We start from the raw sequence: 283371 nt of genomic DNA, 5'->3' as shown, positions 1-283371 counted from the left end.
ATCCTCAGAACCCGAGTGACCTGGGAGGGGCGCGGGGCCTGGAGCCGCTGCCCAGGCTGAGGGGGGCGGCTGGCCTTGATTCCTAGCGCCAGAACCCCGGTGACAGAAACGCCCGCCAGCCTGCCCCAACTCCGGGACACGGCCGCGCCATGGGAGGCCTCACCTGGAGCTCGGGCGGGCAGCTGCGGGCTGCCAGGTGCTCCATCAGGAGGGCTCGCAGGGGCTGCACGATGTCGTGGAAGGAGGGCAGGGTGCCATAGACGGTCACACAGCGCTGCACCAGAGCCAGACACACGGCCAGGCAGGACAGCCTGCATGGGTGACACCCGGCCTCAGGCAAACAGGAAGGAAGGGCCCCTCCCCGTCACCAACAAAGCCCATCATCTTGGCAAAGATGAAAACCTTCCACTCGTGGGCCTGGGCCGCAGGACCCTGAGGTCAAACATCTGCCCTGGGCAACGGCTGCAGCCCGATGGCTGATGGGATCAGGAGTTAAAGAAAACATCCTGCTTCCCTGAATAGGAAAGAACGTTGCGGGAAATGCAGCAACAACTTGGAAAGAGTACTCGGTGTTTTTTGTTTTTTAAACAGAAGAAAAAGTTTAGTAACACATATACATTTCTTGGGAGAGACCCAAGAAAACTGACTCACTCACTACAATGGCTGGAGCCCTCATCTTAAATAAACCCCGTTGTAGTTTTTAAATTACTAAAACTATTTCCAGTATCAAGCAGATACACTTTGAAAATCACACACATTCTGGGAAAGTTAGGTTTTCATGGAAAAAAACGGCCATCAGGATGTGAACAGACATTTCTCCAAAGATTATGAACGTGCAACAAGCACGTGGAAAGATGCTCATTACTAATCATTAGGAAAATCAAGGCAGAATCGTAATGAGACACCGCCTCATACCCATGAGGATGGCTACCATCAAAAATCCAGAAATTACTAAGTGTTGACAAGGATGTGAAGAAATTGGAACCCTCATACGCTGTTGGTGGGAATGTAAAATGGTACAGCTGTGGTGGAAAACAGCATGGAGGTTCCTCAAAAAATTAGAAATAAAACTATCATCTGACCCAGCAATTCCATCTCTGGGTATAAACCCAAAAGAACTGAAAGCAGAAACTGGAATAGATACTTGTACCCCCATGTCCACAGCAGCCTTATTCAGAATAACCAAAAAGTGGGAGCAACCCAAGTGTCCACTGATGGATGAATGAATAAACAAAATGTGGTCCATCCACACAACGGAGTATGATTCAGCCTTAAAAAGGAAGGAAGTTCTGATACCTGCTAAACATGGATGAACATTGAGGACATTACACTCAGTGAAATAAAATAAGTCACAAAAGGACAAATCCTGCGATTCCACCTATATGAGATGCAGCAGAGGAGTCAAATCCACAGACAGAAAGGAGGATGGTGGGGCTTGGGGTGTGGCGTGGGATTAGTCTTTAATGGGGACAGAGTTTCAGTTTGGGAAGATGAGTAAGTTCTGGAGATGGAGGGTGGTGACGGTTCCTTAACAGTGTAAATGTACTTAAGATGCCACCGAACCATACATTTAAAAATGGTTAAGATGGTAAATGTTATCTGCATTTTAACACAACAAATAAATGTCAACAAAAAAATTCAAATAACCATAATTTTTTTAAAAATCAGAGGACTTAGGAGAAAAAGTCCTAGTCCCCTCCTCATTCTACTACAGACTGAAGGATGTGACCCCACAAAATCCCCCTGTTGAAACCGAACCCCTATCGTGGTGGTATTTGGAGGTGATTATGTCTACCAGTCCAGGAACACAGACGTGTTTCCATTCATTCATGTCTTTGTTAAGTACTTTCAACAAATGTTTTGTAGTTTCCATCGTACTAGTCTTCCACCTCCCTGCATAAGCTAATTCTTAAGTAATTTTATTCCTTTTGATGCTATTGTAGATGGGATCGTTTTTGCAATTTCCTTTCAGACTGTTCATTGTTTGTGTGTAGAAATACAACTGACTTTTGTACGTTGACTCTGTATCCAGCTACTTTGCTGAATTCACTTATCAGATCTGATAGCTCTTCTGTGGAACCTTTAGGATTTTCCACATATAAAATCATTTCATCTGCGAACAGAGATAACCCGGGTGCATCTTCAAGGCTGGGTGCTGGGTCACGTCTGGCTTGCAGCCTGGCCCCTCGGAGGTCTAAGCTGGCACCACGGCCCGGAGCCCCAGGCCCGCACGTACCTGGCGTGGTTGGCCTCTGTCTCAGTCTGGGCTTTCAGTCTTCCTGCCCACTGGAGGGGGAGGCTTCTCCTGTGCCACGTGGTCATGGCCTCCTCATCAGAAACCACGAGCAACTCCGAGTTCTTCCCAAGTGCTCTGAAAGGGTGCACCAGAGTGTAACCTGGATTCCAAGTGGGACAGGGACAGAGTCGGCCTCTGAGGCTACCGGGCTCGCAGGGCAGGCTCTGCAGGGTGAAGCCTTTGGAAGTTCATTCTAACAAACATGTGCTGTGCTTACCACCAGAGACGAGCGACAGCTTTGACAGGGGTGTGTGGGCCAAGTCCAAGCTCAGACTAGGCCCCTGCCCTCGTGGGCAGACTAGACTGAGTATCAGTAAGAAACGACGGACAAAGGAAAAGCAGAGGAGGGTGAGGTGGGTTTGTCAGGAGAGCTGGGGCGGTGGGGCAGGGTGCAGAGCTCACCAGGCCAGAGAAGGCCTGCTCCAGAGACCCGGGGAGCGAGCAGGACTTAAGCCCACCGTTACTCAGAGGAGCAGTCGAAGCAGACGGAAGGGACTGCCGGGGAGGGTGCCAGGCCGGGTGCGGTCCAGGCACGGCAGAGTGGGCGGTGGCTGGGCAGAGGGTGGGGGGCATACGGGTGACAGCCAGTCTGCTGACCAGTCCCGACTCCAGCGTCCAGTGCCCTCCACCGGGGCCCCTCCTCCAGCACTGCAGCCACCCTGACGTCTCCCTGGGGTGTGGCTGTCCCCCCCGTGCCCATCCCCACGGCTGGCAGAGAGGAGCCCACAGCGTGGGGCTCAGAGAAATCAGGCAAGTGTCCATGTGAGGTTACGAGGAGAAAGTGGAAGGGCAGGGAAGGGAAAAGGAGGCCGGGAAAGCAGCCCCTCTAGACACGGAGGAGCGAGGGGACAAAGGTGGGCAGCTCCTGGAGGGCGAGGGAGCCGTGAGTGGGCAGAAGCGTGGGGAAGAGTGTCAGCATCCTGTGTGGGGGAGGGGAGGGGAGGGTGTGATAGTTCAGAAGAGCAACAACTGCTGAAACCCTGTCAGAATACTGCTGTCCACGATCTCCTTCCAACATTCAGAACATTGTAGGAACTACAGGAGCGGTGCTGCTGACTAGAGATAGACTGTGAGCTACGCCAGTTAAAGTGTTCTTGTTGCCACATAAAATGAGTAAAAACAAAAAGGTAAATCTTTTTTTTTTTTTGGCGGTACGCAGGCCTCTCACTGTTGCAGCCTCCCCTGTTGCGGAGCCCAGGCTCCGGACGTGCAGGCTCAGCAGCCATGGCTCACGGCCCCAGCCGCTCCACGGCATGTGGGATCTTCCCGGACCGGGGCACGAACCCGTGTCCCCTGCATCGGCAGGCGGACTCTCAACCACTGCGCCACCAGGGAAGCCCCCAAAAAGGTAAATCTTAATGGATGTATTTTATTTACCCTCCCCCCCAAATACTGTTTCAACACACAGTCAATACAGTAAACCTCAGTATTTTATATATTTCTGGTAGGTAGTCTTGCCACCTGGGGGGTACCTTACACTAAGCTCAGACTCCCCACACGTGGAAATGGGCTACTGTGCTGGACAGATGAAGTGGGATCCTGATTGTTTTCAAAATGTGGGTTTACACACATCCACACAGAGGGAAAAAAGGATGCTACTCTGGAGGATGAGACTTGAGACTCCTTTGTCTTCTTTCTAACTTCTCCACATCCTAAGCTTTCTACAATGAATACCGATTCCTATTAAAAGTCTAAAGTACAGTATATTTGCAAACGCTGCCTCCAATCAACTCACCTTGGCTCTGCTTGTTGGGAGTTGCGATGTAAAGAATCCCAACAAGAAAATTGATGAGCTCAGGTATGAACCTCTGGGACAGAGACACATAGTCCAGGAACACGCAGCACACGAAGAGCCCCTTCACCACGTCTTGGAGGGACTGGATGGGACACTGGCAAAGGAACACAGGGCACAGTGTCCACTTGGGAACAACATTCACAACACTGCGCCAGGCAGACAGCCTGGCTTCCGCGGGAAGCCGCAGGCCCCGACCTTCCTCTGCACGGAGGGGAGCACCGCCCCCACGGCAGGATCGAGGCGCGTGGCATGCAATCAGGCACAGAGCCCTGTGACCGTAAGGTCCCACCCTTTCGGAGCGGAACGCTGATAACTGCCACAGCAAGTGGGTACCGATCACACGCCCCCTCAAGGAAAACGGAGCTATTTGGACTTTTAAAGCCAAGAGGGGACCAGAACCCCAGATCAGACACGATGCCCTCATGCGCTTTCTGGGGTCACACCCTCTGCCACCTCGCCCGGGAGCTCTGGGAAGGAGCTGCTACGCAGGCCTCGCTGACGAGCCTTTCCTACTCCTGCCCCAAGGAGCGCCAGTCTCCGCGGCCCCGCTCAGCCCCTGGGAGGGCTGGCTCCGATGGGGAGGCCCTGACGTACCTTGGTTAGCAGCTGGCTCAGACACAGCAGCGCAGGCGTGACCACCGGGTGCCGGAAGTCAGAGGTTGGAAACAACATCCCAGCAATTTTCAAGTAAACGAGCTGGAAAGAAAGCGCCACCACACGGGCTAGAGAAGGGAGACAGCCTGACGCGCACCTCTGGGCTGTTCTGCGGAGACCAAGACCACCACCCGCCGGGGGCGGGGACTGCAGGCTGCCCGCGAGCACCAGGCCCCAGACGCTGGGAGCCAAGTGGCCGAACATCACCCTGTCAGCTCACCACCAGCCACTCAGAGGAAAGCCCACCAGCTGGTCACACACCCTGGGACCCTCACCCTCGATGTTGCCTTTAAAACCCCTCCCCTGAGGCCCTCAGGGAGTCCGTGTCTCTTGGGCACGAGCTGCCTGCAGTAAACGCTGCACGTTTCTTCCCCACAACCTGGCACCAGTCGGCTGGCTTTGCTGTGCGCCGGGCAAGGGTGGGCCCCAATTTGGTTCAGTAACAACATCAACTCATGAATCCTCACGCCAGCCTACGGGACAGGTACCACTGAGCCATCACTACCGCCTACAGCCGGGAGAGGCCAGGCCCGCGCAGCCCAGGATGGAAGCCCGGGCAGCCTGCCAACCCCCCTGGCCTCCCCACTACTCCTCGCCAGGGACAGGCTCCGGGGAGGCAAGGCTGGATACCCTCGGCCACAGCTCGGGCACCCACCTACCCCAGGTCACACAGAGAAAGGGGCCGAGGCCACAGACACTGGCTCAGATGCCTTCCCAAGGAGTCTACTGACCCACTGACATAAAGCCGAACTTTTTTTTTTTTTTTTGTGGTACGCAGGCCTCTCACTGTTGTGGCCCCTCCCGCTGTGGAGCACAGGCTCCGGACGCGCAGGCTCAGCGGCCATGGCTCACAGGCCCAGCTGCTCCGCGGCATGTGGGATCTTCCCAGACCGGGGCACGAACCCGTGTCCCCTGTATCGGCAGGCGGACTCTCAACCACTGCGCCACCAGGGAAGCCCTAAAGCCGAACTTTTAAGTTCCTGCCCGTCGCCGTTAGCTCATTTCAACACGAAGACCAGAAAATGGAACGGACTGAGCAGTACTTCTTCAGTGACCAGAGCTGACGACACGGCCCACGGCTGTCGTGAAACGGTCAGAAACCTCAGAGAGGTCAGAGGTCGCTGTGCACAAGCAGGTGGAGCAACCAGCCCACAGGTTCAGGTCCTCAGGAAAACACACCCCGGGTCTGCCATCAAGACTAAACACGGCACCGTTCACGGAGAAGTCAAACCAGGAACTTTGCTCCTGAGCCCACATTAGCTAGTTGTTAACAGGTCAGCAGTCCTTCCAGGTCTGGCCCAGCGTGCCCTCCAGATGGCTGCGGAGGCTCTTGGGCAGACCACCCTCTTGAAGCCCCCTGCCCCTCCGTGCCATGGCAGCACACTGGACAGATGGCGGCCGCGGGTCAACGGCCAGATGAGACACGCCCCTGGCTTACCACGTCCAGGCCCGGGAAGGCCGCCCGGCCTGTGGTCTCAACCATTCCTTCCATGTCGTGCATGGCATCTCGGAGGACAAATTTCACGGCGCTGCTTGCGGCTTCAGGAAACATCTGGCAAAGGTTATACAACTGCCTGTTCATCAGAGACATGTCAGGGGAGAATGTCCGTAGGTAACAAAAACATAGAAACCCCCTCAAACCACCCACGTTTATCATCTTCCTGTGAAGTCACCTGCCGGCTGAGCTAGAGCTGGAAGCCCCTGGATGAATGCACTTTTCCTTACTGACACCTGGCTGGCCGTCTCGGTGATCCAGGTAGTTTTTCTAATAGTGTTTTATAATAACCTATAATCATTTTTGCTATTTGCTAAGAACCTGGTCGTAACTTCTCAGTACTGGTGGCAGAAGTAGCTCTGTTTATACAAGTAACAGCACGGGAGGCATATTCTAAGGGCCAGACGTGGCTGACAGTCCTGAACCCAGTGGTACCTCACAAGCACTCCTGGGGGCAGAGGCTGGCACGGGGTGGAGGCGTGTGCAGGTGGCCAGCCCGAGGGTACCACCAGGCACCTGCTCTCACGGACCCTCCCAACTGAGCACCCTGCCCGCTGCGCCCTGCTCCAGCCACCACGGGGCCAGGAGCCACCATGCTGCTCTGCTCTCACGGCGCCTGGTGCAGAGCCCGGCCCGGGGACCCCGCGCAGGACAGCAGCAGGCGGGCGAATGAAACAGAAAATTTGCCGTCAAATATTAATAAACTGAAGGGGCCCTACTGTCTTAAAGTCGATTCGTTTGCAGTTAAAAGCAGGTCCCATCTCCAGGGCAATGGGAGCAGCGCGTCAACACGACTTAGGAGCAGGCTGGCGTACGGAAATCACCGCAGCTGTGCGAGCTGTGGGCCCGCTGGCAAGGCTGCCTTAATAACTCCGAAGTTATTCTACAACTTTACTGAAGGGCACAAAATCTGTTCAACTCAGCCCCACGTTCCAGATAAGGCACCCCGTTTTCACTTACACAACCAACTTGTTGATTCCGCCGAGGTCTGGAGGATCACTTGCAGCCAAATCTCCGACGTATTCCAGAAGGAAGCCGAACAGCTTCTGCAGGAACAGGGTTGGGGCCAGAGCGCAGGGCTGAGCCCAGAACGGAGCTGCGGCACAGCACGCCCTGCCCCCTGTGCCCCCGCACCGGCTGGGGCGAGGGCCTCAGGGCCAGCGAAGGGGGCATGTGGCCCAAGGCAGGCACACGGGCGAAGAGCACAGGGTCTGGGTGCTGCCTTGGCTGGCGGGCAACGCCTCAGTCCTAGACCAGGAGCGCGCCGGCCGGGCGCCAAAGAGGACGAGGCACGTTCCTAGTTATCTACTTCCCCAAAGCCTGGCTTTGCTGCGTGACGGTGTGCGCGGTGGACTCAGTGTAAACTGAGGTCAACAGCTCGGCCTCCTCCTGGGCCTGCCGTGGCCCTGGAGCTGACGCACACCCAGGCCTGGCTCTCTGCCCCCTGACCCACACCCCAGCGTGAAATCTCGCGGCCGTAAGCACGGGGTGCACTTCAGGACCACCAGCTTCACGGTTACGACGCCCACACAGACCAGGGCTCTTCCCTGACACTCCCAACACTGCAGACAAACGACTCAGCGTACTTCTAGTTTTGCTTTGTTTCCCACTGCGAGACTTGGATGGTTGCATTTCTGAATTCTCTCCACAACCAAAAGCTGCTCTTCCGTCGATCTTCCCGATAATAAAGACTTCAGTTCCTCGTAGGATTTGGGAGCTATCAAAATAAACACAAAACACACTCCACGCTTAACTTGTCAAATGAGAATTACGTTTCTGGTAACAGAGATAAAAACTGAACACAAATTAAATAATACAACTTCTTTTACTTCATCCAAAGAAATACTTCCGCCTGTTTTCTAGAACCACTCATTTTGTGTAATTACCATACTGCTTCTAACGTGTGCCCGCGTGCCCGCCAAGGGTGAGGCTCGAGGAAACTGGGCTGCCTGCAACAAGCCTCGACGAAGAAATGACCCCAAGCTCCCCTCCAGGAGGAACCCCGCCAATGCCCGACACGGGGAGGGAGGAGGGGACAGTGCGTGGGCGGGGTGGCCGCCAGGACCGTTCAGAACAGGCTGGAAGCTGGAAGGAGCCCCGCGAGCAGTGCAGCGTCACGCCTGAGATGCCCCCGGCAGCCAGCTCCACCCGCCGGTTCAACCGCTCTGGAAACGCCCTTAAGTCGCAGGACAGCTTAGGCCTGCGGACTGGAACTGGATGGGGTGTCTGCACGTGGGACAGAGCAGCCCATCGTGTGCTACATGCCATGTCACGAGGCCTGAGCCCGACTCCGCGGCCACCCTTGCCCACAAAGGGCTGACTTGTCAAGCGGCAGGGACCTCCGCCGGCGGCCTGCAGAACTGCTGCAGCCACATAGCAGAGGCTGACGTGCTGCCCAGAGCACTCGGGTCAGATCCCAGGGGCGTCGCGGAGAAGGATGACCGTGCCTGTCTGCCAGCCAGGACAGCACAGACGGGCTGTGCCCGTGTGTCCAGGCCCGTACCCTGTCCCACTCCATGACGCATCCCGTGAGGCAGACGCCACCAGGTCACCGCGGTCACTCCCCAGTTGTCTGTCTACCTGCGAACATATAGGGCAGCTCGGCCCTGGCAGCCTCCCGGTCGTCGGCTGCCGATCGCTCCCCGGGATTCGGACGCTGCTCCTCCTGGGTCCTCTCGCTCCCGTCCTTGCTCTGCACGTCAGACTCCAGGCCTGAGGGGCCGTCCGGGCCATCGCTCTCCTCTGGGTCCCCCTCGCTCGAGCCTTTGCCCTCTTCCCCTTCGCTCTCACTGCTACTGGCTTCCCCGCTTGGCTCTTCCTCGACGTTCATCCTTCCATCCTGGGAACAGAGTGTGGGAACCAGCGGCATCACTCCTCAGGGGACAGCAGCTGGCACAGCCTGTGACCGTGTCTGAGGGCCGTGCACGTGCAGACGCTTTATGCTACTTGTCTGCCAGGAACACGCGGCCCGGTGCTGCACCGTACACGGGCGTGGGGCCTCTCTCCCACCTCCTTCGGGGCTGCTACACGTCACGGGGCTAAAGGCCTGGGAACCGCAGTCCCCACACCCTGCCGCCAGGACTCTGGGCAGGGCTTGTCTCTGCTGGGGAGCGGCGGGGGTCCAGGAGGCGGAAGGCGCCCCAGCGGACAGGCTCCGGCTGCTATGAGTGTCTGGCAGCCCCAGGAAGCTGGGGCTTCCTGGCATGTGGGCTGCACACGGAGGTGGTGGGACCTCAACATCGGAGGGTGACCCCTGACGACTCCCCCAGATAACCCAGTGTTTTGCGAGCACCCGGTTTCCCGTCTTGGAACCCTTTCTGCTCGAGACCCCTGGCCTTCTCCTATCTTCCTGCCCCGAGTGGGGCCGACGCTCTGAAAGGGGAGAGGAGTATAGAGCTAATGGGGCTCGTGGATGAAAAACCTCACCAACTTTAGAAAGAGCCCCAGAGAAACTGCTTCTAAAAAGACTCACAATTTCCACCTGTGGTAAACCTATCAAGTGAAAAACCAGGAAATGTGTTGCTTTAAATTAAAAAAAAAAAAGGGAAACGAAGGCAAACATCTTACTTTGTAAGAAAGCAAACGCCTGTCATCTTTGTCTAGTACGAAGCCATCACTTAAGTCATCCGCCGACATGTGTTTCGGTCTCTTAATACGTTCGTCCTCCTCCTTTCCAAGCATCCTCCGGAGTCTTTCAGCCTGAGCAGGAAAGACAGAAAAGCTGTCTGCCGTGCTGTGAGCACGTGGCAGGGACGCACGCTCCAGGCTCCCTCGGCCATCACAGCTGCTTCAGGCCTGCCTTCTGCTTTCTTCAACCAGACACGCAAACCCTTGGCAAGCAGCGTGTGGAAGACTTATTTTAACAAAAATAAAAATACTGCGGCAGAAACATTTCCTGTCACAAGGAAGGAAAAGCTGTCATCCTGGGGGCTTTCTGGCCAAATGATGGTGGCCAACCATCGGCTTCACTCACCACCAGGCCCCAGAAGAGGAACAGGACACCTTACACTGAGGTCTGCATCCATTTAACAAGCAGCTCAGCTACTCTGTCCCTCTGAGCCATGCAATGGCCACAGGAGACGGCCCACGAGGGGGTACTGAAAAGGCCAGATGCACGACAGTATGCCTCCACTTCATTTTTGTTTTGTGACGTAAGGAAATTTAAAAAACCTTTAAGAGAAAAGAGGTGAAAAGGTAGTGCACTATATCGCTAGCAGCTGTTCTGAGGTAAAGGGATTAGAAAGAAAGTCATTTTTAATTTGTTATATTGGGTATTATCTGCATTTATTTTTCCTTTTATAGTTAAAAAAAATAAAACAAACTTGTTTAGAGACTAAAAAGATTTCACTGGTAAAACACAGCACACCTCCAGCCCATTGAACACAACAAGGTGGAAAGGGCCTTTCCGGTAGTAGCAGCTTCCCAGAGCAGCCCTGCCCCTGCCTCGCCCCGCCCCCTGCCCCGCCCCCTAGACACCTCCAGGCACTTGAGCCGCTCCCGCTCCTCCTGGGCCAGCTCCTCCTCCGTCTTCATCCTGTTAGAGGGCGGCGCTTTCATTTCAAAGCCGAGCTCACGAACCATCATGTCGTATGCGTCAGGCTAGGGCAGAAAGAAGAAATTGTTTTTTTAAAGAAAAGACCTGCATAATGAGCTTCCTGCACATCCCAATTGTGGCTGGACATCTTTATGGAAGAAGCTAAACCACGGCCTAAGTCTTTTCTTCTTGTGTGACAGAGGCCTGTTCTAATCAGTCTTGAGGACGCCTTTAGGTCATATACAACTATTTGCTCCTCGAAAATTCTTAAAGTATGTCTGCTTTAAGAAAACTAAAACTTGGGCTTCCCTGCTGGCGCAGTGGTTGGGAGTCCGCCTGCTGATGCAGGGGACACAGGTTCGTGCCCCGGTCCGGGAAGATCCCACATGCTGTGGAGCGGCTGGGCCCGTGAGCCATGGCCGCTGAGCCTGTGCGTCCGGAGCCTGTGCTCCACAACGGGAGAAGCCACAACAGTGAGAGGCCCGCGTACCGCAAAAAAAAAAAAAAGAAAACTAAACTTTGCTCATCTAGGCATTAAGCCCCCAAATGGGATTTTGGGGGAAGCAACAGTAAGGTCGACTCACAGATGTGCAGATGGCCACACGGCAAGGTAATCTGGTGAAATCCAAGTATTTTCTAGAAACCAGCAACTCAAACGAATGCACCTTCTCTGACAATTTAGACTAAAAGCAATGTGGTAGGAACCAAATATTGTCCAGGGGGAAAAATAAATAAATGTATATATCAATACACATACCAAGTCTTCTCATACCAAGAAACAACCATTTTCTTTACTTTCATTATTCTGGAGTAGATAGTGAAGTAACTTTTAGTCTATTTCCACCCTGATGTAACACACGTCAGATACCTCAATATAAAAGTTTAACAGAAAACTTAAGTCCTAAAAGGGAGAACAGATGTCTGGCTCCCCCTCTTCTGCAGAGAAAGGCTGGGTCAATGGTCGTGAGCCCAGGCTGCCTGTGAGGTGCTGACCCCACCTTGGGTTTCTCTTTTCCACCTCTGCTCTCGGATGTGGGTGTTTTACGGGCCAGGAGAGTCTGGATTTCTTTCCAGTCTTGGTCTAGCTTCTCTGTGAGTTCAAGGGCGTCTTCTCGTTGAGCCTGTCTCTCCCTCTGGGGAAAAAGAACAGAAGGCACCCCATTACTGCCGGCCTCCAGCAGACGTCCAGGCCCCACTGGACAACCGCTCAGCCCAACATGCCGACGGGGAAAGAGACCACGAGAAATCAGCATCTCAGGATCCCATCACGCAGAACGAACTTCCTGCTGTAAAACTGCTCTTCTAGATGCTCTGAGCAGTTTGCCTTTAGCAGAAGCAGTGATGTTTTGCGACTCTTGATACGTGCCACAACACTAAAACCAACCCTCCCCCCAAACCAAAACCAAAACCCCAAGAAACCATCAGAAGTACATGCTTGGGGCTTCCGTGGTAGTGCAGTGGTTAAGAATCCCCCTGCCAATGCAGGGGACACGGGTTCGAGCCTTGGTCCAGGAAGATCCCACATGCCACGGAGCAACTAAGCCCCCGCGCCAAAACTACTGAGCCTGCACTCTAGAGCCTGCGTGCCACAACTACTGAAGACCGTGTGCCTAGAGCCCGTGCTCCGCAACAAGAGAAGCCACCACGATGAGAAGCCCACAAACTGCAACGAAGAGTAGGCCCCACTCGCCACAACTAGAGAAAAGCCCGCGCGCAGCAGAAAAGACCCGACACAGCCAAAAATAAATAAATAAATAAATAAAATTAAAAAAAAAAAAAGAGGAAGTACATGCTTGATGAAACTTAAAATGCATTTTGTATTCCTATTCAAAGTGAATGCTTTTATTGAATTCATAGAAAATATTAGACACAGCCTAAACCGCACAGGGAGGAAAGACTTGAAAGTGTTCAGCAGCGAGGCTGCGGGCGGTGCTGCTCCGCAGCGAGAACGGCAGCGGACGCACCTTCTCCTGCCTTGATTTGGCGATGAGCTCCTCGATCAGCTCTTTGCGTGACTTCGGCTGTTGCCCCTCCTCGCCATGCTGTTGAGAGGTCTTCTTGTGAAGCGGCCCACCACCTCCTCCAAAATGGGCCGCCGTCAACTCAGCTGCAGACAGAGAGCAGAAAACCCCTCTGTGAAGCCAGGCCCGGCTGCGAAGTGGGTTTTGCAGTCGCTCTGCCAACGTTTCTCCAAGCACGGTCCTAAGAGCAGACTCCACGTTTAAGAGAAAACTCTCACCCACGGCAGGTGAGACTACAGGCACAGCGACACAAACCCCCAAGATGAGCCCCTCCGAGAAAACCCAGAGGCATAAAAAGACCAAACAGCTGTGATCCAAGTGACTGGAAACACCAAGAACCTGTTTTCCAATGTGTTAACGTCTCACAGAAGATGGGCAAACGCAAACTAGCTCGTGCCTGAGTCCTAAGCGGGCGTGCCCAGGACCAGAGCCACTTCACACCCTCCCTGTGTCTCACAGAAAGTCCCGGGGGCAGGGGGCGGAGCCAGCTACTAGAGTCACCGATTCCTAGGCTGCCTGAGCTACCAGGGAAGAAGAGAGAAAGAAAACATTGGGAATCGTCGATTTTGGAAGAGAAAGAAATTTAAAAAAAATCCAATTTCTTGGAAGAGAAAACAGAGGCTTAGATGCTAAGCAACTGACTTCAGATCTCATCCAGTAAGAGAAACAGCTCCTGCCTGTGGCCCTCTAACCCCGTCAGGCCCACAACCCGCCGTCTGCGCCTGCGCTCCGCCACCCCCATCATGCCTCCTTCTGGAAGCTGCTCTCGCTCTCCCTGCAGTAGACTCTGGCCCGATTTAAAGGCCAACGCTCACTCCTCTGGGCAGCAGCTCCCTCCTCCAGGCAAGGCTGTCTGCGGACTTGGGCGCCCACTGCCCTCCTGATGCCTCCCCTGGGCTAACAGGTACCCCAAACACCCCTGCGCATCCTGCTTCCTCTCTACCACCCTCGCCTACAAGAGAATTTCAGGAAGACCTCTTGGCCTGCCCTAGCCAACTCTGTCCTTCCCCAATCAAGTCCCTCCGGCTCCCGTTCCTGAGTAAAAGCCAAAATTGTTCCCGTGGCCCCGGGGGCCCAGCCCACCTGTCTGTACCATCGCCCCCTCCAGTTGCCAGGCTCCTGGCTGGTCCCAGACTGTGACACCACCAGAGGCCTGCACGACAGCCACCTCCTTCGTGACCCTAATCAGGACTGCCTGGCGTGTCCCAGACCGCTCCAACTTCATTTCCCCCACAGCACTTCTACTTCCGACCGGCCTGCGGGATTTAGTGATTATTTAGTTTACTGTCTGGGTCTCCCCAGAAAACTGAGCTGCAGGTAGGTTTTACTCGCTGCTATTTCCCCAGAACCAAGAGCACTGCCTGGCACATGCTGAATAAATGAATCAGTGAATGAGTGACTCCTCTGCTTCCTGCAAAGTTCAGCATATTAGAAAACACTATCATTTAGCATTCTACTAATTCAAGATTGTTTACAATATTTTCTGAAAATAAAATTTACAAAACATTAACTAACGAGGTGGTAGTATATAGAAGATTCCAAAAAGGATTCTCGGAGAAAAGAAAAAAAAAAAAATCCATCAGTGTGTTTATACTGATGATAGGATTTAATTAGAAAACTAGGGTTGATTTTTAAGATGAAATTCTCCTAATCTAGGAGAACATATAAACTATGTAGTTGAACAAAACAGAATGTTTCCTAATGATTCATTTTAAAAGGTACGGCAAATATATTTATTTTCAAATATAAGAGGTTACCTGGAAATGTGCAAGTCCCCTGGATTCTCATGAGCTCATACTAAACATCAGAGGAGGACAGGAAACCTCAAATAAACAGTTGAGTCCCCAGGACCCAACACCTGGCAGAATGGGAATCCAACTTCTCCTCTAGTCAGCCAACCGTCACAGCCTATCATACCAACGAGGCCGAGGCCGACACCTTGTGATGAATGACCAGGCCGCCAAACGCTAAGGTGCCACGGCAGTCCCCTTCGGTGACAGTGAAGGTGAACGTGTTTAAAGCGAGGCGTGCATAAAAAGTCCTGAACAATGGAAAGTGCGCAGAGAAAGGCCCTCAAGGTGAACTATGTCCCCTCCTCAACCACGAAGCCTCAGCAGAGTTGAGGTCCACCTCCCGGTGCTGTGGACAGAACCACGGGCTGCCCTAATTCCTAGGTCTTCTGCCCCCGCATCACCCAAACACCAAAAAGCAGTCATGGGCTTAACGGCTTGGCTTTCCACACACCAGAAAAACCGCTGAGTCAGTTTCAGTTTTGTGCAGCTTTGTTCTGAAGATGCTGACTAGAGGATATTCTAAATCATAAGGATGCGAACTTACGACATGACCGCAACTTTACAAAAGGGCCCAAGATGATCAGACCTGAACCGAGTCCTAACTCAGTTCAGTTGTATATCAGTGTTAACTAATGCCACGGTTTAACCTGCTTTGTTATTATCCATAAATAAGAAGCTCAGGACTTCCCTGGTGGCCCAGTGGTTAAGAATCCGCCTGCCAATGCAGGGGACACAGGTTCGAGCCCTGATCTGGGAAGATTCCACATGCCGAGGAGCAACTAAGCCCGTGAGCCACAACTACTGAGCCCACACGCCTAGAGCCCGTGCTCTGCAACAAGAGAAGCCACCGCAATGAGAAGCCTGCGCACCGCAACGAAGAGTAGCCCTGGCTTGCTGCAACTAGAGAAAGCCTGTGCGCAGCAACGAAGACCCAACGCAGCCAAAAATGAAATAAGTAAATAAATAAATTTTAAAAAAGAAATTAAAAAGAAGCAGCTCAATGTTACTTCCCCCACAAAACTGTCATAAGCGGTTCCAGAGAAAACAAAGACTAAAAGAACTAAGTAAACACTGTTAGTGCACACATTGGGTCAGAACTGGTAACAGTGGTAGCAAAGCACTGTGGGTTAGTACAGAAGAGCTGTCCTAGGGGTTAGCGAGGTGGGTTTTACCCACAACTCTGACTCACGGGTTGGTCAAATCATATTGTTTCTCTGAGCTCACCGGGTAAAATAAGCTGGGGTGAAGTTCAAACAAGAGGAGGGACACTGAGGTGCTTTCTGTGACAGACAGACAGCAGGCTGTCTATCTTATCTACATATACACATTCTTAGAGATCTACACCTGCATTTTCTAGGTGTGCAAGCAGGGCAGAAAGAACGTCAGTGCTAAGCAGACTGCCCCTGATCCCAGGCCTCACCCGACAGCACTCCTCGGTCCTCGGCATCGCTGTCGCTATCGACAATGTCATTATGCTTTTCAATGTCTGCCAAAGACTGGCCGTAATGAGTCAGTTCTTCATCTTCATTTAGGTTGTAGATGCTTTTCTTTTCGTGTTGTCGCTGACAGAATAGAAAAAATGAAAATCAGTCTCCTAAAATTTCCACATCCATTTAACATCAAAAAAAGAATGATTTTTTCCCCATTTTTGTGCAATGTGACGGTGTAGCTTTAAGATTATTCTGGGTCATTTGAGCAATGATTCGGATGTAAACAGAACCCACAGAAGGTAAATAAATCAATGCGCCACCCTAAGGCACTGGGAAATCGTGCAGCTCTACCCACCAGGAATGCTCCACAATCCACTCGACCCAGCTGAAGGCAGCAGTTTAGTCCAGAACCCCAGGACGCATCACTGCCGGGCACTCTGGTTAAGATATTTATCCACCTAACTGGTATGTGCAAGAGGCTGCTTCCCCCTTGGTCTAGACAGGCAAGATACACGACTGAAGACCCATCCACTGTGCACTCACGAAAGTATAAACAAACAAGGGGGAAACGGCCTTCTCTTTGTATTTGACTTCTGTGTAAAACTACAGCAAAAGACTGTTTTCCATACCTGTTGTTCCAGAGCAAACCTCTTCATCATCTTCTCCTCCGGGCTTATGTTGCTATTGTATTCTCCAAAGCGTTTATCTCTAAATACGTTGGACTTATCCCTTTCTTTGTATTCCTTTAGCAAAGTCTGGGTGCGCTGAAAAACAGATCATAGAACAATCTCTCACCGGTCCTGGCAACTCTGAGCTCTGACGGCCTGGCAGTCTTAGTCACCAAAGGGGAGGTGCTTCCACAAGGGGACACAACGCTGGCTCTAAGGAACTGGAAAATGCCATTTTCTATGCCTCAGGCCCCTGAGACAAACAGTCCAAAAAAGGCCAATCTACTGGCTGGAAAGATTGATCTCAATTACCAAGGAGAAACTGGGTCGCTGCCATACAACGGCAGCAAAGAGGATGATGTCTGGAACCCAGGGGATTCTCTAGGGTGTGTGTTAGTACTTCCATGCCTAATACCAAAGGTTAAAGTAAAATGATGGCAACCAAAAAAAAGCAGACAATCGAGCAGAGGTCACTCCACCCAGGTGAAGAAGCCAGAGGAGTTCAGGTTCTAGCCGAGTAAGGGGAGCAGGGAACAATGATCTGAGAGGCCATTTATGTCAATGACGACGTCACGATCAATTACAGACACAGACTGCAGCAGCACTGCCTATCTGCTCTTTGCTTGTTATATACGTGCCATTATGTGTATATACAGTCAGTCTTTGCTATTTGCAGATTCCGTATTTATGTATTTGTCTATTGGTAAAATTTACGTGTAGCCCCAAACCAATACTCTCAGCACTTTCTGGGTCATTCATGGACATGCATGTGATGCCCAGGAGGTGCAGTCGAGAGTGAGGACTCAGAACCCCACCAGCTGCACCACTGCCCAGCGAGGACTTTGGGAAGCGCCTACAGCCTCACCTGTAAAAAGGAGAGAATGGCAGTTCCTACCTCAGGCTCTTAAGGAGAAATGAGAAAACTGAGGCTTACATGATAAAGGAAAACATGTCTAGTCTGGAGCCCATGCAATGCCCATCCCCACATCTGCCCCCACAAGCCTGCCCTGGGGTGTGTGATGCAGGGGTGCATCGGAGTCGGCTATAAGTTTGTCTTGTCTACTATTACTGCCAGCTCCTTGCAATAAGGACGATGTTTGATTCAATTCAAAGATCAATTGGGGGGACTTCCCTGGTGGCGCAGTGGTTAAGAATCCGCCTGCCAATGCAGGGGACACATGTTTGAGCCCTGGTCCGGGAAGATCCCACATGCCGTGGAGCAACTAAGCCCGTGCGCCACAACTACTGAGCCTGTGTTCCACAACTACTGAAGCCCGTGTGTCTAGAGCCTGTGCTCCACAGCAAGACAGGCCACCGCAATGAGAAGCCCATGCACTGCAGCGAAGAGTAGCCCCTATTCACCACAACTAGAGAAAGCCTGTGCACAGCAACGAAGACCCAATGCAGCCATAAATAAATAAATAAATTTATTAAAAAAAAAAAAAAGAAAAGATCAGTTGGGGTTTCCCTGGTGGTGAAATGGTTAAGAATCCGCCTGCCAATGCAGGGGACACAGGTTCGAGCCCTGGTCCGGGAAAATCCCACATGCCGTGGAGCAACGAAGCCAGTGTGCCACAACTACTAAGCCTGCGCTCTAGAGCCCATGAGCCACAATTACTGAGCTCACATGCCACAGCTACTGAAGCCCGCGCACCTAGAGCCCGTGTGGTCTATAACAAGAGAAGCCACCGCAATGAGAAGCCCGCGTACCGCAAAGAAGAGTAGCCCCCTCTCGCCGCAACAAGAAAAAGCCCGCGTGCAGCAACAGACCCAAGGCAGCCAAAATAAATAAATAATAAAATAAATAAATTTATATATAAAAAAAGATCAACTGGATTACATGTTGTGGGACAGAACACAGATTATGAGCCCATGAAGGCAGGGCCAGGTGTTACTTTACCTTTACCTCTCCACCTGCTAGAACACAGCTTAAACGTTAAGCGCTCAGTGGCACATAAAGGCTTCACAGGTGTCCAAACCCAGTGCAAACCCCAGCCTTTACCAGCTGTGTGACCCTGGGAAATTTACTTGACCTTTCTGTGCTTTAATTTGTTCACTAACTTACTAATGTCTCCTCCTCAGAGTAACAATAAATATCGTTAAACAAACCAATGAGCATGTCTCAGAAGCTGCAGAGAGAATGCCACCCGAACTGAATTTCAAAGTACAGAATACTCTGGAACCGTAAGCACAGGAAAGCTGGAGGCTACGAGACTTTCCAAGAAGGCAGCATTTCAGTTACCCTGCAAGGGACGAGGTTGTGCGCTTCAAAGGACCGATACATTCCTTCTTCAAACATCTACTGAGCATGTAATCCCCTATCCTGTCCCTAACCAGCGGAGCTCAAAGTCTCAACGAGGGCAGGTTTTAAGAGGTTCGCACAGGGGCCGCGGCAGCGCGGAAGTGATGAACTCTGCCTGAGCTGGACTTGTGTGTGGGTCTCCAAGGAGGGACGGCGGTTTTGCGGGGGAATGTCGTCCCCGCCCACGCAGAAGCAGAGGCACGAAGATGAAAACAGTCCAGCTGACACATGGCATACACGATACACGACGTCTCACTACTCCAGGCGCTGTCCCGAGGACTCTAAGTGGACGCTTCCCATTCTCCCGGCGGCCCTAGGATGTACGTACCACCATCATGGCCGATTTACAGAAGGGAAAAAGGGCACCGGAAAGTAAGTCCGTAGCTCGCCCAAGCCTGCCGGCGGCCCCTCGGTGCCGCAGGGGTTCGAGGAGCAGGGCCGTGGGTGGTCCCGGCCGGCAGGTGGGGCCGGGGGGACCCACCCCGGAGGGCCCGGCGCCCCGCTCACCTTCTGGAGGGCCCGCGCGCGCGACACCCCGGGCAGCCCCACGTCGTGGCGCGTCTTCCTGCCCAGGACCTGGAACTTCTGCCGGTTGACTTTCACCTCGAACGGGTTGGCGCTGGGCCTCGCCCGGCAGCCCCGCGCGCCCGCCGGGGCCCCGGGGGCCTTCCCGCGCGCTCCGGCAGACCTGGTTTTCCCCATGGCAACACGCGCTGCACCTCGGGGCGCTGACGAGGAGGTGGCAGCTACAGCGCGCGCTCCCTCCGGAGCTACCGCGCGGCCCAGCCGCCTAGGAGTGCCGCCCCCGTCTCGCGATAACTGAGCCAGCGAGACGTAGGAACGTTGGGTAAAATACTGACAAGCCCCCGCTCAGCTTTCCCGCCCATAGGCTGAGCAACTACAACTCCCAGCAGGCCGCGCTCGCGCCCCACCGCCTCCGCCCCGTGCGGGGCCTTCTGGGAGCGGTCCCGGCCCGCGCAGTAGCGCCCCAGCTTCGGGGTCCGTGGAGCGCAGCGCTCTGTCTTCCTCGTCTGGGGAACCGTTGGCCGGAGCCGTCGTCGCCGGGGGGTGGTTCCCCGGCCAGTGAGCGCCTCCCCGGGCGATGGGGCCGACAGCCCGGGCCACGGCGCGGCGGGGGTGACCGCGGGGGCTCGGCCCGACCCCTCCTGGGCCGCAGTCCCGGGTCCCGAGGGCGAGGCGTCGCGGCGCCGGCAGCGTCCGACGCAGCGGCGGCGGCGGCAGCGGCAGAAGCAGCAACAGCAGCAGGAGGACGAGGAGAAGCGGCGGCCCAGTGCGGGACCGGACCCGGCGTTGGGCGAGCGATGCGCGGAGGCTGCCCCACCGCCGCCCCCGGTCGCCACCTCGCCTCCTCGAGTCCACAAAGCTTGGTCGCGGCGGCGGCGGTCGTCCATGGAGCTCGAGAACCTCTTGGCCAGCTCGATGCTGCTGAAAGCGCGCCAAGGTGGGTGCACAGCGGCGCCCCGACCCCCGCTGGAGTCCTGATCCCCTTGGGACCTGAACCCTGGTCCCAAGCAGAACCCCGACCCTGCTGCGGACCCCAAATTTTCTGTGGAATCCGAACCCGGGGTCCGCGCAGCCTCACTCTCAGCAGTGGTCAGTCGGCGAGTGGTCAGCTTGGGCACGTAAAGCTTAAGCCGCCCCGTCCCCTTTCGGCGCCTCCGGACGCAGGTGAAGGTGGCCTGCGCTCTGCTCTTGTTAGTGTGAGCTTGTTCCCTGTCCTGCTCTTCCTCCGGAACCTCGGGTCGCAGTGTGGCTTCAGCACCAGGCGAGCCGTGTTCTGTCCCCGAGGGAGGAAGCCGGACCGGCGAGCGAAGCCAGCAAACAAGAACCGCGCCTTTGTGCTCTTTAAAGGACCAAGAAGAAAATCCTGTAAACTAACCCGGGAGACCCTTCCGTTAGTGTTTTTAGAGTGTTACTTTAACATCGATTCTTGGTTTTGAGGTTTAGTGGTGTCCGAGACTTTACGGTGTGTGGAGTGGGTTTTAGCCCGACTTAGAGATAGATTAAGCACGTTAGTTACAATTCACCCTGATAGCAACGTAGAAGCAGCAGTTGGCGCAGCCCTTCTGCTCAGAGACCCCAGGAGTAGAGTTCTCTGTGGAATACCGAGCGTCCCCTCTCCGGCCTCCCGAGAGATGGGAGAGCGGGCGGCAGGGACCACCCATAGTTCTTCCGCAGCTTCCCTCTTAGGGAGTCCGGGTGGGAGCAGCTGCTTCATGTTTGTGCTGGGAACAGCGTAAGTGCCCACCGAAGGATGTATATTTAAGACAACCTGGAAGAAGTGTTTTATGCTCCATCTCCCAGGGCTTCAGGATTCCTGGGCGCAGATGTCGGCCAAGTGGTGCTCCTGGTGACTTGGATGCTGTTGAGAAGCATCAATAAGTTCATCTTGTGCTTAGAATAGTGTATAACGTTCTGTGAGAGAAATTAACCTGGAACACAGCTATTTCAGATTTGGGGGGTTTGTTTTCTTTTTAAGCTCCCCCCCTTCCCGTTTGTATCCCAAGTGCCTTTCAAGAGGAAAGGTGTTGATTAGGATTGGCTTGATACGGAGAGAATAAAGCATGTTCAAGTATGGCTGCAGAGCCTCACGATTGATAGCTAAGAATAGCTACCGTTAATGAGGGATTGCTTTGTCCAGGCATCGTGCTCAATTCTTTATGGACGTTATCCCAGCTAGTTCCTAGGCCTAATTCTCCTGTTCTGTAAAGCTGGACTTACAACCATCCTGCTTCATGGTGTTGACGAGGGGACTGCATGGAAAAACGTGGTACAGTGCTTGGCGCTTAGAAAGTGCTCAGTAAATAAGCATAGTAGTTGTGGTTGTAGATTTTATTATGTCCAGAGTCATGATGAAAAGCTGGCATTTTAACATTGCAGTTGTGGTCATTTAATTGACCTTGAACCTGATTCCTTGTCTCATTCTTAGACTTTCCAAAAGCATAGCTTTTCTCTTCCTGAATTCCCACATGCAGGAGGTCCTTGAATCTTGTTTATCCTTAAGCTTCATTATTTCTGTTGTCCATTTCTTTGTCTCTGTCTTCACCCAGTACCCCCTTAGATGGTTCTCGACACCTCGTAAGTTGACTGAGGGCAGTGGTTTCCTAGCTGCTCTCTACTTCCAGAGCTGCTTCTCTTTTATCATCCCCAATGCTGCTAGAACACTTTCTAAAACCCAGATTTGTTCTCTGTTTAAAATTTGGCCCTGGAGCTTCATTCCAGGTCAAGAACAAACGCCTTAGTTCATCATGGCCCACAGGGTCCTGTCTGACCACTGGCCTGCTCTCCTCTCCTTGTCCACAGCAGCTGAGCGTGTCACACCACTTCACGCCTCCAGGCTTTTCTTTTCTGCCTGCAGTCGTCTTCTTCCTTCCTGTTCCAGCTCCAGAGTCTTTTCTGGGGAACGTCCACATTCCTGCAAGAGGCCTGGTCACTCCATCCCTTGAGCTCCGTCCCTTGAGCCACTGCTGTGCCCAGGAGGAGCTCTTGCTGCACTGGGCATCCCCCGGGGCAGCTTTGGGTCTCCCCTTCTGTGTCACTGGCACCCAGTGCTGTAATGGCACTCAGTCTGTTCTCTGCAAATTCCAAATGCTGGCTGAAGGACAAAAGAGCACATCTTAGGAAGTCTCTCAGTACTGGTGATAACCAGAAATTGAAGTTTCAAAATAAGCTATCTTTTTAGACTAGCAGTCTGGAAATAGGGAGCAAAACCTGAGATTTTATTCAACTTTGGGATGTCCGTTGGCTCCATACTTGTAAATGCTAAGTGCTTTTTATTTTGTTTTGAATGAACGTTTTTATTGTTTTTATTAAATCAGTATTATTTTATTATTCATTTTTTTAAAATTTTATTGAAGTATGGACGATTTAGTGTTGTGTTAATTTCTTATTAAGTCAGGATTAAGTGTTTAATTGTATCTGCAGTGCAGCCGGTAGGTTCCCTCTCCATGTTTACATGTTCATCACTAGCAAAGACAGCAGGGCCAGCCAGCACTAGTTATGAGGTTAGCCAAAGGCCAGGCACGCGTGCGTTTCTTTCAGAATGTAAATCTTTGTCTCTACCGAATTGAAAGAGAGTCCTAGTTCAGAGGACACAGGACAGTGTTACCTTTGCTGCCCCCTTACTGCTGTGCTAACTAGTCTCACTTCCTGGCAGAGACACTGTGCTTGAGCTTTTGCATTGTAAACCTACATCTCTTTTTCTGAGTGTTGTTTTGAAAAACAATGCTCCCACATTCACGTGGGCTAAACATGGTGCAGTCTTGTAGGAGTGCCTCTCATAGAGCCAAGGACAAAATCAGCTCCACCGCTTCTGTTCTATGTGTTTAAAAACACATTTCCAAATAACCAATAATTTTTGAAAATCAGAGAATAGAAGGACTTTTAATAAAGAGCCCTAACCTTCTCCATTCTACTCCTTCTACTATAGACTGAATGTTTGTGTCCCTGCAGAATGCATATGTTGAAGCATAATCCCTAGTGTGATTGTATTAGGAGATGATTAAGTCATGAGGGTGGAGCCCTCGGAATGCTACAAGTCCCTTTTAAACAAGACCCCAGGGAGCTCCCTTGCCCCTCGTGCCACGTGAAGACACAGAAGACACCGTCTATGAGCCAGGAAGCAGGTCCTCACCAGACACCAAAGCTGCCAGTGCCTTGATAAATAAATTTCTGTTGCTTATAAGCCACCCAGTCTGTGGTATTCCATTACAGTGGCCCAAACAAAGACACCTCCCCAGGTGCACCACATTGATCCTTTTCTTGGGTTCTATTTTAGTTATCTTCCTGATTACTGCTGCGTTTCTAAAGTATAGTGTTGATCAAATTCAGACTTTCCTGAGCCTCATGAGGAGACAGCTCACTTAAACCAACTCCATCTTCTTTTCCCTTATCAATATAATTATATCACTGTTTTTAATTCTTGTATTGGATATCTTTATAACTTAAAAAAATTAAGCTTAGGGGCTTCCCTGGTGGCGCGGTGGTTGAGAGTCTGCCTGCCAATGCAGGGGACACGGGTTCGGGCTCTGGTCCGGGAGGATCCCACATGCTGCAGAGCAACGAAGTGTACCCCCGGCTCGCTGCAGCTATAGAAGGCCAGTGCGCAGCAATGAAGACCCAAAGCAGCCAAAAATAAATGAATAAATAAATAAATAAAATTAAGCTTAGGGCTTCCCTGGTGGAGCAGTGGTTAAGAATCCGCCTGCCAATGCAGGGCACACGGGTTTGAGCCCTGGTCCGGGAAGATCCCACATGCCGCGGAGCAACTAAACCCGTGCGCCACAACTACTGAGCCTGCACTCTAGAGCCCGCGAGCCACAACTACTGAGCTCACGTGCTACAACTACTGAAGCCCGCGCACCTAGAGCCCATGCTACGCAACAAGAGAAGCCACCGCAATGAGAAGCCCGCGCACTGCAATGAAGAGTGGCCCCTGGTCACTGCAACTAGAGAAAGCCCGCGCAGCAACAAAGACCCAATGCAGCCAAAACTAACTAAATAAATAAATTTAAAAAATAATAAGCTTAGATTTTTCATTTTTGATTTCTTCTGGTAATGATAATTTTAGCCAAAATGTTTTCCAATAAAAAAGAAAAAGTATGGGAATTCCCTGGCGGTCCAGTGGTTAGGACTCCGCACTTTCACTGCCGAGGGCACGGGTTCGATCCCTGGTCGGGGAACTAAGATCCCACAAGTCATGTGGCATGGCCAAAAAAAAAAAAAAAGGGAAAAAGTATTTTCATTTTTGACAATTGAAACATTGATAAACATTTCTGATTTTTTTCCATTGAGGCATTTTATTTGCATGAATGTATTTCATCCCTAGAAAAAGAATCCCAGGATTTTCCCTCCTGTGTGTTTTCATCTTGCTTCATGGACCATGTTGCTAGCTGAGGTTGTCAGTCCAAAGGGACCAAACTGACGGGACGGGAGCAGGTTACTCTGCCATTTTTCTAGATCTTTGAGTTGCACATCAAATCTGGGCTGATCACTCCACACTTGTTTAGCCTGCCTGAGAGCTTCACGACAATTTTCCCAGCTCTGTGATCATGGGATCACAGGTAATCAGATTCTCCAGTGGAGCCATGCTTCATCATCACAGTTGGAAAGTGGACAGTGAGTTTGGAGGACAGCCTAGTAAGAACCTGGCTTTGGCGTCTATTTTCGGCATTGTTGATGCTCTTGAGAGCATCGGCCGGGGCATTCGTGCCCACTGTTATGGTGGCGCGGAAAGATGGCAGAGAGAGCATTTCTAATTTTTTTTTGAAGTATAATTGACTTACAGTATTATATTAATTTTAGGTGTACAACATAGTGCTTTGGTATTTCTGTACATTACAAAATGATCACCATGATAGACCTAGTTACCATTTGTCACCATACAAGGATATTAAAATATTCTTGGCTATATTCCTTATGCTGTACATTACATCCCTGTAATTTATTTACTTTATACCTGGAAATGTGTCCCTCTTAATCTCCCCCACCTATTTCACTCATCCCCCCAGCACTCCCTCCGCCCTGGCAACCACCAGTTTGTTCTCGGTGTCTATGAATCTGTTTCTGTTTTGAGAAACGTTCCTAATTTAATGTGAATGTGGTTTCTTTAATTGTGTAAGAGTTCAAAGTGTAGAAGATGGTATAACAAGCACCCCAGTGCCCACTGCCAACAGACCTTAACATTTTGCTGCATTTCATTTCTTTAAGAAAAAAACATGCAGATATACTGGAGACACTTTGTGTATCTTTCCAAGGTCCCAGGCCCTTCCCGCATTCCCCGGAGATAACCAAGGTCTCTCTGCACTTTGGCTGTTTAGGTTTGTAGGTAACAATATGGAGTGTATTGTTTTACGTGATTTAAACTTCAGGTCGGTGCTGTTGCTCTGTGTGTGTGTATGATTTTGTTATCCTTGTTGATGTATAAGTCCCCTTCCTCCTCTTTTCCCTCCCTTATCTTCCTTCCTTTCCACTCTTGCTAGCACGTGGAGTTATCAGACTCGCAAACTTTTGTTCCTGAAGGGCATGAAATGTTATCTTACATGTATATTAGTCTGCTTGGGCTGCCATGACAAAATACCGCAGACTGGGTGGCTTAAATGACAGAAATTTATTTTCCCACAACTCTGGAGGCCAGGAGTCCAAGACCAAGGTGCCAGCATGGTTGAGTTCTGGTGAGGGCTCTCTTCCTGTGTGCTCACATGGCCTTTCCTGTGTGTTGGCTGAGAGAGGGGGAGATCTGGTAACTTACTCTTACAGGGACACCTATGGGATTAGGGTCCTAACCCTCTGGCCTCATTTAACCTTAATTACTACCCTAAAGGCCCCATCTCCAAATACAATCACATTGGAGATCAGCGTTTCAACATGTGAATGGGAGGGGGCGGATACAGGTCAGTCCATGTAACACTGTTTCAATTTGTGTTTTCCTAATTACCAGGGAGATTGAACATCTTTTCACATTGACTGGTGATTCAGCTTTCCTCTTTGTGAATTGTTTCTTCACATCTTCTGCCCAGTGAGGGGAGAGTATCTCATTGATTTGTAGCAGCTCTTTATATAATCTGGATACTAAATATGCTTGCACAAGTCTCCCATTTTCTGACTTGCCGTATTAGTTTTCCTGTTGCTGCTGTAACAAATTACCACAAAACTTTATTATCTAACAGGTCAGAAGTCTGAAAAGGGTCTCACTAGGTTAAAGTCAAGGTGTCAGCAGGGTTGCGTTCCTTTCTGGAAATTCTGGGGGAGAATCCATCCATTTTCTTGCCTCTTCCAGCTTCTAGAGGCTGCTTGCGTTCCTTGACAATATATCAGGTGTTAGCAAAGATGCCGAGTAGAAGCAACTAGAACTCACACACGTTGCTTGTTGGAGTGTAAAATGGTCGGACCAGTACAGGAAAATAGCACTTTCTAATAAAGTTACACACACACCTATGCTATGGCCCAGTGATTCCCCTTCAGGATATACCCAGGTGAAATTCATACAGACGTCTACAAAAAGTCTGGTTTATACCAGCTTTATTCCTAATAGTCTCAAACTGGAAACAGCCCAAGTGTTCTCAGTAAGAGAATGGATCAACACATAATGAAACAGTATAATACTACACTGCAATAGAAAAGCGTTGGCTACTGACACATGCAACAGCCTGGGCAAATCTGAAGAGCCTTATGTTGAGGGGAAAATCAGAAGAAACTATTCGGTACAATCCTCAGTGATTTCATGAGCATGAAGTGAAATTAACCCGCGGCCATCTGAATGGGAGTCATGATTGCTTCCAGGAAGGGGGGTGTGACACAAAAGAGGCAGGAGGGAGCTTTGGGGAACAGCGAGGATGTTCTATTTATTGATCCAGGTGGTAACTGTGTGCATACATACATTTGTAAAAGTTCATCAAGAAATAGCCTTAAGATTAGTGCATATTATTGTGCAGATTATATCTGGTAAAAGTTTTGTTTTTAAAGGAAAAAAAAATTCATTAGATAGTGACTCTCTGTACCTTAAAGGATTGGTGAAACTTGCTTGTGAAATGCCTAGGTTTGGTGCCTTTTCCTCTCTGGAAGAAGGGATGGGAACGGTTCTTTTTATTATCTGTCTAGTTTCTTTAATAGTTATTGTGATATTCAAGATTCCTGTTTCTTCTTGAGCTATGTTTGGTAATGTGTGGTTGCTGAGAAAAATATTTTCCTCTAAGTGTTCAAATTTATTTGGCATAAACGTTATTTGTAACGTTTTCTTACTATTTTACAATTACAATTGTGATCTTTTTCATTTGGAGTATTATTTGTGTGTGCCTGTCATTTTTATTAGACTTGCAAAAGATGTTTCTATTTTATTAGTTTTTTCAATGAACCAGCTTTTGGGTTCATATGCTATTGTATGTTTGCCTTCTGTTTTATTAATTTCTGCTTACATTATTATTCTATTTTGATTGGCTTCTGCCTTCTTGAGTTGAATGCTTAATCCATATCTCTTTTTCTTTTTTTCCATTCCTTCATCAAGAATTTATTGGCCATTTATTTTGTGCTAGGAACTGTGGGAGGTACTGGAGTGAACCATGAACTCGGCAGAAAATTTGCCTTTGATGAGGTGACAGGCAAGTGGAGGAAACAAGTATCTTATGACTAAATGCAATGTGATTAACTAAATTTCAATGATCTCTGAAAGAAAAAAAAAGAACTGAGACCAGAAACTAATAAGCTTCTGCATCAGGTCACCCATGCCTAGACATATTTGTCAGTCTCTTACTTAGTAGAACTTTGTGAGTAGTGTACTGTTCTTACTGATAACTGTTAGATGAACTAAGACTTAATACAGTTTACTTTCTGGTTAAATTAAACACAGGTCTATAGACTAGGCAGCAATCATAGACATACATATATTTCCAGCTCCTGTTCAGATCTAGTTGCTATTTCTCTTCTGCCTGGACTGACCCCTCACTGGAGACGGTCATCATTCTTGTTTCATACTGGCTCTTTTCCTGGGTTCCAGGCTTTGTCCTCCGCCTCTGCTTGTGTCATCATCACCTGCATCGTCAGGGCTTTTTCCCCTTTCCAGTACCCTCTGCACAATTTCCACTGCCCACCACTGGTCACTAGGGAATGGTCCTCTTTCCAGGCGAGGGACCCTGCAGCCCTCGGACTTCCCTGAATCTCAGCACCCTGGGTCTTCTGTGTTCTGTCTGCACTTGACGAGCTGGGGAGTGGCTTTTAAATGCTCTCCTTTGACAGAATAACAACAGAGATTGAGTGCTAAAGTGTTAAAGTGCTAAAGTTTCCAGACCTGCAGCTGTTCAGGTCATTTTACTGTTTGACCTCTTCAGACCAACAGCCATGTCAGCTATGTTAACATTCACCTTAACCTTATGGTTGAAGTAACCCTTAAGATTTCTCACCAGTACAGTAATGTGGTTTCACAGCTTGTGGAAATTCTGTTTCCCTTCCATTTCTCACTGTATATATTATATTGTGAACATTCACTTTTAGCCCGATTGACATTTTTAAGTGTTTTTACTTTTGTGCATAAAACATCAAATCAGGGACTTCCCTGGTGGTCCAGTGGGTAAGACTCTGTGCTCCCAATGCAGGGGGCCCAGGTTCGATCCCTGGTTGGGGAACTAGATCCTGCATGCATGCCACAGCTAAGAGTTGCATGCCGCAACTAAGAAGCCTGACTGCTGCAACTAAAGAGTCTGCATGCCGCAACTAAAGATCACGCATGCTGCAACTAAGACCCTGTGCGGCCTAAATAAATTAAATAAATAAATATTTTAAAAAACAAACAAAAAAACCCCATCAAATCATATTCTGTTATCCAGAGAATAGGGATCCATGTTTCAAATGAAACACATCTGAATGTATTCAACTAACTCATTCAAAACAAAACAAAAATTCTCATTGTCATACTAGTTAGTCAGAATCTGAATCAGCACTTCTCCATTCAGATTGGCCACACATCCAGAGCTCAACGGCCACATGTAGTGCTTATGCTGGACAGCACAATTCTAGAAAACCGATTTGTTCATGTTGACGAGCTTATCAGATGAGGAGAAACACAGGTCATTAAATAAATTGTTTCCTTCACAAACTAGAAAATATTTTTCTAGAGGCAATAAAACTGCCGAAGAAGTAAAGTCTCTCCTCCAAGCGAGTATTAATCTCTAAGCTAAATTATTTACGTCAGTGTAAATTACAGTCAGCAGTCTAATGAATTCTAGTACCCTAGATTTTCAGAAAAATTCTCTAACACCCACTGTTTGTCTGAGTGTGGGAAGTGTAAAGATTACCCCTGCTCTTTGGCGCTCACAGTCTGGTGAAGGAGTAGACCTGACAATGAATAGTTGACATGCAGGACAACGTGATAAGGAGGACAATGGCCAGGGCTGCTTCAACAAGTGAAGGGAACACGGAAGAAGACTTCACGTGAGAGGAGACACTGGAGCTGCGTCTTAGAGGATAAACAGGAGTTTTCTGGATGAACAGAAGAGGAAAGAGCACTGTGGCCAGAAGAAAAGTATGCTTACAAAGCACAAAGGGTGGAGGATGCTGGCAGCGCTCAGGGGACTGTGGACGTTTGCATAAGTGGTGCAGAAGGAGAATACAGGGAGAGGAGAGGCGAGACAGAGACAAGTAGGGGTGCTTCATCATCAGGTTCATGCTTGACAAGGTCACTTTGACTGTAGTTTGAGAAATGAAATGAAGAGGACCAGACTGAAGGCAAGGAAACCAGGGCTGAGGCTCTTGCCCGGTTCAGCTTAGAGTTGCTGAGAGTATGGACAAAAGGAACAACACGATGAGGAGGGGAGGGAACACATGCAAGAAGATTTTGGAGGCAGAATCAACAGGACCTGGTGACAGATGGGATGTGGTGTGAGTGAGAAAGCAGGACCCAGGAAGCCTCCTGGGTCTCTGGTTATAACAGATCTCCCCCCAACAAAATTCCCGTTCCCTGGCTGTGATGCCATCTTCTAACCTTCAACCCAAATTTCATTTCCAAAGCAGATCCACCCACAAACAGAAATAATTTCTAACTTACAGGATATCAGATCCTAAACTTATAAGAGACTGACACACAGAACAGCAGAGATGGGAACAAATCAGTCAAATTAAAATATTTAAATCATAAAAGGTTTCAGGCCATTAACCATCAAAAGCTATTTGGGTTGATCAAAAAGTTCATTCGTGTTTTTCCATAAGATGGCTCTAGTAGTGCTTAGTTGTCTTTAACTTCATTCAAAACAATTTTGTGGGCTTCCCTGGTGGCGCAGTGGTTGAGAGTCCGCCTGCCGATGCAGGGAACACGGGTTCGTGCCCTGGTCCGGGAAGATCCCACACGCTGCGGAGCAGCTGGGCCTGTGAGCCATGGCCGCTGAGCCTGCGCGTCTGGAGCCTGTGCTCCGCAATGGGAGAGGCCACAACAGTGAGAGGCCCACGTACTGCAAAAAAAACCCCAAAAAACAAAAAAACCAATTTTGTTAGATTGTATTGTGACAGTTATCATATCAGCGTGCATTAAAAAAAACTTACCAAAATTGGTGAATTTTTGTGTAACCATTTTAATATTGAAGATGGAAGAAAAAAAGCAATATTTTCAGCATATTATGCTTTATTATTTCAAGAAAGGTAAAAATGCAACTGAAAGGCAGAAAAAGATTTGTGCAGTGTATGGAGAAGGTGCTGTGACTGATCAAACGTGTTAAAAGTGGTCTGTGAAGTTTCGTGCTGGAGATTTCTCGCTGGACGATGGTCCATGGTTGGGTAGACCAGTTGAAGTTGATAGCGATCAAATCGAGACATTAATTGAGAACAATCAACATTATACCATGTGGGTGATAGCCGACATACTCGAAATATCCAAATCAAGCGTTGAAAATCATTTTCACCAGCTTGGTTATGTTCATCGCTTTGATGTTTGGGTTCCATGTAAGTTAAATGAAAAAAAACCTTCTTGACCGTATTTCTGCATGCGATTCTTTACTGAAACGTAATGAAAACGTTTCATTTTTAAAACATTGTGATGGGTGATGAAAAGTGGTCACCGTACAGTAATGTGGAACGGAAGAGATTGTGGGGCGATGGAAATGAACCACCACCAACCACACCAAAGGCGGGTCTTCATCCAAAGAGGTTGATGTTGTGTATATGGTGGAATTGGAAAGGAGTCCTCTATTATGAGGTCCTTCTGGAAAACCAAACTCTTAATTCCAACAAGTACTGCTCCCAGTTAGACAAGCTGAAAGCAGCACTCGATGAAAAGCGTCCAGAATTAGTCAACAGAGAACGCATAATCTTCCATCAGGATAACGCACGACCACATGTTTCTTTCATCACCAGGCAAAAACTGTTACAGCTTGGCTGGGAAGTTCTGATTCATCCGCCTTATTCACCAGACATTGTACCTTCAGATTTCTGTTTATTTTGGTCTTTACAAAGTTCTCATAATGGAAAAAATTTCAATTACCTGGAAGACTGTAAAAGGCACCTGGATCAGTTCTTTGCTCAAAAAGATAAAAAGTTTTGGAAAGATGGACTTACGAAGTTGCCTGAAAATTGGCAGAAGGTAGTGGAACAAAATGATGAATACATTGTTCAATAAAGTTCTTGGTGAAAATGAAAAATGTGTCTTTTATTTTTACACAAAAACTGAAGGAACTTTTTGGCAAACCCAATATAAAGTGTCAGACATAAAATTTCAGGTTAAGTAAGTGAAGCCATGATGAAAGGGTGTAATATTCTTGGGGAACTTTGTATGCAAAGCAAACACCAACAAGTCATTTAATAATTGCTGAGTCTCCATATGCCTGCCAGACTGACCCAGGCCCATGACAGGACTTAATGAAAGCGTCCACTCCCCATGAGTTTACTTTGCCCTCACACTCTGAGTTGGAGCCTAGTGCCTCATAAATATTTAACTTAAACTGCAAAGCAGAAAGATCAACCTGGGACATTAATACCAGGAAGTTAATCTGAAAATCATATGGTGATAGCCTCCATTTTAATTAATGTTCTATTACTCATACCGCAATTGATTTTTTAAAATGGTTTCATGTTAGGTATCTTATAATTACCCTAAAACCAATACAGCCTATATTCACATTAGTGTGCCATTTCCACTAATCCTTTTTATTTTAATGTATTTTATTTATTTCTTTTTGGCTGCGTTGGGTCTTCGTTGCTGCGTGTGGGCTTTCTCTAGTTGCTGTGAGCGGGGGCTACTCTTCGTTGTGGTGCACGGGCTTCTCGTTGAGGTGACTTCTCTTGTTGTAGAGCACGGGTTCTAGGTGCACGGGCTTCAGTAGTTGCAGCACACAGGCTCAGTAGTTGTGGTGCACAGGCTTAGTTGTTCCACAGCATGTGGGATCTTCCCGGACCAGGGCTCGAACCCGTGTCTCCTGCATTGGCAGGCAGATTCTTAACCACTGTGCCACCAGGGAAGTCTCTCTACTAATTTCTGACAAGGGAAAATACACATATTTGGCTTTTCTCTGGCATAAAGCATTGATTATTTGGCTGTAGTCATCAGGACTTAAGATGCTGAGGAGTCTTGGGCTTCCCTGGTGGCAAGGGGGAAACAGAAACTCCACTCTTGGAGGGCACACACAAAGTAGTGTGCACATTGGGACCCAGGGGAAGGAGCAGTGACCCCATAGGAGACTGAACCAGACCTACCTGCTAGTGTTGGAGGGTCTCCTGCAGAGGCGGGGGATGGCTGTGTCTCACTGTGAGGACAAGGACACTGGCAGCAGAAGTTCTGGGAAGTACTCCTTGGTGTGAGCCCTCCGAGAGTCCACCATTTTAGCCCCACCAAAGAGCCCCAGTAGGCTCCAGTGTTGCGTCACCTCAGGCCAAACAACCAACAGGGAGGGAACCCAACCCCACCCATCAGCAGACAAGCGGATTAAACTTTTACTGAGCTCTGCCCACCACAGCAATGCCCAGCTCTACCCACCACCAGTCCCTCCCATCAGGAAATTTGCACAAGCCTCTTAGATAGCCTCATCCACCAGAGGGCACACAGCAGAAGCAAGAAGAACTACAATCCTGCAGCCTGTGGAACAAAAACCACATTCACAGAAAGACAAGATGAAAAGGCAGAGGGCTATGTACCACATGAAGGAACAAGATAAAACCCCAGGAAAACAACTAAATGAAGTGGAGATAGGCAACCTTCCAGAAAAAGAATTCAGAATAATGACAGTGAAGATGATCCAGGACCTTGGAAAAAGAATGGAGGCAAAGATCGAGAAGATGCAAGAAATGTTTAACAAAGACCTAGAAGAATTAAAGAACAAACAAACAGAGATGAACAATACAATAACTGAAATGAAAACTACAATAGAAGGAATCAATAGCAGAATAACTGAGGCAGAAGAACGGATCAGTGACCTCCAAGACGGAATGGTGGAATTCACTGCTGCAGAACAGAATAAAGAAAAAAGAATGAAATGAAGACAGCCTAAGAGACCTCTGGGACAACATTAAACGCAACAACATTCGCATTATAGGGGTTCCAGAAGGAGAAGAGAGAGAGAGAAAGGACCCGAGAATATATTTGAAGAGATTATAGTTGAAAACTTCCCTAACATGGGAAAGGAAATAGCCACCCAAGTCCAGGAAGCGCAGCGAGTCCCATACAGGATAAACCCAAGGAGAAACATGCCGAGACACATAGTAATCAAATTGGCAAAAACTAAAGACAAAGAAAAAGTATTGAAAGCAGCAAGGGAAAAACGACAAATAACATACAAGGGAACTCCCATAAGGTTAACAGCTGATTTCTCAGCAGAAACTCTACAAGCCAGAAGGGAGTGGCCTGATACACTTAAAGTGATGAAAGGGAATAACCTACAACCAAGATTACCCCACCCAGCAAGGATATCATTCAGATTCGCTGGAGAAATCAAAAGCTTTACAGAGAAGCAAAAGCTAAGAGAATTCAGCACCACTAAACCAGCTCTACAACAAATGCTAAAGGAACTTCTCTAAGTGGGAAACACAAGAGAAGAAAAGGACCTACAAAAACAAACCCAAAACAATTAAGAAAATGGTCATAGGAACATACATATCAATAATTACCTTAAACGTGAATGGATTAAATGCTCCAACCAAAAGACAGAGGCTTGCTGAATGGATATAAAAACAAGACCCATATATATGCTGTATACAAGAGACCCACTTCAGACCTAGGGACACATTCAGACTGAAAGTGAGGGGATGCAAAAAGATATTCCAGGCAAATGGAAATCAAAAGAAAGCTGGAGTAGCAATACTCATATCAGATAACATAGACTTTAAAGTAAAGAATGTTACAAGAGACAAGGAAGGACACTACATAATGATCAAGGGATCAATCCAAGAAGAAGATATAACAATTATAAATATAAATATATATTCACCCAACACAGGAGCACCTCAATACATAAGGCATCTGCTAACAGCTATAAAAGAGGAAATCGACAGTAACACAATAATAGTGGGGACTTCAACACCTCACTTACACCCATGGACAGATCATCCAAACAGAAAATTGATAAGGACACACAAGTTTTAAATGACATAATAGACCAGATAGATTTAATTCATATTTATAGGACATTCCATCCCAAAACAACAGATTACACTTTCTTCTCAAGTGTGCACGGAACATTCTCCAGGATAGATCACATCTTGGGTCACAGTAAATTTAAGGAAATTGAAATCATATCAAGCGTCTTTTCTGACCACAACGCCATGAGATTAGAAATCAATTACAGGGAAAAAATGTAAAAAGCACAAACACATGAAGGCTAAACAGTACGTTACTAAATAGCCAAGAGATCACTGAAGAAATCAAAAAATACCTAGAGACAAATGACAATGAAAACACGATGATCCAAAACCTATGGGATGCAGCAAAAGCAGTTCTAAGAGGGAAGTTTATAGCAATACAAGCCTACCTCAAGAAACAAGAAAAATCTCAAATAAACAACCTAACCTTACACCTGAAGCAATTAGAGAAAGAAGAACAAACAAATCATAAAGATCAGAGCAGAAATAAATGAAATAGAAACAAAGAAAACAATAGCAAAGTTCAACAAAACTAAAAGCTGGTTCTTTGAGAAGATAAACAAAATTGATAAACCATTAGCCAGACTCTTCAAGAAAAAGAGGGAGAGGACTCAAATCAATAAAATTAGAAATGAAAAAGGAGAAGTTACAACAGACACTGCAGAAATACAAAGCATCCTAAGAGACTCCTACAAACAACTCTATGCCAATACGATGGACAACCTGGAAGAAATGAACAAATTTTTAGAAATGTATAACCTTCCAAGACTGAACCAGGAAGAAATAGAAAATATGAACAGACCAGTCACAAGTAATGAAATTGAAACTGTGATGAAAAATCTTCCAACAAACAAAAGTCCAGGACCAGATGGCTTCACAGGTGAATTATATCAAACATTTAGAGAAGAGCTAATACCCGTCCTCTCAAACTCTTCCAAAAAATTGCAGAGGAAGGAACACTCCCAAACTCATTCTATGAGACCACCATCATGCTGATACCAAAACCAGACAAAGATACTACAAAAAAAGAAAATTACAGACCAATATCACTGATGAATATAGATGCAAAAATCCTCAACAAAATACTAGCAAACAGAATCCAACAACACATTAAAAGGATCATACACCATGATCAAGCGGGATTTATTCCAGGGATGAAAGGATTCTTCAATATATGCAAACCAATCAATATGATACACCATATTAACAAATTGAAGAATAAAAACCATATGATCATCTCAATAGAGGCAGGAAATGCTTTTGACAAAATTCAACACCCATTTATGATAAAAACTCTCTAGAAAGTGGGCATAGAGGGAACTTACCTCAACATAATAAAGGCCATATGTCAGAAACCCACAGCAAACATCACTCTCAATGGTGAAACACTGAAAGCATTTCCTCTAAGATCAGGAACAAGACAAGGATGTCCACTCTCACCACTATTATTCAACATAGTTTTGGAAGTCCTAGCCACGGCAATCAGAGGAGAAAAAGAAATGAAAGGAATACAAATGGGAAAAGAAGAAAATCTGTCACTGTTTGCAGATGACATGATACTCTACACAGAGAATCCTAAAGATGCCACCAGAAAACTACTAGAACTAATCAATGAATTTGGTAAAGTTGCAGATACAAAATTAATGCACAGAAATCTCTTGCATTCCTATACACTAATGATGAAAAATCTGAAAGAGAAATTAAGGAAACACTCCCATTTACCATTGCAACAAAAAGAATAAAATACCTAGGAATAAACCTACCTAGGGAGACAAAAGACCTGTATGCAGAAAACTATAAGACACTGATGAAAGAAATTAAAGATGATACCAACAGATGGAGAGATATACCATGTTCTTGGATTGGAAGAATCAATATTGTGAAAATGACTATACTACCCAAAGCAATCTACAGATTCAATGCAATCCCTATCAAATTACCAATGGCATTTTTTACAGAACTAGAACAAAAAATCTTAAAATTTGTATGGAGACACAAAAGACCCCTAATAGCCAAAGCAGTCTTGAAGGAAAAAAATGGAGCTGTAGGAATCAGACTCCCTGACTTCAGACTACACTACAAAGCTACAGTAATCAAGACAATATGGTATTGGCACAAAAACAGAAATATAGCTCAATGGAACAGGATAGAAAGCCCAGATGTAAACCCATGCACCTATGGTCAACTAATCCTTGACAAAGGAGGCAAGGATATACAATGGAGAAAAGACCGTCTCTTCAGTAGGTGGTGCTGGGAAAACTGGACAGCTACGTGTAAAAGAATGAAATTAGAACACTCCCTAACACCATACACAAAAAGGATTAGAGACCTAAATGTAAGACCGGACACTAAAACTCTTAGAGGAAGACATAGGAAGAACACTCTTTGACATAAATCACAGCAAGATCTTTTTTGATCCACCTCCTAGAGTAATGGAAATAAAAACAAAAATAAACAAATGGGACGTAATGAAACTTCAAAGCTTTTGCACAGCAAAGGAAACCATAAACAAGATGAAAAGACAACCCTCAGAATGGGAGAAAATATTTGCAAACAAATCAACGGACTAAGGATTAATCTCCAAAATATATAAACAGCTCATGCAGCTCAATATTAAAAAAACAAACAACCCAATCCAAAAACGGGCAGAAGATCTAAATAGACATTTCTCCAAAGAAGACATACAGATGGCCAAGAAGCACATGAAAAGCTGCTCAACATCACTAATTATTAGAAAAATGCAAATCAAAACTACCATGAGGTATCGCCTCACACCAATTAGAATGGGCATCATCAGAAAATGTGCAAACAACAAATGCTGAAGAGGGTGTGGAGAAAAGGGAACCCTCCTGCACTGTTGGTGGGAATGTAAACTGGTACAGCCACTATGGAGAACAGTATGGAGGTTCCTTAAAAAACTAAAAATAGAGTTACCATATGACCCAGCCATCCCACTACTGGGCATATTCCCAGAGAATTATGGTATATACCATAATTCAAAAAGACACATGCACCCCTGTGTTCACTGCAGTGCTATTTACAATAGCCAGGTCATGGAAGCAACCTAAATGCCCGTCGACAGACGAACGGATAAAGAAGATGTGGTACATATATACAATGAAATATTACTCAGCCATAAAAAGGAATGAAATTGGGTCATTTGTAGAGACGTGGATGCATCTAGAGACTGTCATACAGAGTGAAGTAAGTCAGAAAGAGAAAAACAAATATTGTATATTAACGCATATCTGTGGAACCTAGAAAAATGGTACAGATGAACCGGTTTGCAGGGCAGAAATTGAGACACAGATGTAGAGAACAAACGTATGGACACCAAGGGGGGAAAGCAGTGGGGGATGAGGGTGGTGGTGTGATGAATTGGGCGATTGGGATTAACATGTATACACTGATGTGTATAAAATGCATGACTAATAAGGACCTGCTGTATAAAAAAATAAGGAAAGTAAAATTAAAAAATTTAAAAAAATAAAATGAACATGCGTTTTATTTTCCTCATATGTGAGTGAACCAAGCAGATATTATGATCCGTTCAAAGGAAAAAGTCAGAAGGCTAAAATTTGGGACTTTCCTGGAGGTCCAGTTGTTAAGACTCTGCACTTCCACTGCAGGGGGCACAGGTTTGATCCCTGGTCGAGGAACTAAGATCCCGCATGCTGCACGTGGCTGGGAAAAAAAAAAAATCAATAAAAACCAAGTTTATATTAAAAAAAAAAGGCTAAAGTTTCTATGGAGTAAAGGAATTGAATTGCAAATGGAGGCAAAATGATTTTTCTATAGAAGACCATGGAAACTACCAGATAAGATGGCTCGAATGTCTGCCCGTCATCACCTGTGATTTACAGACAGCTGCACGACAGCTCAGAGACAAGGAAGCCTAGAATTGGATAACCTAGCCGGAGGTGCCAGGTGAATACAACGTATAGCTTTTTACTGAAACACAACTTTACGTTTTCTCCGAAGACTTTACGTACATCAGCATTAAATCAAGTACATCAGAATTTCACTAACTTGAGTTCACGTGAATTATCAAGCCAGTATGACTCAGTGAAAGTCTGAATTCGGGGCCTTTCCTAAGAAAATGACAAATAAGATGCTTACCTTCTGTGCCAGCTCCGTTTCTGTCACAGCCCTGCTGCTACTAGTCAGCGGATATCCTGTGATCAAGGTTTTCTCAGGTGCAAAGGGAGGACCCGGCCTGGCAGGTATAGGCTGCCTCCTCGTCAGTATGTGGAGCTGGAAATGACCTACTGTCACCCTGTGCTCTGGCCCAGAAGTCAGAGGCCAAGCAGAGCCTTGAGTCCTGGCCACCGCTCTGCAGCACCTGCACCTCTGGCCTGTGACCCTCCCTGGGAGGAGCCTGTCCACTTCACTGGCTTTTATGCATCAGGAGCACCGGGGCTGTGACTTTGCTGGTCTCTTCCTTCCTCTTTGCAGGCGTTTTAGAGAAACACTAAGGAAAAGGATTACTGTTGGGCGGTATGAGGGGAAGGGGCTGTTTCAGAGCCAGAAGATGGTGAAAGCGCTCAAACAAGGGAAGCCCCGTATGGACAAGCAAATAAAGGTAGACAAGCAAAAGGAGCAGAGGGTCTGTCAGCTCCATTTCCCCTGGGACAGAAGTGCCAGGGCACAAACGGTGTAGTGGGTGCAAGTAAGAAGCCCACCCTTTCTTCTGAGATTGTACAGCGATTCTTTTGCATCAGAATCGCCTTTCTCAGGAAGTACTGTGATAACGAATGGGCCGGAGGCGAGGTGTTCTTTTCCCCTCACTTGGCCAGGTAAGGTACTTAGAGGGAAATCTGATGTATCTTCTCTCATCCCCCCTGGGATTTTCTCACGGGATGAGGAAGGACTGAGAGGCATTTTTTCCTGCGTCTTTGCAGTGACTGTGCTAAGGTAAACACTGACACTGGATGCAGGAAGGGAAGAGAGATAACCCCGGAGCGGCGTCCAGGAAGAAGCTGGGGCCTGGTCTGCCGTTTCAGCAGTTCTGGTCACGTTCTGCCCTGTGCTTGGAGAGTTTTCTACGGCATTAGTCGTCACAGCCAACAACTCCCTCACCAAGGCTGCTGCATCTGCACATCATCTTCACTTCTGGTGGCGTATGAAGTGGAGAGCTGGGTGATACCTTTTCAGTACTTAAACCGCAAATGACTTTATGTTGTTTGACTAGATCTCTCTTTTTTTTTTTCAAAAAAATTTTTATTGTGGTAAAATACACACAAAATGTATCATCTTAACCATTTTAAGTGTACAGTTCAGTGGTATTAAGTGCATTCACATTGTTGTGCAACCATCACCACCATCCGTCCACAGAACCCTTTTCATCTTATACAACTGAAACTGTCCCCATTATTAGTAATAACTCCCCATGCTCCCCTCCTTCCAGCCCCTGGAAGCCACCATTCAGGTTTCCATCTCTTATGATGCTGACTATTCTAAATACCTCCTATGAGTGGAATTGTACAATATTTGTCTTTTTCTGACTGGCTTATTTTACTTAGTATAATGCCCTTAAGGTTCATCCACATTGTAGCATGTGTCAGAATTTCCTTCCTTTTTAAGGATGAATAATTCTAAGTGTGTACTTCTTTTGCTTATCCATTTGTCTGCTGATGGACATTTGGGTTGCTTCCACATCTTAGCTATTATGAATGTGCTGCAGTGGACGAGAGTGTACAAATATCTCTTCGAGGTCCCGCTTTCAGCTCTTTGGGGTATGTACCCAGAAGTGGAATTGCTGGATCTTATGGTAGTTCTATTTTTAATTTTTCTGAGGAACCTCCGTGCTGTTTTCCACTCCCGCCAACAGTGCATAAGGGTTCAGATTTCTGCACACACTCATCAACACTTGCTATTTTCTGTTTCTTTTGATTTAGCCTCTCCATGGGTATGAGGTCGTACAACGTTTGATATGCGTTTCTGTAATGATTATGGATGTTAAGCATCTCCTCATGTGCCTATTGGCCATTTGTATATCTTCTTTGAATAAATGTCTATTCAACTCCTTTGCACATTTTTGAGTTGGTTGCCTTTTGTTGTTGTTGTAGAATTTTAGTTCTCTATATATTCTGGATAATAATCCCTTACCAGATATATGGTTTGTAGCTGTTTTCTCACATTGGGTGGATGTTCATACAGTAAATTGCTGTATAGTAATGAAAACGAATTCATTTACTCATTCAACAAATGTTTACTGAGTGGTTATTTTATGCCAGATACTCATCTAGATATCGGGGGTACAGTTACGAATAACACAGGTAAAACCCCTCTCTTCAAGGAGTTTATAATCTAGTGGGGAGACAGGTCCTCAGCAAGGTACGTAAAATAGATTGTGTAGTAGATAGTGTTAAGGGCTAAGAAGAAATAGTGAAGCAGAGAAGGGAGATGCTAAGGGTTGGACGTGAGGTGGGGCATGACAGTTTAGGTGGGGTGACCAGGAATAAAGGCCTGAGGCTGGGGGTCGAGGAGGAACAGACTGGGACGGAGTAAGCCAGTTGTGTCAAAATGGACCGAATTGCTTGAAAAAATACTAAATTGTAGAGTGATGTATGCAGTAACACACCATTCCTGTTAATCTAACAACCTCTAGAATAGGGCTTCTTAATCTAAATAAAATTAATTACCTACAGTTGTAAAGGAAGCCAATTACATTAAAATAATTATAAAATTTTTAATGGATTCGTGTTACAATATGTGCTTTCTTATTCGAGCATTAAGTGACAGGGCAATACATGTAAAACATAGGCAAGTTAAGGTGTCGTCTTTTAAAGATCTGTCAGCGTGTGGACTCTTGTTGATCAGCTCAAATGGGGATTGTAAACTGAGGGATGGCCTTTGACTTACCTCCTTCCGTGTGTTGATCAATACAGTTGTAGGGAATTGTAGAGAGTAAAGTACATAGCTAGACCGCCCATGTGAGAACTTGGGACCTGGCCACTCGCAGTCTGAACGATTAACTGCCCGGCACAGAGCTGCCTACGAGTCGGTTGGCCGTGTTGCATGAGTGCTTGTAGACAGTCTGGCTGCTGGCCTGGCACCTATACTGTAATTTCAAAGTCGTTTGAGATACGAGATATTTTGAGTTACCTCTAATAACGATGATGCGACATGAAAATCTGAATTCTGGTGATAAAGTCGCAGGCACTGCTAATATGATTGTACTTTTGTCTATATTTATAGCCGAAGGAAGTGATGAATTTTGCTTGGAAGTTTGTGAAAATAAAGATGATTTCTTTTTCCAGTTTGAATTCAGGGACACCCTGATATCTGCTGTGGATCCCAGTTTAAGAATCTTGTTTTAAAACAATACGATATTGTTCATGGCTACACACACACACACACACACACGCAGATATCTACAAATGGATTGGAATAATACACACTAAATTCATGATTGTAGTTGGATGGTGTGTAACGTCACAAAATATGTTATAAAAATAATCATGGCATTCAAGGTATAAAACCACGTCACAAGCCCCTCAATACCCAGGACCCACTGGGGCCGGCTCTTCCTCACATTGTGCATTTATCTTGGCAGTCCTGGTTCTTGATGGAAAAACAGCTGCTGTGACAAAGGTGGCGTCCCCATCTGTCCAGGGCAGTTACTTGGGTTCAAATCCCAGCGTCCCTGCTTACTGGCTGTAAAGCTTTGGGCCGATTATTCCACTCATCTGTGCCCTCATTTCCACACCTGTAAAACGAGGATTATAACAAGTGCTCAGCAACAGTAGTCGCCTTGTAGGGCTGATGGGAAGATTTAGTGAGAGTAGACTTGTGAAACTTCTAGAAAAGTATCTGGCTTTTAGTAAATGCTAATAAGGACTACTCATTATTATGGCCATCACCATAACCATTTCTGACATCTTGGGAGTTTTGGTTTACTCTTATTTTCATTTCACACATACCTTAATTTCTTTTTCGTTTTTTAATATTTATTTATTTATTTGGCTGCATTGGGTCTTAGTTGCGGCACGCGGGATCTTCCGTTGCAGCGCGCGGGCTTCTCTCTAGTTGAGTTGGCGCGTGGGTTTTCTCTCTCTAGTTGAGGTGCGCGCGAGCTCAGTAGTTGTGGTGTGTGGGCTTAGTTGCCCCACTGCACGTGGGATCTTAGTTCCCTGACCAGGGATCGAACCCGTGTCGCCTGCATTGGAAGGCAGATTCTTTACCACTGGACCACCAGGGAAGTCCCAACATACCTTAACTTCTAAACGTGTTCATGGCAAATCTTTAGTTTCGATGCTTTTGCGCTTCAAGAGAAAAGAACAAAACCAAAACCGCTTTGGTTGCAGCTTTACTGCTTCTTAATAGACAGGACTGTTTAAGCGGGATTCCTGGAGTCAGGCAGGCCCGAGTGTGTCTCGGTTCTTCTCTCGCCAGCTGTGTGACAGTGGCAAGTTATTTACTCTTAGCTTGGGTCCCTTATGTGAGAAAAGGGACTAACTAGTAGCAGTACCTACATCCGAGGGGGCGATTGAACAAGTCCATAGGTGGGAAGGTCCTAGAGAGGTGAGGGTATTGTGGACCTGTCCTAACTCTCCTCCTCCTTTCAGCCCTCAGGGTGGGCTTCCTGGAGGGGGTCCCGCTTGAGCCGAGTGGAGGTTTTGTAAGTGGCGTGGCTTGAGCACGGTGTGCCTGGGGATGGTGTCAGGCAGGGCTGCGCTCTGTTCTCACTTCATCCTCAGACTCCGCGACACCTTCAGGGTCTGTAGGCGGTGGAGAAGTGAGCTTGTATATGCATGTTAGGAAGGTGACCCTGAGAAGCAGTGGGGAGGGTCTGGAAGGGAGGAAGAGGTTGGAAGGCCAGTTAGAAGGGAGGTGGAGGAGAGTGGTGGCCCTGGCGTGAAAGGACAGTAGAGAGGGTGGGGGGGGGCAGGAGCGCCTCTGAAGGCCGGGCTGGCCTCCGTGATTCTGCACGGTGTGCCTGGTGCCTGACAGGGCCCTGCACGCAGGACCACAGCAGCGCACCCCTCCTGAGTGACTGACAGCGGTGCTTAGCAGACAGAGGTAGATGGTGCCCCAGTTTCCTGCTTCCTTGGCCTGGTAGATGGTAGCTGTTGGCAGGAATCTCAGTGTGGAAAGAGGACTGGATTGCAGGAGGTGATGAGTCTAATTTGAAGCTGACCTTGAGGTGCTCTGGGACGTCCGGAGAGTGGGTGCAAGTCCAGGGCTCACGATCTCAGTTGAAATGGGGGGAGTAGTGGAGCAGAAAGGAAGGCTGAGGAGGAAGGCCCCGTGTCTCCCACCTGCACCCACTAGGCAGCCACTGTCAAATCTCTGTCTGCAGCCAGGCCTTCCCTCCTGAGCCTAAAACAGCCCCCCGTCTTCTGGTGTCTTCCTCTCCAAACTGGGAGCGCGTCACTTCCCCGAGAAACAGGACCTTCCTCCTGATTTCCCTGTTCCTCCCAATAGTCCTGGAGGCTTTAGTCACCGGCCCAAACTGTGATGTTTTTAGATAACCAATGAGAACCTACTGTATAGCACAAGGAACTCTCCTCAGTGCTCTGAGTAGGGTTCAGGAAGGAAATCCAAAAAAGAGGGGATACATGTATACGTATAGCTGATTCACTTTTCTGTGCAGCAGAAACTAACACAACATTGTAAAGCAACTACACTCCAATAAAAATTAATTAAAAAAATAATCACAAAACCAAACCAAACCAAACCAAGACAAGAAAACTGTATGTTTTCTCTTGGATAAAATTCAGTAAAACTTCAGTTCCTCAGAATGCTTAAAATCGAAGGTTCTAATTTCTCGGAGTTAAACTTTTTTTAAAGGTCAGTTGTTTAAAAACCTCTTTCTAAAATATCATGTAATTGCTTTTCCCACCATTCTTGTCTCGCTAGGGACAGTCGTCTTCTCCCAGACCTTCCCGAGACTCACACCCCAGGTCTCTGCCTAAGCGTGACCCTCCAGAGGGGTCTCTCCTGGTCCTACCTCGGCCCAAAGAGCAGCCTGCGCCTGTGCCTTGCTTGATTTTGTTTCACACCGTTTATCACGATATGATTGGCTAATTTTTTTCTTATCACTTGTCATTAAGTGATTTTTAATCTCTCTCCCTCACTAGAATGGTCTTTTTTTCCCACTGTATTTCCTGCACTTTGAAGGTGTTTGGTATATAGTGGGTGCTTCGTAAATAATTGTTGAACGGATATTTATAAGCAGCCCTTTATGATATTAGGTCCGCTTTACAAACTTGGATATAGGCTTAGCAGAGCTGCTTACGAAGGTCCAGGTCACCTGATTTCTAAAGGACAGAGCCAGTGACTGATTGCCTCGGTGGGATTTTCACACTTCATCAGGGTGCCTTCCAGATCCCTCATCGTAGGTACCCAAGCTACTCCAACAGAATACATGAATGGAAGAAGTTGTCAGAAATGGAGGTTTCTGGGACTTTCTTGGTGGCGCAGTGGTTAGGAATCCGCCTGCCAATGCAGGGGACACGGGTTCGTGTCCTGGTCCAGAAGATCCCACATGCCGCGGAGCAACTGAGCCCGTGTGCCACAGCTATTGAGCCTGAGCTCTAGAGCCCGTGAGCCACAACTACTGAGCTCACGTGCCGTAGCCCACCCGCCTAGAGCCCGTGCCCCACAACAAGAGAAGTCACCGCAATAAGAAGCCTGCGCACCGCAGCAAAGAGTAGCCCCCGCTCGCCACAACTAGAGAAAGCCCGTGCGCAGCAACGAAGACCCAAGGCAGCCAAAAATGAATAAATAATTTTTTAAAAAATGGATGTTTCTGATTGTTACAAAAATGCCTTGCTTTTTTCAAATTTAGGAGGATATGGCAAAAAAATCAGTCGTAGTAAAAATTGGAGGGAGATGCTGAAGCTGCCCCCCGGCACCCAGTGCAGCAAGCTTCGACGTTCGATTGGTGAGTAAGGAAGCCGCACCTGCTCGAGTCCGGAGGTCATGGCTGGCGTTGTGCTGTTTCGTTTGTTAGATGTTGGTCTTTCCTTAGTCCCTTATTTGCTTCAAATGCTATTTAATAGATTCTCCATATATCGTCACGATTCTTCCCAGGAAAAAACCCTGTAGATTTTCTAATGTGCAGTTATAAAGTATGGCTATTGACTTTTTCATTAAAAACCTTTTTTAAGAACTGGGACTTCCCCGGTGGTCCAGTGGTTAAGACTCCGCGCTTCCAATGCAGGGGCTGCAGGTTCGATTCCTGGTTGGGGGACTAAGATCCCACATACTGTGGAGCACGGCCAAAAAAAAGAGTGATATATACCCATTGTTCTAGGTAGAACAGAAGAGAAATGCAGCAATCATCCTCTCTAGAAGTGAACACTGGTAACCGTTTCTCGGTCTCCTTCCAGACAGCTCTCTGTGCGTATGGACAGGAATTACTGGTGAGAACGTCAGGAAAGGAATAGTCAGATTAAAAATAAGGTATGGCGGGGTCATGGGATACTCTGCAATGTAAAGAAGGAGAGAGTTAGCTACAGGTCCTGACATGAGCACAAGAAGTCACAAGTAGAGTCATGTCTAAGGGCAATTATAATTGTATTTTTTTAGAGACATGATTTCCAGTTCAAAGGGTATGTGCATTCAAAATTTTGATGTTCCCAAATTACCCTTCAAAAAGGTTGTATCGCTTTACCCTTGCCTATGACCTGGCTAACACTGGTCGTTATCAATGTTTTTAACCTTTACTAAACTGTAATTTGCAAAATGGTCTCTTGTTTTAACTATGGATGGGGTTGAGCATTTTCATTGGGTTTTTTCAATTTGCTTTTTTCTAATTCATTTTTGAAAGTTCTTTATGTATGAAAGGTGTTGTCCTTTTATATTCATTGTGAATACATTTTGTATTTATGCTTTTTGCCTCTTGGCTTGCAGTATTTTTCAATATGGCAGTTTTAATTTTTTATATAGACAACTATATCAATGTTTTTCTTCTTAGTCTCTGAGCTTTATGTTGTACTTAGGGAGGACACCTTTACTCCCTAAGATAATTTTTTTAAAAATCTATCTTTTCTTTAGTACTGTTATAGTTCCTTTTTAAGAAAGTTTAAATATTTTATCTATCAAAATTAATTTCAGATAGTATAAAGTGGGAGTATTTTTTCCCCAAAGACCTATCCAGCCATTTTAATGTCATTACATTTTTTTCCTCATTATGTTTTAAAAATAGCAGTTTTATTGAGATATAATTAACATGCCATACAATTCACCTATTTAAAGTGTACAATTCAATAGTTTTTAATACATTCTCAGAGTTGTGTGACCATTATCACAATCAGTTTTTCAATTTACAGCATTCTCATCACCCAAAAGAAACCCCATACCCGTTGGTAGCCACTCCCCGTTCCCTCCCCCACCTCTAGCTACAGGCAACCACTAATTTACTTCTGTCTCTGTGGACTTGCCTATTCTGGACATTTCATATAAATGGGAAACATATACTATGTGATCTCTTGTGACTGGCTTCTTTTCACTTAACGTAATCTTTTCAAAGTTCACGCATGCTGTAGCATGAATCAGAACTTAATTCCTTTTTGTTGGCAAATAATATTCCATTGTATAGACATATCACACTTTATTTATCCATTCATCATTTCATAGACATTGAGTTGTTTTCGTTTTTGGTCTGTTGTGAGTAAAGTGACTACAGTGATTCACGTACAAATGTTTTTCAAATTGTGGTAAAATACACATAACCAAAATGACCATTTTGAGAATGTAGACTCCCTCCTGCTGCCGTCTCCTCACCACGAGGGGACTCAGAATTGGAGTGAGTCGCCTTCTGAGATGCACTTGTCACCGGAAGCTGGCCTCTCCGTCCGACACTCACCACCTCCCTCTGGCAGCAGCTGCTCGTCCGCTGGCTGGTCCCCTGCCCCGTCCCCCTGTCCCAGCCCCACTGCCCCCGTCTCCTCCACGGCCCCAGATCCAGACGGCCCTCAGAAGTGAGCAGGTCCCATAAGGTCTCTGCTGTCCTCACAATGCCCAACTTGTATTATTGTGAAGTTCAAATGAAATAATACACAGAAAGGACTTAAATCATAGTGGCACGCAGTAAGAGGTGAAAAATATTACGTGTAGTTATTATTTTTATCTGTTCCTTCTAGGAGAGAGAGTAACTCCTTAGTCTGGCACCAAGGCTTTTTGAAAATCTGATCAGTCTTTTTAAATTTTAATTTAATTTATTTATTTTAAAAAATTTATTTATTTTTGGCTGCGTTGGGTCTTTGTTGCTGTGTGCGGGCTTTCTCTAGTTGTGGCGAGCGGGGGCTGCTCTTCATTGTGGTTTGCGGGCTTCTCATTGCAGTAGTTTCTCTTGTTGCAGAGCATGGGCTCTAGGCATGCGGGCTTCAGTAGTTGTGGCACGTGGGCTCAGGAGTTGTGGCTCGCGGGCTCTAGAGTGCATGCTCAGTAGTTGTGGCGCACGGGCTTAGCTGCTCCTCAGCATGTAGGATCTTCCTGGACCAGGGCTCGAACCCGTGTCCCCTGCATTGGCAGGCGGATTCTTAACCACGGCGCCACCAGGGAAGTCCCTGCCATTCATTTTAGGAGATTTCCTTATTATCCAGATAAACGTCCATGCTTTTATGCACATGCAAAGCACTATCCAGCCCATCCCACAGTGTTTTGTCATTAATCATATTTGTATTTAATTTCTAAGCCCACACTCTTGTTCTGTGACTGCTTCTTTCATGCTTTATGTTCTAGCAGTCCCTTCAGTCTCTAGTCTAGAGGATACTAATTAGGGTTTTAAAAGGTAAGTTTTCTGTTGCCTGAATTACCTTTTCTCCTGGGTCAGTTTTTCTGCTGGCTTTTTTTGTTTGTTTATTTGGTTAGTTGGTTTTGGTTTTAGTTTTTACCTGCTGCTTTCCCCCTGTATCTAGAGAATGCGATTATTTATTCAGGTTTATGTTAAGGGCTGTGTTTCTTTGTGCGGTGGCAGCCTGGCTTCCTCTGTGGTTGTACCCCTCTCTTGAATGGCGTTCTGGAAGGCGGGTGCGTCAGCGGGGTGCCGTCCAGACAGGGCCTGCGTTCCAGTGGCCACAGACAGCATGGCTCCGCTTTGCCAGTAGAGTGTGTAGTTCTTCAGTTGTGCTCTGCCTCCCCCCTGGGGTCCCAACTTTCTGCCAAGTGGCTTCAGCCTGAAGAAGTCCCTTGGTCGGCAGTTGTGTCCAGGCCTGGGAGGGGCTTCTGGGACCCAGACACCCGGGCAACCTGCTTATCTCTGCAGATTCAGCTGGTGGTTCCTTTAACAATCCAGCCCCATAGGCTTTCTCTCTTCCAGGTAATCCTCAAATTTCTCACTCTTGAGGGTGCCCTGTATTCTTTTTCCAGAGCACGTTTCATTCTTTTTGTTGTGATTTTGTCTTTGTTCCTTTCAGTAGGAAGCTGGGTAAGAAGGTTGGCAGACCTATGCTCCATCTGCTACCTCAGTGGAAACCAGGAACATTCCTGAACCTTTGAGTTCGGGAGGAAAGAGTTAAAAACTCTCAACTCGGGCTTCCCTGGTGGCGCAGTGGTTGACAGTCCGCCTGCCGATGCAGGAGACATGGGTTCGTGCCCCGGTCCGGGAAGATCCCACATGCCGCGGAGCGGCTGGATCCGTGAGCCATGGCCGTTGAGCCTGCGCGTCCGGAGCCTGTGCTCCGCAACGGGAGAGGCTACAACAGTGAGAGGCCCGCATACCACAAAAAAAAATTAATTAATTAAAAAAAAAATCTGGCACAAATGAACCTATCTACAAAACAGAAACAGACTCACAGACACGAACCCGTGTCCCCTGCATCGGCAGGCAGACTCTCAACCACTGCACCACCGGGGAAGCCCCATAACATAGTTTTTTATTATTTCCTTGACCCTATTACCATTTGTTCTTTAGAGAAAAACTCCGTATTATTTGTCTGTTGTTGTCCCTGTGTATAAGCCTCTTGGTATTCCGACAGGGAGTGTTTATTTGCTGTTTCATAGTTGATATAGTATCCATTATAGTTTTTTTTTTAATTAATTAATTTATTTATTTTTGGCTGTGTTGGGTCTTCATTGCTGCGCATGGGCTTTCTCTAGTTGCGGTGAGGGGGGGTTACCCTTCGTTGCAGTGCGCGGGCTTCTCATTGCGGTGGCTTCAGTAGTTGTGCACAGGCTCTAGGCACACGGACTTCAGTAGTTGTGGCATGCGGGCTCAGTAGTTGTGGCTCGTGGCCTCTAGAGCGCTGGCTCAGTAGTTGTGGCGCACGGGCTTAGTTGCTCCGTGGCATGTGGGATCTTCCCGGACCAGGGCTCAAACCTGTGTCCGCTGCATTGGCAGGTGGACTTTTAACCACTGGGCCACCAGGGAAGCCCTCCATTATAGTTTTATTTATGTGTCTGGTAGTTATGTGGAAATAAAATAGCAAACTTAATGCTCCTGTTTTATCCTGTAGTTGTCTATGGTTAAAGGGCTTCCTGATCAATATCCAGGCATAAATCTAATTTCCTGCGGGTAGTGGAACTGAACGCAAAAATTAAATGTAATTTCATTTTTTGTATTTTTTATTTTTATTTATTTATTTATGATTGAACCCGTGCCCTTGACAGTGAGAGCATGGAGTCCTAACCACTGGACTGCCAGGGAACTCCCTGAATGTAATTTTATATCTAAGTGTTTCCAAGTATGAATTGCTATAATTTCCATCCGTGTCTTTTAGATTTTTTCCCATTCTTTATTGGTAAAGTGTCAGCTCACCCCCTGTGGTTTGTCTCATGTATTTGGCCACATGCAGGACACATCCGGATTTCAGATCTTGGTTTAGCCATGGAGATCCCGGAAGGGGAGACCATCCAAGGAAGAGTCGGAACGCTCAGCTACATGGGTACGTAATGTACCACCCCGGGGTGCTCGCGCCCCTGCCCTCAGGACACAGAGAACTGAACACGGGAAGGGACCTGGGGTCCGCCCTGGCCCGCTGCTGGGGAGCATACCTGGCCCCCCGGCCTGCGCTCCTCTCTGCTGACGGGCCAGAGTAGGGACAGGGCAGTGGGCCTCTCCGCTGTGCTCACTGGCCCCGCACACCCCCACAAGGTTGTCAGAGTTATGTGCGCAGCTCCAGGGCAGTGACCCAGCCTGACGCAGGGGGGCCTCTGACATGAGGGACCCTGAGGGCCTCTGCTGAGTCCCGCACTTACCCTCCCCCCATTCCACTGTGGCTGCTGTCACCTGCTGCTGGGGTCTTACTCTGAGGGAAAAGGGGCGCCCGGGGGCCTGGCTCTGCCTGTTTGGAGGCGGGGTTTCCCCACGGTAGTTACTCCACGAGCAGCAGGAATGGTTTGTAATAACAGCTTTACTGAGATGCAGTTCATGTGCCATAAAACCCACCAACCCGAAGTGTGTAGGTCAGTGGATTCCGGTTTGTTCACAGAGGTGTGCAGCTATCACCACTGTCTGATTCCAGAACTTTCTCATCACCTCAGAGAAGGCCCGCGCCCGTCAGCAGTCACTCCCCACTCCTCACGTCCGCCCCCAGCCCTGCAGCCCCTCATCTGCTTCCTGTCTCCGTGGACTCGTCTCTTCTGGCTGTTTCGTACGGGTGGACTCACGCGCTCTGTGGCCTTTTGTGTCTGCCTTCTTTGGCTTAACATGTTGGCGAGGGTCATCCACGTGGTGACAGACATTAAATTTACAGTGTGTTGTTTGCAATTAAGTATGAGGGCATTTAATTTGATTTAATTTACATTTCCTGTGTTTGTTATGTAGCTCCCGAAGTTCTCAATCATGAAAGGTACACATTCAGTCCTGATTGGTGGGGACGTGGCTGTCTGATATACGAAATGGTTCAGGGACAGTCTCCGTTCAGAAAATTCCGAGAGAAGGTCGACAGGGCGGAGGTGGAGCGGAGAGTGAAGGAGGAGGCAGAGCGGTACTCCGAGAAGTTCTCCGAGGACTTCTCCAAGAAGTCGCGCTCGGGGAGGGCGGGAGTGGGGCTAGTCTTCCGACCGACCGCCGTTCAGGCTCAGGGGGGGCCACCTGGTGCTCCGCGGTGCCAGGGACAGGGCCTTCCTCGGGGGTTCTGATCACGCAGAACAGAGTTCATCGTTTGCTTTCCCCAGAGGTGCAGCTGAGAGGGAAGGGTGGTGTCGGGTCACTGTTTAGAGCACAGCTGGCCAACTTCACAGGACGCTAAACATGAAACAGAATCTTCGGGGTGCTTTGCAGCGGTAAGGTTCTTCTCTCTGCCCACGTTCCTCAGAACTCCCGTTAACTGGTCGCCAGGGACTGTGGTCCTATCGACACCCTGCCCCGATGGCCTGCCATGCGCCTGGCACTGTCAGTCCCAGGCCATCCTGGGTGTAAGGGGATGAGAGAAGCTCTCCTCGTCGCTTAGCCTCCCTTAAGCCAATGCTTCATCTGCAGCCAGCGAGAATGTATTGCGCGCCCCCATGGGACCTTCCCCGGCACTGAGTAAAACAGGCAGTAATCCCAGCCCTTCTGCCCCCAAGCCACTCAGGGGAGGCGGCCTGGGAGACGGGCATCTTCGGCAGGGAGGTGGGAGGGGCTGGCCGCGGGGCGGGGTGGGGAGGAGGGGCCGCACCGGGGCAGGAGGCCGGGGGCTGATGCGCTGGGACTCCCGGGAAGAGATCCACGGGACAGAAGGAGGGGGGCCGGCCCGGCTTTTGTGGAGATTCAGGTGCGAGTCTGAGCCCTGGGTGGTGGCAGAGCGAGTAAGAAGCCGTCGGACTCCGGGTGGACGGCAAGGCCGCGCCCGTAGGATTTGAGAGCCGTGCACGGAGCGGGGAGGGGCTGCAGCAAAGCCCCGGCGCGGAGGCGGGGACTCGGTGCGCGGCGGGCAGCTTGTCCCGTCCTCCTGTGGCGCGCGAGGGTGGGAGGGAGCCGCTGGAGGTGTGCGGAGAAGTGAGGGGCTTCCGGCGCGCCAAGGGCCGCGTGGGCGTCCAGGGAGATCGGTGGTTGGTTGTGTGCAGGCAGGACGCGCGAAGCTCGCAGCAGGCGGGGAGTCGGGCTTGCTTAAGCGGGTCTGAAGAAGCAGGAGAGAGGCCGCGGGGCTGGGTGGGTGCAGAGGGGCGGTTGGAGGAGCGACTGTGGGTGTGAGCGGGTCACAGAGGAGAGTGCGGACACGGGGCAGGTGGAGGCGGGCTCCTTGCCGGAGTTAGACACACGGGGGCGCGCGCTGCGGGGGGAGGGCTGACGGGGTGGGGGGGGAGTGGCAGGATGGAGGACGGAGGACCAGGCCACTGGACTGCGGCCACAGAGCGCGGGGCGTGGTCCCCCAGTGGGTGCTGGGGTCAGCCGGTGTGTCTTGCGGGAGTTGACACTGGCTGGGGATGAAGTACCTAGGGGTCCGTCTCCTCTTGTGTCCACATGTGAAGGGACGTGTGCTGGTGGCCTTTCTCGGGCTGCTCACCCTGCTTGGAGCTGACGGCGTTCAGTCAGCTCCTCCGTAACCGCCTCCTGGCCACCCTGCTGTTGCTGTTCAGCTGGTAGATGTTGACCCAGTGTCTGCTGGCACGCGACGGTCCGATGGGGCTGCAGGAGCATACAGACGTGCGAAGTGGGGCCGGCCCCTCGGGAGCACACAGTTGAATGGCAAGCCTAAAGTAACACGAAAGAAACTAGGGTCCAAAGCAGAGCTTGACGGGTACAAGATAGCAGCGAAGCCTAAAGGGTGTTCAGGATGAAGGGGTGCTGTTTGTGGGAAAGATGGTGGTGTCTGCGTGAAGCCCAGCCTGTGACTCAGGGCCCGGGGTCGAGGCCCAGCCTCCCACCACCACGCGCTCACCCCTCCGGGTCTCGGGTTTCTCATCTAGAAGATGCAGACGGTGGATAACTTCTACCTTATAGAATTGCCAGCAGGATAAAATGAAAGCGTGCGTGTGAAGTGTTTAGTCCCACGTGAATCCTCGGTAACTGCTGAGCAGAGCAACAGCTAGTTCTTAGAGAGTCTGTGAAATTCCAACAGACGGCCTGGAGGAGGGGCCACCTCAGGTGCAAGGTCGATGTGAACAGGGCACAGAGGGGGGAGCGTGGGCAGCTGCGGGGTCCAGGATGTGGCCCAGCGCTGACTGCACGCGAAGGGGACAGCCCGCCTCTGCCCGTCCCTGCCGGGCCCCTGCCGTGACACCTGGTGTCGGGTACCGCTGGGTCATTTTCAGAGCTCTCTGTTTTCATTTCAACCCCACGGTGGCTTTCTAGGATATTCTCAGAGCTGCACGGTGGAAAAATTAAAAGTTGATTTCCGTGGTGTCCCATAGTCAGTGGCAGCAGGCAGCACGGGCACAAGGTGCTTTCCGCTGCCCGGCGCTGCCCGGTCAGGCCCCTGGACCGCGTGAGTTGGCAGCAGGCTTGACAGAGGCATGGAGTCCCTGCGGTGCGGTCATTGCATCTGGCCTGACACAATGTTCAGGTCTGGTCTTAATTAAGGAAGCCTGTGTTACTGAGCCCCGCCCTGGCTCCGTGCTGGAGTTCCCACGGCAGCTGCCTGCAGAAGCTTGAGTCCCGCGGGAAAGCCCGACACCGCGCCAACTACGCAGGTGTATTCCCATCGGTGGTGTCTGGTAGGAGTCAGCTCGGCCGAGAGACCAGACGGCCTCGGTGTGTGTGCGGCACGGCCGAGCGGGCGGGGCCCGGCCCAGGGGCGTCGCACACGAGCCGGGAGCCACACGTGGGTGCTGGCTGGGAGTCGAGGCCACGGGTCAGCCAGCGTTCCTGTGACGCACCAGGTGGTGTCACTAGGGCTTTGCAGGTCTCTCTCGCATCGTTCAGTTCACCATTGCAGCGCAAACAGCCACAGACCCCTGAGCTAACAGCCAGCTCTGCTCCCACAGAGCCTTATTTACAGAAGCAGGCACCGGTGCGGTACAGCCCTGGGCTGCAGCTTCCCAGCCCCTGGCCTAGGCTAGGTTTTGGAGGCCCAGACCTTTCCTGTGTCGCTCTGAGCAGAGGCAGACCTCTTTGACTGCTAATTGTGGAAGAAGGCCTATCTGAACTTTTGGCAATAGGGGCATACCGCATCTTTATTGTGCTTCACAAATAGTGTGTTTTTGACAGATTGAAGGTTTGTGACAGCCCTGTGTTGAGCAAGTCTATTGCCACTATTTTCCTAGCAGCTTTATTCTTTAATTAGGTACAATTTTTTTAGACATAATGCTATTGCATACTTAACAGACTACAGTAGAGTATAAACGTAACTTTTATATGCACTGGGAAACCAAAAAATTCGTGTGACTTGCTTTACTGCAATAATCACTTAACTCTGATGGTCTAGACTCGAACCCGCGGTATCTCCGAGGTCTGCCCGTTTAAATGTATAAGTAAGGAATACTTTTGAAAGAAACACTTTCTATTAATTTTAAGAATATACAACTTTTAGAGCTAGGTTTGCTAAATTTTTGCCTCATCTGAGGTCCTTAGTGATCTGTTTAATTAATAGATTAAAATAGTTTCTAATAATCAACATAACTTGGCATGAAAGTGGTATCTGCGAAGTTCCCAAGAGCTTCTATTTCTTGAAAAAAATCCCCTAATTTTTACGTGGGTAAACTTTTCTTAAGGATTTACTTAGCCACCTCTTTTTTTTTTTTTTTTTTTGCGGTACGTGGGCCTCTCACGCGCAGGCTCAGCGGCCATGGCTCACGGGCCCAGCCGCTCCGCGGCATGTGGGATCCTCCCGGACCGGGGCACGAACCCGCGTCCCCTGCATCGGCAGGCGGACTCTCAACCACTGCGCCACCAGGGAAGCCCTCTTAGCCACCTCTTTATTTATTGGTAGCTCAAAGGCAAAACTTCAGTTTCCGCTCCTTTCTGAAGCATCGCGTATTCTAGACCAGTAAAGTCTGAAGCAACGGGGTTTGGTTGATACTTTGAAATTTAGTGACTTTGTTTAGATGGAGGTGCTCTTTGCCACCCCGATTCTTTGGCCATTTTTGTTATGGAGCTTTTCTGGGTTTTCTCTTTTATCCTTGGAGCTTCCATTGACTCCATTTTCACTCGTCCACAGCTACTCACCAAGGATCCCAAGCAGCGCCTGGGCTGCAGGGGCGAAGGAGTGGCTGAAGTCAAGGGACACCCTGTGTTCAGGGATGTTAACTTCAAGAGGCTGGAGGCCCACGTGTCAGACCCCCCTTTCCGTCCTGACGTAAGTGTGTTGCCAGAGAGCAGCGGGGTGTTGGGGTGTCTGAGAAAACGGATGTTTTCCAGGTAGGTTCAGGACCACCCGTCCCGCCCCCGGTGCCCCCTGGCCCGTCCGCACAGGCCCTCCCGGCCCGCTGCCGCCCTGGCTGGTGGAGCCCACCCAGGTCACTGCCCTGCTCAGAAACCTCAGCAGCACCCGACACCCTCCCCGGGGCGCCCCGCCAGGGTCCCCACGTTCCCGCGGCCCCTTCCCCCGCCCGGAATGCGCTTCCCCACGCCGGGTCTCGCAAGGTCCTGGCTGCACACTGAGGGCCCTGGAGTGGCCGCTCGAGCCTCCTGGTGAGCGCGTGGCGGAGCCACACGGGGCCACGTCCCCAGGGCCCAGCAGGCCCCGCGCACGTCGGAGCTGGGCCGGAGCAGGCCCCTCTTTGGCCTTGAGCTGCTGCAGGCCTGTGATGGAAACGTGGAGATTCGATCATTCCGCAGGATGTGATGGGGCTGAGACGTGCGGTTAAAATAGTTTTAGTTGTACAGTCAGGATTCATTATGTTTACGTGGAATGTGTTGTGGCAGCAGCTTCTCCCTTTGAGCTCGTTCTCGCAGCGCCCTCCCACCTGCTCCAGGCACTAGAGTCACGGGGGGGACCAGCTCCAAGACGAGGAAAACCCAGCCGGGGCTGCTCAGAGCCTTCTTTCCACCAGGCCCTGTGCGCCGCGGGCCGCAGCCTTCCCTGAGGAGGGCGCCGGCTGGGGAGTGAGGGGCAGAGGCGCTGGGGCTGCTCCGGGGGCTCTCCTGCATTTAACCAGACGGTCCGGGGGCCCGCTGTCAGCAGCGTCTGAGGGCGTCAGGCAGCCTGGCAAGGGCGCAGGATGGGGTTCTGGCCTGGGCTCGGGCGTCCCCTGCACCGTCTCCTGAGGGCCGGCCCCCCACTGGCGGCTCCCACCTCTCCACTGCTCTCAGAAGTTCTGACCAGGGGCCCGGGATCGGCACACTCCTTCCTTGTCGTGCACGCATCCCTGAGCCCTGGCTCCCTGAGCAGGGAGAGCAGAGCACGCATCCCTGAGCCCTGGCTTCCCTGCTCCAGAGGCAGCGGCCCGGGCTCCACACGCCCTGCCTGCTGGCCTGACTCTGCGCCCGAGGATGCCAGTGCCCGGTGGGGCTGGGGGCCTGGGGGCCTGCCCAGCGCAGATGGGGGCCAAGCAGGTGGACAGCACGTGCGCGAGGGAGGCCGAGGGCTGGAGGCTTCCTCTGCCGTGTCCCAGCAGGGGCACCCCGTCCGCCCTTCTCCACCTGCAGCCTCTGCCGTGGCCCGTTTCCGTGCAGGAAAGAGAAGAGGGGGCCTCGGGGGGCTTGTGGGCGAGAGAGTGGGGAGCTGGAGCAGACGGGCCGCGGGGCCTGTGGCTCTGGAGGTTGCTAGAGCAAGGATTGGACGTACTCCACGCCGGGAGGGATGGCGAGGAAAGGAGGGTGCAGGTGTGCGTGCGGCGGCTTCCCAGGTGTCCTGAGCGCCGCTGAGGGAAACAAACGCAGCGGCGGCCGTCTCAGCCGCGCTTCTCTGTGCTCTGTGACAGCCGCAGGTGGTTTACTGCAGGGACGTCCTGGACATCGAGCAATTCTCCACGGTGAAGGGCATCCGCCTGGACAGCACCGACTGCACCTTCCACAGCCAGTTCATCACGGGCTGTGTCTCCATCCCCTGGCAGAGCAAGGTACTGCCCGTTGCAGCACGGCCCACCTAGCTAGTTACAACGACCGAGAAGAACCTTATGTGTGTAGAATGAAGTTTCCTCTTTAGGATATCTTTTTAGCTATTTTACATACACATCCATTTGTGTGTGCGCGCACGTGTGCATGTTCGGAGGTAAAATTATATGTGGCAGCTGCCCCTGGTCCCTTCACGGGGGGTGGACAGAGGTGGCCCTCTCGGGTCTGCTGGGCTTCTGCCGCCCTGAGCCCTGCTCCCTGAGCGGGGCTGGCTGGACGGGAGTTCACTGCTTTGGGGGCCACGTTGGCGGCCACGTGACCTCCCCTAAGAGGAGGTCAGGAAGCAGGGGAAGTAGGAGCCGAGGACGGGGGCCAGCGTGGCTGCCGAGCACTGGGCTGGGGGCCGGGTGGGCGGTGCCGGCCGGCCGCACGGGGCCTCCACCACTCCTCTGTCCTGCCCTTCTGTGGGTGCAGATGACCGAGTCTGAATGTTCCAAGGACATCAACGAAAGGGGAAATGTGGCATTAGATCCAGAAGAGAAGACATATCAGCCAGCTCCCAGACAAAAGAGAGGCTTCTTCCACAGACTCTTCACTCAAGGGGTAAGGGTGACACACGTTCTGTTATTATTATTATCACATTATAATGTGATGTGTTAAAAGGAATATTTCACCAAGGTAAAACTTCCTTTGTTCAGCTTTCTTTTTTCAGTGCCTCTTACATAAGATAATTTACATAGTTTGAAAGCCAGCCATAAGGTACAGTTTGAGCCCAGCGAGAAGCATCCTCACAGTGATGTTTGTCATTGCTGTGAAAACCGTTCTGATGCAGAAAGAAGAAATGGCTTACAACACTCGAAAGGAGATCGTCTGTCCACGGCAAAGCATTTTACACTAGACTCAGAAATCAGCATCTTGTAGAACAACCATAAAACAGTGCACATCATTTCAATTTCTGCCTTACGTGTTCTGATTCTTTTTTTTTGGCTGCATTGGGTCTTAGCTGCGGCACGCGGGATCTTTTGTTGGGGCACACAGGCTTCTCTCTAGTTGTGGCTCAGTAGTTGCAGCACGCAGGCTCAGTTCCCCCGTGGCGTATGGGATCTAGTTCCCTGACCAGGGATCACACCTGCGTCCCCTGCATTGGAAGGTGTCATCTTAACCGCTGGATCACCAGGGACGTCCCCGTGTTCTGATTCTTAGAGCTGTCACATCATTCGCCACGATCACAGGGAAAGATGATTTTCTTTTGAACATGGAAGAGTGGTTTGGAGAGACTTTCTGTGGTAGCATTAAATTTAGGAATTTTTCCCAGGTCTCCTTGGACCAGTGGATTATCCTGCCGTGAACCCCGTCTGTTCCCGAGGGATTTATGCCGAGGTTGTCCACTAACATCCATGGTTTTTCAGTATAGACCCAGAGTGTGTGACCACGTTTCCTCTGCAAACTGGGGGCTGGGCGGGAGTTAACCCCGTCCTTCTCTGGGGCCGAGTGTGTCTCGGTGCGAGTCATCTCCGGTCCACACCGTGGGGGCCTTCAGTGAACCTGTGGCCGGTGGAATCCATACGGTCGTTCTGGAAGGAAGGAGGCGTGCACCCCGCGCTGCTGAGCTGGGTGGTGAGCGCGGGGTGAGGTACGCAGTGTGAGTGCAGGACGCATGGGCGACGCCGTCTCTGTGTGAACCAAGCAGCCCGCAGGACGTGAAGCACACGGGAGCGAATTTAAGGGTTTCCCTGCCTTGAAGTCAGCACCCTGCGCCATGTTTTCACGTCCACTTAAGGCAGGTCAGCGACTTGCATCAGAAAGGCGCCTGACAGGCCTTGTGCCGGTCTTGCGGGCTGCATCAATGCCAGCCCCAGCGAGAAGGAGGGGCTGCCCTCCGGACGGCGAGCGCTTGCTGCACAGCCGGCTGGCGCCACGGAGCCCGTGCCCTGGGCTGCATCCTGCCCGTGAACTGCAATAACCGCGCGTGACACACCCTGAAACGTGCCTGATGAGTCTGTCCATTTCTCTACTTTCATACCTGAGTTGTCTTTTCACTAAAGCTGGATTCAGGAAAAGGCCTCTTGAGGACTCGTGACGCCCAGAAAGCCCCAGCTGCAGACGCCTTGTGGCAGGGACTCCGCGTGTCCCCGCGGGGAGGAGGGGAGAGGCCTGGGTGCCAGCCCTGCGGCGTCTGCACCGAAGGCCCTGCTCCTCGCCCGAGGCTCCTCCCGCGCTCCTCCTGTGGATGGGCGTCGGTTGGAAGCTCTTGGCCCCTTTCCCTTCGTGTTCACCGCCCCGTGCCTCTCATCGAGATTCCCCCCACCCGCCCTCGGGCGTCTCCGCAGCGCTCCTGTCCATCCTCTGAAGGAGGGTGTTGCCAGGACCCTGAGGTCAGGGCTTGGCTGTCGGGGGCCGCTCTCCCTACCCCTGCGGCGTTGGACGGGTTTCTGTGGCCGTGGCCTGTGAGTCTCCGGGGCTGGGATCCCGGAGCCAGACGTGCGGGAGGGGCCCTGGCGTCGGGGCGAGGGGGCGCCCGGGGTGCACGGGCCTCGGCAGGGCCTTCTGGGGCCAGAGCGGCCTTTGGCAAGGTGAGAGCTGGTGGAGGGAAGAGCCGAGAAGCCTCCTGTGTCCTGCGACCCCGCTGGCTGCCCTGCCTCCGCGGTGGGCTGAGGTCAAGGTCATTGTCCCTTGGCTTGCTGGGGAGCCCTTGCCACCTGCCGTGTGGGATCCAGGGGCCGGGCCTCGGAGACTGTAACCAAACAGCAGGGACTTGGTCCCGATCCTGTGACACCCGGAAAGCCACCGCCAGGGCCTGGTCCCGCGTCGCTCTCCCCAAGGGTCATCTGCCCCACCCAGCGCGTTCCAAGGTGTGGTTTGCATCTGCGCTGATGAAGCTGTATGCCTCATGCTGGCTGCAGTGGGGAGCCCAGTTGCCTGGAGGCCTGTGTCTAGAGCAGAGTCCCTCCCAGGCGACGTACCACAGACCAGGTGAGGGGAAGGGGGAGCTATCTGGGGTCTGGGGCCTTGATTTTGGCGGGAGGGAAGTGGCTCGGCCTCTCCCCCACCTCATCCTGCCTCTAGAGGGAAGGTGGCAGGAGTTCCCACCTCCTGGGGGCTGGGAGCACAGGCAGCAGGGTTTGGTCCACGCTACCTGCTCATAAAGAGGTTACTAATCGTGGAAAAGGAATACGTGCTCATCGTAAAAAACTCAGGAGAGCGTAAAGAAAATAGGAATCACCTTTATTCCCACGTCCTGTTTACATTCTGACTTCTTCCAGGCTTCCTTCCTCCCCTGCTGGGGCCCTCCTGCCTCCCGCTGTGGATCATCTGGGGGACGTGGGAGGGCCTGGCCCGTCACAGGTGGGGAGGCTGGGGTGCAGCCCACCTGCCTGCAGAGTGAGGAGAGGGGGACCGCAGGGACGGCCCGAGCCTGGGTGGTCGTCCGCACCCGGGGGCACAGCTACGGGAACCAGTCAAGTCCTTTTTCTTTTCCTTTCTTTTCTTCTCTTTCCTTTTTTTGCTTAAGCTAGTCTGAGTTGCACGTCTCCATGCCCAAGTGAGAGCCCTGACAGAGACAACAAATCCAGGTAAGAATTTTTACAGGGTGTCTGGCAACTTAGTAGATTGAACATGTCTTTTTTTTTTTTCTTTGTTTCTGATTATAAGCAAATGTATATTTATTAAAGAGAATTTTGAAATTAAGACGAGTACACAAGGAAAATTTGTGTTTAATGTCAGCCACTGTCCAGAGATAATCCCTAACCGCATTTCATTCTGTAATGTATATAATTGATAGTTGTTTCTTGCCATGTCGTTTAAATAGATCTGACTGCTTCACCTCTTATGGCACATTTTGACCATCATTTATTTAAACAGTCCTAACAAGTGTCGTCCCCACTTTTCTTGTCAATATGAATACCAGTGGGACGGACGCCCCGCACCTACGTCTTGTACCCACACCTGATTATATTTCTAGGGTAGCTTCTCACCAGGGGATCCCTTAGTAAAAGGGTATGAACGATGGACATAAATCCTCCGAGAAAGAGCTAAAATGGTTAAAATGGGTATACCTAGAAAGCAGGTTCACTGGGATGGGCAGAAATGGAGCAGAGGAATGCTGTTTGCTTTATAAGCACTGCATCTTGACTTTTCTCTGTTGACCACGTTCATGTATTATTAAGATAAAAATAAATGTGACCTTGTAAGGATTATTTACTTTCCCCCCAATAAAGCACAGCTATGCACTAAAAAAGGTATAGGATCATTTTTAAAGAATATATATGATTTGCCTTTATGAACAAGTTGCCCTCCTGAAAATTTTTAACCATTTGCCCTCCCACCAACAATGTTTAACAGTTCCTTGCTAAGTTTCACCAAAAACTCAGTTTTGATGAAGAGTTTCACCAGAAACTAGGTATCTTTCATTTCTTTTTTGTGGTAACATACACATAACACTTACCATCTTAACCATTTTTAAGTGTACAGTTCAGTGGTGTTAAGTGCGTTCACGTTGTCGTGCAGCCGTCACCACCACGTGTCCACAGAACCGTTTCATCTTGTGAAACTGAAACTCTGTCCCCATTAAACACTAACCTCCCTATTCTTCCCCTCCCCCAGCCCCTGGCCCCCACCATTCTACTTTCTGTCTCTATGGATTTGACGACTCTTGGGACCTCATATAAGTGGAATCATGTGGCGTGTGTCTCTTGGGTCGGGCTTATTTCACTCAGCATAACGTCCTCAGGGTTCATCCATGTTGTAGCAGGTGTCAGAATCCCCTTCCTTTCTAAGGCTGAATCAGATTCCTTTCTGCTTCTCCATTCATCTGTTCATGGGCACTTGGATTGTTTCAACGTTTTAGCTATTGTGAATAATGCTGCTATGGACTTGGGGGTACAATATCTCCTTGAGACCCTGTTTTCAATTCTTTGGGGCATATACCCAGAAGTGGAATTGCTGGGTTGTATGGTAATTCTTGGTTTAATTTTTTGAGGGGCCACGATACCGTTTTCCACAGCAGTGGCACTATTTTACGTTCCCACCAACAGTGCACAAGGGTTCCAGTTTGTCCATATCCTTCTGAACACATCCTTTTTAATGGCTTTTTGGCATTATTCCAATATTTTATTAATTTTTTCTTTTTGGCCACACTGCACGGCTTACAGGATCTTAGTTCCCCAAACAGGGATTGACCCCAGGGCCCCTGCAGTGGGAGCGCAGAATCCTAACCACTGGACCACCAGGGAAGTCCCTCCAATATTTTAAAGTATTAATGTTTCTACCAATTCCCTATTGTTGGACATTTACGTTGTTTCATCTTCTTGATACTATTAATATTGCTTCAATTACCATCTTTGTAGCTCCATCTTCGAATGCTTGTCTAATAACGTCCTGAGTGACGGTCCATAGGTATATATGCTAAGTCAAATGGTTCAGGTACTTAAATCTTCTCGTATCATCTCATTTATTTATTTATTTTTTGGCCACACCACGCAACATGTGAGACGTTAGTTTCCTCCACCAGGGATCGAACCTTTCCCCCTGCGTTGGGAGCCCGGAGTCTTAACCACCGGACCGCCAGGGAAGTCCCCTTTAATCTGCTGACGGATCCACATCTTTTGACGTTGCCAAATTACTCTTCAGAAGAATGACAAGACTGTATTATAACTAGCAGTTCTTGCAAGGCCTTGCTTCCTGTGTCCTTATCAATCCTGATTAGCACTCTCTTTACTCACCTTTTCTCCGGTTCTTGCTGAATCTTACTGAATCAACTTACGCTGTTTTCATAAGTTGCTAACTCAAAGTTTCCCGCCTTACCCTGGAGCATCTGAGCCAGGACTACAGAGCCTGTGATGAAATGCCACCCAGGGTCAGACATTTCCCCTCCTGCTCTGTGCTTTGTCATCCATGAAGCGAGGCATGTGGAGTGAGAGTGTTCCCTTTGTCTCATTCCTTGAAGTCAAACTTTCCCCCTCTTATGCCCTTTGAATTCAGCGCTGAGATCTCAGAGGACCTCTGCTTGGGTAGGTCCTGGCCTCTTTCTCTTCTGCTTCATTGTGTTATTCCTCTTAACTGCTCACAGCTGAGTGTGAGTGAAATTCTTTAAACACTGCTTTATCACTGGGGCTGAATTCTTACTGTTTTCCATCACATTTCTTTCCCTTCTCAACTGGAAGATGAGCCCAGCAAAGGGCCTGCATTGTGTGGCAGGGAGGTGGGGGGTGGGGTGGGCTGTGCTCCTGCTTTTTGTATTTCGTGTCTCTTACTTTGAGGGCCAGGCAGCATTCAAGTTGTGGTTTTAAATAGGAAGGAGCACTTCCAGTCTTGATTTTCTAATAAGGAAACAACTGGGCTTTAGAGTGGAGGAATGTCATACCCCATGTAGACCTCATTTTAATTAATATAGCAGTCAGTGCTGGCCAGGCATCTCCTTCAAGAAGTCCTCTTGGGACCTCCCTGGTGGTCCAGTGGTTAAGACTCCATGCTCCCAATGCAGGGGGCCCAGGTTTGATATCTAGTCAGGGAACTAGATCCCACATGCATGCCGCAACTAAAGATCCTGCATGGGGCTTCCCTGGTGGCACAGTGGTTGGGAGTCGGCCTGCCGATGCAGGGGACGCGGGTTCGTGCACCGGTCCGGGAAGATCCCACATGCCGCGGAGCGGCTGGGCCCGTGAGCCATGGCCGATGAGCCTGCGCGTCCGGAGCCTGTGCTCCGCAACGGGAGAGGCCACAACAGTGAGAGGCCCGCGTACCGCAAAAAAAAAAAAAAAAAAAGATCCTGCATGCCGCAATGAAGATCCCGTGTGCTGCAACCAAGACCCGGCACAGCCGAATAAATAAATGAAAACAAAAACACGTCAATCTCAATGCTTTAAAAAATATATATAAAAGAAGTCTCCTGACCCTCATTCCCAGGCCAGGTGAAGGGCCCCTCCCTGGGCTGGAGCTTATACAGGGGATCAGTTGTAGCCTTCATGTTGTTCATATTCTAGTTACCAATAACTAAGGGTAATGTCTTTGTTTGGGCTGTTATATCAGAATACCATGGACTTGGTGGCTTATAAATGACAAAAATTTCTCACATTTCTAGAGGCTGGAAGTCTGAGATCAGGGTACCAGCAAGGGTGGTTTCTGCTGAGAACCCTCTTCCGGGTTGTAGACTGCCAACTTTTTGTTATACCCTTACATGGCAGAGAGCATAGAGGGGAAGCAAGCTCTCCCATGAATCTTACAAGGGCACTAATCCATTCATGGGGGCTCTACCATCATGACCTCATCTAATTATCTGAGTAATGGACAAATAACGTGATGATTGAAAATGAAAGTACAGTGAACCATAGAAAGATATTGAAGAAAATCTTCATCTTATTACTGGAGACTAAATTACCAGGTTCCCAAGAGATAGAACTTATGACATTTTGGTCACAGTACAGTACAAAGTACAGTAATAGAGGCGGCAAAGAGGGGAGGAATGGAAGCAGTCAAGAGAACAGAAAATAGTAAATAAGAACAAAAAGGATCAGAGAGAAAATGAGAGCTACTCTGATTTTACATTCTTTGTGGGATACATTTTAAAGACATAGAGAAACTTGTAGACGTTTGAATTGGATGCACAGCAATGTGAATGTGAATGTACTTAATGCCACCGAACCGTATACTTAAAGACGGTTAAAACGATCAACTTAGGGACTTCCCGGGTGGTCCAGTGGTTAAGACTCCGCACTCCCAGTGTAGGGGGCCCAGGTTCGATCCCTGGTCAGGGAACCAGATCCCGCGTGCTGCTACTAAGAGCCCGCATGCCGCAACTAAAAAGATCCCACAAGCCACAATGAAGATATTGCATGCGGCAATGAAGATCCTGCGTGCTGCAACTAAGACCCAGCACAGCCAAATAAATATTTTTTTAAAAATGGTCAACTTTATGTACTGTATATTTACCATAATAAAAAAGAATGAAAAAAGTTGAATTGAGTTTAAACTCATTATTTCCCAGCTCTGTGCTCTGAAAGACCTAGAAGCAATGACACCCCGGTAGCAGGGAGCCCACCTGCTGCCTGGATCTTGGTTTCTAAATACCATTCTCCAGTAAAAGGAGTCAGGGCTCCTCGAAGAAATGGCTGGGTCCACATCTGAGGAGGCAAAGATGAGCCTGGAAAATCTTGTGATATAAAATAAGAAAGTGCTTTAAAAATAATGGGCATGTCAAAAGGACACAGAAGTCACCTTGAAGTGGCTTCCAACGAATTTGGGACAATTCGAGCATTAATAAAAGAATAATGATGAAATTGATAATGATATATATTTTTTTAAGTGTCTATAGTAAGATTCAAAGAAGTAAAGGAATAGATGTGTATGGGGAGGAAAATGCTTCCTCGTGAAAGAGTGCCGGGCGGTTAGGGCAGAAGGAATGAGGGGTTAGGACACTCACCAATCTGCAACTCCCAGCGTGAGTCAGGCCAGCAGCATCAAGAGTGCCAGACCCACTGGTGGAAGGCCTTTGGGGAATAGGGTATTCTCACAGGTCCAGAGAACTATCCCAAGTGACTTAGTAATTACAAAGAGAAGAGGTACTTTCATATTGGAGAGATCTGGCAGTCACCCCCTTGACTGAGTGACCAAACTTAGCCCCACAGACCAAGGGCAGCCTGACACCAGGACAGGCCCACCTGTGAAGCTTTCTTCCTAAAGGGTTTGATGGAATCTAGTCAGACCCCCAGACCAGAGCTGTCCAATAAAATATGTAAGTCACACGTGAATTTTTTAAAGTAAAAAGAAACGGCTTTGAATAATTTTTAAAATTTAATCCGCTATATCCAAATATCATTTCTATATGTAATCTATATGTAATCAGTATAAACATAATAAGACATTTTACATTCTTTATTCTGTACTAAGTATTTGAGATCTGGCGTGAATTTGAAATTTTTTTTTTTTTTTTTTTTTGCGGTACGCGGGCCTCTCACTGTTGTGGCCTCTCCCGTTGCGGAGCACAGGCTCCGGACGCGCAGGCTCAGCAGCCATGGCTCACGGGCCCAGCCGCTCCGCGGCATGTGGGATCCTCCCGGACCGGGGCACGAACCCGTGTCCCCTGCATCGGCAGGCAGACTCTCAACCACTGCGCCACCAGGGAAGACCCGAATTTGAAATTTGACAGCACAACTCAATTCAGACTTACTATATTCCAAGCGCTCAATAGCCAAATGTGGCTAGTGGCTAAAGCATCAGACCACGCAGCTCCACACCCACCTTCCAGGTTACAGGGACATAGGAGCAGGTTAAGTCACAGCATGAAGAGGCAATCAAATCACAATGAGGGTGTTCTGCAAGAAACTGGCCTGGAGTCTTTAGAAAGTCAATGTCCTTTAAAAAACACACCACCACCACCACCACCACAGGGGAACTATACATAAAAAGATACAAACAACCAAGTGCAGCGCAGGAAACTTGATTAGATCCTTGTTTTAAAAGAAGCTTAAAAAAGACATTTGGGGCCATGTGGATATTTGACTCAGGCCTGGATTTTATTTCATTCCATTCCATTTTATTTATTTATTTTTTTGCGGTTCGCGGGCCTCTCACTGTTGTGGCCTCTCCCGTTGCGGAGCACAGGCTCCAGACGCGCAGGCTCAGCGGCCATGGCTCACGGGCCCAGCCGCTCTGCGGCATGTGGGATCTTCCCGGACCGGGGCACGAACCCACGTCCCCTGCATCGGCAGGCGGACTCTCAACCACTGCGCCACCAGGGAAGCCCCATTTTATTTTATTTTATTTATTGGCCGCGCCGTGCAGCAGGCAGGATCCCAGTCCCCCAACCAGGGATCTAACCCGTGACCCCTGAAGTGGAAGCGTGGAGTCCTAACCACTGGACTGTCAGGGAAGTCCCAGGCCTGGATTTTAGGTGATATTAGGTAATTACGGGAAGGTGGTATCATGGCTCCTACTTTTGGAAACATCTGCTGAAGTATTGAGGGCTGGAGTGTGACAATGTCTTCAACCTACTCTCAAATGATGGAGGAGGGTGTCTACATGCAGAGAAAGCAAATATGACATGATATTAATAGTTGTTGAGTTTAGAAGGTGTACTGGGTGGTCCCTGGACTATGTTTTGTTTAATTTTTTATACATCAGGTTCTTATTAGTTATCTATTTTATACATATTAGTGTGTGGGCTATGTTTTTAACGTTTTGTGTTTATAGGAGAGAAATAAAAAGCGCCCCCAGTCTGTCGTGTGGAGGACGGAGTTGAGGCAGCAGGAGTGGACGTAGGGAGCTAGTTAGGACTGACAGTGGCCTAGGCCAGCTGGACACGTGGAGCCCGAGGAAGTGGACAGATTTGTGCTACACTTTGGATGTAGAAGCAGCAATTTATTACAGCGCAGCCTCATCCACCGGACTGTAAGCTCCCTAGGGACAGGGGTTTGTTATTTATATCATATCCCCAGCACCTGACACGTAGTAAGGACCCACAAATGGTTGTTGAAGTCAACTGAACTGCTAACCAGTATTTAACGTAAAAACTAAAGGATAGAAGTTATCCAAAAGGGAAAGTGCTTTATTTTTATTGTATCGATATTTTACTCCCCACCCACATGTCTAGGGTGTAAACCTTGTTTCTGTCTAAAAAGTAACGAGGCCACTGGCAATGGAACTGAAACCATGTTGACAACAACAAATCAAACAAACAAAAACCGAGGAGCCCCAGAGAAACTTTTACAGGTGATGGTGTGTCTGTTGCCTTGCCTGTGGTGATGGTTTCACGGGTGTTTGCACAGGTCCAAACTCATCAAATTGTGTACATTAAACGTGCTTTTTTTTAAAAACATCTTTATTGGGGTATAATTGCTTTACAATGGTGTGTTAGTTTCTGCTTTATAACAAAGTGCATCAGTTATACATACGTTCCCATATCTCTTCCCTCTTGCGTCTCCCTCTCTCCCACCCTCCCTATCCCACCCCTCCAGGCGGTCACAAAGCACAGAGCCGACATCCTTGTGCCATGCGGCTGCTTCCCACTAGCTATCTACCTTACGTTTGTTAGTGTGTATATGTCCATGCCTCTCTCTTGCCCTGTCACAGCTCACCCTTCCCCCTCCCCATATCCTCAAGTCCGTTCTCCAGTAGGTCTGTGTCTTTATTCCTGTCTTTCCCCTAGGTTCTTCCTGACATTTTTTTCCCTTAAATTCTATATATATGTGTTAGCATACGGTATTTGTCTTTTTCTTTCTGACTTACTTCACTCTGTATGACAGACTCTAGGTCTATCCACCTCATTACAAATAGCTCAATTTCGTTTCTTTTTATGGCTGAGTAATATTCCATTGTATATGTGTGCCACATCTTCTTTATCCATTCATCTGATGATGGGCACTTAGGTTGTTTCCATCTCTGGGCTATTGTAAATAGAGCTGCAATGAACATTTTGGTACATGACTCTTTTTGAATTTTGGTTTTCTCAGGGTATATGCCCAGTAGTGGGATTGCTGGGTCATATGGTAACTCTATTTTTAGTTTTTTAAGGAATCTCCATACTGTTCTCCATAGTGGCTGTATCAATTTACATTCCCACCAACAGTGCAAGAGGGTTCCCTTTTCTCCACACCCTCTCCAGCATTTGTTGTTTGTACATTTTCTGATGATGCCCATTCTAACTGGTGTGAGGTGATACTTCATTGTAGTTTTGATTTGCATTTTCTAATAATTAGTGATGTTGAGTAGCTTTTCATGTGCTTCTTGGCCATCTGTATGTCTTCTTTGGAGAAATGTCTACTTAGGTCTTCTGCCCGTTTTTGGATTGGGTTGTTTGTTTTTTTTTTTAATATTGAGCTGCATGAGCTGTTTATATATTTTGGAGATTAATCCTTTGTCCGTTGATTCGTTTGCAAATATTTTCTCCCATTCTGAGGGTTGTCTTTTCATCTTGTTTATGGTTTCCTTTGCTTTGCAAAAGCTTTGAAGTTTCATTAGGTCCCATTTGTTTATTTTTGTTTTTATTTCCATTACTCTAGGAGGTGGATCAGAAAAGATCTTGCTGTGATTTATGTCAAAGAGTGTTCTTCCTATGTTTTCCTCTAAGAGTTTTTATAGTGTCCGGTCTTACATTTATGTCTGTAATCCATTTTGAGTTTATTTTTGTGTATGGTGTTAGGGAGTGTTCTCATTTCATTCTTTTACATGTAGCTGTCCAGTTTTCCCAGCACCACTTACTGAAGAGACTGTCTTTTCTCCATTGTATATCCTTGCCTCCTTTGTCAAGGATTAGTTGACCATAGGTGCGTGGGTTTATCTCTGGGCTTTCTATCTTGTTCCATTGATCTATGTTTCTTTTTTTGTGCCAGTACCATATTGTCTTGATTACTGTAGCTTTGTAGTGTAGTCTGAAGTCAGGGAGTCTGATTCCTACAGCTCCATTTTTTTCCTTCAAGACTGCTTTGGCTATTAGGGGTCTTTTGTGTCTCCATACAAATTTTAAGATTTTTTGTTCTAGTTCTGTAAAAAATGCCATTGGTAATTTGATAGGGATTGCATTGAATCTGTAGATTGCTTTGGGTAGTATAGTCATTTTCACAATATTGATTCTTCCAATCCAAGAACATGGTATATCTCTCCATCTGTTGGTATCATCTTTAATTTCTTTCATCAGTGTCTTATAGTTTTCTGCATACAGGTCTTTTGTCTCCCTAGGTAGGTTTATTCCTAGGTATTTTATTCTTTTTGTTGCAATGGTAAGTGGGAGTGTTTCCTTAATTTCTCTTTCAGATTTTTCATCATTAGTGTATAGGAATGCAAGAGATTTCTGTGCATTAATTTTGTATCCTGCAACTTTACCACATTCATTGATTAGTTCTAGTAGTTTTCTGGTGGCATCTTTAGGATTCTCTGTGTAGAGTATCATGTCATCTGCAAACAGTGACAGATTTATTTCTTCTTTTCCCATTTGTATTCCTTTCATTTCTTTTTCTCCTCTGATTGCTGTGGCTAGGACTTCCAAAACTATGTTGAATAATAGTGGTGAGAGTGGACATCCTTGTCTTGTTCCTGATCTTAGAGGAAATGCTTTCAGTGTTTCACCATTGAGAATGATGTTTGCTGTGGGTTTGTCGTATATGGCTTTTATTATGTTGAGGTAGGTTCCTCTATGCCCACTTTCTAGGGAGTTTTTTTTTTTATATCATAAATGGGTGTTGAATTTTGTCAAAAGCTTTTTCTGCCTCTATTGAGATGATCATACAGTTTTTATTCTTCAATTTGTTAATATGGTGTATCACATTGATTTATTTGCGTATACTGAAGAATCCTTGCATCCCTGGGATAAATCCCACTTGATCATGGTGTATGATACTTTTAATGTGTTGTTGGATTCTGTTTGCTAGTATTTTGTTGAGGATTTTTGCATCTATATTCATCAGTGATATTGGTCTGTAATTTTCTTTTTTTGTAGTATCTTTGTCTGGTTTTGGTATCAGCATGATGGTGGTCTCATAGAATGAGTTTGGGAGTGTTCCTTCCTCTGCAATTTTTTGGAAGAGTTTGAGAAGGATGGGTGTTAGCTCTTCCCTAAATGTTTGATAGAATTCACCTGTGAAGCCATCTGGTCCTGGACTTTTGTTTGTTGGAAGATTTTTCATCACAGTTTCAATTTCATTACTTGTGATTGGTCTGTTCATATTTTCTATTTCTTCTTGGTTCACTCTTGGAAGGTTATACCTTTCTAAGAATTTGTCCATTTCTTCCAGCTTGTCCATTTTATTGGCATAGGGTCGCTTGTAGTAGTCTCTTAGGATGCTTTGTATTTCTGCAGTGTCTGTTGTAACTTCTCCTTTTTCATTTCTAATTTTATTGATTTGAGTCCTCTCCCTCTTTTTCTTGATGAGTCTGGCTAATGATTTATCAATTTTGTTTATCTTCTCAAAGAACCAGCTTTTAGTTTTGTTGATCTTTGCTAATGTTTTCTTTGTTTCTATTTCATTTATTTCTGCTCTGATCCTTATGATTTCTTTCCTTCTGCTAACTTTGGGTTTTGTTTATTCTTCTTTCTCTAGTTCCTTTAGGTGTAAGATTAGGTTGTTTATTTGAGATTTCTCTTGTTTCTTGAGGTAGGCTTGTATTGCTATAAACTTCCCTCTTAGAACTGCTTTTGCTGCATCCCATAGGTTTTGGATCATCGTGTTTTCATTGTCATTTATCTCTAGGTATTTTTTGGTTTCCTCTTTGATTTCTTCAGTGATCTCTTGGTTATTTAGTAACGTATTGTTTAGCCTCCATGTGTTTGTGTTTTTTACGTTTTTTTCCCTGTAATTCATTTCTAATCTCATAGCGTTGTGGCCAGAAAAGATGCTTAATATAATTTCAATTTCCTTAAATTTACTGAGGCTTGATTTGTGACCCAAGATGTGATCTATCCTGGAGAATGTTCTGTGCGCACTTGAGAAGAAAGTGTAATCTGCTGTTTTTGGATGGAATGTCCTATAAATATGAATTAAATCTATCAGGTCTGTTATGTCATTTAAAGCTTCTGTTTCCTTATTTATTTTCATTTTGGATGATCTGTCCCTTGGTGTAAGTGAGGTGTTAAAGTCCCCCACTATTATTGTGTTATGTTGATTTCGTCTTTTATAGCTGTTAGCAGTTGCCTTATGTATTGAGGTGCTCCTATGTTGGGTGCATATATATTTGTAATTGTTATATCTTCTTCTTGGATTGATCCCTTGATCACTACGTAGTGTCCTTCCTTGTCTCTTGTAACATTGTTTATTTTAATGTCTATTTTATCTGATACAAGTATTGCTACTCAAGCTTTCTTTTGATTTCCATTTGCCTGGAATATCTTTTTGCATCCCCTCACTTTCAGGGGAAAAGATATGTGTCCCTAAGTCTGAAGTGGGTCTCTTGTATACAGCATATATATGGGTCTTGTTTTTGTATCCATTCAGCAAGCCTGTGTCTTTTGGTTGGAGCATTTAATCCATTCACGTTTAAGGTAATTATCAATATGTATGTTCCTATGACCATTTTCTTAATTGTTTTGGGTTTGTTTTTGTAGGTCCTTTTCTTCTCTTGTGTTTCCCACTTAGAGAAGTTCCTTTAGCATTTGTTGTAGAGCTGGTTTAGTGGTGCTGAATTCTCTTAGCTTTTGCTTCTCTGTAAAGCTTTTGATTTCTCCAGCGAATCTGAATGATATCCTTGCTGGGTGGGGTAATCTTGGTTGTAGGTTATTCCCTTTCATCACTTTAAGTGTATCAGGCCACTCCCTTCTGGCTTGTAGAGTTTCTGCTGAGAAATCAGCTGTTAACCTTATGGGAGTTCCCTTGTATGTTATTTGTCGTTTTTCCCTTGCTGCTTTCAATACTTTTTCTTTGTCTTTAGTTTTTGCCAATTTGATTACTATGTGTCTCGGCATGTTTCTCCTTGGGTTTATCCTGTATGGGACTCGCTGCGCTTCCTGGACTTGGGTGGCTATTTCCTTTCCCATGTTAGGGAAGTTTTCAACTATAATCTCTTCAAATATATTCTCGGGTCCTTTCTCTCTCTCTCTTCTCCTTCTGGGACCCCTATAATGTGAATGTTGTTGTGTTTAGTGTTGTCCCAGAGGTCTCTTAGGCTGTCTTCATTTCTTTTCATTCTTTTTTCTTTATTCTGTTCCACAGCAGTGAATTCCACCATTCCGTCTTGGAGGTCACTGATCCGTTCTTCTGCCTCAGTTATTCTGCTATTGATTCCTTCTATTGTAGTTTTCATTTCAGTTATTGTATTGTTCATCTCTGTTTGTTTGTTCTTTAATTCTTCTAGGTCTTTGTTAAACATTTCTTGCATCTTCTCGATCTTTGCCTCCATTCTTTTTCCAAGGTCCTGGATCATCTTCACTATAATTATTCTGAATTCTTTTTCTGGAAGGTTGCCTATCTCCACTTCATTTAGGTGTTTTTCTGGGGTTTTATCTTGTTCCTTCATGTGGTACATAGCCCTCTGCTTTTTCATCTTGTCTATCTTTCTGTGAATGTGGTTTTTGTTCCACAGGCTGAAGGATTGTAGTTCTTCTTCTGCTGTCTGCCCTCTGGTCCAATTCTTTTTATTAGTCTTTTCAAAGAACCACCTCTTGGCCTGGTTATACTTCTCTGCCTTAATAGTTCTCTGATGCTTTCAAATAGATGATTTTTAAAATTTTGTCCCCTAGTTTCCTGGTCCTTAGTGGGAGTAGGGTTTGTCTCAAATTGCCTAGTTCACCTCCCAGTGTTGGAAGGTCTCCTGCAGAGGCAGGGCGTGGCTGTGGCTCATCGTGGGTGCAAGGACACTGGCAGCAGAAGCTCCGGGAAGCACTCTTTGGCGTGAGCCCTCCCAGAGTCTGCCATTAGCCCCACCGTATATAAATGGTCTTAACTCGTCAATTAAAGGGAGATTTTCAGATTGGGTCACAAGGCAAAACCCAACTCTGTGCTGTATCTGAGACACACCTAAAACAAAGTGAGTGAGAAAAGTTACAATTCAACCATTGACAATGTATATCAGGAAAATGCAAACAAAAATAAAAGCAGCAGTCACAATCTTAGTATCAGACAAGATGGAATCCGGGCCACAAAACGTTAAGCCAAGCAGAAGGGGCATTTTGTAATCGAAGGTACAATTCTCAAACAAGATGAAATGGTCAGAAATAACTTCACCAACAGCCATAGCTTTCCCAAAGCAGAGCTGAGAGGTTTGACCCAGCTGTCAGTCCCAGACAGATCAGACCGAAAGAGCATGGTAAGGTGCATTTTATGAACATGTGTGTATGTGGATGGATGGATGGATAGATAGATAATGTATTGATGTAACATATAGGTAATACATTCTATATTGATACTAAAAAATGCACTTTCTTTCCAATGCCCATGGAACATTCATGAAAAGGGACCGTATATTGTGGCACAAAGAAAATCTTCATGGGGACTTCCCTGGTGGTCCAGGGGTTAAGACTCTGTGCTCCCAATGCAGGGGGCCCAGGTTCGATCCCTGGTTGGGAACTAGATCCCACATGCATGCCGCAACTAAAGATCCTGTGTGCTGTAACGAACATTTCACACACGTCAACGAAGATCCTGTATGCCTCAAGTAAAACCTGGCACAGCCAAATAAATAGATAAATAAATATCTTAAAATATATTCTCATAAAAAAGGGGGAAACAATATCCTAACAAAAAATTTAAAAAGATTTAAATATAGTCGAGTATGTGATTACAAATGCAGTAAACTTACAAATTAATAACAAAATCAGAAAACAAACAGGCCTTGGCACCTGGAAATTTAATAGCCTCTATTAAAGTTCTCTTGGGCCAAAGAGGATATATAATGCAAAACTGCAGAACAACAGGACTTATATATCTGATGCATGGGATACAACTAAAATATAGTGCTCATGGAGAAAATGTATAGCTTTTAATTATATCAACAAAAATAAGTGCCTGGAAATAAATGAATTTGGCCTCTAACTCATAAGGATTGAAAAATACATTTAGGAAAAGCAGAAGGAGGAAAGTAATAGGGAAAAAACAAACTAATGGCTAGGGCTTCCCTGGTTGCGCAGTGGTTAAGAATCTGCCTGCCAATGCAGGAGACAGGGGTTCCAGCCCTGGTCCGGGAAGATCCCACATGCCGCAGAGGAAATAAGCTCGTGCGCCACAACTACTGAGCCTGCACTCTAGAGCCTATGAGCCACAACTACTGAGCCTGCACTCTAGAGACCGCGAGCCACAACTGCTGAAGCCTGAGCACCTGGAGCCTGTGCTCCGCAACAAGAGAAGCCACTGCAATGAGAAGCCCACTCGCTGCAACTAGAGAAAACCGGTGTGCAGCAACGAAAACCCAATGCAGCCAAAAATAAATAAATAAACCAATTAATTAATTAAAAAGTTCACGCTTTTTTTTTTTTTTTGTGGCTATGTTGGGTCTTTGTTGCTGCACGCGGGCTACTCTTGGTTGCGGTGTGCAGGCTTCTCATTGCAGTGGCTTCTCTTGTTGTGAAGCATGGGCTCTAGGCACGTGGGCTTCAGTAGTTGTGGCACATGGGCTCAGGAGTTGTGGCTCATGGGCTCTAGAGGGCAGGCTCAGTAGTTGTGGTGCACGGGCTTAGTAGCTCCGCGGCATGTGGGATCTTCCCGGACCAGGGCTCAAACCCATGTCCCCTGCATTGGAAGGTGGATTGTTAACCACTGTGCCACCAGGAAAGCCCCACACTGACCTTTAAAAAACAAGTCTATACCAACTTCTTTTATGAATATTAATGCAAAAGCCCTTAAAATATTAGCAAACAGTATCCAGCAACACATTAAAATTACTACATCAAGGGACTTCCCTGGTGGTCCAGTGGTTAAGACTCTGCACTTCCACTGCAGGGGGCATGAGTTCGATCCCTGGTCGGGGAACTAAGATCCCACATGCCACACAGTGCAGCCAAAACAAACAAACAAAAGTACTACATCAAAATAGTGGGTTTGTTTTAATAATGCATGGATGGTTCAATATCAGGAAATCCAGTAACATAATACATCATGTTAATAGATCCAAAGCAAAAATAAAAGATCATTTTCATAAAGGCATTTGACCAACTTCAACCCACTTTTTTACACAGTCAATAAAATACATTTGACCCTTGAAGAACACAGGGTTTGGGGTGCTGACCCCCGCACAGTTGAAAATTCGCATATAATTTTATAGTCGGCCCGCCGTATCCATGGTTCCACATCCGAGGAGTCAACCAACCGCGTATTCTGTAGTACTGTGGTATTTACTGAAAAAAAGCCTCATATAAGTGGAGTTGTGCACCTCAAACCCATGTTGTTCAAGGGTAAACTGTAGATCAATCAATGCTTCTTTATCATAATAAAATATATTGACCATCCAGAGGCAGCATCTTACCTGATGAGGGTTTACTCTGGAGGCATTCATGTTAAAATCAGGAATAAGAGAAGGATGACCACTCTCAATAGCATCCTATTTAATATTTATAGGAGGAACTTCCATGTACAGCAAGGACGGACTAGAGAATACGGATCTACCCTCCTGATGAAAATAGCTAATAAAGCTCGGCAAATATCTACGTCAAGAGAGTCAGCAACTTTCAGGGCTGAAAGCCAGGAGAGGGTGGCACCTAGAGAGATGAGCCGAACGCTAGGGCTCCTCCTGCTTTGGGGGGGTTGGAGTCCTGAAACACCCGAAAGGCTGAGCTAAGCTCAAGGCTAGGAGAGCAAAAACCAAATCCAGGGCAGGCCAAGACTGGGGGCCCGGCCAGTTCACACTCCACTTCCGGGTCCAGCCCACCCAAGAATAAGGGTGACCTGGAAGAAAACTAGCTCTCTAAAACGGGTGGCCTGGACTTCCCTGGTGGTCCAGTGGTTAAGACTCTGCACTCCCAATGCAGGGGTTGCAGGTTCAATCCCTGGTCAAGGAACTAAGATCCCACATGCTGCACGTGCAGCAAAAAAAAAAATAAAAAATAAAAAATAAAATGGGTGGCTCAGAGGACTCCGAAACTGGAATTTGGATTAACATGACCTAGAACTTCTAGTGTCCCAAGGAGAGTAGCATTGCAAACAAAAATCTTGCCTGGAGGAAGAAAATACCCTAAGCTGTAAATCTCTTCTATAATAATTTTCAGATACGATGTCCAGTATATAATCAAAGATAACCAGGCACATGAGATGAGGCAAATGAATGAAAATTAGCCAAAACTTCAGACATGAAAAACATTCCCTTGGGACTTCCCTGGTGGTCCAGTGGTTAAGACTCTGCACTTCCACTGCATGGGGCACGGGTTCGATCCCTGGTCAGGGAACTAAAATCCCCCATGCTGTGTGACACAGCCAAAAAACAAACAAGACCAAAAAATTTCCTTAGAGGCTCTAGATAATGGAAATATGTGAGACACAGACTCTTAAACACTGTGCTCACTATGTTCAAGGAGAAAAGTTGCTTAGCTTGACAATTTTGACAGGAAGCTAGAAACTATTTATAAAAAGTGACATAGCATACTTTAGAAAGAGATATAAATTCCAGTCCTGAAAACTACAGAATTCCAGAACTGAATGGTTAACATTAAGGGTTCAGCAGTAGAATGGAAACAGCTAAAAAGAGAACTAGTAAAATAAATCAGATGAAACTATCCAGAATAAAGCAATGAGAGGGAAAAAAAAGAAAATAGAAGATAGGTTGTGGTGAGAACACCAGGAAGAGAGAAGAGAAACGGGCAATATTTTGAGATAATGACCGAGCAGTTTCCAAAACTTGGAAGCCATTAGTCCACACGTTCAGTAGCCAACTATTTCCAAGCAGATTAAATGAAAAGAAATTCTACTGTTAAACCAAGCCAGGGTAATAACAAACACCATAAACAACACATGGTGCAGCCGTAAACTGGAGCCAGTGGGGGAACTTGGGAGGCCAAAGGTCATCAGAAGAAGCACCTGTCAAGAGGGAGGAGATGTGGGGATATATGTGTATGTATAGCTGATTCACTTTGTTATACAGCAGAAACGCACCATTGTAAAGCAATAATACTCCAATAAAGATGTTAAAAAAAAAAAAAAAAAAAAAGCACCTGTCTCCCGAGCTCTTTACATCCCACGGAGAGTTGTGTTAGCCCCGGGCCCGGATGGCCACAGTATAGGTAGTGCCCCAGGAGAGGGGCCTTGCTCCCTGTCATTCTGTGTATTTATAGGGGAATTGGAAGGGGACGGGGAGTCCCTGGCCAATCCTGCAGCCGTGGCAGATTTCAGGCTGTGGGGGAATGGCTCTGCTGGTGAAAAGACCATCCGGATCCCGGACATCTTTCACCAGGGAACGTGTGCTTCCAAGACTTTCAGAACTGGTCTTGGCCGGTCTTTTGGGTCTTTTGGGCCCTTCCTGCTGAGCAGCCTATGGGGAGATCACTTGACAGGATCCCCAGGGGCATCCTGTAACAAGTGATTGTCTCCTTACACACCCAGACATGGCACGCTGAAACCACAGAGAGCCAAAGACAGAGAGAAAATCTTAACAACAGTCAGAGGGAAAAAGACACTTACCTCCAAGGGAGCAAACATTAAGTCAACTGATTTCTCAACAGTGAGAATGAAAAGCAGAAGACGTGATGTCCGGATCTGTAATCTGCTGACAGAACATACCTGCCAACCTTGAATTATATACCCAACCAAAAATCCACTAGGAATGAAGGCGAAAAAAAAAAAAAAAAGACATTTTCAGATAAACTGAAACTGAGAGGTTTCAGCAATAGAAGATCCACTGTAAGAGAAATTCTAGGGTGTTTTCCAGGCAGAAGAAAATGATCCAAAATGGAAGATCAGAGATGCAGGCACGGATGAAGAGTGACGAAAATGGTACATCTGGGAGTCAATTTAAACAAGAGCTCACTGTTCAAAACAACAGTTACTGTATCTATATCTTTGGCAGTTTGTGTACTTACGTAGAATTAAAATAACGTGGCAATAATTCCCTCTAAAGTGAGAGAACCCCTTGGGGGTGACTGGTGGGAGGCCACCGAAGCACCCTCAGGAGTTGCCAGTCCACTCAGCCTGTTCCTCATGGCGCTGCTTCACGTGTCCTTTTTCTGACCCAAGGCCTCACCCCCAATGAACTCCCACCTGGTTTTGGATTTAGGGCCTGCCCCCCAACTGGAGTGTACCCCGTTTGTGGGTATGTTGGGTTCCCACTCAAACTTTTACATGTTTTTCCCCTGAATAGTACACATTCATTGCTGAAGATGTGAAAAATACAGAAAAGCACCCAGATTAAATTTCCTGTAATTGCCCTGCACAGAGAGAGTCACTGTTTTAGACTCGGTGAGCAGGTCTCTTTCTATTTATGTATCGTTTTTCTTTAAAAAGAGGGTGGATCGTGCTATACACAGTAGTGTAACCTGCTAATGCATTGCACACCTTTTTCCATGTCATGAATGCTCTTCTAAAACAGGATTTGAATAACTGCACAGTTTTGTCATATGGATATATCGTGCTTCATTTAGCTAATCTCCTGTCCATGTTTCCTTTTGTTTCTTTTGGTCCTAAATATTGCTGTAACCAGTGACCATCCTGACACACACGTGATTCTTTTCTGAGGATAAATTACTGGGAGTGCATTTGCCGTTCAGAGGCTACGTTCATTTTAAGGCTTTGGAGACAAGAAGCCAAACTGCCTTCCCAGCTGTGGAATCTTTGATTAGTCTGCGACGATGCCAAACTTTTCTCTGAATTAAAAAAATCTGCCTTCTGGACGGTCCCTTTCAATAGGCTTTCCTCTAAGACCTCTTGTCAGGGGTATAGTAAGTTCTCAGCAGACGAGTTTCTTCTTGCCTCAGCTAACACAGCCTGATCTGTTGTGGCCATATAAGGTCTCAGTGACTCATACCCTCTCTGGACTGGTCAGAATTTGGGTTTAGGAGCCCATAAACAGAATAATCCAAAGTAAAAGTGGCTTAAACAACATGGAATCATGGGGCTTCCCTGGTGGCGCAGTGGTTGAGAGTCCGCCTGCCGATGCAGGGGACGCAGGTTCGTACCCCGGTCCAGGAGGATCCCACATGCCGCGGAGCGGCTGGGCCCGTGAGCCACGGCTGCTGAGCCTGCGCGTCCGGAGCCTGTGCTCCGCAACGGGAGAGGCCACAACAGTGAGAGGCCCGCGTACCGCAAAAAAAAAAAAAAAAAAATGCAATTACGTTTCTCTCCTATAGATATTTGTCTGTGAGAAGTCCAGAGATGGTCTGGCCAGGCTGGAATGGCATCTCCACCCAGTCCTGCCAGCTCCATTGTCCTGGGATGTGGCTTTCATCCTCATGATCCAAAATGACTGCTCAAGTGCCAACCACTATCCGCCCATTCCAGGCAGCAGGAAGAAGACAGGTGTACCCCTTCCTTTTAAGGAGATTTTCTAGAAATAACACATGTCACTTCTGCTTACATCTTACCAGCCAGAACTTGCTCAGTCACATGGCTACAGCTAGCTAAAAGGAAGGAGGGAAATGTGGTGGAAAAGTGCCTGGATAAAAACTGAAGTCCTACTATTGAAGGTCAGAGTGGCTATTAGGAGACAACTCTACTACTTAGTGTGATGGGCTGAATTGTGTCCCCTGAAAATTCATACGTTGAGTCCTAACCCCTAGCACCTGAGAATGTGACTATATTTGGAGAAAGTGTCTTTAATGATGTAATTAAGATAAAATAAGGTCATGAGGGTGGGCCCTAATCAAATATGACCATTGTCCTTTAAGAAAAGAGGATTAGGACCCAGACGTGCATAGAAGGAGGAACATGCAAGGACACAGGGAGAAGACGGCCGTCTGCACACCAAGTAGAGAGGCCTCAGAAGGAACCAGCCTGCTCACACCGTGATCTGGGACTTCCAGCATCCAGGACTGAGAGGATAAATTCTTGTTATTTGAGCCCCCCATTCTGTGGAACTTTGTTAGCGCAGCCCTAGCGAACTAATACACTTACCTGTTGCTGTGTAACCAATCGCATGGTGGCTTAACAACACAGGATCTCACAGTTAATGCAGATCAGGAATCTGGGCACAGCTTAACTAGGTCCTTCACTCCCTGGTCTCTCAAAAGCCTGCGTTTAAGTACCACCTGCCTCTCACTTGAAAGCTCAACTGGGCAGGGATCCACCTCCGAGCTCATGTGGTGTTGGCAGGATTCAGTTCTCCCCGGGCTGTTGGCCGAGTGGGCCTCCCAACATGGCAGCCTGGCTTCAGGAACGCGTGTGCAAGCCAAGAAGGTGCAGACAGCCAGCAGGACAGAAGGCTCAGTCTTTTGTTACTTAATCCCAGGAGTGCCACCTTTGCCTATTAGAATGTTAGAAGTGTCAGTGAAAATTCAATTAACAATCAAGTTAAGAAGAAAATAGAGAATTTTATTCAAGCCAAAATGAGGATTATAAGCCAGAAGGCAGGCTCTCAGAAGCTCTGAGAGCTGTTCTGCCTGGTAGAAGTCCAAGACACAATCATATATATATATATATATATTTTTTTTTGCGGCACGCAGGCCTCTCACTGTTGTGGCCTCTCCCGCCACGCAGCACAGGCTCCGGACGCGCAGGCTCAGCGGCCATGGCTCAGGGGCCCAGCCGCTCCGCGGCACGTGGGATCTTCCCGGACCGGGGCACGAACCCGTGTCCCCTGCATCGGCAGGCGGACTCCCAACCATTGCGCCACCAGGGAAGCCCAATCATATATATTTTTGAGACAAAGGCTCATACATCACAATGACATACTGACATTTTACAGAGAGTTCACCGAAGATACATAGTCCAGGTAAAACTCTTACAAAGTGCGCAGTCAGTACGGCCCCCTCGAGTTGGGAAAGAATGCTAACCTTGTAAGAAGTTCCACTGCTAGGTCAGAAGAAAGGAAAAGTTGATCTTTACGGTCCCGCAGGCGTTCCCATCTTGGAGGAGGTCTGGTTCACGGGTAACGCAGATGCACACTGCACAGTAGGGAGGGAGGGGGCCCAAACGACATAGAGAACTTTCTGTTCAAACCTTTTTGTCCTGCTGTAAGATGTAAACCTTAATCAGAAGCCAGCCTCCAGTGACAGCCCACTCTCAAGGGGAGGGGACTATACAAGGTGGTGATCTCAGGAGGGGGTCACTAGGTCATCCGAGAAGTCTGCCAACCACAGTCCCTGACAGCCTGGAGCCCCGTCATTGTGGCCTGTCCTGTGAGGGCTGGCACATGGCTTGGCCTGTGGACAAGGGCCTTTATTAAATCAGGGAACTGGGACCTCAAGGCTTGTGGCAAGTTTCTCTGAGGTCCTTCCCCTGAAGCGGGGGCAGTCGCTGTCCCCTTGGAGACAAGGCTTCCTGTGGCGATGCTGGGTTCACCTGACTGCTTTGGGACAACAGGGTCTGAAATTAGGCGGAGACGTGGCTTGTGGCCTAGAACAGGTCGCTGCCCTGAGTGGGCTCTGGAGGCTTCATGCTGCTTGCCCCAGGCGGCTTCTCTGAGGGCCACCCACTCCCTGCGGGCAAGCGGACGCTGCCCCTCTGCTTGCTCACTGCCGCCCCTCCGGGTGGCGAGGCTCTGGAGCCCGGGACCCTCCCACGCCGGCCGGCCTCGCTCAAGGGGGGGCACACCCTTGGGCCGGGCAGTCATGCCGGCGGGGCAGTCTCTGGGGTCAAAGCTGCTTCTCGCTGCACCAGCCACGGCCTCTCCGGGCAGCAGGCACCGACCAGGCAGGTTTTTACCACCCGTCCCTGCCCCAGGCCCTCCGCCAAGTTCCTCAGCTCCTCCTCGGGCTGCAGACTGGCTCTCCAGGGCTCCGCTCCTCTCTGGGGGCCACACCTGGGCTCCCGCCTTGAGGGTCCTCTGGCTCCGCGCGGGGCGACCCACTTCCCCCTTCCTCCTCTGCAAGGCTGTCCCGTGAGCCCTCTCTCCGCCCGGGCCGCTGGGTGAGCAAGCACCCACGCAGGGTCTCCGGCTCCGAGTCCACGGCCGGCCCTCCCTGCCACCCGCCGGGCGTCGGCCGGGGTCTCCTCGACTAGGGGCTTCTTCCCGAGGGAGCATGACGCTCACGACCGCCCCGCCCCGCCCCTCCTCGCCGCGCCCCTAGTCCGCGCCCTGGAGGAGCGCTGGGGTCTCCGTGGTCGCGGCGGTCCTAGAAAGCGAGACGGCGGGCGCGGGAGACTGGCTGGCGCCGCGCCCGGCCAATGGCGGAAGCCACCGCCTCTGGCTGTCAATCTCGCCAGCCTGGCCCCGCCCCACGACGGAGCGTCGCGGGACGCAGGGCCGCGGGGGCTGCCGGGACGGACCCAAGATGGCCGAGCGCTTCGGTTCCGCTCCTGCCCGTGCCTCCGAGCCTCATTCATTGCCGCGCTGGTGAGCGGAACCGCGAGCAGGTCCGAGGGTTCCGGGGGCTGTTCCCGCGGGGCGGGAGGCCGCCATGGCGACCCTGGAAAAGCTGATGAAGGCCTTCGAGTCCCTCAAGTCCTTCCAGCAGCAGCAGCAGCAGCAACAGCAGCAGCCGCCGCCGCCGCCGCCGCCTCAGCCTCCTCAGCCGCCGCCGCAGGCGCAACCGCCGCCTCAGCCGCAGTCGCCGCCGCCCCCGCCCCCGCCGCCGCCGCCGCCGCCCGGACCGGCCGTGGCCGAGGAGCCGCTGCACCGACCGTGAGTGCAGGCCCGCTGCAGCTCCCCGGCCCGCGGCGACAGGGCCGCCCCGTGGTCCCCACCCAGTTCCCCGGCCCCGCGTGGGTCTCCGGCCCTCGGCAGGCGCGGGGAGCCTCGCCGGCCTCTCCCGGAGGCGCCGGGGCGGCCCCGGCCCCAGTCCTCTGCTCTCCCGGCTGCGAAGTTAGGGGAGGAACCGGGGCTGTGTTGTGAGCAGAACTTCGCAGATCCGAGGCCGCGTCCCGTCCCTCTCCTCCTGGTCTGAGAGGAGGAGGGCTGGGGGCGCAGGATGCTCCGGGAATTGGAGCCGGAGTGATGCGGGGACAGTGGTGACATCATGCCTTGGGACGTCGGGCTGGAGGGCGGGGGAGCGCGCGCGGCCCAATGGAGAGCCTCCTGCGAGGGCCCCTTTAAGCAGCCTGTGGCTCGGGGCTCAGCCTCAGGGCATTTCGTGTCGTTCCGGATCCGCAGCAGAACGTTGAGCTTCAGGGAGAGACCGGCTTGTCTCAGCTCGGGTTGGCCTGCGGGCACTTGAATGAGCTGTGATTGCCAAGTAAGCGGTGAACTGACTAGACGGTGGTTGTTCACGCGTGAGAAGCAATAAAACTGGCTTAAATATTAGGAAGAGTTGACTGCCCTTTATTGCCTGTCCTCAGTTGGAAACAAATGACATGTTGCCGAGGGAGAGGTTAATCGCTGGGGGCGAGTGATGTCCCTGTCACGAGTGTCGCAGTCCAGCTTTGCCGGAGCAGTGGTGTCTGCGGACCCCACGCACGCTTCCTGTTGCTGACATGTGCTGCTGTTTGGAAGCAGGGGGTCTCCGTTGCTTGTGCCAGGGAAAGTTTTTGAAACAGAAGAAGAGAGACCATTAACGACACCGTCTAAGAGAACCGAGTACTTTTCCCTGAAGTCTTGTGTGCTGGGTGTTCAGCAGAGGTCAGGGTGTGTGCTCTGCTGCAGGTCGGGCCTTTCTTTCATCTCGGGTCATTTTATTTCTGATCTGGGTGTGTACAGGATGGCGTTTAACGAGGAAAGTTTTCGCGAAGCAGCCCCTCCAAGAAGCGTACCTTCTTCAGGCTGATTCGTTTTTAGTAATGTTTTCTTCGTTATGCGTCTGATATGATCCTTGCTGTGTCCTGAGGTTTCATTAGAAACTGAGAATTTGGGGAGTAATTTTGGCTTATCTGTTAAAATCAAATCTGGAAACAAATTAAGGTTTCTGCTAAAAGGTGAAAAACCTGTTTGGATACTGACAGGGGAAAATGTTGGTTTTTGTTTGTTTTTTAACAATTTGACTTTTCTCTGCAGCAGGTGATTTATAACCATAACTATCCATTCCAGACTTTTATGGTCGTGCTTTTCCTGGAGTTAGATGTCGTGGAAGTCCATGCCCTGGGTGATCTTGTATAAAGGCGGGAAGCACCAAGCAGGGCTCTGGGTGGGAAGGAAGGCCTTACTTCCGTCCCTGTCTGCTTGTTCAAACACTTGGTCAGTCTGAAAATATGCTTTCTGTTTCTTATGCTGATTTGACAGAACCTGAATTAGCTTATCTTCTTCAAAATACGGGTGTAAAGAGGTTTCCTTCTTAAGCCAGCTTGACAAAGTAGATACATTTTGTTTCATTACTGTAAGGAAATGTATGATTGACTTATTTTTAAAATTTAGTCTATCATTTTTGCATAAATAATACATTAACATGGTACAAATTCCAAAATTGCAAAAAGTTAATTAAAATGTCTCTCTCCTGTTCCTTTCTCCTGAGTACCTAACTCCATTCCCAGAGGCAAGCTTCCTCCTTGTGTATCCTACCAGATATAATCTATGTATTATATATATGAAGATAGATTTTAAATTTTTTAAAAACAAAAGTACTTCAGAATAGTAACTTTGAAAGGTTCTTAGCATGCTCTGAAATCAACTGCATTGGGCTTAATTATAGTTATTTTAAATAAAATGCATAAATGTTACATTTTCATGTACTTTGCTGTTGAGAAAGCAAGTATTCATTAATTTTGAGTAACGAACTCACTGCTTACAGATTTGGATCTTGGCGTTTCTGTTCAGATGCTTCAGCTTAAAAATCCATGCCCCAAAGTAAGATTGGCCAAAAGCAATTAGAAAGTAACTGTTCTATTTTTATGGCCCTTGCTCTCTGTGGAACTATGGTGTCACCAGCCACGCTTGGGCTTCAGTTGAAGGATCTGAGTGCCTACTCCCAGCTCAGCATATGGGATACAGGGGTTCCGGGCGGTACTGGCTACAGTCTCAGCAAGGCTGACGTGCAGGGGAGTGCCAGAGCTTGGCAGGGTCCTAACTGCAATTATGAGGCAGTTGACATTGGCCTTTGGCACTTTCTCACTCTCCTTCAGATTCCCTCCTAGTTTTTCTCTGATTTTAATTATTTGCTGAATGTCTAATGTGTGCCAGCCAGTATCGTAATAGGTGCAGGGCTACAGCCATGAACAGATAAAGCTCTGCCCTCATGAAGCTTACATTTTAGTGAGGGACATAGACCAGAAACAGGATACGTAAGAAAGATACACAGTATGTTGGACGGTGGTAAACAAAGGAGGAACAGCAGCAAAGCAGGGAACGGGGTCTAGGAAATGTCAGGGTTCATAAGGTATTGACGTTTTAGATAGGGTGTCCAGGGAAGGGCCACTGAGATGGTGTCTTTTGAGTAAAGACCAGAAGAGAGTCAGGGATTGCCATAAAGGTATGTGGAGGGGCGTTCCAGGCAGAGGGAGCTGGTCCAAACCCCGCTGATGGAGGAATAGCGAGGCGGCGGTGTGGCCCGTTGAATTAGCGAGAGGGAGACTCAGTAGGAGCTGAGGTCAGAGAGGTAGAGAGAGTGCTGTACCAGATAGATCAGTAGGCCCTCCCTTCAAGGTGGAATAAAGACAGTGGCATTTATTCTACGTGAGGTGGGAGGTTTTGGAGGGTTTGGTCCGAGGAGTGGCAGGATTTGAGTTCCATTTTTCAGTGAATACTGGCTGAGAGCTGAGTGAAGGCAGCATGGTGAGGAGCAGGAGACCAGCTGGGAAACGAGCCACGTGCCCGGGTGAGATGCTGGCGAATTCTGTCAGGTTGTTAGGGGTGGCAAGGTGGGAACTGACCGAATTTTGAAGGTAGAACCAACAGGACTTGTTCATCTCTGTCTGCTAAGCATGACATAATTTAGCCATAGTTGGTGTTATCAGTTATATTCAACTGCAGGTAACAGAAAACTCTGCTGCCATAACTTAAATAGGAAGGAATTTAGTATAAGACAGCAGTGTCTGCTTGAGGAAGCTCACCAGTGATTAGGGACCCAGCTTCTTGCTTATGCTTAACTTGCAGACCCTCATCCTCATTCTTTCCCATTTTTGAAGTTGGGTTGTCTTTTTATTGTTGAATTGTGACAGTTTTCATAATATTCTGGGTACTAGACCCTTATCAGATGCATGATTTGTAAAATGATACTCCCTTTCTTGGGTTGCCTCTTCAGTCTTTTTTTTGGCTGAGCCCTGTGGCTTGTGGGGCGGCTTGTGGGATCTTAGTTCCCCGACCAGGGATTGAACCCGGGCACATGGCAGTGGAAGTGCGGAGTCCTAACCACTGGACCGCCAGGGAAGTCCGTATACAGTCTTGATTACCATTAGGTTTTTCTTTTTTAATTTTTAAAAAAGATTAATTAATTTAGTTTTGGCTGCGTTGGGTCTTCGTTGCGGTGCGAGGGCTTCCCATTGCGGTGGCTTCTCCTGTTGCGGAGCACGGGCTGTAGGTGCACGGGCTTCAGTAGTTGTGGCACACAGGCTCAGTAGTTGTGGCTCGCGGGCTCTAGAGCACAGGCTCAGTAGTTGTGGCTCGTGGGCTCTAGAGCACAGGCTCAGTAGTTGTGGCGCACGGGCTTAGTTTTTCCACGGCAGGTGGGATCTTCCCAGACCAGGGCTCGAACCCGTGTCCCCTGCATTGGCAGGCGGATTCTTAACCACTGCGCCACCAGGAAGTCCCTACCATTAGTTTTGTATCACAGTTTCAAGTCATGAAATGTGAGTCCTCCAACTTTATTCCTTTTCAGGATAGTTTTGGCTATTCTGGGCCCCTTGCATTTCCATTTGAATTGTAAGATCTGATTGTCAGTTTCTACGAAGAAGCCAGCTGGAATTCTCTGATGGGTATTGCATTGAATCTGTAGATCAGTTTGGGGAGTATTGGCACCTTAACAATATTAAGTCTTCTGATTCTTGAACATTGGCAAACATTTTATGTAAATGGTACATCTCTGTAGCAACCATTAAACTCTGCCATTGTAGAAAAGAAGCATCCAGAAGCACTATGTAAGTGAATGTGAGCCTCTGTTCCAATAACATTTTATTAAGGACGTTGAAATTTGTATAGTTTTCACGTCATAAAATATTATTCTTTGATTTTTTTTTGGGACGGGTGTCAACCGTTTAAAAATGTAAAAACACTTCTTAGACTGGCCGAAACAGGTAGGCTGTAGTTTGTCCACCCCTAGATTAGATATGATAGGACCACTTTGGGGAAGCATTTCTTTTTTGGTTGCTTTTTGTTAACTAGCTTAAAAAAAATTACACATATACGTTGCAACAACGTCTTCAAATAGCACAGAAGGTGGAAAGCAAAGTCTTCCTCCCTGGCTGTCCTAGTCTCATTCCCTAAAAATAACAATTGTTAAGTTTCTTTTGTTTTCTCTGATTTTTTTTTTTTTTTGGCGGTTCGCAGGCCTCTCACTGTTGTGGTCTCTCCCGTTGTGGAGCACAGGCTCCGGACGCACAGGCTCAGCGGCCATGGCTCACGGGCCCAGCCGCACCGCGGCATGTGGGATCTTCCCGGACCGGGGCACGAACCTGTGTCCTCTGCATCGGCAGGTGGACTCTCAACCACTGCACCACCAGGGAAGCCCGTTTTCTCTGATTTTTTAATGCATATACAAGTCCTTTTTTTTTTTTTTTTTTGCATGAATGAGCTTACACTATATTATTTCACTTAGTGTACCAAAGACATTGTTTCATAGCAGTACCTATCATTCTTATTAACTGCTATATAATACTGTAGAATTTCTTTTTAAAAGAGGACTTATGGAGATGTAAAGGCAAAGGTCTTACAGTGTCCTGGCTTTCCTATTCTCTCCTCCTTCAGAGGCCCCACCCCCATTACCTCTGGTCCCTGCAAGTGAGCCAGTCACTCAGTAAACTACCTTGGAATGGAAGTCTTATTCAGACAGCAAGAAGGAGAAATTTACACGGTACAAGTTGTGTTAGCTTGAATCAGTTTGGGTGCTAGAATATGTGTTAGAGACGAGATATGCCATAGGTCCTCGCTGCTCAGAGTGTGGTCTCAGGGCCAGCAATTTGGTATCACTTGGGAGCTTATAAGAAGTACAGAATCTCTGCCCTACCTTAGACCTACTGAATCAAGAGTCTGCATTTTAACCAGGTTTGTGAGCAATTTATGTGCACGTTAAAGCTTGAGAACTCCACTGTCGATGATCAGGACCTACTTTTCTGTTGATATAATATAATATAATATAAAATAATATATAATATAAAATTCCATCAGCATTTGGGAGGGAAGACTTACGTTGCTTACATCTGTCCAGGTGTAGCTGAGGCAGTATCATTTCTCTGTCCTAGGGCCATGGAGCATTTGTGTAGCTGTAAAGTAGGTGTAACACTGACACGTAAGCTGTGGTGGCATTAAGAGCTCCCAGCTACTGGGAATGGGCACTTAAGTGGGGACTGGACTAGATGACCTGGAAGGATTCCTTTCAACTGGGTGCCTGTTGTGTGCCAGGGCCTGTTCTGGGCCCTTGGGTTACAGCAGTGAACAAGGCCAGTGGTGTTAAAGACTATGGAGAAAGACAAAACAGAATAAGGGGGAGAGGAGCTTTGTGGTGGTGTTTAGGGTGCGAAGTGCACTGAGAAGGTGATGCTGGAGCAGGGGGAGGGGGGTGGGTATCTGGAGGAGGTGAGGTTGAGGTAGAGGGAACAGATGAGCGGGAGTGCTTTCCATGTTGCAGGAGTAGTAAGGAGGCCAGAAAGAGGAGATGAGGGGGAGCCGTTTAGGGCCTGTACCCCAGTATAAGGACTTTGGATTGTACTCTGACCAGATGCTTACTTGTGTAGTCAAACAAGTGATACAGCTTACGATGCTAAGCCAACACCAGATGCTGGCTTGGAAGCAACTGGGTCACTTAGTCATCGCTGGTGGGACTATGAAATGGACAGCTACTCTGGAAAACAAGCAGTGTCTTGTAGAACTGAACATACAGTTACTATATGACCCGGCAGTTGCACTCTTGGGTGTTTATCCCGGAGAAGTGAAAACTTATGTTCACATAAAAACCTGTACACAAATGTTTGTAGCAACTTTATTCATAATAGCCAAAAACTAGAATCAGCTTAGATGTCCTTCAACAGGTGAATGGTTAAACTACTCAGCACTAAAAAGGAACAAACTCCTGATAATACATGCAACAACTAAGATGAATCTTGAGGAAATCATGCTAGTGAAAACAGGCAATCCCCAAAGGTTATATACGGGCTGATTCTACTTATGTAACATTTTTGAAATGACATAGTTCTAGGAGTGGAGAGTAGATGAGTGGTTGCCCGGTTAGGGGTGGGTGGAGGTACAGAGTGGAGGGCCAAGGGAGGTGGGTGTGGTTCTCAAAGGGCAGCTCAAGGGATCCTCATGGTGACGGAAGTGTTCCATATCTTGACTCTGGTGGTGGATACACAAACTTACACATCTGATGACATTGTGTAGAACTAAATGCACACATCCGCACAGATGAGTAAAAGTAAAACTGGACATCTAAAGATCAGTGGATTGTATCACTGTTCTGGCTGTGATTGTTTTGCAGAATGTTAGTAGTGGGGGAAACTGAGTGAAGTACACACCGTATTTCTTTTATTGATATTTCTTACAGTTACATGTGAATCTACAATTACCTCATTAAAAACTTTTTTTTAAGAAAGATTTTTAAAAATTTATTTATTTTTGGCTGTGCCAGATCTTAGTTGCAGCCTGTGAGATCTTTAGTTGCGGCATGCAGGCTTCATAGTTGTGGCACGCATTCGGGATCTGGTTCCCTGACCAGGGATCGAACCTGAGCCCCCTGCATTGGGAGTGTGGAGTCTTACCCACTGGACCACCAGGGAAGTACCCCTCATTAAAAACTTTAATTAACAAAGAAGGCCACCCTGGTGGACAGGGAGCAGGAATGAAAGAGGCTATTAAAGTAATCAAATCTGATTGAAGTCATCAAATCAGTCGGGAGGCTGTTGAAGTAGTCAAAGCTGGAGGTGCCGGCAGCTTGTGCCGGGCTGGGAGCAACAGTGCTGGTGGCGAGGAGTGGTCACATGCCTTCCTCTGGGGAGGAAGAGCTGCTGGGATTTGCAGACGGATTTTTTTAAAAATTGAGATTATGATTTACATATCATAAAATTCACCATTTTAAAATGTACAACTTAGTGGTTTGTAATATATTCACAAGGTTCTGCAACCATCACTGCTGTCTAATTTCTGGAACATTTCATCACCCCAAAAAGAAAGCCCCTCTCCATTAGCAGTCAGTCCCCATTTTCCCTCCCCCAGCCCCTGGCAACCATTCATCTATTTCTGTCTCTATGGATTTGCCTGTTCTGGACGTTTCTTGTGAACGGAATCGTACACATGGGGCCTTTTGTGTCAGACCTTTTTCACTTAGCATAGATCGCATTTTGAATTGCACCTTCTTCTGTTAGTAATTGTTACAGTACTCAGTTAAATTACTAGTAAGAAAGGCTTTCACAGCCCTTTTCTGTGATATAGACTGTGTGGTGGGGAAATCGTAGGCCTTGCTTCCCCTAATCAAACAGTACTTTTTCTTTTCGGCCGTGTCGAGCGGCTTGTGGAATCTTAGTTCCCTGACCAGGGATTGAACCTGTGCCCTTGGCAGTGAAAGTCTTGAGTCCTAACCATTGGACCGCCAGGGAATTCCCTTAAGCAGTACTTTTATTTTAAAATTATGTATGAAACATAATTCCAAAATGACTTTGGTGTTCCATTCCTTCTTTAAAAAAAAAAAGATCCAAAAGAGTCCTAATCTTCTAGGAACACTCTCATTAGTATAGTACTTGGTGAAAGTTAGAGAGCAGCTGATGAGGAATCAGAAGACCTGGATGTCTGCCCGGCCATTTACTGCCCTGCTCCTGCAGGCGGAGCAGCCTCTAGACCTCAGTTTTACTCATCGTGTGGGGTGTGTAGGCACCGACTCGAAAATGTGTATGTGACAGTACCTGTGACCACAACTAGCAAGACAAGTGCACGATAGGTGATCGTTTTCAATTCCTGGAGTACTCAAGGCCCTCCCTTGCACACCCTCAACCTGGAATCAGATTTTTCATACATAATTCTAAAAATAAGAATTTTGACGAGAGGGTTTGAATTCCCATTTTCAGAATTAGTTCTTTGATGATCGTTTTAACGTGTTTGTAGTATGCCTGTAGAGTCCTTGATTTTTATATGTTCCTCCTCCTTACAGATGCGTGTTTGTGTACAGATCGCTTCATTACACAGTTGGGGGGGGCTGACTGTGGTTTGTTTTCACTTTGAAGCTGGAGTTAAAATAAGCACGTTTACAAAAGCAGCTGAAGGATCAGGACTGTTCTTACCTTGTTTATCCAGCTCTCACCCTGCTCATCCAGTTCCTGCCTAGAGCAAGGCGGTTCCGTTTTCACCTTAATTTCCATACTTACTCTTCTTGTAGAACAAGTCGGTTTGACAACTTAGTTCATCAGCCTAATTAAATTCCATGGGGGAATGAAATAGTTGTAGTTTTCTTAAACTTCCAAGTTGGTTTATTGGACAAAATAAGACGGGAAGGAGGTATTTGAAGCAGGGACCATGGCATGTACAAGAACTGAGTTTGAAGGTGCATGACCAAAACGACTGGGTTATTTCCAGTGGCCAGAGTTCCCACGCAGGCTTCCTGCGGGAGGGAAGTAGCCTGAGGCCAGACTATGCTGGGCCTGCTTAAGCCGGGTTGGTGTTTGTACTGGGTGGGGGTGTTCGTTCCTTTTGGGCTACATTGCTGCCCTGACATCTTTCAGTGGGTAGTGTTGGAAGGGCTGTTTTTTTCGTTTTCTGATATTTTTGGTTAATGCCTCTTTGTTGGGGTGTCTGCGGGTAGAGTCTGATTCTCACACTTTAAAATGTGGGTATTCTTCAGTGTGATAAAAGAGAAGATTTTACAGGATAAGTATTTTGGTAGCAGTCAGGTGGTTTGTTTTTATGCTCCTCACCCAAAATAGGTACTTAGTAATTACTGTTTAAATTTTAATAGCATGACTAGTAACCACTGAAGACTTTGACTGTCTGTCTGAAGAATCGTATGACTTTAGGGCTATCTATCGAGTGCGGAAAGATGAAAATTTAAATATACTACGGTAGATTTTTTTCCCCCCCTCAAAAGTGTTTGGATTGCTGGAAAATGATTGTGGATGAGTTAGGAAGAGAAACTTAAAACATGTGCTTTCTTTGTAACGGACCATGATAGAACGTGTGCTGCCCTCTTTCTGGCAGTGAAGTCGTGAAAGTCAGGGTCATCAGACGTGTCGTGGTTGACGTCTTGGTCACAGCCAGAGGGGCTGAGGGCTGCAGCTCGGACTCCACAAAGTGCTTGAACTCAAGCCTGTGGGGTTGCCCTACAGTTTCTCTCTTTTTTAAGCTTTGCTGTTTCTACTTTTCTTTCCATCTCTTGGTTATGCAAACTCAAGTTTAAAGCAATAATCATTTATCTTCTGAATCCTGTTTGTAAGACTGACTTAAGAACTTTTGAGTCAGTTTTAACGTGTCTGTAACCTACCCTCCTACAGCAAAAGCTTACTTATCCATTCCTTTGTTGTCTGTCTGAAACACCTTCTCCAGTGTAGGTGCTGTGCTGAGTGCCAGTGAGAGACACGATATGACCTTTGCTCTTAGTGAGTCTGTCATCCCTGGGGAGGAAATTGCAGGGACAGTTACCACCAAAGAGTGTGATGGGGGTGCTGGCTGACGGCCGGGCCTAGGGCAGGGTCCCGGGTGAATAAGGCAGGCTTTCCTCACAAGGAGCTCGGAGGAGGAGCTAGACCCAGACAGACAACAGAAGAATGTATTTTTATTTTGGTGAGTGAGACTGATATTTTCTCTTTGACTTTCTGCTAGTTTCATAAACTTTTGCTCAAGTTCTGGCTTGGGGGAACAGCACAGTAGGTCTTAAGGAAACCAGGCGGCAGGTCCAGAGAGCTGTATTGTTTATTGTTACCTGTATTCTTGTGGTTTGTCCCACACGTGAGGAGGGAGACAAGGTTCTTTTTGAAGCTCGCATTTGTATTTATCACTTTTCTATTCTGACCATCGTTAAGTAGTGAAGTCCACTCAGTTTAGTGTTTGTCGACCTTTTTCTGATTACCATCCCCGTAGGAATCATTTTAGACCTCACGGTAAGAGGCTACCCAGGGAGGGGCCGCTACCTATATAGCTAGGAGCCTGGGTGTATGAATTCAGTTCACTTAAGGCCTTTGACAGATTCTCACTTTGGAAAAGAGTAGTGGATAAGTGAGTTAGTTTGCTTCCTAACGTGCTTGGAGTGGTCAGTGTTAATTTTCTTGATGGCTGTCTTAAACTAGGTAACCTCTGAGCTGCTGTAATAGAGACTTTAATGTGGTGGCTCAAAGAAGAGAGCATTTAAATTCTCATAGCGCTTTCTTCTTTAAATTGAGGTATTTCATTTATACACACACACATACATATATATAGTAAAATGTACCCTTTTTAATGTACAGATCAGTGAATTTTGACAGTTGCATAAAGCTGTGTAACTACTGCCACAATCAAGATTTAGAACAGTGCCATCACCTCCTAAAGATTCCCCCTGCCTCGGACCTCTTTGCTGTCAACTCCCCGCTCCTCCGCCAGGCCCCTGGAAATTACTGATCACCTTATGTTCCCCTGGTTTTGTGTCTTCCAGAACGTGGCATAAATGGAATTATACTTACGTATCTTGAAGCTGATACGTTGAGATTCATCCTTGGGTGAATCAGTGGTTTGCTGCTTTTTACTGCCAAGCAGTGTTCCGTCATTGGGCTGCGTCATTTATCCATCCACTGGGACATTTGGGTTGTTTCCATCACAGTGTTTTTGAAGTGAGTGACTCATGAGGGTGGGTGGTGAGGGGCCTCTGCCTCTTGTGGTCACTTGGGACTCAGGCTCCTTCCATCCTGTTGCTCTGCAGCCTTCTTGTTGTCTTTATCTGTATAATCAAAAACTGGGTGTTAGGAATGTTTGTTCCAGTCGGAGGGAACTAAAAGGGGGATGCCCAGGGCGAGCCAGCAAGGCAGAAGCTCCACCTGCTACTTCTGTTCCCATTTCATCTGTGAGAACTAAGTCACCTGTCTATCCCCGACTGCAGGGAAGCTAGGCTGTGGAGCTTCTAACCAGGAGGCGTGTGTCCGAGAAGGGAAGGCTGGCATTTTGGTGGGGGACTAGCAGTCCGCAACATAGCTTATCAGTAAGAGTCTCTTTTAGGAAAGAGACCAGTGGGAGACACACAGTCACCAGTCCACGTGGTGATGGACTCTTACTGACCAGTCATCGGGAAGCCCCTCTCCGCATGCCTTGGGCTTGTCTTCTCATTCAGGCTCTGTCTGTCCTTCATTTTGGACCCTGACTTTCCCCTTTGGAGACTCTTCCTTGTCCATTTTCTTCCCTGGCCACATCTGTAGTGCCTTTTGGAGGGTGTGTCTTTCGTGGATTTGCATAATTGTAAGAGCCTGTTCCTTCAGGTGTACTTGTTGGAAACTGAGGTTGCATTAGGGATTAAATAGAGGTGTTTGTTGGTTAGTTTTTAAATTTCTTTGGTACTAGAATTCCCTCCAAAACTTAGTAGTCTTCTGGTTTAGGTGTTTCTAGTTAGTACCATGTACTGGTGACCTGCTAACACTCAGATTCTTTTTGGATGTAGTTATCAAGCCTGAGTTATTTTTTGGCTTCCTCTTTGGATTGACCCTCTCTACCTTATTTCTGTGGTGCCTACCTCAGAGACATCTCAAGTCATAGGTTTGGGTGGGAAGCAAGCACCTTTTGTCTGATCTTCTTGACCAGGCTGTTTATCTCCTTTTTTTTGGGCTGAGAAGTCTTACTAGGAGGCTTTTGAGAAGTGTCTGGGCAGGGGGCTTGTTTCTAGCCATTTGGGGATATAGAAGCAGTTAGCCATTGTCTGAACGTTATTTTACACCTAAGAGTGTGAGGTCTGTGTGGTATGCTGACTGTAGTCAGTAAATAAGACTTTGAGAAGTGGCAGCAGCTTGGTATGTATTGTATTGACATCCTTGTGTTTCATTGAATTGCACACTCCGTCCATCCATGTGATCTTGGGTGAGCGCTGTTTGCACTGCAGTTTCTCCTTCTCTCTAAAGTAGAGAAAGCAGGTGTGGTAGTAACACCCCTTGACTTTTCTATGGAGCCCTGTCCTGTAGGGAACCCTGGGTTAGGTTCATCCCCCCTTCCCTGACCTCAGAGCCACCCTGCCCCCAGCAGGAATGGGTGGTTTACTTCTAGGAGTCAAGAAGCACTACTGAATGAATGAATGCCTTGTAGAAATAGATGGAGCGGATAACACAACACATGCAAACTTCCTTTACTCTTTTTTTTTCCTTTTAGAAAGAAAGAACTCTCAGCCACCAAGAAAGACCGTGTGAATCATTGTCTGACAATATGTGAAAACATAGTGGCACAGTCTCTCAGGTAACTGCACTTTGAACTTCCTAGTGAAAATTTAAAATTTCTGTATTTTCATTCTTAATGGGCTAGAATATTCTTTGTCTCCCCAATTGTTTTAAAACCTTTACAGGACCCCCTTCCCCATACTTCTGGCTACATATGTGGAGGATGTCCAGACACTGTAATGAGTAATGTTTCCATAATCTTACATAGTATCATTGTAACCATTATGATAATTGAACATGTTTATATTTTACTTATTGCGGTATTTGGAACAACAAGAGCCTGTCTAATTATAGTGGTCTTTTTTTTTTTTAATTGGAGTATAATTGCTTCACAATGTTGTGCTGTACAATGAAGTGAATCAGCTATATGTATACATATATCCCCTCCCTCTCGGACCTCCCTTCCCACCCCCATCCCACCCATTTAGGTCATCACAGAGCACCGAGCTGCGCTCCCTGTGCTTTATAGCATGTTCCCATTAGCTATCTATTTTTTAAAAAATAAATTTGTTTATTTATTTATTTATTTATTTTTGGCTGCGTTGGGTCTTTGTTGCTGCTCGTGGGTTTTCTCTAGCTGTGGCGAGCGGGGGCTATACTCTTCGTTGCGATGCACGGGCTTCTCTTGTTGCTGAGCACGGGCTCTAGGGTGCGTGGGCTTCAGTAGTTGTGGCACGTGGGCTCAGTAGTTGTGGTGCACGGGCTTCGTTGCTCCGTGGCATGTGGGATCTCTGGACCAGCGATTGAACCCGTGTCCCCTGCATTGGCAGGTGGATTCTTAACCACTGCCCCACCAGGGAAGCCCCACCACTAGCTATGTGTTTTACACATGGTACCCCTATGTTCATTGCAGCCCTATCTACGATAGCCAGGACATGGAAACAGCCTAAATGTCCATCGACAGATGAATGGATAAAGAAGATGTGGTGTATATGTATATGGTGGAATATTACTCAGCCATAAAAAGGAAGGAAATTGGGTCATTTGTAGAGATGTGGATGGACCTAGAGTCTGTCATACAGAGTGAAGTAAGTCAGAAAGAGAAAAACAAATATCGTATATTAATGCATATATGTGGAATCTAGAAAAATGGCACAGATGAACCTACTTGCAGGGCAGGAATAGAGATGCAGATGTAGACAACGGACGTGTGGACACGGATGAGGGGTGGGATGAATTGGGAGATTAGGTTAGACATAAATGCACTCTCGTGGTCTTTTGTTTGCTTTTCTTCAGCACTTTACCCTCGTCCGACACTGTGGGAGTGCACGTGCTCCCCCCATGGCTGCTGCCTGCTCATTAAGGCTCTGGGACCAGTGGGATCACGGGCATTGACTGGAGGTCTGCTTCCCTGGCTCGATTGTTCCTCTGTGCTGAACTAGCAGCACCTTCTGTGTAGCTTTGTTGCTAATTCTCCTCATTCTCTTTACTTTGGACTGTCGGTTTTTCTGACCATTGTTCATAGTAGCTGTGGATGGTAAATATTTTAAGCCTGTTTCTGATGGCTGAGTAGGAAACAGATTTACTTATGATTTCAGAATTCTGTTACCCACATGGGCATGTGTGAAGTACTTCTCTCTTGGCTTTTCTTTCCTTTGGAATAAATCATTCATGTTATTCTCCTGTTGGAAAGAGCTCTTTATAATCTGTTAGAAAAAGCTCTGAGAATAATCTTGATTTTAGTACTGACAGATATTTGGTGATTCATTTAGTTTTAGTGGCACCTTGCTTTTGTATTTCATACTTTCAAAGCAGTTTCACAATAGAGTATTTCATTTTAGTTGAACTCATTCAGTTTGTGAAGGACAGTGGATGATTTCTGTTTCTATCTAATTTGTAGAAATATTGTGGGAAGAAATGAAGTGACAAATGAGAATATGTGCTGAGAATAAAAATATAAAAATTCTAAGTTAGCATACTATTGTTAGCATAGCTTAGAAAACAATACTAAGATAAAAGTAGGGGGGAAAAAGCTTGAATTCTATATCCACTCCTTATAAGCCAGGTGGTTTTAGATAAGTTTAACTTCTTGGAGCCACTGTTGCCTCATCTATGAAATGTAAACCCAATTTATAAGGGTTCTTGTGGGATGAAGCGACACCCGTGAAACACTGTTGAGAGCTACATAGATGTGTTCTTTAGCTACTGAGAGCCAGAAATACATCCCGTCGTGACGCACATTGTCCTACAAACTGTCATTACTTTTGTATGAAATGACGGTAAATGCCCGACAGGCCCCTGGTGCCTGCTGCTGCTGTAGCACTGCTGTGCTCACCTGACCCCCAGCATCCGGGTCTCAGGGAGTAACACCTCACTTTGAAAGCTTATGGACCCAGGAACTAGATCTCTTCCAGTCTTAGTGCTTCATGCATTATACTTAGTTTGTTTCTTGACAGTTCCCAATGGAATTGATGGAATGTTGGCTTAGATTCACACATTGGTAGTAAAGTATGTTGAGATGTGTTAAGACTGATTTGTGGTTCAGTTTGCCATCTTAAATCACAGTAGTGACTGATAATAGTTTTTACATTCGTATGTCTATTATGTTTGTATGGAGTAATGCTGATAGTCATTATACTGCTTGTTCTACACAGCAGCATATGAATAGGATATTTTTTGGACCCAGAGAGGTTGTTTCTGGTCCCGTCAGATCAAAGAACAAGTTTGTTTTAAGATACTCTCCATACTTTCTAGGAATTTTGGAGTGTAGAGCTGAAGTGGATGTTTTATATGCATGTAATGATTTATGAAATCTTCTCGATGGCTGGTATTTCCTCTTATCTCTCCTGAGTGTAATTAACCTCTGGTACGTTCTTACAGCTTCTGTGATACACTGACCTTCTCTCCAGTGGGGTTATTCCGTGGCAGCTTCTGAAGTCTTCATTGTGTACTGTGACTCTTAGTCTACCTAAGCTCTCAAGTTGGTGGTCTGTCCTACTGGTTCCTAAATACACATGAACATCAAAATCATCCGGAAGATTTGTCAAAAATATAGTGACGAAGATACCTCACTGCCCTCTTCCCCAGCACACTTACGTTTTCTGTTCAGGTGGAGTGTGGGGACTTGTTTTTTACAAGTATCCTCTGGGGAATACTTAGGAACCCTCATCTAAGCAAGTGTACCTTGATAAAGTGGTTGGGTAAAAATAAGTGTACAGGAATCTATAGATTTCCCCAATATTAGCATAAATCAGTTAGAAAATGTAGTGGTTCAAGATCCAATTCATAGTAGCACCAACATATTAAATTTCCAGGAGTTGACAAGAGACGTGCAGAAACTACACAAGGACAGCTATTGACTTTCCTGAAAGGTACAGACTACTGCTTCCCTTTCTACATGGGAAGATTTCTTTATCATAAAGTTAAATTTTCTCAAAATTAATCCATAAATTTAAAATGATCTTGATCAAAATTCTAGTAGAGATGTTTTTGAACTTGTTCATCTGCAAGAATCAATACATCACTGTTGCAAAGAAAATCTGAAACCATCAGTAATATGGTGATACCTGGTGTACGTGAAATTAAAATAGCTGTTAGACATTAAAGAAGGTATAGAATAGAAAGTGGGAAAGTGTATGTGTGTATCTGTGTGTATGAATTTATGATACATGTAGCATCTTGTATGAGTATGGAAATGATGAACCCCTTGACTCTTCGGTGGGGGGTATTATGTTTCTTCTTCATATTGCAAACAAACATAAATGCCAGATTAATTACCTAAACACAAAAAAGTGAAATCATTACTATAAAAAGAACATTGAATCTCAGGCTGTGGAATGCTAGCAGTATAAAGGAAAAAAATGTTTTATCTGGAATATAGTTCAGTATGTCAAAATCCACTTTAAACTGGAAATTACATAAATGCAACTTGGGGAAAGTATTGACAGCATATATATCAAAGGTTTAATAGCGTCTATAAAGAGCAATTATAAATCATGAAGAAAAAGACTATCATCCTAATAGGAAAATAGGCAAAGGCTATGAATAGGCCTTTTGGAAAAGAAGACATGAGGTGGGGCCCGTGAGCATATGGCTGACACTTACTTTGTGCTTCCTGTGGAGGCAATGCTCACACTCACTGGTGGTCAGTGGGATGAGACTAAAACACGAATAAGAACAGTTTCACCTGTCAGAGTGCCAAACACTAAAAAATATTCAGGGGTTTTTCAGAGGTGAGACAGCTTTTTTAAAAGGCAGTTTGGCAAACACTACCTGTTTGACTTAACTGTTTCACCTCAGGAGTTCATCCTGAGGAAAGTGTACAACGATGTGCAGTGCTGTTCATCCCATTAGAAGACTAAAAATAATCGTAATGACTTACCCACAGAATTGAAGAATTAGGATACATTTATAGAAAGGAATATTAGCTAACTTTATAAAAGGTGATTTATAGATATTTATATTTGTGACCAGAAAAGATATTAGTAATATGTTAAAAATTAAATTTAAAAAATCATGAAAGATTTTTGCTTCTGGCTGAGTGACAAGGACAGGATCTACCTTCCTGCCTAAAGCAATTGATAATGGATAAAATATATGTAACAATGGTTTTCAAGGCACCGGGCATCAGGCATTTCTGGAAAAATGGAAAACTACTGCGATGAGCATTATGACTTCCCCAGGTTACTGCCTGGAGGGAGTTTCCCAGCCAGGATGTGAGGAGGGGAAACCCAGGCAGAGCCCAGTGGCTGCTGAGATGGGGAGACAGAGCTCATGGCCTCAGGAGGCAGGGTGGCTGGGGCCCATTGGGGAGAATACCAGAGAGGGGGGAGCTGCACGGAGCCATCAGCGAGACCTGCAGGGGTCCCTCAGTGCCCTGGGGCTGGGGGTGGAACCACCCGAGGGGATTGGAGGGAACAGGTGCTAAACTCAGACAGGCGCAGGAAGAGCTCCTGTTCCCCCCAGCCAGAGTGGAAAACCCCATGCTTCCTGGGGCGTTGGGTGGGTTTGCCTTCAGAAGGGTTTGCCTTCGCCACAGGGCTCACTTAGCCCTAGGCTAGGATGTCATTCCAGTCCTGCCTAGTAAAGCTTAAAAGCAAAACCCAAGGTGATCACACTCTTTCAAAGTAACTTAATTGCATTCCAGAGCAAAGTTCAAGAATATTTATCGGAATTCAGAAGTATATAACACCCAACAAGATAAAAGTTACAAGGTCTGGCATCTGGTCAGAAATTATCAGGAATGCAAAGAAGCAGGAAAGCATGATTGACAGTGGAAAAAATCAATTGAAGCTGACCCAGAAATTGCACAGGTGGTAAAATTTGTACACAGAAACGTTAAAACAGTAACTGTAACTGTTCTTCTAGTTCAAGAAGCTAGAGAAAAGATTGAATATGTTAAGTAGAGATAAGACATGAGAAAGACCTAAAGTGAACCAAGGTAAGAGTGACAGTGGATTTCTCACTGGAAAAAAAAAGTGCCAGAAGTCCGTGCAACATCATCTGTGAAGTACTGAAACGGAAAAACCCCTAGAATTCTATACCCTGTAGAAACTTCTTTCTCAAAGACAAAGGTGAAAGAAAGACTTTTTCAGGCTTGCAAAAGCTGAAATCTTCTATGTCCAATGGGCAACTACTATAAGAAATACTAAAGAAAGTGTTTCAGGTAGAAGGAAGATGGTACCAGATAGAAGTCTGGATCTACATAAAGGATTGGAGAGCAGTGGAAATGGTAACTGTAGTGGGTAAATGTAAGACTTTCCCTCTTACTTTTAATCTTTCAAAAATATACTTGATTGTTTACAGCGAAAATAATAACGATGTATTTTGGGGTTTACACGTAGGAGTGGAATATATGACAGCCATAGCACAAAGGGTGCAAGAGCAGAAATGGAAATGCAGTTGACCTTTGAACTACATGGTTTTGAACTGCATGGGTCCACTTATATGCAGATTTTTTTCAAAAAATGCTGCAGTACTACACCACGCGCGGTTGGTTGAATCTGTGGTTTCCAACCTGCAGATAATTTATACTCGGGTTTTTGACTTTGTGGAGGGTCGGCGCCTCTAGCCCCTCCAAACTATCGATATAGGTTGTATCAATATTAAAAGGATAGTAAAGGAATATTATGAACTTCAGTAACTTAGATGAAACGGACAGTTTCTTGAAAGATGAACTTCTAAAGCTCTCTCAAAGAGAAGTAGATAACCTAATTAGCCCTGTATCTATTTTATTAAATTAAAATCTAAAAATCAATATTTGATTAGTAATTGGAGACCTTTTAGGCATGGTTAGAAATGGTATATAAACCTACTTTTTTCTTTTTTAAAAATTGAGATGTAATTGGCATATGACACTGAGTTTGAGGTGCACGTGTTGGTTTGATACATTTGTATAATGCACTCTGACGGCCGTAGTGTTAGCTAACACCTTTATCATGTCACATCATTATCATTTCTTTTTTTGTGCTGAGAACAGTTAAGATCTAGTCTCTTAGTAACTTTGAAGTTTAAAATACAGTATTGTTGACTATAATCACAAAGCTGTGCATTAGATCTCCAGGTTTTATTTAAGTAAACCTACTTTTTCAACTGTGAATTTTATGGAGTCTCTATACAAATAAAATACTTCGAATGAAAATTTTGTGCTTGAATTGGGATGTGCTGTAAAAAAGATTGTTATATATCCCAGTAATTTTTTCGTATTGATTACTTGTTAAAATAATGTTTTGGATATATTGGGTTAAATGAAATACATTATTAAGATTAATTTTACCTGTTTCTCTTTATTTGTGTGTCTATTAGGAAGTATAAAATTGCACTTGTAGCTCACATTGTATTTCCGTAGCACCACTTTGAGCAGCGCCTGGATGCTGTGCCAGCATCCCAGGGACCTTTCCTCTTTATTCACAGGAGTATTCCACAGAGATGAGGTCTGAAATATCGCTGAGGGGCACATTTTTTTTCTTGCTCGTACTTGTTTGTTGATCACTGCTAACGTGGTTCTTTGCTTTCTCTTAGGCTCCTGGCTCTTCTGACTCTTGGTAGGAATTGTGAGGTAGAGAGAGAGTGGGGAGGAGGCCCTTTATTTCAGAGGACTCTAGACTGAGATGTTTCAAGAATAGCAGCTTTGTCCAGGGGCTGTATTGCTGCTGGCCCATCCCTCACTGTGCTGTGAAGTCAGTTTCATGCACATGGCCATGGGTCTCTCTGTCTTGGCTGTGTTTAGCCAATTGGATCACAACTGCCTGACAGGCTCTCTCAGTGAAACTTTTAAAAATCATTTACAGGCATCGCCTAGATTCCAGTTCTTGAGACTGATGGAGCAACAAAAACACAGCCTGACCATGATCATGTTGAGTTTGGAACATACTGAAAGCAAGATGAAAAAGGAGTAAAGGAGTTATATTGGTATATTGATTTTCTAGGTTCTGAGAATATTGTAAGAGTAGAAGTAACTTGTTGGCAGAGGGCAGATGGCTATCTGAGATTTAAGTATCTGAAGCCGTGTCTTTTTTTTAATTGAGTTAAAGTACGTACAAAGACAGTGTCTTTTTAAGATTTTTTGACTAAAACTCAAACAAAATAAGATTGTCTTGCAAGTACACTTCTATTTATAAGTAATTCTTAAATTTTAGAATAGTTTTAGATTTACAGAACAATTACAAAGATAGTATAGAGTGTTCTCATAAACTCCACATGCAGTTACCCAAATTATTAGCATCTTACATTACTGTGGTGCAATTTTCACAATTAATGACTCAATATTGGTATACTGTTAGCCTTAATTTTTATGTAATGTCCTTTTTCTGTTCCAGAATCCCACATAGGATACCAGAAACTTCACTATGTTTCGTCGTCGTGTCTTCTGAGGTTCCTTTTGGCTGTGACAGTCTCTCTTCTTTTTTTACTTAGAAATTCTCCAGAATTTCAGAAACTTCTGGGCATTGCTATGGAACTTTTTCTGCTGTGCAGTGATGACGCAGAGTCAGATGTCAGGATGGTGGCTGACGAGTGCCTCAACAAAGTCATAAAAGTAAGAGCCCTGTGGACGGTGTTCTACGAGCTGTGACCGTTGTAGCTAAGAGAAGAAACCATGACTTAGGGTTCTTTTGTTTTGAGTAGCAAAGTCCCTTAGGACATCTGCAATGTTTCCATTTATGGTGTGTGGTTTGGAGGCTCTCTGCTGTGTGCCAGCGTGCCGGCTGCACCTGCCCCATCAGAGGGAGTGGGTTTACCCTCGTGCCTGCACAGGGCATAGGTCGGGGTGGGCGCTGATGGGGGCCACTGGGTGCTCTTGGGGAAAGCATCACTTTGTTGAGAAACCATGAGGCCTTGAAAGGCAGGGGGACGGGGAGTGGGATCCACTTTTGGTGTCTTCGTCTCCTAAGACCTGGGTCAGGCAGTACTGTTTGCAGGTAAAGATGTGCCTTCTCTGGTAGCTGCGCTGGAGTTAGTGTGACGTGACTGGAGAGACAGGAGTTCCCAGAAAAGGTTGATGAAGCCAGAAAGCCAGAGCTACCTGGGTGGTAGGTGAGGTAAGGAGTGGGCGGGGGACACCTGTCCTCTTCGCTTACTGCTTCCCGGTGCAGAGCTAGTACCCAAGACCACTGTAGCTTTAATCCACTTTTCCCTTTTTTTGTTTTCTGCTGCCATCGAAGATAAAGTCTTTCTTCCATAATTCTTACGGTGTTGGAAAACAATCCTTGTTTTTCTCATTCTGCCATTCTCCTAGTTTGTATCCTCAACCACCCTGGGCACCTTCTTCCAGGTCACCTTTGAGTGTGTGAATGAGCCTTTTGAATTTTGTGTCTAAGCTTATATATTGTTCCCACCATAGGCTAACCGGTGCTGAGGAAGGTTCACTGACATAGTTCTTGACGCTTTCTCCAAAAACGATTTCTTGATAATGGTGAAGGAGAAAATGTATCTTGTTCGCTTCTCTGCAGGGAAGCGCTGCTAATTGGATCTTTCCAGTTTTTCCTAATTTTTCCCTTACTGTTCTGAGTTCCACCCATGGAATTGAGATAAGGCCACATCTTTTCATTTTCCTTGAAGGCTCTCTTCCTAGTAATACTTACTTGGCCAGATGAGCCAAGAACTCCAGCCTAACATAGGCTAGTTGAATATTTCCCTCCTTATTAGGATCTTGAAAACCAAAACTGTTCTTTGGAGTCTCCCCAAGGGCTTTCTCTGGAGAGTGGTCACACTTTACATTGGCCAAGAAATTGTCCTTCATTTTTCTGTCATGGGTCCAGCTTCCTCGGGAAGACGGTCACCCTTTACTCCTGCGTTAAGGAGGTGGGGCACAGGGAGGTTCTGGAGTGAAGGAGGCCTGCGCTTGAATCTGGCCTCTGCTGCCCGCTCGCTGAGCAGCTTCGGGAGATGTGCTTCATTCTGCGAGCCTCCGTCTCCTTAACCACAGAGGGAATCGGACACGGGTTTGTGGTGTGCGTGAGTGTGAGGATCAGGTGCAGTGACGTGCGTGACGGGTTAGTGTTATCCTGCCCCTTGCTGGGCCTCGGAGTGGGAAGGGGCGCTCTTACAGTGAGATTCCTGCTTCCTTAACCAGAGAGGCCGAGGGGCATGCCAGAGCCCCACTGCTCCCCGCTTTCTGGCGTGTGGATCTGTGGGCCATGCTGTCTATGCTCGGGCGCCAGCTTCCCTGCAGACACAGGGTTCTGGCTTCTCCATTGGGAGTTGCCTGGTCTTCTCCCTCCACCTGCATTTCACGTCTCCACACGCCCCCCCACCCCCCCACCTCCGCAGTGTTGCAGTGGCCACGGCCATTTGACCTTGTTCTCTGCCCGGCAGTGTGTGGGTACCACTCAGGTGTGATGGGTCCACAGCACGTTTGGAGGTGGACTTTTTCACTTACACTTGCTTTTCTCTAGGCCTCAACATCCTTGCTGCTTTTTTTTATTCCCACTGGCAGGACCAGGCTAGGCTTTTTCTGATATTTCAGTTCTTGAACTCTGATCCTCAGAATCAGGAAACCTAAAGAAGTCACCACAGGTTGCCTTGGCCATGACAAGAACAGGTGAGGAGGGGAGAGAGGACAATACGGCCCCAAACACACAAACAGAGAAGGTGGTCATTTTACCTGGAGGCACATGCTGCAGAGAGAGACCTGCTTCTGTAACTGCCGTCCAGCTAGCCTGGTGTGTGTGTTTGGGGGCTTGGGCCATGGCCTGGTCAGAGCTCTAGGTGCTGGCTTTTCTTCCTGGCCACCTCTCTACTGCCTTCCTATTTCCTCTGCCTTGTTTTGGCCTCCCAGTGCAGAGGTTCCAACTTCTCATGTTGCGCCCCTGAGCGTAAGACGAGGTCAGTCTCTCAGAACCTCTTCTTTCTGCTTAAAGTTGGACACCCTGGGCTTTGGCTGTGCTCTGATGTCTGCTTCCTCAGATGCGCAGGTCTTCAAGGCCAGCAGGCTGGGGATGGGGTCAGGGTCTGGCTGATGTGCTCTCACGGTGGCAGAGGAAGGACAGGCTCGGGAGAACTTGGATGGCGTTAGGCCCGGGTGTCAGGGGTGGAGAGGAACACATGGATGGTCACTTAGGAGTCAGGTCCTGGACTTGCGCCTTCTGTTTTTCAGAGTATCATTATATGCTTAGGATGAGGACCCAAGAAAATGGGGCATGCTCTGCTTTTCACTTGTGTAGCAAATGCACTGGGGATGTGCTTCAGCTGACAGCATGCTCCTGCCTTCAGATAATTTACAGTCTTGGGGAGGAGGAAGCACGTTTGTACAGGAATGGCTTAATGCGTGCTGTAAGTTCCGAGACATGCTGGCAACTCATCGTGGCGGTCAGGAAGTGGATGTGATTTCTGTCTGGCGAGGCAGAGAAGGCTTCCTGGAGGTGGTGGCTGTTAGGTGAGTGAGGAGATCAGGACCGTCTTAACCCCTGCAGACCCACCTAGGAGGGTGAACGTGTGTGCTAGCAGAGAATGGGAGGTGTTGAGGATCCATTCAAGGGGTTTGTACTTCATCTGGTAGAGGATGAAGAGGAAGAGCTCGTGAACTTCATTTGGTAGAGGATGAAGAGGAAGAACTCGTGAAGGTCTTTAACCTGGTCAGAGGAGTGCTTTATTTATATGGAGTAGCCTGGGGATGCCATGTAGCCTGCCTTGGAGTGGAGAGAGACTGTGCACCCAGAATCCCTGCGAGAGGCTGAGTAACCCGGGCAGGAGCGATGGGGGCCTTGAACCAGGGCGGCCTGTGAGGCACAGGGGGCCGCGATGGGCTGGACTTGGCTGCTGTGTGTGTTCGCCTCAGTGTGAAGGTGGGGTCAGGAGCCGGGAGGGGTCAGATGGCACCTTCCCATCACCCATGACTGCGAGGGCCCGTTCAGTGCTGTTCCAGGGGCTTGGGGTTTACGTTCCTCCTGTAATAAAATAGGTTTGATATCAGTTTATAAAACATTTATAAAGTAAAACAAAACTTTGATATGCCTTCTGGTTTTATTGGCAAAGTAGTGCTTTAATATATGTTTGTCCATTTTGGTGTGCTCGTTTAAGGAATTTCAGTACACGCTGAAACAGCAGAATTAGGATTTTAAAATTTCTGAGACATTATTTGGAACCTCCCAGAAAGTGACCCTGGTTTGATTCTCAAGCTTGCTGAACCTCCATGAGTTTTACTAAGACCAGCTTGGTTTATAGACATCACATGCTGTACATCTTAGGAAAGGAGGAGGGATTTTCCATGGAGGCTTGGTTACGTCTTTCTGCTCTTCTTGTGGACGAGACATTGGCAATACTGTTTTGGAAGAGAGGGTTCCCATGGCTGAGAGCAGGGCACAGAAGTCTCTCCTTTCTGTCTTGAGAAGCCGCCTCCAACGGGGACTTTGTGTCACTGGCGGTGGTTGCCATCAACCATTCTTACTGGGTTGAAATTGGCTGTGTGGCCATTTTTTGGTTTGGCCCATAAGTGAGCAGAAGGGTCAAGAAATGGCTCTGAGGAGCCTATGGTTCCAGCAGGTTCGGAGCATTGCTGCTCCCTGGGGAGCACCCGTGCATCACTGGGGGACCAGACCTTTGGAAAGGACTTGGGCTTCTGCGTGGAGAGGAGTATTCTCACGCCAGAGCTAGAGGCTCTGATCTGGGATGTCCACCCACCGCCCTGCTGGCCCTGCAGACTCCAGGGCATTGCTAATGTTGGATCGTCCAACAGAATGTGCTTTAATTGAATGTAAGAGCTTTAGAATGAGTTTGAACTATCTACCATTTAATTTTGATACTGTGTAGTATTTGATTGTAATGAAAGTTAAATTTTTTCCTTCCATTTTTAAAATTAAAGTGAATGACCTGTATCTAGTCTGTTTGGTAACTTCCTGCATACATATGCTTCTTTCTTAAAGAATAGGTTCTTAGTTTAGTTGCTGTTATATTCTACTTTGCCCCCAAATTGAAATTTTAGCTGCCTTTTAGCTTTCTTTAGAATTGCTAGTAGAATGTGTCTTCCGTGAACAAATCTCTTGTATTTTGTTGTAGGCTTTGATGGATTCTAATCTTCCGAGGTTACAGTTGGAACTCTATAAGGAAATTAAAAAGGTAGGCTTTTGTTTTCCATCATTGAAAAAGTGCTACTGATTCACTGTGTTGAGCAGTGTATGTGAAATTTTATCTTTTATTTGATAAGGAAATAAATGCTGTTTGGTAAAGTAGACTTTATTGTTTTACTTTTCTTCAGAAGGTTGCTCCTCATTATTTATTAGATGGGATGGGAACTAACATGGTAGTTTTAAAAAATATCTTTATAATTGCATCCCATTAGACCTTAACATTTCAAAAGTAGTTACACATTTAAATGGCCTTTTCTCTAAAAATAGAAATTAGCAATGAAAAAAATGCTTTTGTTTATTTGAAGTCCTCTTGGTGACTCGTGTCGGCGACTCTTCAATGTAACACGCTGCTTCTTAAATCCCTCAGAACGGCGCTCCTCGGAGCCTGCGCGCTGCCCTGTGGAGGTTTGCCGAGCTGGCTCACCTCGTTCGGCCTCAGAAATGCAGGTAAAGTGGACACTCTGGGTTATCACTATTATTATTATTTTGGGTGGGGGGCCAGCTGCGGTGGATTCTTGCCCTCTTGGCTCAAATGTCATTTCTCTAAAGGTCTTCCCTGTCCACTCTGTCTGAAGCTGCCCACCTCTGCCTCTCCAGCTGCAGTACAGGTTGTCCTGATCCTTTTCCTGCGTAAAACTTACGGCTCTCAGGAATACTGCCGCACGCTTCATCAGCGTGCTTGTTCGTTTTCTACCCCACCCTCCCCTGAGAGCTGTAGGAGATGTGCGTCTCAGGACAGTGGGGGCATCCCTGTCTGGCCCCTGCTGCAGCCCAACACTGACAACGGCGCCTGCACGCGGTACTGGCCGGGCAGATACTTGCCGGGTGGTCGAAGGCTGAGTACTACCTCATTGTGCTCACTCTAGGGATTACAGAAAACCATGCCTTTGTCTATTATGTGGGTTAAAAATATGAGTGTTAAACTGTGAATAAAGATTTGACTGATTGAACCAGTTGTATCTTAATGGATTGAAAAACAAAAGAAGGGCCACGGTTTTCAACTCCTTCCTTCTCTCCTTCACTGGCAAGACGTGCTGACATCCATGGAGCCCTTGGCTCTGTCCCCGAGGAACTGGTGGAGTGGCAGAAACCCTCTCTTTTAATATGAACAGTGATCTGTTCCACTGAGCCTGACTGTAATAAGGGTCTTACATGATTGCGCACGTACAGTCACTAAGGACATCTCTTTATATAACCTTTCTCTGTTACTACCCTTGTTTTGAAAACTTCGTTATATTTCTAAAGCAACACATCCCTAGTTCTCCACACAGAAGCCAAAGTGACCTTAAAAAACTATGATTGGGTCATGTCATTCCTTCACTTAAACTCTTTACTCGTTTCCCAGAGCTGTTCAGATAAATCCAGACTCCTTACCAAGGCCCAGGGAGATCTGGCCCCCAGTGGCCCCCGTCACCTCAGACACTCCGTTGACTCATTGGCCTGACTTTGAAAAGTTGGGCATGTCTTCCTTCTGATGTCTGGTTTGTTTTCCCTTGGGTCATCTCCTTAGAAGGGCCCGCCTCCCTCCCTGTACAGTCCCAGGGGTGCACCTGCTTGCTGCCCGTCTCTGCCACTAGAGGACGCCGCCGTCGCCACCAAGTTCTTGTCCCGTGGCTTCGGCTTATCTGTCCTGTGACTGCTCCTCTCCAGTCCTGCGTGGTCTGCTACTTCTCTGTAGAGGGCCAGGCTTCTCTCTAAGGCCTTATTCAGGTCAATGCTTAGAAAAAATTTTGTAATGCTCCCTTTTCAAGAAAGCTTTATTCTTATTTCTTAATTTACTTTTTAAATGGTGTTTTCTTATATTATCTGTTATTTTCTCATTTAGAATCTGATTATTTTAATAACTGTTATAATTTACTGCAAAGAATTTTTAAAACAAGCTTTTGAGAGTCGTGTGTGTGACTAGAGGAGAAACAAAGGATGAGAGCCTCCCAGCATCTGGGCTTCATCTGCCTTTAGTCTTCTAGCAGAGGTTTGTTTACCTTCCAGGAAGGACTCTCTTGCATGTAAAAACTGGTTTTTCCCTAACAGACGCTGAACTAATCGCTTGTGTTTCTCATTAAGGTAGGCCCTGGAAGAGTAATTAGTGTCCCTCTCACATGTGCAGGCCTTACTTGGTAAACCTTTTGCCTTGTCTGACGCGCACAAGCAAGAGACCCGAGGAGTCTGTCCAGGAGACCTTGGCTGCAGCTGTCCCTAAGATTATGGCTTCTTTTGGCAATTTTGCAAACGACAATGAAATTAAGGTATGACTGCTGCCTCAGGTCACAAGCGTGGGAGTTGGGCTTTTGCGCAGGCAGGCATTTGAGAGTACTTCTCGAGTTAGGCTGTGCTTCATAGTTCAGATTAAAACCTTTTGAGCTCTTTGGAGGCACACTGAGAGTTTCTTTCCACTTCTGCTTTCTTACTGTCGGGTGAAAAGAGGAGTAGGGAGATGGTTTATAGATGCAAAATCCAAAGGCATTTTGTCAGAGCAGACTGGTTTTGGGGTATAAGATTGACTGCTTAGCCTGGCTGAAGAAAGGCCACCGTCCCTGGACTGCAGGCAGGAGAAAGCTCACCGATGATGCCTTGTGCGTACGAGTGCCCTGCAGCCGTTGGGAACCACTTCCTGTTTGTTTTTGCCCCAACCAGCAACCTTCAAACCCTCTTTAGTGTTTTGTCTATAATGTCCAGAAATCATGACCCTGTCACATGGTCTGAGGATTACAGGTTCTTGACTTCATCCTTTTAGTGGGTCAGTCCTGTGTTAAGTGTTTTTCTTGGTATTTCCCTCCATATTTCTAAATAACTTGCTTATACTGCTGGTTTTGGATTTTTTTATTTTTTACAATGGGAAAGATGAATTCAACTCTAACCCTTCTTCCCTCTTTTTACTACAGTTATATCAGTATTCAGAGTGTACATTATTATGCCTAAGTAAATAGTCACAACTAGTTATGTTCTGTGCCGTGGTTATGTTTCTGTGTATAACTCTTTGGTATTTCCGGAGTCAGTAATTGCCTCTTTTTCATTTGCTTATTATTCTTTGGCAATTTCCATCTTCTCACACCTCCCACCAGCGCTGTGTGTCTCAGTTCAGTTGTGCACATGATGGGTAGTTTCCTGGACCCGTTTCCTCCACTGGGGTCGTCCTGGGCTCTGCAGCTGCTGCTCCAGCCTGGTCAGGGCGCCCCTTAGGTCTGTCGCACGGTCATGTCTTGGCTCCCCTGTCCGATGCCTGATTCCTGGCTGCCCTGTCTTTGTCTCTGTAGGCTTACTCCTGGAGAGGGGGCTTCCCGAGAAAGGCTGACTGGCAAGTAAATCGTTTGAGATTCTGCATTAGTGAAAATGCCTTGATTTCTCCCTCACGCTTGGCTGGGCGTAGAGTTCTGGGGTGGAAATGGTCTTCCCTTGGGAATGTACAGGCTTTGCCCCTTTGTCTCATAGTCTTCAGCGGGGCATCCGAGAAGTCGAATGACCTGATCTCTTCGCCTCTGAATGTGTCCTTCTCTAGAAGGTTTTTGCTGTTTTGTGGAGGGGGGAGTGCTGGGTGCTTGATAGACCTTTTAATTTGGAACGTTCCAGCCTTCAGTTCTGGGAGTTGTCCTTATACTTCTCTGACAATTTCCCCCCTTTATTTTCTCTGTGCTGTCTTTCTGAAATTCGTTAGTTAGCTGTTGGTCCTCCTGGACTGATGCACATTTGTACTATCTTTTCTTTCTATTTTCCATGTCTCTTTCCTGTACTTTGCTAGGAGATGTCCACCTCAGACTCTTCTCTGGAATTTTTGTTCCTGCTGTGGCATTAATTTCTAAGAGCTTTCTCGTGTTCAGAATGGTCATGTTTTCTGGCACCCTCTTCTTGTTTCATGAATACACTCTCTTATCTTTCTGAGGATACTGATTATAGTTTCTTGACAACTTCCTTTGACCTCCACGTTGTGTGTTTCTTCTCACTTCCTCTGTTCTATTTCCTGTCTTTCTCTTTTATGTCAGCAGTTGTCCGCATAGATTTGAGTGAGCCCCTAAAAAGCTTATTGGAAGCAAGCGTGTGGCAAGCTTTGTCCCCTGGTGGACTTCCTCAGGTAATGGGTAGTGAACCTGCTTTTCCACTGTGGGTCTTTAAATGTCAGTGTCAGTAAGTCTTTTGCTCTTGGGCCAGTCAATATCTCTAAAGAAAAATCCCTCATTCTCCTGCTTGGAGGCATCAGCCCAGCTGCATTTGTCCTGGGACCCTTGGATGGAAGGGTGCTGACAGTCTCACTGGTGAGAATGCAGACTTCTTCTTCATTTCTCTTTTCTGTCTGTGCCTCGTGCCTGTCCTCAGCTGTGGCAGCATCTCTGGGGATTCCCTGTCTCTGCGGGAGACGGGGAAGTGAAGACCACATCCCGGGCTGTCTGGGTGGGAGCGGGGCTTGGCAGTTTACCCAAGGAGCTGTTAGATGAGCAGCTGTTTCATCCCCACATCCACGCCACTTTCAGATGTCTCTGGTACTCCTAAGCCTGAGCTTTTCTTGGATTTCTGTGGCTTGAGTGAGCTTGCCTTTGGTTGGTGGCTTTCAGTCCTTCTCCCCAGCTCCCAAAAAGGCTTGCGTGGGAACTTCTGCCTGAGGGCTGCAAATCAGTCCGTTACCACTTGTTTACTTTCTAGCTTCCAGAAATTTGCTAATGCCTCTAGTCTGCGCTTGTCCCTGTTCTGTTCTTTTTGTTCTTGTAAGTTTATGCTTTTTAAACCTTGTACATGTGATTCTGGTGGTGTGTCTGGGAAGTAGAGGTTCACGTGTCCAGTACAGCATGTTTGATCAGAAGTTTCCTAACAGGAGCCCTGCGGCATTATTCTCAGGCTTGCCTGTTAAATATTGAGACTCCCGAGCCTTTTATTTGACTGGTGTATAATGTACAGACAAGAAGCATGTAAATCATACATGTACTCCTTGATGAGTGGTCACAAAGCGAATCTGCCCTCACGGCCACTGCCTAGGTCTGGACATATGGAGTATTACCGGCACCCGGGAGCCTCCGCCCCCTCTCCCTGTCACTACTCCCTCCTTCCTCCACAGGGCTGATCACTGACCTGGCTTCTAATGCCATAGGGTCTGTTTTTAAATTGTAAATATGTAGGCCCATACAGTATGTATTCTTTTCGTCTGGTTTCTTTTGCTCAGCACTAAGCTCGTGAGATTCTCCCACGTCACTGCGTGTGTCACTAGATCCTGTGGTTTTCCGGAGCTGTGTAGCGTTCCCTTGGATGAATGTGCTCCAGCTCATCATTTTACCGCAGCTGGACCTTGGGTCGTTCGTAGTATTGGCTGTCGCGAGCGTTGCTGCTGTGCCTGTCCTTGTACGTGTCTCTTGGAGCACAGGTTGTGATAGCTAGAAACGGAGATTGTGGGGTGTGTATACGTCACCTTCGGTAGATGCCTCCAAGCAGCTTTTCTCAGTGGCTGCCCGAGCTCACACCTCATCAGCGGTGTGTGCGAATTCCGGCAGCTCCCTGGCCTCGCGGAATTGGAATTTTGGTCATTGTAAGTTTAGCCGTCTGCTGAGTGTGACCTGGAGTCACAGTTTGATTTAATTTCCATTTCCACTCCCTAAGTACTCTGACCCTGAAGTGGAATGAAGTACTCTTAAATGTATGTCCTGCCTGTGTTTAGAGAAGTGGAGCTATCTGCCCTGTAGCCTAGCGCACTTCCTCCGCTTATGAGAAGAGCTTTTAAGGGTGGTCTAGGTAACCTCCGGCCAGCAGCCTGCTACCGGGCATTCTCGGGACTGTGGGATTTAGACCCAAGGAAGCCCCCTCGAGCTCTCGTTCCATTTTACTATTATTCCAAACTTTAAGTTCACCATGGGCTGACTCTTCATAGTAAGTTTAGCTTTCATTCTGCTTAGAAGTTGGGACTAATATAGGATGATTCTTTATTTACCGTTTCAGTGATGTGTGTGTGTGTGTGTGTGTGTGTGTGTGTGTGTGTGTGTGTGTTCTCACTCAAAGGAGTTCTTTAAAATGTATCTTTCCTTGAAGCTAAAAAAGTTTGTCAGAGATAAGTTGACTGGTTTCTCTGGGTATTGTCTCTGGGGAGAAACTGGAGGCCACAATCCACTAGGGGTGTCCTGTGGCCGGGGGTCTGGTCCTCCACCTCTCTGGTTCCAGAGGTCTAATCTGTGAATTCACTGAGCGTTGATGAGCCTCTGAGAACCAGTTTATGCCAACACGCAGTTAGGGAGAAGGTTGTTTAAGTCAGATGCCAGGCTGTTAATTGGCTGCTCCTTTGCCGATGGTTAGACTCCCCGGTAGGGCCCCAGTGGTGTCGCTGACTTGCCCAGCGAGGCTCCGTACACGCCCAGCAGTAGCTGGGCCAAATCATCGCTCAGAGCATAGCTTAGAATGATGGGAAGTAGATGTTCTTAAGTAACATAGTCACCAGACTCCTGCAGCTGGATGGTCACCCCCTTTCATTCTTTGGATATTTTTGTGAAGACTTAAACGGTCATCGTTAGCAATATAGCACCCCTAGAATTGTAGCACCCCTCCTTTGGGTTTTCTTGGAGGCACGGTAACAAGTCTTATTCTCTGATTTCTTAGGAAAATAGCTGTGAGGAGTGTGTGGTCTCAGCTCAGTTACGCTGCACACGTCTTCCAGACCTGGGACTGTCTCTTGGTGGCATTAGCAGCACGTTTACAAGCCGTCGTTCAGGCTGGGACCTTGCTGTGATTGGCTAGCACTTTTCTCCTGGACTTCATTATTTACTGTGTGTGGTTTTTTTTTTTTTTTTTGTGGTACGCGGGCCTCTCACTGTTGTGGCCTCTCCCGTTGCGGAGCACAGGCTCAGCGGCCATGGCTCACGGGCCCAGCCGCCCCGCGGCATGTGGGATTCTCCCGTCCCGGATCGGGGCATGAACTCATGTCCCCTGCATCGGCAGGCAGACTCTCAACCACTGCGCCACCAGGGAAGCCCTGCATTTATTTTACATAGTGTTATTCACTGACCCTGGCCCCAACTATTGTGGGGACACCTTTTCTAGAAGTGAAGGCTTTCACTCTCGTGTAGGGACGTAGATGCTGAGCAAGTCCCTACTCAGTTTATAAGGAAATAAATCGACTACATATTTGCAGACTGCTCTGAAATATCCCAGATTTGGTGTGCTTCCTTTCAGCTCTAGGAAGGTCTCAAATTGTTAGTACTTTATACTCTGCAAGAATTTGGAGCAAGTTATGCTTTTTGAAATACATGATGGTTTCTTTTTCTTTTTTTAAAAAAATAAATTTATTTATTTTATTTTATTTATCTTTGGCTGCGTTGGGTCTTTGTTGCTGCGTGCGGGCTTTCTCTAGTTGCAGCGAGCAGGGCCTACTCTTCGTTGCGGTGTGCGGGCTTCTCATTGCAGTGGCTTCTCTTGTTATGGAGCGCGGGCTTTAGACACGCAGGCTTCAGTAGTTGTGGCTCGCGGGCTCAGTAGTTGTGGCTCGTGGGCTCTAGAGCGCAGGCTCAGTAGTTGTGGCGCATGGGCTTAGTTGCTCGCGGCATGTGGGGTCTTTCCGGACCAGGGCTCGAACCCGTGTCCCCTGCGTTGGCAGGCGGATTCTTAACCACTGCACCAGGGAAGCCCATGATGAGTTTCACAGGAGCTTCGTCTTCTGTCTACTTGGACTTTGCTTCCACAGGTTCTGTTAAAGGCTTTCATAGCGAATCTGAAGTGCAGCTCTCCTACCGTGCGGCGGACGGCGGCCGGCTCGGCGGTGAGCATCTGCCAGCACTCCAGGAGGACGCAGTACTTTTACAGCTGGCTGCTCAGTGTGCTCTTAGGTAAGGCGTAGGCCTGTTAGTGAGTCTCCCCGTGGGGGGTGGTCACTAGCGTTTACTTGAGACAGGCCTGCGAAATTCTTTAAAATCAGGCAGCCCCTCGGCTTCTGGACCGGGCCCTTTAGCTCTGGCCGGCTGGTAAATGTGAATGAGCCCCTGTGGGGTCTGGGTGAGGGTTCCAAGAAGGCTCCTCCCCCTCGGTGCAGCGGTGCGGATGCGGCCAGGCCCTCGGACAGCTAGCGGGACCGTGGGCGGGAGCCTTCCCGGGCCTGGCCCTCTGGCAGCACACCGCACCACCTCTGCGGAGACCCTGCGTGCAGGGAGTCCCCGTGGCCGGAAATTGAGGCTCAGGTCCCTGTGAGGGGCCTCTCTGGAGGGCTGTAGGCCCGGTGAAGGCTTCTCCTCTACTGTGGGCAATTGTGGAAATCCGTGCTGGCAGGTGCTGCCGGGAGCACACGGACGGACAGTCGACGTGAAAGAGCTGCGGGGCTTTCAGAGGCAGTGAAACTCACTCACTGCAGGGCCTCGCTGAGCTGAGGCTTTAAATGTTGCCCCTTAGAGCCACTCCTGGATTTTGGCCGCTACCGTGATGTTTGTGCCATCTGTTTCCCTCCCTGCCAGCCTCATGATACGGTTCTGCTTTGGATCTCTTCCTGTGAACAAAGGAAGCCACGAGTCTCCCAGTAGCGAATCCGATGTGACAGAATCTTGTTGCTGCGTTTGTAGGTTTGCTGGTTCCCGTGGAGGAGGAACGCTCCGCCCTTCTGATTCTCGGAGTGCTGCTCACATTGAGGTATTTGGTGCCCTTGCTGCAGCAGCAGGTCAAGGACACGAGCCTGAAAGGCAGCTTTGGGGTGACGCGGAAAGAGATGGAGGTCTCCCCCTCGACGGAGCAGCTCGTCCAGGTGGGCATCCCGCGCTTTACTCTAGTGCTTGTGCGCACGTGACCCACGTTCGGAGACTCAGCTAATTTGGAAGAGAAGTGGCAGAGCCGAGGCTTAAGAGCGTGCACTCTGGAGCCAGACCCTGTGGTTCAGATCCTAGGTCATGACCCCGGCTACTCCACCTGTGTGTGGTAGTGATGTCAGATAAAAATGAAGGCGTCCCTTTACAAGGTCACCGAGGGTACTGTTTACGTGGACCTGCTCGAAGCAAACCCCAACCATCGTATTATTTTACTGCAACTATTTCATATGTGTCCTTATAGATGAGGACTCTTTTTTAAAAATTTTAATGACAATGCCCTTGTCATACCTAAAAAAAAGAACACTTTCTTAACATCAAATACCCACGTATCCCCTGTCAGTTTGTTCTTCTGCTCTTTGGAATCAGTACCCAAATAAGATTGGTTGATAAGGATTGTGATTCTCTTTGATCTGATGGTTGCCTTCTATCCCTATTTTTCCCTTAGAGTTCATTTTTTGAAGAAACAGATTGTCCTGTGGAACTCCCGGCAATCTGATTTTTTATTAATTGACTCTCCGTTGTATAAATTAACATGCTTCTTTGTTGTCTGTATTTCCTGTAAACCAATAACTGGAGCTAGAGACTTGTCAGATTTGGTGCATATTTTATAATATATGTAATATCTGAGTTCGGTAGTACCTGTACAATATTTTAAAATAAATATTATTGGAGTTGCATGCTCAGAACTTTTTTCTGATTTTTTTTTTTTTTAAAAAAGGCTGCTTAGTCAAAAGTTTGGAGACCATTGGTCTAGTGGGGGAAACAAGCAAACAGTCACTAAATAGCAAGGCGGGGGGTGTAGGGTACTGTAGAGTACATGGCGGGGGGCAGGGGGTGTGCATGACCAAGTTCAGGGAGGCATGCTGGGCAGGCTGTTACGGCTGATGCTTTTGGGTGAGTAGGATTTGAGCAGACACAGGGAGCTGGGAGAAGAGAGTTTTATAGACAGAAGCTGCAGCCTTTGCCAAGTGCACAGAGTGAGAGAGTGAGAGTGTGCGGGTGAGGGTGAGCTGGATCCTGTAAAGGTCTCCAGGCTTTCTCACAGGTCAGTAGGGGTGCTGGGGGAAGATGTGGCTAGAGGGATATTGAAAACTGTGTTAAACTAAGAGAGCAGTAATCCTGGGAGGATGGAGTGAAGGGGTATGGGATGTGGTGCTTAATTAATTACAGATTTTCTTAATAGTTAATGTTTCTTCACATGTTGGTTGAACAACATGGTACCTTGTTGCATTAGCAAGCTAGATAAGATTGTCTCTAAAACATATCTAATCTATTTTCTTTTGACTATTGGCCATTTTGAATTAAATTATTTTGATTAAGAAGTTCAACTCAGCTAATGTAATAATAGTTTGGCTAGCTATATTTAAATAGAATTTAAAATAATCCTGAGCCTGGCTAAACTGTTAAGCAAGTGTGGGCAAAATATAGATACTTTTAGATATGTAAGAATTCAGTTTGCTTTTCATGTGCACTTACTTTTTTCATGTATGCTTTTTGAAAAAATTATTTGAGGATGTATTCCAGCAAAATGAGAAATAGATAACAAAAAAAGAGGAAGTCCTGAAATCCAAGAAACAAAGCACCTAACCCAGGAATGTGTTAGAAGCAATTCTGAGATGACTGGTACTGTGTGCCATTCAGATTAGAAACGGAGTCCAAGGAGCTCCTTGTGACCAACGTTATGATTAAGTGCTGGGAAAAAGGGAAGGCATGTGTGTATGTTAAAAGGAGGGGAAAACCAGGAAGATTTATAAAAGTAAGTTATCCAATTATGAAACAAATTAAAATGTTGAATAATTTTAAGCAAGTAAGACATTATGATAAAAGAGAATCCATTTAACGGTTATCCTTGGGACATTCTCTTTCAAGTGACACAGGACTAGTAATAATGAAATACTTCTTTCTTTTTGGGTCCAGTCACATTAACAGGCTTTGCAGTGAAGGGTGTTAATGTACACGTGATGAGACACATACTGATTTTTTTTTTATTGGCGTATAATTGCTTTACAATGTTGTGTTAGTGTCTGCTGTACAACGAAGTGAATCAGCTGTACGTATACATATATCCCCTCCCTCTGGGACCTCCCCCTCCCTCCCCTCCCCCCCATCTAGGTCATCACAGAGCACCGAGCTGAGCTCCCTGTGCTATACTGCAGGTTCCCACTATACCTGTTTTACACATGGTAGCGTACTTACGTCAGTTGTAATCTCCCAATTCATCCCACCCTCCCCTTCCTGCCCACCGTGTCCACACATCTGTGCTCTACGTCTGCGTCTCTATTCCTGCCCTGCAGATAGGTTCATCTGTACCATTTTTCTAGATTCCACATGTATGCGTTAATCTGCAATATGTGTTTTTCTCTTTCTGACTGACTTCGCTGTGTATGACAGATGCTCAACATCTAGGCAGAGCACGTGCGATTTTAAAAGTTACATCGTACTAAATAAATGTAACCCTTAATATAAAAGCACTCAGGTTGCTAACGGAATTTGGGAGGAGGCAGATGAGGTGAGGGAGTGTGGGTGCCCATTTCCCCCATTTACATAGTAAGAAGTCAAGAGATTCTTTGCTCAGAGCAGACGGCTCAGGAATCGCGGTGTAAAGCTGATTACCTAGAGCAGGGCTCATGGGCCAGCTACTCAACTGCAGCACCGTAGCAGGAGAGCAGCCACAGACAGTACACACACAGCCGTGCTCCAGTAAGACTATGTGCAGAAACAGATGGAGGGCCACATTCGCCTGTGGACTGCGGTTTGCAGATCTGTGACCTAGAGTTACGGAGGTAACCATCAGAGGAACTAAAAACAAGCCAGTCAAAGTAGCCACCTTTGAGACTTTTACTCTATAAACCGCTATACTGTCTTTTTAAAAAACGTATATATGACTTGTATGATATTAAAGGTAAGGCTGCCCAACTTGGCAAATAAAAATAGGGGGTACCAGTTATTTGAATTTCAGATAAATCATCAGTAATCTTGTGGTGTAAGTATGCCTGAAATTGCACGGGACACAGTTACACTACAAAATTATTTGTTTATCTGAAATTCAGGTTTGGCTGGGAACTCCGTATATTATCTGGCACCTCTAATTAAAGGGAAAAAGGATAAATACACTATGTTCATATAATGTGATATAGTATTAAAAGCACTAATGAAGTTTAATGTAGTGCCTTTAAAAGCTTTGGAAACCCTTTCTCAGTGGCACTCATGACAGTACTTCTTGCTTATGACGTGTGTGTTCGAGTAGCTGTGCGCTCCGTGTATTTGGGGCTTTACTCTCCTTTACTAGTCGCCCGTTTACGGAGCTGGAGCTCTTCACTAGCCTGCTTCTGCTTTTGTGGAAGTGCTCTATTTACTTTTAAGGAATTAAGGTAACAGTGAAAAAAATGCTGGGACTTTAGAAAACAGCATGGAAGCTATGATTACACTGGTAGAAGGGATAGAGAAGTTTTTAGAGAGTGAAATTAAGGCACAGATTTTCCCAACGTAAGACAAAACAAAAACCTGAAACCTAGGACACATTTTAAAAACCATGGGAATGACACTGGTGTTTCTGTTTCTAGGTGTACGAACTGACCTTGCATTATACTCAGCACCAAGACCACAATGTTGTGACTGGCGCACTGGAACTCCTGCAGCAGCTCCTCAGAACCCCTCCACCTGAGCTCCTGCGGGTGCTGACCACGGCGGGCGGCATCGGGCAGCTCACTGCCGCTAAGGATGAGCCCGGTTGCCGAAGTCGTAGCGGAAGTATCGTGGAGCTTATAGGTAAGGTGTTAGGAAGGTGACTCTTGGAGTCCACCCTGCAGTGTTATTGGCCCCTCTCCTGACCCTTGCTCCGATGCTGTGCTGAGCAACGGACAGCTCAGTTCCTTAGGAGACTTGCGATGCAGGTGTCGTCCTTATTGTGTAGACGGGGCAGGGCTGAGGTGGGAAGGCTAGGTGGCAGGGTGAGGCCAGCACGTGAAACCCGCCTCCTGCATCTGACTCGGCTGCCTCTGCGTGGCATTTCATCTGTCGTGAAGTGGAAGCATTCGGGAAGGGATTTCCAGGCGCTGTGTCCCTTTGCCAAAGGTGGGCTCTTCAAGTCTTCCTGGAATTCTGGACTCCTTTTCTGCCCTCTGGGCCCTTTTTGCTGTCGCGCCTGATTCTAGAAAACCCCTTCTGTTCCTCGTCTCGTGGCACCTCTTCCGCCCCATCTCTGCTCTTCTTCCCCATGCTCTTGGGCACTGGGCCCTAATCCCGCCCCCGGATGCTGTGCAGACCTACCAGTCTAATGTGGAGCTGCCCCTGGGGAGCTGGAAGAGATGGGTCCCTGAGTCGCAGCCTCTAGAACTGGGTCTGGCTCAGCGGCAGAGGCTTCTTTCTGCAGCCTTTGCTGACTGCACTGAGTAGGCGTGGTGCATGGGGTCCGTTTAGTGCAGTGTGGGTGCGGTGTGGCCTTTACCCACAGCATCTGCAGACCAGGGAAGGTTGGCGTGAAGTCTGACTGCTGCCTCGTTTGAACACAAGTGTTTGCCTGAACCATGAGTAGAAAATGTTGATCTGCCTGTCCACTGTCCTTTGTACTGAACAATCCTTTTCTCTCTGGAATGCATGCCTTACAAATAATTGCTGGAAATACTAATTTCTAATGATTGTTTCTAATGAAAATTTGTACTTAATTATTAGTTGACCAAATAATCCGAGATTTCTAATGTTTTTAGTTTGACTTTTTAAATGCACTTTGAGCTCTTTTGCATTTTAGAACTGTATATTTGAGTGTTAATATAATTTTCACGTTGAAATTAAAATTGTAACATGCAGATTTCATGTTACAGTATTGTAGTTAAGCACCACCTGTAGAAATATGTTCACATATTTTCTAGTTTTAAAGTTGAATCAAGCTTAAAGATTTTCTAATTCCTTCTGCATTTTAGTGGCTTGTTACCTTACTTTCATCTGTCATTTTCTGTGATTTACAGCTGGAGGGGGTTCTTCATGCAGCCCTGTCCTTTCAAGGAAACAAAAAGGTGATTATTTCAGAAATGATTCTTATTTTCAATTTTACTGCTTTTTCCATATTTCTGTAATGTAATTGGCTATGCCTATAACTCTTCTCAGCAGGGTGATTATATGTATAAATGTTGCTGGAATCTGATAACCAGGCCTGAATAGTCCTGTAGGATGGCTTTTTAAAGAATAAATAATTAATTAATTTATGGCTGCATTGGGTCTTTGTTGCTGTGCGTGGGCTTTCTCTAGTTGTGGCGAGCGGGGGCTACCTTTTGTTGCAGCAAGCGGGCATCTCATGGCAGTGGCTTCTCTTGTTGCGGAGCACAGGCTCTAGGTGCACGGGCTTCAGTAGTTGTGGCTCGCGGGCTCTAGAGCGCAGGCTCAGTAGTTGTGGCGCACGGGCTTCATTGCTCTGCGTCATGTGGGATCTTCCCGGACCAGGGCTTGAACGCGTGTCCCCTGCATTAGCAGGTGGATTCTTAACCACTGTGCCACCAGGGAAGTCCCTAGGATGGGTTTTAAAAGTTGCTTGTGTATCAGAATTGGTTTGTCATATATTTCCTTTTTTTTTTTTTTTGGTTGTACCACGTGGCTTATGGGATTTTAGTTCCCTGACCAGGGATTAAACCCGGGGCCCCGGCAATGAGAGCACCGTATCCTAACCACTGGACCACCACAGAATTCCCTGTCATAAATTTCTAATGCTTTAGGCCAGGGGTCAGCAAATGTTTTCTGTAAAGGGCCAGGTGGTACCCATTTTAGCCTGTGGCCCTTACTGTCTCTTTTGCAATGATTCAACTCTGTCCTGTGGCAGGAAGGCAGCCATAGACAATACTAAGCTAATGGGTGCAACTTCATTCCAGTACAACTTTATTTTACAGAACTGGGTGAGCTGGAGTTTGCCTTCTCCTGCTTTAGGGAATGTTATGTTTATAAAGGTAACTCATCTTCCCAATGAATTTTGTTTAGTATTAGGAATAATGTTTGGTTAATTATTTGGTGAATTTGGGCCTGGTTGTCATTTTTCAGACATATTTAGCTTCGTACATACCTAAGTTTCTGATACAGTTTGTTTATTTTTATTTAATCGAAGTGTGTCTGACATGGTCTGATAGCTTTGGTACACGTCATCACTTATAGCACCAATTATGTTCTGTTCCAGTCTAGATTTCCATAGGAAAGAATTGCTGTTGTTTTCTATTTTGAAATCCTAAAAGACTTATACCGTTTTTGGGTTTTTTTTGATGTATAATTGACATATAACAACTAATCTTTTACATACAACATACTAATCTTTTTTGTGTGTCATGAGTTGAATATTTAATTGAGAGCCTAATGCCTAATATTATTTGTAGTATTGAATGGGATCTTAACAGGAATAATATTCTAGCCTTAACTGGATTAAGTAAGCATTTCCTAGAAGTACTTAGAATTAATAATATTTGGGCCATCATAGTGTGGGATACTTAGTCAAGTTTGAGATTTTGGTGAAAACACTGAGATTGCTTGAAAACTGAAAGGGTTCCAGGAAAAGCTAGCCTTTCTATTCTTGGACTAGGAAGAGATTTTTAGGCATGTGACTAGATTTCTCCGGCACTTGCCTTGTTTGTTTCTCGGTCACTTTTTCTGATGATGATAAAATGACTCGTTGACTAGTAGAGATGTATTTTGTTTTCTTGGGGGCCAGGACATACAATTTGTCCTCAATCTCTTTTTTGTTTTTCAAGTGTTTTGTTGTTGTTTTTATTTAGAGCTGCAGTTTTCACAGTTTCCTGTCATAGCTGCAGAATTCTTTTTTTCAAGTGAAATCTGCCAGTACATAGGAGAGAGAAAAACAGAGTTGTTGTTGTTGAATGTACGGGTGAGGGCTGGGGGTTGTGGCCTGGCATCCTGGCAGCAGCCTGGCCCTTGCCCACTCTTCGGGAGAACTCCTTGGAACAGATTTGCAAACTACTGTTTCCAAAGACAGAGACTGATTTCATTAACTCTGAATTCACAGGTTGGAATGTTATTTGCTTTCTCAAGGTAAATCACTTGTTCTGTAATAAAGGACCCTGTTATTTAGTAGATAAGCGAAGTTGCTATGTTAGTTTCATCTAGATTTTGAGTTTCCTTTGCTTTATTCTGGGGTGGGGGGAGGGCTTTAACGTCACATCAGTGTAGATTTGTGGAAGTTATCACCCCTATGACTTAATCTTTGAAGAGCAGTGAAATCAGAAATTGGAACTTACCGGTAATTATATTGATAGTGTTGTTTAATGACATTTATATGTAATATAACCAAAATGATTTAATGATCCCAGTTAAATCATGTTAAGACTTTTGTTTACTTTTTTTCTTATTAATATAATTTAGAAACCATGAACTGTGAAATGTATTTTTAGGATTTTGCAAAAGATGAAATATTATTCCATCCTCATAGATCATAACAGTACCTGAGTACTGATTATCAATGATAGAAATCTAGCAGATTAAAAGATAAAATAAAAGTGACTTTTAGCTATAAAAGTTTTATATATAAGTTTTGATGTGCCATTGGAGATATGACATGAATATTCCAAAGGCTAATAGAATTGGTTCTAGCCATAACTTACCATTTTTAAGATTAAATAAATAGTAATATAAATTATTTAACATTAACAGTAGTCTAAGTCAATAAATATTAATTATTAAAGTACTTTGTGGTACAGATTGAGAATCGTTGCTTTTAATTCTTTTTCCATATAGGTTTATTGACTTTAATAATACTCTAAGTATGATATCTCTGCATTTTTTGTGTTTCACACTCTAGAGGTATAAAGGAACTTATATATAATGATGGACTGAGAGCAGGAATTAAATATACTTACGATATTCCTCTTGGAATGTACATTTATTTGATTTTCAAAGTTCGTCCTTTTAGCAAGCTTAAAAGGACTCTCGCTACATCATTTCCTAGGGAAAGTGCTCTTTGGAGAAGCAGCAGCCTTGGAGGATGACTCTGAGTCAAGGTCAGACGGCAGCAGCCCCACCTTTTCAGGTAGCTCTCTCGGAGTGGCCGTGGTGTCCTCCTTGCTCTCCCCTGCTGCGCCCACCTCCTCCCCTCCCCTGCACCTCCATGGATCTTGCTCCTGGGAGGCAGCAGTGAAGCCAGCTTGCTCAAATGGTGGATGATTCAGGAGTCTTTTGTAGTGTTCACTTTGAAATGTGTGTGTGTTTTCTTGCATCAAGTGTTTGCTGTTTTCCCTGGTTTAAGCTGTTTTAAAATTAGGTTTATACTCCCTGAGTATAAGTCTTTTTGAGAAGAGGATGGTGGGTAAAGTGTCTCATGAATTGCATGGGTTGTGAGGGGGAAAATGGGATTAAAAATTGTCTGAGGCTCTGAACCAGGAAGAAATAGAAAATATGAACAGACCGATTATCAGTATTGAAACTGAATCAGTAATTTAAAAACTCCCAGCAAACAAAAGTCCAGGACCAGTTGGCTTCACAGGTGAATTCTACCAAACATTTAGAGAAGAGTTAACACCTATCCTTGTGAAACTATTCCAAAAAATTGCAGAGGAAGGAACACTTCTAAACTCATTCTATGAGGCCACTGTCACCTTGATACTGAAACCAGACAAAGATACCACAAAAAAAGAAAATTACAGGCCAATATCATTGACGAACATAGATGTAGTCAAATAGGATTTATCCCAGGGATGCAAGGATTTTTCAGTATCCACAAATCAGTCAATGTGATAGACCACATCAACAAACTGAAGAATAAAAACCATATGATCATCTCAATAGATGTAGAGAAAGCTTTTGAAAAAATTCAACATCCATTTATGATAAAAACTCCAGAAAGTGGGCACAGAGGGAACATACCTCAACATAATAAGGGCTATATATGACAAGCGCACAGCTAACATCATACTCAATGGTGAAAAGTTGAAAGCATTCCGTCTAAGATCAGGAACAAGACAAGGATGCCCAATCTCGCCACTTTTATTCAACATAGTTTTGGAAGTCCTAACCACAGCAATCAGAGAAGAAAAAGAAATAAAAAGAATCCAAGTTGGAATGGAAGAAGTAAAACTGTCAGTGTTTGCAGATGATACTATACATAAAAAATCCTAAAGATGCCACCGGAAAACTACAAGAGCTCATCAATGAATTTGGTAAAGTTGCAGGATTCAAAATTAATATACAAAATTAATATACACTAACAATAAAATGTCAGAAAGAGAAATTAAGGAAGCAATCCCGTTTAGCATCTCATCAAAAAAAGAAAAACAAAAACCTAGGAATAAACCTACCTAAGGAGGCAAAAGACCTGTACTCTAAAAACTATAAGACACTGATGAAAGAAATTGAAGACAACATAAACAGATGGAAAGATATACTGTGATCTTGGATTGGAAGAATCAATATTGTTAAAATGACCATACCCCCAAGGCAATCTACAGATTCAGTGCAATCCCTATCAAATTACCAGTGGCATTTTTCACAGAACTGGAACAAAAAATTTTTTTAATTTGTATGGAAACACAAAAGACCCTGAATAGTCAAAACAATCTTGAAAAAGAAGAATGGAGCTGGAAGAATCCCTCCCTGACTTCAGACTCTACTACAAAGCTACACTAATTAAAACAGTATGGTACTGGCACAAAAACAGACACACAGATCAGTGCAACAGGATAGAAAGCCCAGAAATAAACCCACACACTTATGGTCAATTAATCTACAACATATGAGGCAAGACTATACAATGGAGGAAAGACAGTCTCTTCAATAAAGTGGTGCTGGGAACACTAGACAGCTAGATGTAGGAGAATGAAATTAGAACATTCTCTAAACCATATATGAAAATAAACTAAAAATGGATTGAAGACCTAAATGTAAGAACAGATACTATAAAACTCCTAGAGGAAAACATAGGCAGAATACTCTTTGACATAATCACAGCAGTGTTTTTCTGGGTCTGTTTCCTAGAGTAATGGAATTAAAAGCTTTTGCACAGCAAAGGAAACCATAAAGAAAATGAAAAGACAACCTACAGAATGGGAGAAAATATTTGCAAGTGACGAGACCGACAAGGGATTAATTTCCAAAATATACAAACAGCTCATACAGCTTCATGTAAAAAAAATATACAATCCAATCAAAAAATGGGCAGAGACCTAAATAGACATTTCTCCAAAGAAGACATAGAGATAGCCAACAGGTACATGAAAAGATATTCATTATCACTAATCATTAGAGAAATGCAAATCAAAACTACAATGAGGTACCACCTCACACCAGTCAGAATGGCCATCATCAAAAAGTCTACAAATAATAAATGCTGGAGAGGGTGTGGAGAAAAGAGATCCCTCCTACACTGTGGGTGGGAATGTAAATTGGTCCAGCCACTACGGAAAAGTGGAAGTGTGGAAGTTCCTTAAAAAACTGAAACTCGAGCTACCATATGATCCAGCAATCTCACTCCTGGGCATATATCCAGAGAAAAACATGGTTTGAAAGGATACATGCACCCATATGTTCACTGCAGCACTACTTACAATAACCAAAACGTGGAAACAATCTAAATGCCCATCGACAGAGAAATGCTTAAAGAAGACGTGGTACATATATACGATGGAATACTATTCAGCCATAAAAAAGAATGAAATAATGACATTTGCAGCAACATGGATGGACCTAGAGATTATCATACTAAGTGAAGTAAGTCAGACGGAGAAAGACAAATATCGTATGTTAGCACTTATATGTGGAGTCTTAAAAAGATGATACAAATGAACTCACTTACAAAACAGAAATAGATTCACAAAGAAAACAAACTTATGGTTACCAGAGGGGAAAGAGCAGGAGAGGGATAAATTGGGAATTTGGGTTTAACAGATATACACACTATTATATATAAAATAGATAAACAGGGACCTACTGTATAGCACAGGGAACTATATTCAATGTCTTGTAATAACCTATAATGGAAAAGAATCTGTAAATATATATATATATGCATGTAGCTGAATCACTGCTGTACACCTGAAACATTGTAAATCAACTATACCTCAATTAAAAAAAATTGAGGATAATTTAACTTGAAAGAAATTTACATTTGTTTACAAATAGTTATCTAAGCTCTTTATTCATCTTGTGAAAGATGAGTATTTAGTAAGATACTAATAATTGGATTAAATGAGAGTGGTTTGGGTTGTATAACCCTGTGCAAAATAATATTTTTAGATAACTGAAAATGAGGCTGAAATACTGGGGAAGGAAAATCTGAATGATTTCAGTGGTGATTACTTATTTATTGATTTAGTCTACAAAATAGAAATTGATTTTTTAACTTACAAAAATAAAGTTAAAACAACAAAAAAATTGCAGCTATACACAACATTATAAAGCCCAAGTGCTCATTGACCCACTGGCCTACAGGAGTGACACTGCTAACAGCCTGGTGTAGATTTTTATGTAGTGGTAGTATATTTATTTATTTATTTATTTATAAATAAATAATTTTACTTATTTATTTATTTGGTTGCACGGGGTCTTAGTTGCAGCAGGTGGACTCCTTAGTGGCAGCTTGCCAGCTCCTTAGTTGTGGCATATGAACTCTTAGTTGAGGCATGCGTGTGGGATCTAGTTCCCTGATCAAGGATCGAACCCAAGCCCCCTGCACTGGGAGCACAGAGTCTTAACCACTGTGCTACCGGGGAAGCCCCCATAATGGTGTTTTGTTTGTTTGTTTTGTTTTTTGTTTTTTTTTAAATGGGAATTTAAAAACTAAACTAGGAAAATGTGAAACTTTACGCTACTGGAGAGTAGGACTGGCTTAGAGGTCTTGAACAGGGTCTGGGAAGAAGGAAAGCCCATCTCCAAGAGCACTGCTTGCTTAGAGCTCCGGGCATTTGGGTTTTTTTTGTTTTTTGCTTTTTTAAATAAATTTATTTATTTTTGGCTGCGTTGGGTCTTTGTTGCTGTGCGTGGGCTTTCTCTAGTTGTGGCGAGCGGGGGCTACTCTTAGTTGCTGTGTGCGGGCTTCTCATTGCAGTGGCTTGTCTTGTTGTGGAGCACGGGCTCTAGGCACGCAGGCTTCAGTAGTGTTGGCTCTTGGGCTCTAGAGCGCAGGCTCAGTAGTTGTGGCGCACGAACTTAGTTGCTATGTGGCATGTGGGATCTTCCCGGATCAGGGCTCGAACCCTGTCCCCTGCATCGGCAGGCGGACTCTCAACCACTGCACCACCAGGGAAGCCCTGCTCCAGGCATTTGTGACCACCCAGCCTGTGCCCCTGACCAGGCTGCCTAGGAATCGCCTAAGTCTTGTCGCTGCTCCACGCTCAGGCTGGACCAGTTGCTTAAGAACTGGAGGTGGCAATGTTGCTGGGCAGGGTTCAGGTTTTGCACTGGAATGCCATTTGAGAATATTCACAGCACTTAAAAAATATCTACTTGTGATCCTTATTTTATCAATACTGTAATATAGTAAAAGGTAAGTAAATAATACAGTAAACATGTTTGAAGGATGCACTGTTGTCTTGCTTTTGAAATTGAGTAGTTCATATTTTCACTGTATTTCAGGGCTTCTTGCAGTTAAAACATTTGCTGATAGTGAACTTTGGGGTATTTTGCAAATATCTGATCCCGTATTGAGTGCTTTTCCTGACCCTTTGAAGAATGAGTGTTTCTTTGTCTTCAGCCTCAGTCAAGGGTGAGATTGGTGGTGAGCTGGCTGCCTCTTCTGGGGTCTCCACTCCTGGCTCAGCTGCCGACTCTGTGGGTCACGACATCATCACTGAGCAGCCCCGGTCACAGCACACACTTCAGACGGACTCGGTGGATCTGACCGGCTGTGACTTGACGAGTGGTGCCACTGACGGGGACGAGGAGGACATCTTGAGCCACAGCTCCAGCCAGATTAGCGCCGTCCCGTCTGACCCTGCCATGGACCTGAACGATGGGACCCAGGCCTCCTCTCCCATCAGTGACAGCTCCCAGACCACCACCGAGGGGCCCGATTCAGCCGTGACCCCTTCCGACAGTTCTGAAATTGTGAGTGGTTGGAGGGGGCAGCCCGGTTTCTTCAGAGGGGCCTTCCCTGGAGGCCCAGACCTGGACCCTCCTGCTGGCTCACTCCATTCATCTGACCCACTGATAATAGTGTAGAGGTCACCAGCTCAGATCCTTAACAGGCAGCTCGGCCCCATCTGAGTCCTTCACTGAAGGAAACAGCCCAGTGTCTTTTGTGCCGAACGTGGAGGTCACAAGTGCATTAAAAGTTTCTTAATATCTTGTTGGGCACAGGTTAAGTCATTATTTTGAAAGTCCTTGAGGAGGCTGTTATTAACAGACCTGTGGTCTTAATGCAGGATGATTAATAACATTAATACTGTGCGTTATTTTAACCCTTTTTGACTTTTCAAAACCTTTTACAACATGTCCCATCTTGAGCATGGCTCTGAGGGCCTCTTATCTGAGTTAGTGGACAAGAAGCGCCTCAAGAGTGGTCTAAGGTTTGCTACAGGTATATGCCAGATTTTACAGCGCCATTTTATTGAAACAGTTTGTACTGTTGTTTTGCTACTATTGAATGCATTTTATTAAAAATATATATGTATATTTTACTTAAATGAATACAGAAACTGTGCGTTACAAATCATGAGCTAAAGCACTGGCAGCTCTCCACCTGTCACGTGGATGTGGTTCCTAATGGCCGAGTGGATTGCCGCTTACTCGGCTGGAGAAGGGGGCTCACGGTTGGGGTTTTTAACTAGAAGACCTGGAGGAGGATAGGACAGATAACGGGAACGGTGGGAAATGATTCTAAGTCAGGAAAGGGTGAAGAGTGCTAACCAGTAGGCTGGGAGAAGAGAAGGTTGGGAAAGCGCTGGGCTCAGCAGCACGTTAAGTGTGCGGAGGAAGTTTCTGTTGTTTGCTTATTGCACCAGCTTTCATCTTGCCTTTTCACAGTAGATAATTTCTGGGCAGGTTTGCTAGAAGTAGGACTGAATGACCATAGGAGGTTGTGAAAGCCTCCCATCTGGGAGTGCTGCAGCAGCTGTATGTTGTGTGGTAGGGCTGGGCCAGGGACCCACGCCGGGCTGTAGCCTGCAGGGAACTAAACCTCTTCCCTTGATGCTTCTCACACTGGCAGAGTTCTTTCTGATTTATGAGGTGCTTCCATGTCCTTTATTTAGTCATTAGTTATTGGCTGAACAAATGTACTGAGCATCTGTTATGTTCCAGGGATTGTCCTACAAGCCGCAGATGAAGTAGAGGGCACAACATACAAAACTGCTCACACAAAGCTAATATATATATTTTTTAATTTAATTAATTAATTTATTTATTTATTTTTGGCTGTGTTGGGTCTTCGTTTCTGTGCACGGGCTTTCTCTAGTTGCGGCAAGTGGGGGCCACTCTTCATCACGGTGCGCAGGCCTCTCACTGTTGTGGCCTCTCTTGTTGCGGAGCACAAGCTCCAGACGCGCAGGCTCAGTAGTTGTGGCTCATGGGCTCTAGAGCGCAGGCTCAGTAGTTGCGGCACACGGGCCTAGTTGCTCCGTGGCATGTGGGATCTTCCCAGACCAGGGCTCGAACCCGTGTCCCCTGCATTGGCAGGCAGATTCTCAACCACTGCGCCACCAGGGAAGCCCAAAGCTAGTATTTTAGAGTGGGACTCCTCAAACTCTTCCCATTTAGGGCCAGATAATAAATATCTTTGGCTTTGTGAACCATATGACCTGTGTTGTATACTCATCTGTGCTGTTGAAGTGCCAGAGCAGCCGTAAATATGTAAATGAACGTGCATGACTGTGTTCCAATAAAACTTTATTTACAAAAACAGCTGGTGGGCCAGGTTTGGCACACCGATGTAGTTTGCCTGCCTCTGTTCTAGAGTGTGTGCCTGTGTGGGTGGGGCAGATGATGAGCCAGTAATCAACAGGTAAATAAACACATAGTCAGATAGCAATAAGTGCCATAGAGAAAAATAAGCCAACTGTAGGGGGTCGGGATTGTCCTCATGAGATAGCCCAGTTCGGGGCTTGTCTTGGAGGGAGCCCACCACGATGAGAATTCTGCCTCGGCCATTTACAAGCTGTGTAGCCTAGCACAGTTATGGCCCTTCTTGCCTCAGTTTTCTTATCCACGAAATGAAGAGGATGACAGTACTTATGTTGTTAAGGCTTATGAGGATAAGGGAAATAATACATGTAATTACTTTTGAGCCTGCCTGGGGTGTAGTATGATATTCAAAAAATGTTGTTTTTTATTGTGGTGAAACTTCTCATTTTAACCTGTGTGGGTTCTTTTTTTTTTAAAACAGTCTGGAGAGTGGAGGAAATCATTTCTTTCTTGGTTGTTTTTGAGCAAGTAGCTCAGTTTCTTTTTAATTTAACTGGAGGGATTTGGGATGATTTTTTAAATGATATAGAATTTATTTCAGTAATAATTTAACTTGCATACTGAAGGTACATCACTCAGTTTTTCAGGTCAATTACAATTGGATGTGAAAAATTTTGCTGTATGAAATCATAACCCACATATATGGCTAAATATATGAAATATTGTGCCCAAAACTTAGTTGGGTCATTTCTAACAGTTTAGGGGATAACCTATTGGTAGACTTTTGTCTAAAAGATTTTTCCTCATTTTTGACTTACTGTAAAATTTGCTTGTGAACACAAAGACTTTTGTTTGGATTTTTTTTCTTTTTGTAATCAAAAAGAGAAATGTTCAGATTGGAATTGTTTTGGAATTTTTAGAGTTACAAAAGCTTTTTATAATGTAGCAGTAATGCGTGGTCAGTCAGCTCTTGATAATGTACACGCACGCACCCATGTGTACTTGAAGAAGTGACCTTCGTGTTGGCATGTGAGATGTGGTCCGTGTTATTTGTGGGGCTTTGCTTTTGCCTTCCACGTTGGAGGGCTTGCCCCTCGGTGGTCGCACTTCAGAACCCTCACAGCCCCTCTTGAACTGTTTAGGTATTAGATGGTGCCGACAGCCAGTACCCAGGGATGCAAGTGGGGCAGCCCCAGGACGAGGACGAGGACGCTGCTGTGGTTCTTCCTGATGAAGACGCGGAGGCTTTCAGAAACTCTTCCATCGGTACGTTGACTTCAGGCCATGTACTACGGAGCGGCCTTGTCTTCAACCCTGACCTCTTATATCTCAGCTTCCGAGAAGAAATCTCCTGGTGTCTTTGTTTCCTGAGGTGTAAATAGCAAATGAGGAAAATCAATTGAGAAGTTATTATCCCTTTTTTAATCTAAGTCCTGTGGTTTCCTATTGACTTTTTGTAAATATGTGTATTTGTGTTTTAATTGGAAACTTGTCACTTAACCTCTCTTTCTCTGATTTTGAAGCCCTTCAACAAGCACATTTGTTGCAAAGCATGGGCCACAGCAGGCAGCCATCTGACAGCAGTATAGATAAATTTGTCTCAAGAGATGAAGCTGCTGAGCCAGGAGATCCAGAAAACAAGGTGAGACACTTAGGCCGAGACTGCTCAGCATCCCGAGCTCCCGTGAGCGTTCGGCAGTGCCCTGGTGCTGCCTGTCCACCACGCTCTTGGCTTTCCCGTCGCTGAGCTTTTGCTCAGCTGTCTCCCCTTCGCGTATTGACCTCTTCCCGGGTCTGCTCTGCTTTTCTGCCTCTCCAGGTGTGAGCGCGTCCTCACCATCTGGTGGTCATGCATGGCCTTGCAACATTCTTGGTTTTGTTCCATTGAATTGATTTGTTTGTTTGTTTATTTATTGTGGTAAAACACTCATAACAAAATTTACCGTCGTAACCATTTTGAAGTGTACAGTTCAGTGGTATTAAGTGCATTCACACTGTTGTGCAGCCGTCACCACCATCCATCCACAGAACTTTTCCCATCTTCCCAAACTGGAACTCTGTCCCCATTAGACACTAACCTCCCGTTCCCCCGGCCCCCGGCCCCTCTCACCCACCATTCTGCTTTCTGTCTCTATGGATTTGGTGACTCTAGGGACCTCATATACGTGGAACCATGCGGGATTTGTCCTTTTGTGACCGGCTTGTTTCACTCAGCAGAATGTCCTCAAGGTTCATCCGTGTTGTAGCAGGTGTCAGAACGTGTGTACTACATTTTGCTTTTCTTTCTCCTCATCTCTTAATGGACACTTGGGTTACTTCCACATTTTGTCTGTTGTAAATAATGCTATTATCAGTGAGTGTACAAATACCTCTTCAAGACCCTGATTTCATTTCTTTAGGGTATATGTCAGAAGTGGAATTGCTGGATCATGTGATAGTTCCGTTTTTAATTTTTTGAGGAAACACTGTACTGTTTTCCGCAGCAGCTGCACCATTTTACGTTCCTACCCACAGTGCACCAGCATTCCATTTTCTCCACATCTTCGCCAGCACTTGCTGTTTTCTGCTCTTTTTGAGAGTGGCCATCACACTGGGTGTGAAGTGGTGTATCACTGTGGCTTTGATTTGAATTTCCCTGATTAGTGATGTTGAGCATCTTTTCATGGGTTTATTGGCCATTCATATGCCTTCTTTGGAAAATGTCTATTCAAGTCCTTTGCCCATTTTTTAATCAGGTTGTTCGGGTTTTTTTGTTGCTGCTCACTTGTCCATTGAACTATTTTAAAATTATCTCTCTTGCTTACCTTTTCCATGTAAGTGTCCTGTATTCCCAGCTAATTTTAAATTCCTTGAGGGCAAGAAGTAGTGTTTTGTACTTAGTCCCTCCATGATGCTCAGTCGCTGTAGCGACCTCGGCTGTTCCTTCTGGGCCCCCTCGCACCAGGCCCACCCCTTGCAGCTTTGGGCTCCCCCAGGCTCTTTCCTCTGCCCAAGGAGCTTCCCCCGGATGCCAGGTCTCAGCTGCCCTCCTGTGTGGCTCCCTCCCTGCACATTGGGCTCAGCCCTGCCACAGCCCACATGGCCCCGGGTCAGGACTCCCTCTGGCTGGTCTGATTCTGCTCTGCCGTGGCCCGTGAGGTTGGGCACCTGTGGGTGAATGTAGGCGTCTCTGCATCCCAAGCGCCTGGCACAGCTGCTGTTCTGGAACTATTTGTTGGATGAACTAACGAATCAATGGGTGGGTTCCGTGATTATAAGACAAACAAGTGTCAGTTTTTCTGTTCCAGCCCTGCCGGATCAAAGGCGACATTGGCCAGTCCAGTGATGAAGATTCTGCTCCTCTTGTCCATTGTGTCCGCCTTCTGTCCGCTTCATTTTTGCTAACTGGGGAAAAACACGGTAAGTGTAGAAAGGCAGGTGCAGAGTTGAAGGGAATGACTTTAGGTTTCAGAGGTCATCTTGGGAACCAGCTTCGTGCCTGTTTGCAGCAGACAGAGTAGAATCTGGGGACGAGCTTTGGTTTTCACTGACCGGAGCGGGAGGGAGGGGAAGACGGGAGCAGCTGGTTTAGTGGGTCTAGTTTTGTGTATTTGGAAGCTAGATATGTGCTGCTTTGAAGCTGAAGGTGACCCAGGTGTATTTGTTTGCAGCCTTGGTTCCGGACAGGGATGTGAGGGTCAGCGTGAAGGCACTGGCGCTCAGCTGTGTTGGAGCTGCTGTGGCCCTTCACCCTGAATCTTTCTTCGGCAGACTTTACAGAGCACCGCTTGACACCATGGAATACCCTGGTACGTTCAAAGTTTGTATCTTATTCCTCACGTTCAGTCATTATTTTGAAAACTATTTCAAACCGTCTTGACTATTTTAGTTTTAGAGCACTAAGTTTTCTTAGCTGATTTGCGGCATTTGAGGGGTGTTCTCCATAAAACACACAGTCATGTTTTTAGCTTCCTGGACCCCCTATAGATGCAGCGTTTAGTTGAAACACATAAAACAAAGCGATAGAAATCTGGGAACGGCAGAGCTTATTTGCATATGAATTGGATTTATACCAAAAGCACAAATTGTATATAATCAAAATGGCTTTGGGCCACACCACCCAGGCCAGGTGTTCACACTCAGAGCCAGTGGGCACCGAGACCAGCTGGGGCAGCAGCGAGCCAGTCTCCTGTCATGCACGTTCTGGGGTGTATTCTCACGATACAGTGAATGGTGGGAAGACTCGCTCCCCTAAAGTTATCCTCCTGCCTGCTCTCTGTCTTTCCTTGGGCAAGGGGACAACCCATGCTTTTGAATTTATATTAGGTAAGTATGGACAAGTTTGAGGTTCTCTAATAATTTTTTGAGATGAAACCTTGGAATTTTGATTATTGGCTGACAACCTGGAATTATAATCCAGAAAATCTATTGTGTTGAAGGATGAATATAGAATCTTTAAACCCCGAAACGTTTTTACCACTGATGGTTATTATATTCAAGTCTTTTCTAGATTAGGATCACTGCCTCGCCCTCTTTTTCTTTCCTGAGAATTCAGCCTTTGCCCTGAGTTAGAAAGTTGACGGTAGGGACTTGTACAGTGGCCGGCCGTCTCTCTCCACAGAGGAGCAGTACGTGTCAGACATCTTGAACTACATCGACCATGGGGACCCGCAGGTCAGAGGAGCCACAGCTATCCTCTGTGGGACCCTTGTCTCCTCCATCCTCAGCAGGTCCCGCTTCCACGTGGGAGACTGGATGGGCACCGTCAGAACCCTGACAGGTAACGTCGAGTGTTCATTTTTCAGTGTTGTCTCTTCCAGATGGCATTCTCACGTTCAGGTTCACATGAAGGTGTTTGTTCCTTGCTTTTCCGATCAGGAAATACATTTTCTCTGGCGGACTGCATTCCCCTGCTGCAGAAAACTTTGAAGGACGAATCTTCTGTTACTTGCAAGTTGGCTTGTACAGCTGTGAGGGTGAGCATAGTCATTTGTGGAAATCACTTCTTTGATTAGTGGAAATTTTACCAATGTTACAGTTAAAATTGGAGCTTAACATTAAATATTTCCAGATATTCTGAACAATAATAAACATCTGTGTATCCACCACTCAGCCTTAGAAGGAAAACATTGCCAACAGTTAAGGTTTAATAGACTTTGATTTAAATCTCAGAATATTTGTTTGAAGTATACCTTCCCTAAAGGGTGTCTGTACCTTGCTCACATTAAGCGTAAAACCTGTTGAATTAAAAAACCAACAACTCTTTCAGTCCCATAGAATGGATAGAGTTAAAGTGAGGCATAGGGGTTATTTAATCCCCTTTGTTTTTTGTGTCGAAGGAGAGCCCCAGTCCTTTATGTGGTAGGAAACTTTATATCAGCTGGTTCATAAATCACAACTGGCTAGTCAACAGCAGTCCAAGTTAACCAGTAAAAATCAAAACAAAAACCCTACAATTGTCAGATTTATGGGATACCGTCCCTTTGGCCCGGCCAGAATTGTTCCTCAGTGCGAGTTGTTTGCCAAGTTTCAGTCAGTCTGTCTTTGCTGGAGCAGAAGGAAGGGGGTTGGCGGCAGGCAGCAGGCCGTGTGTGGAACTGCCCACGAGTGTGCTCAGGGCTCGGGGGAGGGTGCAGCCTCGGAAGCCCCGTCCTGTCCGCTCGTGCGGCCAAGGGCAGGGTCACGTCAGGAAGGGCTCGGGTGCTGTGTCCCGTGTGCTGGGCGCGTGGCTGAGCTCGGGTTTGGTGGTGGCGGTGTGGCGCGTGGTCGGTGATGGCGAGGCTGGTGTCTGGGAGGAGAGGCCAGGGTAGAGGCAGAGACGGGGAAGAAAACGGTTTTGTGGAAGGGACACATTTACTTTGCAACTCGAGTTTATGGAGGTGAGTGTATATGATAAGTGTTTCTGAGAGATGTGGAAACAGGGCAGCATCCCTGTCGCTGTTAAAGGAAGACGGAGCGGGGACGGTGGGAGGGGTCGGCGTGGGAGGGGTCGGCGGAGGCCCACCTGCCGCCCGCTGTGCCTTCCAGCTCTGCGTCATGAGTCTCTGCAGCAGCAGCTACAGCGAGTGGGGGCTGCAGCTCCTCACCGACATGCTGGCCCTGCGGAGCAGCTCCTACTGGCTGGTGAGGACGGAGCTTCTGGAGACCGTGGCAGAGATCGACTTCAGGTGAGTGAGTCGGGCTCGGTGGGTCGGCGAACCACAGCCGCTCCCAAGTCTGAACAGGCGTTGGAAGACCCGGTCCGCTGGTGCCAGTAGTGACGCTTATCAAGTGACCCGTGTCAGCATCGGAGTGGTTTGCACGGCTACCGCTGCCCGTCTCCTCCTTGACTTTGCCCCCTTCCTGGAATGTTTACGTACAGGCAGAGGAGTGGGGTTTTCCAGTAGTCTTAGTCATCTAGGTGTTCTGGGTGGTGTGAATAAAAGAGCTCGAACTTCTAAGACAGTGAAGCTTGTGTCACTTGTGCTTGTTTAAACGAGTGTACTTAGCACTGTACTGAACTTAGCTGATCTGTATTGTGTTGCAGCTAAAAATAACTTCTGATGCCTTGCAGTTTTCATTTTCTAAGAGTAAATTTTCTTTCCAGATGATTTCTCTCCATGCTTTCTTTTAGACGGGAAATGGTCCTTTATTGTCCGGGAATATTGTGCTTTTAAGCCGCCATTTATAGAGTGCTTGTTGCGTGCCAGGCTGGGCTAGGTGACCTCTGTGGGTTACCTTCTCTCAACCTCACAACATCTCCATGAAGTCGGGGTTGCTTTCACCTACGCCTCACAGACAGGACCCTGAGCGGGGCGGGCGGGGACCTTCCGGTCTTGGGGAGGCGCCAGAGTCTCAGCCCCCTCCCCACAGTCTGCCCCTCTGAGCTGATTCTGTAGGGCACTTGGGTCTTTCAAAATAACAGCTGCTCATATCCATTTTGAAGGAAAATAGTTTCCTGAGCAGTGTCTGACTGAGTCTGGAGTCAGGAGAGCAGTGTAAATTCTACTTGTTTGGAAAACATGAGTCTTTCTGCTGTTTTAAGCAAGGCTGCCTCAGAGCCTTCCCTGGCTCTTGGTTAATGTGCTGGAACCGGCCGTCTTCCTTGCTCTGTCAGTCGTGCAGGCCATCAGCGGGTGTTTGTTCAGTAACTAAATTGTTTCATTGTGAAATATGTTCTTTTGTGTTAGGTTGGTGAGCTTTTTGGAGGCAAAAGCAGAAAACCTACACAGAAGGGCCCATCATTATACAGGGGTAAGCCCTTCATTTTTGTGAGGCCGTGATTTAACTTCCAGGAAGTGCACTTTCCTAGTGGAGTAGAATGTCTTGGAATGCATTCTGTCCTAGATTTATTTCACATGAAGTATTTATTGACATCATGAAAGTTGTGATTGTATGCGTGACTTTAGGACTGGTGATGTTGAGTTCTTCCTCACTGGCTTTCCAAAATATCTGACCTAAAACTTAGTTAATATATCTGTTTTTATTATCCTTCTTTCCAAAGCTTTTAAAACTGCAAGAACGAGTGCTCAATAACATTGTCATCTATTTGCTTGGAGATGAAGACCCCAGGGTGCGCCACGTTGCTGCAGCTTCGTTAACGAGGTACTTACCAAGTATTTTATCTCTTTTCACTTTCTTGGTTAAAGTACTAAATGATATGAGAATGGGAAGAGAGGGGAAAATTCAGAGGACATGGGGCAGTATTCCTAAATCTTTTGAGCTCACAGTCAGCTACTCTTAAACTATCAAAAAAGGTATTTTTCACTACCTTAAGGGTCTAAAATGGAAATTTAAACAACAAAGTACTAGCTTCATATTATAAAAGTAATGCACTTTCATGGCCAGAATTTTGAAATATGGAGACTAGCACTGGAAAAATCACCTTCGGTTCTACTATTGGAGATAACCACTGTTAACATTTTTTCCTGTATATCCTGTGTACAAGTTTCTTTTTCAAAATTGGGACAAAATGTACATGCAGTTCTGTTATCTGATAATTTCCACATAATGTATTATTAGCATCTTCCTGTTGGAAATACTCTTCTAAAAAAGAAATTTCAACTGGCATTGTTGTCTGGGGCGGCACCCTCTATTCAAATATATTCATATTTCCGTACTGAAGTGCATGACATTTCATATAGTGTGAGATAAATAAAGCCTGTAAATATTGTTTAAAAAGTTTTTTAGTTAGTGGCCTCTTTTTCACTATGTAGTTGTGATAAATTTTTATATAAATATTATTTGGTTGGATATTAAATCTTTATTGATTTAAATAATGAATAATGGTTCAGTGACTGTTGTTATACATAAATGTTTCTGTGTAATTTTTTTTCTTAGAATTAATTCCTGGAAGTTGAATTACTAGGCCAGGCAAGCTTTCTGATTTTCCCTAGTAGCTTTATTGAGGTATAATTTTATATCTCTAAAATTTACTCATTTTAAGTGTACAGTTAAATGAGTTTTGGTAAATTTACAGAGTTGTGCAACCTTCACCACAATCCAATTTTAGAACATTTCCATCATCTCAAAAAGATCTTTTGTGCCCATTTGCAATAATTCCCAATTCCCACCTGGCCACAGGCAACCACTAATCTGTTTCCTGACTTTAGAGGTTTGCCTTTTCTACACGTTCTATATAAATGAGGTCACATAATAAACAGATGGGACTTTGGCGTCTGGCTTCTTTTGCCTAGTTTTTGAGATTTGTCCATGCTACGTGGTGTGTTTGTTCCTTTCATTGTTGAATAGTATTCTGTTACATAGATAATACTCTTATTTATACCTTCACCAGGTGGTATTATTATTTTCACTTTTTGACTACAATGAATCATGCTTTTCATTTCTCATGGGTAGATACCTAGAAGTGGATTTTTATGGGTTTTGGTACTTATTGTGAAATTACTGTCCAGAAACAGATCAGTTTATGCTCCCACTCCCAGAATAGGATTGTGCCTGATTCTTCTCACCAAAACAGTATTTCAAAAGAAGTTAAATATGTGTCAGTTGTTCAGGCACTCATTGGTATTTCCTATTAAAGTAACTTCTATCTTGTTTTAAAAGTAATGTTTACTGAACAAAATTTAGGAAAAATGTAAAGGAGGAAATAAAAATCTTTGTAATCAAACTGCTCAAAAGAAAACCAGTTACATTTCGGTGGATATTCTTTCGGTTTTCAATGCGGTCATTTGCATTTCTTTGGTTACTTGTGAGGTGTACCTTTTCATGGATTTAACTGGATTTATATAACTTACTTGATCAAAGATCTTGGATCTTTACCATTTTCTGTGAATGATAGTAGTTTATTAAACCTTAGGAAAAAATTATACTTATGACCAGGTCTTCATGGAGGAAAGAGACTTTAAGTAAAGACACTGGGTTTGCAAACTAATGTGATAAAACAGTTGACTGTTTCTAAAAGTTATGGGCCCGTCTGTAGGCGTGTGAGTGCTCACACAGGGCGTGTGCCGAGCGCTGATTGCAGGGAGGCGCCCATGTGCCCCCTGCATTGTGCCTCTGAGTTCACTTTGGATTTGTGAGGGACCTCAGCTGGAGCTCTGCACCTGGGAGTGTGTGGGACGGTTTTGCAGACAAAATTGCAGAAGAGAGTAAGGGACAGCCCCTGGCATTCAGATCTGCCCTGTACTCAGTGCTTCCTGTGCACCTTGGCTTCACGCACTTGTTGACGCTGATCAAGATGGTTAGAAAGAGAACTTTCAAGGTTTTTTAAATCAAAGCATTTAATTATGTGTAGAGAGATGTATGTAACTGTATGACAGACAGGAAGAGAGTCCAGCGCCTGGTCTTTTCAGAGCGGGTGTGTGGGGGAGTAGCCCTGCGATCGGAGCCTCTGCTCTTAATTCCCCTGACGAAGGAAGTGTCTTTGGGTAGCCGGAGGGAGGGGATCACAGGTGGGTTTCAGGTACTTTCTAAGGAAAATAAACCTTGCTTTTATGTCAGGCTTGTCCCGAAGCTGTTTTATAAGTGCGACCAAGGACAGGCTGACGCAGTCGTGGCCATGGCGAGAGGTCAAAGCAGCGTTCACCTGAAGCCTCTCATGCACGAGGCGCAGCCTCCGTCTCACTTCTCCGCCAGCACCATAACCAGGTACCCCTGCTAGCCGAGGAAAGCGTGCCCTGGGCTCACTCTAAAGCCTCGTGTTTTCTAGAGAAAACGCTTGGAATAGGCGCTCCTCCCTTGATGGGGCGCTTCTCTTTTTCAGGGTCTACCACCCCGCCTCTTTATTTAAGCTCTGCTGCAGCCACACAGCAGTGACCTCGTAAATCGTATGATCGTTTGTTATGAGCCACATACCGACAGCTGTATTTTTCTCTAGGACTCTAATGCTATGTCTTCTCTAAAAATTTGTCCTTAAAATTTTCACTATATTTGTGTTACCTATGAAGAGTATAGTTATATCATGACATTAATGTTTAGGTGAGCAGGTTGTTAAAGAGTGTCAGTGTTATTTAGGGTTATCGCTAGTTCAGTGATGTGCAATTATTATTATTCACATTTTTTTGTGAGAGTCTTTTATATACAATTTCAAATGGTTGTACACAGCCCATTCTTTTCTGTGTCTTTTAGACTAGAAGACTAACATAGACTGTGTTTTTTATTGTTGAGGACAGGACACTGAGGGAAACAAAAGTGAATCAACGCTAATCCTACCTGGGCTTCATTTATCTAGTTGGGGAATTAGAATTCGTATGTAACTACAAGGAGGGACTGAAATTGACACGTGCCAGGAATGGAGTATGGAAAAGTGGCAGTACTGTAGTGGGAAAGGACTTTCTTTTGTCCAGAATCAGGAGTAGATTCATGAAGGATTTCTTTTAACTTAAAGCTTGAAAAATGGGCAGCTTTGGACACGTAGAGAGATTGCAGGCAAGGCTGTGTCGAAGAGAGCATTGCTCCAGTGCTGTGGTGTTGGGAACTGGAGGAGGAGAGGGGTGATCGCAGCCATTTTCCTAGAATAATGACCACCTTTATTCCCAGTCTTTCTTTAACTTAAAAGTCAAGACTGCTTTAACCTCTTGTAGCCTTTAATCTTAAAATTTTAAGTGCCATTTGAATTTTGAAAATGTCATAAGCTTCAGTGGTAGATTATAAGTCTCCACGTCTCTTTCTCATTAGAATATATAGAGGCTATAACCTACTACCAAGCATAACAGACGTCACTATGGAAAATAACCTTTCGAGAGTCATTGCAGCAGTTTCTCATGAGCTAATCACATCAACCACGAGGGCGCTCACAGTAAGACTCTTTTGGTTGGTCTTAATGAGGTTACTTTTCAGTAGTTTGTGTGGTCAGTTCTTAACGGTAGGATGCTTGTATTAGAGCTCTTATATGTGCGGCTTACTAAGAAATTGTGCTTCTGTGAATAAAACCTGGGTTTATTCCAATGGGAATGGAAACAACTTTTTTTTTTCTGAACATTAAATATGTTCATTGTAAAAAAATTCAGCCAGGGGAACTCCCCAGCGGTCCGGTGGTTAGGAATTGGCGCTTTCACTGCCGCGGGCCTGGGTTCAGTCCCTGGCTGGGAACTAAGATCCCACAAGCCGCGCGTCGCGGCCAAAAAGTTAAAATCAGTCAATCAATCAATCAGCCAGTCTAGGAAGACATAACAAAGAAAAGAAAAACTACCATAATCTGAATTGGTAGTATATCAGAAGTTTAAAATATCTCTAGACTAATTGACTCAGTGACTTTATAATACATACGAAGCGGAAAAAAATCAGAAATGCCAGCAAAGATTTTTGTGTAATGTGATTATCTGTATCATTATTTGTGATGCTGAAATTGTAAAAGAACCATAATGGCCAAGAGTCCAAAACTGATTAAGTTCTGATTGTAACTAAATTCTGTATAGATGGTGATATGTTTATTATGCACTTACTAACATGGCGCTTTGGAGGGTTTTGAGCAATCTGCAGAGCGGCCATCTGGATCATAATGAGTGAAAACAGGCGCAGTACAAAGCTGTGCACGCCTGCGCACAGACAGGCCCTGCTTGTGAAAACTAACGCTCACGTTAAACACGTTTCTTACATACTTAAGAAAATGATGGGCAGAAAAGTTCCAAAATAAATTGTGGGATTATGAATGATTATGCTTTTTAAGATATTCACAAATTTTCTAAAATGAACAAGTCTAACTTCCATAATCAGAAAAAAAGAATGTTACACGAAAGTAGTGCCAGTTTGCTGATTACCAGGTTAAATCTTGTCATTTATTTTATGTGACAGAAGGAATGCTTTCATGTTGTGAAAACTCAGGCAGTTATGATTAGACTATCTTGATAAGGATATAAGTGCCTTTCAAACTTAAATATTGTTTGGGCTGTCTGCAGTTTGGTCTTCCCTTGATTTGTTCAAAATATTTTATAAACATTATTTGTATTTATTGTGGCCTACATATGTCAGACAGTGTTCTAGGCTTGGGATGTAAAAACTAAGAGGATCCCTGCCCTTGTGGTTCTTTCAGTCTGGTTAGGAAGATGGACATTAATCTGCAGGAGCAGATGGGGTGGGGTGAGCTGGGGTAGGAAGGGCATTCCTGGTGGGGGCGGGGAGCACGATGGTTAAAGTTGGAGCCAGAGGAGGTGCATCACTCCTGGCCTCTCCTCACTGGGATATAATCGACCCTCCTTAAACCTGTATCTCAGTTGTCCAGCTGTATCTTCTAAGGTATGAACTTGTATCATGGGAGGACAGATGTCTTATCGTTAGATACAGATCGCAATTTTGTTTTCATTGTTCGTACTCGTTATAAAGGGAAAAAGGAGGTTCAATTTAATAAACTTTTTTGGTGTTTGAGTGTGATTTTCTCATTCCTTTCTTCTTTAGTTTGGATGCTGTGAAGCTCTGTGTCTTCTTTCAACTGCCTTTCCAGTTTGCATTTGGAGTTTAGGTTGGCATTGTGGGTATGTATTTTCCTCGGCGCATGGCTGTCTACAGTTATGTGATACAAACATAGTTATACGGATCCCTTTCTTTCTTTCTTTTTAAGTCTCACCTTAACAGTTTCACCTTTTGGAAAAATACCCATTGGAATATTTGCTTCTGCCCTGTTAGTTGTGTGGGAAGCTAGAGAAGGAGCTATTGGGAAATACTGAATTACTTTTAATTCTAATGGATGTCAGATGCTCACTCTTAAGCATTTTGGAGGATCTGAGGGTATGATCTGCAGGTTAATTTAAGGGAATTTGCATATGCTGGCAAAAGACTTTTCTAATTGGCTTGATTCTCTCCAAAATTATTCACTATTCACTATGTATTAAAAACTTAGAAACATTTTTCATTTGAAATCAAATGTGAGCTATGGTGCAAAATTTTGTAATCAATTACAAGAGTAATTTAGGAACTATTACATTTATATTAGCAGTTCTCATTTAAAAATGATTTTCTTCCAGTAGATGGCCCTCATAGCATCTGTGAAATAATTCTGAGTCCTCTACAGCATTAAGGAGTAAGCTTTTGTTATGTATACTGATAACTGAGACAAATTTAGTAACTCACCGTCACATTTGGAAGGAAATCTGCAGATTTCTTGTGTGTGTCAGCGTATGGCCAACTAACTTTGCTTGAAGTAGGTGCGTCCTCTGGTCCTGGGTGATGGCTTTCCTGTGTCGTAGATGCAGCATTAGACCTGACTTCAGAGCAACTCTGGTGTTGGGGTAAACGTGCTAAGTCAGTCGAAAGAGAGTTAAAAGTTATCAGAGTAACCAGTTCCAGTACTTCCAGTCACATCTGCTACCTGATTTCCTGTCTCGGATGACTTTCATGGGACTGTGGTTACAAGAAAGATGCTAGTTCACAGTAGTAAAATCGCTTTGTGAGCTGGCATGAAATGAACGGTGATGTGCCTTCCTCTTGGTTCATAAGAGAAAGCAAGGCTGTTATCTTAAAATTTTTCTGTAATTCGATCTTGCAAATGTCTGCTTTCAGAGTGCCCCCGCTGAGCGCCTCTGATGAGTCTAGAAAGAGCTGTACTGTGGGCATGGTCACGATGATCCTGACCCTGCTTTCATCAGCCTGGTTCCCACTGGATCTCTCAGCCCATCAAGATGCTTTGATTTTAGCCGGGAACTTGCTTGCAGGTATTGGTACTGAGTTGAAAGAGGGATTCTAGGTCTTTAACTTTTGATTTCCTTTTGGGGGGTGGCGGCGGTGAGCGCATGGAGGAAAAGTATTGAGGTCATTGCCAGGGATGGCTTGTTCCTTTAGTCAGAATTTCAGACATTACCGATAGGCATAAATGTGCACTGCAGGCAGCTATCCTGTGCCGAGTATTTTAAAGCAGCCCTTTCCCGATCTAGCCCCTCAGTTAGCTATAGGTAAACTCATTTCTAATTTCATTTTAGCGGGCACCCTGTGCAGGTACTGTCTCAGGCACGGGGCCCATGAGAAAGTATGGTGTGTGGGCTCCGTTCTCAAGTTGAATGTAGGTTTGTAGCGACACACGTCAACAGAAGTTCAGTGGCCGCACGGAGTGGCTGTAATCACCCTGTCGGGGATTAGGACAGGAAGCGACATTTATGGGCTGGCAGGAGAGGGAACACCAGACGGGGCACAGCACACGTGAAGGCATGCAGACGTGAGAGATTGTGTGACATTTGAGTGCTAAGTAATTTTGGATATTGTGTGAGGGCGAGGACGACGATGGAGAATGTGGCTGGTGAAGGATCCGTCTCCGTTAATGAGGACTTAGTCTGTTTGCTCTGGGAGGTCATTGAAGAGCCTCATGAAAGGGAGTAGCAATCTGGGTAGTATTTTAGGAAGATCACTCGGCTGACGTGAATGTGGATTGGAGGAGAAGTTAGGGAAACCCATACTTAAGGCAAGATCAAGAGAGTCTGAACAAGATAATGGCTGTGGGTTGTGTGGGAAGAGACCCATTAAAAGAGAGTGAAGGGGGGAGAGTCAGCACATCTGGATCACCGGTTGAACTTCAGTTGTAAAGATCAGGAGGGGCACTGTCACGTCCTGGGTGGATATGTGATGGTGGCCTTCATGGAGGTTGGGGACACAGATTTGGGGGGAGATGTCGGTTTCCTGTGGAACCTGAGGCATCAGTGGGCCCCCAGGTGGAGGTGTCCAGCAGACTCTCGACGTAGACGGGTCTGAAGGACTTACGTCTTGGCCCCATGCTGTGGAGCTGGGGAGGTAACGTGTGTGCCCGTATCACAGCCAGTGCCCCCAGATCTCTGAGGAGTTCGTGGGCCTCCGAAGAAGAGGCCAGCCCCGCAGCCACCAAGCAGGAAGAGGTGTGGCCGGCTCTGGGTGACCGGACCCTGGTGCCCATGGTGGAGCAGCTCTTCTCCCACCTGCTGAAGGTGATCAACATCTGTGCACACGTCCTGGATGATGTGGCTCCTGGACCAGCAATAAAGGTAACTCCTTGCTTGGGCAGCTGTTTTCAGCTGGTCCAGATGGCTCCTTGGGCCTCCAGGCATGTCTCTGTTTATTCATCTGTCCCTTCCTTATCCTCTTTTGCTTTAAATAAACAAAATTGCTCATCTCGTGACACTAGATTTAACACCTAGATGTGCTAATCCAACTTATAGCCCATTTGGTATCGTCTGTCATTTACTATCACCTGTGAGAGGGAAGTACCTGGCTTTATTCTTGGGCTTTCAGCGTTGGCCGAGATAGCTCAGCATTGAAGCCGGTCTCTCCCGAAATGTTTTGCTTTTCTTTGAAGTACAGTTCAGTGAAAACTATTCACACAGTGAATTTAAGATGGCTCAGTTCACTTGTAATTGTATCTGATGGTTCACTCGCTCTCCTGTCTCTTCCACCTTGACAGCTCAGGTTCTCCTCTAGCTGCCAATTTGGTCCCCCTGCTGCTACCAGCTTCTCTCGAGTCCTTTCTCCCAGCTTAACCCCTGAATTAGTGTACTGCTCCTTTGACACTGGCCTTCTTTGCAAAACCTCTCCAGCCCTGGACTCAGTCCGCTGCTTCGGCCGTCGATTCTTTAACCCCTGCTGGCCTGATTTCTGCCAGTTCCCCACAGCAACGCTCCCTGCCAAGACCCGCCTTTGACTCTCGTGGGTGCTTCGCAGACCCTGTCTCACCTCCCCTCTGCATCTCCCAGGACCACCTCTCCTGTACTGAGGCATTCTCTCTGGTTGGCTTCCGAATCCTCTGACCCCCTGCTACTGCCTGGGTACTTCCTAGTTTAGTCTTCTTCCCACCATCCGTGCTTTCCAGGGCTCTGTTCTCAGTCGACCCCTCTCCATATTCTCCGGCCCAGGGCTGTCCAGCACAGCTCTCTGTAAGGATGGAAATGTTCCATCTACACCAGCCGGGACAGTAGCCACCAACCACATGTGGCAACCGAGCACGTGAAGTGTGGCCAGGGCAGCTGAGGAACTGAACTTCTAATTTTGTTTAATTGTCATTAAATTTAAGTAGCCACCTGTAGATCGTGGCTCTAGCGTGGGACCGGGCAGCTCAGTGCAGTCAGGTCTACTCTCAGGTCTTCAGTATCTAAGCGGGGCAGACCCCAGACCTGTCTTCGGAGTCCAGTGTGGCCAGCTGCCACGGGTCACCTCTACTTGAGCGATCCGTAGAAATCTCATTTGGTCCAAATCTGGACATCTTGGTCTCCTCCCCAGCCGGTGCTTCTCCCCATCTCTCACTCCATATTTTTCAAGCTAGAATATGGGAGTCATCACAGCTCTTCATCTTGCTCACCAAATTCTTTGTTTTCTCTCCTAAGTATCTTGCAGAAAGCCCGTGTATGTATATGCATACACGCATATACATTTACACACATCCATACACGCACATGTAGATGTACACACTTTTCTCTGTGCTCACTGCCGCTGTTCTGCTCCAAGCTGATGTAGTGTCTCCTTTGCACCACTGCAGTGGCCTCGCTGAAACAGCATTATTAACATATCGTACAGTTACGGTGCAGTTCACACACCATGCACCTCACCCATGGAAAGTGCATGACTCTGTTCTAGTACACCCAGAGTTATTTGGCCATCACTGCAATCCGTTGTAGAACCCCCAAAGGAGCGCTGTACCATTTGGCTGTCACCCCCCAGCCCTCCCACGCCCCCAGCTCCAGGCAGCCACTGAGCTACTTTCTGTTTCTGTGCATCTGCCTGTTCTGGGCATTGCATGTCAGCGCAGCTACACAGCTGGCGTCCTTTGTGACTGGCTCCTTTCACGAAGCGTGTTTTCCAGGTGCAGCGGCTTCTTTCCCGGTCTCTCTAGCCCTTCCCTGTCAGCCACTGTGCCCTTTGTGCAGACAAGGCTCCGAGGTGTAGGGTGGCCTCTCTCAGATCGCGGAGGGGGTGAGCAGCAGAGCTGAGGTGCCCGCGCCACTGCCTCCTGCCGTGGGGGGCTGGGGCGTTCTGTACTGTCCTGTGTATGCAGAGTGTGGGCTTTGTGGAGGGTCCAGGTTTGTTGCCTCCTGCCTCTGCTTCTTGTTAGCTGTGACCTTGAATAAGTCACTTCATCATCGCTGAGCCTATTTCCTCATTTGAAAACGGAGTTCAGAGCGTTGCTCTGTACCCTGTTTCACGCCCTGGCTCCCAGAGAGAGCCCCATTGCTTGCTATTGGAGGTGGCATGCCGGGGCTCCGGGGGCCTCCTGAGACCCCGCCTGACTGCCTGAGGGCTCCTCCGTCTCTGAGCGTTCATGGTGCTCCCGTTAGGAAGTGCTGGGTCAGTTCCCACCACGTGCAGTTGTGTGGGCTAAAGTGGATGGTGCGTGTACGGAGTCTGGGCTTCATAAATGTGGATTCAAAGAAGAGAAATGGATGGCACAGGCGAATGGCAGAAGCACATACCATGGTTTTCAGTCCTGTGTTGGTGACACTTCCTTCACAGTTTGTTTTCTATTTTAGGCAGCCTTGCCATCTCTAACAAACCCGCCTTCTCTGAGTCCAATCCGACGGAAGGGAAAAGAGAAGGAACCCGGAGAGCAGGTGTCTGTACCCGTGAGTCCCAAGAAAGGCGGTGAGGCCAGTCCAGGTGTGAGGCCACGGCGGGGGAGTGGGAGGGGGCGGGCTTGGGGGTGCCTGTCTGTATTACAGTGGTTTAGGACTAAAGCTTACGTTCATGTCAAGGTTAATATTACAGCTTGGTAGTTTTTGGAAATAAAATACATAGCAATGAAGCCAGAGAAATGGTTTCCCCAGGTGTGGTTTCAGGTATTGAATATTACTTACTGAGTGTACACAGACCACATTTTGGTCTTACGCACGTCTGAATGTTGCTTGCCAATGTGGGGTCCCAGCCGTCTGCAGGCGTCTGGCCCACAGCAGGGCGCTGTACCCCGTGCTTCCCATGCTGTGCCTCCCCGCTTCTCCTCTTCTCACTGACTGATTTTCAGTAAGGGAGGGGGTGTAGACGGCTAGGAATAGAGCGGGGTGACATCGTTGATTCTGATGTGTGGAGAATTCTGAAATAGGAAATGGAAATTTTACCTGTGGAAGGGCTGAGGGAGAAGTAAAGTGGGGATAAAATCATCTGAGTGAGACGAACCTGAGAAATTGACACACACTTGGAGGGGAAAGTCTTGGAATAGAAGGGGCCAGAGTGACCATGTGACTCTGCCTATGATGTATGTGGTCCGTGCCACTCTTGGTGGGCACAGAGCAGAGGCGACCAGACGCCTGTCTGCTTGTGCTGCCACCAAGTCCGTTCACATGCTACCTCACAGTGCCGGGGCCGGACATGATTCTCCCGTTCATTTTGCTTATAAAGCGTTTATGTTAAGCATTTTATTAATTTTAAAACTTTATTTAATTTTTTGGCTGCACCACACGGCTTGTGGGATCTTAAGTTCCCCGACCAGGGATTGAACCTAGGCCCCAGCAGTGAAAGCATCAAGTCCTAACCACTGGACCGCCAGGGAATTCCCTATGTCAAGCTTTTTTTTTTTTTTTTTTTTTAAGAGTTCTGAAAATGCTTATTCATTCAGTTCAGCAGTAAAGCATTTTAAAAGAAACTATTTTCTAAGTATTGATGACGATACCAGTGGAAGATTTACCAGCTAAAAAGCTTCAGAACTTTATAAATGCAAAGTTATCAGTATGTGACTGATCATCTTTCTGATGCATTAAATAAACTAAGGACCCCAGATCAGAAATCTTTAAAATCTTACACTGTGCTTGGCATTTAATATTTACTATCAGCTCAATGATAGTGTGTGTGCCCTGACAGACTTCAGAGCGTGTTCACATCACCCCTGTTTGACTGCTTACAGGGCTCATGACCTAAGTCGACCAGAGGTCGACCCCATCGTGCCCCTGGGAGCCTTGTGCTCCGAGAGGTTTTGAGATTGACTGAAGGTCACGTCAGTCGTTCCTCTGACTCACAAACAGGCAGCCAGGCCAAACCAAACACATAATAGCATCCCACTGCTCTTCTTCTTTTTCTTCTTTCTATTTTATTTTGTCATCTTATGGGCGGTACTTAGAGTCTACTTATGTTTATTAGTCAATTTCTTGTTATTGTGAATTAATCAAAAAGTCAGGAAAAATTTGAATTTTATCCTACTAGAATACAATAAAAATAATTATTACTAGCAGTCTTTTTAAACTTGGTGTGTGTTTCCTTTTGATCTAAAAGTTTATTTTGTGTGGTGTGTTTAAAGCCTCTCGACCATCTGAAACCTCAGGGCCTGTTGCAGCAACCAAGTCCTCGTCACTGGGGAGTTTCTGTCACCTTCCTTCTTACCTTAAATTGCACGATGTCCTGAAAGCTACACACGCAAACTACAAGGTACTGCTTCTTTTGTAAAAATACACTCATTCACACATTTCAGAGGATTGTCGATGTTTTTCTTAAGATTGTAGCTTATAGACATACATATATAAGTAAGTAAGTTAGACCTTTGGGATATGAGTTGCAATTAGCTTTTTCAGCTCTGTCTTTCAGCTTTGTTTACGGTAGCTTCCATCATTACGAAAGTTTAGGATTTTCATTGGGAAAGTGTTGTCTTTATGATTTATCGATGCCGTGTCTGGGCGTCCCAAGATCGCCCACATTCAGAGATCCGCTAGAAGGTCTTGTGGGACTGAGCATGTGGTTGTACTCACAGCGAGGGTTCCTCACGGCAGGGCGGGGAGGACACACAGCCAGCCCCTGAGGGGAAGGATGCCGGCAGAGTCTGGAGCAACCTCTGCCCCCCATGAGGGCCACTCGGAGGACCCCACCCGCCCCCGCCCTCAACTAAAGTGCAGCCGCGTGCTGGTTACAGAGGCTCCCTCTGCCTTCACAAACCAAAATTCACTCACAGAGGAGAGCAGGGGTCCAGCATCAACACATTGTTTGATAAGGCAGTCCAGGCACAGTGAGCCACCCTTAGTGCTCAGGGCGAGTCTGACGTCAGTCTAGGGAACTGTTTACTGGCTGAGTTCCCAGGCACCCCCGAGGGCCAGCCTTGCAAGCAGCTTTCTGGAAGGATAGCGGTCTGCTCTGTTGTTTCTCTTGCACAGGTATGTTTCTTCCTTAGGACTTTCTCATTCTGAGATGATTATTATTATTATATTTTATTTATTTATCTTTTTGGCTGCGCCACGTGGCTTGAGGGATCTCAGTTCCCTGACCAGGGATTGAATCCCGGCCACAGCAGTGAAAGCCCAGAATCCTAACCAGTAGGCCACCAGGGAACTCCCCTTATTCTAAGATTATTAAGGAAAATCTCCCATGGTTTCATTTAGGGCTTTTCATTGTTTTCTTCCATTCAGTTTTTTGTGTGTTTAGACTATTCTGTCTGCAATTTGTTAGATATGAAGTATGCATCTAACAGGTTTTTTTTCCAGCTGCCTAACCAGTTGCCCCTACAGTTTCCCAAATAGTCCATTTTCTGGCACTAATGGGTTTTGAAATACTACCTTTGTCACATACTAAATTCTCATAGTTCTATATTTCCATTTACTCCTTTATTGTATCAGTCTGTCCATCTGTTCGTCCATTAGAAGCACACTTCCTGATTATTGTAGCTTCATAATGTATTTTTGAGGAGATCAGTTACCCCATTTTACTTTAGAATTTCCCTGGATATTCTTATTTATTTTTGCATATGGACATGAGAATAAACTTATCTAATTCCAAAGAAAGTTGAGAGTTTTTCCATTGGGATTGTGTTAAATTTGTAGATTAACTTGGGGAGAACTGATATCTTACATGCTAAGCCTGCCCGTCCAGAGTGTGAGATGCTTTTTTTTGTGTTGGAAACTTCCTGTTTCCTCAGAAAGGCACATCAGAAGCACATGAAATTTAAAGAATTTTAAAAGTAATTTTAAAAGATACTTCACATAGATCTTGCACGTTTTTTCATAAATGTGACCCGTAGTCATCCTTTTTTTTATTACTAATAGATACATCTCAATTTTTTAAAAACCATTTACAAACTTTATCTGGTTTGTTTTCTGAAGGATATAGATAATTTTTAAAGATAAAAGATTTGGAGGCTCTCTTTAGCCGGATGTTTCTCATGTCAAGCTCTAAAGTAGAGGAGGGTATGTTTAAAATCCCACACAGAGAAGATGTTTCCTTTCCACCTGTTCTCAGTGTACGTCATCTTCAGTTCTGGGGGACCCCCCGCCCATGTTCTCTGCAGCATCCCTCCATCCTCTCCTCCGTCTCCATCGTCTCCCTTCCTGAATGCCCTGGACTCCAAGGTGGACCCCTTTACTTTTGGCCTCCCTGGAGTCTCGGAGTCCTGCCTGCTGGTTGAGTTGCTGTGCGCAGACTGCGTGTGTGTGTTTGGAGCGGCTGGCGTGTCCTGAGATCTTCCATCACTGCCTCCTCACCTCCTCTGCTGCCCCACGGGGTGTCCTTCTCTCCTGCTCTCCATTGTTCGCTTGACCCTTGGGCTCCCCCCTGCGTTACTTCCCAGTCTCCAAGTCCTTCTTCAGCTCTCCTCGGAGCCCTTTGACCCCAGTTCTCACATCTGTTCGCTATTCAGGAAAGACCTTCCCTGCTCTCTCCCCGACCCCCACTCAACGTCCTTGCCTGCTGGAGGTGAACCCCTGCCCTCCTGCTTTCCCTGGGACCTGGCGTCGTGCAGTCGCCTGTCCCTGGGTCGTTGGGGGTCTCGCTCCTGGGTTTTTCCTTCCTTCCTTGGCCTGTTGTGAACACCCTCAGGTTGATGTGACGGTGGTCACAGTGTTGAGATCCACTTACATGTTCATTTTCTGTGTCTGTCTCTCACCTGCTTTCCTCTCCCTTTGCCCAGAAAGTGTTTCCTCTTTCATCAGGGGTGGTTAGATTTTATTTCAGTGAGCAAATTCCTATCTACATATTGTAATGTTTTTGTAGGATTTTTGCCGGTTTTCACAGTCAATGCCTCCCCCTCACCCTTGTTCTTACATATTATATCTTTGGCCCTGAACCTTCTCTCAGTCTGTTAAATGGGGGAAATTGCTACATAATTTAATTCAGTTGGGTCCTTTAGGATCTTAACTTAATACCTCTTAAGACTAATTTAATATTTTGTTGTAGCCAGACTGAAAGGTTGTGTCTGAATTTGATAATGATTTCCCCCAGGGATCTTAATGGGTGGAAGAAGACATGTGTTTTATATTTTTTGATATGCTGCTTATCAGGCACTGGTTATGATGGGCATTAAACATTCTTTTTCTCATTATGATAGAAAGTTAGGAATTATTTTTCTTTCAGTAGCGTCACTATACGTTGGAAGACGCCTTTGAAAATAGTGTTTATATAGCGATCCGGAAGAGTAATTTCCTTTCCAAGGCATTTCCCAGTGCTAAAAACAAGCAAACAAACAGACCCCCCCCCCATCATCCCCCCATGGTGAGTGTCGCGCTGCCTAGGGAACACACCACAGCAGACAGTGTGCGTCTGTGTTAGGTGACCGGGATGCTGCCAGCAATCATGTGTGCCTTCTCTCCCACCACTTTCCCAAGGTCACCTTGGATCTTCAGAGCAACACCGAAAAGTTTGGGGCTTTTCTGCGCTCTGCCTTGGATGTTCTCTCTCAGATTCTAGAGTTGGCAACACTGCAGGACATCGGGAAGGTTTGTGTTTCCTTTCTTCTCGTTGAGCTGTAGCTGGCACGCTTGAAGTGTACCCTGGGCCGAGTGCCTCTAGGGCGAAACCCCACCATCCCGGCACATTCACAAAGTGGGGAGAAGGTTCTGCAGTCTGGGCACTTGAGTCTGATTCTTGTCTTAGCCTGAAGTTGCCGGGGGCAGGGTTCTATTTGTATCCTGTTTTCACTTTTTGCTGTAAATTAGCTCAGACCCAGATGAATTAAAAAATTGGTGGGTTTAAAACTGTTGACAGAGTCCTTTACTTTATTTGACCTTCGCACGTGGCAAGGTCAGAGCAGTCTCTGGCGTGTGGCTTGTTCCTCTGGTGCCTCAGGAAGCAGCAGAGCTGTGCTTGAGGCTCATGGACTTGGGTTCCAAGCCCAGTAACCTCCCTGCACCACCCACATGTTGTGGGGACACGTTCAAGCACACGGGAGAGTTAAGAGGTCGTGTGGTGAGTGCCTGTGTTGTGTCCACGACCAGATCCAGCAGTTACTGTTTTGTCCACTTGCTCTGCTGTGTTTGGATCCACCTGTCCAGCTACCGGGGCATCTTAGTTTCTAATGAATTTCAAAGTGAGTTACCAATAGCCCTCCTTAAACATGTGTCTCTTAGAAGTGGAATACAGTGAAGTTCCTTTGTTTTCATTTCTCTCCGTCTTTTTTTTTTTTTTTTTTTTTTTTTGTGGTATGTGGGCCTCTCACTGTTGTGGCCTCTCCCATTGGGGAGCACAGGCTCCGGACGCGCAGGCTCAGTGGCCATGGCTCATGGTCCCAGCCGCTCCGCAGCATGTGGGATCTTCCCGGACCGGGGCACGAACCCGTGTCCCCTGCATCGGCAGGCAGACTGTCAACCCCTGTGCCACCAGGGAAGCCCCATTTCTCTCCATCTTTTTCTCGATATGCATAAAGCTTACCTGGCTTTAATCATTGTACACATTGTCTTCTGTTTCTCCTCACTGTCCCTTTTACTTTTTCCACATGTCAACTCAGTGGGTCGGAGCAGTGCTTAGACCAGGGCTAATTCTTCCACCACTGAGGCAAGGCCTCCCTGGTTCTAGCCGGCGCCCCATAAACCCGGTTAGGGAGAGCAGTCACTGTTCCAGCCCTGTGTGAGTTCGGAGCGCTGTGCCCTCTGACCCTTCCTTACGCACGTGTTGAGCAGCTCCCAGGGCCTCCCCCGATCTACAGAGTCCTTTCTGGGAGCTCTCTCTTCTTTGGAGCCCTCACTGTTCCCGCTTCCCCGGACTCTCAGCTCCTCCTCAACTCAGGGGGTCCCCTGAGCTCTGCTCTGTCCCTCGCCCTTGTGCCACCACCCAGGAGCTCTCTGAGGGCAGTGAGCGGGGCAGTCGTAGGGCTGACTTGCTGGTTTCCCATTTCTCAGGGATGCCTGTCCTCCAGTGCCTCCTGGTCACTGTCTTGGAACTGTGGTTTCATATATTCATATATTGGGTTTTTTTGGTTGTTTGGCTGTAGGATAAATCTGGTTCCTCTTACTGCATATTGGCCAGGAGTGGAAGTCTCCCTTCATTATGTTGTATGTTAATATCCATGCCCGGGACTTGTTTCCTTGAAGGCCACTAACAGCAGCATCCTCTTCTCACCTGTTTTCAGCGCCTGTAACTCAGTTTCTGTTGCACACGGAGCGTTTCATACGTGTTTGTTAAGAGACGTGGTTCTTTGTTAGGCAACTTGTGATGTGAAGGCTCTGGTTGTAATTCTTCCGGTTCGCACTTCTTAGTTGCCTGCTATGAGCTAGTGAAAACAAGGTGACGTGGAACAAACTCAACCCTGCAGAGTATAGCCTTGGATATCTAGTCCAATAGGAATAAATCAGAATCTTAAAAATCCATGGTCCTGAGTATTTGAAATCAACAGAAATCTGTTGCTTTTGAGTGCAGGAAATATACCAAACAAATGGAGTGAGAGGCCTTTTCAATGTAGTTGGTCTGATAGAAGCAGTGTCTGGGGACCAGGTGGGCGGTGAGCGGGGAGCTGCTGATGCTGGTGCCTGGACCGTTCATGTCTTCAGGGACCTTGGATAACATGGACCTCATTTCTGAGGCTGGTAAAAACAGTTTGTGAGAACAGTCGTTTGAAGGCAGTCATTTTGGTCGTTTTTGCAGGTTGCTGTCGGACACAGGACCTTACGCTAAAGGGAAATGTCTAGGGCTTTTTGTGGTAAATCACACTTGATGTAGTATGTGCTACGTTCAGCTGAACCTCTGCAGGGGCCCCACAGATGCAGGGCTTTCACCCCTTTGCAGGCTCTGAGCTCCTGCCCTGACGATCCAGCCCTGACAAGGGCTGGATGCCGAGGGCACAGCAGATCCTTGATGCACAGTTTCTGGATGAGTGAGAGAAAGAATGTATAAACGCATGAAGGGAAGGGTGAGACGCGGCTGCTTAGATTTCCATGCTTTTTACTGACTTTCTCTGCTGGCAGTACGCGAAAAGCTTCTTCTGACTGTCCTGTGATGTTTACTGTTGTACACAATTTAAACGGAAGCCGTCCAGTGGCCTGCTCTCCGTGCAGAATTCACCACCACAAGTATCTGTGAATTGCTTACTTTAATGTCTTGCTGCCTGTCCTTTGCAGTGTGTCGAAGAGATCCTGGGGTACCTGAAATCCTGCTTCAGTCGAGAACCAGTGATGGCAACTGTTTGTGTCCAGCAGGTCAGAAAGCAGTTTCTTTTAAGCCCTTCACCCCGGCACGCTGATGTAATGCTGCCCGTCGTTCAGAAGGTGGTGCTGGTGGCGCGTCCGGCAGCCCCACCTGTCCCGCCTTTGCTCACTCGGCTGTTCTCCGGCCAAGAGGGCTGCTCCTCCCTCATGGTCCAGGAGGAGGACGCTCGCCCCCATGGGGGCAGAGGATCTCAGAAGCTGTGCTGGCCTCCTGTCACTTAGCTGGTGCCCTGGTATCCCTCCAGTGCCCTGCACAATCTGAAGTTTTGCTAACGTACCCGGTTATGTGTAGGTGGGTGTGATATTTGTGTGGGAGATTCTGTGTTACCTCAGATGTTGATGGCTTCAGTTCTTCCACTCTAGCTGTTGAAGACTCTCTTTGGGACAAACTTGGCCTCCCAGTTCGATGGCTTATCTTCCAACCCCAGCAAGTCTCAAGGCCGTGCTCAGCGCCTTGGCTCTTCCAGCGTGAGGCCGGGCTTGTACCACTACTGCTTCATGGCTCCGTACACCCACTTCACCCAGGCCTTAGCCGACGCCAGCCTAAGGAACATGGTGCAGGCAGAACAGGACCACGACACCTCAGGGTAACCTTCTGATAGTCTCCTGTGTTCAGAGAACTCTAGAAAATGTGGTTGCTGCAAGGATGCTGAAGGCATGGCCCTGCCTCCAGAGAAGCATGTGGTCCAGTGGGTGAGATTGCGGGCGCCTCAGTGTCTCGGCAGGGCTGGGCTGGGGGAGAGGAGTGCTGAGCGGGCTTCCCGGGAAGCGCACTCACTGCTGATTCGTCAGCCAGCCAGAAAGGGGACACGCTATTCCCCAGGGCGCATGACGACATTTCCCTTTAGAGTAAGTTCCTGTGTGTTGGTGGCGCTTTGGGGGCCTGTAACTCAGGTGGCTCAGTAGTGCTAGTGTGTAGAGGGCATAGGTATTATTACTCTCTGTTTTGTAACTTTATGGCTAAAAGTCTATTTTCACTCAAATTTATAGTTGTTTATGGTGCCTGGAATTACAGTAGTTGTTTCTTAAATTACCATCAATTATTAGTGCATATTTGAGTTACTACTCTGTAGTAACAATAGAATTCCTGGTTTTTCTTTATATAGATGTAGTGATAAAACAGCTATAGTTAAAATACTAGAGTATTTTAGGAAAATGTCCACGTTTTGGGCTTTAATTGGTCATGTACTTACTATTTTTCCAAGTCTCAGGAATAAGATTCTTTAAATACTTGGTCTAATAATATGGGGTATAAATAAAACAAGCAAGTGTCTGATTACTGACATTTAATATTGTGTTTCTTAAAAAGAAAAGGGTATAATTGATGTAAAGAAATTTTTTCCCAAGGAAATCAAGTGGTATCTTCTAGATCCCTGAATCTTTCAAATGACCATCACCTCTCTGGCCCCACTACACACGGGCTGAGTGGTGAGTTTCCTGTAGCAGAGGAAAGCGCTGTCTCGGGTAGCCTGCTGCAGGTGACAAGGTTTGATCTGTCGGTCAGCTGTAAACTCTGTTTCACCTAATTATCTTCACTAAAGGAAGAGCTTGATGCCGCTACACTGAGTGGCTGTTATAGTTCTTTCTGACTCTAAAACGCTCTGATTTTGTGAATTTGAATTAGTTTGACCTGGAGTATAGCTGGATACATAGGAGAGTATTTAAGGGTATCCTTTGCTCACCTTTCTTTCTGCCTGGCAGGTGGTTTGACGTACTGCAGAAAGTGTCTACCCAGTTGAAGACAAACCTCACCAGCGTCGCAAAGAACCGCGCGGACAAGGTAACTGGGAGCCGGCAGGTGCACGCTGGGCACGTTGCAGGTTGGGGCCTCCAAGCTGCCTGCAGTGGAAGACTCACTTACGGATTCTTGCTTTCTCTTTTTTTTCGTAGAATGCTATTCATAATCACATTCGTTTATTTGAGCCTCTTGTTATAAAAGCTTTAAAACAGTACACGACAACAACCTCTGTGCAGTTACAGAAGCAGGTTTTGGATTTGCTGGCGCAGCTGGTTCAGTTACGGGTTAACTACTGCCTTCTGGATTCGGATCAGGTTTGTCGCTTTTATCTTTCGTCTGCTGCACCTGTTCGTAAGTTAATAAAAATGAACTTGGAAAGACGCTGAAGTCTACCTTAAAGAAATGCGCCGTTTTTCCCCCACCAGCGGCTGCGTCTCATCTGTCTCACCCACTGGTTGACACGGAAGGCCTGGCGTGCGCAGGCCTCAGCAAGCGTCGCACCCTCGCCCAAGCTCTCCAGGCGGGGCTCAGCCTTTACAAATCTGCCCGCGGCTCTTCCCGGCCACTCACCCTCCCCCACTCCACGGTTAATCCGAACTTACATTGTCGTTGAGATTTACTGCTGGGGGGACATTTCTGCAGAATCCAGAGTCTTATTTTAGACAGCTTATCAAGGAAGATCAGTTTCAAGCGATCTAAAGTTAGCTCACCTATTTGAAAGGGAATGTGATCTGTTGGGCAGTGGCTGGCCCCCGGCCCCTGGGTCCCCGCGTGGCGGCTGTCTGGGCCGGCCCTGAGTGTCTGTGCTTGCTTCCACCAGGTGAGACCTCCCTGCCACGGGTACGACTCTGGAAAGCTGTGTCATTTTGTGATGCGAATTCTCTTAAAGCAAGCGTCATGCCAGCCAGGTTCACTGCAAAGGAAGTTGCCTTTAGGTCGTCAGAATGTGACTGTCATTGTTGGGCTGTGGTTTGGTGCTACTTTCCCACGAGATAGGAAATACTGCAGTTCTCCGTTCCCTTCTAGACACCACGGTGTCTGCGGTGTAGCACTGTCGTTGAGGCATGCCTGCGCATCAGATGGGGACTTCAGAAAGATAGAAGAAAGCAACAAAAATCACTCCGTTTTGGAGAAGGGCTCTGTGTGGCATGACTGAAGAGAGAATTTGATAAAGGCCTGTCTGACCAGTGTACGGTTGAGTGGGCAGCTGTGCTCTTTCTCTGTCCACTGACGGCAGCCCCAGCAGAGACTGGTCTCTAACCACCCACCGGCCACGCACCTTGAGAAACTCACCAGGAGAAGCGAGCAAACACATTCAGGACGCTGGTTTCCCCACGGGTGGTGTTGGGGGGTCACCTGATGAGAGCGGGCTTGGGGCGGGGGCTCTCTTTTGACCCAGCATTTTCATTGTCCCGCCCTCTGCTCTGGTTCTCCGAGGAAAATCGTCCAAAGAGCCGTTTCCTTCCTTGGGGACGACGCTCACTGCGGGACGGTTCCCGGGCTCTGACGCAGGGGCTTGGGTGGAGAGAAGCCCTCATCTGAAGTGGGGGGCAGCCGTGGCCGAGAGGGAGGCAGGCGCGGGCACGCGAGGGGAGCCTGGGAAGGTGGGGCCTCCCCGGGCTTCCCCCGCGCCTGCTGCTCCAGGGGAGAGCAGAGCCCGGGCTGGCTGCACTCTCAGAGGACACGGGCCGCCTTTCTCGGTTTCCCCCTTCTGACTCATCGTGGGAGGAAACTGATTCTCTCAGGTGGTGGTCGGTCTCTGCTGGGTCTGCCGTCAGTGGACAGAGAAAGAACACAGCTCCCCACTCGGCCGTACCCTGGTCAGACAGGCCTTTATCAAATTCTGTCTTTAGTCATTCTACACAGAGCCCTTCTCCACAACAGTGATTTTTATTGCTTTCTTCTCTGCTTCTAAAGTCCCCATCTGATACGTAAGCGTCGAGAGAGAATTCCGTGCTGTGTTCGTCTCTGCGCACGTGCACAGGTGGTCTGATGTGCGGGTCTCGCCGCGAGCCCAGCACTTTCTGCCTCTTACTTGGTGGCGTTAGGTTTTCTTGCCATGGGCGCTCTCTCCCCACGTTTGTTCCGATTTGTTTCTGTCACTCAGCGCCCTTTCCCCCCAATTCTTAGGGTTCAGTACCTTGACAGTTTTTATGGACAAGGATAGAAAACTATCAATAGAACAGGCAAGTGATTTAACTCAGTTCAGATAGTGATTTACTGAGCACCTGCTGTGTGTCTGTTTCACACCCGGGGGCGAGGAGGAAACTGGAGATAAGCTCCATGCTTCGGGTTGGAGAGTGAATTTGGGCACTTGGAATGTGACACAGAACTGGCTGTAAGCCAGTCGTGAGGTCCTGCCTCTGCTTCTCAAGGCCACCCTCCCCTCCGCACCCCTCGGTACCCAGCTCCTTTGAATGTTGGGGGCGCTGGGGGAGAACTTGGACTCACTTGGGCATCTTTATTCCTAAGCCAGTTTCAGGAAATCCGTGCTGTGCGGCTTGCCATGAGCTGGAGCGCACGAGGCCTGCTGCTGTGCCTTGTGGGTGCTGCCTGGGGCTCCTGGAATTCATCATCTGTTTCTCCCAACAGGTTTCACCTCAGTGTTCAGTAAATGTGTTAAGAGGGATTTCTGGAAGTGTCTTGAAATTATCTAGTCTGACAGTAGAATACGTTGGAGTCCTTGTGCACAAACAAATTCACTGTCAGGAAACTTGTTAAAGGTTTATACAAATGAGTATGAAGAAAAATAACCTAGTTTGCACATTTTAATTATTGATGTAAAAATTTTATATTTCTGCCTGTAGGTGTTTATTGGATTTGTGCTGAAGCAGTTTGAATACATTGAAGTAGGCCAGTTCAGGTAATAGCGTTTTGTTATTTTAGATTGCTTGTCCCTGTTACGTGATTACATGGAATTTTATGTTATGTTATGTTATTTGCCGCACTGCACAGCATACGGGATCTCAGTTCCCTCGACCAGGGATCAGACCCGTGCTCCCTGCAGTGGAAGCACGGAGTCTTAACCACTGGACCGCCAGGGAACTCCCTACATGTAGGATGAGCATTTATCTTAAAAGGGTTGTTAGGCATTTTTGCTAAGCATTATTTTTAATGGAAATCTGATTAACATGCTGTGGATTTTTGTTTCTAATAAAAATTCATGAATAAGCATCTCAAGACGTGTTGAGAAGTAGTTCTGCATCTGATAATCACGTGTTGTCAGTTTTCATTTCATATTTCAAAGCATTTAATTATAATAGTTTTCTAAATGAACTCTCATTTGATAGAGCACTAATTTTTCTAATCTTAGAGAAGACAGTTTTTGGATATAGTTGTCTTTAATAAAGGTAATTATTATGCACTGTACTTACATTAATTGCAGTTTTTCTTTGCTAGACTGTAAGGTTTGAATACTTCCTCTTATAAGTATAATTATAGAAAATTAAAATTGTTCAGTTTCTGAACTAACTGATAAGTAGTTAGGGAAACATAGTGCAGAGGGAAGTGTTCTGAGAGTCCCCTGGGTCTGGAGGCATAGTTTCTTGTTCTCGACCATGTGATTCGAGGCAGGTTACTTTTTCTCCTTTGGGTGTCAGTTACTTTTTCTCCTGTTGGGCGCCTTCTCCAGGCCCTCACTTAGCCCAGGCGCCCCAGAAGACGTGCTGGTGCCACCCCGAGCCGGGAACACGGGAGGACGTCAGCTGGACTAAACTGGGTCCCGAGGGTCCTTTAGCTCAGCGCCCACTCATCCCTCCTCGCGCTCTCCCGTTTTCTCACATGTGCTCTCTCAACTCTGAATCGAGAGTAATTTCATGCTGTTTATATTGGTTATGTTTCTTCATTTTAAAAGGAAGCGTCTAAATGGATGTTTTTGTTTCTAGGGAATCAGAGGCAATTATTCCAAACATCTTTTTCTTCCTGGTATTACTGTCTTATGAACGCTATCATTCAAAACAGATCATTGGAATTCCTAAAATCATCCAGCTCTGTGACGGCATCATGGCCAGTGGGAGGAAAGCTGTGACACACGGTAACGGGACAACCTTTCACTGTGGTCTTCAGTGGTCATCATGTGCTGACGCCACCTTCCCCCTGTGTGGACAGCTGCCCAGCGCTCTGTAGGCTGTGCGTGTGTACGCGTGCGCATGTGCACTCTGGCTAGAGATGTTTAAAAAAAGGAGAGAGCACAAGCTTTACTCTCAGGAGTGTATGATCCACTTAGGTAAACACAGACAGTGAGATAATCTAAGGTGCACGTAGAGTCTGACATAAATACTCTTGTCTAGCCATGTGAAACAAAGAATTTTACAGTCCAGCTTCTGTAAGGACATTGGATTTCTCGTCCAGTGGTATTGGAAGATATAGTTTGGCCGTGATTCAGGGCCTTCTGTTTTGCCTGGTTATTTCGTAGCAGGTTCAGTGAGGTCCACAGACGACAGTCAGCTGCTCAGGCAGCCTCCTCCCACCTGTGGAATGAGGTGGTGTGCTTTAGGAAGGAGCTGTGAACCTTTCTTTGCACTTTTTAAGCTGCTCTTCCTACCGACTCCTCTCTGGCTCCATCGTCAGGAATCTGTAGGCTTTTGAACTGGGATTGGGGTGCCTCCCAAGACCTCGGCTGGCTGCTGCACCCCGGGTCCCCGTTCCGCGTACCGCAGTAGGGTGACCAGCGAGCCGTGGTGCCGGGGATGTGGAGGGGCTCGGCAGCCACCATTTCCCACTCTAGCAAGACGGTCACCTTAGCCGTGGCCTTGCTGGGGCTCAAATCCATGCCTCAGCACGGGGGTCCATGACTGCACGTATGGACTTGGGGTCACTGGACAGAGTTGAAAGTGCAAACGGCAAATAGAGAGATGACTGAGGTTTCCCAGATCAGAGCGTCTTTGGATAGAAAATTGATGGGCAGCCAGACCGCCCCGCTCTCTACTGGGAAGCCTGGTTGTCTGTAGAAAACTCAGCAAGTGTGGTGTGTGTGTGTGCGTCACTGAGGGTGAGAGAGTGTGCCTTTCAGTAATCGTGGTGACATGACTGGGCTGATCCTTCTTAATGAAAGGCCTTTCTTAGTTTATTCAAGTGGTGGTGTGAGGCAAAGCATTTACTTTGCTCTTTTGGAGAAAGACACGACTTGGGGGAAAACACATTGTCTAATGAGAGAGTGACTTTAATTGCTTGAAACAGTATAGAAATCTAATACTTTGACTAAATGTTTTCCATTGAAAAAGCATTTATTCTCTCGTCAGGTAAATTTTTAAGTAGATTATGCATGAGGATAGAATGTTGCTATTTTGGTTAGTTAGAAGGTTTTATTATTTTGAATTTGACTTTTGAATTTTTGTCTCTTTGTGTCAGAAATAATGTTATGTCACAGAAATCCTAGTTTTTTGTTTTTTTGTTTATTATTATTATTTTGTGTGTGTGTGGTACGCGGGCCTCTCACTGTCGTGGCCTCTCCCGTTGCGGAGCACAGGCTCCGGACGCACAGGCTCAGTGGCCATGGCTCACGGGCCTAGCCGCTCCGCAGCATGTGGGATCTTCCCGCACTGGGGCACGAACCCGTGTCCCCTGCATCGGCAGGCAGACTCTCAACCACTGCGCCACCAGGGAAGCCCTGTTTTTTTGTTTTTTAAAATCTTCACAACATTATCAAGTGTCAGAGGAAGACCCATGGCCTTCCAGGATGGTATACAGGTAATTTCACGGCACTCATTGATAACCTTAATTTATGTCTTATCACAAAGCTAAGTATGGGTCAGGGTTTTCTTTATTTCTTGAAAATAATTTGGAGATGTTAGTGCTGTCTTCCGAATGCATCTGTCACATACTGCCTTCTTAGTGGGCCCTTTTGTGCCTACAGCCATACCAGCCCTGCAGCCTATAGTCCACGACCTGTTCGTTTTAAGAGGAACCAATAAAGCTGATGCAGGAAAAGAGCTTGAAACCCAGAAGGAGGTGGTGGTGTCCATGTTACTGAGGCTCATCCAGTACCATCAGGTAAGAGGAGGTGTGGGGCGGTCGCTGACCCCTCCTTGTCCCTGCAGGGACAGGAGGAAGTGCCACGTGGCTGCTGCCTGCTGTCAGTGAGGGTGGCTTTGTGCCGGCCCTGGGCTCTCGGGCGGTGAGACGCAGGGGGACATAAGGCTTGGTGGGGTCTGTCTTGAAGGCAGTGTGGCCTGGCGGACGGTCACGAGGTCGTTCAAGGCGGTAAGCATGGTGGAGGCCCTCTTTTCCAAAATGAGGACCAAATACCAGTCAACAGTGTCGATCAAAATGGTAGCGTTCTAAAGAATGATTTTTAAAAATCTCAACGTGAAATAATTGAACGACTTTATTTGTACATTTATCTACCACTATGTTGAGGGAGGGCCAGAGGCTTTTTCTTGGCGCTGATTCCTGGCTTCGTTTTCCTTAAGGTGGAGTAGGAATTTCAGGTGGTGTGTGAGGCAGTCTGAAAACAGAAGTCTGGCTTTTTAATGAATTCTCTTCTGTAGCTGGTACGGTTGCCTAGCCCTCACTTATTTTGGTAATTCTTTTTAGCTATTTGTCTTTGAATCTTCATAAAATCTAAGATTTTCTCGTAGAAACACTTTCTTTGTGCATTCTCATTTTGGTTAATCTAGGTAATGTTTAATTAAGTGCTTTTAGTGTTTAATTAAATCCCGTAATTACAATAAAAAGTACGACTACCATAAAGAGGCTTGAGAACCAATAACCGGCTCTTGGCAAGCATGCAGTTTAGTGGGAGGCCTGGAGGGCCGCTCAGCTGGCACAGCGTCCCCGGAGCTCCCGGCCTGGTTTACGGAACGAACGGAGAGGGCGGGTCTTGGATTAGGAGAGTCGGGATGAGCGCAGAGTGGCCCCTGTGCTGCAAGTGCTGCCCGAGGTGCCTCCTGAAGGGAGAGGCAGCTGTGGAGGCGGCCAGGTGGCTTTCCAGGGAGCGGGCTCAGCCTGGCCAGCACGCTCACAGATCAGGCTGCGGGCTTTTCTGCCAACAGGCGGGTGACAAGCGTCTTCAGCTTTGCAGGAGCTCCTCGTGTCTGCTGTCGTTCTGGAAGCCTTCCCGGCAGCATTTTCACAGTGGTCGTGTGCCAGGGAGACCGTGTTCACCAAAACAGGCTTTTAGGGGTCCCTGTTTAGAAGGGACCCCTAAACAAACTCGTGCTCGTGCTCACCCAAGGCCAACTCTTCTGAAGTATGGTGTCCTCAGTAGAAGGTGACCTTTGCACAGATGTTAACACACACGAAAGCCGGAGGGTGTCTGCACAACAGTTTAGTCAAGGCTGTGCTTGTGTCCTGCCAAAGGTTGAGAGGAGTTTGGCTTTCCTTTCGTGCCTTTCCTCTGGTTGTCACTCTTGTAAAACTGTAGAGATGACAGTGCTGTGGTCCTCCTGCGTGTCCCGGGGCCAGGGCTGCGTCGGCCCTCCTTGGGGGCACGCGGGCTGGGGTCTGAGTGTCTTCCGGCCGTTCCCTCTGTGCAGGTGTTGGAGATGTTCATCCTGGTCCTGCAGCAGTGCCACAAGGAGAGCGAGGACAAGTGGAAGCGGCTGTCTCGGCAGGTAGCCGACATCATCCTCCCGATGTTGGCCAGGCAACAGGTTTGTCCCCCTCCCCCCGCGTGTGGGGTCACTGCGACACCGTGGAAGTGGGTGAAGATGCTCGTGAGAGGTGGGCGCTCGTGGTGGGCTTTTCGTCAGTGCGTGGTGTGTACATTTTATGGTCGTTACTGGTGCCATCTGGGCGAGTGCGAGGCCAGAGGGAGAGACGTGCCCTGGGCCCCAAGGCGCCCTTGGGGAAGTGCTTCCAGGGCTGCGTCCTTTCTTGCTCACACCCTGTCTCCCTCACTCTGCTCAGCCACACGTCCTCTGTTTGCTCTGTAGGGGAGTGTTTTTCCTTATCACGTATGAAGTAAGTTGGCAGTTACCCGTCATTTAATCAGGATTTCTGTGGTCACACGATGCAGTCAGTGGTCTCCACAAGCGCAGTGGAAGGCACTGGTCTGGCTGTGTGTGTAGGATGGAGCCCAGTAGTTGTACGGCTTCTGAACCACTTCTGCCCCCGCCCCCCGTCCCCCCAGGGACGTCGAGGGCGTCGAGGGCAGGACGCTGTGCTCTGGGTGCTACACCACCCTGGGAGCCGGGCAGCAGGGACGCGCTGAAGACGGTCCCTCCAGGAATCCGTCCCAGCTGCTGGCAGAGCTCTGGGTCTGAAGCACTTTGGGTACAGTCAGCAGATGCCTGTTCATCTGGGTCGGCCTGGCTAGGGAAGCGGGCGCTCTCAGAGTGAGCGTTTAGTTGGAACGGGGTGGGGAGACAGACAGCAGAGGGGAGTAAGCTAGTTATGTGTATAAAATGTCAGATGAGAGTGCTGGAGGGAGGGGAGGTGTGTCGGCTGGGGGTGACATCCACGGGGACTTGAAGGAGGTGAGGGATGAGCTGAGCAGATGCCTGGGGAAGAGCTCTCTGGGTGGAGGACTTGGGGGAACCCTCGGAGAGCTTGGTACGAAGGGGGTCAGGGTGAACTTGAGAGTGGAACAGGCGGGCGGGGGTGTAGGGAGAGCCACTCATGGCTCAGGGCCTGTATGGACCGGGAGTGGGAGCGAAGGGGTGAGAAGGGGCGTCTGCTGGACTTAGCTCAGACGCAGAACCAGTGAGCTTTGCTGACGGCTTAGGTGGGGTGAGGGATGTGAGAGGAGGGGCGGGCAGGTGGCTGTAGCGTAATGGCTTTGGGCAGACCGTGGAAGGAGCGGGTTTCGGGACGAGGTCAGAGCCTGGTTTGGATGTGTTTGGTTGGGACACTGGTTGGCGCCAGGGAGGCTGGAGGAGGCCTTTGGGGTGCGAGCTGGAGGGCAGGCCTGAGGGTGGACGAGGTCGCTGCGGGGCCCAGGGTAGCTGGGCAGTGGGAGAAGGCCAAGCCCCGGGAGGCGAGGAGGCCCATGGACAAGACGGGCAGGAGCAGGTGGCGTGGTATTCTTACAACCGAGGAGAAAAGGTGTTTCCCGGAGAAGGGACTGATCGCTGGGAGCTGCTGCCGGGCCAAGCAGACGGGCCCTGGGAACTGACCCGCACTTGGCCACACGCAGGTCCCTGGGGAGCGGCTTTGGTGGAGCGGAGGGAACAGAAGCCCAGCCGGCGTGCGCTGGTGAGAGGGCAGGAGGAGAGAGGGAGAGACGTGGCGGCAGCCGGCCAAGCTGGGGGGCACGAGGGCCAGTGTCCACCCTGAGGGCAAGAGCAGAGGGGCACTGCCTCTGCAGGACAGGCGGCCGTGCCGTCGTGGCGTCCCTGAGCACCACCAGACCCAGGGCTCCGTGGCCGCGTAGCCGACAGGTCATGGCCAGAGGGCCTTGCCGGCGGGTGGGCCCCGGCAAGAGACTCATCTTCCCACCGCAGAGGGGCGGCTCCACGCCAAGCAGGGCTCAGACCTGCACCTTGAGAAAATCGCCCTCTGCGGAGATGTTACTGTGTGTATACACACTCGTTAGTAGTGACGACAGTCATCAGTAGGGGAGTGGTTGAGTGTACTGTGGTAGAGACTTAATTTGGAATATTTTGCAACCTTTAAAAATAATGTTAGGAGGATCTCCCTGCCGGTCCAGTGGTTAAGACTCTGCCCTTCCATTGCTGGGGGGGGGGGGGCCGGGTTCGATCCCTGGGTGGGGAACTAAGATCCTGCATGCTGCACGGAGAGGCCAACAAAATTTAAAAAATGTTAGGTTTTAAAACCTGTTGCCTTGGGAGTTCTCCATTATATTTTTAATGGAAAAAAGCAGAGACATTTATAACATGATTTTTCAAAACAACTTAAACAAAAATCTCTCTACATGTATAGGAATGTGGAGAAAGTTAACGAGAAATACACTAATTTGCTAACATTTGTTACTACGTAGTGGGGTAGGGATGGGGTGCCAGTAAAGAAAGAAAAAAGATACAGTATGTATGATACCCATTTAGGTACATTACTTGTGTGTAAAGAGATGCGAGAGAGGCTGGTTCCTGAAGTGCTGATGGTGACTGGGTCAGGGCGGTGTGGTTTCAGTTGATAATTTTCATACGTCTACATATTTGAATTTTTTACAGAAAGCATCTGTGGTTTATTTAATAAAGATCTAAATGCAGAGATTTCCATCGTGGAAAAAATACAGCTGTGTTACAGTGTTGTTCTAAAAAACGTTTACTTGGTTCACTACTGAAGTTAAAATGCGTTTAAGTGCGGGGGTGGGAATGGTGCATGGTCAAGGCTATTTGACCTTGAGACAACCGACGTGAGGTGTGAAAGTCGGCATTTCATTGGCTCACGGGAAAATGTCTGTGACGTTTCATTGCAACAGATGCACATTGATTCTCACGAAGCACTTGGAGTGTTAAATACGTTATTTGAGATTTTGGCCCCTTCCTCCCTCCGTCCCGTGGACATGCTTCTACGGAGTATGTTCGTCACCCCAGATACCCTGGTGAGTATCCCGCCTCCTGATGGCATCTTGGCTTCACCACTGTGTGGGGCACCCGGGGGTTTCTGCTGGGGCCAGGGTGGAGCCTTAGTATTTGCATTTTAAGCAGGTTCCCGGATGGTACTGATGCTGCCTGTCTGGGACCACACTTTGAGAACCAATGAGACAGATTTATTGGTGGAATTGTAAACTCAGGGTGATTTTCATAAATGAACTTGGCAATCAGGAAGAACTTAACCGTCTTTTTCCTTTAGCTATAACATACTTGTCTTCCTTCCTCTAGGCATCTGTGAGCACTGCTCAGCTGTGGATAGCCGGGATCCTAGCCATTCTGAGGGTTCTGATTTCCCAGTCAACTGAAGACATTGTGCTTTCCCGCATTCAGGAGCTTTCCTTCTCTCCGTATTTACTCTGCTGTCCAATAATTAATAGGTTAAGAGATGGGGGCAGTAATTCAGTACTGGAAGAACACAGTGAAGGGAGACAAACGAAGGATTTGCCAGAAGAAACATTTTCCAGGTACGCTCTATGTGGGAGCCTTCCGCGTGCGTGTCCTCAGGCCGCCGTGTGGTGTTTGGGGTCCCTGAGTCTCGCTTCAGCTCCGCGAGGCGGGTTAAGGAGTCCGTGTCGGTGTGTTTCCTCTGCCCAGCCTGCCTCACCTGTGGCCCTCGTGCCTGTCTGCAGGCTCTGTCACATCCCGAATCAGACCCTCGTTAAGACTGCACGGTGGTAGTGGGTGGGTGCAGGCGGTAAGGGCGTGGCTGCCTGCAGAGAATTGGAAAACCTAGGAAAACCCACTAAAAGTCAGTCTTACGTTTATTCCCGCCGGGTGCTGGCCACCCTCCACACTGTCAGTAGTAAAATCCCCCTCCCCCAGGGTGGAACGCTCATACGGTGCTCCCCTGGGTGTCCTTGCGGCATCAAATCACATCTGCCCTTATCAGTTCTTGGGAAGCTCCTTGAGGGTGGCGATCACAACTCAGGCACTGAAAAGGCTTGTTGTGTAGACGACTGTGTATCCACCTTTGCTGGATTCGGGGTGCACGCTGACTTATACCTCGTAGAGCGTGTCCAGGAAGCACAGTTCCCGAGAACGTGCTCCTTCCTGCCGGGTCCACCGTAATGTCCACGTAGCTGCCCTTGGTTGGTCATCAGGGCCTGGGGCGCCATTGTGTTTGTGGAGATAAATCCAGTGAAACTGCATGACACCCATTTGTCCGCAGGTTCGGCAAGGCAGCCTGTGGCTCCTGCTGTTACATGTAAGCAGGGGCTAAAGTGGAGGATGCGTTAAATTCCTGTGGTGGGTTATCTCCCTACTTTATAAAGCTTTGAAGAAACACTGCAGGTCATTTTACCCTCCTGACAGTCCTTTAAAGGTGGTATGATTCCTGCCATCTCATTAGTGAGGAAAGTAATACACAGAGGGGTAAAGTGACTTAATCCAGAGGGCTGGCATTGAACACTTCACTTGACTTGCATTTTTACCCTACTGCCCTACCCATATCTACTGTGTATATTACTCTTACGTGTGTGCCTCCCTCCCAGAAGTGCTCCGCAATAGGCCCCTACGTCACTGTCACCCTTCTCCCTTTCTTTGAAGGTTTCTGCTACAACTGGTTGGCATCCTTTTAGAGGACATTGTTACGAAACAGCTAAGAGTGGAAATGAGTGAACAGCAGCATACTTTCTACTGCCAAGAGCTAGGCACGCTGCTCATGTGTCTGATCCACATCTTCAAGTCTGGTAGGTGCATCCCACTAGTCTTATTAGAGCATCTGTATATCCCCTGCCCTGCCCTGCACACTCTCAGGGTGTAAGGAGGTGCTGCCCAGTGCGAGCTCTGCCCTGCTCAGTGTGCCTTTGAAGACGTTGTGCTGATGAAAACAGTAAACCTGGGTGTTTCCTCCTGTTTTAAAGATTTGGAAAGACAAGATGTTTTTGTTACCTTTACGTATGATTGTGGATTAAAAAAAACAGTGCACGCAAGAGAGAGGTCACAAGATCCCAGCCATGTAGCAAGCATAGGAAGCAACCTTAGGACAGTCAGTGTGTTTCAACAGGAATGAGTGTTTTCGAAAGGAATGTCTTGCTAGTTATAGGGTACAGGCATATCCTTTTCTCAGCAAGAAAAAATGAAAGGCAATTCTAATCTCTAGGAAAAGCAAACAGCAAGGAAGTCATGGTCCAAGTATGAAGCAAACCTGGAAGTGGTTTGAGTCCTGGAAGTGCGGGGGTAGGTGCTCTCTTCGGGTGTGACTGCCTCTGGTGTGTTTAATTCTGTTGCCGCATCGTGTATTTCCACGTCTCAGCTCTTTTACTGTGTTGCCTTTGTTTTCTGTGGGGCTCCTTCCCCGCGGCAGGAAGGATGGCCTCTGGTCTCAGCCCCTGCGGGAGTCCTGTGAGGGACTCGTGAGCCCTGGGTGCTCTGGCCAGCCTGGGCTGGGTGAGAGGCTGGACAGCATTCCTTTGGGAGAAAGGGTTACTTTCCAGTAGTAAGGGAAGGGGAGCAGACAGAATAACTGACGGTCCACTGCAGGTGATGAAAGCATACCAAGGCAAGTTTGGAGGTAACACCACAACTGAGAACAGAACGATAGCAAATGGTCGCCTTAAGAGGGGTGGGGCAGGCACTTGTCAAGGCAGAAGGCCCATCTGTTGTGGGATTTAAAAATCACATGTGTATATTACTTCAATACAAATTAAAACACACACATACCCGCATACATACCACTAGAGCAGAAGATAGTTACCGCCGTCAACCTTTATTCATTCAGCAAAGATGCACTGAGTCCGCCGCCACTGTGCTGGGCCCTGGGTGTGCGGTGGTCAGTACAGCTGACGTGATTCCTGCCTCTGTGGTGCTCAGTCTCGTGGGGCAGACAATACACAGATATGTCACCACAAGTCTTGCTATCTCCTGAGAAGGAAACAAAAGCACAGTGACAGCCAGCACAGGGGTGGGCAGTAGGGGCAGGTTCTCCTAGGGGCTGCTGAGCTAAGGCCTGAAGGAGAAGGAGCTGGCCCTTCGGAGAGAGTGTTCCTGCTGAGAGGGGTGAGGGCTCGGAGGGGCTGAGGGGGCGGGCAGGGACCTGGGCTCACGCGGCCTGGGAGCGATGGAGAAGGACACCCCTGCATGGGTGCTTCACGTACCTTCGGTCGCCCTCGGCACAAGAGTGTGGCCAGAATTGAATTTTGACGATGGTTTACAGCTTCCAGCCACCTTGTTTACTTACCATTGAAATAATTTTCTTTTTGAGGATCTTTTGATTTATGTTCCACCCACTGCGATAAGTCTAAAGTTGAGAAAATAATTAAGCCATGTGAAGAATAAGTTGTTTTTAGTATATGGGCCATTTTAATGTTTGGCCATCGGTTGGTTTGGATCTGACACCAGAAGGGTACCAGTTCACATCGAAGGACGGCTTTCTACCTTCTTTGGATAAGAGCGGTGCATTCTGCGGCCCTAGGCGCATCTAAGTGGATTTCCATGGCGTTCCAGTGGATTTCCGTGCTGTTCACTCACCCGTCACTCTAACTTCCTCTTCCTTTTCTCAGAAATCAGGGGAAATACTTTTATGGTTTGTTGCAGTGCTGTCAAGTCCAGCTTCCTGCAGTGCGCAGATGTTCTGTGTCTGCACTAATCCAGTTGCTTCTGGCCACACGTGGCTGATGGGCACTGGAAGTGTGGTGTTGTGACTGCGGAGCTTTTATTCAGTCTAATTTTGGTTAAATTTGAACAGCCATGCATGGAGTGGAATATTGAGAAGGCCGCGCTCTGCTCCGGAGCCCGGGCTGGGTATCGGGGCACGTGGGTTTTGCCACTCGTGTCTTTGGGCATTGTTCAGTTGGTCCAGTATTTGTAAATAAGGGGTGTATGGGTGTGTACAAATGTCTGTTTCTATCTCCTCGTGTATTTTGATGCCATTTCTTTTAAAGGCACCAGGCAAGCAGAATTACTGTGTTTGGTTGCTTTTGAGATAAAATAAACCATCTTGTTTTTTATATAAATAAGGTGTCTTTAGCATCTCAAGTTGGTAATTTTTATTTATACATTGCTTAAACAATGACAGTAATTTCACCCCTCCGTTGAAAATCGAGATCTTTGAATTTGCCCATTTCAGGTATTATTTCTTAGAACAGGAACTAGTCTGAGTAATGGCCTTGACCTCTCATTTTCTGTTGTTGGCGGGGGTGGTGGTTTATGAATCCCTAAGTCATTTGCCTATTTCACATTCAATCCAGCATAAACAGAAGAGCCAAGAAAGTTACCTAGTCTCCATTTTATAGGTTCTGGGTAACTAACACCTCGTCCTCTCCACTGAGGCAGGCCAGATAGAAGCAGAAGGTGGAGCCGTGGCAGGAGGCTGACAGTGTCCATTGCTTTGTTGCAGGCAGGGCTGGGTTGAGTCCTCCGGCCTGTGGCCGCAGTAAGGCTTCCTAATTCCTCACCGTGTTTTCCAGTCCCCCCCGCACCTCTGCCAGCCCCCACCGTGTGCCCTCCCCACTGCCGTCCAGTGCTCGCCCAGCCGAGGGCAGCAGTGGGCGGTGGAGCCATTCCTGACCCTCTCCCTTCCTTCCTCGCAGGCAGAGCTCTCTTCCCAGTGTTTTATGTGTGGGTCAAAGTAGGATTACTAGAAGGAAGAGAAAATGGTCTTCCTGCAGTGATAAAATGGGCACTGATTCAGATTCGTGCTTGGGCCAGGATGGGGCTGCTGACGGTGTTCTCTTAGGGGTGTGTGGTACCCTTTACATGATTATCTCCATCAACCCTTAGAACAACTCTATAAGATAGTTCCCCATTTCTACTGATGAGAGAATTCAGGTTCTGAACGGTCATATGATAAAACCAAGAGCGAAAACCCAAGAATTTTTTCTTGCCCATTATGTCGTGCTGCTTCTTGGGTTGGTGATGGTAAGTGTAGCAGCTGATGTTTGCAGAGCACTTGCTGTGGGCCCGGCACACACCGTGATATCCGTGCTCTAGCTGAAGTAACTGAGTCACGGGGCTTGTAATGCGTGAGCTCCCAGGTGGTGGGGTGGTTGGGGGAGGTGTCTAGAGCCTGGGCCAGTCCTCGTACAGCGCACACCATCAGCAGTGCCAGTTCCCCCGCGAGAGTCTAGCCCCAGGCCAGCACCAGTGTCCGTCCAGTTCCTCCGTCTGACATCTCGTCCCCCATCCTGGTCCCCGTCCCCTCTTGTGTTTGCTCTTCCCATGATCAGTTCTTCCAGTTTGTGTCTTGAGCGTCTCCTTCGTTCACTCACGCTCTCTTTGCTGCACACTCCATGCGGCGAGACATAGAAGTCTGTCTTTCCTTCTCACCTAGAGCTGTGCTGCTGATCCAGCCTACGAGGCAGAACAAACCCTTTCTTTGCTCTGCGGCTTCCTGAATTGTCCTCCTCTTCTTGTTTACTACACAGTTTTTCAAAAGAAATGTTTCAGGAGTTTATTGTTGTTGCTTCTAGCGCTCTGCTTTCCCTCTTTATCTCCATCCTCAGCGGTTTGCCTCTTGATCTCATTACCAGAAATGCCTCTGCAAAGGCCGCCTGTGGGCTTTCCCAGGTCCTCATCTTCCCGGACCCTGCAGCCCAGTTCCATGGACAGACTTCAGCTCGCTGAAACTCCCTCGTCCCTCGACTTCTCCTTCAGTCTTCTCTTTCCAACCTCTTAATTGCATGTGTTCTTGCGCATTGTCAATCACCCCAAAGACGAGGAGATGTGCGCCTACTTGGCGTCCCTTACTCTGCAGCAGGAAGGAGACACCTTCTTCAGTAGGCGTGAGAGCTTCCCTACAGGCCTCTTCCAAGTCCAACTTGAGCTGAGGTTTCTGTGGTTAATTCCACACTTGTAACTGAAAGGTTGTACCTTTTGAGCACCTTCACCCATTTCCCCCCCCCCACCTCTGGCAGCTGTCAGTCTGACCTCTGTATCTATGAGTTTGGTTTTTTTAGATTCCACATATAAGTGAGATCAAACAGTATTCATCTTTCTCTGACTTATTTCACTTAGCACAATGCCCTCAAGGTCCATCCATGCTGTTGCAAATGACGGGATTTTCTTCCCTTTTTATGGCTAAATAATATTCCTGTGTGTGTGTGTGTGTGTGTGTGTGTGTGTGTGTGTGTGTGTGTCACACGTTCTTTATCCACTCATGCTTCAAAAGGCACTTGGTTTGTTTCCGTGTCTTGGCTCCTGTGATTAATGCTGCAGTGAACATGGGAGTGCAGGTATCTTTTTTTTTCTTTTTAAGGAACACATTTATTTATTTATTTATTTATGGCTGCGTTGGGTCTTCGTTGCTGCACGCGGGCTTTCTCTAGTTGTGGTGAACGGGGGCTACTCTTCGTTGCAGTGCACGGACTTCTCATTGCGGTGGCTTTTCTTGTGGAGCACAGGCTTCAGTAGTTGTGGCACATGGGCTCAGTAGTTGTGGCTCACGGGCTCTAGAGCATAGGCTCAGTAGTTGTGGTGCACCGGCTTAGTTGTTCCGCAGCATGTGGGATCTTCCCAGACCAGGGATCGAACTGGTGTCCCCTGTGTTGGCAGGCAGATCTTAACCACTACGCCACCGGAGAAGTCCCGCAGGTATCTTTTTGAGTTAGTAATTTTGTTTCTTTCAGGTATACACCCATAAGTGGGATTGCTGGATCATATGGTAGTTGTATTTTTTTAAATAGATCTTTATTGGAGTATAATTGCTTCACAATACCATGTTAGTTTCTGTTGCACAACAAAGCGAATCAGCCATATGCATACACGTCCCCATATACCCTCCCTCCTGCGTCTCCCTCCCACCCTCCCTATCCCACCCCTCTAGGTCATCGCAAAGCACCGAGCTGATCTCCCTGTGCTATGCTGCTGCTTCCCACCAGCCAACTATTTTACATTCGGTAGTGTATATATGTCAATGATACTCTCACTTCGCCCCAGCTTTGCCCTCCTACCCCATGTCATCAAGTCCATTCTCTATGTCTGCCTCTTCATTCCAGCCCTGCAACTAGGTTCATCAGTACCATTTTTTTTTTTTTTTTTTTTTTTAGAATCTGTATATATCTGTTAGCATACGGTATTTGTTTTTCTCTTTCTGACTTACTTTACTCTTCATGACAGACTCTAGGTCTATCCACATCACTACAAATAACTCCATTTCTTTTTATGACTGAGTAATATTCCATTGTAAATATATGTACCACATCTTCATTATCCATTCATCTGTCAGTGGACACTTAGGTTGCTTCCATGTCCTGGCTATTGTCAATAGTGCTGCAGTGAACATTGTGGTACATGTCACTTTTTGAATTATGGTTTTCTCAGGGTATATGCCTAGTAGTGGGATTGCTGGGTCATATGGTAGTTCTATTTTTAGTTTTTTAAGGAATCTCCATACTGCTTTCCATAGTGGTTGTATCAATTTACATTCCCACCAACAGTGTAGGAGGGTTCCCTTTTCACCACACCCTGTCCAGCATTTATTGTTTCTAGTTTTTTTGATAATGGCCGTTCTGACCGACGTGAGGTGCTACCTCATTGTAGTTTTGATTTGCACTTCTCTAATAATTAGTGATGTTGAGCATCTTTTCATGTGCCTCTTGACCATCTGTATGTCTTCCTTGGTGAATTGTCTATTTAGGTCTTCCACCTGTTTTTTAACTGGATTGTTTTTTTGATATTGAGCTCCATGAGCTGTTTGTATATTTTGGAGATTAATCCCTTGTCTGTTGTTTCATTTGCAAATATTTTCTCCCATTCTGAGGGTTGTCTTTTTGTCTTGTTTATGGTTTCCTTTGCTGTGCAAAAGCATTTAAGTTTAATTAAGTCCCATTTGTTTATTTTTGTTTTTATTTCTGTTACTCTAGAAGGCGGGTCAAAAAGAATCTTGCTGTGATTTATGTCATAGACTGTTCTGCCTATGTTTTCCTCTAAGAGTTTTATAGTGTCTGGCCTTACGTTTAGGTCTTTAATCCATTTTGAGTTTATTTTTGCATATGGTGTTAGGGAGTGTTCTAATGTCATTCTCCTACATGTAGCTGTCCTGTTTTCCCAGCACCACTTATTGAAGAGGCTGTCTTTTCTCCATTGTATGTTCTTGCCTCCTTTGTCATAAATTAGATGCCGATATATATGTGGGTTTATCTCTGGGCATTCTGTCCTGTACCATTGATCTGTTTTTGTGCCAGTACCATACTGTCTTGATTACTGTAGCTTTGTGGTACAGGTTGAAGTCAGGGAGTCTGAGTCCTCCAACTCTGTTTTTCTTTCTCAGGACTGCTTTGGCTATTTGGGGTCTTTTGTGTTTCCATACGAATTGTAAGATTTTTTGTTCTAATTCTGTAGTTTGGTAGTTTGATAGGGATTGCATCAGTGTTTTATAGTTTTCTGAGTACAAGTCTTTCGCCTCCTTAGGCAGGTTTATTCCTAGGTATTTTATTCTTTTTGTTGCAATGGTAAATGGGAGTGTTTCCTTAATTTCTCTTTCTGATTTTTCATTGTTGGTGTATAGGAATGCCAGAGATTTCTGTGCATTAATTTTGTATCCTGAAACCTTACCAAATTCATTGATTAGTTCTAGTAGTTTTCTGGTGGCATCTTTAGCATTTTCTATGTGTAGTATCATGTCATCGGCAAATAGTTTTACTTCTTCTTTTCCAATTTGTATTCCTTTTATTTCTTTTTCTTCTCTGATTGCTGTGGCTAGGACTTCCAAAACTATGTTGAATAAGAGTGGCAAGAGTCTTGTTCCTGATCTTAGAGGAAATGTTTTCCGTTTTTCACCATTGAGTATGATGCTTGCTATGGGTTTGTCGTATATGGCCTTTATTATGTTGAGGTAGGTTCCCTCTATGCCCATTTTCTGGAGAGTTGTTATCATAAACGGGTGTTGAATTTTGTCAAAAGCTTTTTCTGCATCTATTGACATGATCATATGGTTTTTATTCCTTAATTTGTTAATATGGTGTATCACATTGATTTGCGTGTACTGAAAAATCCTTGCATCCCTGGGATAAATCCCACTTGATCATGGTGTATGATACTTTTAATGTGCTGTTGGATTTTGCTAGTATTTTGTTGAGGATTTTTGCATCTGTGTTCATCAGTGATATTGGTCTATAATTTTCTTTTTTTGTGATATCTTTTTCTGGTTTTGGTATCAGGGTGATGGTGCCTTCGTAGAATGAATTTGGGAGTGTTTCTCCCTCTGCAGTTTTTTGGAAGAGTTTGAGAAGGATTCGTGTTAGGTCTCCTCTAAATGTTTGATAGAATTCGCCTGTGAAGCCATCTGGTCCCGGGCCTGCCTCTCCTGTTCTCCCCTCGGCTTCCTTCCTATGCCCCCAAGGACCCACGTGACCTGGAGGGGGCTTTGGGGGGCAGGAGACTGGCCTGGGAGCTCAGCAGGCTCCCCCGGCCCCTGTGGGGAGGGCAATTGCCCACTGCTCCTTTCCTGCTCCTCCCGGAGGGCCCCTCCCGCCTGCCACTCCTGATCTCCCTGGCCTCCCTCCTATGCCCCCAGGACCCATGAGACCTGGATGGGGCTTTGGGGGCTGGGGGAGCAGCTTGGAAGCTCAGCAGGCTCCCTGGCCCGAGTGGACCAGGCGTTCGCCCTCCACTCTTCTCCGGCTCTTCCTGGAGAGTCCCTCCCACCTGCCTCTCTTGATTTCCCCAGCCTCAGGGGTGCTGATCTTGTCTGGCCTCCACTTCTCCTCCCCCCTTGGTCCCCCTACATCCTACTGGTTTACTCTGGGGTTCCTCCTGCCTCCTTGGGGGTCAGAGTCCCCCACCAGCGGCCGGCAAGCGCCCTAGTTGTGGTGAGAGGCTGACTCCGCGTCTTCCCACAGTTCTACCTTGACTCCTCCTCTGGTAGTTCTATTTTTAATTTTTTAAGGAATGTCTGTACTGTTTTCCACAGTGTCTGCACCAATTTACATTCCTATCATAGTGCACAAGGGTTCCCTTTTTTTCCCGCAGCCTCACCAATACCTGTTATTTCTTGTCTTTTTGATGATAGCCATTTTAACAGGTGTGAAGTGATATGTCACTGTGGTCTTGACCTGCAGTTTCCTGATGATTAAGGATGTTGAGCACCTTTTCATGTACCTCTTGGCCATGTGAATATCTTCTTTGGAAAAATGTCTATTCGAATCCTTTGCCCACTTTTTAAAATTTTTTTGAAGACCTTTTTCTTGCTGTGGACCATGTTTTTTTTTTTTTTTTTTTGGCAGATATAGTGCTCACTTATTCTCTCCATGTTTAAAAAAGAATTTCAAAATAACAAAATAATTTTATACACCATACAATTCAGGGTAGGGTTGGGCTCAGGGGACCATTTCGTTGTTCACAGTGTGGGCAGAACACTCTGTGTCCAGACATTTTTTGAGCTAGTTTAGCTTTCAGCTCTGAGTCCTGGTCCCAGTCTTGAAACCACAGAAAGTTAGGGGGTGGAATTTTCTCAGCCACAGGGATGAGGTTCTTGTTCAGATGAGAGGCGAGAGCTTCCTGCACGGGATCAATAAAGCCTCTGATGCAGAAACATGAGGAAGCAAGGGCAGAGGGCACCGGGGCTGAACCAGAGGGGCCTGTCGTTGGGGGGGAGGAGCCCTCTCCCGGTCCAGCATTTCCCTGTGCTCACCCCTGTGTCTCCACTCAGTAGAAGGGGCTGCCTGAGAGCAGCAGCAGCCAGTGTATTTGGTGGAGGAACTTTCTCCTAGTAGCTTCCAGAACCTGAAGACAGGGCCCAGTAGAACTTTGACTGGATTCATGAGATCCCAGGATGCCTGGGAGCTACAAGCCCTTGATTACTGAGATGACCCTGCCAATGGGCCCAGCTCCTGGAAGGCACGGTCCCGTAGTTTTGCAAGGACAGCCCTTGACTAGGGCAGATGGACCTGCACAATCACACTGGAGTGGGACAGATAGACTCCACACTGCTCAGACCAGAAATCAATGTCCTGAACCAAGTGTTCAGAAGACACAAAGCGGACAACCTTCTTAAGGTTGGAGAACACATGGCTAGCCTCAAAGGAGAAACTCTTTCTACACTGCTGGATGGGAAAAGGCAAAGGAGAGTAATGATGCAGGACGGCCTGGTTGGCATCTAGAGGTTGGACAGTTAGCCCATATAAACTGTCAGTGTACTGTTGGTCTGTCCACCAGTCAGAGACAAAAATCTCAGTCTTTCCACTGTCCAGGAGTTCCGGCCACAGAGCCTCCTCTTCCAGGTCCGACACCTGCTTCTTTTGACACCACCTGTAGGAAGACAGGAAGCTGGTCTGTATACAGGGCCTGGGAGTGACCTCCCAGTTTTCCTCTGCCCCCCAGGCGTCTCCTCCAGTCGGCACCGTCCATTTCAGGAGGCCTTCGCCATTGGGGTTTGGGAGGAGGTTGCGTCCTATGGGTGTGCTCTTGCAGAAGCGGCCCAGGACACAGGGCCTGGGGTCGTTGGCGGGGGCAGGTAGGTGTGGAGGATGGGTGACAGGGTGGCGTGGCGTCGGGCCAGGATTCTCAGCCACAGGGCCTGGCAGTCCACCAGGTCGTGCCAGTGCCGGCACCCCTGACGGCGGCGTCCGAGCAGCATGTGTTGGGGCACGTGGCGCAGCACCATCTCAAGCAGCTCCGATGACGGCCCAGACCCAGCGCCTCCTTGGGTTCGGGGTCCTGAGCGGGGACCCCAGCGGGCAGGCCCCTGGAAGCTGAGGTGTACATGGTCTCCTCTCCAGGCCCGGCTGCCACTGCTTCTAGGGGGAGAGACATAGTGAACAGGAGGCACAGTAAGCAGGTTATGTACTGTTGGGAAATTACTAAAAATAAGGTCCCGAGCTTCTCGCGAGGGCGGAGTCAAGATGGTGGTGTGAGAAGACGCGGAGTTTGCGTCTCCCCACAACTAGGACACCTGCTGGATGCTGGTGGGGGACCTCAAGCCCCAAGGAGATGGGAGGAACCCCCAAGCGAACCGGTAGGACGTGGGGGCACTGAGGGGAGAAGAGAAGTAGAGGCCGGACAGGACCGGCACCCCTGAGGGGTGGCTGAGAGGGGCGAGGGGTTCCCACACCTGGAGGGACCCTTGGGGGCTCGGATCGGGGGGTGGGGGGAGTGCGCCCAGCGTTTCCCCCGCCCAGTTGGCCGGAGAAGTCTGCCCAGCTCTCGGGCGGGGTCCTACGCCCTCAGAGTTCCCATCCCGTCGGGCTGCGCTGGCCTTGGGGGCGTAGGAAGGAGGCAGACGGGAGGGCACTCCAGAACCTGAGGAGCAGCAGAAGGAGTGGAGGGCGTTCGCCCCGCCCACTCGGGCCCCGAGAGCCTGCTGGGCTCCCAGGCCTGGTCCCCTGCCCTGCAAGCTCCCCCGTCCCCCTGCCCCACCACACTGGTCCTCTGGGGACCATTTTTAAAGTCTCTATTGAATTTGTTGCAGTATTGCTTCTGTTTTATGTTCTGGTTTTTTGGCCATGAAGCATGTGGGATCTTAGCTCCCTGACCAGGGATTGAACCCACACCCGCTGCATTGGAAGGCGAAGTCTTAACCACTGGACCGCCAGGGAAATCCCACTTTGCCCACTTTTTAATTGGATTTATTTTTGTTATTAATTTATGTGTTCCTTATATATTTTGGAAATTAACCCCTTATCAGATGTATGGGTTGCAAAGTTTTGTCCCATTCTGTAGGTTGCCTTTTCATTTTGTTGATGGTTTCCTTTGCTCTGCAGAAGCTTTTTAGTTTCATGTAATCCCACTTATTTTTTTTTGTTTTTGTTGCCTTTGCTTTTGGTGTCATATCCAAAAAATTATTGCCAAGACCAACGTCAGGGAGCTTAATACCTATGTTTTCTTCTTTATGGTTTCAGGTCCTACATTAAAGTTCTTAATCCATTTAGAGTTAATTTTTGTGAGTGGTGTAATAAGCTAGGGGTCTAGTTTCATTCTTTTGCATGTGAAGACCCAGTTTTCCCAGCACCATTTGTTGAAGGGACTGTCTTTCATCCATTGAGTGTTGTTGGTCTCTCTCTGCTCTCCCCTCCCGCCCTCTGTCTCCCTCCCTCCTCCTCCCCATCCATGGGACCGCCTCCTTCATGACCTGCCTCGGTTATTGCTGCAGAGATGACTGGTAACTGCCTCCTTAGGTCCTGTCACTCCATCGTCATGGCTGCCTTGGTCTCTCATTTCCATCCTCCCTCTAGACACGTGCTTGCTGTCCTGCCAGCACCTCAGACTTACACTTAAGGCTGGACTTGTCACCTGGTACAGCTGCTCTGCTCCAGCTTCCTCTTCTTGTTGACTTGTTCGTCATTTGTCATTAGAGACGCTCAGACCCCAGCGTCATTGTCGCCCCCCCCTGGTGGGCCCCTAGCTTCCTGTCCTGTCCCGCCGGCGGCTTCCTCCTGCCGTCGGGACGCTGCCCCCCAAGGCCGGGCACTTCCCTGACGTCCTTCCGGCAGCAGCAGCCGCTTGCTGGTCGTTGGCTCTGTCCAGCGCTGTACTGAGCCCTTCACTTGGGTTTTATGATTTGATCCTTACTGCAGCCCTGTGAGCGGCTGGTGCTCTGAATTCCATTTTACAAGCGAGGAAACTAAGGCCACAGCGGACGTACGGCCAGGGTCACCGAGCAGGCATGGCAGAGCCACAGTCTGATTTCAAAGCCCACCTCGACACTCCGTCACCTGGATCTCAGCTCTGACCATGGTTTCCTGCTCCCTGTTCAGTAAAACCCCACATCCGTGGTCTGCCATTCCCCGCGTGCCTTGGTCTGGCTCCAGGGTTCCTTTGGGACAGCACCTGGCTCTTCCCTCGTGTCCATGACCCACAGGGAGCCCACGCAGTGACGGAGGCACGAGAGGGAGCAGGCCAGGGCTGGGTGGGCCTGAGGTGGGCGATGCTGACACGGCAGCAACCGGAGAGAACCCAGCCAGTGCGGCCAGAGAGGAGGCGAGCACTGGAAAGCTCCTTGTCGATGTTTCTGTTTGGTGAGCTTTTGTCAGCTCTCCCCTTGTCTCGGGGCGTGGGTGTAAGCAGTCATGAGGAGTGAGAAGTCTGTGGTCTGTTTGTTTCTGCCTGTCTTAGGGCCCTTTTGTGTTGGCATGTGTTGAAATTTAGAGCAGAAACAAGCTTTTGACTCGCCAGAAGTGATGCCAGGAGTCCTCAGCTGGGGGGACAGGGAGCCCCTGGCACCTTCTGTCATGTCCAGTCCTGCTGCGTCCCAGGCTGCACTTCACGGCATGCACGTGTCCCCGTGTCCCTGGGGTGAGGGCCAGTCTAGGTGCATCCAGGGCGGGGTGGAGAGACAGGCGTGTGGAGCTGGCTTCGTGTCGGTCCAGAAGTGGGATAGAATGAAGTCATGAATTCACTCTCTCCTAGGGGAGAGTCTTCCCGGCCTTAAGGAGGATGCTGTGGGAAACCGGGGCAGAGCCTGGCTGGATCTGCTGCTGACGTGCGGGTCTGAGTGTGGGCGCCTGCCTGCGCGGCCACCTTGCCCCGGGTGGTCACCCCGTGCTGGGTGCAGAGGCCCCCTGGCCCTCGGCTCTCAGGGACCTGCCGTTCCCACCCGCGCGGCCGTGGCTTGGGCTGTCCTGGGTGCCGTGACCTGATGGGCTGCATGGTGGCTGCTGCCTTCTCGGTGGAGCTGTGTCCACGGTCAGCACCACTGAGGCTCCCGGCTCGGAGCCCCTGGAGAGCTGGTCACTCAGTGGGGAGGACGGGACGGTGGGGGCGCCGGCTTCCTTGGCTGCTCCACTGAGGAAGCAGAATGTCAGGCTGGAATTTTCTAAGTGCCAGAGGCTGTGAACGTGTCCATGTAGCAGAGAGCCCTGTGTGTATCTTCTTTGTGTAAAAGCTTCTCGTGGTTGCGAAGCGTTGGACCATGGTGTGTCTCCCCGTAATCGGGTTTATTTTGGCTTGTTTCTAGGGACATTCCGGAGAATCACTGCAGCTGCCTCGAGACTCTTGACGGACGGCGCGGATGGCAGCTTCTACGGCCTGGAGAGCTTGAACGCCTGGGTGCGCTCCATGGTCCCCACCCACCCGGCCCTCGTGCTGCTCTGGTGTCAGATCCTGCTGCTCGTCAGCCACACCGACTACCGCTGGTGGGCAGAGGTGCAGCAGACCCCCAGGTACGCGCGCTCTGCTCCCCGGGAGGCCAGCCCGGGCTCGTGTGCCGGGGCTCGGAGCAGCCTGAGCTCTGGCTCCCTTTTCACGAGGCTTTGTAAAGATTCTGCCGCATGTTAGTCTTTCTTTCACGGACACTCTATTGGAGGGGAAACGTGGTCCGACTACAGGCATTCAGAATAGCCGCTGCTTTTCACATGTGATTTCTTTGACAAGTTCTTTGACACTGTTCCATCTTACGGCCGTTTTTGTCATGCTGTGTCCCTCCTGCTGGGTTCTCATCCTTAAATTGGTTCCAGAGCCAGACATGTTGCAATGGCTTAACTTCATTATAAGTTAAATGTGGTTCTGGTTATTCTTAGATAATGAAGAAATTATTTAGCAGCCTTTCAAAACTACTTGGAAATACCTTATTTTTTTTATCATTCAAGAAGACTTGTTAAGTATCTGATTGTGGGTGGCCCTGTTTTTGCAAAAAGTTGTCAGGTCTGAGTCTCTGTTTCTAGGCACCCTCTTGCTCAGCCATTTGTACATATGTGGAAAGAAAAGATTTGATTTCGGCCCCCCCACACCCCCCCACCCCGCAGCTGAGTCCTCAGTGCGGTGTTTCTGGAAGACTCAAGAGCCGATGGCGAGGAGAGAAAGCTATGGAAATAGGAGACTGCAGGGGCTGCAGGGTTGAGGTCAGCTCCTCTCTGCTCAGCATGGAAAGACAGCCAAGTGAGGCCGTGGGTCCCGCGTTGGCTGGTCCAGTCCTCTCACTGGAAAAGCCAACGTGAGCAGCAGTATTACACCTCTACCCTGTGCTGTATGTTGTGGGACATGCAAAGGAAAAATAATCGCTGCTTCCTGCCCTCCAGGTGCTTACAGTTAGTTGGGGAGGACAGAGCAGTGAAAACATTCGACATGCTTAGAGAACAGTTTAAGCCTGTCGTGATGACTAAAGTATTGTAAGAGTCGGAAACAGAAAATCGGTGTCTTCTACTTCAGAGCTTCTTCACTGTGCGTATAAATCAACTGGGGAGCTTGTTCAAATCAGATTCTGATTCAGCAGATGGCTGATGGTGCCTGGGACTCTGCATTTCCGCCAGACTCCTGGGGGTACCAGTGCTCTGATCCATGGAGTACGCTCTGAGCAGTGAGGCCCTGGGTCCTTGAGGATTTTGCCTCAGAGCACCCAGGGGGCTGTTCCAAGGACCAAGCCTGTGCTCCAGCCCACTGTCGGACCGGATGGCTGGGCACCGTAGGAATTAGGGTCCTGGGCTCTTGTGTTATTGCAGCCTCCCCAGTAGCCTCCCTGGATACCAAGGGCAGGACTTGAGTTAGCTGATAATACTAACAGATGTTGGGTGGGTGGACGGTAAGTGAGAAGGTATCCACCGCCCAAATGGATCCTCAGCCAGTGTTTCTTAGCTTCTGCCCCACTCTCCTTCTCCTCCTCCTCTTCCTCTGCCTTTGCACATACGGTGGGTGGTGAGGGCAGAGGCCCACCTGGAGTGGGTTCAAGAGGAAATGGGAGGCAGACCCCAGTCTGATGAATGGAGGGCCTTCCACAGAAGAATCCTGTGGGCTCTCCTAAAGTGTCAGTCAGTGTCATGGAAGATACAGAACTGTTGGCTTGGATGAAAAGATGTAAGAGTGCGTGACAAATAGGTACAGTTTTATGATCCTTGATTACATTCTGGATCTGGGGACTGAAACCACTAGAAAGGACATTATTGGGTCAACAAGCTGCATTTGAATGTGAGCTCTACATAACTTGTTGCTTTTGGTTATGAGTAGTACTTAGGGGACACACTTGCTGAGGTATTTAGGGGTGCGGTCTCTTGACCTGCAGATTACTCTCAAATGGTGCAGCCCCCCAGATTGCGTGTGTGTACAGTGTGCATGAGTGTCGAGTGTGTGTAAGGTGTGTGTGTATGTGTGGAGCACGTGCATGTGTGTGGCGTGCGTGCCTGAGCGCAAAGGTGGTGACTTGCTAGTAGTTGAATCTAGGTGAAGAGTATGCCGCTGTTAATTAAATTATTCTTTTTTTTATATAAATTTATTTATTATTATTTTTTCGGCTGCGTTGGGTCTTTGTTGCTGTGCGCAGCTTTCTCTAGTTGCGGCGAGCGGGGGCTACTCTTCGTTGCGGTGCGCGAGCTTCTCATTGTGGTGGCTTCTCTTGTTGTGGAGCTCGGGCTCTAGGCGTGTGGGCTTCAGTAGTGGTGGCTCGCGGGCTTCAGTGGTTGTGGCTCGCGGGCTCTAGAGTGCAGGCTCAGTAGTTGTGGCGCACGGGCTTAGTTGCTCTGCGGCATGTGGGATCTTCCTGGACCAGGGCTCGAACCTGTGTCCCCTGCATTGGCAGGCAGATTCTTAACCACTGCGCCACCAGGGAAGCCCTGAATTATTCTTTGAGCTTTTATATCAGCTTGAAAGTTTTCAAAATAAGAGTTAAGGAAAAAAAATGACGAAAGAGGGACATTTAGAGAGCAGCTCTACACACGGTTAGGAGGAGTTTCGCTCTGGAGGGAAACAGAGACATGGGAAATGAGGACATGAGAGAGTTTCTAGATGAGAGAACGAATGGCATGGGTGACCCCTTACAAAAGAGAGCGTTATCCTAGAGTTGGCAAGAGCAGATGGGATCTAAGGGACAGACATTGGCTTTATGATATTGATTTATTTTTTGCCAGCTTTTTATAGTTCAATGATTCAATATGATTTCTCTCCATATATTAGCAGATATGGGAAGCTCACTGATTCTGGGTTCTCAGCTCAGTCATTATTTCCTCAGGGAAGCCTTCCTGACTTCTCTTTGATTGGTGAAGTCTCACTGTCTGCTCTTACCCCAACCTTTGCCTCTTTTTTGTGGCATGTGTTGAGACTGTAATTTGACATTTATTTGTGTGATAATTTGGTTAATATCTCTCCCTCTAGATCATAATTCCCACAAGGGCCCTCTTAGTGTCCCCAGCACTAACATGAGTTAGTGATTTAATTACCCTGATAACAGAAATAATAATAATGTATTGGTAAAGACCTTTTATATATAGATCACTAGCACTTATATAGCATTAAGTGCCAGATATTGTTCTGTGGGCTTTCCACTATGATAAGTTATTAAAATCTCTCGAAATGCATGTATATTATAGACAAGGAAACTTCTTTTCCCAGAGAAGTTGAATAACTTGCCCACTATCACACGTTAACAGACATGTGTGCATGCATGGTCCCCCAACTCGATTATTTTCACCTATTATAGCTGAAAGTGTCATATAAGTGTGGGTTTATTTCTAGGCTCTCTATTTTCTGTTCCATTGATCTGTGTGTCTGGTTTTATGTCAACACCGTACTGCTTTGATTACTGTGGCTTTGTAGTGTAGTTTGAAGTCAGGGAGCGTGATACCTTCAGTTTTGTTCTTCTTTCTCAAGATTGCTTTTGGCTGTTCGGAGTCTTTTGTGGTTCCATGCAAATTTTAGAATTTTTTGTTCAAGTTCTGTGAAAAATGCCATTGGAATTTGGATGGGGATTGCATTGAATCTGTAGATTGCTTTGTGTGGTATGAACATTTTAACAATATTAATTCTTCTAATCCATGAGCATGGAATATCTTTCCATTTATTTTTGTCTTCTTTAGCTTCTTTCATCAGTGTCTTTCAGTGTATAGTTCTTTCACCTCCTTGGTTAAATTTATTATTAGGTATTTTATTATTTTGATGCAATTGTAAATGGGATTATTTCCTTAATTTCTCTTTCTGATAGTTTGTTATTTGTGTATAGAAATACAATAGATTTCTGTATATTGATTTTGTATCCTGCAATTTTACTGAATTCATTGATTACTTCTAGCAGGTTTTTAGTGGACTCCTTAGGGTTTTCTATGTACAGTATCATGTCATCTGTAAGTAATGAAAATTCTTCTTTCTGACTTGAATGCCTTTTATTTCTTTTTCTTGCCTAATTGCTTTGGCTAGAACTTCCAATACTATGTTGAATAAAAGTGGCGAGAGTAGGGATCCTTGTCTTGTTCCTGATCTTAAAGGAAGAGCTTTTAGCCCTTCACCATTGAGTATGATGTTAGCTGTGGGCTTGTCATATATGGCCCTTATTATGTTTAGGTACGTTCTCTCTGTACCCATTTTATTGAGAGTTTTTATCATAAATAGATGTTGACATTTGTCAAATGCTTCTGCATCCATTGAGATGATCATATATTTTTTATTCTTCATTTTGTTAACATGATGTATTTTATCGATTGACTTATGGATGCTGAACTATCCTTGCATCCGTGGAATAAATCCTACTTATCATGGTATATAATCCTTTTAATGTACTGTTGAATTCAGTTTGCTAATAACTTGTTGAGGATTTTTGCATCTATGTTCATCAAGGATATTGCCTTGTGATTTTCTTTTTTTGTGGTGTCCTTGTCTGGTTTTGATGATGAGTGTGTCTATTTCCAAAAGATAATAAAAATGAATTACTAGAAGTTTGGAATACAAAGTACAAGTCATTATTTTCTATCTGTGTACTCAGCAGATATAGAACTGCTCTATCAATTGTTACAGAGGTTCTGTATGCAGCTCAGCGCTGGCTCTCAGTTGAGCACGGGCTCCCAGGCCACACTTCCTGGAAGTACCCATGGTTGCCACAGTGGGGTCTGTTTTTGTCTGCTTCTTATTTTGGGGATTAGATCATCATAGTCTTATGATTTGCTTTCTACCTGTCCTACCTTTTGGTGGACGGTTAGGGTCCTGCATACGCAGTCATCTTTTATTTGGGAAGTTCATTTGCTATCAGTAGCTGGCAGTGTCTGTCCTGAGGTCTTGGGCGCTTGCCCTCCTACAAACTGGGACTAAATTTGGGTTGACATTGGACCTTCTTTGTGTCCACTGCTAATATTTGAACTGCAAATTCTCCCCTTATCTTTCAGAGGCTTTTTCCCCTATAGCTATACTATTGCAAACACAGAATTGCAGCTTGAATGTAAGTCATGTTGGGGCTGGCAGGAGGGCTGACTGAGAAAGGAAAGGTTTTTTGTTAGTTTTTAATTGACATATAACTTACAGTACAGTAGAATGTACTGTTTTGTACCCAATATAGTCAGGTCACCACCACCACAATCAAGAGTTAGACCAGTATCATCGCTTCAGAGAATTCCCTCCTGTCCCAGTGCAGCCGCCCCCTCCCCCTGCCCCTCCCTCGGTAACCACTGATCCATGTTCTGTCGTGATAGAAGTTTTTAAACAATTCTCTTCTAAATCCTGAGGCGTTAACAGGAAGAGTTGACACATTTCAGAATATTCTAGTCCTGGTGTCATCTTCGTCTCCACTAAGCCTTAGCAGAGACTTGTAGGCTCTTGGCCGCTGAGGTGAGGGGATTGTCTTACCCTCAAGTCAGAGGGCTGTTTGTGAGCATGGCAACTACTGTGTCTTAAGAGTTGTGGCCAGTACTGAGAGTCCCAAAGTTTGTAATTCTCATCTCCTTAGAAAGAAAAAAGACAAGATGAGAAGAAGTAAAGATGAAGTGAAATAACCTTCACTAGTGGGGAATTAATTCTGCAGAAATGCTTTTAAACAGGGTTTCCATAATAGCATAGACGCTGTGGGCATGCTTAGGGTTGTAACTTTTCGTTGGTAATTGAAGAGTAAAGTATGGAAATGCAGAGGTTTTCTTCTGTCACTCGACGGCTTTCGTAGCAAGCTAAAACCAGAGATTTCAAAAGCAATAGCTCTGCCATCAGACACGGCCAGTGAGATAAGAGCGCTGATTGAATGTGCAGCTTTGTGGTGGATTTTGCCTTTCAGTCAAGCATTTAAATTTTCTGCCTGTTAGATCCTCTGTTTATTTTAGCTTTCCATATGTGCTTTATCATAACTCAGAAACAGATCACTAAGAGCAGATCTTACACATCATTCTGATGTGGCAGTATTTAAAGTAACTGTCTGCTTTAGAACTGGTACTAAACGACAGTCATCTTCAGTGTTTTGAAAATAAGCCGGCTGTCATCACAGAAACACTGTCAGAGCTTCTGTTGCTCCTTCTAGAAGACGCAGTCTGTCCAGCACGAAGTCACTTAGTCCCCAGAAGTCTGGAGAGGACGAGGATTCTGATGTGGCTTCCAAACTGGGAATGTGCAATAGAGAAATAGTACGAAGAGGAGCTCTCATTCTCTTCTGCGATTATGTCGTAAGTTTGAAATTGCGAGGAGGGGCGGGTTGGGGGCTGGAAAACACCTCGCGCGGATGATACTTCTACAGACTGACTTCCACCGTCCGTCACTCCACCAGAATGAAAGACTAAAATTAAAGTTGAATCCTGCTCCCAAGTATAATTGGAAATCAGGCTTGGCATCCAGCCCTGGGAGTTTAAGTTTGTCTGTAAAAGATTCAGTGGGGAATCACTTGCTCTTCACCAATCGCAGTGCTGGGCGCCTTTGTTGTTTTGAGGGACGCCATGGAGTAACAATGATAATAAAAAGAAGTTACAAGTTTGACTGAGTGAGGTTCTGATTAAAAAAATTTTTTAATCTGTGGAAAAGGTATTAGAATGTTAATTGCTGCATTTTTAGATTCCTATTTGAATGACATTCTTTTAAAAAATAACTTTTGTGGAATTTTTGACCATAAAACTAACATCTCTTGTTTAATACAAAAAAAGTTACAAAAACCAAATAAGTAAACAGAAGAAAATAACATCTGTAATTGTATTACTCAGAGAGAACTCGTTGTTCCACTCTCACTGGGATCTGATACCTTTTCCAGGCTGATAGAAAGTGCTGCCTTCCTTTGGTGCAGACATGGTGCCATGAAGGCCGCTGTCGCTCAGCAGCGCGTCGGAAAAGGAGTAGACTCCTTCACCTGAGCTGCTTGTTGAGATCTTTTTTGCCATGATAGCAATTTGTTAATATTCATGTTTTGTTTTACATTCTTTTTTTTTTTGTAAATTTATTTATTTTTGGCTGCTTTGGGTCTTCATTGCTGCACGTGGGTTTTCTCTAGTTGCGGTGAGCGGGAGCTACTCTTCGTTGTGGTGCGCAGGCTTCTCATTGTGGTGGCTTCTCTTGTTGCGGAGCATGGGCTCTAGGCACGCAGGCTTCAGTAGTTGTGGCACGCGGGCTCAGTAGTTGTGGCTCATGGGCTTAGTTGCTCTGCGGCATATGAGATCTTCCCAGGCCAGGGCTTGAACCTGTGTTCCCTGCATTGGCAGGCGGATTCTTAACCACTGCACCACCAGGGAAGCCCCTTGCTTTACATTCTTGATGTTCAAATAGTTTTTCTAACTTGTTCCACTTTTGAGAAATAATTTGATATAGTTATATAATGCTGTTTTCACAGAAAATTAAGAGAAATATTTAATACTATCTAAAATACTAAAAAGTTAATACTATCAAATTATCCCACAGTAAAAGTATTAAGCATTAACCAGATGCCACAGATTTATCTCGTTTTATAATTTCTGCCTAGGGTCATGAATTACAGTGAAAAGGCAACATATGTATTGGGTTGGCCAAAAAGTTTGTTCGGCTTTAAGTAAAAATAACATTTTCCGGGCTTCCCTGGTGGCACAGTGGTTGGGAGTCCGCCTGCTGATGCAGGGGACGCGGGTTCGTGCCCCGGTCCGGGAGGGTCCGGCATGCCGCGGAGCGGCTGGGCCCGTGAGCCATGGCTGCTGGGCCTGCGCGTCCGGAGCCTGTGCTCCGCAACGGGAGAGGCCACAACAGTGAGAGGCCCGCGTACCACAAAACAAAACAAAACAAAACAAAACAAATAATAATAACATGTTTCATTTTCACCAAGAACTTTTTTTTTTTTAATGTTTATTTATTTAGGCTGCACCGGGTCTCAGTTGCGGCATGCAGAATCTTTTAGTTGTGGCACACGAGCTCTTAGTTGTGGCTTGCGAACTCTTAGTTGCAGCATGTGGGATCTAGTTCCCCGACCAGGGATCGAACCCAGGCCCCCCTGCATTGGGAGCACGGACCACCCCCCGCTGGACCACCAGGGAAGGCCCACCAAGAACTTTACTGAACAACGTATTCATTAACTGAACAAACTTTTTGGCCAACCCAAAATTTAAAACTGTATTTTTCTCATTTCCTTATAAATCTTACATGAAATTTCTTCCCTTAAGATCCACTTGATCTATGGGAACCATCCATATTTTGGATTCAGGAAATCTATCAAAACTGACAGTTACAGGAAATTCTTTTTTTCTACTGACCTGTCACAAAGCTGCAGCGAGGGTAACTGGAGAATTCCCGTCAGGAGGCTGGACTGAGGCCTGGGCGAGGCAGGGCTTGCCCTGGATGGGAGCACCACCCGCTCTCGTGTCTCAGCTGGGGCCGGTCACGCCGTTCCCACTGCCCTCGGGAGGCGCCGGGCTCTCAGGTGCCCCAGACCGCCCGCGGCCCTGGGCCACGCTCTTCTCCTGTGTCCCTGAGCTGTGCCGCTGGGGCGCACCTCCCTGGGGCCTGACTTTGGACAGCTCGGCTGCGGTGCACAGTTGCAGGTGCCGGCTCTTTAAAGTGTGTTGTCACCTCATCAGTCATGGTGCTCAAACACTCAATACTTTCAGTGAGGATTATAATTCGGAGTTGGTTTTCTCCTTCCTACCACTTCCGGCCTTTTCTGTGGCGCTAGTGTCTGCTCTTGCCTCGTCCACTAGAAGATGGCCTTTCATCGTTGTCTTGTCCTCAGTGCCAGAACCTGCACGATTCAGAGCACTTAACGTGGCTCATCGTCAACCACATTCAGGACCTGATCAGCCTGTCCCACGAGCCTCCTGTGCAGGACTTCATTAGTGCTGTCCATCGGAATTCCGCGGCCAGCGGCCTTTTCATCCAGGCAATTCAGTCTCGTTGTGAAAATCTTTCAACTGTAAGTCTCCCTGGTGCCGGCTATCGCCAGTTTTCTCTGCCTTGAAAATGGAGGGTCGGCATTTTTAAGCTGCTCTTTCCAGTGGTCAAAACCCTCTGCGCTTATTTCTCTCCTTCTCTCAAACCGCAGCCCACCACGCTGAAGAAAACCCTCCAGTGCCTGGAAGGGATCCACCTGAGCCAGTCGGGCGCCGTGCTGACGCTGTACGTGGACAAGCTTTTGTGTACTCCGTTCCGTGTGCTGGCTCACATGGTCGACACCCTTGCTTGTCGCCGGGTGGAGATGCTTCTGGCTGCAAATTTACAGGTACTGGGAGAAAACACGGATGTTGTTTTTTACTGAAAACCTGGCAGGGCAGGCGGAACACTTGGCTGGCTCCTCCCCCACGGGGATAGTCTTCACGTGGCCACCGAGGGGAGCGTGCAACACGGATGAGCTGGTCCTTCCTTGTGTGTCCGATATGGGTGCTTCCTGTACTTCTTCTAGTCCGCCTTTGCCACCAGAGCCGGACACGCCCCTTTATCGTCTGCAAATGAGCACAGGTGACTTTGACTCTTGTGCGTTGCAACCCCACTGACGTGTTCTTGTCTGCTTTAGAACAGCACGGCCCAGCTGCCGGCGGAAGAGCTAAGCAGGATCCAGGAGCACCTGCAGAGCAGCGGGTTAGCGCAGAGGTAACGCCGGGGCCCGGTGCTCCTTGCTTTCTGAGTGTGAAGACTAGGGTTTGCGAGGGCACAGACTCGCAGGATGAGAGGCTGGCGTGCTGTATTGGTGGGTTCACTGCAGAAGGGCCTTGAGAGAGAGCCTTCCGAAATTAACACAGTTGGATCTCAACGTGTACACAGTGAGGACCAGCTGGCAGTGTCAGCTCTGCCGCGATAATGCGCCGTGGCTGTGTGAGGGTGGCGGGTGTTCCTGTGGCCTCCACTCACCATCTGCGATGAGTCATCGATCAGCTCTGTCTTAGCAAAAATCAAAGCCTGTGATCTAATTGCTAAATAAGACCTGGCAGAGCTGAGAGACGTTACCTAGTTCTCGGCGAGAATTGTTTCTACATCTTGTCAACATTTTGTCTCTCTGTGGCTGTTTATCACCTAATCTTGTTTGCAAAGTCTTTTTGAGGCCTTTGCCAGAAATCCTGATGTCTTACATGAGTGTATTTCCGTGACTGCAAGATAAATGAAGAGAAGCCTTTATCTTCTCTCCTCCACAGCAGGGAAAACGTTTGTGAGAGGGAATCTGGTTACTGTACTGACTTCAGTCTTAAGAGTAGCTGTTGCCGGTTTCTTTAACCGAGAAGGGGTAGGACTTGGGCAGTACGAGGCTTTAGGTGACTCGTCAGTATGCTGGGTGACTTACGTTGTAATTTGCATCATGAAGTTGTTGTTCTCGTAGCAGGTGGTGAGAGGCGACACTATCCCTATTTTCGACCCTAGACTTACTCAGGCAGACGAGGAGGGGTAAAAATATTTTGTGCCAGATGAGGTGATTCTTTTATGAAATGAATGTAAATGGGTATAGATTGTATATGTGGGGAGATAAAGTAGGAGATTTTGTGCACTGGGATCTCAGGTGGTTCGTTTTGTGTTGATAAACAGTGCCTGTATTAGCTGTTATGCCGTGTATTGCCTGCTGCAGTGTTTGAGTATAAATGAAATTTCTGAAAAATACTTATGGGACATAAACTGTGGTTGTTACCAGTAAACTGGGGCCTGAATTTGCATCATGACTTGAGTGTCGATGAGAAATAGCTCTGAACAGAAAGTTTCAAACGTGTCGCCTCGCTGTAAGAAGCCACTGTTGCTCCCTCCCGTGCAGCTGTGCCCTAACCCGTGTGTGATTGGATTCCAGACACCAAAGGCTCTACTCCCTGCTGGACAGGCTTCGTCTCGCCACTGCACCGGCATCGCGTGGCCCCGCTCCTCTGGTCACGCCCCACCCGCTGGACGGGGATGGGCCCCTGGCACTGGAGACAGTGAGTCCTGACAAAGTAAGTGTCCAGCACGTCTGGGTGTGACACACAGGGCCCCCTCGGGGGCCTCTGCAGCGGGTGGCTCAGGCGGCAGGACGTCCTGGCGCTCAGCACAGCCCCTGAGGGCTCTTGACCTGCCCTGTTTCTTGCCAGCAATGGGCACAGTCACGCCAGCGACAGGACGCATGAGGTCCAGCCTGGGTTTTAGCAGGGGGCATGGGGTGAGAAAGGAAATGCTGACCCGGGTCATTAGTAGGGGGCTGAGGGTCATGGTGATTAATGGAGAATCAGGAGACGGGTGGCCACGGCCTGCCCAACTGGCGTGTCTCCCTTTCCTTAAGCCTGCTGACCCGCTGCATATTGACCCACCACCCCAGGGGACCTGGCACCTTGTCATCACCCTCACTGCTCACACCTCAGAGCCGGGGGCCATTTGGGGCCTTGGTAGGGCCTTGGTGTGCTCCTTTCCTGGAGAGAGTTCATTTTAAATATGAACTTGGAGTCCAAAATCCAGCAGCCCAGGCGTGGATAACAGAGTCCGGGCGACTGTTCTCAGGCATGGTTTGTTCAGCCCCTCCACTGCACTGGCCCTGGGGAGAGAAGAGCAAAGCAGACCCCCCAGTAGAAGGTGATCAGCATGATGCCCAGCAAGGGGTGGACGGAGAGGTGGGCCCGCTACCCTCAGTACTTTACTGAGTTTGAGGGACCGTGGAGCGATCGCCAGGTGAGGGGAGAGGGTGTCCAGACAGGTAGCAGCAAGTCCAAAGACACAGCCAGTACCAGTTCCCACGGGAAAGGGCTGTGGGCGCTGAGCAGCCCGCACGGTGACAGCGTCCAGTTTTACCAGAGCTGTGTTCATGGTCCAGGGAGGCCACTTGTCCTTTGGCCTGGGACAGGACACGAGGCTCAGTAGGAGAAGAAACAAGGTGCCTCCGGTCAAGTTGAAGCCCCTTGAGAGCCTGCCCAGTCGCCTCCCGCCACCCGCCTTTTCTCCTCCCCAGGACTGGTACGTACGTCTGGTTAAATCCCAGTGCTGGACGCGGTCAGACTCTGCACTGCTGGAAGGGGCAGAGCTGGTGAATCGGATCCCTCCGGGTGACTTGAACGCGTTCATGATGAACTCGGTACAGTGGAGCCGCGGGACCCTTGGGAACCCTTTCTCTTGTTACTCACACGTGTTTGATGTGTTTCATTGTCATGTGACCGAATAGCAATGTGCACCACCTACCTTTGTGCCTTAACAGCAGAGACCCTAACCCAGACAGGACAGGATGTTATTTCAGCCACGTTAGAGTCTAAAAGGAGGGGAATTGTGTTTAACTCACCTTTTCGTGCATTTAAAGAAAATAGGTTCCCTTAGGTTCTGATTGCTTGTCTTGTGCTCGTGAGCAAAAGTACTGGGATGGTGCCATGGTGCATGATTTAACTGACTTTTTCATGATGTTATGGAAGTTAGTAAGCCCCTCCCTACCTGGAGCGGGGTCCCCTCCCCACTGTGTGCAGTGAGGCCCCCCACCCTCACTAGGTGTCACACAGGCCTGCTGTGCGGAGCTGGCCCAGGAGCCCTGGCAGGGGCATCCGTGTTCCTGTCCTCAGCTGTTGGACTGGTGCTGTGAGGGCTGGAGGCCCCTTGATGGTGTTGGCACAGCCTTGGCAGAATCCTTCTCAGACCTGCTGGGACCAGCAGCCGACAAACCTTTAGGTGTTAATAGTGCTGCCTGGAAATATGCCAAGTGGGAGGGACGCAGGGACGTGGGGGATGGCAAGGACCGGCAGGTGTGGCGTAGAGAGCTTCAGGGTGCAGCCACATGTTCCCAAGCACTGACCCTCCCTCAGTTTGAGAGAAAGAGCTACATGGGGAAAACAGGAGACTTGGCCCAAAACCAGTTTGCCAGACTCATTTGAAGAGCCCTTCAGTGAAAGCTGATTTGCTGATAAGTGATAAATTTGCTTAATAACCAACTGAATTTTCCAAATTTGCTCATTAGACTTTTAACAGCATTAAAGAAAGGCTCAGCTGCAATGGCTAGGGGTCGATTTTGGTCGCTGACAATGACATGTGCTTTTCTGAATATTAACTAAATTAAGATTGGCCAAAAAGATCCTTAAATGGCTTTAAAAAGTTGGCAAAGCACAGTACAAATTGAAACAGTATCGTATGAAATGCTGTTTTTCCAATCAGACTTGTGGCATTTATACGACTGCGTTGATTTATTTCAGCTGCTTTTGAACATAACTTGTCTTTTTCAAACATTGAGATGTTTGGTGTTTCACTGTTTCTTGGATGGCACATCATCTTGATTTTGTATCTTCATCAGTTAAATTTCATCATATTAAAGTTTTGATTTTAAATAAATCTGAAGACATAAAAAAAATATTTCTTTAAAATTAAAGTACTCAAAAGCGACCAGAAATACACTTCACCGATCATATGTTAAATGGAGATGTTCATTTATTTGTAACAGAAGTAGAATAAGGTATTCTTTCAAGTGTTTTGGGTGGCGTACTAATCTGTTATCTCAGAAACGTTTGCTTCTCTGCTGTTTCTCTCTTGCCCGACTGAAAGCTTGTAATCGGCATTGTTGAACCTTTAATGCCCCGATTCAGGAGTTCAACCTAAACCTGCTAGCCCCGTGCTTGGGCCTGGGCGTGCGTGAGATCTGTGCGGGCCGGAAGAGCCCCCTTTTTGCAGCAGCTCGCACGGCGACTCTGGACCGCGTGGCCAGTGTGGTTCAGCAGCTGCCCGCTGTCCACCACGTCTTCCAGCCGTTCCTGCCGGCAGAGCCCACCGCCTACTGGAGCAAGTTGGACGATCTCTTTGGTAATTAAAATCAAAGTCCCCTTATTTTAAAAAAACGCTGCAGAGCCAGTGCCACGCTCTGTACCGAGTGAAAATACAGTCAACACTGTCGATCTGATACACCAAAGGCACTTACAGAGGCCACCGAGAACCTGCACTGGGGCCCTGGCTCTGCGTGTGTTTTGGTGTGTTTGCTGCTTGGCCGTTCCTTGACGTGGCCCGAGCTCGGGGCCTGCGAGGAACGCAGGCTCAGCCTCGGGGATGTGGGTCCTGGTCTCGCGGGGTGGTGGGTTGTGTGCCCGTGTGCTTCCGGGAGCCATGTCTTTAGTTCCCATCAGATTCTCGGGGCCGGGGGGCGACTGCCTGTCTTTCAGAGGTCAGAGCCTCTGCTGAAGGCTCTTGCCCCCATGGAGGCCTTCTGTTTCAGGGGATGCCGTGCTGTATCGGACCCTGACCACTCTGGCCCGGGCCCTGGCCCAGTACCTGCTGGTGTTCTCCAGACTGCCCGGCCACTTGCACCTTCCTCCTGAGAAGGAGAGGGACACCGTGAAGTTTGTGGTCATGACCCTCGAGGTAAGAGGCAGCTTGGGAACCTGGCGCTCAGTGCAGAGGGAAGAAGCTCCTCCATCTGAAAATGCAGAGCTGTGTGCAGCCAGGCGCCTGCGGCCTGTCCTTCCAGCAGTGACCGCTGTCACATGTCACATCCGTCCCCTGCTTTGCCGAGGTCCGTCACGCCCCTTATTGCTCCATTCCCCACGGTTGCCTTGGGAGGTTGACAACACAGCCCTTCTTGTCTCTGCCTCAGGGCAGGGGAGCGGGGGCACTCTGAAGAGTCAGGTGTGGGACCTGGGCTCCCGCCCAGGGTCTCCTGAGCATAGCATGGGGAGTCGTCAGGCACTTACATGTGAATCTTGTTTCCTTGATGCTAAGATACTTTTTTGATTTAGTACAAACCATCCATTTAAAAATTTTTTCCAGGGAAAAAGAAGCCGTGCAAATGTAGTGTGTATCCTAATTTTAGATACTTAGTAAATAATAATCTGAGAAATTTGTTATATTTTAATTTGAGCAATAAACCTGATATTTCAGCTGTGGGGAATTGAACACTGTGTTAATACTTATAAACACCCCCAAAACGTGTACATACGTGTGTGCATTGCCTTTTTCTACGACTTCTGGAGAAGAGAGTTTGGCCTGCACCCTTGGAGGCAGAGGACACGGCTGACCCAGTGCTGACACCCCCTGCCGCCTCCCAGCAGGGAGGGGGAGCGTCCAGAGGGCATTCGCCCAGCTGTTCAGAAGGCGACAAACAAGCGCCTCCTTGAGCCAGGCCGAGCCAGATAGCTGTGACCCCTGCCCTTCAGGCTTCAGCGTAGGCGGAAGGCTGGCAAACAAGCGTACGGTTACAGTACAGTGTGGCCCCTGCCAGCCATCACGTGCCCGTACGCCCTGCATCATCTCATTCAGGTCTCACTGCAACCCTGGGAGGTGGGCTGTTATTCCCGTTTTACAGGTGAGAGAAGCAGGGCTTGAGAGGCTCAGCGCCTTCACCCGCTGGGAAGTAGCCATTCCAGCATTTGAACCCCAGCGCGGCTGTCAGGTTCAGCCTCTGTGACTGCAGCTGAGGCGAGGCCCTGGGCAGTGGGAGCCCCGAGGGAGAGCCCAGCCCGCCGGCTGTGTGGCCAGGGCAGGATGCTGGGGGTGGGCAGCCACATCAGGTTGGGCGTTCTGCGTTCCACTCCCAGAGTGGGAGTGGGAGGGGGGGTACTTCAGTGAGCAGGTGGGTCAGGATTGAACCGGAGGGAGCTGGGGATGGTGGCCCAAGAGCCATCCCTCTGCAGGAAGCTTTGGACAGTTCCTTGACGGCCGGGGGTTCTCAGCTTCCCTGCCAGCCCCTGCGGCAGGAAGGAGGTGTGGGTCCAACCTGCATTAACACGCACCTGCCCCTCCAGGCCCTGTCGTGGCATTTGATCCACGAGCAGATCCCTCTGAGTCTGGACCTGCAGGCGGGCCTGGACTGCTGCTGCCTGGCTCTGCAGCTGCCCGGCCTCTGGAGCCTGCTCTCCTCCCCTGAGATGGTGACCCACGCCTGCTCTCTCATCCACTGTGTGCGGTTCATCCTAGAAGCCCGTGAGTCCATGACCGTGACGGTTTCTTTCCTTTGTCACTTGAACCAGTAATCAGCTCCGCAAATGTAGTCACAGACGTTCATTTTGTGCCACCTGTCTGCCAGGTGCTAAGTTGGGAATTGGGGGTGAAGAGGTGGATGAAGTATGGGCCTTGCCTCACTCTCCAGCATCTTGGGGTCTACCCTAGAATTTAACTTGAGTTTGCTTTTGCAGTCATTTTGTTTAGATTTTGGAATTCTAGCTTTCATTAAAAATACTTCTAATTTACGTCCCTTTGATTTCTGGTCCTAGTTGACTGTTTCATCCTTTTAGTCCTAGATGATCATAAGATTAATAAGATTGTATTCAAAAAATTACTTGTTTTCTATTATAGTTGGAATGCTTGTTTCTATACGGCATTGTAATACTAGTATACTGAAAAATAAAAGTGACTTACTCTTTTCAAGGGACAATGTCCTTAACAAGGGTCATTAGCCACAATTTTTAAAAATTGGACATTATAGTTTAACATGTTAGGGTGTCTTGAAGTTTTGTATTTTTAAATTAAGCATTATAGAGTGGTGTTTTGAAGAGTCATTGTTTAAATTGTTTTCATCTGTGCATTTGTAGTCAACTTGAAAACGAAGATCCAGGGGCTAATTTATCAAAGCCAGACTTCTTGGGGGTTGCATTGATGCTTTTAGCAGTAATGAATCACGAACCATCTGATAAAGACCTCCCAGGTTAGAGGTGGCAAACAGCAGACAGTGGGAAGGACTTGGAAGTCCGAGTGAGCGGTCCAAATCCTTGCGCACTTTGGATTAACCTAGAGATTGATACCTGAGTCTGGTGCGTCTAAAATGGTCTAACGTTGATTCTAGGAAATCTAGACCTCGTTTGACATAGTCTGTCACTTTGAAACGTTCATGAGGCTGCATGAATGTGAAAATCTGAATGAAAGGAATGGGAATTCTTCTGTTTGTTCTGTTGTGGTTTTAGTTGTGGTGCAGCCTGGGGACCAGCTTCTTAGTCCAGAAAGAAGGACGAACACCCCACGGGCCGCCAGAGAGGACGAAGTGGATGCAAACACACAGAGTACGTCTTACCTAGTGTCTTTGGGGGCTTGACATTCACTCACAGGAGAGACCTTTAAAGCGGTCAGTGTGGACGTGGGAAGCCGCCTGCCTTCACTTGGCTGCGTCCTGGCGCTCGTCCCCGAGTTCGGGGGCGATTCGAGGGGCTGCCTCGCACGTCCCGCTGGCGGGCACCCTCTGCTGTCTAGCTCCCTGTGAACCCCACACTCCGCTGGGGTGTCGTGCTCGTCGGGGAGCCTCCTGACCTCCATCCTCGCTCGCTTTCCCCCCCGCTCCCCGCCTCTGTTTTCGCCCTGCACTTGCTGCTTCTGGGTCCTTTACCTCAGACTCCGAGCTTCTTGTGGGCAGGGTGTCCGTTTTCCTCCTCTGTGTTCTCACTGCTGTAAGTGATCAACACACGTTTGTTGAGTAACGAATGAATGAATAAAAATACTAAGAAACTTAAAGTTAGTGGAAATACCATGTGAATGTTAGGTAACCTGAGTGCCTGTTTCAGCCATATATTTTGGTGGACTTTTAAATGAAAATTCCTCCTCTCCCTGCAGAAAAAGAAAGAAAAGAAAAAAAATACACATCTCATTCATTTAAACCTATTCAAAATCATTTAAACCTAGATGTAGCCACGTACCTTAGTTTTTCATGTACTTTCTCCCGATTCAGGTATTTTACTCTGAAAATGGTGGCAAGGCACGTTGTGAGGAAAGCTTCTTGTCACCAGGGGCCTCCAGGCTCTTTCCCCAGAGGGTCTGGTGGGAATGCCAACCTGCAGCCTGTCCCACAAAGGGGGGAAGCAAATGCCCCGCCTGGCAGTTCTTGGCCGTCTTTCTTATGGAACACTCTTACTTGGAATATCGAAATCTTACCCATGCTCTGTTGGCTTAAGAAACATGCCTTTTTAGTAGCAGGTAGATAAGTGCTTTGTGTCCTTTTTTGCCAGCTCTTGCTCAACCCCAGTTAACGACAAGAGTGTTCCTGTTGGTGGTGTTAAGATAGGAATTGTTCTTCTTGTCACCCACTCAAGGTTTTACAATTGCACAGCATCTAGAAGCAGTGGTGTTTTGTTCACAGCCGAGCTCTTCCCTGAGCCTCTGTCTTAAGACTCTGGTTCTGCCATCCCCGAGTCTGCGACTTAATGATTCCTTACTGATAACTGAGGAACGTGCAAACACTCACTTCCTGCTCAGCCACCTTGTGGCTGTGTGGCCTTAGCAAGTTACTACCCTGTGCTTCTGCAGTACGGATAAGAATAGTACTCCCCTGATGGGGCTGCCGTAGGATTAAGTACATTAATCCACATAGAGAACCCATGACAAGTGCCAGGCTTGCTGTAAGTGCTCAGGGAATGTCACCGTATTTTAGTTGTAATTTGAATTTCCATTCCTCTGAAAATAGTTGCGGCTTTTCATGTGGTTGAGTCAGAGCAGGCAGGCCCACTGGCTGGAGCATGTTGAGTTTGGGTTAGTATAATTGCGCTCATTCTCCACGGCCCCATTTAGGCTGGTTAATTTCATCCTGGCCAGAGGAGGAAGCGCGCTTTCCTTATCACCTCAGTAGGATGGTACCTCTTAAAGGTGGTCCCGGAAACTGTATTAAAGTCACCCTTGTTTCCCTTAGTTCAGGGCTCGATTCCTTAAGTCCACTGGTCATTCCTTCTCTCTGTGAAGGAGTTGCCTAGACTGTTGAATCTCATGGACGGTGGATAATATCCGTCCACAACCCTAAACATTTATCAACTTGGCAAATAATGTTTTGGCACATCCTCGATGCCAGGCTCAAAGTGAGGAAGAACGTGTCCCTGCCCTCGAGGCGCAGTGGTTCTTAAGCCCTCAGGACGTGGGGTTTTCCTCAGCATTCTGTCTCGGGGCTTCCGGGTAGGACTCGGCAGCCCATCAGAACCCCGCCACCAGCCACCAGAACCCCTGATCTTGGGGAAACGGTGAACCGAGGAATACGGCGTGGATCTCTCCGCACCAGCCTAGGGGCGAGCGAGCACAGGGTCCTGGGAGAGCCAGAGAAAGCCAAAGCCCTGGGGACGGGCTGCAGCCTCCTCCTGGGCGTCAGCTGGCTGCACACACAGGGTGGCTGGGAGGCTGGGACCAGGTTCCAGGTGTTTGTGCCAGTCTTGGCAGATGTGAGAGGACTACTTGTTTAGGTGGATGTGGAGGAGGTGAGATCTGTAGGCCTTCAGCGACCACCTAGAGTCCCATGGGCTCCACGTTCCTGGCGGGCGTGGCCGGCGGTGGGGCTGTGCCTACTATCTGCGAGGGTGGGAAGGTCAGGGGGAGGGATGGTGGGTTTGGGGTGTGTTTTGACAGAATGGTCCTCTGTCACCCACGGTGCCTGTTTAGACCCTCAGTATGTCACTGCAGCCTGTGGGATGGTGGCCGAGATGGTGGAGGCACTGCCGTTGGTGCTGGCCTTGGGTCATAAAAGGAACAGCAGTGCCCCGGCGTTCCTCACGCCGGTGCTCAAGAACATCGTCATCAGCCTGGCCCGCTTGCCCCTCGTCAACAGCTACACGCGCGTCCCGCCCCTGGTGAGTCTGTCCCTCCCTTTGCACAAGACCCAAGTGATGGGGACACGCAGGCAGGCCCCAGCTCGGGACTCTGAGAGTGCAAAGCCGCTCAGATGCCCACTTGCGGTGGCCAGGGCGTTCCTTGGTTGCATTCGTGACACCGGGCTGGTTTCCTCGGGCGTGATGTGGCTCAGTCGTGAGTAGAAATGCTCCGAAATGGGGTGGGGCATCATCACATGACGAAATGAGATTTTTTTTCTCCCACGATGCTGGATGTGATTCCGAGGTCCTCAGGCTCCTCTGTTGAACGGGAGAGCAGAAATGATACCTCCTGGAGTGAGCGTTTCCCTTTAGGTAGTCACCCTCGGGGGAAGCTCGGGGGGTGTGGCACAGCTGCAGCTCCTCTGCTCTTTTAAAGCTGGCTTTGGAACCAGGGTCAGGTGGGCGTCGTCAGTGGGACCCAGCTCCACGTCACAGAGGGGCCTGGGCAGGCGGGCCGCGGGCTGCAGGAGGCTGCACTGCTGCCCTCACACCTGCTGGAGGGAGAGATAGGGCGATGGGCTGGCACCCGCGGGCTGGAGCCGGCAGAGGGAGGTGGGCCGGGACCGAGAGGCAAGTGCTTGTTGCCGCCTGGAAGGGTGCGTGCCCGCCGGCGGGGCTCAGCCTCTGTGCGTGTGAGGTTCTGCAGCGGCTGCACTGAGGCCGTGGTGCGCCCCGACCCCGAGGGTGAAGAGGGTTTCGCTGTGGGAGCTCTTTCTGGGGAAAAACCCAGTGACGTGCTGTCCTGGGGTCGCCGTGGAAACTGGGAGTTGTGGGCGTCGGCGAAACCCGGCACCCCGGGCTGGGGAGAGCTGGGGAAGTCAGGTGTGGGTCTCAGCCCGGGAGCCGCGCTTGCGCCGTCGCTGCAGTTGTCGAGAAGGCTCACCTTTGGGTGGGAGCGGGGAGCCGGTGCAGGCGGGCACAGTCCAGAGGCTTCGATGGCTGGCCCGGACGTGGGAAGAGCCGCCCAGACCACGCACGCCGTAGGTGAAACTCTGCGAGCGTGGGCTTGAACCCACACGGCTCCACGACCCTGCCACGGGACGTTCAGGAGGGTTCAGGGAGCAGGTGAGAGGCTGAGAGGGCGTCTTCCAGAGGCCAGTGGGCGCTGGGGCTGCGGGGGCCAGCCGGCCACCTCCTCGAGGCCCACATGGCCAGCTTCGGGGATGCAGAGTGCGAGCTCTGGCCGGCTGCGGCCTGTGTCCTCCGAGGGGGTCGGCTCGGCCGTTTGGGAGCTGGGCTCCTGCTGCCGGGGCAGCCTCGGCCCCTCCGGTGTGCGTGGCAGCACCAGACGGCAGAGCTGGACTTGACGGAGTTTGCAAACGGCTGGCGTGGCTCTTGTCATGCCTGCTCGCGGTAAATATTGCTGTGTGTGGCCGAACCTCACGTGCTCCTGCCAGCCTCTAAGGGTTGGGGGCACCTGCGCGGCGGCCCTGGGCAGGTCTGGGAGCCCCCGCGGCACCAGCGCCCAGGGCCCTCCGTCCGCCGTGTCTGCGCTCAGGAAGAGGTGGCCCGCCAGGGAGCTGCGCCTAGAGGAAGCGTGTTTCCCGGCTCCCTCGCGGTTCGGCCGTCCTGACTTGACTCGGGAGACCGTGTCTCTTTCATCCTCTCAGGTGTGGAAGCTCGGATGGTCACCCAAACCAGGAGGGGAATTTGGCACCGTGTTCCCCGAGACCCCCGTGGAGTTCCTCCAGGAAAAGGAAGTCCTCAAAGGGTTCATCTACCGCGTCAACACGCTAGGTAGTCCGGCCCCCCCCCCCGGTGTGGTTACACGCCATCACACGCCTGCCCGGGGGAGCCAGGGCTGCAGTAGTGGGGCCCGTCTTCTCCTTTTATTCCACAAAAGAGTTAAGGCATAACATAATCGTGAGTACGTTCTGTAATGTACACAAAGCTGTCACGGTGAGAAGTTTGATCCAGGTGTGTGTGTGTGTGAGTTTAATGCCCGATTTTCCTGCGTCAGGCTTGTTTTAGGTCAGGAAGGGTGCCCTAGTAATTGGCAGTGCTAAGGCACATTCAGCCTTTGTGTAGCACCTAAGCTAAAGGGCAGCAGTGATTCCCTCTGAGTGCTTTCTATGTGGTCACTGATGCCCCTTTCTCGGATGCAGAACCAGGAGCCTGGGCGGGATGGAGCCAGAGGTGGCGGGGGGAAAGTAGGCTTTAGGTGGGCAACACTGGGCTTTGTGTAGTGTGGGGCAGGTCATTTTAACCTCTGGCCTCAACACCCACATTCTTGTCACTTGTAGCCCTAATACAAGTGACATGGCCACCTCCACCTCCAAGGTCACGGGTGGGGACGTTAGCGCAGCCCTTGAAACAATCGTTCATCAAACAGCACCTTGAGTGCAGCTTGTGACCATGGTGCTTGAGGGTGGCCCCTCGGAGATGCCTTCCCCGAGCGCTTGAGCACACACACCCCCGCTAGATTACATTCTTTTTTTGTTTTTTGCGGTACACGGGCCTCTCAGTGCTGTGGCCTCTCCCGTTGCGGAGCACAGGCTCCAGACATGCAGGCTCAGCGGTCATGGCTCAGGGGCCCAGCCGCTCCACGGCATGTGGGATATTCCCAGACCGGGGCACGAACCTGTGTCCCCTGCATCGGCAGGCGGACTCTCAACCACTGCGCCAGCAGGGAAGCCCCTAGATTACATTCTTTTTTGATCTACTGTTCTTCTTGGTGGGGTCAGAGGGACCAGCGCTTTGACTTTTCTAACAGCTGTACTGAGGTGGAATTCACACAGCACACCCTTCACCCACTCAGAAGTGCAGTTCTGTGGTCTGGGGTGTACACTCAGTCTGGGGATGTGATTTCTGGAGGACTGTCCAACTCTGGTGAGCAGGGTAGAAGCGGCTCAGACCCCGTTTGAGTGTAGCCTGCTCAGATGTCCCTTTACTTCATTGCGTCTACACAGCAGGGCTCCAGAGGGTGCCTCTCGCCGGGCTACCTGGGCTGAACTCAGCCTGGCCTCCTGTGTGCCTTCGGACCTGTGTGCTTCAGTCTCGTCACCACTGGGCTCGGCCGGCAGTGTTGCCGCGTCGCAGCGCTGCCGTGAGGGTCCAGGGAGCGGCTGTATGTGGCGCCTGGGCCAGTGAGAGCCGGAGGGCCCAGCTGCCACATGGCATCGAAAAGTCTGAGCAGCAGGGGACCCTCTGTCTAAAGTGACATTTGCATTTCTAGGGTGGACCAGCCGTACCCAGTTTGAGGAAACGTGGGCCACCCTCCTCGGTGTCCTGGTGACTCAGCCCCTCGTGATGGAGCAAGAGGAGAGCCCCCCCGAAGTAAGGCTGCGGGCGGGCGCCGGTGTCTGCTGGCCGGCGCACGGGCACTTACAGCAGCTCGCGAGCCGTGCGTGCTGGGAGAGGCAGGGCAGCAAGCTCTCACTTTTCTGTCTCACCGTGTTTTTAAAAGGTAGCCAGATCATGTCATGACTGGTGTTCCAGAGCAGGAATGAGCCTCCCCAAGGTCTGGGTACCCTAGAATCGCGGCCGGAGTGCCTTTACCACAGTGCACTGCCCTTTCAGGGTCAGTAGCATTATGTCCTTTCTTGAAAATATTTTTCAGTTTTGTTTCTCAGTATTCAGGGTACAGTGGGTAGCAACATTTCATCAAAATGAAAAGGCACGTCATAAAGGCCACACATACGTACCTGTGTTCATTTCTCTTGACTGTTTTGCGAAAATTTTATCAGGCTTCTTGGGGTATTAATGCATATTATGTTACTTTAATATTAATAAAAAAACATGTTCAGATAAAGCAAAGCCTGAAACATTAAGTCATGAGATACGTTTTTAATTCTGACAGAAGGTATGGTATGAACGTCCAGAAATGGCAGTTCAGAGTATGTATGTCAGGAATCATCAGGGTTGTCTTTCACAGGTGTGGAACTAACAGGGTGTCATATGCAGAGTCCCTAAAATCAGTGAGGAAATTTAAGGACAGTTTCTTAAAAGTAATTCCTGTTTGGAGGTTTGTGCCTGTAGGAGACCTTGCTTTCAGAAGCAGCCATTTGCCCATCAGATTCATCTCAAACCACAGATGTGTGTGGGTTCTGGTGAACTGACGCAGACACAACAGGACCCTGGCTGGGAAGGCACATCCCTCTGTCGCACTCGGGGCGGGGGGGCGGGGGGCGCCCTCAAGTCCACGTGGCTGGACAGCCACGGCCCGCAGCTTCTGCCCACAGGTGGGGCAGCGGTGGTTGCCTGTGTTGTGACTTGGTGACGTGGGCTCCCCTTGCAGGAAGACACGGAGAGGACCCAGATCCACGTCCTGGCCGTGCAGGCCATCACCTCCCTGGTGCTGAGCGCCATGACTGTGCCTGTTGCCGGCAACCCAGCCGTGAGCTGCCTGGAGCAGCAGCCCCGGAACAAGCCCCTGAAAGCTCTCGGCACCAGGTTTGCCCGAGAAGCCGCGTGTCTCCAGGGGCGGCCTCGGTGGGAGCAGGGAGGCGCCAGGGTGCCCTTGCCTTTGCTGCCGGAATTAAAGACAGAAACCCCGTGCGGGGGGTGCAGACCCAAAGTGGCTTGCTGACTGAGGCCTGATGACTCGGGCATCCGGTGTGGAGGGCAGATTCCGAAGGAGCTGACAGAGCACCTGTGCAGGGCCTGCGGACGGGAACCGCCCACAGAGGGGGTGGGCCCAGGGCTTGGAGGTGTCTGTGTTTCCTTGAGGCAAAGCTGGGGGAAGCCTGGCGGTTTCCACTTGTAAGATTCGGAGGAACCAGATGTTCTGTAACCTTTGTTCTGAAACCTTAGGTTTGGGAGGAAGTTGAGCATCATCAGAGGAATCGTAGAGCAGGAAATTCAAGCGATGGTTTCAAAGAGGGAGAATATCGCCACCCATCATCTGTACCAGGCGTGGGACCCCATCCCTTCTCTGTCTCCAGCTACTACAGGTACCTGTGGGGAGAGGGCCGGGTGTCCCTGGGGCTTGCGGGGAGGATGGGTTGAGCGTGGGTGTCAGCTTATGCCCTGGGCCGGTGGGCACAGCTGGACAGTCCTGGCGCCGAGGCGGGATCCCAGGAGGGCCCGTCCACCAAAGCTGTCGTCTGGGCTCCCAGAGGGCCGCCGGCTGGGTAGTCGCCTCGTTCGCGGCTACTGACTCTTAGCTTTTACACCTCAGCCCACAACCGGTTCCTGTTCAGAGTCTGAAGCTGGTCTGTTACAGAGAAAAAGTGATAATTCAGCATCGCCCCGCTGGCCCTGCCGGCTTAACGGGTTGTGAAGGGATAGAGCACCCCCGAGCCCCTCGTGGCCGTGCGGGCGGCACTCACGCGCCCTTGCTCCCGCAGGTGCCCTCACCAGCCACGACAAGGTCCTGCTGCAGGTCAACCCCGAGCGGGAGCTGGGGAACACGAGCTACAACCTCGGCCAGGTCAGTCCCCCAGCCTCCGTCCAGCGCGAGGCCCCATGGGGCGCGTGGGGACCGGGGGGCCTGTCGGGGTTCTCAAGCTCCTCCCCACCGCGCCCTCTGCAGAGTAAGCATGGCATTCTGTTGCATTTGTGGGGGGCTTTGTTAAGCAAGTAATTCAGAGAAACGGGGTCCTCAAGTGACTGCCAGTGAGGACAAGTTTTGAAAAGAGGTCTCACGTTCTGGTTCAGTTTTGTGCCGAGACCTCACGCAGATGTCCCTTAGGAGTGAAAGTGTCCTTCCCTAGAGGCTCTTTCCTTCCCTCTCCTCGGCCGCTGCCGCCCGGCGCTTCATCAGGCCCTGAGTCCTGAAGGCAGAGCGCCCGGCAGCCCTGCTGAGTGCCAGGGGCTGCTCGCCTCGGGGGCCCCGGGCCGCACCTGCGGCTCCGCGCCCCTTGCCTCCGGCCCTGAGCGTCAGCTCCCTGTCCTGTGCCCCTTGAAGGTGTCCATCCGCTCCGTGTGGCTGGGGAGCAGCGTCACGCCCCTGAGAGAGGAGGAGTGGGCCGAGGAGGAGGAGGCCCCCGCGCCGTCGTCCCCGCCCACGTCTCCAGTCAGCGCCAGGTTCCCGTCTGCCTTCTGTGTTCAAGCGCTCGGAGAGCTCTGATTAGTCACTTGACTTTCTGGGCTGTTTCTGGAAATGAACCTCTCATCTCTGTTGGGGGGACATTGCAGGAAACACCGGGCTGGAGTCGACATCCATTCCTGTTCGCAGTTTTTGCTCGAGTTGTACAGTCGCTGGATCCTGCCGTCAAGTTCGGCCAGGAGGACCCCCGTCATCCTGATCAGCGAGGTGGTGCGGTCGGTGCGTTTGCCCGCCCCCCTGCCCCCCGCCCCCCACCCGGGGTTCCCGGCCTCTGGGCGCCCGTGCGGGGACGCGTAGACACAGGTGGAGGATGTAGTACTTCTGGAGCCAGGGAAGGAGCGGTTTCCGCTGGTCCAGTCCCTGGCAGTGACACCCGGCAGTCCAGCGGGGGTGTCGTGGGGACGGCATGTTAACTGTAAGGTCTGAAGGGTCACCGTCCTTGTCTACATTGTCTCCTCGGGGGCTTGTGACAGACGGTCCCCTGACCACCAACCCACCGACCACCCAACCACCAAATTGGTGCTTGAGAAGCACCAATTTAGAGCAGTTGTTCTCCAGCTGTCGGCCAGGGGATTTCTCTGCATCCTTGAGATTGGTGGGGACCCCAAGGAGCGTTGGTGTGTGTCGGTGACATCCATCCGTGCTTGCAGTATTGGAAGTCACATCTGAGAAGGTTTAAAAGTTACTTATTCAGTGCTGCCTTCTCTACGTCACCCAGGTTAGCCATCCAGCAAGGAGAGATGCCCAGTTACTGGAACCGTCTTGTTACCTGTGCAGCACAGAGTTTTTGTTATTTTTACCGAAAGATGTCTCTTTTAGGTAAAGACAGACTTTTTTTTTTCCAAGTCTGTTTTTCTCAATACTCCTTTAAAGTTTTCTAAATTGTTTCATATCTGGTCAAGTTGAGTTTTTTTTTTTTTTTTTTGAGTTATGTGGGCCTCTCACTGTCGTGGCCTCTCTCGTTGCGGAGCACAGGCTCCGGACATGCTGGCTCAGCGGCCATGGCTTCTGGGCCTAGCCGCTCTGCGGCATGTGGGATCTTCCTGGACCAGGGCACGAACCCGTGTCCCCTGCATCGGCAGGTGGACTCTCAACCACTGCGCCACCAGGGAAGCCCAAGTTGAGATTTTTAAGAACCTCATTTTTAATTTGTAATGTAAGTTACAAATAGATTTTTTCAAAAAAGTCAACAAGTTTAAGTACTGCTAAAGAGCTTAAATTTTTAAAAGTTATCCATTTAAAAATAATAAGGATAACAATTTCTATTTTAAAATAATCTTTTTAAATTAGTTTTTGTGCACTTTTGCAAATCTCTTTAATGTCTGGCTCATTAGAAGTCCCCTGAGGGGACTTCCCTGGTGGTCCAGTAGTTAGGACTCCACGCTTCCACTGCAGGGAACGAGGGTTCGATCCCTAGTCAGGGAAGTAAGATCCCACATGCCGCATGGCGCGGCCAAGACACTTGTATCTCCTCTGCACTCAGTCTGTTAATATTAAGTAATTTCTAGAAAATACCACTGTACAGTTGGGAGAGCACAGGAGAGAAAGGCAAGTAGGGTCTTAGCATTTTTAGGAAAATAGTTTTGACCTTGTGGCCCTGAGAGGCTCACCTAAGAAGTGCTCTTTTAGATGACTTGCTGAGTGTCCTGCTGGCTTGTTGGTTCAGCTCACCTGGGGCCTCTGAGAAAGGGCCGACCCCAGCCTTCCCTCACGCTCCTAAAGAAAAAGGGCCTTCGTGCCTAATCAAAGTTTGTTTTTAGACGTAATGTGAACACTGAACGTTTCGGGGAGACAAAAAGAATCATCGCCAAAGCATTAATTTCCGAAATGATCACCCATTTCTCCGTTCCGGGGCTTTGGGTAGCTTCGCCGGCGGTGGCCTGGGGGGTGGGTTCCCACACGGCAGCAGTGTGTGCGTACAGGCACTAGGAGGACGTGCGGGTACAGGGTTACAGTGTAGTTTAGGTTTCCGGGTTTTGTTGGTTGCTTTTGCCGGCCAGGGCCCCTGTGAAGTCCCGCGTCGCGCACTTCCCATAGCGTAACTCACCCCTTCCTGCCCGAATGTCCCGTCGCCAGCTTCTCGTGGTCTCAGACTTGTTTACGGAGCGCAGCCAGTTTGAGACGATGTACCTGACGCTGACAGAGCTGCGGAGGGTGCACCCTTCGGAAGACGAGATTCTCCAACAGTACCTGGTACCCGCCACCTGCAAGGCGGCCGCCGTCCTCGGGATGGTGAGTGGGAGGCGGCGTGGGGCCTGGGCGCGCGTCGCTGTGGAGTGTGCGGGGCTGGGCGAGCCTCGGCTGGGGCTCCTGTCCCCTGGTCCCTCAGGTTATCCCGGTGCCTGGCCCTGGACGGGCTCGGCTGTGCCGGAGGGGCAGCGGGGCTGGCTCCTCCTGGACGGTCGCCTGCGGCCCACAGCGCCCCACCCTCCTCCCCCGTGTGCTGCCGCCCTCCGTGCTCCCGGTCCCCAGGGCCTCCTCCCGGGGCCGTTTGTCTCTGACCCTGCGCTCCCACCCCCGGAACTGGGTCCTGTGCTCTGTTCTGAGCCCGGGGCCCGGGCGGGCCTCCTCCTGAGCCTCGTAGCTGTGCCTCTAGCTGATCGGGACTCGCCACCTTCTGTGGCCACATCACCACGCGGTTCGGTCGCAGGAAGTACTGACCGCGGGCCCGGCCATTTCTTAGAGCGTGTTAAAATAGCAGCCCTGCCGTTGGAGGCAAATAGCGTGACTCCAGGCCACGTGGCATCGGCCGGTCGCTGCTGTTTCTCGCTCATGTCTCCTGGAATCCAGCTCTATGCTAGAATAGAGACTCGTTCCCTGAACAAACGCAGGGGTGGCCGCCGTGAGCCAGGCACTTGGGCCCATCAGCGAGGGGCGGGGTGGCACCCAGGTGCCTCTCCCACATCCCACACCCATGCTGTCTGTCCTGACTGCGCTGCCATTTGCGGAGCTCCCCCTCGTGCCCCACACACGCTGTGTGCAGGCTGGCGGAGGTGGGGCCGCCATGATCCCACCTGCTCCCGAGGAGGCCAAGGCAGGGGGCTGCTGACTTGCTCCAGGTCGCACAGGACGGGGCAGACGCGGGGTGTGAGCTGGGGTCTACGACCGGAGCCCTGACCGTCCCCTCCTTCCCGACTGTTCCCCCATTGAATTTGTCCCTCCGAGCCAAGGCCCAGAGCAGGTACCATTCATCCTGGGTGGCCTTCGGCCCTGGGGCCACCGTCCAGGGAACAGAAACAATGAGTCCCTTCCGCTGAGCAGACAGCTCTTCCAAGTGTCGGCCCTCTGGGTGTGGAGAGGGAGGTACGTGCAGCCAGGCTTGAAGGGGTCCTCTTGTCCTTGCGGGAGTTTCAAGTGCTGGGTCTGTTTTCATGGTGATTGTGTTTGTGCTCTGGCCTAGATCCCTGAGGCAAATGTTGTGTTGTCAGTAAATGGATCGAGTGATCGTGGTTTTCAAGAAGAGGCTCAGGCAGGGTGGCGCGGGACGTGGACTCCCGGCCGGTGTGAAGGGCAGCGCACTTTCCCTCAGGGCGCTCTCTCTGCACGTGGTGGCCTGTGCCGCTGCGCCCCGTGCAGCACCGGCATTCCCGTTGCCCAGTGTGGTGGTAGCGGTGCCCTGCAGCGGGTCCTGGTGGTGGTGGTGGCCCTGGGTGCGGGCAGGAGGGGTAGGAGTCTCAGCAGTGTCACGTCCTCAGGGGCCACAGGACGGTTCCAGGGGGCTGCCGGGCCGGGCAGCCTCTGTGGTTTTTGCAGAGTGAGACAAGGCCCTCGGCCAGCAGTGGCCGCCTGTGTCTGGGCAAGGTGGTCTGTGAAGAGCAGTGGTCGCCATCTCTGCCTTGTGAAGGGTCTTCTCTGATACAAAGCCGATCTGAAGTGCGGAGTGTGGTGCTGAGTGTTTAGGTCCCTACCCTCTCCATCCTGCTTAGGCTGCAGAGGGAAACTAAGACCATTTTCCTACAAGTTAGCATAGGCTACTGTGCGGGTCCCCAAGGCCACACCAGGAGGACACGCAGGACTCACGTACACTCAGGGCTCTGATCCATCGCAGCGAAGGGCTGTGAAGCAGAACCACCGAAGGGAGAGGGCCTGGGGGCGAGGTCCAGAGGAAACAGGCGCTAGCTTCCAGAACCCCGTCCCGTGGAGTCACGCGGGCTGCGTTCCACCCCCAGCGACACGCTGTCCCCAGGGAAGCTCGTCAGAGACGCAGAACCAGGGCTCTCATTGCGGGCCCGCAGGCTCCGCAGGCCCCTCTGCCGGGCACACACCGAACTCCAGCCCCGGGGAGGGGGGAAGGGTGTCAGCACAGACACAGCAGGGGAGGCCCAGGGAGCCCCCCATCCCGACACCCCAGCTCCCGGACGCCAGCCCCGCACGCAGGCCTCGCAGAGGGCTCTGTTCTGCACACCGGCCCGACCGCAGCGTGAGGCCAGCCTCTCTCGGCGCCCCACGGCACTGTGAGGCTAGCCTCCGCGTGTGCTGCGCCCTAGGACAAGGCCGTGGCAGAGCCGGTCAGCCGGCTGCTGGAGAGCACGCTCAGGAGCGGCCATCTGCCCAGCAGGATCGGAGCCCTGCATGGCGTCCTCTACGTGCTGGAGTGCGACCTCCTAGACGACACCGCAAAGCAGCTCATCCCGGTCATCAGCGACTATCTCCTCTCCAACCTCAAAGGCACAGCCCAGTGAGTGGCAGCGGCCAGGACCTCCTGCTGCTGTCTCCCTCCAGGGCTTCTGTCTGACCAGAGGTGGGGGGCTGTGAGAAGTGACGTTGCACATTTCAAAGCGTATGTCAGACCCCGGCCGTATCATGGGCAGGGGTCAGCAGGAACCCAGGCGGGCACCCTTCTCACAGGGACGGTGGCTGCGGTCACTGAGACAGGAGGATACCACGTGCCATCAGGTGGGAGTAGCCACCACGCGTGGCTGAGCCTGGCCCTTGTCTCGTTCTCAGCTGCGTGAACATCCACAGCCAGCAGCACGTGCTGGTGATGTGTGCCACGGCCTTCTACCTGATTGAGAACTACCCTCTGGACGTCGGGCCGGAGTTCTCCGCATCCATCATACAGGCGAGCGGGAACGGGCGTGGGCTCCGTGCTCCGGGACCTGTGCAGCGGGGCCCTTGGTGGTTTTCATCTGGGGGAAGGTGCGTGAGCGACAGGAGGCCAGATGTGCCTCTTTGACTGGGAGGTCTTCCTTCCTGTCCAGATGTGTGGGGTGATGCTGTCTGGAAGCGAGGAGTCCACCCCGTCCATCGTTTACCACTGTGTCCTGAGGGGCCTGGAGCGCCTCCTGCTCTCCGAGCAGCTCTCCCGGCTGGACGCGGAGTCCCTGGTCAAGCTGAGCGTGGACAGAGTGAACGTGCACAGCCCGCACCGCGCCATGGCGGCCCTGGGCCTGATGCTCACCTGTATGTACACAGGTGAGCAGGGGGCCACCTGTGCCCGGCGGGTCAGTGCCGCTGAGCTCCGGACGCACAGGACGCAGACCACAGGCCCCTCCAGTTCTCAAGGTTGCAGAGCCGTGCGGGTGTCGGAACCCCGCCTGGGAGCGGGTCTGCAGACAGACCCCTGGGCCCTGTGTGGCTGGGCTGGGCCCTGGGGTGCTGGGGGCTCCCGCCACCTGGTCTCAGATCATCTCTAGGTGTTTAGTAAACTCTTGCGTGAGTTCCAGGCCCTGTTTACAGAGCCTGTCCAGTTTTACAAATGAAAAGAACTGACCGGCTTTGTTTCAGGAAAAGAGAAAATCAGTCCAGGCAGAACCTCAGACCCCAGCCCTGCCGCCCCTGACAGCGAGTCAGTGATCGTGGCCATGGAGCGTGTGTCTGTTCTTTTTGACAGGTAAGAATGGAGCCTGCCCTGCCCTGCCCTGCCCTGCCCTGCCCTGGAGCGTTAGCCGGGAGCTGCTGCTTCCTACACACCCACTCTGCTCTCAGCCCGCCTGTGCCCTGAGCGCGCTCGCGCTGCCCTCGGGCTCTGCTCCAGCCGCCAGCCCTAGGACCCCAGCGCCCTGTCCCCAGTGCCGGCGTGTCTGCTGAAGGCGAGGGGCAGTGCCGGCCGTGTGGTGGTGTCGGGAGGGCCTGTAATGAGACGGGGCGTGCAGCCCTGGTCGGTAACGGGACTGGCCATCAGACCTGCTGCCTTGTGAGAGGAGTCTTGGAGCCACGTTTTCAGTGGCTCAGGAGGTTTCGGTAGACCGTGGTACAGACTTAAATGACAGGCGTCTTTGAGAGCCTGCCCCCGACGTGTGTGCCCTTGTGTCCAGGACTGGCTCAGTTTGCGGTCCTGCAGAATGGGTGAGGGGGCCTCGTCCGGCTTTGCCCCAGGCCTCCTGGTCCAGGCAACGTGCTGTGTCTGTGGCCTTGGGGCAGCCGACTCCGCACCACTCAGCCTGACAGGTCTGGTCAGCTCGGTCAGCAGGAGGCCATTTGGGGTTTCACAAGAGCACACTTAGCAGGACTTTCTCCGTCTGCTCTGGCCAGGTGAGGGGCTGTGGGAAGCTGAGCGCGTGGGCTGTTTTCACATCGAGCGTTGAAAGCGATTACAGTCATTCTTCCCTCCCATTCTTCGGGCCCCTCCACGGTGGGCAGAGCCGCCCACGCAGGCCCCTGCCCACGTGGGGCTTGCATTCCCATGCCTGCTGGTGGGATAAACACTTCAGCCAGTGCAGTGCCGGCGTTCAGCCTGACCACCCTCCAGACGCGGGGGGACACTGGCTTGACAAAGCTGACTTTCAGTTGTGAGTGTCGCCCATGCTGGGCAGCGGCTGGCGTCTGCAGGCAGGTGGGACAGGCACGCCTGGGCCAGTTTCTGGGTCCCTTCTGGTGCTTTTCAGTCACACATAGCTTTCCTGTACGGTCGTCTCTTGGTATCCACGGGGGTTGGTTCCGGGACCCCCATGGATTCCAAACTCTGCTGATGCTCAAGTCCCTGGTATAAAATAGTGGAGGACACTCCGCCTCTGTGTCCTCGGGCTCTGCCTTCACCCAGCCAACCGCGGAGTGAAGTGCGGGTGCGGAACCCGCGGATACGGAGGACCAGCGGTGTGTGCTAACGGTACGGTAGCGTGAGTAGCCTGCTGGCCGCCTGCCCAGCTGGCACCTGGAAGGACGCTGCCCAAGATGCCTGCTGAGGGTGTGTTGAGGGGAGGTGGCAGGAGGGCACCAGGGACAGGCGGGAGAGAAGGGGGCCTGGCGAGACGCTGACAGGTTCCAGGAGCGTGTGGACACTGGTGAGGACAGGCCCGAATGAGGACGTGGTTCTGTTATGACTGACTTAATTCCCCCATAATGCCACTGCCCCAAACCATTTCTGCTTGTTATTCCAGGACCCCTTTTTGGCTTGGGGGCCCCCGCGCGGGTGGGGAGCCCTGGGCAGGGCGAGGCTCTGATCCGTGTCTCCTCCCTGCAGGATCAGGAAGGGGTTTCCCTGTGAAGCCAGAGTGGTGGCGCGGATCCTCCCCCAGTTTCTAGATGACTTCTTCCCGCCCCAGGACGTCATGAACAAGGTCATCGGAGAGTTTCTGTCCAACCAGCAACCGTACCCGCAGTTCATGGCCACCGTAGTGTACCAGGTGAGGGCCCAGTGCAGAGGAGCCCCCAGACTGGGTGCCTACTACCCTCTGAAGTGTTGGCCCCGGGGACTTGCCAGTTCCTCCCCTTGAAGCCAGCCACCACTCTTCCCCCGAAGCCGGTGTTGACGGGGTGGCCCCCCGGGGCTCTCTGCCCTTGCAGGTGTTCCAGACTCTGCACAGCACAGGGCAGTCGTCCATGGTCCGGGACTGGGTCATGCTGTCCCTCTCCAACTTCACGCAGAGGACTCCGGTTGCCATGGCCATGTGGAGCCTCTCCTGCTTCTTTGTCAGCGCTTCCACTAGCCCGTGGGTTTCGGCCATGTATCCTTCCCTGGGTCCTGGAGCCCCGCGGGACGTAGCACTCAGGGGCAGCACTTCCGTCAACATCCAGGTTGACGTTTGCGTTAAGGTTTTGGAAACCTAAGCTCTGCAGAAAGCCCAGGTGTCAAGGTGTTGTTTACCTTAAGCCCCAAGAGAGTAAGCCGTGGACAAGGAAACAGAAAACCATGTGTTCCCCATGCTGAGCGGGAGGGGCGGGGCCGGGGCGTTTCTGGGCGGGGGCGGGGGGGGGGGTTGGGGGGGGTGGGCGGCCGCAAAGAGCTCCTCCCGCCCACTCTGGTCCGTGCAGCTGGGTGTGTCCCTCGGGCTGCTTCTCTTTATTCTTTGTCAAGTGCCTCGTATCACTCTCTTGGGTAAAACCTTAAGTGAAGATCCAGTTCCCACCCCCAAGATGCTGGCTGCTAAAGGGACGTTCCCCTCCTATCAGCCGCCCCCTAAGACAGACCGCAGAGCCTCGGAGCAGACAGCCGTCCTGGCGCTGTCAGCAGCCCTGGAGGGCGGCACGGCTCTGCCCTCGGCGCACGGGTGCCGGGCCAGGGAGGTGCTGCCCAGAGGAGCGCCCTCCGCGGGGGGCTCTGGCTTCCCGCAGCCAAGGTGGGAGGCAGCTGCCGCCTCCACCCCGTCTGCGGCTTGGCTTGGCACTCGGTGCTCCCGGGCCGTTGGCAGGCCTGTGTCGGGGCAGGGGTTCCCGGGGAGGACAGGAGGCAGGTCCCCCCACACTTGCAGCCTTGCGCCCTTAACCGCCCTGCCAGCCTTCCCCACGTCGTGAGCAGGATGGGCAAGCTGGAGCACGTGGACGTGCACCTCTTCTGCCTGGTGGCCGCGGACTTCTACAGACACCAGATAGAGGAGGAGCTCGACCGCAGGGCCTTCCAGTCTGTGTTCGAGGTGGTCGCGGCGCCAGGAAACCCGTATCACCGCCTGCTGGCTTGTTTGCGGAACGTCCACAAGGTCACCACGTGCTGAGCGCCCACGTGGGCGGAGGCGAGGTGGCGCCAGGACTCGGGGCCCCGCCTGCACCGCGTGGCTCGGCCTCACCGCGTGCAGGGAACGTATGCAGGAATCTTGGGGGTTGAGCCTGAGTCCTTTCAGGGGCAAGAGCAGCCGTTGCTGACCCCCCGTGCTAGAGCTAGCGTTAAATGCCAGTCGCCGGTGTGTACTTCCTCACGTGCGGCCTGTTCGCTGCCACCGGGTCCCAGCTGCTCCTGCCTCGGCTCTCGCAGGTCGGCCGTGAGCCCCTCTGCTGTCCCGCAGGCGGGAGGTGATGCCACGGGCCTCCCAGAGCACCCCCCGCATCTCCCCAGTGAGGCACGGGGTCCTGGGGTCTCGCTGGCTCCTGCAGGCCTGCGTGCCGCGCTGGCATCGGGCCTGGGCGGGGCGGGGTGGCTGGGAGCACGATGGCCCGCGCCGTTCTTCCCTGTCTCTGTTTTCTTCTCAGGATTTAAAGTTTAATTATATCAGTAAAGAGATTAATTTTAAGGTAACTTTCTATGCCCGTGTACAGTCTGTGCATTGCTGAGTCTGTGCTGCGTGTCACGGCCTCCGAGGAGGTCGATGGGAGCCCCTCCCTCTCCCTCCACGAGACTTAACTCTGGCGTTCCTCTCGCCCAAGCCCTAGTCCCCCGACACGCCGCCCTTTTTTGTGCATTCACGTTTAGTTAGAGTTTAGGGAGGTGTCGGCGTGCAGATGTCTGACCGGGAGTTCCCCCGCCCCGTTATGAGTTGGGAAGGTTCCCCTGTGGCTGTCCTGGTCGTGGGCAGTCAGCTCTGGGGCACAGATGGCTCTCAAGGCTCTCCCACTGGTGACGGGCGGCTCCTGGGCACTTAGCCGACAAGGCCGGCCCGCCTGGCCGTGAGCAGCCTCCGTCCTGACCAACACTGTCGTCCCCCCGCTCCTGTCCTGACTGGGGCTGCGCTCTACCCAGGGGCTGGCCGACGGGTGTTGGGATCCGAGTCCCCCGTGTCCCTCCTGCACAGTGGGGCCCAGAGGCTCGCCTGGTCTGGCAGCCCCGAGGGTGTAACAGCGTTAGTTGTCTGCGCTCCTCTTGGTCAAGAGCAAAGCTTGGAGTCCTGGCAACTGTTTGAGAAAGGCCCGAGCACGTCCTCGGCTCCCTTTCAGTCCATCCGCGGGGCCTCCTTTCAGCACAGGCGGGTGCGGATCTGTGCCCACTGGACCAGTGGTGGGGCAGGAATGAGGCCAGCCAGGGCCTCCACTTCTACCCCAGGCCCCGGCCCCTGGACCAGCCGTTTCTGGGCCCAAAGCAGCCACGTCATCAAATGCACACGAGGCGTGGACAGTCGAGTGCCCTTGGCCAGGGGCTGGTGGAGCGCTTACGGGCGGGGCTCTTCAGGTCCCCGGAGGCAGCGAGTCATTTGGTCACCGTCATGCTGGCCAGTTTGGTCATGAGCTCAAGTGCAGTCAGGTTTGGGGTGTTTCACTGGCAGGTGGAGATGACTGTGAAGCTGACTTCCAGAGTCTGCCAAGGGGAGGAGTCCTTCGGTGCACGGTTAGCTACCCTCGCGTCTGTGCGACATCTCACCATGGCGCACACAGCTGCGGGCGCAGACCCAGGCCGCTCCCACCCCCAGAGCTGCCGTGGTTTGAGGCCGGCTGGGGTCAGAGTGTGCGGCCAGGGGAGGCTGTGGGAGCCCCTCCTCAGAGCAGCCCTTGGCTTTTCCTGCCTGCCCCACCAGCGCCCGGCAGAGGCCTCGCCCGGCCAGGGCGTGAACAGTAGAAACGGGTCAGAGGTCCAAGTAGGACCTTGGGGAGGATCTCCTGACTCCGAACAAGAATTGAGAAAAGTCACCGCTCTCTCTCCCTTTTCGCTTTGGACTCCCACGTTATTTCAGCAGCTCCGAGATCGACGCATCGCAGGCTGACGTTGTCCCTGCTTAGATGTTTACGCTTGTTAGAAATAGCACTGTGAATGTAAAACTGGGAACCGTTCCCCTTAGGAGTCATAGCACCGGGCTCAGCTGAGTTTGGTGGGTTCTCCTTGTTACCACGTGACCTGTAACAGCCAGTGCTTAACGAGGGGGCTTGAGCCCAGCTCTGGCCCTAGGTGCCAACCCAAAGACTTGCCGGTGTGCCCCCGAAGTGGATATGAGTTTATGAGTGAGATCGCTTTACCCGTGGATGAGTACGTGTGTAATGTGTTTGTATGTGTCTATATTCATCAAGACACAGACAGGCGAGGCCTCTAAGAGTGGCCATCAGTTCCCTGTAGAAGCCGACCTTCCTTAGACCTGCCCTGTGGAGTCGGCTGCATGGGGTCATTAAAATCCCACTGAGAAAACAGTCCACCTCGTCAGCTCTCTGCAGAAGGGACTGACTTTACCAAGTTCCTGAAAGTCTGCGGCGAGCACCAGTCCTACCGCCAATCCACGTTTTGTTGAAAGTATCGTTGATGTGATCGTCAGGTTTGTTTTGTTTTTTTGGGGGGGTGTTTTTGTTTTCCTGCTTGTGACACAGGAAAGATCTGAGTGAAACCAGGGTAGGGCTGGTGGGCGACGCGCTTGCGCGCCTTCTCGGAACCGTGCCTCCCGGGGCGGCCCCTGAGCCGGGCAGGGGCTCTCCAGCCTCCTAGTGCCCTTTACCGCGGGCTCTCCCACTCCTGCAGCCCTGTATCCTCTCAGGAGGAAGGAAGACGCTGAGGCGCCTCCAGACACCCACAGCGTGGCATCAGAGGAGCCCCTGAACCCCAGAGGGCCCCCTTCGTGGCCGGGCGTCACTGCCCAGCCCTGGGGCACGGGCGGCTCATCCGTGGAGCCGAGGGGAGCCCCTGCTGTCGGCGCGGGTTCACGGAGCTGCGCTCGGCCGTGCTGCAGGGAAAATCCTCCGGGGCCGCGTGGCGTGGGCCACTTGTCTGTGGTTTGCAGGTGAGGACTCAGTTCCATCTTGATAACGTCTCTTCCTGGCACGTGGCCTCGCTTTGTCCCTCTGCGCCGTGGCCGAAAGTGTAGCTCCTGGCCAGGGTGAGACTCAGGGCCGTTCTGCCCGCTGGAGCGACAGGCGGGGATGCGAAAACCACCCCGAAGGCCACCAAGGCTCGCTGGGGAGCTCGGGGTGCCCCCGCGAGGAGGGGACCACGGGCCCGGGCATGCGCTCAGCAGGGAGGGGCCACTCAGGTGGCGGTGACAACCGGAAGGGGCCTGGAGGGTGCAGGGGCACTCTACCCCTGTGCCTGGCACTTTCTAAAGCAGCTGGAGCAACCCACTTCCCTCGAGCGCATGTGGGAGCATCTGGCCCCAGACAGTCACTGCAGGGTGACCCCTGGCCCTGGAGGATTGTGGCCGTCGTGGACCTGCCGAAGGTGGTTGGGCTCTGAGCTCAGTGGGGCCACCTGCCCGTACTCGCTGCCTCGAGCCGTGGCGGAGTGGCCATCGGCAGGGGTTTGAGCTCATGCTGCGCCGCCGCCACTGTCCCCGCCGTCCCTGCCACGCTGGGCACCAGCAGGGCTGCGATGGGTGCGTCCCGGAGCCTGGCCCAGATGTGACTGTCTGCGAGAGGAAAGGGAAGTCTGACGTGAGATGTACATTTTAATTTTTTAAACTGCTACAAACATTGTACTTATGAATTAAAAGAAAAGAATTAAGCGATAACTTGCTGGGTGAGGCCTGCTTTGCTTGCGGAGAGCCTAGACCCCGCGGCAGGGAGGCAGGAATTGATGCCACACCAGCACGAGCCCAGTGCCTCGGTCGGGGGCCGCCGGTCCGGGTGGCTGGCCATGCGGGGCTGAGGAGGCGACCCGCGGGCCACCTCACAGCGGGCCTCCTGCCCGCACACGCGGCCGCGAAGGCTGCAGCGGTTCTGGTGGAATCTCCCAGGGGCCGTGGGGTTTCGCCCGGAGCCCTACCCTGGAGGGGCGGTCAGGGCTGGCACAGGTTCTGGGGGGCTCACTCGGGGGCCACGACCTGACTTTTGAGCCCCTCACGGTCTAGCTGCCCCTTCCGCCTCATTGGCCATTGCCCCCCCCCCGTGCTCCTGGGCGACAGCGTGAGGCGATGCTGCCCTGTCTATTTGAGCCGGTGAGTTCTTCCCACCTGAAATGCTAGCTCCTCCTGGAAGTCTTCTCCACTCAGCTGAGTGGGCACCGTCCTTCCCAGCCCCCAGGAACCCCGGTAGTGAGCGTCACAGTCATCTCGGGGCGCTGGTGATTGCCCACCAACCTGCAAACACAGAGACCCTGGGCCGCGGGCTGCCCCGGGCAGGCGCTTCACAGTGTCTGCCGAAGTCCCCCCAGTTCTGGGAAGTGGGCGGCCCCGAGCCCGACCGTGGTGGGGGCCCCGAGAGACGGCCGAGCACGGGTGGACTGGCCCCTGCCTGTGGTCACGGCCGTGTGACCGCACACGCCTGCAGACAGGGTGTCGGGATGTGCGCAGGCGCCGCAGGTGCGGGCAGTGTCGGCAGGAAGCTGCTTGGAGAGCGTTCAGCTGCTGGGCCTCGTGGACGGGCCGCACAGGTTCGTTTCCACCTGAGTTGCTCTGCGCGTTTGGGAAGATCATGTCGCCTCCACAGGTGTGTCTCCTCTGCGACACACCTCCAGGGCCCCTTCAGCTCACCCTTCAGAGCTGCCTAAGCTCTGCCCGCCCCTCCCTGGTCCAGGCGAGGCAGCCAGACCCTGGCCGGCACACCTGGTCCACCTGCTGTTTCCAGAAAGAAATGCCCCCAGATCCCCTGGAAAGAAGCGACGGCATGTCCCCCACTCACCCTCCAGCCACCGTGCACAGGTGCCCTTGTAAAGGGCAAGACCCCTCTTGTCTTCAGAGGAAGCCCTTGCTTCCTGACCTGACGCCTGAGAGCCCTTCTGGGTCTGGGGGTGCCCGGCCCAGCCTCACCCCTCAGGGTAGCCTGGCCATGGGCCCAGGCACCGCCGGACGGGGCATTCTGCCAGGGCCCGGGGCCTGTGGGCACAGGGTGGGCCTGCTTTGTGGGGTCACCAGGGCTCTTGGGAAACCATGAGGGTGTCCTGCAGTTTCCACGAGCTTGGGGGCCTCAACGGCCTGGCTTCTCCGTCTGGACGGCTCATCCCCACTGGCCTTCCAAGCAGGAAACCCGGGGCCCGTCACGGCCACGTCCTCTAGGGGCCTGACACTCCCAGGCCTTCACCGGCCAGGCCTCCACTCACCCGGCCCAGGGTGTGCTCGGAGGCTGGCTGGCCCAGTGGAGCCGTTGGGTCGGGGTTGGGTTCTGCCTGCTGAGGCAGAGGACTGAAAGTTACGGTCTGGGCTCCCGTGCGCGCGGGGAGAGGATGGTGGTGCCGGCACGGTCGTCGCCCCCTGGCACCAGGGAGTCCATCCTCCCGACCTGCCCTCCTTCAGCTCTGCCCTGCCTGCGCCCGGGCCTGGACCCATCTCCCACACTCCCTGTGCTTCCCTGCCTCTGCCCAGCTGGGGGGTCTTCCTCGGCCAAACCCCTGCCTTCGGAGACGGGCTCAGCTCACCGCTGCCTGCTCCCAGGAGGTGCTGGAGGCCCCTGAGAGACGCCCCTTCCTGCCCTGAGCCTCCGCGGGGGGAGGCAGAGGCCTGTGCCGAGTTTCACAGCCCTGCCAGCCGAGGGCACGTGGGCCCACCCGTGGGGCCGCGGGGAGCTGGGCCTGCCTTCCCCACCTGCCTGGCTCCTCCTCGTCCTTGGACGCCGAAAGTGAGGGCTCTGCTTCCGGGAGCGTCCTCCGGGCCCCCCTCTCCAGGGCTTCCGGTGCCCCTGAAACCTGAGAAGAGACGGCTGGAGCCCAGCCTTTTACCCTGACTCTCCTGGACGTTTGGCTGGAGGCCTAGCAGGGGGTGTAGATGCCTCCTCCGAGCCGCCTGGCTGCCAGGACGCTGAGCACGGGCAGCGATGCCTCTGGGCCACAGCTGCCCTGCGGAGGCATAGGGACCCGCTGTCCTGGGGTTGACCAGGCCGGGTGCCCTGGGGCAGCAGCTTTTCCTGATGACGATTCGCCAGCCCCGCCAGGCCAGCACATGGGCCTCTGCCCTCTCCCAAGGCTCCAAGGAGGGTTTGGTGGGGGGAGGGAGGGGCCGTGGGAAGGGGTCCCGGGGCCTTGGAGGTGCAGCCTCCAGCCGCATGTCTGGCGGTGGGTACTTGTCCAGAGAGGACGACTCCTGTGCTCTGAGCCCCACTGTAGGTGAGGACAGGGGCTGGGGGCGGGGGGACGGCCGAGTCACAACCCGAGTTGGTGGAGCTGGGTCTGAGACCCTGAGCCGGCTTTGCCTGCCTCTCCCTTGGTCCCCCTGCCCCTGGTGCTGGGATGCACTGAGGCAGCCCTGCTCTGTTCTTGGAGTCGTGGTTGAAGAAAGGTCCACCTGGAGGATGGTCAGGGTTGGCACAGGCTCTGGGGGACAGAGCGCCAGCGCTAGGGCCACTTGGTAGGTTGAATCCTTCGTCTAGGGCGGGGCGGGGGGGAGGTTTCCTGGAGGAGGTGGGACTTGCGGTCACTGGTCCACTTGGCAAGCACTACTGAGTGCTCTGTGCCAGGTACCCAGGCCGGAGGAGTGCAGCAGTTGTCAGCCTTCCTGGGCGGTGCTGTGTGGTGTCCCTGTGTCCCCAGAGAGGGAGGGGCCTCCACCAGGAGCTGATGGCAGGCCCGGGCCCTGACCCAGGGACCCCTGCTGCCCTTCCCCTCTACACTCCAAGTTCTGACTGCGGGGGAGGGAGGGAGCCCCAGCCAGCCCACCCCATCCTGAGCACCTCCCCTCCTTCCGCCTAGGGCTTCAGCCCGCCTCGCAGGGTGTCAGAGGGCGAGCTCTGGGCACGTGGGTGCGGTGGGGGGGGCACCTGGGCGGAGACTCGGGGATGCCTCGCATCCCAGGCTCAGCTTCCCTGTCCTGGGACGGCTCAGACCAAGAAGCTTCTGTCATAGTCAGGCCCGAGGAGGGTCCTCTGTTGAAGGTGGAGGTTTTCGGCCTGGACTTCGTGAGCCCTTCCCCCCGAGTTCAGGCCACCCCGGAACCCTGAGGATGCCAGGCAGGCTCACGGATGGGCACGCTGGCCCGTGGGCCTGGGGGTGGGGCGGGGGCACCACGTGGCCATTGCAGCCCGTCCAGCAGGTGTGAGGGCTCTTGCTGGCAAGCCACCTGCTTGAGTTTTACCTTCAAAATGTTCAGTCCCGATGCCTTAGGTGGCCCTTCTCTCTGAAGCCCCCGCAGGCTCCACTGCTCTGGTCTTCTGCCCGGCTAAGGCTTGGTCCCCTGGCCAGTCCCAGTGGGCACTCAGTCCCTAGGCCCTGCCGAGGTGGCGGCCCATCCCCAGCCTGGCTCTCAGGCCCTGCTGTCCTGCCCTCCCCGTTACAGCCCCACCACCTCTCACTGCCCGTCCTGCACGTGCTCTGGGCCGGGCGGCCTTGCTGCCTCTCTTGGCCGGTCCTTCTGCAGAGCTCTCCTTCATCCTACGCTGCACCACCTGGCTGGTGCTGGAGGTTCATGTCCCTGTCCCCTGAGCCTCAGTCAAACACTGGCGGAGGCCTGCTGAGGGTGGGTGGCCGGGGACCCCAGCCAGTGCCAGTGGTCGCTTTGTCCAAGGTCAGCGTTGGGGGGCCTCTCAGGAGAGCCAGGAAGCAGCAGGGGCGTTTTCCCAGGACCATGGGCAGAGGAGGCGTGACGGTGTCCTTCACGGGGAGCCTGGCGGCCACTGCACAACACAAGTCAAACCCAGTCCCGAGCCAGCCTGCCTGGGTTCAGAGCCCAGCTTGGCTCCTTGACCACAGCGTGACCTCACCTTTGTCCCTCAGGCTGTTCATCTGGAAAATGGGAATAACAGCAGTGCCAGCCTCCCTCGCAAGAGTGCCGTGAGGATCAAAGTAGAAGACACAGACGTACCAGACATACTGCACTTAGAACAGTGCCCAGTGGCCTTAGCAAGCGTCACAAAGCTGCAAGGCAGAAAATAAATGGCTGGCTCAAAGCAGGTCCAATTTGCGGGAGGGAAAAAGGGAAGAAGGACCAAAGTGTATTGAATAGGAAGACTTCAGAGAGGAGCTGATGCCAGAACAGGGTTTTGAAGAATGAATAAGAGTTTGCCAGTAAGTCCGAAGGTGAAGTCTAGGCAACCTGCTGGGAAGGGAGGGGATTTACTTGAGGTCAGTCCTTCGTTTGTTCACTCCTTTATTCAGCAAGGCTTCCCCGAGCTGTCTCCTGTGGGGCCGTGGGGTACAGGAGCAGCCGACCCAGCCGAGTGGACCAGGCAGGTCTGGGTGTGGGTGGGGCTGATTGATGCAGGGCGATCAGGACTGCGGTGGGGCTGCCCATGGGGGGAGGGATCCGCACCACCCGCTCCCAGCTACTCTCTGGTCTCAAGCACTGTGCCGGCCCCTCAGCCCACCCCATGTGTCACTCAGGCCAGCAAGCATCCCGCCTGCAAGGAGGGGAGCAGGCAGACAGTGGCCGAGCCAGGGGTCTGCTCGGGGCCGGAGCCCTGCCCCCGCCCAGCCTGGTGGTGGTGGCGTTTGTACCGTAAGTGTGAGCGTGTTGGCCGGAGGATGGCTGTGTGCAGGGCATGCAGGTGGGTGGGTGTTGGTGCACACACGTGTCTCTGCGGGTCCCCAAGAGTGTGTTCCTGTGTGAGTCTCCCCATCTGTCTGTCTCTGCCCCTGCCACCCCTCTGTCTGTCGTCTCTCCTCCTCTGGGTCTCCTCATTTGTTTGCACCCCAATGCCTTACCCTGGGCCCTCCCTGGGCCCCCACCTGTGTGAGCCGGGGCGGGGCAGAGGCGGGGGCTGCGGCCTGGACCCCACCTCTCAAGAGCCCGGTCTGCCCAGCGGAGGTGCCTCGTTCGGTGGCCTGGGCCGGCCAGCCTGGCGACAGGGCTGGGGCGCGGGGCAGGGCCGGGAGCCCGGGCCGCCGGTTTGGGGTCTGGCTCGCTCACTGCAATGTTGATGGCCTGTCAGGGCGGCCCTGATTCCTGCGCTTTCAGTTAAAAGGTTTCTGTTGTTGTAGCTTATGCAGTTGCTCTGTTGCTATGGAAACGTGACATCAAAATGACGTTTCCCGTTTAAAAGCTTTTAACTAAATTCCTGCCTGTCAGATGTAGGCCCCATTTTGAGCGAGGAGCTGCCTTCCAGGAGCGGGGCTCCCGCCGCCGTGGTGCGCAGGCCCCACGCGGCCCGGCCCGAGCGCGCTCTTTAACCCCGCAGGTGACCCCGGCATGGCAGCGGCCGAGGTGCCCGGCTACCTCGTGTCCTCGCAGACGGAGAAGCACCGGCGGGCCCGCAACTGGACGGACGCGGAGATGCGCGGCCTCATGCTCGTCTGGGAGGAGTTCTTCGACGAGCTGAAGCAGACCAAGCGCAACGCCAAGGTCTACGAGAAGATGGCCAGCAAGCTGCTGGAGATGACCGGCGAGCGCCGGCTGGGCGAGGAGATCAAGATCAAGATCACCAACATGACCTTCCAGTACAGGTAGGCCCGCGGCCACCGCTGTTGCCGCCACAGAGCCCCAGGGCACCCCAGGCTCGCTGGGCAGGCGGTCCGCACAGGGACATCGCCCCCCCCGCCCCCGCCCCCGCCCCGGCCGGGACATCCCCGGAGCTGAGTGTGTGGGGGGGGTCCTGGCTTTGTGTAAGTGAGAGGGGACCTGCAGAAGCCATGGGGGAGGGGAGGGGGGAAACCGAGGCACAGGAGGGCCGGGCTGGGGCTGACCCCGGCTCCCCAGGCCTCGGCCAGGGCACCACCCCCCAGGCCCGCGGGCGACTCCCACTCGGCCCCCCAGGCTTGGCTCTGCTCCGCAGGGTGGCGGGTGCTGCTGTGTGGGCGGGAAACTGAGGCCGGAGGAGGCTCAGCCGCCAGGCCCGCGAGCCGGCCTGTCCTGCCGCTCTGTCATCTTCAGCATCCGCTGAGCCTGCTGTGAGCACAGCACGGCGCTGGCCTTGGGGCCTGGGCGGGGCGTGGAGGGCTCAGCAGAAGCCCTGAGTGCCCAGGAGGGTCCGCTCCCGGGAGGAGGCCCCCTGCCCTGGCTGCCGTGGGAGGAGCCCGGTCGGGGCCAAGCGCGTGGCTCCGGCAGGGGCAGCTCTGGCGTCCGGGATGGAGCCCTGTGGCCCCACGTGCCCAGCACCGTGGAGTGTGAGGCCAGGCCTATCTGCAGGGGCTCACGGTGAGGAGAGGGTCACAGGGAGGGCAAAGGTCAGAGGTGTGGCGTGGGTCAGGGCAGGTAAAGGTCAAGCAGCAGCTGGGCTCTAGGGGGAGAGTGGCACCGAGAGCATGGGCCCTGGGGGCGGCCTGGGCAGCCCCCGAGAGCCTGTCAGTGTGCGGGGGGCGGGAGGGGGCCGTCCAGGGGGCCGTGCCGGGACCCAGCTGGTCCCAGCCCAGGCCACTTCTGGCCCTCCTAGTGGCCGCTGTGGGCAGGGGCACAGAGCTGCGTGTGGACGAAGCCCTGCAGGTTGGCCTCGGGCACCTTGAGACACACCGTGGGTGAGAGGACCCTCACCCCGACTCCCATGCCCACCTCGAACAAGCAAGGAGAGGCCTCACCCCTCCTGGCCTGACGCTCCCAGCCCGTCTGGAGCCTGGGGACGTGCAGGGGCTCCCCAGGGCCCTGGGCAACCAGAGGCTGTTTCAGTTGCATCCATTTAACTTTTTCTGGCCCTTGGAGATCCTGAGCCTGGCCTGTCCGAAGGCCCATTTCTGACCCCCAGCTTGGCCCCCAGCCAGGCCCCGGGGTGGAAAACAGGTGGCTGCTGGGGTCCAAAGGCATCCGAGGAGTCGCGTAGGTAAAGTCTGTCAGATTCCAGTCACCGGCTCCTGACGGAAGGGCCGAGTAGCGTGTAGGCGCACCTGCCCCCCGCCCCCCACCCGCCCCTGCCCGGTGAGGAGGGAGCTGCGGAGGTGACGCAGGCTGTCTTACGGGGCTCCTGTCTGACTCCATAGCTCCAGGGCCCTGACTGGTGTCTAGCCGGGTCATTCATTATTTATCCTGAAAGCTTCTTCAGAGTCCCAGGGGAGGGATTCTGTTCCATTCCTGGAAGAGGGATGTGGGCCCCAGAGGCCACAGGAGATGAGGGTATGGCTGAGAGGGCCCAGGGCCCCCTCGCGGACAGCACTTCACAGTTTAGGAAGCACTTGCACACCGTGGTATCTGTCAGCTCCCGTACACCGATGGGGAAACAGAGGCCCAGAGCAGGAGAGGGACTTGCCCAAGGCCACACAGCCCCTCACAGGCCAACGCTTTGGCTGCACGACTGGTTCTTTCTCCCCCTGCCACCCAGAACCTCCCACAGCAGAGACTTTAGTTATTTTTTCACGACAGCTTTTTTTTTTTTAAACAATCCTTGTTTGTTTATTAATTTATTGGCCGCACCGCAGGGCTTGCAGGATCTCAGTTCCCTGACTGGGGATTGAACCTGGGCCCTCGACAGTGAAAGCACGGAGTCCTAACTGCTGGACCGCCAGGGAAGTCCCGAGACGGGTGTGTGTGTGTGTGTGTGTGTGTGTGTGTGTGTGTGTGTGTGTGTGTGTGTGTGTGTGTGTGTGTGTGTGTGTGTGTGTGTGTGTGTGTGGTACGTGGGCCTCTCACTGTTGTGGCCTCTCCCGTTGTGGAGCACAGGCTCCGGACGCTCAGGCTCAGCGGCCATGGCTCACGGGCCCAGCCGCTGCGCAGCACGTGGGACCTTCCCCGACTGGGGCACGAACCCGTGTCCCCTGCATCGGCAGGCGGACTCTCAACCACTGCGCCACCAGGGAAGCCCCGGAGACAGCTTTTTATATATTAACGTTGTCGGAGGAATTCCCTGGCGGTCCAGCGGTTAGGACTCTGCGCTCTCACTGTCGCCGCCCAGGTTCAATCCCTGGTTGGGGCACTAGGATGCCGCAAGTCGCTCAGTGTAACCGGAAAAAAAAAAAAAATGCTGGTTAAGGAAGCCTGGGGGCGGCCAGGTTCCGTGGGGGGTGCTTTGTTGGCACACCGTTCAGGTGCTCCCCACGCCAGGGCGGGCCTTTCCTTATCTCTCCGAGGAGTGGGCTGGCTTGAGTTGACAGACCAGGAGCTGGGGGGACGCCTGCGGAGGGCCTGGGGGGGAGCCCGGGCGGGGGCTGGGCCCCGAGCACCATCGTCCACCCGCTGTGCCCATGTCCGTGTCGCCCTCCGCGGGATGGACGGTGGTCCGTGGTCAGGAAGCTGGCGCGGCCTGCTCGTCCCCACGTGGCCCGTCCCGGGCTTCCTGCTGAGGACAGTCTGCTTGCTGGGCGCTGCTCGAGGGCATGTCCTGCCTGGCCCGCCTCTGCCTGCTGCCCTGAGCCCCGCACCTCCGCGGGGGGCCACTCTTTCAGGTGGTCAGCTCGTTATCTGCAGTGACCAGTGTGACCGGTGGCTGCACCCTGGCAGGGAGTCCCTTGTCAGAGACAGAGGCCGTCTGGCCACGGGGCGCTTTGTTTCTCAAAGGCCTCGCCACAGCGGGAAGAGCGAGGGGCAGGAACATGGGGGCTGGAAGCTGAGGCCGGGGGCCCAGGAAACCCTGTGGCCTCCTTCCTGGCCTGGCTGGTGCTGCCCAGCTGTCTTGCGGCCGCCTCTCCCCATCCCTCACCTCCCAGGGGACAGCCAAGGCCCAAGGACCTTCAGGTTCCGTCTGCAGGGGAGGGGAGCGTGGTGCAGGGCCTCAGATGGGCTCAGGCCCACAGTGGGCAGAGCCGTGCAGTGCAGACCCTGGGCCTGGGGCCCAAGTGGGGGTGGGGGACGTCAGGCAGTGTGGGAAGGGACCCCGTCCGGCCCAGCCCGGGTCCTCCTGGCACCTTCAGCCGAGAATATCTGACAGCTTGCTGTTTGCCAGACACCGGGCGTTGTCTTCTTAAATCTTCCCGAGAGTGACGGCCACGTGAGGAGCTTACTTTGATCATCCCCATTTTACTGATGTGAAAATGGAGGCTCAGAGAGGTTAATGGACCTGCTGATGGTCACACAGCAAAGCGATGGAGACGAGAGACAGACTCAGATGTGCTGGACACTGAGGCCTGTGCTCTTACCTTCTGAGCTTCTTGCTCCCCAGGGCGTCCTCTTTAGAAAAGCGCGTTGATTATACGACCGTACTTTACGTTTGCGTAACACATTATATTACATTTTATTCCCATGTTGGTGTTATACCATATATTTGGTTATTGCCGGTTAACTTATTAAAAAGCAGCATTTGTTCATTGCAGAGAGTTTAGAAATTCCAGAAAAGCAAAGAGAGGACGAATGAGCCCAAGGTCCTGGCACTCACACTGGGGCACGTGCATCCTTTCCAACATCCAAGGCTGTGTAGGTCCCGAGCCTGCCTTCTTGCTGAGTCCCATGTCACCTTGGCCCTGGGGCCTGGCCGATTTTTCTGGGGAGGCCTGGCTGCCACGTGGCTCCCCCAGGTCCGGAGCCCCCGAGTGCCCCTCCGCCGAGGGCCGGGCGAGGCAGGGCCGGGAGCAGCTGTTTCTCACCCTTGGCTCTTGTGTCTTTCGTTTCAGGAAATTAAAATGCATGACAGATAGCGAGTCCGTCCCGCCCGACTGGCCCTATTACCTAGCCATTGATAGGATTCTGGCCAAGGTCCCCGAGTCCTGTGATGGCAAACTGCCGGACGGCCAGCAGCCGGGGCCCTCCACGTCCCAGACCGAGGCGTCCCTGTCGCCGTCTGCTAAGTCCACCCCTCTGTACTTACCGTATAAGCAGTGCTCCTACGAAGGCCGCTTCCAGGACGATGGCTCCGCCAGCTCCTCCAGCTTACTGTCCCTTAAGTTCAGGTAGTGTGTGTGCTTCCCTCTCTTGCCTCCACACCAGCGGGGCCGGGCACCCGCCCTCCGGAGAGGGGGCTGAGGGCCGCGAGGGGGCTGTCCTGGCGGCGGCATCCTCGGCCGGCCCGGGCCGGCCGCAGAAGCCTAGGTAGTATGCACCAGCCCCCAGGGGCAGGGAGGCCAGAGACAGGAAGGCAGGTGGTTCCCGAAGCTTGGGCTGTCATGTCCACAGACTGGGTGCATCTCCTGCTCCGTCACCGCTTAGCTGTGTGGAAAGTCCTTGATCTCTCTGGGCCTCAGCCTCCCTCTGTGAAATGGGGATAAATCAGGACCTTCTCCAAGGAGGGCTGGGATTAGAGGCGAGCGCTCCCGCCTTCCCTCGGCTTCTGGCTCTTGCGCTCCCCCTACCCCAAGCAGACCGTGCCCTGGGGTCCCCTTCTCCCTGGCCTGGCCGGGCCGGCTGGTCTCTCAGCACCGGGGAGGGGGTGTCAGGCTGAGCCTCCAGGGTGTGCTCGGAGCCTGGCTGCAGTGGGGGGACGCAGCCCCTCTGCCGTCCACGGCGTCCTGCCAGGCGTGTGCTGACCCTGCCTAAAGATGCCCTCAGTCAGGTGTGCGGGAGACACACCCCTGTGGTGTGGGGGCCGGGGAGCCAGAGGAGGTGACGTTTGGGCTGGGCTTTCACGGATGAATAGGAGTTGGCCAGTGGGGGAGAGAACAGGAAGAGTGTGGATTTGAGCTGTGGCCCTGCCTCCCCTGAGCCTGGTCTCAGGTCTGTCAGATGGGAGTAGGGTGGGGTGAGGAAGGCATCTCCGGGGGCCCCTCCAGTCTGACACCCCCAGTCTGGGGGGCTGCTGCTCCGTTTGTTCTCAGCAAAGACCCCAGACAGAAATGCCTTTGCTGGTGGCCAGGCCGAGTTGCAGGGAAGTCTGAGATTTACGGACAGTTGTTTCCGTGGATTGAGCCCAGTTCCCAGACTGACAGCTGCCCCAGGCATTGCACCAGGACTGGGACGTGGGGCTGTTCTCCCTCTCGGGGCCGAGCTCTGCTCTCTGCCCCTGAGGTTGGCGGGGTCACGAATCTTCTGCACAGAAGCAGAGGGCCTGGGCTCGGGGACGGGCAGGATCTTGGGGCCTGGTGGGGTTTGGCAGCTCCCTGCCCACCCGTGGGGGCCGGTTAGACCCGGGATGCCCCACCCCCGAGCAGAGAGCCCAGGGCATGCCCACCCAGCTCAGCGGGTTTGGGGGTGCTCTCGTGGCAGGGACCCCCCGCCTCCTAAGCCTGTGCCCCCTTCGTGGTGGGAGGGCCCGGCCCTCACGTGCGTGGACGGTAGCCCAGCACCCCATGTGCCCGGTGGCGGCCGGGAGGGTCGGGCAGGCCCGGGCTCCGTGGCCAGCCGTCCACACGCCGGCGCTGTCCTTCCAGGTCGGACGAGCGGCCCGTGAAGAAACGCAAGGGACAGGGCGGCCACTTGCAGAGGAAGAAGCTGCGGCTGCTGGAGACGATGCTGGAGGAGCAGCGCCGGCTCAGCCGCGCCCTGGAGGAGACGTGCCGCGAGGTGCGCCGCGGGCTGGACCAGCACAGCCTCCTGCAGGCGCAGGGCCTGCAGCTGCAGGAGCGCATGATGAGCCTGCTCGAGAAGATCATCGCCAAGTCCGGGGTCTAGGCCGCCCACCGGCCCCCTGCCGCCGCCGCCTCGGCCTCCAGCGTTAAAGCCCCCCGGGCACGCGGCCGGCCGGGGCCCCGGGCTCACGGCAGGGCAGCTCCCGGGAAGAGCCTCCCGGAATCTGCTCTCCAGTATCGTCACTGTCGACGGTACTCGGAACGGCTTTTGATGTTAAACGTGTCATTTTCATCACTGCCTGGAAGCGGAGGTCACGGTGCAGCCCTGGAGGGAGGCGCAGGCGGTCCCTCCCAAGACGAAGCGGGTGGACGCAGCGCGGGGGCAGGTGTGTCCCCCTCCCTGGGTCTGCTGCGTCGGCCCCGAGAGCCTCGAACACCTGGGCCAACCCCAGAGGCCCGCACCGCCTTCAGCGGCCTTTTCATCTGTCCCCCCGGGACATCGGGCGTCCCGACAGCGCTAATAACAGCGGTGACCCTGCCTGCTGGGGACACCCTGTCCTGTTCACCGTCTCTGCCCAGGGATGCGGCGGGGATGAGACGAGGCCGAGCCTCGGGGAACTGACACTCGGGGGGCAGGCAGGCGAGTGAGTGGAGAAGCCAGGTAACAGCAGGTTGTGAAAGTGCTGGCAGGGCAGGGCCGGGCTGGCCGTGGGCGCACGTAGCCGGCAGCCATCCAGGGGCTGCCTCCCCGGGAGGGAGAGGGGCTGGGGGTGGGAGCCTCAGCGCTGCGAGATCTGCCAGCAGGAAAGCCCTTCCAGAGCCCCCCCGCCCCCCAGTTCCTCCTGAGTCTCATCTGGGCCCAGGTGGCTGAAAGAAGGCACCACAGGAGAGCCGGGGGTTACGTCTTGTTCAGGGCCTCCCTGGGGACGTAGCCTGGGACGCTGCCACTCCGTAGCTCTGAGGACGCTCTTCCAAAAAAGTGGGGAGAAAGAAGCCTCTTGATATGTGACTTTTGGTAGGAGATATGGCAGTCAGGTCCCAGTGAAAGGTCACAGCTAGTCACAAAGAACAGACGTCTCAGTTAATGGCTGTAGCGCTTTTCTCTGTATGGGAAGAACCGGATTCATTAAAACTTGCTGAGATACACGTCTACCTGTCCGAGGGCCTGATTGTTTGTCCAAAGCACAGAGTACCCCGTCACGGTCTTCACGTCCTCTGTCTGGAGTGTGGAGGGCTTCGTCCTGTCACCTTTTTTGGGGGGTGGGGGCCACGCCGTGAGGCGTGCGGGCTCTTAGTTCCCCGAGCAGGGATCAAAGCCGGGCCCCGTGCGGTGGAAGCGCAGAGTCCTAACCACTGGACTGCCGGGGGAGTCCCCATCCCGTCGCCTTGATCCCCTCGCAGGGTGCACTGTGGCCCCACCCCGTGCAGCTGGGTGATGAGCAAAACCCTCCGTGGCTCTCTGTTTTACAAGGAATGACTGGTTCACCCCTGGACTAGCAAGTTGCTGCCACACAGCAGGGTTCTGAGGAGACACAGTGGGTGGGTTAGTGACAGGTGACTTATGGGGTGGAAAAGCTCCTCTGACTGTTGCTCAGCAAACTGCTGGGATTTTTTGTGGGGCTGCGGGGTGGGGAGTGGAAGCCGGGGCCCTGCAGGAGGCTGCCGCAGTCTCCCTGTGTGACAGCCACCAGCTCATCTGAACCTCCATGACCCTTGAGGGCAGCCAGCCAGTAACCAGGGCTCTGCTGGTGTCAGAGCACCCCCGGTGAGCCAGGTGGTGTAGACACCTGTCTGCTGGAGGGAGGGGCTGGGTGTCCTGTGCAGCGTGGAGGGCGGGGCCGGGTGGGCAGGACGGCCCAGCGGGATCCCCTCGGAGAGCACGTGCTGTGGACTCAAACCATTGCACTTTGGGACTGAAGAGGTGGTGTGTCTGGGAAATGTTTACCCAGCTCTGCAGCAGGGGTGGAGCCCTGCCGTGTCAACTTGCAAGTATTCCCACGAGCCCCAGCTGCCGGGAGTGTGCTGCCACGTATGCCCTGCCGGGAGTGCGCTGCTAGGTGTGCCCTGCCGGGAGTGTGCTGCCGGGAGTGTGCTGCCGTGTGTGCCCTGCCGGGAGTGCGCTGCTAGGTGTGCCCTGCTGGGAGTGTGCTGCCGGGAGTGTGCTGCCGCGTATGCCCTGCCGGGTGTGCGCTGCTAGGTGTGCCCTGCCGGGTGTGCGCTGCCGGGTGTGCGCTGCCGGGTGTGCACTGCCCGGTGTGCACGGTGGCTCCCGCATCCACCACAGAGGCCCAGAGCCTGGAGGCGCCTCATGTTGAAGGCCTGTGTTTGGGGGCTGCCCTGGCGAATTTCTAGCTCTTAGACAAGGCACCAGCATGAGAGCTCACTCAACTGACACTAGGCCCCGGCCAGGCTGGGCCTGAGAGGGTCTGGACTGAACCCCGACAGGCAACCGACCCCATCAGAGTGGTCATGCCCAGGAGCCCTCCAGGAGGGGTGGACCGAGTCGTGAGGCAGAGTCTCACCTTAACATCTTTGCGTTCCTAGAATCAGGGTCACGAAGTATTAGTGTTTCAGAAACTGCGAGGCCTCAGTTACAACGTGTAATTTTGCTTTTTTGCATTTGTATTTGGAGGTAATCTGGTCTGTTTTCTTTTCCCTGCTCTCTCCATCAGAGTTTGTGATTAATGCCCCTTCTCCGTCCTCAGTGGAATCAGCTTATCCCTGTCCCTGGTCTGGACAGAGCCATTTAGGGCCCAGCGGAACTCAGCTGAGAACCGCCCAGGTCGCGCCCTTCACAAACGATGTGTCTTTAACCGCTTTCCGATGTCTTCTACAGGTTATTGGTCCGTTAAGGAAGGAAAAGTGGCGATATCAGTAAATGCTAGAATATTTGATAAGATTCAGGAAAACAACATGTTAACGCTGACAAGTAAAATCAAGAAGCAGACAGATGTGCTCACTTTCACCATTATTATTTTGTTGCTTGACATTTATCACTAATGCATTAAGACAAACAAAATAAGCAGGATAAGAGACGAAATGAAGAAATTAAAAATACCTTTATTTTCAGATCATATTTTTATATACCCAGAAAACCAAAGTATAGAAAAGATCAAGAGCACATTAAACTACCTTCAACCCGTTAAATATGCGGATGGAAAAATTCACAGTTATGATTCAGAGCTATAGAATATCTGCAAGTGAATTCAAGCAGAAAGGTATAGGATTGTATGAAGAAAACTATTCAGTCTCATTGAGAAATGTAAAACAGGCCTCCCGCCTTCTGAGATGGCCCACACTCTGTCTGTGAAGTGTGTTTCTCCCAAGGCTGTCTCACCGCTTTTTTTTTTTTTTTTTTTTTTTTGCGGTACGCGGGCCTCTCACTGTTGTGGCCTCTCCCGTTGCGGAGCACAGGCTCCGGACGCTCAGGCTCAGCGGCCATGGCTCACGGGCCCAGCCACTCTGCGGCATGTGGGATCTTCCCGGACCGGGGCACGAACCCGTGTCCCCTGCATCGGCAGGCGGACTCTCAACCACTGCGCCACCAGGGAAGCCCTGTTCTCACCTTTTGAGACAGACTGCATTCTGTCTATGGAATGTGTATCTCTCTAAATAAATCCACTTCTAACCTATCCAAAAAAAGAGCATTTAAAACAATATCTGAGCATGTGGAGAGATCCCAGAAACTCCAAAATATAATATAATTTTATTAATGAAACCCCAACTCTGCTCTCAATAACACTGCACTTCTTTGTTTTGAAATGGGTGGAATTATTTTAAAATTCACATGAAAAAGGAATAGGGCAAAGGCTCCGAGGCCGATAAAAGTGGGAAGACGTGCTCAGCTCCAGGAGGCATTGGGAAAATATGAAATGCAATGCGAACATGCATTTCACACTCGTGAGATGGGGAGAACGTCAAGAAACGAAGACTCGGACACGGCCGGTGGCCATACAGACTGATGCAACCGTTCCGAGGAGCCATCTGGCATTTCCTAGTAAAGCTCGTCAGCCGGGCCGTTCCCACACGTGCCAGCCCAGGGCTGAGTTCTCAATCCGGGGCCTCGGGACCCCCATAAATAACACTCTTCAAAGTTATCGAAGATGCCAAGAGCTTTTCGTTTATGTGGGTTCTAACTGCCAATATTAACACCTGTTGGAGTACCTTATTAGAAATTAAACCTAAGATTTAAGAAATATTCACTTCAAAATAACAATAAACTCACTACAATGGTAACCTAAGTAACAATTACATGGAAAATATGTTTTCCAAAACAAGAAGTTTTAGCGAGAAGAGTGGCATCGTGTCACCTTTCCACAAATCTCTGGCTTCAGAGAGGTCAGCGTCCACTGTGGCACATGGCTTGGTTGGAAAATGTGAGAGGATCTGGGAAATCCAGACTCACATGCTTACACGTTTGGGAAAGAAAGGAAGGTTTAATAACATCTTCAGGTCACGGACGTTCTTCCTCGTGACGACACCCAAACTCAACAAGCGGTGGTCCCTCTCGGGCTGGTTGCAACGTGGAATCTGAAATCGTATCGATGAACTTTCACTTCTGTCTTATTGGAAACCATCTGTCCGTCCTGCGCCTGGACCAGTCCTTATGCACACTTGTTCCTGTGGCATCACACACTGGGCGTTTGGAAGATAACGGATCACCAAGCAATGGAGGTGACAGTCATGTATCAAAGTGTCGCTTTTGTGAACGTCACCATCAGTCTCAGCAGAAAAGTCTTTAGTTTGGTAAGTTGACGAGCTTATGGTGGTGGATGCAGGTTTTTCAAAATCCCAGTCTTTGCATGAAAGCTTGAATTTTATTGTTGGTCACAAACACTCCGTTTTCCTTGAAGGGACAGGCTCACTTTGTCGTTTTCAAGAAAATGTCTGCCAGGTCTGAATAATCAGAGCTTCTATCAGTCCTTCCTTCAAGTAAAAAGTTGTTGCATTAAAATGTGTGTGTATTTTTCAGCCAGCAGCTCAAACAGCTGCACACGTGCTTTTCCCCAACCTCCCCGGAGGCCTGGAACTGAAGTGCTTTGTGTGTATCTGCCATTTGGTCACACGGCAGATTAAGCCATGGACTCAAGGGCCAAGATTCGATAGAATTAACCCTTCTCCAGCAGGTGCTGCCTCTGAGGGCCCCAGGCAGCTTTCTGACACTGTCTTCTGGAGTGTTCCATTGGAACCGTGCTGGCCAGAACTCCTCATCCCATGTGGTCCCAGGGTCACAGGGTCAAGGGTGAGGTTGTGTGAGGCTGGGAAGGCGGAAGTGAAGGGGAGGCCTGGATGCTCTGAAGGCCGCAGTGGCTTGCGGTCGTGGGGGGTTAGGGGCATCGATGCAGCAGGGGAGAGACACAGCTGTCTCAGCTGTTCCAGTGTGTCTGGTGCAGTGTAACTGGCCACGTGAGCCATTTCGGGGAACTGGTTCCACGGCATTTTGGGGGCACCTGCTCAGGTTCAGGTGCTGTGATTCTGTGTCCCTGCCCTTGAGGAGCTGAGGACAGACCTCAGTTCCTTCATTCAGATCTCTGCTGTTTGGTGTCAAGGTTGATTCAGGTTTCCCCTGTAGCAGACAGTGCACCGAAGACCCTCCCTCCCCTCCCTCGTGGCAGAGCCGCTAAAGGCCCGTCAGTATCCATGCTCTCCTTCCTCAATGACAAAATGCTGATATTATTCTGGGCAACAATGTTCCAACTAAATCTGACCAAAGTCCCTTGCAATTTAGGGTGGCAAGTAAGGCATCTGAGGAAGTTAGGTGCAAATTCTAGGAAACCTCCTTAAGAAAGTAATAGGCAGGTATGTGGCTTTTTCTTGCCCTTTCCCCACTTTCTCCTGCTTCCTGCCCAGCAACAGGGGAGATGGAGGAGATGTCTGGCTCTCCAGCAGCCTTCCAGGACTATGAGGCCCTCTTGAGGATGAAAGCCACAAGCCCAACAGAGCAGAAAGACTGAGGGCCCTGGCATCTGCCTGCGCCGTGAAGCTGCTGTGTGGGCCTGGCTTCTCTTATGTGAGAGAGAAATAAAATTCCATCCCATGTCAGTGTTATTTCCAGCCTCTGTTTTTTGCAGCCAAACTCAATTTTTAACAGAGAATTTAGTACCAGAAAGGGGAAAGGGTATTGGCAACAGCGGCTCCTGGAACAATGTACCAGCCAAGTGGAGGCAGCTGAATGGGGGGCAGAGGGGTCACGAGGGCCTACCCATTGCCGCTGGAAAGCCGGTGACACGCGCCATGTCACGGGGATCGTGTGGCCAGACTGCCACCCACCTGGCCCACCTTGGCAGGCAGACACACACAGGCAGGCTGGCAGCGCTGGGGGGATGGGGGGAATACGTGCAGAACCCTGGTGAGAGCTGGGCCCTCTTGGCACCTTGAGCAAGGCCCCAACAGCAGAAGGGGAGCCCGGGGGGTGTGCAGCATCCTAGGGCCAAGGCCCCTCACGCCATGCGTGTACAGGGTCCCCGAGTCGGGATAGGGGAGGCCGGGAGGGCCGCAGGTGTGGGCAGGGCCCCGGGGACCCGGGCTGCTCTCAGCTCAGAGGCCACAGTCAGCGTGGGGGCCTCGCTCCCCGGGGAGGGCCCGGCACACGGACCCCGCCCTCCCTCCTGCTCCAGCTGCCGTCTCATTTCACATCCACAAAGTGCCCTCAATGCAGGCCTCACCCCCCAAGCTTTCCACCAGCTTCTGGAACTTTCCCATCTTATTACTCGGTGTGTTACTACTCCTGTCAAGCCCACAGCTCAGGCTGCCGGGGGTCTGGGGGCCCGCCTCTCCCCAGCTGCTTGCCCCGCAGGCCACGAGCTCAGCTCACAAAGGCCCATTACTGTTGAAATTTAGATTCCGGCTTCATGCCTGACCCCCACCTCCCTTATTTTCCAAAACGCCTTCGTCTTTTCCTGTTCAGAGAACTTTCAAGAGACCTTCCAAGTTCTCCGGGAACAGTGCGGCTCCCCAGGGTGCCAGCTGGCATCTCCTGCAATTATCCTTAAATTATAGGGACAATTTTAATTTCACAATAATTAGAAATATCAACTGCAGCTCAAGCCTTCAAAACTAATGGAATTTTAATGGGCAGCTGCTCAGGTTACAGCCAAGGATAGTAACACTCCACCACTGTGCGGAGGGGGCGGCTGCAGGCATCCGTGCTGGGGGGCGCAGGGCGGGCTGGCCGATGCTCTGGGGCCGCCCTGGAGGCTGGGAGGTGATGGGCGCACCCAGTCCTGTGGACTAGAGCCTGCATCCCGGACTTTGGGCCCCAAGCTCAGTGTATTTCCCTCCTGAAGATGCATCCCGGGCCCAGGTCCGCCCACCGGCAGCCCCCGACGCGCTTGGATCCGAGCTCCTTCCCCCCAGGCCAGAGCCCACCCCACGCTGGCGCCCACAGGGTGGGCCACGAGGAGCTTCCTCTGAGGGATCTGGGAGTCGTGATGCTCACCCACTCGTGTCTCTCCTCTCAGGATTGCAGTCCAGTGTCCGAAAACAATCGTTTCACGTGTTTGGTCCAGTTTTCAGTTGTTTGAAGTGGGTGGGTGCGGGTGGGGGAGTGATTCCATCCAGACCTGTGACACCACCGGGGTGGAAAGTATAAGTTAGTGGTGCCTTTAGGTGGGCAGAGGTTTTGCTTTTGATAAAATCAAAATTACCTAACATTTTTCTTTTATGGCTAGAGTTTTTGTGGTGTAAGAAATCTTCACCAGGGTCATGAATTTATTTTCCCACCTCCTATTCTAGCAGCTGTGATGATGTTTGGATCTTTGATCCAACTCAGATTAATTATTGTGTATGATGTGAGTTAGATATCAAGGTTCATTTTTCTCCATGGTTATCCAGTTACTCCAACACATCCCCCCACGGAATTTTTCTGGTGCCTTTGTCAAAAATCAATTCACTGAACACGAGTGGGTCTAATTTCTAGACTCCGTTCAGTTCTGCTGGTCAAATGTCCACATCATCATGATTACTGACTGTAGTTTATAGAAAGTCTTGAGGTCAGATAGTGTGAATCTTCCAACTTTACTTCTTTTCTGAAATTGTTTTGTTTGCTACAGATCTTTTGCATTTCCTTATACATTTTAAATCAGCTTGTCAGTTTGTATCCAGAAAAGAAGCCTGCTGAATTTTGATTGACACAGCATAGATCTATAGATCAACTTGAAGAGAATTGACATGTCACCAATCAATATTGAATCTTGCAATTTTTGAACGTGATCTATCGCTCCCTTTGGAGAAATCTAACGCATACGTCATTAAGTCTCTTCCTCAGTATGTAAATTCTCCAACTATTTGTTGGTAGTGTACAGAAATACAATTGTCGTTTGCATTTGTAGCTTGCAACCCTGCCAAACTTGCTTATTAGTCTACTAGCTTCTTAAATAAGTTCCTTAGGACTTTCCAGGTTTATAACCAGGTTTTCTGTGAATAAAGGCAGTTTGCTTCTTGTCCTGTAACGGGTATGCCTTTTATTTTTGGTTCTTGCTTTATTCCTCTGGCTGGGACCTCTAGGACAATGTTGAAAAGAAGTGATGAGAGTGGCATCATTGCCTCGTTCCTGAGCTAAGGGGGAAAATTGTCTTTTACCAATGAGTGTGATGTTAGCTATAGGTTTTTCATAGATGCTCTAAATTTATTAAATTGAGGAAATTGCCTTCTATTTTTAGTTTGTTTAGAGTTTTTAATCACAAATGTGTACTGAATGTTGACAAGTGCTTTTCCAGCATTTATTGAGATAATTGCAAGATTTTTTTCCTTTATTTTGATAATGTGGTGAATTATAAGGGTTGCATTTCAAATGTTAAATCAACCTTGCGTTGCTGGGATAAGCCATACTTGTTCATGGTTTTATTTATAGTAATATTTTGCTGAGGATTTTTATATCTATGTTCATGAGGACATGGGTCTGTACTTTCCCTCTTCTCATTATGTCCTAGTCAAGTTTTGGTGTCGGAGTTATGCGGACCTCACAAAATGAGTTCAAAAGTGTTCCAACTTTCTCTGTTTTCCAAAAAACTTTGTGTAGGAATGGTGCTATTTCTTCCTTAAATATTTGATTCACTCCAACAACGTATGGTTCTGGGATTTTATTTGTTGGTAACTTTCTATATGGAAAATGCTGGCTTTTTTCCCTAAAAACTTATTATGAAAATGTCAACCACTCAGAAAAGTGGACAGAATTGTATAATGAACAGTCACATCCATTTCCTAGGTTAACATCTTGCTGTACTTTCCTTAGCAGATATCTATCCATCACACCATCTTATTTCTTGATGCATTCCTAAATCACAGACATCAAAACATTTTCCCTTAAAGATTCTTAATTCTTTGTTCAATTTATTTAACTGATATAGGGGTAGTCAGACTTTCTACTTCCTCTTGTGTAATTTTTGTTGTGTTTTTAAATGAATTTTTCTATTTTTATATAAAAATTTATTGGCAAGTTTATTGTCATCAAGTTGTTCATACAATTCTCTTACTATCCATTAGATACCTGTGGGCCCTGTAACGATATTCCTGATATTAGTAGTTTGTGTCTCCCTCTAACCTTCATTTGTCTTACTAAGGTTTGATAAATTGTATTAATCTTTTTGAAACACCAACTTTTGGCTCTCTTGTTTGTTTGTTTTCCCTGTGGTTTGGCTCTTCTGTATTTCACTAATTTCTGCCCTTATTTATTTATTTATTTTTTAATTTTTTTTTGCGGTACGCGGGCCTCTCACTGCCGTGGCCTCTCCCATTGCGGAGCACAGGCTCCGGACGCACAGGCTCAGCGGCCATAACTCACGGGCCCAGCCGCTCCGCGGCATGTGAGATCTTCCCGGACCGGGGCACGAACCCGTGTCCCCTGCATCGGCAGGCGGACTCTCAACCACTGCGCCACCAGGGAAGCCCATCTGCTCTTATTTTTATTATTTCCTTCCTTTACTTCATTTCCTTCATTTACTTTAGGTTTAATTTGCTCTTTATTTTCTTGCCTCTTAATGTAAGGCTTAGATCATTAATTTCAAACCACTTTTTGTCTGTTTAAACACTTGAAATTGAAACCACAATTTTTGATATACTGAGTTTTTTACAATTCAGTTTAATATATTTTTCTAATTTCCCTTGTGATTTCTTCTTTGACCTTTGCATTATTTAGAAGTGTGTTACCTAATTGTCAAAAGTTGAGTGATTTTCTAGGTATCATTATTGATTTCTGTTGTCAGAGAATATATGCTGTATGACTTCAGTCCTTTAAAATTAACAAGATTTATCTTATGGCCCAGCGTATGTTGTCTCTCGGAAAATGTTTAATGTACACTTGAAAACAATCTGTATTCTGTAGCTGATGGGCGTAGTCTTCTATACACTTCCTGGTTATTTTGATTTTTTAGCAATTTATGATAGAAAAATGTTAAAATATTGCTATAAATCTATTAAATTATTTGTCTATTATTTTTGTCTCCTCTTAGTTCTCACAATTTTTCTTTGAATATTTGAAGATGTAGCAACTCCAGCTTTCTTATGGCTATTTTCCCATGGTATTTCTTTTTCTATCCTTTCACTTTCAATCTAAATGTGTTTTTCTATTTAAAGTGTGTCTCTGTTAAACTAGAATATAGCAGATTTTTTTAAAATCCAGTCTGACATGTCCTGCCTTTTAATTGGAGTGTTTAGCCTATTTATATTTAATGTAATTAGTGATATTGTAGGTTTAAGTCTACTTGTAATCTTACTAATTGTTTTCTGTTTGTCCTATTGGTTCTTTGCTCTTTTATTTCTCCCTTTCCTATCTTCTTTTGGATTGACTGATTTAAAATTTAAAAAATTTTATCTCCTCCATTGGCTTTTTAGCTACAATGCTCTTTGAATTATTTTTTTAGAGGTTGCTCTAGGGATTCCAATATGTATCCTTAATCTACTTTTTTTTTTAATCTTTTTTTAAATTAATTTTTTTTTTAATTTATTTATTTTTGGCTGCATTGGGCCTTCGTTGCTGCGCATGGGCTTCCTCTAGTTGTGTTGAGTGAGGGCTACTCTTCATTGCCATGTGCGGGCTTCTCATTGCGGTGGCTTGTCTTATTGTGGAGCACGGGCTCTAGGCACGCGGGCTTCAGTAGTTGTGGCACGCGGGCTCAGTAGTTGTGGCTTGCAGGCTCTAGAGCACAGGCTCAGTAGTTGTGGTGCACGGACTTAGTTGCTCCACAGCATGTGGGATCGTCCCAGACCAGGGATTGAACCTGTGTCCCCTGCATTGGCAGGCGGATTCTTAACCACTACACCACCAGGGAAGTCCCCCTTAATCTACTTTGAAATCATATTATACTACTTCATGTATCATGTAAAGACCTTTCAACATACAATTCCATTCCCTTCCCATCTTTTGTGCTACTGTTGCGTATAATTTACATGTACTTTTATTATAAACCTCATAAAACATTGTTATTATATTTGCTTTAAATGTTCAATTGTCCTTTAAAGAAAGGAAAAACAGGGAAATGGGTCTTTCCTATTTACACACATATTTACCATTTCTAGTGCTCTTCATTCCTTCGTGTAGATCCAGGCTTCCATCTGGCATCATTTCCCTTCAGCCAAAGAACTTCATTTGGCATTTCTTGCAGCATGTGTTTACTAGCAACGGATCCACTTTTGTTTACCTGAAAATGCCTTTATTGTGCCTTTATTTCTCAAGGCTATTTTCACTGGATCTAGACTTCTCAGTTGACAATTCTTCCTCCCAGTCTTTTAAAAATGTTGCTCTTTTGTCTTGGGGCTTCCATTGTTTCTGATAAGAACTCACTCATTTTTATTATTTTGGTAATGTATGTAATATTTTTTTCTCTAGATGTTTCTAAGGTTTTAGCTTTCGTTTTCAACAATTTGTGTCTAGGTATGTTTTCTTAGTATTTATCCTGTTTGGAGTCTGTTGAATTTGGAGATCTATGGATTGATTTTTTTTAAAAATCAAATTTGAGAAAACCTTGGCTGCTATCTCTTCTAATGTATTTCCCCCATTTTATCTTTCTGGGACTCCAGTTACACATATGTCACACCACTTTGTATCATCCCATAGGCCACAGCACTCTTTTCCTTTTACTCAGTCTTTTTTCTCTCTTTGTGATTTAGTTTAGATTATTCATATTGATCTGTCTTCAAGTTCACTGAAATTTTCTTTTTCAGTGTCTAGAAGCCTAGCCAATCATTTTTTATTTCAGGTACTGTGATACTGTAGTTTTCAGTTATTAAACTTCTTTTGAGATTTTAGAGTTTCCATTTGTCTTCCGAAATGCCCCATCTCTTTATCTATTATTTCTTTCTCTGAAAATTCTCCTACATATTCATAATTTTTTTAACATTATGTGTCTGTTAATTTCAATTCCTGGATTATCTGGGGTCTACATCTTTTGACTGTGTTTTCTTTTGATTATAGGTCAAGTTTTTCTGCTTTTTCACGTTTCTTATAAATTTTTATTCCATTGGAGACATTGTGTGCAAATGAACAGTGGTGACTGGTATGTAATGTTTTGTTTTGATTTTGTTCTGTTTATTTCCCACAGAAGGCAAGCTGTTTCCTCAGTTTGGGTGGGGAGCCTATCATTCAGATTCCTACAAGAGTCAAGGTGGCTCTGGAACTGGGACACACCTGCTGTCAAGCCTCTCCTTTCACTTGCTTTACAACATTTGAGTCTGGGTGGGACTTGGTGATTTGTCATCTAAGACGGCTGGTTTCTCTCCATCCCGGCTCCTCCGTCCGCTGCTATGTTGACCAGACTCCTGTGCCAGGTGTGGACGTTGCTGCCATAGTCTGTTCTTTTTTTTGTTTTCTTTTTTACATTTTTAACTTATTTTATTGAAGTACAGTTGATTTACAATGTTGTGTTAGTTTCTGGTGTACAGCAAAGTGATTCAGTTTTATATATATGTGTATAAAATATGTATATATATATTCTTTTTCATATTCTTTTCCATTATGGTTTATCATAGGATATTGAATATAGTTCCCTATGCAACTATACAGTAGGACCTTGTTATTTATCCATTCTATAAAATATTTTTTATTGAGGTATTTTTACTTGTCATAATATTCATCCATTTCAAGTTATACAGTTTAACAATTTTTTTCGGCTGTGCCACGAGGCTTGTGGGATCTTAGTTCCCCGACCAGGGATTGAACCTGGGACCACGGCAGTGAAAGCGCAGAGTCCTAACTACTCGACTGCCAGGGAATTCCCTAATGATTTTTTAAAGTAACTTTACTGAGTGATGCAACCATCACCATAAATTAGTTTTGTTTTTGTTTTTTAATTGAAGTATCGTCGAATTACAGTGTTTCAGTTCTACAGCAAAGTGATTCAGATTTTTTTTTAAGATTCTTTTCCATTATAAGTTATTACAAGATACTGAATATAGTTCTCTGTTCTATACAGTAGGTCTTTGTTATTTATCTATTTTATATACAGTCGTGTGTATCTGTTACTGTAGTCTGTTCTTGATGAAGAGCTGTCTTTCTCCGGAATTCAGTTCATAAAAGTTTCCTTGTACCTACTGGTCTACTAACCCCATAGAAAAGTATAATTATTTTTTTCCCTGGATTTTTCTTGTTACTATGGGCGTGGAAGCCTTTGCCACCTTCTACACCCGAGGTGGAGGAAGCACCATTTTCTTTCCTTATTATGCTCCACATTGAAAGTGCTTAAGTTAAGATAGAAGACAAATTCACACATTTGTCAAATCCTTCCTCGCAGGTGGAGTGAACGCCATACATTCTCACATAATAAATGCTGTTTCCCGACAGTGCTGATGTCCGTTTGCCTTGCTTTCCTTCCTATTTCTATTCACGCTTGTTTCCAGAGGTTCCCAGAAGTTAGCAGAGCATTTGCTGCAGTTTCCCTGAGAGCTGAGGCGCATTTGCAACACGGAGTGTCCATAGCCCCGTACATGTAAGTGCATGTGGCACGGGACCTGACTGCGACAAGGGACCCTCATTGCAGACCCCCGCAGGGTGGACACTGGACACCAAAGCTGTGAATTGTTTATTTAAGAAGTTCCATTAGGGCTTCCCTGGTGGCGCAGTGGTTAAGAATCTGCCTACCAATGCAGGGGACACGGGTTCGAGCCCTGGTCTGGGAAGATCCCACATGACGCGGAGCAACTAGGCCCGTGAGCCACAACTACTGAGCCTGTGCGTCTGGAGCCTGTGCTCCGCAACAAGAGAGGCCGCGATAGTGAGAGGCCCGCGCACCGCGATGAAGAGTGGCCCCCCCCCTCGCTGCAACTAGAGAAAGCCCTCGCACAGAAACGAAGACCCAACACAGCCAAAAATAAATAAATTAATTAAAAAAAAAAAAAAAAAGAAGTTCTGGGCAGCACAAAGTAGTTGTTTAAAAAAAAAAAAAGAAGTTCCATTAAATTTTCAACTATCAAATACAGCAATTTTACCCTCACTTAAATACTTTAAAAGACTGTTGGGGAAAGATTGTGAAAATGGTGCTAGGATGACGTATAAAGGAAAAAGTAAACAAACCGAAACCGTGGCCAGAAACCCAGAAGCCCTCTTTGTGCCACCTGTGGCACAGAGTCTGAATTCCTTATCGGGAGACGTGGCTCTGAGGGCGCCAACAGCGACATCGCTCTTGGGAATCAGACAACGATTGTGTTTGATGGTTTTTGCGCCTGCGCAAAGATAGAGCATCTTGATGAAATGTGTATCGTATGTGACCTTAAAATCACCCTCCGCAACACAAAAAGAACGTCAATTAAATGCTATTAAGGCAATTAAATTGAACGTATATAAGATTCAAGCTGCATTAGAAGAGTTCAGTGAAATAGCGGAATATCCTCAGATAAAGATGAATCGTGGTCTTCAGCGGAAAATGAAACTGATTTCAGGTTTGCTCTGTTCAGTCATTTGGTACACTGATGGCTACTGATAACACTAGAAAATGCTTACCAAAAAAGGAAGTAAATAAGGCTATTTCATGTTTAAAAAATAAAAAACTTTTTTTTTTTTTGAGGTACGCGGGCCTCTCACTGTTGTGGCCTCTCCCGTTGCGGAGCACAGGCTCCGGACGCGCAGGCTCAGCGGCCATGGCTCACGGGCCCAGCCGCTCTGCGGCATGTGGGATCTTCCCGGACCGGGGCACGAACCTGTGTCCCCTGTATCGGCAGGCGGACTCTCAACCACTGCGCCACCAGGGAAGCCCCCAAAACTTTTTTTGATTAGAGAGAAAACAGCTTTTCTCCATCGACAAAAACTGCACATGACCTAAGCAACAAAAATAGTATTCTAGTAAAATGTAAGGAAACCAGAAGAAGGAAATGAAAATATTTGCATGACAGTGAAGGAGATGAGTCACATAAAAATAATCTTAAATAATTCCATAGAGATTATCTTCAGTTTATTTTTTAAGTGAATTTATTTTATTATTTTTATTTAAAATATTTATTTATTTATTTTTGGCTGTGTTGAGTCTTCGTTTCTGTGTGTGGGCTTTCTCTTGTTGCAGAGCACGGGCTCTAGGCAGGCGGGCTTCAGTAGTTGTGGTGAGCAGGCTTCAGTAGTTGTGGCTTGTGGACTCTATAGAGTGCAGGCTCAGTAGTTGTGGCACCCGGACTTAGTTGCTCTGCGGCATGTGGGATCTTCCCAGACCAGGGCTCGAACCCATGTCTTCTGCATTGGCAGGCAGATTTTTTTTTTTTTTTTTTTGTGGTACACGGGCCCCTCACTGTTGTGGCCTCTCCCCTTGCGGAGCATAGGCTCCGGACGCGCAGGCTCAGCGGCCATGGCTCACGGGCCCAGCCACTCTGCGGCATGTGGGATCTTCCCAGACCGGGGCACGAACCCGTGTCCCCTGTATTGGCAGGCGGACTCTCAACCACTGCGCCACCAGGGAAGCCCGGCAGGCAGATTCTTAACCACTGTGCCACCAGGGAAGCCCTAGCTTCTGTCATTTTAGATTAAGAAATGATCTCAATTGAAGAGAGATTTGAATAAATTGAGTAATATTTTGGTATTTTAAAAATAATATCTCAACATGGAAAATTTGAAATAAGAACTTTCGAAATACTCCGTGAAGCCAGATGTAGTTTTAAGAGATGGTGAAAATCTTCCTGTGTTATAGTGATTTCTATGATGAGATTAAAGTAGTTTGTAATAATTTCTGTGATAACAATAATGTATCGTACGCCACCCCATAATATTTGAACATGATACGTAAAATCTGTGGTTCTTTTCCAACTATAAATATTTGCTCTAAGAATTTTAGTCACAGTTATGTTTGCTTCTGCCTCAGCAGAGAAAAGTTTCTTCAAATTGAAAATACAACACAAATTTGTGGAAATCTGAATTGTAGCAACATAATTACAGATTTTGCTGAAATGAAGGCAGGAAAAGTTACTTTTGTAATAACTATCATTTATGATATTTATCATAAATAACATTTAATTAATCATTCATGAATAGTGTATTTTTTCTGTTATTACTCATCCATTCACAGTTGACCCGTCAAAGTCCCTAGACATAAGCAACAATACATAGTTTTGATAATTTGATATTGCGTGGTCATATAAAAACCATAGCTTTAGAAGATATACAAATGGCCAACGTGCACTTGAAAAGATGCTCAACATCAGTAACCATCAGAGAAATGCAAATCAAACCCACAATGAGGTACTACCTCACACCCATCAGAATGGCCATAAAAAAATAAAAAACAAAAAACAGAAAATAATATGTGTTGGTAAGAATGTGGAGAAATTGGAATCCTCGTGCAGTGTTTGTGGGTTGTGAAATACCGCTGTGGAAAACAGTGTGGCGGTTCTTCAAAAAATTAAAAACAGAATTATCATCTGACCCGGCAATTCTACTTCTGAGTATAAACCCAAAAGAATTGAAAGCAGGGACTGGAATAGATACTTGTACCCCCATGTCCACAGCAGCATCATTCACAACAGCCAAAAGGTGGGAGCAGCCCAAGTGTCCGTGAATGGGTGGATGGATGGATGGATAAACGAAATGTGGTCCATCATACAACAGGATATTATCCAGCCTTGAAGAGGAAGGAAATTCTGACACATGCCTAACATGGATGAACCTTGAGACATTATGCTCAGTGAAATAAACCAGTCACGAAAAGACAAATACTGTATGATTCCACTAATTCATATTAGTGGAGTCAAATTCACAGAGACAGAAAGTAAAATGGTGGGGCCGGGGCAGGGGGATGGGGAGTGAGTGCCTAATGGGGACAGGTTTCAGTTTGGGAAGATGAAAAAGTTCTGTGGACGGATGGTGGGGACGGCTGTACAACAGTGTGAATGCACTTAACACCACTGAACTGTACACCTAAAAATGGTTAAGATGGTGAATATTATATTTTCTTTTTTTGTTTTTTGTTTTTGGCTGTACTGCGCGGCTTGTGGCTTGTGGGGTCTTATTTCCCTGACCAGGGATTGAACCCGGGCCCTGGCAGTGGAAGCACGGAGTCCCAACCACTGGACCGCCAGGGAATTCCTTATGTTTGTCTATTTTACCAAAAAAAAAAAAAAAAAAATTGGAGAAAAACCCATAGCTTCAGCTCTTTTTTTTCAATTTTGTTGTTTTATAGGAATTTGTCAAGGTGGAAGGACAGAAGGAAGGCATTTTATTGAACATTTTACTGGCTTCAGTTATATTTATTAGTATTCAGGCAGATGTGGTGTGTGGTTCCCATCTGCACTGTGACTCGGGGGCCCTGAGTATTAGGGATGCTGTGGAAGAGCTGAAGGCTGGCAGGCACCCTGCCCCTGGGTCCTGGTGTCCCAGGTGGCTTTAAAAAACTCCTATAGACTGGGGGCTTAGGCAACAATCATTTATTCCTCACATTTCTGGAGACTGGACATCTAAGATCAAGGTGCTGGCAGATCTGGTGTCTGGTGACACTTCGTGGCTCATAGACTGTGGCTGTCTTCTTGCTGTGTGCTCACGTGGCACCAGGGGTGAGGAAGCTCCCTGGGGGGGGTCTCTTTTCAAAGGGCACTAATCCTATTCATGGGGGCCCCACCCTCAGGACCATACACCTCCAGGACACAAACGTTCAGACCACAGCACCAGCCCTTAGGGTTCCTGCCTACGTATGAGCCACAGCTGCAGACACTCAAGTCACCCACCTGGAAGGTCCCACCTGTCTCAGGACCCTGACATGAATGTCCAAGGCAGCACTGACCAGTGGGGCTCCGAGAGGGCCCTGGAGGAACCGGGGTTCAAGAGGAGGAGGCCCGGGGACCCTTTGGCCTCAGGTGAGACACTCCCCTTAGTCTCACACAGAGGGGAGCACAGCCCCCTGAGACAGGCACGCAGGGCCGGGATCTGAACCTGGGTGGGCGGGTGGTCGTCTGATGGGCGGGTGGTTGGGCGGGTCCCTTTCCTTTTTAAAGCAAAGGAAACATAGCAGCCTCCCCAGGAGGCCATGTCTCTCCTGGGCGGACACAGCCTGTCCTGGGGCCCCAGCAGGCCCCCTGCTCCTCAGGGAGGGAAGGCCCGGAAATGCACCGTCACCTTGGATCTGAAAGGGGTGAGATTGAAAAGCGTGTGAAAACTCCGAGACTTCCTGCTCTTGGGGGTGCCCAGGGCGCAGACAGGACTTTGTGGAATCGTCTATTCCTTCTCAGTTCTTGCCCTATCGCTGTCATATTAGCAGAGGCAGCCCCAGGGCCAGGGACTGCCTCTCGGGCGAGCCAGGAAATCCCATCACAGGACCAACTGGGAAACGTGCAGAGTCCAGATTCCTTTAGGTGTGAGAGGCAGTGCCTTTGTCCAGCCTGGGTGTCTCCCTGGTTATTCGTGACGTCCGTCAGAGGTGGGGGGACTGAGGGCTGCGGGGGATCCAGGGACGCAGGACTTCCGATGCTAAAGCCTGGAAAGGCCCAGGTGAACTGGGACAGCTGGTCCTCATAAAAGGGAAAGGTCAGACCTTCACCCTGCAGTCTGAAACGTTTATTTCCTATGCAGTTGGTGGGTGGGAAAAGCATTTCTCACCATAGAACCAAAATGCAACTTTCTTTACTTTCTCCCTCTTTCTCGTCGCAGCCCGTGCAGGGGGGCAAACTTCCTAGGTCCCTAAAACTTTCTGGTGGCATTAGGGTTTTCCGCTCACTCTTACATAAAAGGCAGCTAGCTTTCCATCACTTAAGTGGCGAATATAGTCTCAATTCAGAATCAGTCCAAATCAGTGATATCAAATCAAACCCTCCTGCCCTGGGCCAGCCGGGGGCTGGAATCCTGGGAAGGGGCGAGGTGAGCGTTTCCCCTTCCCCAGTCTCCTTCTCCCACTGTGCCCCAGCTAGTTGCCACGGTTTGTTTTTCTTTTCTTTTTTTTTTAAAGAAAATTTTTTTTTAATATTTATTTATTTATTTAGGCTGTGCCAGGTCTTAGTTGTGGCACGCAGGCTCTTTAGTTGCAGCATGAAGACTTCTTAGTTGTGGCACATGGACTCTTAGTTGCGGCATGCAAACTCTTAGTTGCAGCATGCATGTGGGATTTAGTTCCTCTACAAGGGACTGAACCTGGGCCCCATGCATTGGGAGTCTTACCCACTGGACCACCAGGGAAGTCCCTAGTCGCCCCCATTTCTGTCCCTGCAGGTGGAATGGAGGGGGTGGGGGAGAGGGAGAGGACTGAGGGAACTTCTGGGGTCTGGGCCTGCCGGTACAACATTCCTATCTCTGCAGGTACTTCCATGGGTCCTTGGGTGAGTCCACGGGTGGACGGGTGGGGACTCCCCCGGACACCCCCTCCTTCCTCGGCCCTGAGGAATCAGGGTTCACTCCTGTCCTTGCTGTGGGCCCTCTGCCTCTTGGGGTGGCAGGCAGACAGGACAGTGATGCTGGCCCCACGCATGGTCCACGGGATTCCTGGACATCCTTGTGCACACACAGTCAGGGTGTGGGATGGGCTTGGTGGCCCGGGACACAGGACACAGAGTGACACCTGGATGTGGAGGAGGCATCAAGTCTCCCCCATGCTGGGTGGGACCCGCAGCAGGACACCCCAAAGAATCTCTCCTCAAACCCTTCTCCACTCGCTCCAGTGGACAAGCGGTCCGGCTGTCTCGCCTTTGTAAGCTCCCCCTCGGCACTTCCCCGCCCCCTTACTCATCCATCGCAGCTGTCACACTGTCACCCGGATGCAGATGGACCCTGGCTCTGGCCTGCCCGTGGTGGGGCTGGGGGCTTTCCCTCCTGCTCGGTCTCATCACCTGACAGGTGGGATAATACTAATAATACCCACTCCACGAGGCCGGCTGACTAGGTGATGCCAAAAAATTCCCCATGCAGATCTGACCCCTGTTGTCTCCATAGAAAACGCAGGAAGCACCCGTCCGAGGGGCGCCAGCACGGGGTGGGGAGCGGGGTGGGAGGCTCCGGGTCCTTACTGAGAGGTTACCCTGGGGCTTTGTCGTCCCTGGAGGTGGACGTGGGCGGCCTTACAGGCAGGCGTGCGGTCTTGTTCCTCGGCTGGTGCGAGCGTCCTGGCGCCCTGATCCCACGCGGGGCTCCCCGCAGCCTGAGAAGGAAGTTGTCCTGAGGAGCGCGCCTGTTCCCCACCTGCCCCGGACCTGAGCTCGGTGGCGTGGGTCCGAGGGTGTCCGGGTCCCAGATAGAGGAGGGCGCATGACGGACAGGGCGACCCTGCCGGCCTCGCGACATTCCTCCCGGGGAACAGCGGGAACAGCCTCGCGCGCCCCGTGGCCGCGCTCCAGCTCCTCTGGAGGCCCTGCAGGGCCACGGCGCGTACTGAGCACTCCCGAAGCTCAGAGCAGCTCAGGAGGCACGAAGGGCAGTGCGCCCCAAGGCTGGAGGCCCGGCCCGGCGCCGCACCCTGGAGAAGGCTTGGCACCATCTCCGGGAGCCCGGGTCCCCACCCATGGCTGTGAACGGGCAGAAGCGGGGCCGGCAGAGTAGAGAGGCCAGGCCGGGGAAGCACCCGGGGTGCCCGCGCCCAGAGGCGCCCTGACCTGGTGCTCAGCCTGCCCAGGGGAATTCTGCACAGGCCCGGAGGCTCCCCAGGATGCGGCCTCGCTGCGCCAGGAGCATGGGCTTGTGCACACCATAGAGAGGGATCAGAAAGGGGACGTCGCCGTTCCAAGTCCTGGTCTTAAAGGTGAGTTCCAGACGCTGCCTGCTCACCGAGGCCACCGCCGAGCCGTCTCGGAATCGCTGTGGGACTCAAAGTGCAACGTTCAGAAATGACTCCCCCGACGTTTTCCTGTCTTGAGGGGGTGTTTCTGATTTATTTCTTGTCGATTTCCCGTGGAGGAAAACACAATCTCCTGACATACATTGTCCCCCCGTAGGTATTTTTCCAGCAGGAGGGGTTCTGTTCCAGTGTGTTTAGGCGGTTGGTGGAGAAGAGACATTTCAAAGTGGGGACTGCCCAGGAGGGGACATTCGCGCTGCGCAGGGGCCTCCCTTTCCTGCTCCATGAACTTGGCTGAGGCCGGGCCGCCAGTCCCCAGCCCACCAGCAGCCCCGCGATCCTTCGGGGGGGGCAGTGCGTTCTGGTTGATTATACGTCCTGTTTCTGTAACAATATGGTCTGTTTCATTAGTGCACACTCTATTTGGTAACAATGTCCCTAACTAATACAAGTTCTATTTAGCGACAATATGCTCTATTTAATTAATTTCATGTGTTCTGGTTAAAAACAACATAGCGCTTCGCTTGAGTTATTTCGTCTGTTCACTGATCCTAATGAATTCCAAAACACAGGGCGGAGGGAGGGTGGGTTCTGCAGACCTTCGGGGCTGGTCAGCTTGCCTGCCTGCAAGGGAGGGGCTCACGAGGGGCCACTTGGGGATTTCAGGTGGGGACAACATGTGGGCAGGGCCCGAGCTGGGGGCGCTCAGCTCCATGTCTAACTCGCTGGGGTCCCCCTGCTGCCCTAACCCGCTGGGCTCCACACCAGCCTTGCCCCTTGGGTCTTGGCCCGGCGCCCCTGCCCCTCCCTTGCCTACACCACGGCCTCCAGTCTCTCACACCCACTGCTGCTCCTTTCCCAGGGCCCTGTCCCTCCCCAAGGTCGGGGCACTGTCCCCACTCCCCAGCATCACCACCGCTGCCCCTTTCCTTTGTCCCTCCACCCAGCCAAGGGCTCTTCTGGAAACACAGCTGCCTAGTATCCTGGACGTGGTTCCCAAACTCCTCCTGAAGTGGCCCTGCAGGCCTCTCTGCCCGACGGCCCCCATGGGCCATGGCACCTGCTGGGCTGGTCCACCTGGAGTTCCTGGAGCCTCTCCTGTCCCGGACGTTGTGTCCCCCAGCCTAGCACGTGCCTGGTATGCATGGGCACTCCCACCCTTCTGATGGTCCTTCCTGTCCAGGAGCTCCAGGGTGGAGGGGGGTAGTTTGGGGGTGTGGGACAGACCTGAACTTGACCCCTTTACAGAATGTTGGGACGGTGGCAGGTGGGTGTATGGGTCTGGTGGGTGCATGGGAGGGGTGTGTGGGGTGGAGGCGGGCGTGACAGGTGATGGGTGTGGGAGCCGCTTCCCAGCAGGCCGGCCAAGGACAGGCAGGCGGGACGAGCACCGTCTCAGGAGGGCGGAGAGGACCTTGGACCCCGCTAGTTGCTTGACCACTGGAGCTCTGATCTGGCCTTGTGTCTGGCTACACCAAGGGTGCCTGGCTGTAAGGCCCAAGGTCCCGTCCCCTTGACTTCTCGCAAGGCAGGAAGGGGCCTTGTGGAGGGGAGCCTGGAACGCCAGCCTTGGACTCAGACAGTGGATGTCTTCCTGCAGACGGTGGGGTCCCCGGGAGATTCTGAGCAGGGATGGTACAGCAGACGCAGGCTGGGGAGAGCAGCCTGGCAGTGTGTGCCCGCCGGCCTTCCGGCAATGGCTCAGGGCGTGGGGAGGGGCTGCGTGGCACCGCGTCAGCTCCCAGCACCCTCCCCCTGCTTAGTGGTGACCTGTGCAGGGCCTGCTGGAGGGCTAGACTCACAGTGGCCTTGCAGGTCCTTCTGCAGAAGGGCTCTGAGCCCCTGAACTGAGATCTAGAGGCGGAGGAGGGGCTGCGGCTCTCCATCGGGGCCGCTGCTGCAGCCTCCTGCTCACCAGCCCTCCTTTCCTTTAATTGTGGAAAATGACCAGCACCCAGTGACCCGCCCATCTTTCTTGCCCCAAGAACACCATCACCACAGACCCCCAAGGGTCAGGCCCCGCCAGGCTGCCCACTCCAGTGGCTCCACCACCTTTCCGAGCTGTGACATGAGGGACCAGCCATGGCAGCACCTCCACTGTCAGCCTCAACCTGCAAGGCAGCTACTGCCAAGCCCCTGGATGTGCTGTGCTCTCCAGAGAACATTCCCTAGGCTAAGTGACCATATGCTTTATCACCCCGCATAGGGCTCCTTGTGGAGACAAAGGGGTTAATAATATAGACTGGGAATGCAGCCGGCAGGTGTCGACGGGGCAGAGTCACTTACCTCTGCCAACCTTGAAAATAAAATACCCAGTCAGTTATTTTACCAGCAAGACAAGTTCATTCATGAACAGCGGAGGAATTGCAGTTCGGGACGTGCAAGCTATGGCAAAACCATGAGCAAGTCTAGTAAACCAAGGAGAGGAACTTTATAGAGTAAAAGGGAGGAAGGTGGGAGGGGCAGCTTTGAAAGTCCATTATAGGAAAGCCGCGGTTAAGGGTGGTGATGGTTTCTCATTGGCTGAGCAGTGGAGGCTTCTCATTGGCTGGGCTATTGCCGGGGGAAGAGAAAAGCTTCCTCTTGCTGGGGAAGTAGTGACCTTCCTGTTGGAGACGCAAAGTATTCTCTTCCTGTATGGGGCCTGTAGTCTCCCAACTGCATGAGACGTCCCCTTCAAGGCTTCCCAACTCTGTTTTATTTTATTTTTTATGTTGTTTCTGTGTGTCTGTTTTTTTTTTTGTTGTTGTTTTGTGTTTTTGGTTTTTTTGGCCACACCATGGGGCATATGGGATCTTAGTTCTCCGACCAGGGATTGAACCCGTGCCCTCGGCAGTGAACTGCTGGGGAATTCCCCCCAACTCTGTTTTTTGTTGTTGTTAATTTTTTTAAAATTTATTTTTGACTGCATCGGTCTTTGTTTGCTGTGTGCAGGCTTCCTCTAGTTGCGGCGAGTGGGGGCTACTCTTCGTTGCGATGTGCGGGCTTCTCACTGCGGTGGCTTCTCTTGTTGTGGCGCACAGGCTTAGCTGCTCCCCACGGCATGTGGGATCTTCCCGGACCAGGGATCGAACCCGTGTCCCCTGCATTGGCAGGCGGATTCTTAACCACTGGGCCACCAGGGAAGTCCCAACGCTATTTTAAATGAGGTTTCCCTTTGTTAGTTTTCACATGTCCCAACACGCCTCGGCCTGCATCTCAGCCCAGTGACCATGAATGAGGGTGTGAGTGGTCACCGTGGAATCGCTTCCTGCTGTCATGCTACTCATCACCAGCAGCAGGGTCCACGCTGTCTTCGCACAGGTTGGGAATCCAGTTCCAAAATCCTTTCCTGATGGTCTGCCTTCTGGAAGGGTTATACTGGATCTGCCGGCCTCGGCCGGGGCTCCCCAGAGCATAGAGCCTGCAGGGACGGGTGGAGGCATGCGGGACTGCCCCTACAGCTGGTGCAGCTCCTGGCCTTCTGCTCAGTGATGCAGGTCGTCTCTGGGCTGCCCTGTGAACAGCTCCACTTGGAGCAAGCTGACCCCGGGTGAAACCCGGACCCTTCTTTCTCAGTTCTCTTATTGCCCAGCCGTTGGCCCTTGGGAGGCTGGAGGGGGCCCACTCCCCAGGGTGGGGGCTTCCTCTGAGTCTGGATGTGGGGTCCATGCAGCAGAGCTGTATGGTTCACCCGCCCCAGACCTTCTGCAAGGCCGGCTTGGCCAATGCAGGTAGAGGAGGCTGCAGCAGTGCCGCTCTGGGCTGTCCCCCACTGTTCATGTGTTAAAGCCCTTACCCTCCAGGTGATGGTGTTAGGAGGTAGGCCTTAGGGAAGTGATCAGGCCATGAGGGTGGAGTGCCTGTGATGGGATTAATGCCTTTATAGGAAGAGACATGAGTGAGCTTTTGTCCTCTCTGTCTGCTCTCTGCCATCTGAGAAGACAGCCATCTGCAAACTAGGAAGAGGGTGCTCACCAGACCAGGGATCTGTCCGCACCTTGATCTCGGAATGCCAGGCTCCAGAACTGTGAGAAATAAACATTTGCCGTCTACGTCCCCCAGTCCATGGTATCTGTCATAGCAACCTGAGCCGACAAGATAAGAGGCGTCCAGCGCTCTCTGCTGGCTCAGAGCACAGGTAGGGCCGAGCGAATCTAAACCCCACATGGAAGACCCTACGTCCGCCCTGTTAACTGCTACGCCAATAATACTACAGACTGGTGGCTCAGAAACAACAGAAATTTATTTCTTGCACGTTGGAGGCTAGCAGTCCAAGATTCAGGTGTGGGCAAATTCAGTGTCTGGTGAGGACTTGCTTCCTTGTTCACAGACGGGTGTCTTTGGTCTGTGTTCTCACATGGCCCATCAGGTGAGGGAGCTCTCTGGGGTCTCTCTTACAAGAGCACTAATCACGTTCATGGGTCTCCACTCTTATGACCTCATCACCTCCAAATACCATCACATTGGGGAATAGGTTTCAACATGTGAAGTTGTTGGGGGGACACAGTCCGTAGCTGTGCTGTTGTAGAGACCGTTGGCCCCAATGCCCGAGAGCTCCCCACTACCTGCCCTCAGCAGAGCACGGCAGCCCTTCTGATGGCCAGCACACTTCTGCCAACACAGGTCCGCATCCCCAGATGCTATCGAGCTATTTCATTTGCAAACATAAGGGGAAGATGCATCCTGACAACATGTCAGGTAGTGAGAAATTTGTCCTCCGCTGCCCTTTTGGGAGCACTGAAGGGAATATGAAACATAACTGAAGATTTTCTGATTTTTCACAGTCAGCCGAGGGGCTGGAAGTGTGATGGCTGGTGATTTAATATACAACAATATACAATTTAATATACAACCCAGCAGGCCAGGTTTGGGTGCCGGCTGCATAACTGAAAGTCAAGGCCTGACTAGTCAGGAGCCCTGGGCTTGATTTTCCCCACACTTAGCTTGTACAATAAATGCCCAGCAGACTGTTTCCTGAAAATACTCTGGCCGGTCACTATGACTAACGGGAATGGGACTTCCCGAGTAGGGACCGCTGAGGAAGAAGACAGCTGGAGGGGAGGAGAGCCAGCCCTGGACGGCCTCCCCGGGCACAAGGCCCAGGGTCTGGACAGGTGGGAGGGGAGCAGGCGCCCTGGGGACCACCAGGCAGTCTGGGTCGTGCTGGGCACCTGCCTGGCCTGCCTGGCCTCTGCTCCCTGTTGGGGGACTAGGGGGCGGCTGTGATCCGCGGGGGACACCACACTCCCTTCCGCAAAAATAAAGCGATTTCTTGGTGGAATGCGGTCTGATGATCATCAAGGTCGCGGAAGGCAGTCGAGAGGAGGGGGCGGGGTCCTCGAGACGCGGGGCGCGGAGGAAGTCTCAACGCACCTCCTGGGACCGGGGGGGCGGGGTGGGCGCGGGAGAGAACCCGGTGCGGGAGGGGATACGGGCCGACGGCGCAGGACGTCCACAGCCAGAGCAGGACCCGCCACGTCTCCCGGGTAGCGGAAGTCCCGCCCCTGTCCGGAGGTCCCCGCCCTTCAAGATCCGCCCCCTCAAGATCCGTCTCTCGTCTCCTTCTTCCCTTGTCCCGTGGAAGCGCCGCCCCACATCCCGTCCACTGGACTCCCCGTCCCAGCTCCATAGACCAAGCACTCCGGCCCCGTGCTGAGAGCCTCCCACGACCTTGGAGGCCACGATCCCGCTCCACCTCCCTCCTGGAGGTCCCGCTCCTCCCACGGCCCCGCCCACAGGAGGTCCCATTCCTCCCTCGACCCCGCCCCATCAGCCCCTCCCCTACCAGGCCCCGCCCCCTTACCGGTCCCGCCACAGAGGGCCCCGCCCCCGAGAGATACCTACCCGTCCACGGCCCCGCCCGCATTGGCCCCGCCCCCGAACAACCCCTTAGGCCCCGCCCACGCGCTGGTTTCGCCCCCATCGACCCCGCCCCTCTCTGCGGCCCCGCCCTCTCCCGGCCCCGCCCCTCGGCCCTGGGAGGCAGCGGAGGCGACCGTTGGGCGCGCGGGCGGAGCGGATCGCGGCCGGAGAGCGAGCGGCCGGTAGGTTGCGGGCCGGGCGCTGGCCGCCCCGCCTCCGCTTTCTTTCTTCTCTGGGCGCGCGCTCGCGCCCTCCGCGGTCCGCCCCGCCCAGCGGAGCGGAGGGTGCTGGGGGCGGCCGGCTCCTCAGGGTCGGGGCCGCCCGGCCGCCGCCGCCCTCCTTTTGTTCCCGGGCCCGACTCCGGCCGGGTTGTGGGGCCGCCGCGGGGCCGGCCCTTGGCGGGACAGGAGGGCCGGGGGTCGGGGCCGGCCTGAGCCGCGGGCCTGCAGTGCCCACCGTGTTCGCTCGGACGGCGGCCGAGCCCGCGCGCCCCGGGCCGAGTCCGCACGGCTCCCGAGTTTCCTGTCCGATCTCACGGGCGGCCGCATTGTTTGGCCAGAGGCCGCCTCCAGAGACCCCAACTCTGGAAATCCACTGCAGCAGCGCAGTGCATTGCCGTGCCGGCTTCCCGGTGCAGGCTCGGTGCTGCAGCTCAGGGGTGGAGGGGTGAGACTGGGAGGCCCAGAGTTGCGGGTGGAGACAGAGGGGTCCAGAGTTGCGGGTGTAGACAGAGGGGTCCAGAGTTGTGGGTGTAGACAGAGCGGCCCAGAGTTGTGGGTGTAGACAGAGGGGTCCCGAGTTGTGGGTGTAGACAGAGCGGCCCAGAGTTGTGAGTGTAGACAGAGCGGCCCAGAGTTGTGGGTGTAGACAGCATCCCAGAGTTGTGAGTGTAGACAGAGGGGTCCCGAGTTGTGGGTGTAGACAGAGGGGTCCCGAGTTGTGGGTGTAGACAGCATCCCAGAGTTGTGAGTGTAGACAGAGCGGCCCAGAGTTGTGGGTGTAGACAGAGGGGTCCCGAGTTGTGGGTGTAGACAGAGCGGCCCAGAGTTGTGAGTGTAGACAGAGCGGCCCAGAGTTGTGGGTGTAGACAGAGGGGTCCCGAGTTGTGGGTGTAGACAGAGCGGCCCAGAGTTGTGAGTGTAGACAGAGCGGCCCAGAGTTGTGGGTGTAGACAGAGGGGTCCAGAGTTGTGGGTGTAGACAGCATCCCAGAGTTGTGAGTGTAGACAGAGCGGCCCAGAGTTGTGGGTGTAGACAGAGGGGTCCAGAGTTGTGGGTGTAGACAGCATCCCAGAGTTGTGGGTGTAGACAGAGCGGCCCAGAGTTGTGGGTGTAGACAGAGAGCAGCCCAGAGTTGTGGGTGTAGACAGCATCCCAGAGTTGTGAGTGTAGACAGAGCGGCCCAGAGTTGTGGGTGTAGACAGAGCGGCCCAGAGTTGTGGGTGTAGACAGAGCAGCCCAGAGTTGTGGATGTAGACAGAGCCCTTGGGCAGGCGACCCCCCTCTCTGTGCCTTAGTTTCCCCATTGCTGGGTTGGGTGTGTAACGGGACCTGCCTGTGAGGCTGCTCAGGGTTGTGAGTGGATCTGCGTGGTCAGTGTCCGGTACTTTCACGTGCTGTGATGGGAAGGGCCCTTGTGAGGCCAGGGGACCTGCAGCGGGACAGTGAGGCCTGCGGGCAAGGCGCCGCTTCCCCAGAGACCCCCCCAGCACCCAGGTCTGAGACAGGAGCCCAAGTAGGCAGTGGGGAGAGGGCGGTGAGTAGAGAGAATATGTTTAAAGTTTTACTTTAGAAACATAGTGGTCACAGCGTGAGGTTTCATCAGAACGCCTTCCGACCCAGTGGTCTTGAGGCCTAGAGATAACGGGCACGAGGTGGCCGGCACAGGACCTGGGCTTCAGGGATGCTCAGATGGGGACAGCCCATCGCTGAGGCGCCCACAGCCAAGGCGCTGGGTGACCGCCTGTGGGCTGGGATGGGCAGAGGAGGACCTGGGCTGGACGGACGTGTGGAGCTGACCTGTGGGCGGGTGCTGGGTGGCAGTGTCCTGCGCAGGGTCAGGAGGTGAGAGGCGGGCACTGAGTGGGCCTGCGCAGCCGAGAGGAGGGGGCCTGGACACTGCTGCGCCCCAGGGTCAAGGGCAGCCCTTCTTCCCCCTCGTTCTAGAAGGAGGGCATCTGAGAGGAAGGGGCCAGTGGCCAGGCAGAGGACAGCTGCGGGCTGGGAGGCCGGGACCAGTGTGGCCCTGGCGGAGGGGCCGGCCGGCCGGGAGGCGGGGGAGGTGAGGGCGGTCAAGGCTGGCTGCCCAGTGGAAGGAGTGGCCCGTGCCGCCCGCCCGCATCTCCCACAGCAGAGGTGATAGCACGTTCGCGTTCTGATTATATTGTCTTTTGACACTTGTCTTTGTCTGAAACGGGCCAAGCAAAAGGGTCAGGATGAAGGAGAAAAGAGTGTGTTAGTGAAGACTTAACACATGCTGTGTAGCAAGTACACAAAACACAGCGAAGCCAGGGCGTCTTACGTTTTCTTTGGTGGAGTTCCCATAAACCTTTTACTTTCTAGTTAGCACGTGTAGGCGTTTCCCATGACCGCTGTAACAAATTACCACCAGCTTAGTGGCTTAAAGGGCAGAAATGTACCCCTCGCAGTTCTGGAGGCTGTCCTACATGCCTCGGCCCTGGGCCCCGTGTCACACTGCCCTGGCGCCCCTGCTTCCGTCCTTGTGTCCTGTCTTCACACCTCCCTCTGCCTCCCTCCCGTGAGGACACCTGTGGTCACACCTGCGTGTGGAACCCAGGGTCCTTTCCCAGCAAGGGCTCTTTAAAGTAATCCCACCTGCCAAGTCCCTGTTGCTTATGAGGTGACATTCACAGTTCCAGGGGCTCGGACCCGATGTCGTTGCGGACCACCCTGACTACTTTTGGAAGGACTGTGGTCTTTCCCATCCTGGGCTGGGGAGCAGCCATCTCGTACACCTTCCCCGACTGGGCGCTGCCGCTCCTGCGTCCAGAAGGGCCTCGCGGTGTCCCCTGCTGTGCGCCGGAGGAGAGGCCGCAGCTGTCCCGGGAGAGAAGATGAGCTTTGCTTGGGGTTCAAGTCTGGCAGATCACTTGTTTTTACTTTTGGGGGTGGTGGTTACCAGCTCCTTTGGCCATCTGACAAGAGCTGTAGTCAGTCCTCAGAAGTACACTTAACCCACGTGCACGTGCAATTTTAATACAGACGCAAGTTTACCTGCGGTTTTGGGGGGTTCACCAGATTCATCCCCGAGATCATGTACTCCAGGCAAGTAAAATGCCTAGTTTGTCCTTTCTGCTTTCTTTGCTCTTTTTTCCTGTGGCCTTACTGTCCCCAACCCGTCCCCAACCCTGTAATCAGGTGATATCCCGATGTGTCTCCTTCCTTGGTTTTTTTTTTACACACACCATGCTGCACCATTTTTGTCCCTTGACAGTGGCCATCCTTTTAGGACACCAGATGAAGAGCTAAGCCTACTGATTAAAGAATCAGACAGCAGGCACTCTCCTGTCCTGCTTGTCCCCATCTCCAAGGGGCAGTCATCTCAGGCATCCTATTTTCTCAGGCATTTACTGCCCATTTAAGCTGCTAGTCTTAAAATGTGTGTATTTGATTTCCCTCGAAGGTGCGAGGGAGGGCTGGCTCTCCCCTCCGCTGCACCACTGCTTCCTCTCCCTCCATTTCCCAACTTCATCACATCACCTTCTTTTGGTTAGACTAGTGTCCGCTGCTCACATGTTTGTTACTGAACCACACGGTACCCGAGCACAACTCCTTTCTCGCTCAACCCTGTCGCTCTCCTGTCAACCTCTCTCTCCTCACCCCAGCACGTGCCCTGCCACACCCCTCTTGTGGTGGCCCTTGTTGAGGACTTCGCTCCTGGCATCCTGCTTCCTGCCCCACTCTGTCCTGGTCCCCATGGGACCTGCACGCCTGCGCCCCCGTGTCCCTACGCTCGGGACCTCTATTCTCTGTCTGGGCTCACTCCTTGTTCTGTTGAGTGCATATTCATGATAACTAAGAAACATTAGCTAGATTTTTCTTTTGCCCCTGATTCTGAAAGTATCTTTGTTTCACTATTCAGTTAACTTTTAGTTTAGCTGGGTATAGAATTCTACTGAAAAGTGTTTTCTCAGAATTTTGGAGATGTTGCTTCATTGTGTGTAGTTTCCGGCACTGGTGGAAGCTGATGCCATGGTGACTTCAGGTCTCTGTGTGTGATCTGGCCCCACAGGACCTTCTCTTGTTCCCCATGTTCTGATCTATCAGTTGATGACGTACGTTCTCATCACTGTCCTGGGCCAGGTGGCCCCCTTCAGCCTAGGCCTGATGTTTTGTGTTATTCTTAGTTTCCTTTCCTTCATTCTTGTGTCTCTCTGGAACCCCTTTTATTTGGAGGCTAGAACTCCTGGGCTGACCTTCTAATCCCTGATCTTCCTTCTCCTCTTATTGATCTCTTTGATGTTTGGTCTGCTCTTGGGAGATTGCTTTGCATTGTCTTCTGACTCTTCTGTTAATTGTTTTATTTCTGTTATCCCTTTTATTGTTCAATAGTTCTTTTTTATTTCAGTTTTCCTTTTCTATTTATCTCTTAGAAGGTAATAATTAAGGATACTTTGAGTTTTTATTGTCTTTTTTTTTTAATGGTACAGTTACTTTTTTTAAAAAAATTTTATTTATTTATTTATTTACTTTCGGCTGTGTTGGGTCTTCATTTCTTTGCGAGGGCTTTCTCTAGTTGTGGCAAGTGGGGGCCACTCTTCATCACGGTGCACGGGCCTCTCACTATCGCGGTCTCTCTTGTTCCGGAGCACAGGCTCCAGATGCGCAGGCTCAGTAGTTGTGGCTCACGGGCCTAGTTGCTCCGCGGCGTGTGGGATCCTCCCAGACTGGGGCTCAAACCCGTGTCGCCTGCATTAGCAGGCAGATTCTCAACCACTGCGCCATCAGGGAAGCCCTATTCTGTCTTCTTATCTTTCTTTTTTCCCCCCTATTTTTTACTAGACTATATCCTTCATGAGAACAAGAATTTTTTTTTTTAAATAAATTTATTTATTTTGGGCCATGTTGGGTCTTTGTTGCTACGCGCTGGCTTTCTTTAGTTACAGTGAGCGGGAGCTACTCTTCGTTGTGGTGCACGGGGTTTTCATTGTGGTGGCTTCTCTTGTTGCGGAGCACGGGCTCTAGGCACGCGGGCTTCAGTAGCTGTGGTTCACGGGCTCTAGAGCGCAGGCTCATTAGTCGTGGTGCATGGGCTTAGTTGCTCTGCGGCATGTGGGATCTTCCCAGACCAGGGCTCGAACCCCTGTCCCCTGCGTTGGCAGGTGGATTCTTAACCACTGCGCCACCAGGGAAGTCCCTTGAGAGCAAGGATTTTTTTTTTTTCCTCAGTATTATTCATGGCCGAATTCAAACACCTAAAATTGTGCCTGGCACATGGAGGAAACACTGTATGGTGTTCGGATCTCCTATATTACTGATTTTTTTTGGGGGAGGGTAGGGATTCTGGTCATTTTAATAATTGTTGAGAAAAGTGTTAAAATCTCCAACGTTGACTGTGGATTGTGTATTCCTGCCTTGAGTTCTTTCAGGTTTTGCTTTCTGTATCTGAAGCCCTGTTATTAGGCTTGTACACTTTAGGGACGATTTGTTTTCCTGATGAGCAGAGCTTTTGTTTTGAAGCCCATTTACCTGACACTGATGCGCACCCCTAGCTGTCTCACGTTTACTGTCTGCACCTTATGGCTTTTCCATCCGTTTACTCTCAGCCTGTTTGTATGCTGACATTCAAAGTTAGCTTCTCATGAAGCCCATTTCATACTTTCTGCTTTTGAATGTGAGTGTTGTTTTCCTTTTCCATTTCTAGTGTTTTAACTTCCCCCAAATTGAAAGTTTTTATTAGCTAATAAATAAATAATAAACACAAACTTTTCCAAAGCAGTTTTTGGGGGGAAGGGGCATAAATAATATTTAGAACACTCTTAATACCAATTTTTAGAAAGTGTTCATTATAGAAATTATTTGAATAGATACAGAGTAAACAGAAGAATATAGTGAACGCCCAGGTACTGTCACTCACCTGTGACGACTGTGGACGTCCGGGCCTGCTAGACTCCGCTTGACTCCACCCGCTCCTCACTCCTCTTTTGTCGTAGCTTTTCATTTCCGTTCCACGTGCCTATTAATAGGGCTGATTTGTGTCTCCACTTGTCTTCTGTTTGTCCTAGTTTTTGGTGGTGTTGCTGTTTTTCCTTTCCTGTCTTGTTTTGGGTTAATTGAATGTATGCATATATGTGTGTACATACACAAAGGTGTGTACATGTTTGTATCTATGTATTGCATGTACCAGATGTGTATTTATCTGTAGTAAATATACACACCTATTTTCTAGTATTCCATCTTAATTCCTGGCTTGGCTTTTTGGCTGTACCTCTTTGCATTATTTTTTAGTAGTCTAAAATATGTATACTAACTTACTGCAGCCTGTTTAGAGTTAATTGTGTAACACTTTAGAAAAAGTGTTAAGAATTTTATAATAGTAATAAAAGTTCCATTTATCCCCCCTTTGAGCTATTTGCTGTCATTCGTCTTGTATCTACATATGTTATAAACCATACAACACACTGTTATAATTTTTGCTTTAAAAAGTCATACGTATTTTAAAGAAATTAAGAGAAGGAAAATAATATGTCACGACATTTACCCGCATATTCACCATTTCTGTTTGCTTCGTTCCCTCTCGTAGATTTGAGTTTCCATCTGGTGTCCTTTCTCTTCAGCTTGAAACACCTCCTTTAGCATTTCTTGCCTGTTGGTGACAGATTCTCCCAATTTTGGTTTATCTGAACTGTCTTCATTTCCCTTCAGTTTTAAGGGATCTTTGTGCTGGCTGTAGAATTCCGGTTTCTCCTTCCCAGCCCTCTGGTTCGCTTTGTCTTCCGGCTGCCGTTGTGTAGATGTCAGCCTTGCCATCGCCGCCTTGTCCCCGTGTGTCACGTGGCGTCTTCGCCTTTGACTTCCAGCACTTGGACTGTGATGTGCGTATGAGGGTTTTCTTTGTATTTATCCTGCTCAGGGTTTGTGGCGCTTCTTGGATAAATAAATTGATAATTTTTTTACCAAATTTGGGGAACATGTGGTCATTGTTTGTGCAGATATTTTTTCCGCCCCGTTTGTTCTCCTCTCCCTCTGGTGCTCCTATTACATGTGCGGTTGGTGTTTGTTATTGTCCCACAGGGCATTTAGGCCCTGTTCTCATTTAAAATTTTTTTCTCTTTCTCATCTCCTTTTCTTCCATCTCCAGTCTAAATTAAGTCCATTTCATTTGATGAGTTTAAGAATTTCAGTTACTGTAGTTTTTATTTCTAGAGTTTCCACTGGCTTCTTTCCTATAGTTTCCATTTCTCTGCTGAGATAGGCCACCTGTTTGTTTGACTGTATCTTCCATTAAATCCTTGAGCACACTATATTAGCTGCCTTAAAGTTCTGATCTGCTAATTTCAACTCCTAGGTTACCTCAGGATCAGTTCCCACTGGCTTCTGTGTCTCTTGACTGTGGGCCGCACCTTCCTGTTTCTGTGAACGTCTAGTAACATTTGACTGTGCTCCACTAGCGGTTGTTTTCTCTGAAGAGTGTTGACTCGTCGGGACTCACACTGACCTCTCTGCATCACGTCTGCTGCTGTGCCTGGACTCTGGCTTCCTCCTGGGAGGCTCTGTGTGCACAGGCTGCTCGGGGGCTGGCCGAGGGCCTGGGCAGAGTTTACCGGCAGATTTCAGGGCTTCCTCTCTCCCCAGCTACCTCCTGTCTGAGACACTGAGATGTTCCCCTCACTTTACAGCCACCTGCCATGCCCAGACTCCATCCTGTGACTAGAAGCTGGAGGATTGCAGCTTCCACCTGAGCTCCAGACGTGTACAAACACACACCTTACCCAGTGCAACCCTCTTCTTACAGAGGATAACTCCCCTCCGGTTTCTGCCTGCTTTCGTAGCTCTTCAAAGAGCTGGTTTTATATTTTGGACCTGGTCGGAACTTGGTTCAGCAGCACAGGCGGATGCATGAGGCTTTCACTTCACTGACGGACCTCCTGGCACTTTGGTTAGTAGCCAGGCGTTGACCTTTGGGGTTTACTTGTTTCTCGTCTAGAGAATCAAGTAATTGGGGAGTGAGCCACTCCAGCCTAGGAGAAAGCTCTTCCTTACCAAGTCCTGGTTGAGATGAAGTCCAGGGCGGCGCTTCTAGGATGCCTTCTTAGACACACAAAGCAGTGTGGGGAGCGTGTTGGCCGGTGTGCACCCCTCGCTGCGTCCGTCCGACGTGAGCCACCGAGGGGTGAGGATGAGGGTTTTGTCCGCTGACCTCTGGTCGGGGGGCGGTCCTGCTGGTGCGGGTTCCCTCGACGCAGGGCTCTGTTTGGTACCTGCTCTTCACCCCACCCCGGTGTCTAGCTCGACCTCGGCAGACTGCTTTTCTGTGCCAGTTTCTGTCTGTAACATAGGGTTAATGATAAGGCTGTTGTGAGGATGAGCTAGAATAACGAGTGTGAAGTGCTGGGGACTGTGTGGCCCGCAGGATGTTCCTGGTGCTGTTAGCGTGGCTGCTGTGAGTGGACGTGCGCCGGTGGGCACCTCCGCGTCCAGCCCCTACTGCGGGCCAGCCTGTGGCTCTGCGGCTCGTGAGTGCAGTCCCGAGGAGCCCGGCCTGGGACACACTTTACCTGGAGGCATTTGGGCAGCGTGAGGTGCCCAGACCGCCCGCTCCCCAGAGCCCCATCCCTAGTGGCCTGGAGCCCGGCCAGGAGCGTGCACCTAGCGTTTCACAGCCAGTCCACTCTGCACCGCGAGGGTGGGGCGGCCGGGCCCGGGCTGGGGGGCTCCTGGGCCCACCTTGTGTGAGTTTCCTGGGGCCGTGGAACAAAGCACTGCCAACTGGGGGGCTTACACCAGCGGGGATTTATTCTCGCTGTTCTGGAGGCGGATGTCCGCATCAAGGTGTGGGCAGGGCCCGGCTGGGCTCCCCCTGGGGGCCTCCGTTGTCGGGAGATCCTTCCCACCTCTTCCGGCTCCTGGTGGCTGCTCGAGGCCCCTACGCTCCTGTCTCTGCCTCCGTCTTCACGTGGCCTCCCCTGTGTCTCAGCTTCCCTCTGCCTCCCTCTTATAGGACACTTGTGATGGCATTTAGGGCCCCCTGGGTAACCCAGCACTGTCTCCTCATCTGAGAATTCTTCACACAAGCCCATCTGCAAAGACCCTTTTTCCAAATAAGGTCACACTTGCAGGTTCTGGGCATTAGGACCTGATGTCCTTGGGGCCACCATGCAGCCCACCACACCCTGCCTGGACCTGGAAGGTGAGGAGCCCTGTGGGATCATGGGCAGGGGATGCGCCTCCTGCCACGTGGCCTGCTCTGACCACGCGTCCTGCGTTGATTTCTGAGGGCTCTGCCCGCCGCCCGCCCGTGTGCAGGCTGAGGCGGGTACTGGGACTCTGTGCGCTTGCAGATTTCTGTCTCCCTGAGAGTGACTGAGAGAGACGCCGAGCACAGAAAGGTTCCCGTCTGCCCCCCGAAAAAGACAGTAAGGGCAGTGCACACCCTGTGGCTTCCTCCTCTTGACTCCTGTAGCGAATGACCAGATTTGTACGTGGCGGGATGTTCTGTAGGAGGCCTGAGAAAAGACCCACTTCTTGGAGAGGAGAGTGGTTCTCCGCCGGTGCCGGCCTTGGGTGAGCGAGGAGGCGGGGACCAGGCAACCAGGTGGGCGGAGGGTCTGGCTGTGCCTCCTGTCCTGGGCCGCCAGGAGGGTGGCGGGACAGCCAGGTTCCGGCGGGGGGCTGCTGCCTCAGGACTGGGGGGCTGTCCTTTCATAGATAGATTCACCGGATAAAAACTGCTGTGCGATATTTGGGACACAGTTATACTAAAAAGTCATTCGTCTTTTATCTGAAATTCAGGTTTAACCGAGTGGCCTTCCTTTTCATTTGCTACATCCAGCAACTTTATTTATAGTTCCCCCCTGCCCAGGTTTAAAAACCACAAACAGAAATAAATACCAAGCAGAGCTGAAAAGGGCAAGTCAAATAGCAACAGGAATGGAAAATTAAGACGGTTTAACCTTCAGTATTTCAATTTGTAGAATTTGTTTCTGGAATCAAAACTAGCCCCGCAGTTCCATCAGCTGTAGAGCCTGAAACACTGTAGCCCCAGCTTGTCCTGTCTACTTTCTGGAAGCGGTATGGCCGGGCTGGCGCCCAGAGCAAGCCAGGAGCTCGAGGGCTGGGTCTGCCCGCCGATGGCAGGGGTAGGGTGTCACCGCTCTCGGGCCCCTCCGCTCAGCCCTGGCTGCGGGGGGCTGGGGGGGGCTGGGTGGGGGCGTGGTAGGGCGCCCGGCCCACCTGAGCTGCTTGGTGTGGTGCTCTGGGCAATTGGGATTTCTGGGGCTTCCGGCCTCTGTGTGTTCTAACCTTGTGGCAGGTGGACCCTGCGCTGACGTTCCTGCCACTCCTTACGGCTGTCTTGTTCCGCTTCCCCTGCCCCCTCAAACCTGCCTCCTGGCCCCTTCTCTCCCACCCCCGACTGTGCACCCACAGTGGCGTGTGGACCACTGCCCAGGGCTGGGAGGGGAGGGGCTGCTGAGCGAATGGCAGGCGTGGCCCAGGTGTGGGTGTCCTCCGCTGGGCTGCCGGGTAGCTGGGGGGTGATGAGGCTTGGGGGAGTTCGGGGGTCTGGTGGGGGGGCTACCTGAGCCAAGGAGCGGCGGAGGGAGGGAGGGGGAGAGGGTAGGTTCAGGGAAGAGCAATTTTTCAAATGGAGTCAGGGCTACCGTTGCCCTCCTGTGGGTCCCTCCAACTTCCGTGTGTGATGGTACTGGCCCGTTGAGCTGTTTTGTCCCCCAGGGTGGTTGGCCCTGGGAGGGCGGGGCCGTCACCGGTCACCTGATCGTAGTTGTCTACCCGGTGCTGCTGTAGAGGCCACTGGGCAGTTATTGAATGAATGAATGAGTGAATGAATGAATGGGCGAGCAGGGAGGTCATGGGTGGTGAAGGTGGACCTGCCCGGGGTGAGTGTTGAGGTTTGGACTGGGACCCTGGGCGGCAGCCGGGGAAGATCCCGGGCTGGAGCAGGGTGGGCTGTGGATGTGCGGCCGGCAGGTGTGAGTAGGGTCTGCTGCAGGTGCTGGCAGCCCAGCCAGCCTCTCCCCTGCCTGTCTCCTGCCCCTGTCTCTGCCGCCATCACGCTGCCATCTCCCACCTGGATGTCCGGCTGCCTGCCTTCTGCCGAGCTCCTCCTTTCCTTAGTTGAGACCTTTCTTAAATTCCTCCCTGTGTAGAAAGGGTTCTTATTGTGATGGGAGTTTAAAAGTTACTTCCAGATGCACCTGCCTCAGTATCTTCGTTATGCCCATCACACTGGAGAGTGGTGCAGAGTGGCAGCAGAGGGTCCCTGGTCAGCCAGCGATCAGGCCCCACGTGTGCTCGGGAGACGGTTTTTAGGGACACAGGTGCCTGGTTACAACATAGGTGTCTTTTGTGTCCTCTCAGGCTGCAGGGTCTGTGGCCCTCAGTGCCTGTGTGAGCCTAGCCGGTGTGAAACGATGCTGCCTTCTGCTTGTCGGAGGTCTTATGCCTTTGAAAAAAAATTTTTTTTATTTTTAAAAATTAATTGTTCTATTGAAGTATAGTTGATTTACAACGTTGTGTTTTACACTTTTATTTATTTCTTTTAGATGAGAGAGATCTCACACATTTTTTTCTCTTAACTGGTTATCATTTGGATTTTTCGTGATGTAAACTTTACAAAGGATTAGAATCACCCAGAAGGATGTAATATAGTAATATTTTTGCACCAGTAAAATGGACCTTTGTAATTTAAAATAGTATCTTTTCTGCTAAATCTAGACTTTCTTCTCCACACTTTGAGAAAAGGAGAAGTGCTGGTGAGGGGGCTGCTTGGTTGAGGCCTGGCGTAGGCAGGGGCACTGGGGACAGAGATAAAATATTCAAGCCGCCCTGCAGGTATCCTGTTCCCACAGGCCCTTCTGTTCTGAGCGCTTCGGGCGCTCGCAGGGGTCCGTGGGTCTCCCTTCCTTGGGGGCAGCCCTCTCCTTCCTCCGCAGCTGAGCTGTACTCGGCCCGTCCCCTAGAGAGAGCTCAGTGCTGTAAAAAGAACACCCCGTGATGTGTTCTCTTGAAAGAAGATGGAGCTAGATGAGTTTTTTTTATTTATTAAAAAAATTTTTTTTCCTTTTTGCATATTTTTAAAAAATTCAGCTGTGCCAGGTCTTAGTTGCGGCATGTGGGATCCTTAGTTGTGGCATGTGAACTCTTAGTTGCAGCATGTGGGATCTAGTTCCCTGACCAGGGATTGAACCTGGGCCCCCTGCATTGGGAGTGCGGAGTCTTAGCCACTGGACCACCAGGGAAGTCCCTGGAACTAGATGAGTTTAAAGCTAGTGTTTTAAGCCTTCTTTGCGTGGTAAGTACGACGTCGGCAGAGCTGTGTGTCTTCAAGTTCACATTACGTTCGGAATTCCATTTCCTTTTAATGTTATTAGACTGTGCGTAATAATTCAGTGTACCTTTTCCTGATTCGTTTAAATGCTCTTAAGGTTGGCAGCCTTTCATTTCCCCTCTCTCTTTTGCTTCTCCTCTTTCCACATTACTTGTATTTGTCGTATTTCCTAATTCTGAGAGTTGCTTTGCTGTTTAGTAAGTTCTTGTCTCCATCGCTAGTCGATGGGTGGCTGCCTCGTGATGACCTGACTCTTGCTGAGGCTGACTTGGGAACAGGAAGGGACGTGCCCCCGGAGGCCAGAACCCAGGCATCTGCTCTGTGTCCCTGCAGCCTGGCCTCTTGGTTTCTCTGGGCTTGAAGTGTTAAAACCCTAAGAACTGACATTCTGAAAAAAACCCACGCAAAAATCTCTGCATAATAACAAAATGCTGAGCTGGAACATTTTATATGTGGTACTCTTCTGTTCAGTCCATCATAAATTATTCAACAACCATGCATCCTGATAATTTTAGGGGCTGCTGACCTGCTTCCTAAACTTAGATTAACGTGCCAATTTGGGAGATGACGCTACCAAGGAATTGAGGTAGATGGTTCGAGAACCAGGTGGATAATTTTTGTTAGCAGAAATACTTCAGGGGAGGCCAGTTTCTGCACAGGCATTTGCTCGTGTGCTAGTAGTAAAAAGTGTGGTTAAGAGCCCAAACTGAAACCGGTCGGCCTGAGTTTGAATCCTTACTCTGTCTTCGGACATGGTTGTAGGCGAGATGCCTGAGCCTCGGTTGCTTCATTTGTGAAACGGGACTCTTATATTTAGCTTGCGAGACTGATTGATTAGGTGGTCATCCAAAAGTAGTCATTTTCATTAGCCAGTTTTTCCCATTCCTGGTCAGTTTACCTCCGATTTATGCAGCGTGATTTCCTTAATCACCTCATCACAGATTAGGTTTGAGGGAAAAGTACTTAATCATGCATTGCTGCTTAGAAATAGGTAGAGCGCTGTGTTGTGTATATTTACAGCAGGAATGGTGGCAAAGCAAGTGATAACAGTCATATTTTGGATCCCGCGGTGCATGAGTTATTGCTGCCATGTAACAGGTCAGCCCCTGGAGCGACAGTGTTTTCTGCGTCCCCGTTCCTGTGGTCAGGACCCCGGGTGTGGCTCAGCCGGGTCCTCGGTTCCAGGTCTCACACAGGTTGTGATCAGGGTGCAGCGGGTGAGGAGCCACTCCTAAGCTCACTGTCGTAGCAGTTGGTGGCCTCAGAAGATCCCCTTCCAAGGTCACAGTGTGACTGGTGGCAGGCCGCACGACCGTGCTGGCTGGTGGCCGGAGACGTTGCTCTTTGCCATGTGGGCTGCCTCTCAGGGCAGCTCACAGCCTGGCCGCTGACCTCCCTCAGAGCGAGGCGGGCAGGGAGGCAGTCTTTGGGTAGCCTGTCTTGGCAGCGACATCTCATCCCTTTTGCCGTATTCAGTTTATCTGAAGCGAGGCACCAGGTGGAGCCTGCACTCAGGGGCTGCCAAGGGCGGGACGGCTTGGGGGCAGGACCCTTGGGGCCGTCTCAGAGGCTGCCTATCTGTGTCCAGCCCACGGCCCCAGTGGTTCACGTCCCTCGCACGTACAAAACACACTGCCCCCAAGACCCCTCCACGATGGCATCAGCTCAGAGTCCAGAAGGCCATCATCCGGACGGGCTCCAGGTGTGGGTGAGGGTCCCCGGCTGTAGTTGCTTGAGTACAGCTCCGGGGGTGCCCTTCGTCTCCGTCTGTAGACCGGAACTGAAGACCAGCTATCAGCCCCTCCCCAGAGCAGTGGTGCAGCGTTGGGACAGGCATAGGGTAACCCCTGTAGACGCTCCTCAAAAGGGAGGGGAAGGGAAGGCGTAAGGGGTCACAGGCACACAGCAGCTCTGTAATCCAGCCTGGAAAATGCTGGAAATCGCTTCATTGGGTCTGAAGATTTGGGGGTAGTGGCTCTCGCTCTGCCTTCTGCACGCCTCGTTCTTCTCTTTCCCTTTTCGTGAAGGCAGCGCGCGTCTGCAGTTGAGTCATTCTCTCGGCCTCCTTCCCGCCAGCAGGCTTTCTGGGATCCAGTGGCCAGTTTTCATTTTGTGCTGCCTGTGACTCTTTCAGTTCAAGCTGACAGTGTTTCCACGGAAACCGTTTTCTTGAAAACTTTGTGGGCCTCCTGTGAGTCTCATTGGTGTTCACGCCATCAGACAAGAGCCATCCCTCAGATCTCTCTGAGATAAGCCCTTCTCTGCCTTGGGCCCCTGCAGGGTGAGGGACGGTGCCCGTGGGCATCCCAGAGGCCCAGATGTTCAATGAGAAGGTCTCTTTACGGGGCGCTGTCCATCTCTTCCGCCTTTCCTCACACGCAGCAGCCTTCACGCGGCATCACGTGCACTAGGACTCTGCCCTGAACAGAAGGGGAAGGTGAGGTGAGGCGCTGGCGTTCGGGGACATTCGGGTTCTTGTGGGTGGGTTGCTCGGAAGAGAGTCAGGTGGCAGGAGGTGACAGTGATGACGAGTTCAGAGCAGGTGGGGAGAGGAGAGGAGGTGGATGCAGGCGAGCTTGCCCAGGGGGACAGCTCAGCCGTGCAGGAGGAGTGCAAGTGGGGTGAAGACAGGGCCGCTCTGGAGGTCATCCTCATGGCAGGTCCATGTCTCCCCTCTCCTGTGTCACATAGATTCAGTTAGGCTAATTGGATTTTAGTTTGGGGGCTTTCTGTATGCATTGCTTGTGAACATATGACACCATATACTCAACAAGTTCCTGGCCCTGTGGTCTGAAAACTCCTGACCGTTGTTTCCCTCCTTAAGTAGAAATGTGTCAGTCCACTCTGGCACGTGAACCTCAGGACCATCCCTCAGGGTATAGGTCGTGTACTTGGAAGAGGCAGGTGACCCGAGTGGAGAGCGACCCGTGCTGCTGGCCGCCTGACCCAGCCCACCGTGGCTCCCTGTTTCTCTTGGGTTGGATGTTTGCAGGGACTTGGGTGCCTGGGAACTCTGCGTGTCTCACCTGACGGGCGGTTCGGCTGCCAGCTGTCCTTGGAGGTGTGGGGCTGGGCTCAGGGGTTCAGGGCTGATGAGCTTTGGGAATAGGGAATGAGGGTGGGATTCTAGCTTCATTTTAGGGAAGCATCGTGCCAGAGTGGATTTTCGCGTTTTCTGATGTCTGGCTCCCTCGGATCCCTTTCCCTCTTCTGAGCTGGCGCTGATCCAGACCTCCGTTGATGGTTGTGGTGATGGGGCGAGCCTCACCTTCTGCCCTGGACTCGCAGTTGGATGTGCTTTCGTGCGACTAGGGCAGGGGGTCTTGCTGAGGTCTCACCCCCTTGCTGATCCCCATCCCAGCTCCAGCAGAGTCTCCTGAGACCCCACAGCAGTGGTGGGGGCCTGCCGCAGGGCACAGGTCTCCTCTGTTTTGTCCTCACGCTGGGGCAGGATTGATGTGGGTCTGGGGAGAGAAGGCAACCTTCATTTTTGTACAGCTGGGAATTAGGTGTTCCTGATGACAGTGGCCTGTGTAGAAAAACCCATTGCCCTCTTCAGTTAACTTTTTTTTTCTCCTTACAAAAGTCATATCTATTCTTTTTAGAAAGTTTAGACATTGTGGACTAAAGTAAATTCTAACACTTAGAGACAGCGAGGCCATGTCCCGGACAGTTATCGGCTCAGCAGGTGCTCACTGAGCCTTCTTCCCGCTCCAGCGGGCACAGGATGTGAGCACGGAGACCTCCCGCTGCACCTGCACCCCCCTGCACACCTGCACCTGCACACCTGAACCCGCACCTGCACAGCTGCACATGCACACCACGTGTCATCTGGGCTAGTGGGTGGTCTGGGAGGGACGTTCCAAAGGGGAGGGTGCAGGCGAGGCTGATGCAGGGGTGAGGGGCTCGAGCCCTCGGGGAACTGCCTGGGGTCCTACGTTCTCTTCGGGCCCTGTGACTCCTCAGAGCGTGGAAGAGTTAGGGTGAGCCTGGCTTCTGCCTGCCCCCCAGGAAAGGTGCTCTGTGGTCTCCATTGTACAGGAGCAAGGTCATCATCTGACCAGTGTCACACGAGTGATATGGCTGGGCCCCCAGCATTCAGCTCCGCAGTCCAAGGGCCCTGGCTGGAATGGTCTGCTGTGCTCTGTCTCAGCTGTTTTGCACAGGCAGAAGGTGGGCCCCGGTGCGGGCTCCCCAGGACGGGCTGCCCAGGACGGGCTCCCCAGGACGGGCTCCCCAGGACGGGCTGCCCCAGGACGGCCCCCCACCCAGGATAGGCCCCTGGAGGATGGGCCCCTCCAGGACGGCCCCTCCAGGACAGGCTCCCCCCAGACGAGCCCCATCGTCTCTGTTCCTCTTCCCAGAACAGCACTGCCTGCACAGCAAAGGCTCCCTACATGTTTGTGGGGCGGACATGGACAGACGGCTATCAGTAGAGCTATTTTAGTGCCTCTGGTGTTCAGGAGAGGGGTGTAAAATTCTGCACGCAGAAGACACTGCCCGACCAGAGGTCCTCTTATAAAGAGCCCTCCCTTCTTTTTTCAGAGGCCAAGAAGTCCTTTTGGGGGAGTGTGGCACGTGCTCCCGGCGTGGTGTATCTGGACTCCGGCCACCGACCAGCAGGCGGTGGAGGGTGGTTCCGGAGGACCGCCCGCAGCGCACCTGTCTGTGTGTCTGGTTGTCGAATTCAGTCTGTGCCTCTGCTGCCGTGTGCATGGAGGCCAGGGCCCAGCCCTCCTGGGGCCACCCTGCACTGGGTGGGAGGCTGTGTCATGGGTGAATAAAAAGAACCCCCCGAGTCAGGCAGATGGGGACTCTGCTTCTGGTTGAGGGGTGTCCGGTCCCTCCTGACGGCTGGCGCAGGGGTGGCTGTGGACTCGCAGTGCCTTGTCTCAGCGCCTCCCTTGTGTGTGCGTGACCATCACACTCAAATGGCCGGACTGGACGTGCTGCTGTTTCTGACTACCCTCACCTTTTAGAGCTGCCACAGGCTGAAGATCTGGCCGGGGGTACGTTACTAGTACAGCTCACTCACGTAAGTGCCTGGTGAGCATGGCCGGTGTACCCGCACCTGAACACCCAGCCTTGGCCTCCACCTGCCTGTTGCCTATTCAGCAAGTGTGTGGGAGCCGTAGCACCTTGAGGGCTGGGCTCTGCTGTCCTCAGACACCTGCTGGCAGGTTCTCTTCCTTCATGTGAGACCTTTCTCTCTGAAGGTTTGGTGGGACTTCTTCACTTCCTCTGCTTAGCACTTGGTGGGCCCTTTGAATCGAAGGGTTCTTGTCTTTCTGTAGCTCTGGGAAGCGTTCCATTAATTTTTGGACCAACAAGGCAGAGAGGTGTTATTGGGCAAACGCTGACCACCACGAATGAATTCAGTCAGTCCATCCACCCACCGTTCATGCATCCCCCTGTCCCCATCTGTCCATCCCTCCATCCATCTATATATTCATTCATCCCCATCCCACACCCACTCGTCCATCCCCCATCCATCCATCCATCACCCCATCCACCCATCCATCCATTTATTCACCCATCCCCGTCCATCCTTCCATCCATCCATCCCCCATCCATCCTCCCATCCCCCATCCATCCTCCCATCCCCCATCCATCTCCCCATTCTCCCCATCCATCCATCCCTACATTCTCCCATCCATCTCCCCATTCCCCATCTGTCCATCTGTCTATCCATCCACCCATCCACCCGTCACTGTGTCCACTGGCACTGTGGTAACCAGTTTCTTGCGCAGAAGCAGCCTGGTTGCAAACCATTCCTTGAGATTTGGCATAACTTGTGGCTTGAGACTTGGCAATGAACCTGCAGTGCTTTTCTCTGTTTTGGGGACCTGAGCACGGTGGCCTGTGTCCCCTGAGTTGTGGGGGGTGGGACTGGGGGGAATCTTACCTTTGTTTAAGCTGCTATTGGATCCCTCTGCTATTTCTTCCAGTTTCTTTCTCTCCTTTCCCACTTCTTTTTTTTTTTAAAGTCAAATGAGGTCAAATATCCCACCAAATGCTAAAATCTGGCTTCAATTTCAGCTGCCTCCAAAGTTCTCCAAAGAGAATTTTGTGTTTTCCACATAAGCTACAATTTAAGTCATCCAACCCCAAATATACCCTACTCATTTGGGAAAACCCTTTCTGGCTGCCCTGTGGGTGATGCAGTGACAGATGAACAGAGAGGCTTTTCACTGAATTTATCCACTGCTTTCCTTCCCCCGATAGCCCCTGGATCCATCCTCTTGGTCTCTTAGCTTTCCTGTGGTACTCCATCTCCTGGTCCTTCTGTGGAAACTGCCCTGGACTGTCCTCCAGCCCTGGGTTATTGTGGATTTTTTCAGACTCTGTTGCCATGGCTGTTTCCTGTTTGTGATAACCTTTGCTTGAGGCTGCATCTTTTTGTTTTGCTTTATTTTGTTTTTTGCAGGGCAGATATTTTATTTATTTATTTATTTAATTGAATTATAGTTGATGTACAATATTATATGTTACTGGTGTATAATATTATATGTTACAGGGGTACAGTATAGTGAGTCACAATTTTTAAACGTTACACTCCATTTATAGTTATTATAAAATATTGGCTGTGTTCCCTGTGTTGTACAGTATATCCTTGTAGTTTATTTTATACATAATAGTTTGTACCTCTTAATCCCCTACCCCTATATTGCCCATCCCCAGTTCCCTCTCCTCACTAGTAACCACTATTTTGTTCTCTGTATCTGTGAGTCTGTTTCTTTTTTGTTATATTCACTAGTTTGTTGTATTTTTTAGATTCCACATATAAGTGATATTTATTGTAATATAAATGATATTCTGCATGTAAGTGATAAGTATTTGTCTTTCTCTGTCTGACTTATTTCACTTAGCATAATACCCTCCAAGTCCATCCATGTTGTTGCAAATGGCAAAATTTCATTCTTTTTTATGGCTGAGTAGTATTCCAATGTGTGTATATACCACATCTTCCTTATTTATTCATCTATTGATGGACACATAGGTTGCTTCCGTACCTTGGCAATTGTAAATGATGCTGCTATGAACATTGGGGTGCATGTATCTTTTTGAATTAGAGTTTTTGTTTTTTGGGGGGTATATACCCAGGAGTGGGATTGAGGGATCATATGGTAGTTCTATTTTTAGTTTTTTGAGCAACCTCCATACTGTTTTCCATGGTGACTGCACGAATTTACATTCCCATCAACAGTGTACAAGGGTTCCCTTTTCTCCACATCTTCACCAACATTTGTTTTTTTTTTAATTTTTAAATTTTTGGTGTGTTGGGTCTTCATTGCTGTGCATGGGCTTTTCTAGTTGCGGTGAGCGGGGGCTACTCTTCGTTGCAGTGGCGGGCTTCTCATTGTCGTGGCTTCTCTTGTTGCAGAGCACGGGCTCTAGGCACGCGGGCTTCAGCAGTTGTGGCATGCAGGCTCAGTAGTTGTGGCTTGCAGGCTCTAGAGCACAGACTCAGTAGTTGTGCTGCACGTGCTTAGTTGCTCCATGGCATGTGGGATCTTCCTGAGCCAGGGATCGAACCCACGTCCCCTGCATTGGCAGGCGGATTCTTAACCACTGTGCCACCAGGGAAGCCCCCAACATTTGTTATTTGTGTTCTTTTTTATGATAGACATTCTTTTTCTAGAATTAAATTTTTTTTTATTGGAGTATAGTTGCTTTTATAATAGCCGTTCTGACAGGTGTGAGGTGATATCTCATTGTGATTTTGATTTGCATTTCCCTGATGATTAGCAATATTGAACATCTTTTCATGTGCCTGTTGGCCACCTGCACATCTTCTTTGGAAAAATGTCTATTCAGGTCTTCTGCTTATTTTTTTAATCAGATTTTTTTATGTTGAGTTGTATGAGCTGTAACCCCTGATTGATCATATCATTTGCAGATATTTTCTCCCATTCAGTAGGTTATCTTTTCATTTTATTGATGGTTTGCTTTGCTGTGCAGAAGCCTTTAAGTTTAATTAGGTCCCATTTGTTTATTTTTGCTTTTATTTCCTTTGCTTTAGGAGACAGATCCAAAAAATATTGCTATGATTTATGTCAAAGAGTGTTCTGCTGTGTTTTCATATAGGAGTTTTATGGTTTCTGGTCTTACATTTAGGTCTTTAATCCTTTTTGAGTTTATTTTTTTATGTGGTGTTAGAGAATGTTCTAATTTCATTCTTTTACATGTAGCTGTCCAGTTTTCCCAACACCACTTATTGAAGAGATTGTGTTTTCTCCATCATATTGGGTTGGCCAAAAAGTTAGTTTGGATTTTTCCATAACATCTTACGGAAAAATTCAAATGAACTTTTTGGCCAACCCAATATATTCTTGCCTCCTTTGTCATAGATTAATTGACCATAAGTGTGTAGGTTTATTTCTGGGCTTTCTATTCTGTTCCATTGATCTATGTGTCTATTTTTGTGACAGTACCATACTGTTTTGATTAATGTAGTTTTGTAGTGTAGTCTGAAGTCAGGGAGTGGGATTCCTCCAGCTCTATTCTTCTTTCTCAAGATTATTTTGTCTATTTCGGGTCTTTGTGTTTCAATACAAAATTTAAAATTGTTTTATTTC

The 283371-nt window shown here is 49.5% G+C and overlaps 5 protein-coding genes and 1 pseudogene across 6 annotated transcripts in view; 4 read left to right on the top strand and 2 right to left on the bottom strand.

Moving 5' to 3' along the window:
- Nucleotides 1-19771, bottom strand: part of NOP14 (NOP14 nucleolar protein) — a 20819-nt gene extending 1048 nt beyond the window's left edge. Inside the window, exons 1-15 of the mRNA XM_082653126.1 lie at nt 19496-19771; nt 16648-16782; nt 16009-16150; nt 12739-12881; nt 11773-11907; nt 10717-10839; nt 9808-9939; nt 8821-9079; nt 7827-7957; nt 7201-7286; nt 6184-6319; nt 4686-4787; nt 4032-4185; nt 2237-2396; nt 164-311 (exon numbers count right to left, since the gene is read on the bottom strand). Coding sequence (XP_082509252.1) covers nt 164-311; nt 2237-2396; nt 4032-4185; nt 4686-4787; nt 6184-6319; nt 7201-7286; nt 7827-7957; nt 8821-9079; nt 9808-9939; nt 10717-10839; nt 11773-11907; nt 12739-12881; nt 16009-16150; nt 16648-16782; nt 19496-19690 — 2181 coding nt within the window. The 5' untranslated portion in view covers nt 19691-19771. The remainder of the gene's footprint in view (nt 1-163; nt 312-2236; nt 2397-4031; nt 4186-4685; nt 4788-6183; nt 6320-7200; nt 7287-7826; nt 7958-8820; nt 9080-9807; nt 9940-10716; nt 10840-11772; nt 11908-12738; nt 12882-16008; nt 16151-16647; nt 16783-19495) is intronic.
- Nucleotides 19689-58799, top strand: GRK4 (G protein-coupled receptor kinase 4; the record flags this gene model as incomplete). Its single annotated transcript, XM_082654044.1, has 10 exons — nt 19689-19795; nt 19878-19987; nt 20073-20450; nt 45849-45944; nt 50800-50889; nt 51771-51991; nt 56026-56163; nt 57731-57868; nt 58338-58466; nt 58562-58799. 10 exons carry the CDS (start codon nt 19689-19691, stop codon nt 58592-58594), a joined length of 1440 nt encoding a protein of 479 aa, XP_082510170.1. The 3' UTR covers nt 58595-58799.
- On the bottom strand, nt 24833-25260 carry LOC309821799 (small ribosomal subunit protein uS8-like; annotated as a pseudogene). Its single transcript has one exon. The product of its transcript is annotated as a small ribosomal subunit protein uS8-like (transcript).
- A 23988-nt stretch (nt 58800-82787) lies between the features above and the next one.
- Nucleotides 82788-117961, top strand: LOC309822328 (huntingtin-like; the record flags this gene model as incomplete). Its single annotated transcript, XM_082654041.1, has 10 exons — nt 82788-83044; nt 83354-83687; nt 83857-83975; nt 96663-96746; nt 104582-104702; nt 109160-109219; nt 109598-109677; nt 111338-111476; nt 116876-117017; nt 117741-117961. 10 exons carry the CDS (start codon nt 82788-82790, stop codon nt 117959-117961), a joined length of 1557 nt encoding a protein of 518 aa, XP_082510167.1.
- Nucleotides 117962-120607: 2646 nt separating this feature from the next.
- Nucleotides 120608-220481, top strand: LOC309822327 (huntingtin; the record flags this gene model as incomplete). The annotated part of the gene is made up of 60 exons (XM_082654040.1): nt 120608-120658; nt 121544-121748; nt 122945-122992; nt 125914-125994; nt 130648-131000; nt 133937-134060; nt 134318-134436; nt 136082-136193; nt 136445-136582; nt 137395-137553; nt 137652-137749; nt 138801-138940; nt 139943-140006; nt 140257-140357; nt 142713-142859; nt 143889-144009; nt 145605-145681; nt 146706-146857; nt 147948-148150; nt 150623-150749; nt 152377-152504; nt 155660-155770; nt 158384-158461; nt 158834-159057; nt 160172-160250; nt 160361-160522; nt 163016-163071; nt 164093-164241; nt 166063-166199; nt 167684-167800; nt 170530-170652; nt 170933-171168; nt 172250-172392; nt 185532-185736; nt 191766-191907; nt 194418-194597; nt 194727-194903; nt 195195-195271; nt 196449-196587; nt 197571-197693; nt 199177-199390; nt 199797-199942; nt 201322-201499; nt 202477-202572; nt 204920-205107; nt 206739-206865; nt 208304-208404; nt 209366-209520; nt 209881-210020; nt 210417-210499; nt 210977-211095; nt 211207-211336; nt 213194-213349; nt 215605-215795; nt 216065-216179; nt 216319-216532; nt 216845-216950; nt 218520-218682; nt 218843-219003; nt 219774-220481. 60 exons carry the CDS (start codon nt 120608-120610, stop codon nt 219985-219987), a joined length of 8403 nt encoding a protein of 2800 aa, XP_082510166.1. The 3' UTR covers nt 219988-220481.
- Nucleotides 220482-229161: 8680 nt separating this feature from the next.
- MSANTD1 (Myb/SANT DNA binding domain containing 1) lies at nt 229162-235368 on the top strand (the record flags this gene model as incomplete). The annotated part of the gene is made up of 3 exons (XM_082653666.1): nt 229162-229415; nt 233439-233714; nt 235128-235368. 3 exons carry the CDS (start codon nt 229162-229164, stop codon nt 235366-235368), a joined length of 771 nt encoding a protein of 256 aa, XP_082509792.1.
- Between the last annotated feature and the right edge of the window lie 48003 nt (nt 235369-283371).

This window comes from Grampus griseus, assembly GCF_964374135.1.
Source record: "Grampus griseus genome assembly, chromosome: 4".
NCBI lineage: Eukaryota > Metazoa > Chordata > Mammalia > Artiodactyla > Delphinidae > Grampus > Grampus griseus.
This window is presented reverse-complemented; position numbering and strand designations above follow the sequence as displayed.